We start from the raw sequence: 288,358 nt of genomic DNA, 5'->3' as shown, positions 1-288,358 counted from the left end.
TGACTGTATTTATTTACATAAAGCATAAGTACATAAAGTACATAAAGCATGGTGCGAAACGTTTGTAATTAATACAAAAGTATACATCCGGTGACGCGTGTGGATGTAAATTGAAAAGTCTTGTTGTCTCTATTGATATGGTTTCATAAGCAACCGATTAAATCCCATTCGAAAATACAAAAATGCTAAATTATACACACATATATACCAAGGAAAACAATGGAAACGACTTGCGAGGATTTTCCACGGTGCGAAAAGCAACATGCAAAATCCTCGTCAAGCTTTTAACAGTAATCAGTCATGGAACGTATTATAATTTTGATACACACCACTTGTTGATTATCAAAACACACAAATAAGATTAAACATATTTTATATTTAGCTATCCTTAAATCAATTCTCAGTGGAATTAAATACTCTACCTCTTAAATATTTTCGCCCCTTAAATTGGATTTACATAATATGGTTAAATAAATATCAGTCTTAATTTACTCATACAGCCAGTTGTGGAAACGATTTTAATACAATTAATTTTATTATTATATATGAAAGTTTGATATTGAATTTAATTATACAATGTAAATATTTTGAATGGAAAATACGAACTGTTATGTAACTCGCTTATCTTCTAAATTTCCATACTCGTATTTGGAATGTTAACACTGAAATTGCGATAGTAAATATGAGTAAAACATTATCATCATATCGACAATATAAACCGCACCGTAGTATGATATTCAGTTCATTATAAGAATTTAGTCAAAACCACAGTCAAGGTGATAAATCATCATTATCATCATCATCTACAGCCACTCGCCATCCACTGCAGGATGAAGGCCTCTCCGACACGCTTCCATTCGTCTCTGTTTTGGACAACTTTCATCCTCATCTTACACACCTTGGTAATTTTATCCAAAAATCTGCCCTGTGGTCTTCTTTGCATCCTTTTATATTTTCTTGGGTACCATTCGAGCACTTTTTTCGTCCATCTATCGTCATTTCTTCTAGCTACGTTATCCATCCCATTTCCATCTCTTTACTCTCTCCACCATGTCCACTACCCTTGTCATACTTCTCACCCACGTGTTCCGCTTCTTGTCTTTCCATACTTCTTTGTATAGAATCTTGGAGTTCAATGTCCAAGTTTCACATCCATACGACAGAGAGGCATTTTTGATTTAAAAACCGCATTCATTCAACTAAATTCACTCCATCCTAATTTCACACATCTCTCTATTTACTGCCGGACATGTTTATTATTTGACCTAAGTATAAATATTTTTTTATTTACTACTTCTACTAGGTGATAAATATAATGTAAGAAATAGGCAAAATAAGCATGTATCGTAGGCATCTTATCGTTTAAAAACAATAAAGTCAATAAAAATTGTCAGAATTAGAATTATCTGAATTACAAAAGCCCACATCGATAATTTAAATTAAAGTGTGATGATGATGAATATACGATGGTTTGAATTATTTTATCAAATTGATCTGTATATACATACATACATATATAGCAGATCGAAAGAGATTCGTTGCCTTTGAAAATTCCCCTGACAAATAAACGAACCATTCTATTTTTGGGGCTGCAAAATAGACAGCCTGAAGCTAGTTCAAAAGCTTTTTTGAACAGGGGGAAATGGGGGGGGGGGTAACATGAGGCAGTTCACATTGGGTAAGATAGCCGATTTGGAGGGAACAAGAGGAAGTGACATATTCTCTGAATCAATCAGAACGGAAAGAACCATGTGTAGATATTCGGCCATAATAAATACGGTTTAAATTTAAAGGAATCCATTTTTTTGAACGTTACCCTTCTATTTGATTAAAGAATATTTCACGAATGCAAAATGGTGAATGCGCCGTGTCGATTACACGTTTTTGGCAACTGAATATCGTCAAATTTTTCACATTCGTACGCTTTCACCGTATCGGCCAAATGTAACGCGACACATTTGGAAAGTTACCAAAAAAATTTCGCGACACCCTCATACAAACACACTGCGAAGAATGCACTCGTTTAAAAAACGTCAATACTGCAAAAACATCATTTGCAATGCCGACTGCGGTCCAGACGATTCTCTGCCGAATATGGGTATCATACTGTAATTTATTACCTCGATACATATGTATGTATATATCATACATATCAAATTAGCAGTGCATTAATCATTACAACATGTATTGAATTCATGCGGTTTACCTATAGAATTCATGCAGCTTATTAGATATTGAATTATTCATGTATAAACCTGCTTCATATGTACAAACATGTAAAGGAGCAATTATAATATTGATGCATTCCCATTATTACTTAAAATTCGATTGGTTTTACAGTATCGATGTTCAATGAATTTATAGGTATAATAGTAACCAGGCAGTGATGGTTTAATTACTGATCAACTACAGACCCCACTCGTCAGGGTTTCCATTAATCTGTTTGTTCAAAAGATTGCAATACACCAGAAGGTTAGAATATAAAAATTGTAACTCTTCAAAATATACTCCAGTAAGATGTCTTTCAACTGTACTGCACATGTTCCTTTTAGCTTTTACTATAGTGTTTTTCCCATTATCATTTCAATATTTGCTTTGATAGAATTTGAAAATATGAACAAAATTGCAACTATGTTTGTATAAAATATGTATATTATTAGCTTACTTATATGAATTACGCCATCGTTTTTACAAGTATTGATCTGAGTTTCAGAGCGAAAGCTGAAGATTTATTGAAAGTAGAATATAGATATCTATTGACTCAAGTAACCGGTATACGGAAAAGGGGGCCAGTACCCCGGTTGAGCTCCTTTGATCCCGCCATAATCTTTTAATGGAAAGGGAACTTCAGTTCCCTTCATAAATATTCATGTAGTTCCCTTTGAGTTGGTCAATTTTTATGACCCCCACACACAAATACCATGTCCATTTTGTTATTTCGTTAATCCGACGATTAGCGGATGAGTTTTATTAACTTTCAAAATTTTAGGTTTGAGCTCATATCAAACTAGGCTTTTTTTATCTCGAGTTTTATTTATATTTTTCGAAGTCTACCTTCTTTTTGGTCGGAGCGACTTTCTAAAGACTTGCCATGTGCATCAAAGCTCTGGAGCTGTTAACTTTTTTCCGCTTAAAGCTAATTCGAGCAGACAAAAGAAAGGTTTTCACATGGCGACGTAAAAAGAAACTTTGTCGTCCTTGTTTGCAGATTCAATGGGATGAAGCAAAATGCGTACCTGAACAAATAGGGGAGGTTTCTTTAAACGCTTTGCCCGGGGCAAGGACTCCTATCCTTACCACTTACAGCACACTCAAATTTATCTCAAAGCATAAACACACGCGAATAGGAACGTAATGTTTACACTTTGATTTACTATATTCCACGAAGTGGAATGTTAATTCTTCGATCTGTTTAATTTTCCAGAGCGCCCTTGAAAACTTTTCCCAATCATCTAATGCTGTTGGAACAGTTAAAATTTTTGCGAAGGTAAAAATCGTTTACCGCTCGAATATTCATATCTCAAGGGGCCACTTTTTCGCACAACACCATATTATAGACTTTCCAACGGTAGTTTATTTTTATATTTGTATACCTTTTGCCAACATCGTAAACGTTAAGTGTGGGTGGCATGTAAAAGGCTAAAGTATATTGTCGTTACGCAAACTCGTTTCATCAATGGTGCTTTAAAAGTAAAAAATTCAAACTAACTTCACGCGAAAAACCGTACGTTAAAAAATAATGCAATATTATATAACATCCACAAACACATACTGAATGTGATTCCTTAAGAATTTCATATAGAGAATCATAATAACTTACAACTATCACATTTTCAAAAAAAAAAAACAATAATAATGTACCTATAACATTAAAATTATCGATTTAAAAGTAGTGAAATTACATGGTCAATATTGATTTATTATTAAAAGAGTTTGAGGAGCTTTGCCCGTTACTCAAAATAAGGAAAGCTACGAGAGTAAATATTTGCGCGTTCCAAAGTAGAGTACCAATGTTTGCCGATATAAATAATTGACCCATGTCAAAGGGACCAATCAACTATATCCACAAACGTACGTGTTTGGATATTGAAATAGTTTATAAAACCAGGCGCAAGTTAGAGAAACTGTTATTTTATTAAAATTTATATTGCATGTACGTACATATATGAGGTATATGTGTATAATTACGTGTAAATAAATATTTTGAGTCGTTTTTCGGTCATAAAACGATGCGAAAGCATCTTCTTTTTTTTTGCTTTTTTACCCTCCCGCTATTTCTACTCATGTTGATATATTTGACCTAAATGTATGAAATCGTAGACGTTTGCCGATAAATCGTTAAAAGCTATTTTTCTTCTTTCGGAGAATTTATTTCTATATCCAAAGCTCTCTCACACATACGCTTATGACCGAAATCCTTTTCTGTGTGCGACTAATAAAAAATCTGACCTCTCATACCGAAAAAGTAATCGATGGGGAAATTTAAACATTATTCATACAATGTACAACACGGATAGACTTGTATAATCGAGTGAGCTTCCTCCGAAGAGGGAGGCTGTATACCATATAGAAAGTTTCCGAATAAGGGAGGTGCCGCTATCTAAGTTTAAAAACTTTTACCGGATAGACGTTCCGCTTTTAACCATAACAAAGTGTCCCCGTTACGGCCAGTAAAGAGTAAAAGCCCCGGTTAAACTTTAGATGTTCGGCTAAACGGTTATAACGGGAACTTTTTGCGCATTCTGCGACCGACGTGCGCCGAAGGCTTTCTTCTGACTTCTATGGTATAGCAGTCTCCTGGTGTCGACTTGAATGGGCAAGACTCGGACCGACCACACCTTGCCTTTATACAATATCCCTTTGTAATCAAAAATTCACACGGTCGATACTGTGTGGGTTTGTGAATGCGTGGTTTTTTTTTTTTTTGAGAACTTCCTCGAGAAAATGTACGTAAATTAGGGAGCTTTCTTAATGCATGTTTTGTCTCGAGAGCTGTACGATTTATAACTTGTGTGGGGGCGGAAGGAAATTCCTCAAATTAGTTTTTCGCGTTAAAGGAAGTGACCGCTACCGTTATGTCGGAATATTTCAAGGAAAAGTCTCAGCAAAGGTTTCTAAGGGGTTTTCTTTATAAATAAATTTATTATGTTTTCGAGTCAAGTGCCACATTTCAAGGTATTACTTTTTATGAGATTTTAAATTGTATAAAATTAGGCGAATATATTGTACATTGTTAATGTTTATGAGAGTCGAAGTGCTGGAAATGTTCTACAGCCGCATATTGCGTCCATAATATTTCGTAAATTGGATTATTTAGAAATGTATGTATTTGAATTATTGTTTGTTTAGACAATGGAAAATAAAACGATTAACTAAAGGTAAACAAAAGAAAATTTCATTTTATTTTTCATAGAAAGTAATTCAAATGAACACCTCAGGATGAATTTACATAACTCAAATATATGTATATATGTATGTACATACCATGTTTGTCATACTTCTCACCCACGTATTCTGTTTTCAAATTATGTACATATATATTTTTGAAATGAATTTTATATTATATTAATATGAAATGTTAAGCTTCTTTTTTAATATATGTACTAGTACATGTTTATATAATACTAGGGAATAGCCCGATGAAATATCATCGCATGGGTATATAATTATTATATACCCGTATAAAACTAAAAAAAAAATCCGGAACCGGAACCGTTATTTTCGTAGACTCTCATAGATAGTTTTCAATTCTTTATTTGTAATAATTTTCAATTCTTAAAGTTAACGTTAACAAAATGTAATATTTTCCAATTATACACAAACGGACATTGACCTCGTAACGTTGAATATTACTATTACATATAACAAATTACGTGCATATATTTCCCGGCGCCCGCGGTGAATGAAATCAATTTTTTTCTCGAATATCGTCAAAATATAAATAATTTAAATTAAATTATAATTATAATTTAATTTAAAATAAATACATAAAAAAATGGTTCAAAACCTCGCTAAATGAAATTATTAAAATTACGTATTTTTATATGGCGAGAAGGAATATTTCAATTAATGTTTAAAACAAAAAGGCGAAATGAAAAATTGGATTTGGCGTGATGTCTGAGACCATTAGCTCAATTAAGACCCATATTCAGGCTATTTGGGGTGATCGGTTCGAGTCGCGACAAAGTCGTCTCGTCGAAAAATGAATTAATCGATTTTTATCGATTCGTTCATTATGTTCGGCGAGAGTTAGGACACACACACATACACACAGATTACCGTCTTTATATATATGATATCAGGCTTAAATGTGTATATTTTTAAGTATGTGCTGAATTTATATCAAATATCAAGTACTCTGTTTTCAAATTATGTACATATATATTTTTGAAATGAATTTTATTTTATTAATATGAAATGTTAAGTATATTTTTTAATATATATGTACATATGTCCTAGTACATGTTTATACAATTTGTATATTAGGCTTAAATGTGTATATTTTTAAGTATGTGCTAAATTTATATCAAATATCAAGTATTCTGTTTTCAAATTATGTACATACATATTTTTTAAATCAATTTTATTTTATTAATATGAAATATTAAGTATCTTTTTTAATATATGTACTAGTACATGTTTATATTATATTTATATCAGGCTTAAATGTGTATATTTTTAAGAATGTGCAAAATTTATATCAAAAATTATGCTGGACGCAAAACCCAAAAACAATAAAATTATAGAAATTGATCAATAATTTAAATCAAAGGTATCCAACTGTATGTACTTCAGGAAGATCATCTAAATTTTCATGGCGATCGAATTGTAATAAAAAAAATTGTTGCTTTTTTAGTTCTTGAAATTTAATAAATCAATAAAATATCAAAATAATTTAAAAATTTTCTTAATTATTTTATAAATATATCATAAGCGTCCTTTGATTATGATTATTTTTCTGGATTCAAACATTCCATTTATAAGATTTATATTCCATCAACTGTAATTATAAATTTCCCACATCTATTACAAAAAATCATTGCTAGACTTGATAATAAATTGAAAATTTTATGAAGCTCATGAAAATCAGTTAACCTCTTATTAAATTAATGCAATACATATTTTGTTTTAAAAGCCATTCTTTTTTTGAAGATTGGTCGCATTATTATCCTTTCTTTAATGAAAAATGTTCTTATTTTACGCAATAATTCTCAAAACCTAACAAAATATATCTTTTCCTGAACCAACTTAGTTTATTGTGACTCAACTTCTTCGAAAAGAAATTAAAATTTTCTTTGAAACGCTTTACATGTAGTAAGATCTCCGAAAAGATTTACATTTTATTTTAAAATATGGAAATCATTATTATTTTCAAAAATCAAAATTGTACTTGAGATCGACTAAATGTTCCTTCGAGATCCCTTATTTGAACCATAGCGATATACTTGCTCCAATATAAGAATAAGTATGAGTATTATATACGAACGTTTACTTTTGAAAAGAAATTTAAAATAAGTTCAGCTTCATAAGTTGTACATAATAATATCGTTAAAATTAAATGTATTATTGTCTGTGGTGTTTTGGCCGTAAGAGCTCTGCATCCAAATGGAGCAAAGTCTGTTATTTGACGTTTACTTAGCGCTCATCCGGCTCCGGCTCGTTCTACGAGGGAGCTTTTAGAGCTTCTGTATAAAATAAAAACACGGTTCAAAAATTTCTCTATCTGTAACCTCCGCGCTCTCTGAATGGGTTCCTATTTCGTGAAATTGCACGCCCCTGTGTCAGGGAAGGGCTTCAAGCATTTGTGGGTAGCGAGGCGTGATCACGTTGCGTATTTCCGCACCCCCGCTACAAAGTGTTCAAAGTTAAAAAATGTCAAATTTTTGCTATTCTTTTTCGACAAAAGTATATACACGAATATAAGAAATATATATGTACCTATATATTTTATATTTGAACTGAAAAAGGTTTGTTGTGTGCCTATTGTATATAATATAAACATATATATGGGCATATGCTGGTGTTCGTTTTTGGTGGATTTCGTTACGAATTCACGATGCATGCTGGAACAAATCAAGCCTTCTGCACTAACAGACATTTACTGACATTTTTCCACCAATCCATAAGAGCGCTTTGAGCATACGATCACTGGCATGGCATGTCTTGTGCACGAATTCCGAAAGAAATGTTTCTTTGATGCCGGTACAAATGTACGTGATGTGACAACTGATGCAAAACCACCTGACCGAGTACTACAAACAAAAAAATTGTATGAAATATCGAATTATTAATATTTTGCGTAAAATTTGTTTTAAAACGTTGTTATAAAACTCCAAATTGGAATTTACTAGACCACTCAAAAGTATCGATAGTTCTTCGTGACTTTATAACGAGGGGGCGCACAAACTTCGTGTTCCGAAGGGTTTTTGGTTCGTATACTTAAAGTTTGCTCTGAATATTTGTAGAGGTCCAACGAGAAACCACTTTTTGTTTGAAGGCGTATTTACTACATAAGAAATTCTTTGCTTCGTGCGTGTGTTTGTTTGGACGTTATATAAATCACCATTTACTCCGTATTATAATATTTTCTTGCAGTGTTGAGAGCAGGAAGTTTAGTATTCAATAGGGATTGGAGAAAATGAGATGGAAATGGTTGTAATTGCAGGGCAAAAGTAAAACAAATCAACCACGAGGTTTAGTTTCGCTTTTGGATGTTTTTGTTTTGCGAGTCAGTCGTACCTGAAGTTCAGGTTCTTGGTTTGTTTCTGGTCTTGGCCACCGGGGACCTAATTGCCCCTAGGCTTATTCTAGGCTTACTGCAGACCGGACTCTGATTTATTTATTGACGGCAATTTATCTTCGTTCGCAGTACTCGAACTGAACCGTAGAGTCGACCGTAAACAACGTTCGGTAGCGAAAATTCGGTTATCGAATATTGATTAGACCCGTTTGAATGCGTGCAAATCTATTTTTCCCGTCGAAAACTTTTAATATATGCACTGAAGTCCAATTAGTAACACGCAACAATTATTCTTACAAGATGAGGTATTCGATTGGTTTTTACGCGAGGTTCAAATACCTAAGCGCTTATATAGCATGAAGTGAATACACTCATACATATGTTAGTCTAAATGTATTATAATTGAGAAGTTAAATGTCTTTATATAATTCGATAAATATTTGATATTAATGAACAAAATAATTTATTACTAGAAATTTCAATGAAAGTGTGTGAGTGTACCAAATATAATTATATTTTTGCCTTATAATATTATATATGTATATGTATACGATTCAGATGTTTTAGATTTAAGATCGATAAAAAATATATTTATTTGATACTAAATTATGTTCACAATTAAACATCTTATATATATTTTAATAGCTACTGATCATTTTCTATTTAACAATATTAATTTAATTTTGTTAGTAATCATAGTATTATATTATTCTAATGTTAATGTACAGCATATTAGGAAAAACAGCTCAAAAACCTATTTACAATTCTTACGAATGCTCATAATACATCTAATACATAATATTAATTAAATACTCTCTAAAGTCGACGATCTAAAGCAGATTGTATTTAGGTAATCTGTGTTATATTTATTTGAATACGTGAAATTGTTCTTAAAAGTTATTCAAGTTGAGTATAGTTTACGTTCACTTGAACATTGAACTTTACCAAACGGTAAAACTAATGGACGAGCATTTATTTGTCTAACATCGTTCATTGTTTATTGCTTTTCAAATGTTTTGGCTTCTAAAGCTTTTACTAAATCCAACCGCTTCTGTTTTACGTGTTTAAGTGAGTGAATTTACTAAATAAAGTTTAAAACCAAATATAAACATTGGCCAGCCACATTGCTCGGAGATTGCGTTAATGCTAACTACCGAGAGATTGTCTGGTTCAGTCCCATGAATTGACTTCGATTGAAAAAAAAATTCCGAGTATATTCTGTGGTGCCACTAGTCAGACTTGGATATTTGTGACTCCAATTCGATCGTTTTCTATCAAAGTTTGCCAATTTTTCTGATTTCCTTGTTGAAACGGTTCCTCCATAAAATTGGAAAAAACCATCCTACCCACTTACTTAGTCACTACTATTTGAATATGATTTCAAAATGTATTATCTATTAATTTATATATGACCAAGCTAAATACTATGGATATCGCTCAGAGGCAACCCGTATTTACTGAAAAAATTCGATCCATTTCAGGTTAAAATTGCACACTGCTGATATACATACATTTAAATACACATACATTTTTGTTTTTATTGTTTATGCATCAAAACATTATTTGTATATCCTTATTATGAAGTAGAGATATTTCAAGCCGTGTTCTTTGATTTTCCAATGAAATAAATTTCGACTCCAATTCACGTTACAGTACATATTTCCACGCATTTACGTTGTTATATCTACATGAAAAAATATATAAAGTACCCTTGGAGAAACGCTTGATTAAAGCGAAAAAATACACAAACATCCCCCATGCAAAAAATATTTTCATGCAATAAACACGAGGAAAGCTCTCGCGTGAAGTGAAAGAGAAAAACTCTTTCATACCTGAAATATATACAAGCCTACCTTTATATAATAATACACATGGATAATGTGTAGGACGATTTTTTTATCTCATATGAAACAAATTGACGGTATTCTATTAACTCATGTAATATAAATATGTAAATATATGTACATAATAATGGAAATTAGTCTATAAAATAAATATGCTACATAATGTGATCGTATTGCTTAAAATATTGAATCTAAAATGGAGCTATAACCTGAAAATCTCAAGACTGTTTTGCTACATACATACATACATTTAGATTAATGAAAATAATAAAAATTACATTTTTTATAGTCAATTATGAGATTGTATCCAAAGCTTCAAACGTTTTTGACGCAAGGACTGACATTTAGTCATCGGGCATATACTAAAGATCATTTGGAATACACAGTTTTGTGTGCAGCTGCAACCAATGTACATATTATACCTTCACGAGTAAACATGTTTCTACAACGAAAGAAAAAACAAATGAAACTAACAATAGACTAGAAGATGATAAAATATTTGGAACTACTGAATACAGAATCCCGTATATTTTGGAAGGGGAGTCGATGTCGATCCTGTCGATTATGAATGTGGTCCCGATGCCATCCCCTAATTTGACCGACGTCATCCTGTTAGGAGCGATCTGGCGTCTGTGGTATAATTTATCCGGGGTTCGAGACGATCATTCGATAGAGGAAAAGTGCATTAGCGCTAATGTTTCAATCAATTCGACGGTGAACTTTCCGGGGGTTTTCCCTCGATGACGTGATTTGTTGCACATTACGACGCGGCAAGGGGAATATCAATTTTTATCTAGGGGTGAATCAAAAGTCTTACTCTGGTGTTGGATTATAATGTCAAGTTATATGTATGTAAGTGCGAACATGGCGGGAGGTGTGAGCTTTCTCCACTTTAGTTATTTTATTTGCTTTGAAAAATTTTGTTCCGACCCGAAAAAAAATATAGTGAGAAACCCGAGTGAACTTCGCGTCCTAAAGAGTAAATTTAAAACAATTCCAAGGAACTTGTATAAAAATGACTTGAGATATTTTTACTTTTTCAGTGAGCTTTTGTCGTAGTTTTTGAAGATCTTTCAACACGAGATAAAAATTCGCGGTTCCTTTTCTTTCTCACTAAATCGTAATATATAACACGCCATCGTATTATATTAATTATGTACGTTTAAATTTATTAAATTTAGATTTTAAATTATTTTTCTTTTATATAGAGGTTGTCGTATTTTAGTGCACGATTGATTGATGCTTGAAAAACACATTAAGATATTATTTAGTAGAACTGGCATGTATTCTGGTTTTAATTTTAGTTTAGTTTCAAATTTATATGTATTTTATTTAAATGTTTTAGTGTTTTAATTAAACAAATAAATAATACGATTCAGTTATACATACATACATACATATATCAATACAATATTATGTATGCACATACATATATGTTTTATTAGAAATTTGCCTTTTCCCATATTCACACGTCTTTTTAATGAAGTTGGAGCTAATTTTTTAACGGAAAAAAATAAAAGCACCTTGTAGAAATTAAATATTTACAGTTTCATGAAGTGAAAAATCAAGGAAGGATTTAATTAAAATGAAAACCAACAAGTCAAACGTAAATGAACTACCTAGTACTAAGCAGTGGATAGTAATTTTTGTAATTAAAATTTGAGTATTATTATTATTATTATTTGAGTATTACTTAGTTTTTCTTTGAAGTATTACTAAATTAATATATGCAAAATCTTGATAGTTTTGTTTTAATTTTTTGAATTAAATTAAATTTAAATATATTTCATCGCGTTTTTATCTATATAATTGTTTCCTAATCAATTTTCAGTTCAAATTGGAATAATATTATAATTAGATCGGAGGGTACGCGAGACGAATCTAATGATCAATAACTTATTAAGCGAACGTTTACGGTGTAAGTTTACTTAAGGGTCGTCAAATAAATAAGCGAGGGCTATAAGAGGGAGCAATATAATGAGGCGAACGAGTGTGGAAGAAGCGAGCAAAGCATCGCAGTAAAGAGGCCCGAATTGACCGGTCGTGTTCCCCGAAAAAGGGCCAAACTTGTACGACCCCAGTTGTTTGCGGTGCCGTCGAGATGGGATGTGGGGATGAGGGGGTTAGGTAGTTTGCTGTGAAAACAAAACTATTCGCGAAGAGGCCTACAAGGAATGGGCAATTCTAGGTTTCGCAAGTTATGACAGCGGCGGTTGCGGGGGCCGGCCAGGAAATAAATGGGCCCGGCCCTCCCCCCTTCGCGACGAATTCGGCCTAATGGGCCAGACAATGCCTCTGTGGGCCCTCTAGGGTTATTGTTAATGAAAAGCGACCAGCACAAGCCAAGATCGTGGAGCAATTCCCATGACGGCCACCGGCGAACGTTCATATCCGATTATCGAAGTTCGGCAGACGTCAAAACCCCACCCCCTCACACCCTCAACTCCACATTTCCCATCCTGTCGAATTAAACCCCTCGCTTGTGTAAGTGTTGAATTCAAACTCGATCCAGTAAATTCCTAAGCTGAAATTTGACCGCATTTATAATTCGTATCGTGTTGTTTGAATTTGTATGCGGCGAGCGTGAGATAATACGAGTTGAGTGTTTGAAGGTCGCCTTAAGAGAAATGATCTTCAGTGTTACAATTACCTTTTAAATACAAAATTCGAATCGATTTGAATACTTTCTAAGTTCCAGTAGTATGGTGTAATAGTACATAGGTGTAAGCTATTAAACATCACTATCTATTTTACCAAATAGGATTCTATTTGATTTGATTCTTAAATGCTTTTTATTATTACGAAATAATATTAACAATACATCTTATATCTATTTTAATAGCTACTGATCTACTGATCATTTTCTATTTTACAATTTTAATTTAATTTTGTTAGTAATCATAGTATTATATTATTCTAATGTTAATGTACAGCATAATAGGAAAAAGAGCTCAAAAATCTATTTACAATTCTTATAAATGCTCATAATACATCTAATACATAATATTAATTTAAAAGCCTATGCCTAATATTAATTTAAAAGACCTAAAGCAGATTGTGTTTAGGTAATCTGTGTTTATACCTGAAGGGTATAGACATTTTGTTGTAATCACCGAGACTCTTCACAAGTGTGTTGGTATGGTTATTAGTGATTCTGTCATAGAATCTACTGGTTAGTTTGTTAGTAATGTCTGTAACAAACGGCATATTATATATGGCATGCAGTTTTTTCAAGTTAGTATATATGGGTGTATTATAAATTATTTTTAGGGACTTATTTTGTATTACTTGGAGCTTGGAAAGATTAGTATTCGAGGCGTTATTCCTTACAGGTGAAGCATTGTAGGTTAATAATGGTAATATGAGCGCGCGATATAATTTTATTTTATTTTGAGTTGATAAAAAACTAGGGTGGTTACATATTTGGTATATTGAGGATATACCCCGCATCGCATTGCATTTCGCTGTCTCAATGTGAGGTGCCCATTTCATTCTTTATCGAACGTTACTCCTAAATATTTTATTACTGACTGCCATTTCAGACTTTCTCCAGAGGGGATTTTCAGATCTGAACTTGGCTTATGCTTTCTAGATTCTATGGAATTTATGGATTCTATTAGAGAAACTTCTCATGTAACAAAATTTTTCCCTTATCTGTTCATCTAATATATAATTACGAAAGAGAATCCATGACGTCATCAAAAAAATCAAAGTTTCTATGCCAACGATATATGTACATAGATATTGTTGAACAAATAAATTTAATAAAAAAAACAAATGAATATTTACTATTAGATTAGCCATTTGTTTAAGCGGCTTATATTTTATTAAAACCATTAATATATTATAAATTAAATTATTATACAATTTGCAAGATACTTTTATATAATAAAATTATATGTTAGCAAGTAATAAGTAATAAAAATTATACAAATCCCTATTATAAAACTTTAGATGTAAGTATATGTAATATAAATATGAAAGACGAAAGATGAAAAATCACAAATCATCTGGAAAAGATGGAATCCAGTCCGAGTTTTTGAAGAGATTGGATGACAAAGGTATGAGAACTCTTATGGATTTTCTGAATCTGGTAATTTGGTTCGGAAATCGAGAAGATGGCCGTCAGAGTGGGTCGAATATATGTACATATCTATCTACGAAAAATGTGAAAATTACAAAACAGTATCACCCATCTCTCATCCAAGTAAAATATTGTTTTATATTATGAAGGTAAGACTGAAACACTACCTTGACTGGCGAATTCTGGAAGAGCAATCTGGATTTACCTAAGGCAGAGGCACACGAGTACAAATTTTAAATATCCGAAAAATAATCGAGAAAAATAGAAAATTTAAGGAAAAAACTATTTTTTTCATAGATTTCACAAAAACTTTCAACTGTGTCAATTGAAACTGTCTATAGAAGGTCTTAGAAGAGAAGGGTGTCCCAAAAAACTAATAATACTCATTCAAAATTTATATATTAATAATACGGCAACAGTAAGAATAGATGAGTTTCTTTCGGAAAAAATTCTAGTCCAAAAAGGCATCCGAATGGGATGTATAATGTCTCCTGATCTTTTAAATGTACATATATGGGTAATATATAACTAGAAGATAACTCGTCGGATGGAAAGGTGGAATAACAAAAGGTGGGAGAAAGATTTCTGGCAGAAGATTCGGGGACGAAATGGCTGAACTACTTAGAATAGAGATAGGAGGTAGGCACCTGGGTCTAGAGATAAACAAAAATCCTATTCATTGACAGATTTGAGACTCTCATAAAGTCCAATGCCTTAAAAGACTAAGGAAGTCGACTACTTTATCTACCTAGGTACCTTGATCTTAAGGGAAGGAAGATGCCAATCGGAAATCCGCATAAGAATTGCGAAAACGGCAATGGTTATGATTAAAATATGGAAAAACCGCTTTATAATGATATGAACGAAAATTTTACTGCATTTTATCAAGTTAAGACATGGATCCTGAAAAAGAAAGAAAGGGACATGCTAGATGCATTCGAAATGTGGTGTTGGTAACGAATGCTGAGCATCCCATGGACCACAAGACACACGAACGTCTCCATCCTCAAATAACTCGCAGTTTCAGAGAGACTCTCCACAACATGTTAATTCCTACTTTTGCCATATTGCCAGGAAGAATTTACATGGTCTGGAGAAGTTTTAAACCAGGTTTAAAGACGATTTTTCGCTTACAAACATCTAAAAGGATACTTATAAGCTTAGAACTACAAACATTAACTAGAAATACAAAAATTAACAAGAACTACAATAATGATTGGATAATGAAAAAACAAAACTTACTGTACCTATTTATAATTCAAATATAGGTACAGTAACAAGTAAATACATACATTGGTACGCCTCTGAATTAGAGTGTATCTGTTTCCCCTTGACGAAAAATTTTACTGTCATGTAGTGAAGTCTCTTGGGAAAGGTATTTCTATTATGGTCGTGCTGTTGCCTACGGAAGGGAATATATTCAGTACTAACATACATAAGTATATATATGTATGTAAGTATATGTAAGTAAATAAATAAAGAAGAGAAAATTATTAAGTGGAAAGAACGAATCTTTTGTATAATATGGTAGTTTCAAAATACTACATAGGTACATTATAAAATTATTAAATTCTAACCTCACTCCAATATTGTCAGGAACATTTGCAACTGTTGAGAATATTGAATTGAATTTAGGTTGACACGACATTAGTAGGATTTAAGTCCCGAGCTTTCAGTTAAAAGCGAATCACTCCATCGATTTAAGCAGGGCAATTATGAAATCAATTTATTGAATGAATCTGATACTGTATCATTAAATTTAAATATATCGCAACAGTATGAATATTTTGCATAAAATAAGAATATAATATTTTAACTTTATCTATGTAACAATAGATGAAGTTTTGTGATCATGTGAAAATTCTAACTCGAGATTTTGACTGATTCGAACTGAGAATCGATCACTGATGACGTTTTCATGATCTAGAAAAAATGTGTGTGTGTGTGCTGTGTGTCTGTGTGTCTGAGTGTGTGTGTGTCTGTGTGTGTGTGTGTCTGTGTGTTTTGGGGATTTTTTGAACACCGTTAGTCCTATCGAACCAAAACTTGGTATCGGGTACTAAAATTCTTATAGACATGACGAAAATTTTGTTAGTGTTAGTATGTGTTAGTATTTTATTTTATTTTATTTTATTAATTGAAAAATCAACAGACAGGATGTACAGAGATAGGTATAAAAAACACAAAAAGTAAATAAATAATATATGTAACACCCGAGTCCAATAATAGATTTTTACAAAAATGAAAAAGATAAATATAAGGAAAACAAATTAAAAAGTAAAGAATAAAGGCATGACAAAATATGTAGTACATTGCATAATTAAACTATAGTATTAAAATATTTGGAAAAGGTTATAAGATAGAATATAAGAAGAAATTGAAATTTACAAATATAAAAAACAAATGAAAAAGGTAAATACAAAATAAACAAATGAAATGGAAAGGAATGAAAGCTATAATATGATTAAATAGCACATTACATAACTAAACTAAAGTATAAAAATAATGGAAATATTGGAAAAATAGAATAGAAGAAAAAATGAATCAATCGGTCAAGATTCTCTTGATGTTAGACCTGAATTGATGTAGGGAAATACCAAACAGATCAACCTCATTCAGCTCTCCGTTAAACATACGATAAACGCGCTGCAGATAAAAATATTTTTGGGAATTAGTATTGAAAGGATCAAGTGAAAAGAGTGTAACGCGTCTAGGGTATCGAACTGGGATTCTGAAATTAACCTTATTCAGTAAATCAGAACAATCAAGGAAACCATTTATGAGCTTAAAGAAGAATATAGCATCAGAATGTCGTCGCCTGACAGAAAGATTGTTAAAAGAAAGGATTTTTAAAATGTCGGAAACAGTAGAATGGGTATAGGTAGGAAAAAGGTAGCGTAAGGATTTAATAAATTTAAGTTGAACTTTCTCAATACAATTAATATGGGATAAATAAAAAGGTGACCAGATAATTGAGGCAAATTCAAGGTGAGACCTTACAAAGGAAAAATTAAGTAATTTTAGTACATAAGGATCATTAAAGGGTTTTGTTGAGCGGAGTAGGAATCCAAGAGATTTAAATGCTTTGTTGGTAATAAAAGAAATATGTTCAGAGAAATCTAGTTTATTATTGAGTATTACACCAAGATCCTTAATAGAAGATGACGTGTTAAGGATTGAATGATTTAATTGATATTGATTAGTAATAATTGACTTATTTCTAGTGAAATTTAAAATAGAGCATTTTTCTAGATTAATAAAAAGATCATTATTTAAACAATATATAGAGAATCTATCTAGATCTTCTTGTATCTTATGACAATCGTCTATGGTGTATATAGGTTTGTAAATTTTTAAATCATCAGCGTAAAGAAGTATAAAGGAATGTTTGAAGATGTATGAGATATCATTAATATAGAGTAAAAAGAATAAGGGACCTAAATGCGACCCTTGTGGGACACCGGAAGGAATATGTCTAAGTGATGATCTAAAACCATTGAGAATTATGATTTGGTGACGATTTAGTATATACGAAGAGATCCAACGAAATAAATTTCCTCGGATTCCAAGGGACCAAAGTTTATTGAGTAAAAGGTTGTGATTGATTTTATCAAAAGCTTTAGAGAAATCCGTATAAACGACGTCTATTTGGATTCGTTTGTCCATATAAGATGTGAGAGTACTAGTGAAATTAAGCAGGTTAGTCTCTACCAGTATGTGTTAATATGTATGTGTTAGTATGTGTTAGTATGTGTTAGTATGTGTTAGTATGTGTTAGTATGTGTTAGTATGTGTTAGTATTTTTTGAACACCGTTAGTCATATCGAACCGAAACTTTAGTGTCGGTTACTGAAATGCTTATCGATATGACGTGCATTTTGTGACCGGAAATTGTACCTCTCCTTGTAGGTAACCTCTTTTCTTTTATTTCTTATTCTTTTTCTTAAAGGTATTCGCTTTTTTAAGTTTTTGGATTCAATTATCAACCAAACCACTCAAGATCAATCAGACTGAAATTATTTTTTTTTTATTTTTATTTTATTTAAATAGGCACACATACAGAATAAAATATAAAAAGAAAGTTGTATAATGAGACAAAAAATAATAATAAACATAAATAAAAATATAATATTCCATTTACAGTGAGCACCACATGGTGATATAAAAAAGTAAAATTACAAAAACATCAAGATTTTAAAAAAAAGAAAAGAAACAGATAAAGAAAAAGATACAGATAAAGTAAAAAAGAAAAAGAAAGACTATAATAAGGGTGAAGAAGCAAATCAACCACATATTATTTTCTTCACCTTTCTCCTAAAAATACTAAAAGAGTCTCTAAAGAGGTCAGGACAATCATCTAAGCTATCGTAAATACGGCATATACGAACGATTGCACTATTGAAAGAGGTGTTGCTTTGACAAATAGGTGGATAAAAAAGATTTGTGCATCTGGTGAATCGGGCATTAACGTTAAAATTAATCTCGCTTAAAACAGACGTGTCAAGAATACCATTAGCAATCTTATATAAAATTAACAAATCAGAAACCCTTCTACGCTGAGACAAACTTGCAATATGGAAAAAAGAAAGTCTGTCATTATAAGATGGTAACAGTTTTTTAAGACCAGTCTTATAGGATAAATGGCGCAGAAAACGCTTCTGGATTGTTTCTAAGTGCTCAATGTGAGTTTGGTAATAGGGAGACCATATGATTGAGGCATACTCCATATTACTACGAACTAAACTGTAATAGAGTAGAATCAGAGTATGGGGATTCTTAAAGGGCTTCGCAACTCATGTAATAACATTTAATTTAACATGTAATAGAAATTATAAGTTTCATACACTAATATTTTTAAATATTTATTACCTCAACCGGCAGTAGTACTTTAGGTATCGAGGTTTTTTATGTTTTTATCAGAAACCTCATTGTATTGAAATGATATTTCATATCTGGAATTTTTAACCAGGTCATACATAAAATTTAGTGCACACCCGTCAACCGGAAGAGGCAATTTTCTCTTGTATTTTTTTATATATAAAACTAACTTAGAGTAAAGGTTATGGCTAGAATTGGTAAACCAGAAGTAGTAATTTATTTGTTAAACAATATTTCATTATTTTATTGATATTTTATCTTTATAATATTTAAAGTCAACGGGAAGTAGAACTTTTGTCTTGTGTAAGATTCCCTACTATTGCGCTCATTTTGTATCGAAAATGCTTTCATAGCCGGTATATGTGAACGTGTATCTATGTTTCACTATGGAATTTGGTTTTTTATACATACATATAATATTCCTCAAATACATAGACAAAGTCGTGGGTTGGTCGCATTCGATTTTTACGTACCTCCTTTACGTTTCACTTACGATTACAATTCAGGAAAAAATTTGCCTCTTATCCGATCGTTTTCATACGTTGCCATATTGCTCATTTCGGTCATCAATATAAGTAAATGGATCCTCCGCCATTACGATGGTGCAAAAATATCGTGTAAGACGCTTTTGAAATTTGAATTTCTGAAAAGTGCCTGTCGTCTATCCAGTTTTTAGTTTTAAACATATGTAGATGGCGGTAGTGAAATAAAATTATTGGTATCTTTATTCAAAATAATAATTTTATATACAAATTATAAAACATGTATGTTTTTAAAAAACTTTTTTTTATAATGTGACGAATTTTTCACTTTTTTCTCTCTTTTCAATCTTCTTTATTTTGCATACAGTAAGAAACATTTTCATTTTGTTTTTGTTAAAATGATTATAATAATATTTTAAAGTACTTAAATAATTTTTCTCCCATATAGAAAATTTACATATGTTTAAAAATATTACGTGTATTATTTTGCGCAAGGAATCTGATCGGAGTATTTTTATTTTATTACATGGATCAACGTAGTACATATTGTATGATATTTATTCATTTGTATTTTTCAATGTAGTTCGCTTTTAATTTATTTGAATAGGTATTATTATAATGAAAATAAAAATAATACCACTGTTAACCGTACCTACGCGCAATTTAATGCAATTTATTTAATGAAAAATTCACGCGCGAAAATTAACCGAGCGCTTTATAACAAGATCTAATTAACGTTCGAGCGCGGCCGCGTACCACTCGCTGTTTTCATATTTATGCGTACATATTTTTTTTCATTTTTAATTTATTTTTTTCAGACGGTGTCACGCCGATCAGATTAAAACGTTACGTGTGAAATGTCGTCGTGTCGAGCTTTCGCCGGGTTAAAGTCATCTATCAAAAAAGCTGAGGAGGTAAACTGTTTGGCGCTCATTACGGCGACATTTTCGAGACTGGGCCGCTATCTGGGCCGTTTATCATAATTATATGGTGAATTTCTTAAAAGAGCAACAGTTCTTATCGACTCGATAATAAATCAACGCCTGCGCCACGTGCTACACAAAATGTTTTAAAATTTGTCCCAACGCCAGACACGCCAATATCGCGCCCCTCGTTGTTTGCTCCCCTGCGTTTGCACACGCCCTAAACGGTTCTTCGGTTTATGCACCATATATCATGATATCTGCCACATTTGATGTTTAATACATTTTGCACTTTTACATTCTTCACATCACGCTCAAAATAGCTTTTATTAAAATGCCGCGACGCGAGTGCCTTCCGAAGACGAACGCGCTCGCGAGTATTCCGGTTATTATTTAAAAATACAGATACATATACCTATATGTACATCCTTTCAAGTAATTCAATATTGGCTCGCAGACAAAATTATGGTAAATATGGCAAGGAATATCAATCTGAAAAAATAAACGGATGCGCTAAAATATTCTCTTTGATTTATGTCAAATATTTATTAAAAACGATATTGTACGTATGCAATCACATTTTGGTTTGTTGGTATTAGCATTCTACGGATGGATGTTTATTTTGATTCGTTTTGGGAATTGAAACGCTTATTAATTAAAAAATAGTTTATAATTCAACTTTATACATATGTATATGCACTGCACATCGAGCCTATTGGTTTATTAAATAAACGAAATGATTTTTAAATGGGCTGCAAAGTTGGCATACGAGACTATTTTTTAATTTATTTATTTATTTAATGTTTGGACCACTGTAGCATTACAGGAATTACAAAAATATAACAGATAAGAAACAAAATAATAACTAAAGAAATTAGACATAGCAAAAACAAAACATATAAGTAAACACAAACAAAACTATATAATAGCGGATAATAATAATTATGTAAACGTAATTGCGTTTACTATTTGATATTTTTAAATAAAATATAAAGATGGAAATAATAGTAGATAGTTTTATTACTATTTTATATTGCATAAATAAATGTTAAAAAATATTTACCTTTGTACATATATGTATATACATATGTAATGCTGAATTTAATAAGTGATGGTTATTATGTAAGTGGAATAAATATAGTGAATCGTTTTTTAATTGTTTGCTTATTAATTGATCTTTAATTTTGTAAATATTCACTTCCATAAAAAAATTATATACCCATAACTAATTTAAGGTTATTTAACATTAAATAAATTAACATTCAACAAATACGTAAGTATATCTTTTGCACATGAGAAAAATTATTATCACTGGAATTTTTCTATTTACACTTTAAAATCATTTCTTTTTTTAAAAGTCGCTAGTGATTTTTTTAAACTACATATGTTTGTATGTTTCTACTAAATATTTTTTTTGTGATATCTTCTTATACCGTGCTTGTTTTTATTTTGTTATAATAGTGTTTATAAGTTAAGGTGTACTAAGTGAATAGTATTTTATAATTAAAAGTATTCGATATAATGCTAAGGTGTGCTAAATGAATACTATATATTTTAAAGTTAAACGCATTTTAAATAAATTTAAGGTGTACCATGTGAATAGTATCTAATTCTAAGTGAAAAGTAGCCGAATTAAAATTCAGTGTACTTAGTGAATACTATCTAAAATAAAGTTCAATTCAACTTTCCCCTTTTTTATTTCTTAAAAAATATTATATAGCTTAAAAAAGTTGAATTCCATCACAGGATTTTATTGATTAAAATGGAATAAAAGGAAGATGGTCATGAATTCTGGTAGGTGTTGGTATTTAAAGACATAAATATCTCTTGAGTGTATTCTGCAGTTACAAACAGTCAAATCATATAATTTTGTTTGCATGGTTTGTAATTGATTTCTTTCAAGTATTCGGTTATTGATCATTTAGCCAGCAGTTCGCCTCAGTGGTTGCGTTTATGTTTAGCACCAAGAGATTATTAGGTTCGATCCCGAGATAATCTTTAATACTGCTGGTTGGACTTGGATATTTGTGACTCCAAGTTAATCGTTTCTTATAAGTGTTTGCTAATTTTATGTGAAACGGTTCCTCAAAATTGGCAAAAAAATCATCCTTACTGCTGTTACAAATCTTCTGTATTTAATCTATGTACACTTTGTAAAAATTTATGTACAAGTCTAAATCCATAGATGCCTCAATGGATTAATTCATTTATTTTTTAATTATTTGTTAATTTAGTGTTCTTTAACTTCTCGAAATACAGTAATTTACGCAATAAAAATGCTGCATTGTTTGTAATTCATTGTCTGGGAAGGCACATTGGGGTTTTTCTGTCAAGTTTTCCTGGTATATATGTATGTATCTTTGTATGTATCTATGTATGTAAAATAAAATAAAATGAAAATTTGATGAATATTAAAGAGTTATGAAAAAATAAAAAGTCTGAACCTTAAAGCCAACCTAAGTACACTTCAATCAATCACTTAATAAATACTGAATTTATTTATATACATATATATGTAGGTATATGAAAAAAAGATTCGATAAATATATATTAGTTTTATAAGTAGTTCATGGGAGAAAAATACTTGCGATGTACGTAATATCTTGATGATGCGACCTCAAGCCAGCTGGAGTAAAATAAGCCTTAGTGAAATGTGACTTTTATGAGAGTATATCATAATGCAGTTAGGTATGTTCAAAGATGTTGTTTGCAGCGATGTGAATAGTCTCTCCCTCTGGAAGAATGCTTATTTCAATGCATAAATAACGTCATATCAGCGTTGGTGCAATGCGCCGCGGTGCATACGTATGCGTTTTTGATTCCTCACTCGGTTAGGTATCTGGATTCTAACTTACCTTATCTCATGTCGCATATCGTCAAGGGCGTAAAACTGGTTGAAAAATGCGCCAATTTATCGCCGATGACTTATAACGATGTTGCATGAATGAAATAACGAACGTGATAAAAAGTTACGAGTGTCTCTAAAGTTAGAGAATAGTCGAGCTTGTAAAAAAACAAAGTGCTAAAAGGAAACTCGACTTCGTCGGCGGAATTTTTTTTAAAGAGCCAGGCTGTTAAACCTTTGAATCATCGTTATGAAAACCCTTTTAGCTGGATATATAGGTAAAATGTGGGGCAAAGTATTTAAGCCAATTAGGCTTCATCGGCGTCGGCTCTCGAAATTAGGCCGGAAAAATACCGTGCTATGTCGAAATCTAATTTTCATTTCACTTTTTCCTTTAGGAGATTACCTTTGTGTAACTTTTAAATATGGTGAATGAATTCAATTAGAAGGCTACAACAGAAAATGTTTAACGATCGCTGATTTCGCTAACTATTCTTTTGAATTCCTACTCCAATCTGCACGATCCACTTTTGACTCGCATTTAATTTAGATGCACTCAGGACTTACACATGAATGAATTCATATCTACCATATAAATAACGAAAATATTCATTTATGAAATCTAAGCTTTGACGTTTATGTATATATATTTTTTTGACACAAGTTCCCATGGGACTTTACTCGAAATAAGAATTCCCGAGAGGACTTCTCGGGATGTCGTCATTGAGCCAGTTATGTTAGGATAAGATTCAAACACATATATACATTCATACAAACGTACAATTTTGTTTGATCTCATTCCGCCTGTTTCAATAGATATCAATTTGTTGAAAACTCATACACGTGAGAGTACCATTTAGACGAGCACACTTACGAAATATTTGATGTGTTAGCATACAAACAAGCAGTCAAAATAAATATACATACATGAAATATCTTTATAAATATTATACGCATTTTATTGAGAGCATCGTCTGTTTTGCTGGCAATACGCATACATTATATTTTAATGGTACACTCAAAATGATCACATTTTAATATGGACGTAGTTATATTAAAAATGAGATTAAAGCGTTTGCGGTTTTATAGACATAATTTTGATTGCGCAAAAAGATTCGGAGGGAAGTTGAAGGGAACAGAGGAAGTTTTTCATGGAGCGACCCTCTTTTGACAAGTTCACCCTCTTGCGGCGCGTGACTCCGCGCCTATATCGTAATATAAAAAGTCCAGCGTCATCCGTTGAGAATTGATACTTTTTTCCCCTGTTAGGAGATACGAAAGCTACTTTCACACCAGTGATAGTATTTTAATGCCGTGGAAATTGTTTTCGGCTCTCTCGTTTCCCTCCAGGGATAGAGCTTTTGCCCGCCACCCCCAGCGAACGCGCATATATTGATGTTTTCCTATGGGAGTTCACGCGCTAAACTTATGGTCAAAAATTTTATATAAGAAACGAAAAATCGAATGATAATACCTGTATACTTCATATAATCCTGTCTATTATGCAGAAAAATTTTGTATTGCGGTCATTTAGGAGACACGAAACTTAATATGTTCATCATCTACTTAATATGTTAGATGAATTGGAATCGATGAGTATTAGAACTGGTTTAAATCTTAGTACATTGTCTTTTGTTTATAAGTTAGTTCATAATGATTATACAATAACGAATAGAGATATACATAGTTTTTATACTAGAAATAAGGACAAATTAGTTGTAAGTAGAGTAAGAAAAAATAAGACAGCTGGAGGTGTTTTTAGCAGGGGTGTGCTCATGTACATATAATGCCCTCCCTTAGTGCTTCAGGTCATCTATGTAAGACCATGGATGCATTCTTGCGAGGTGCTAGGAGACACCTCTGTGAGAGACAGTACATATAAGTTAAATATAAAATTTTAGAGTTAAGTTATTAAGATGTATTTTTTAAATTAGCTAATAGCTAAAATTATATATAAATAAATCTACAGCCGCTCACCATCCATTGCTAGATGAAGGCATTTCCAACACGCTTCCACTTCTCTCTGCTTTGCGCAAATCTCATCCATCTCACTCCACACATTTACCTAATTTCGTCTACCCATCTTCAATGCGGCCTTTCTTTTACCCCTTTGCGGGTAAAAGAAAGTTCTTCTTTTACCCGCAAATTCTCTCGGGTACCATTCTAGTACTTCTAGTGTCCACCTTTCGTCCATTCTTCTAGCCACATAGCCCGCCCATTGCCATTTCAATCTCTTCACTCTATCCACTATATCCACTACTCTTGTCATACTTTTCTCTCACGTATTCCGTTCCCTGTCTTTCCTCGTTATCTCAAGCATACAGCGTTCATATGCATTGTTAAGTATCCCGTGCTGCTATAGCGCACCTTGATTTAATTTTGAATAAACACAAAAATAGTATATACATATGTACATATGAATGTAGAAGTAACACAACCATAAAACGATAAAATAAAATTATTTATGTAATATCTACATTGATATCATCATATTCACTATATAAACCGTACCAAAGTATGAGAGTCAGTCAGTACACCAGACCAAATCAAGTCATAACATTCAATTTATCGAGTACAATATACATAGTAAGAACACCGGATCGAGTCAATCGGTGCAGTAAATGATTGACAGTTCTATACGTCTCTTAAGTTCTTCGTTCTAACCTCAAATCAAAATGAAGTATTTAAAATAAAATAAAAGAATCTCTTTCATTTTGACTTGTATCAGACCTTAAAAATATAAATTAAATAAAAATACTGATTGGGATATTGACTAAATCGTCAACATCCTAATCAACTTTTTAAAAGTGAACTTGCAGCATGTATGACATATATTAGCTTCAAATTTATTTTAGGATATGTAATTTACATACATATAATAATTTATAAAAATTAGTTTATTTCATCAATGTTTTGAAAATTTGCTTTATAAACATCATTGTAATAATGTGTAGGTTCATTAAATCCGACAGGTATTTAATAAAATTCAATTTTTTTTTCATATCTTTGGCGCAATACACTCGACTGACTTCAAGTCATTCTTGCTCGATTAAACAAAATATGTACATATGTACTATTGCAAATCTCGTATCTGTTGTGATTTTAAAATTGACGTGTTTTCTTGTCGTGGCTATGACTAACATATTTTATTATTAATAATAAAATATTTGAGTATTACGTCAACATATTAAATTTTACATATTCATAATGTACGCTTACGTTTTCCTCAACGATGCTTATTAAATACGCAAGTAAATTGTGATAAAATTCAAGGTTATAAAATAATGAAGAGAGTGCTTGTAATATTTAAATTTTCATTAAGTTTAAATCATGAAGATGGGTGAGAGTATATTTAATTTTTATTTTATACTGAAATGATTTATATTTAAATCTTTCTAGTTATCGAAAACCCTTTTCATTCTATTCTAGGCCCACGTGACTTTCAGGAATCCTTTTCGACATCCCTTTTTGTTCTATTCTTTTCTTTCGTCCCAACTTACATATACATATACCGGTTGAAAATTGATACGTTGGACTTTTCGTAGCTGTTTTTCAGAGTTTGTGTGTGTGTGCCTTACGGTAAATAAAAATCGTCGATATTAAAATTGTGATATTATATTTTTACGGAATATTAAAGTGAAATTTATAAGCGAGCACGTTTCTCATTAAGATATTCCACGAAATCGCTGCCAAGTTTTATTGCTCCTAATTTATTTTGTTTATTTATTTCACATAACACAATTTCAGACGTAATCTCATAATTACAAAATTAAGTTAAAATCATCCAAACATCAGTCTAAAGCCATGTACTCACCGTCAAGCTATTTTGAACGATTCAATACGTAATACAAATTCACTAAATTTATCCGATTCACACTGATAAGTATTTTGATATCAAGGGTTTAGATATAATACGCGTTCTGTTCGATTAAATTTCGAATATTTTTGCGTGGGCGCTCTATTCTCTTTATATTTATTGCGTCATAAATAGCTCGAGTGATAGCATACTTACATATTTCTTCATATATAATCGATAGGAATTTATTTATTGGCTATGTGAAAAAAATATTCAGCACCTCTTGCCGCCTATCCATAATGTAGTTTTAGATTGAGTTCTTAGTAAGAACGAATAATGTATGTATAGAAAAAGGCTAAAGCCCGCTGTCGTTATATTTTTGTCGTCGAAAAGACAAATGGTTTGTTGAATTTCGGAACGAAATCTATTCTTCGAGAAAATTTAGTTTTTCTCTTTCAATACGGATTCGACGATGCCATTTTTTTGATTTTTTTTTAATTATGCTTTTATATCCTATGTATTTACAAACTAAGTCTATATACCTATGTACACATATGTATTTAAACGTATGATTAATTTAAAAAGCATTAATTTATTTTATAAAAAAAATTAGCATTCTGTCCTTGGCAATATAAGCTTACATATGTAGGCACAGTCTCCATAAAAACTAATTATGTTTTAATGCGATTACAGATTTTTATTTATATTTGTGCTATGGATATAGGAAGAAGGTATACATAAACAGATACAGATGGAAACATTGATAACATCGACGAACTTGCTATGAAGTCTCTATAGGGGGTCGACCGGGTCAAGTAGGCCAGAGTCACGTGTACATGTTAATACGAAACTAATTTCTCGCTGTTATACACATATCACTGTCATCTCCCTGTTAGCTTGGTCTTAAAATATCCATCGAATATATGCAGGACTATAAAGTGTCGACCACTATTTTTTTGTTCGAGTTCTTTTAAATGAAATCTCCAAATGAGTTCGTCTAAAGCCGAAACCTATTTAAATATTATGGACCAATTATGGGAATTATGGGCCTGAAAGTATTACAGAAAAAAAATGACATATGAATGTCATAAAAATTGACATATTTTATTTTATTCTACATAGATATATACCAGGAAGGCTTGACAAGAAGACTCCAATGCGCCAATTCCCGGACAATTAATTACAAATAATGCAGAATTTTCTTATTACATAAATTAATGTATTTCCAGAAGTTGAAGAACACGAAATAAAAATGAATTAAACAATTACATAATTAATCCATTGAGACATCTATGCATATAAATTTTGTACATAATTTTAACAAATTGTACATAAAATAAATAGAAGATTTGTGACAATAGGAAATATGATATTTTTGCCAATTTTAAGAAACCGTTTCAACAATGATCAGATAAAATTGGCAAACTCTAATAATAAACGATAGATTTGGAGTCACAAATCCCAAATCTAACCAGCAATATAGCGGATCGAACCCACTGATCACTTGGTGCTAAATATATACGCTAACGTTAAGCCATACTGCTGGCTAATATGAATGTATGAATAAATACAAGAGTTGCTCGTTTAATAGTAAATATTGGGTATGTGAAGACTAAGTAGACTATTTCATTGGTAATATTATTTTAGTAAAAAAAGTAATTATAGTCCAAAGTCAACCAAACAACAAACACTCTTCTTAGAGACAACAATTCATCCAAAGTCACTCTTTCCATTTCCTTTGTCTTGGCGACAGTCTCAGATGGGTAATTTCTGGGCTAGCGTACACGTCGATTTGTCCGCTCATTACGCGCGATCGTAGCGGCCCCAGGAATTGAATTAATAGTCAGAATTAATTGGGAAGACGGCTTAAAAAGCGTTTTAAGCCGGATTCGGGGCTTACGCCGTGAATAAAAATGCGGTGGCCAAATTTGATGTCGACCCAGAGCCAAGCTCAAAAGATCGTTTCGTCGAGTCAATTGACCGAGGAAATCGCTAATTCGCCGTGCGTGGCTGTTTCGCCCCTCCCCATGCCATGGCCTTTTTGTCCCCCTCCCATCCCCATCCACTCGCATTTTATGATCGATTATTAATTTTGTTTTATGCTACACACACAGACGTATCAACAGGATACGAAATAATTCAAGTTTGATCGATATCGGTAGACACACAGCGATAGAGCTGAAAGGCGAGAATACTTCCTAGTATTCGTATTATGAAAATCAGTGCTACAAAACCGCACGTTTTATGAGTTCGATTCTAATAACATTTATATTTTGTAAACATTAATCAATTTCATACGATATTAAATTGCAAATTTCTTATTGGAAGCGAAAAGAATTAGAGGCGATCTAATTGAAGTTTACAAAAGTATAAATTATAATTATTGTTTTATGTTTAACAAAAACACCCATCTCCACCAGACTCCAAAAATATATTTCTTACAAGAAAATTAAAGATTGCTTCTTTTAAAATAAAGTGGCTAAAATTAAAAATACCTTATAAAAATAAATTCTATAATTAAAAATTGTTATTCTTTTCTGTATGTTATTAAACGTGTATTTAATTGCCTCAATACCAAGCTTTCGGCTAAAATGTATAAAATCTAAATTAAACTAAAACTTAAATTTGTTTCTTCCATTTGGAACTCTTATTTTTAAAAATACGTCGTATGTTTGGAAAGGGTCCAACTAAGAATAAAAAAAAAATGCTTTACAAACTTGAATCACTTTCATATGATATGAGATTGAAAAGAATGAATCTTTACACTCTGGACACGAGAAGAATTAGCGGTAATCTAATTGAAGTCTATAAAATTATAAATAACCATTATAATTATCTTACGATAAAGCTCCTTACGTTTAACAATAACACTTATCCGAGAGGTAAAACTCTCAGACTCCAAAACCATACAAAAAAAAACAAAATAAATAGATAATCCTTCTTTTCAAATAGATTGGCTAAAATTGAACTTGGGATTATCGGCTATGCTGCCTTTCATTGTGCATCTTTCCTTCGTATTTTTGTGTTGTATAAGAAGTCAAAGTTATAGAATTTTGGCTATTTAAATTCAGGTATTATCGAGTGAAATACAGATATTCTGGAGTTAGAAATGTATTCAATTATGGGCTCAATCTGTGAAAGTCTGGAGAACTCTAGAAAGTGGGAGAAGATTTCAGTTACAGCTGAAGACGGTCTCTCTTTGAATAACCTGATTAATGTATTGGAATCTCGAACAAATCTTAGACGAGGTGAATTATACATATATTCAATATATTGATCATTATTTATTATAAGAAATATGCTTCCGAATAAGAATTTAAACGAAAAATGAACTGTTTCATTATGAATGTTAATAAATGATTAACGAATTTATAATTAGTAATATTTCAGACTTTAACATTGAAGTATATATGTACATATGTACATACGTACAAAGGTACGTACGTATGTACGAAGGTACGTACGTATTTACGAAGGTACGTACCTATGTACATGTAATTGTAGTTGTAGTTGTTGCTATTTTGTTTTGCGCAGAATTTAACATTTAGAAATTATTATACATACATATATTTCAGTACAATTTTTTTAAATTGTTGGTTCGCTCAAAGAATTCGGTGTAAAGTGAAATATTAAACTGGAATAAAATATTTGAAGCTTCTGATGTTTTACAAAGTATTTAAACTTTCTTTCCTCCCGATAAAACTTGAGCTGAGATCGTTTCAGTGATCGGTCGAATTTTTAAGCATTTTGACGCGATCACGACATAGCTATTAAAAACGATAAATTTATATGTTTGGTGTAAGTTGGCGATCGCTGACGCAATGTCCCGACCTTTCTTGTGTTTTATTATTCGTTTGCTATTTTTCCATGTCACGTCCTTACCCCGAGGGGTAGTAAATGACGCGCGAAAGCCAACACATATGGTGAATATACCAAAAACCAATTTGCCGACTGATTAATTCAATGCCCCTGCATTTCGAGATTTATTATTTTGAGACCCTGTGCCGTAAAATAATTGATTTAGATGTGTTATAAACATACCTATGTACTGTCGAAACAAATTTTCAATTTTAACAAGGAATTAAAAGAATAAATGGCCTCATCACTGACGGTAGATTTCACGCTTCTTCATCGTGCTAAAATATTCGATGGCAAAATACACCGAAAAAGTTGGGAAAACTAGTCTTGAGATATTGCAAGTTGGTGGAACGAGGTAGATTCCTAAATATTATATTTATATGTATATATATATATATATATATATATATATATATATATATATATATATATATATATATATATATTTTTTTTTATAAATGCGGATGTAAAAATTTTCAAAATATAATTGACATCTACATATAATTGACAGATAATATGACATCTACATACATATAAATATAATTGACATCAGATATCTACATATTTTAGGCATCTAAACAATTTAAATGCACGTTTAATTTTTATAAAATAATCACAATAAGCCAGAATGAGGTGCGATGCGGTAAAATATTGCAATACACTTTTTTTATACAAAAAAATTTCCCAAGAGAATTTATTAATCAAAAGCAACTATTCATAAAAAACGTGAGTACAGAAATATTATTCTAAAAATTTTGAAAGGTACATTTAAGTTATATAACTTATATACCTATTTATTATAAATTAAATTTTTATAAAATTCAATATAGAATACAATGAAAAGCAGTACAGACGAAGATAAATCTTCATTATTACATCGTTTTATGTAGCATATTTTAGCTAGTACTGGTTATCAAAATTGTATTCGCTCTCACTGAGTACTTTTTCTTGGAATTTTGTTCACATGTGATTTTTTGACGACGGTTAAATATTCCAAAAATTCGAGTTGATTTCTTTCCCAGAATATAATATTAAGAGTCCTTGAATATTGTGAGTTAATAAATACATGTTGGGTAAAAAGTATCTCTTTATTTGGATACCGGGTGATCTAATCGACGTTTATATTAGTGTGTGAATACGTTGTACTTTTATTCTTTTACATACATATGTATGTAGTCGATAAGACCAAAAGTATATACATAATTTAAAAAGTGTTGTATTCAATTTTTTTAAAAGTTAGTTATTGGATTGAAGCTAATGGGGCATTGGAAACTACTACACGCTGATAAAGTTTTCAAAATGCAAAACTTACTAAACAAGTTAACGCTATTAAGCGATTTCGTGTTTGTATACGAGTATACATACATACAATATTATTACTTTGGTATACCGATGCTAAATGCAATAATAAAAAAGCCGACGTTGTATTGAATTCTTTATACGACTTTTTTGACGCCCGCCAAAGAATATTTAAAAAGTTCCTTAATTGACTTTTCAATTTAACGACTTCGAAAGTGAAACTTTTGATGAGCTTTAAAATTGTTCCATCGGCGAAAACAGCGCACTTTCTTGATAAACGCGAAAATCAAGAGCTGCAAAGAATGCAAACCGAGAACAGAAAGTTTTCAACGACCCGCTGTGCACAAGAACAAAGGACACACTTGACAAATTATATTTCATTTGTTACATCGACAGTTGTACAACTTTCGAAGAAGTTTCGTACAAAAGCGATCGACTTGACCGAGTTTACTCACTGATACAAAAGATAAATTCGTTAATTTTTCCCTTTCGTTTATTCTACATGCATAAATACTTAAATAAATACATATTTATTTATGTTCATAAAATTATTTATTTATTTATTTACAAACAATACAGCATTTTTAATAATATATATACATACATATATATATATATATATATATATATATATATATATATATATATATATATATATATATATATATATATATATATGTATGTATATATATTATTAAAAATGCTGTATTGTTTGTAAATAAATAAATAAATAATTTTATGAACATAAATAAATATGTATTTATTTAAGTATTTATGCATGTAGAATAAACGAAAGGGAAAAATTAACGAATTTATCTTTTGTATCAGTGAGTAAACTCGGTCACAAAACCAGTGGGATTTGAACCCGTGACCACTCTGTTCAAAGTATTATATGCTAACCACTAGTCTTGTCTGCTGGTTTAGCTGAAGTGGAAGTTGACTGGAAGTGGTACCTCCCCTTATAAGAGTTCTCTTTTGATTAAGTTTTGATATTCAACTATCTACTAAGCTGCTCAACGGATCAGACTGAAGCTTTTTTACATGTAAATAGTAATAATATATTTGATATACTAATATTTTCAAACATCAAAAGGAAAAGAAGAGCACTATATGTTTTTACCTTGAGATGGTTTTACCGCTCTAGTATAGAGGTGAGGAGACAATTAATTCTGTTATTTTATACCAATCTATAGAGACTATAGGACCTTGATCGTATCGGAAAATCTAGACTATTGATTTACTCGTAACCGGAAGAAAAGACTAGTTGTTAGCATATAATACTTAGAACTGGAGAAATATGAACGAAATACATGTAGGAGACAACGAAGAGGATAAAGTACGACAAAATTATTTATTTAAATTATTTATTATTATATGTATGTATATATTTACTTTATCATTTGTATTATCTATATACTGTATATATGGACGATAGAGATTGTACTCTTCTTCCTGTCCTTCAGAATAAAAATTATAATTACTATATTTACTAAGTTAAGCAAACAATATTTGAATCTTATTTGTAATTTTTTGAAATGATTTTTCATTGATTTTTATAAAATATATCAATAAAAAAATGGTGTAAAATAAAAACGGAATGAAATCATATTGTAAATGTGATATACATTCATACATATGTGTGTAATGTTTTTTTTTACCACATATCGTTAAAGATAAAACTCCATCAGAAATGCTGAACTGAGTGTTTTTATTATTTTGTAGGCATCGCAAATATTTTCGCTGCGAAAAATAAACAATGTAGAACTGTGGATATCTCGAGCAGAAAAATAACGAAAAGTAAAGATTACCTACAACGTATATTTAATAAAAAAAAGAAACATGGTGGAGAAAGTGAAGTTAGTAGTATGAATCTGCTGTTTTCCTCTACGGCTAGTCGTAAAATATGACAAATCTACCAATAGCGAACATGTTGAGATGAAAGTCATGCACTGGAAAATGCAAACATTTCCTCCCCCATGCAATATTATTACGCTACGTTGAAATGGTTGCCAGGAATTTTCCTAATCCGCTTACTTATTGGATGCCGGTACGCCGAGCTTTGATTTTCATTATAAAATTTGGGTTCCCCTAATAAATTCCATCGTTAAATTATAACCATGGCAAACAATGCTTTTTTTGCATAAGTGCGCACTCAAAACCAGAATTAAAACGATTTATGATCTAAATAGTCGAGTGCCTTGTTAATGTTGAGATGGATTTATCTATATATTTTTGAGAATAATTAGTATTAGTATAGAAATATGATTAAATAGTAAACTCTAAATAATATTAATTTCTCCTGGGAATAATCAGCAGTGGTTCCGTATTATATTGTGCAATTGGTACTGTTTATGATTGAATGGTTACTGATTGTACATTTCCATTCACATATGTACATATATGTATGTATATATGTACATCCATATACTTTAAATGACAGAGAAGGTGAACTAGTGGCCAACGAATAAAATTTAAATTGATCCGGGTGTTAATATGTATTACATAAATATATCATAGGTATATTTCAATATTCTCAATAGCTTCGAATATATATTTGTCATTATTGTCTGGTTTTAATTTCAAACAAGTACGTACATATGGACTTATGTACGTATGAGTTTGGCTTTAGGTGTACATATGTATTTAAATTTGGGACAACCCGTCATGGCACAGTGATAAAAATAAAATGTATTATTAGAAAACATAAGATTTTAGCCAGAATCCTGTTGATATAATAAAAATTTCCCAGCATTAAAATCAAGATTTAAATTCAACCGACATAATAACACTGAGCAAAAAAAAATATACCAGAGCGGAGACTAACCAATCTTTACTAAGTTTGACCCACTATATTTGAAAATTCGAATATGATATTGATTGTTGTTGGTTAGTGATCGTTTACCAGATATGAGCGTTTAAAAAAATGTGCGATTTTTACAGTTTTTTGGCTTTTGCGGTCTTTAACTCAAAATCTAGTATTGCTGTGCTCAAAGTGAGTATTGGAATCAATAGTCATATGTTTTTGCTATTGATTGTGATATTTCATTGCTTTAAAATACTTATAATTAATTGTCTAGCTAATTTTAAAAGTTAAAAATATATTTTTTTTACGGATTTTGTCTCCAGACAGAGAGACAAACAGACATTAGATTTTATATTAACATAAATTTAGACATTTGTGTTGTACAGATACGTCAATACTGGTATGTCAAAAAGCTCGAATTTTAATACCCAGCTAGTCGCACATTTCCCGGGAATTCTGAGAATGGAAATAAAAAAAAAATGTCTATTGTATGTTATAATGTAAGAAATGTCTATTGTAATTTTTCGACAAAAATTTTGAAAAAAAGCGAGTTTCTCATATAAGTTTTGAGAATAATTTCGATTTTACTACTTATTCAAAAAAAAAAAAAAATAGCCGATCGAAAGTCACCTATTACAGTATAATCAATTCGATTTTGATTAGTTTAGACTAATTAACGAAAAGTCAAAATCGTCATTTTGCTAGAAACTTCGTGGTTAGAATGGCTATATATAAATCGGTCTCCGTGACGGGCCCGAATGTGAAACGCCCGAAAACGCAAATATCGGAAGGCAAAGATCGAAAATTGAAAGATCTTAAGTCGAAAGATAAAAAAAGGGTGCATGGTAAACGGTACATACTCACTTAATTTGCGCGAACAGGATACAACAGGAACAAGATGAACAGGCTTTCCTCCCGTATTAATGTGCGCGCGCAGAATACAGAAGGAAAATCCTGTTCCTCTTGTTCCTGTTGTATCCTGCTCGCGCAAATTTAGTGAGTAATGTACGTGAGTATGTACCGTTTACCATGCACCCTTTTTTATCTTTCGACTTAAGATCTTTCGATTTTCGATCTTTGCCTTCCAATATTTGCGTTTCCGGGCGTTTCACATTCGGGCCTGTGAGGTAGACCCATAATATATGTATGGTAGATGCTATTTTTTTTAAATTAATGTCATTTTTTTTCAGTTGCGTCATTAGTTTGACTACAAAAGTTGTTGAAAAGTTCCTTGGTAATTGTCTTTATTTTAAATATAAAAAAATATACGAATTTTATAAAATACTAGTGGTTTTACCCGGCTTCGCTCGGTATTTGTATTTTAAGCCGCTTAAATACATATGACTAATCTAATAGTGAACATTTGATTAATTTTTTTAAATAGTTTTATTTTATTTAAATTCATTTGAATAATAATTCGTTTTTATTATTAAATAGAACGTTACGGTTTCTACGAACCAAACAAACATACATAGAAAGTCTAATTCGAAATTATGCATTAGACTAGCCGAACCCGGCATGCGTTGCAATAACACAATAACACATGCAATTCCCGTTCCCGTTCCAGTTGAGTAATCGGTTGAGTGGTTATACGAGACAGACAAACAGGCATTACATTTTTTTTATATATATATATATATATATATATATATATATATATATATATATATATATATGTACGTAGATATTATTATAGATATTTGTGTTGTACAGATACGTCAATACAGGTATGTCAAATTACTCGAATTTTAATACCCAGCTAGTCGCACATTTCACGGGAATTCTGGGAATGGAAAGAAAAAACTTCATCTATTGTTACTACGTACATAGATAAAGTAAGAAGTCTATTGTACATATGATATAATGTAAAAAAATTCAATGTGAGAATTCAGTAAAACCGGTAGTGATAAACATCGGTATTTTTGGAATCCCTAGTCGTGTGCGAAGGGTTCGAAATCATTTCAGACGCCCCAATCGGGGATGCAGGTAGCGAGGGGAAGTTCCTGGTGACAAATGGTGTTCAGGTTTAGTGTCAGGTGTGTCAGGTTTTGGCGAGAGAGTGAGTGTGTGTGTGCGGGGGCGCCGGGGACCCGAGTGAGGTCTCGGCATGGAGTCCCGGGGGCGGCGCACGCGCCTGGCCGCCCACCCGCCGCCCTCCCGCCAGTGGACGTCTCGACGCCGCCGCCCTCGCACGGACCTCGACAACACTCCATTATATATCCTGGTTAAACGCCGCGACAACACTGTCACAACAAACTCCAACTCGCCCCTAGGACAGGCCCGCGCGCGGGGCGACAGTGCGCCGGATGTGCTCGCCAGTGTCGTGCCGTTGTTTGTGATTTTAAATTCTCTCTCTCTCTATCTCGTCATCTCGACAAATCCGCGTGTGATTTCGGCGAGTGAACGCCGCCGCACTCAGTGCAAATCATTCTCACACGAGAGTGTTTCAGTTTTCGAAAGTTCAAACTTTCAACGGAACGGTAAATACCCTTGCATACATATTAAACTAATTTCTAACACTCACTAAGGTGATATGTCCACAATTCGATCATATATTCAAATTCAAATTCAATATATTAAAATTCTAACAGAGTACATACATATATTGTCAATTTTTCAAAATTTTAATGTTCAAAAGTTTTAACGATAATTTCAAATCATATAACAATTATTTTACTAAAACTACCCGTTGAAATTGCTTCAACGGGTCATCGCTTAAAATATCAGACAAAATTAAAAATCAACTGAATTTATAATTGAAAAACAATTAATTGGAATACAATTAAAATAAATAACCACCTTTTGATTCAATATCTTTGATTTATGGCAATTTTTCAAACATTGCCTTGATTTTTGGCAATTTTTCAAACATTGCATTGATTGTAACGGCTAGTTCAATAACTATTACGGATAATTAGCAATAAAAGTATACATTTTATTTTATTTTATATCGATTAATTACAAAGCGACGAGTATGCTAAACAGAATAAGAACAGAAGAAAAAATACGTGAATTACAAAAAAAAAATCTTACAATAAATATAAAAATATAACAGCAATGAGACCTGTGCTATTTTTTTCTTCTGATTATTTTTCATAAAAACTAGGCCTATAATATAACATCCACCTGATAGTAAAATCAAGCAGTTACGGATTGATCTTTGGAATTACAGTTTCCGATCAAATGGATCTTTTGGACATATCACCGTTTCGTTTTAAGGTTGCAATATGTATTTTTGATGTGATTGTTTTCGTTTTCGAAAGTTACTATATGTATATGTTGATTATACGGACGCGTTTTGCGAATTCTGTGTATGAAGAGAAAGTTTTTATCTTTTATAGCATCGGCGAAAAGTGAATAATACAAGATTTAAGATTCGGATGGATCATCAATCACTTTTATCCGGGGGGATAGAGCTTTGAAGGAGGCCTTTTCTAAGATTGAATAAAAAATGCTGAATAAGCTTAAAATTATATAGAGGTGTGTATGTAAGAAAAATATTTTCATACATTTAATTCGACGTGCGCTAAAAATCGATTCACAATTGGGTATGCCCAAATTTGGATTTTAAGCACTATGTTGAGAAAATAAGATTTTTTACTTATATTATAAGATATTATTTGTCGGAATAGATGAAAAAACTTTTCGATTTCTAGACATACTTTTCACTTAATTTAAATTATCTCAAATTTAATACACTTCTTCAATACTTTCGCTCTCATAGTACGCCCGATGACTTTTCCCGCTTTAAAAGCAAATTATAAAGTCTAATTATGAATAATTCAATACCGCTGCTTTCTGAACATTTATATAAATGCGTTTATATAAATATATTAGAGACAATTTTATATAATCTGCATCGGAAAATTGACATACTTTGCAATTAGCTCTATTATACCATCGTGAATGATGAAGAACCTACAATGTAGTTTAAATAATTTGGCGACTTTAATTCGATGCGAAGGGGATTATATGGCCGTATTCAAAACAGGGATAAGGGTCAAAAGGTCGCATGCAAGATAAAAGCAATGACATGTTGGCTACTCTCCAACTCAAGTTTGTTTTAGTTTGACATGAATTTGAAGACCTTCGCAAAACTTGTATTTTCAATTCATGTTTTTTTTCCTCACATGTCGTTCGTGTCACGCCTTCAAATGCCGAAATTCATTTTATAGTTACTCCCTCGTAATACTATATTACATATATTAAATTTTAAATGGGGACTTTTATTAAAGGCTTAGACGTATTCGCTTTTCATTCGAAATATCAAAGGTTTTTCGCCGTAAGTGTACTTAATTGAAAATGGCACGAAATATTTCAAAACAATTCGCACACATACGCTCTGCGGTTTCATTATCGTGTTACTTTCGTGCAGCAATTGCTTCTCAAATGTATGTTTTTAGAACACGTGTTCTCCGACGCCAATAAATCGTGGCAAATAGAATTAGAAACAATCTGTTTAAGTTAGTACTTACAAATTTGCGGAGTTACGCTTCCAGCAAGGAAACAGGTCTCGCATTTCTGCTAAAGCAATTATCCTAGAGCGGAGAGTCTATCATTCGTGCGAATATTTTTTAATCAGATTTAAAATTATAAATAGATTATTATATTGTAATAATATAATATTAAATTCAATTTGAATTCACTTGAAGTAAATTTCACACCTTTATTATGCTGCTATAATTAGGGTGAGAGCATTTATGCTAGAGTGTGTTATCACGTTTGAGAATTCAAGAATTCACGCAATTTACAGGGAATAATTATACGGGTGGAATTGATTTATGGAACGACAGACACTTCCTAATAGGAAGTGGTTATCGACCCAAGCTGTTACAGTTGTCAAACTAAATTAGTCCGTTAAGTAATATATTATAGGTATTTATGGACAATATCCGTACATTGACTTAATTGCCGAGATTTCGCGGGTAATTTATTCCTATGAGTATCAAATTTAAATCGTATTGCGTAATTTATACTCCATAAACACTGTAAAGTTTAAAATTTAACTTTACCTATTGAAAGCAAAAGCCGTCATAAAATTTTCCTGTGGATGACATTTTGTGGACACGTTTCGAAATTTCTATTTATAGACTGACATCCCAAAGATCAAGGGAGCTTCAGAAGGAAAAACTTTCCGAATTAATATTTTATTTAAGATAATATTATGAAAAATCTCATTGGAAATAATTATCTGATTGAAAATTTGGATATATAATATTGCATAAAAAAACAATTAGATAATCAGCAGTTGGTATTTGTATAAATAAGATATTTTTTTAATTTCAAATACTGTCTATAGAAAAGCGTGAACCTTTTTTCAGTATTGTATTAAGAAGCGGGTGGAAAAGTATTCAAATTTTTTCGTCATTAAAAAAATATATTGAACGTTTGTTTATAAGAGTAAAAGTAAAAGGAAGAAAAGACCCTCCGGCAGGGATAGCGAAAAAGATTCAATATTTATATATTTATACGATTTGTATATATACGATTTGTTGAATAAAAGCTCTTTAGCTTTAGAATTCAGTTTGCCCGTAATCAAGAAAGTAAATTCGGTCCCATTTACACTAGCTAATTTGAAATATTTTTAATACAATTTTTTCGCTTTCCGGCGTTTGGCACGCGCTGTCCATTATTTAAATTAATTTACGTCATTGAACATATTCAAATACGGAAGGTTGTAGAATATTGAATTTAAAAGCATGCTGTAAATTTCCGTTTACGCTCTGCTTTGCCGATTCAAAGTCGAAAATTTTGTTTTTGCTTTAAATATTCAAGCAAAACTTTCCCAAAGGATGGACTCTCCATTGAAAGATACTTCAAACTAAAAGATATTTCCACATTTTGCAAGAGGTTTTTTTTAATGAACATAACGTAATTGGTTTTTATCCGAATATTGGACAAGTTGCCTTGATGTGAGCAAGTTTTGATTTGTTATCCGACGAGTCCTTCAGCCACTTTGGTTTTCCTCGGGAAAACTCTCTCTAAATCAATGTCGTAGCGATTGCCAAATGTTCCGTGACGATCGCTCGCTCACAGAACTTTATCGACGAAAAACTTTATGTCAATCAGAAAACTTTATGTGAGAGGGGGGGGGGGGGGGGGCAAAATTTGAAACAAATTAGGTTTTTGAGTTAGCCGAACTAATTAGGCATCAAATGAGTAAGCTTTATTTAACAGTTACCAAAGCTTAACCCTTCACAGGGTGCGATTCGAAAAGCACGCCAGCATACATAAATTATACATTAGATTATTGAAACCGAAATCAAAAGAAAAAAATATTATAAAATTAATTGAATGTTCAAACTTGTCCTTGGAATTTTTATACGTCGGCATATCGACTTGAAAAAGACAGCTTATTTATTTTTAAATTCCACTTTGCGAGCTTCCGGCCTTACGAATTGAGACAAATTTTCCTTCGCAGAAAGCTTTTGTACTCAGAATAAATTGGACCGTATGATTCAGCTGCCGAGCTTTGAATACTTCATTTGTATACATTAAATAATTTTTCTTGTGATTTTGGCACCGACACGAACGTCTCGCTATATACTTCGGAGAGTTTAGTAAATGCAAATTAATATCGACTTTATGTATGTATACACAAATAACTAGGTACACATTTATAAATAATTGAGAATTTGAGTGAAATAACCATGACTGCATCCGGTTCAGATTCGTGTTCTAGATTTCAATAATCGATGTACATGCTAGAGCTTCGTAATTCATATGCTGTAGGATAAATTATGAAAGGTAGGTTGGTTGGTTAAGTGCATTAAGATTGAACAGGCGTTGACCCATCAGGTGAACGTGCCTATGTCAGCGGCCAGAGGTCTGAAATACGATACAAAGCCTCTTTGCCGCAAGCGACCCACTCACAACGAGGCCTACTTAGCAACTTAGCAGAAGGCTGTGGTCTCGAATAGGGTATTGCTGATGTATGGGGTTTCTTAAAATATCTATACGAAGTCGAGCAACAACCCTACCTAGACCGCAGCCTAAGTTTCTGACTCACGAGACGACGAATGATCCGAGATGGGATCTTTATCCATGCAATAAACACATTAAGCAAAAAGCAGTTGGATTGACAGTGAATCCTCTTGTTTCAATAAATAATTGGAATCAACAATAGGTTCATATATTATTACAAAACTTCACACATTTGGCAAAACACTGAACTGTCGTAATAATCTATTGTAGCGATATCCGTAACGTAAACATACAGTAATGTATGTTTTGCGTTACGTACATATATCGTCAATACATACATATGTATCCTCACAAATAGATGTAGCTCTAAGGCAAAAACAATAAAAACTTTTATACTTCTTCTGTATTCTACAACCACAAAAAAATAAATTCGGTACCAGATGTTTCATATATCACAAATTATTTTCTCGTTCGTGGAATTATTATTTGTTCCGATCGGCTCAAGTGTAAATATTTATCCTACATATATAATATGGTGATTTATACTTTGCATAAAATAATAATAAATATTCGCTCGAACGAATAGAATCTTGGGGCGAGTGAGATTTGTTCGAATAAGTTTCTGAATATAAATTTTAATCTGTCTGCAAAGTAGTTTCATATTAAAACTTCGGCGTAATTAACGTTATATTTATTGGTACAAATACACATTTAAACGGTCACGAATAATTTATTTTTAATTTCTGTATTTTAACAACCGAATTTCAATTATATATTTATTTAACTTGTGTACATACATACATGTATGTAGATAAATTATACATATGTTTAATTTATCTACATATATAACCCTGTTTTTGTTTTGTTAATTTAACAACACAAGTCAAATTGCTTGACCAAGCTCGGGTGGGTGGAAGTAAAATAAAATTAAAAGGAACTGTTTTAGAAAAGTTTATAGTCCATAGTCTAAATCAGAGTACCATGATATATGTAGTATACATAAATTTGGAAGTTCTTATTTGAAAACCGTATAATTTCATAGCGGACACACAAATACATTAGTAGAAATGCATGATGTTGCTATTAAGAATGAAATTTTACATAAAATATTGAAACACGATACTTTTTAACAAAATTTCACGTTCGAAATTGTACCATATACATATGTATGTACTTAGTATACAAAATTGAAAACTATATATTTGCGTTGCGGATAAACAAACATTCCACTATATACATTTAAGCATATCTTGCGAAATTACCCATTGGTTTACCCGAACACATTTTATACATTAATACAACGCAATAAAACCGTTTTATCAACAAACAAAAAATATATACAATATTGTATACATATACATATGTATGTGTATATATTGTATAAATATTACATTTACTAGGCGTAGTACTGTCAGTTCTTTGACAATGACGGCATTAAGCTTACCATTGAATAAATTATAAATTGATGAACTTTTGTAACGGTTTATAATTCAAGACGATGGCTTTCGCAGTTGGGTTTCCTTTAAGCGAAAGAGAATCGTAAATTGCCTAAAAAACGACGCGGCAACGGTAAAAACAGGTGAGCGAAACGCTCGAGCCCCTTCTAATTAGTGTGTCCAAATAACGAAGGGGTTGGGCGAGTGTCGTTGGCAGGATGGGGGATGTTTTGAGGTGGCTCCACGGTGGAATGGGACAGACTGTTTCTATTCTCTGTAAAGGTCTATGTGGCCCTTGTAGATAAGGAGTTTGCCTGTAAACAACGTTGCTACTTCGCATTATTTAAATTTATAGATACGTAATGCCATTTCGCCACTCGGGTTGGGTTATAAGGGGTGGGTGTGTGAGTGGAGGGGTGGGGGGTGGGGGGTGGGGTGGCCATACCGAAATGATAAAATTTCATTATTTCCTCACTCCGGTGTCTAATTGCGCTCTGGAAACACTGACAAGCAATTATACGGCGCTTATGAGACACTCTCGTTCCTTGCTATCAACAATTAACACCGGAGAGGCCCAAAAACGACCTTCTATATAAGTTTTACAGACGGCTTTGAAGGTGGGTGGATGATGATATGTACGGCTGTATTATGACTGCTAATGCTTTGTGATGCAAAGAAAGGTTAGCCAATTTTCAACGAATCCATTAATAGTTTTTTTAATTAAAATTAGTCAAGCTTTTCTTATCTTATTTTTTTTATTTCACATACATATTTTATCTATCTATGACACCAACTCAAATATACCAATATCCATATGTACATAAATACATATATGGTACGGTGTTTGGTAGAAAAATAGCATTAATAAAACTTATTTTTGCAGGAGTCATTTAATTAAAATAAACATTTTGACATTCATTATATAACATACTAGTCGTTTTACCTGGTTTCGCGCGGTATTTGTAATATTAACCGCTTAAACATGGCTAATCTAATAGTAAACATTTTATTAAATTTATTTGAATAGTTTTATTTTATTTAAATTCTACCCCCCAAACCTTACATACAAAGTCTTTTTCGAAATTATATATTATTTATATTTAATTTCGCAGATAAAATTGAAAGTATGATTAGGAAATAAAAATTTGGAAACTACATATGTATCGAAAATGATCAAACTAAAGTATTTGAAACTTTACATAATTTCTTATCTGAAAACAAGATTAGTATGTCTCGGGATATACGTGAAAAAATAATCGAACATTAAATAGGGCTGAAATCATCTTTTACGCAGTGCTATCCCAAATCTTAAGAAGGAAACAATTGGATTTCAAACCCCTTTGATAATGAACATTTTCGGATAGCTCCGTAATTATCAATCAAGGAAAAGGAGAACTTGATTGAACTTTCAAATTATAGCATTTATAAACTGATTACAAAATAAATAAGATTATTAATTTTTGGCAAGGTATTAATGAAGAATATGAACGGCTTTCTGACATAGCGCTTAAATTTCTGTAGCCGTTTACTAGCACTGAATTGATTGAGATAACTTTCTCTTAATATATTTTAATAAAACACAAATATAGAAATATATTGAATGCAGCTTCAGACTTGAGGGTACATCTCGCATCATTTGAACGAAATTTTAAAAAACTATGTTCCTCGAAACAAGCTCAAGGATCTCATTACAGTTATTTGGTAAGGAGATTTAATTAATGAAAAGAAAATATATTATATTTGTAATTTGGCGTTTTTACTAAAACCATTTATCAATAATAGAAGTATGACAAAATATTAGATAAATATATTAAACTTTGAGCATATTATAATTGACTCCGCAAATAACTTTTTTTCTACAAAATTTCTTAACAAAACAGATCTATTGCGTCTATCCTGTCTTCACATTCCTTACCATGCAAATACTATATAATTATACTTGCAAAAAAAATTTTCAAGAAATAAAATCATTTCTATATGGTGGTACAATTTAGCGTTATGTACTACCATGTGATACGCGAGTCAAAAAAGGTTTGGAACCGCTGGTGTATGCAAACGAAAGATTGCCTAAAATACTTTCATTTAGTAATTTTGGAATAAGCGATAATAATAAACTAACTAATGATAGTCTTTAAAAGAGAGACAATAAATAATCAACAATGACCCGGCTATCGGCTGAATAATCTCTTTGTGACTGGAATATGAAAGCTTTCATAGCGATTTCTGAAAATGGGAAGTTCATTCAATAGGAACCGTTAATGCTCCTATCAAGCTTAGGTCAAATATGAAAGACAATGGTGTCGAGTTTGAAAAGGTGATATAAAGTAAATGTGAGAGCTAGTATTGTAATTGTGCTTTTTCAGTCTCGTACTGGGACACGGCCAGGGGCGTAGGTTGATTTCGCGCGACAGGGGGTACGTCACAGTGGGGTGCAGTGGGGAAACTGCCGCCCCTGCAAAAAACAAATCTTGCTCCGCTTGAAACAAAGTGACCTGCCACCATCCGAATATTACAACTTTTGTTGCCGGCAAATGGCATTCCATTGTTCGCGGTTCGCGCCTCGCGATTTGTATTATTTTGACATTTATTTATTCTGCTCCGCTCACCGAATAATACATTTCATTTTCACCTTTCGTCCGACCTCCTTCGCCCCCTTGCTGCGGATGTATTAATGTTTGCGGATAATAATAATAAAAAAGAAAAAAAAGCCGCCACACGGTATACATATAAATACGAGTGTGGAACGAAAACACAAACACCCGAAATCGATTTCGAAGGCCACATTGTTTTGATACGCACTTTGATTTCAACGTTATTCGTACTCACCACGAGATAATCCCTACAAATTTCGCAAAATTATATTTCATTCACGTATTATACGCATTGCTTTTTTTAATTTTCAAATGATTTTTTTTATTACTTTATGTTCACAATACATCTTATATCTATTTTAATAGCTACTGATTTACTGATCATTTTCTATTTTATAATTTTTATTTTATTTTGTTAGTAATCATAGTATAAAATTATTCTAATGTTAATGTACATCATTATAGAAAAAAGAGCTCAAAAACTTATTTACTCATTATACATCTAATACATAATATTAATTAAAGACTCTCTAAGTCGACGATCTAAAGCAGATTGTGTTTAGGTAATCTGTGTAATATTTATTTGAATGCATGAAATTGTTCTTAAAAGTTATTCAAGTTGAGTATAATTTACGTTTACTTGAACATTGAACTTTACCAAACGGTAAAACTAATGGACGAGCATTTACACATTTGTCTAACATCGTTCATTGTTTATTGCTTTTCAAATGTTTTGGCTTCTAATGCTTTTACTAAATCCAACCGCTTCTGTTTTACGTGTTTAAGTGAGTGAATTTACTAAATAACGTTTAAAACCAAATATAAACATTGGCCAGCCTCATTGCTCGGAGATTGCGTCAATGCTAACTACCGAGAGATTGTCTGGTTCAGTCCCATGGGTTGACCTCGATTGAAAAAAAAAATTCCGAGTATATTCTGTAGTGCTGCTGGTTATATTATTCTCATGTAAATGTACAGTATAATAGGAAAAAGAGCTCAAAAACCTATTTACATTTATATGCATTGTGAAATTTTTCACTTCTAGTACAAAATGCGATCTCAATATGAGCAATCGCAATGTGGATATACTCTTGAATGCTGAGAATCTTATATATTGAAAAGAATACAAAATGAAGATGTACTGTGACATTTTATAAAAGGCAGAGAGACGTCGTGATTTTAAAGTGCAGAAAATAGAATAGTGCACGCGTTCATTCGAGGGAAAATCGAAGGAACAGAAATGCTAAAAGAAACTTATAAGAAAGACTGTATTTGTTTCGTTGAACGTAAATTGTTTACATACCGTTCTAAAAACCATTAAAATATAAATTGAATATTGTGACATCCAAATTAATCGTTTCCTATCAGAGATTGCCAATTTATCTGATTTGGTTGTCGAAACGGTTCCTCACAAATTGTCTAACCCATCCATTGTTACCATAATGATTTGAATGTACATATTTAGCCTTAATGAAGCTCAAGATAATTTATTACTATTGATGATAATATATTCATTTGTCACAATCAAGCAAAACGTGTGCGGGTTTATAGGAATCGATATTCTATTTCCGGATAACTGAAATAATATAACATAATTTTTTTTAATGATTTCTAAATATGAAACGTGATTTTTATTTCTATTGAAATGAAAAAATAAAATGAAAACTCTCAACGCTTTATAATATTGTAACGAAATTATGCAATTTTGAAGCTTCTGTTGGTGTTTTAATAAATTACCATTTTGATTGTAAGTTTTCAAATTCAGATGGGCTTAGTCCGAAAGGAAGTATCAAATTTTCACGTTCATGAAGGTCACATCCAATGTAAGAAGAATTCATAAATAATTCATAAATGTAATACAATTTTTAATAGCGCGATGCGCACGTTAACAATTTTAAGCAAACACGGAAAATATGTGCGATTTGAATTACTGATTCGGTTTTAAATAATTTTAACAATTATGCAAATTACCGTCACACACAAAGCTGTAAATAAATTTACGATTAGGATGGAAGGGACATTTCTGTTCATGGATTTATGTAAACCTTCTGCGCACACATTTCACTAATGCGGGTCGACTATAATGAGTTCGTTAATGATTAAACTCTTCTAGCTTAATTTCGGAGACACTAGCTTACTTCAATGTTACATAGTTAACCCACGTTTGTCGATGAAATATCAAAGCGATCTAAAGAGAAGAAATGGTTCAAAATTAGATCACTAATTTTCGACAGGCAGGAATGTCACTGAACTAACAAAATAAAGCTAATAAAAAGCTTGTGAATAGCTCCCAAGTTTCTTTCATAAGGACATTTATATATTTTTTTATTTTTAAATGCTTTTTATTATTACGAAATTATGTTCACAATACATCTTATATCTATTTTAATAGCTACTGATCTACTGATCATTTTCTATTTTACAATTTAATTTAATTTGGTTAGTAATCATAGTATTATATTATTCTAATGTTAATCTACGGCATAATAGGAAAAAGAGCTCAAAAACCTATTTACAATCTTTATAAAACAAGGACATTTATATAATTATTTGTCACTAATACTTTTCTAATGAACACTCTTTTGTTTGTTTTCAACACTCATTTAAAATATATATGATTTTAATTGTTCATATTATAATGAAAACATATTTTTGTGAATATCATAGGAATTAATAATAGTTTAGTTTATTTATAGACTAATACAAAATTATACATAAACCTTTAATGCATAACTATGTATGACGCCAAACTGTGGAACGATTGTAATTCATTTATATTAAATAAAAGTAGCAGTGGTTGCGTTAAAGCTAACCACCCAGAAGCTCCCAGGTTCAAGCCCTAAGTTGACCTTGATTGAATATAATTATTCCGAGTAAATTAGTGCAGTGCTGGTAGTCAGACTTGAATATTTGTGACTAAGTCCATCGTTTCTCACCAGAGTTTGCCAATTGATCAGATTTCATTGTTGAAACGATTCCTCATCAAATTGGTAAAAACCATTCTACTTAAATTTGTCACCATTATATGAATATTAATTCAAAGTTATAATCTATAAATTGATATACATATGTACAAGTTTAATACCATTGGGTGAAAGGTAAATTTTTAAATAAAATAGAAGATCTCAACCACACCGAGCAAAAAAAATCACGTGTTTTATTTACCGGAGCGGAGATATCAGTTTCAATAAGTTTAAAGCACTGAATTTGAATATGGCAATATTTTTTGTTTTCTTAATCTAGTTTAAGATATATTGAGCGTTTAAAAATATTTTCATTTTATTTCATTTATTCAATTACTCAATCACACTCGTCTAAAAGATCGCTCCAAAACGACAAGTGTACTATACAGATCAATAAACACACCAAATTACATAACTATTATATACTTTTACATTATAGACATTAGATCATACATAGGTCATACGATCAATAAGCATTTTAAGCAGTGCAAATATTTTTGTACGATATTCAACCACAGAGACATACATACATACATATATGGAGACAAATTTTCAGTATTTTTTATACAATTGACGAACCCTAAGACGCAGAACAACTCAAGATTTGCGTGAGGAATTGGGGAGGGAATGCCAATTTTAACAGGAACCGTTTCAATGAAAATCAGAAAAATTGGCAAACTCTGATAAGAAACGATCGAACTCGAGTCACAAACCAAGGTCTAGCCAACAACGGAACTCTATTGTAAATCGAACCCCTGACACTCTGCTCAAAAGCATAAGGTGCTAATTACTAATCAACGCCATTTTTGTAAATTTTTTACAGATTTTTGGCTTTTACAATCAGTAATTCAAAATCTAGTATTGCTGTGCCAAAAGTGAGTATTGAAATCAATATTCAAATATTTTTTCTCCGGATTCTGATTTTTTATTTCTTTAAAATACGTATAATTAATTATCTAGAGAATTTTAAAAGTAACTTATTTCGCCAATTTTTACTAGCCTTTTCTTACTTCGCTTTCGATTTTTACGTCAAATTTCATCTGAAAAAATTTGAGTTCTTATCCGATCCCTTTCAAACTTTGCCATTTTTCTCGGTTTGGTCATCAATATATATATTTGAGGCTGCTGTACAATGCTCTACATACTTATCTTGGAATACGCCTATATGATCTGGAGTACGCCTCTATGATCTGGAATCCTTCCACTAAATCTCTATCTATGAAACTTGAACTTATCCAAAGACGCTTTCTTCGACTGCTTTATAAGGAGCAATATGGGATTTACCCATATTTATTTCCTTCGCAATTCGTCATGGGTATGGTCGGCTACACTTCTCTTGAACATAGGAGGAGTGTTGCCCTCATCAAGTTCTTGTTTTCCATATTTAGATGCTATATCTCCTGTCCGTCTATCCTGGCTGAGTTGGGCCATCATGCTCTGAAGAGTGTGATATGGAACCGCCATCGTCCCCTTTTTCACACTCCTCTGGCTAGAACTGTGGCTTTTAGTTATTCTCCCATTCCTCGTGGCCTCCATTTCTTAAATTCACTGGATGGTGCCATTGACATTTGTCACATCTTTCGTCATTTTCTGCACCACTTCCTAAGTTACGGAAGTCGCGACCAATTAGAAAGGTTTTTTTTGATTTTTAAATGCTTTTTATTATTACGAAATTATGTTCACAATACATCTTATATCTATTTTAATAGCTACTGATCTACTGATCATTTTCTATTTTACAATTTAATTTAATTTGGTTAGTAATCACAGTATTATATTATTCTAATGTATTATATTAGCATAATAGGAAAAAGAGCTCAAAAACCTATTTACAATCCTTATAAATGTTCATAATACATCTAATACATAATATTAATTAAAGACTCTCTTAAGTCGATGATCTAAAGCAGATTGTGTTTAGGTAATCTGTGTTTATACCTGAAGGGTATAGACATTTTGTTGTAATCACCGAGACTCTTCACAAGTGTGTTATTAGAAAGGTTGAGTAAGTTTGATTAGTTATGAATTTTTAAGAATTTTTAAGTCATAGTTATTTTTCTTTTCTTTATTTATGTATTTTTACTTGTATTCCATGTACTTTTTTCCTTTTGTCCTTTTTTAATATTTTTAGCACACTCGTCGCTTTGGAGAAATCTGTTAGACGAGTGTGCTTGATTAATTGATGTATAATAAAATAAAAAATATGTGGAAATCAAATCCGCCATTACGATGTTGAAAAATAATCGTAATAGACACGTTTGAAAATACTCCATTATCGTTCTCGGTGACGTCTATTTGCCGTATTTATCCACGTTGCCGGATTTATCAACACTGTTCCGATCGTTTTTTCCCTTTTCGCCACCCTCTCGCTATGTCAGATATTAATTGTTTAAACGCCTATATTTTTTTCTTTTTTCACTCTATATTTTTCACTTTGCCAAGTACTATTGATAAATTAGATGCATGTATATGATTTGTAGCGACTTTAAAGGCATACATATATTCGCATCACCGTCACCGTTAATATGTACTCCTACTAATGTTCTATTTTAAAACCTTTTAAAATTGAAAAAAAAGGGAATGTTCGCGAACGATCCGCCATGTACCAAAAGCTCCGGTAAGCTCGCGTCTCCCCCTGTTAAAAATGTCCCGTATTAATCAATGCTCGCGTTAACACGTAAACTTCGGCGGAGGCTTTACCTGCCTTTTCTGCCTTTTAAGGCGGCGTGTAAAGCTCAGGGCAACATTCCTATGAAATATATTCGCCCAGACCGCAAACATTTGCTTAGAAAGGCAACTTGAACGGCTTGCTCTGACAGGAGAAACTTTTCCGCGGGGGCCTCCTCTCTCTCTCTCTCCCCCCTCGTCGCCCCGCGGGCAAAATAAATAAGTAACGAATAAAGCGGAGATTTCCGCGTTGCGTTCTCTGGCTCCTCCCTGGCTCACTTTGCGGAACAGAAGTGGGTCATTTTTATTTTATTCTCCTCTTGTGCGCCGTTGTTTTTCGCTCGCCTCCTGGTCGAGGTTTTGCGGTGCAAGTTTAAGCGCTTTGGGAAAAGCTCGCGTTTTCCACGTCCCGTTAGACGTTCGCGGAGGCTGCATTCGCGCGGCACGATCGCCACAGCTTTCGACCAAATTGAATTCGCCAGACCTGTCGCATAATCAACATTTAGCAAGCTATTAAGGATACGTGCTATTCACAACATGTTTGCAGATACCTACGTACATAAACATATACACCGTGCTCTCAAGTTAACAGCTGAATTCTATAACCGTGTGTTCAAAATGTGAAATATATGGTTCCCGGAGAGATGCACTAAATTGCACTGAATAGTAGCGCAGTTTCAAGTAGTCATAATGTCCAAATGCGCTCAAAAAGAACTTACGCAATAGAATTCCACAAGAAAAGTTTAGCACCCTCGGATAGCATACAAATACCCCTTGACGATTTTTTGTGGAATTCTATTGTGTTAGTTCTCTTTGAGCATCTTTAAAAGTTTGGATGTCTCGAGAGTGCAACTATCTCGAGTGCATTTTTCCGGTGACCGAAATATGGTTCCCGGAAAGATGCACTAAATTGCACTGAATAGTAGCGCAGTTTCAAGAAGTCCTAATTTTCAAAGGCACTAAAAAAGAACTTACGCAATAGAATTCACATTTTACTAAGGATAAAAATACACATGTTGTATGTTTCATTTATTTTTTAATAATCATAGAAAGAAGAATATTTAATCACGTTATCATTTAAATCATTTTTAATTAGTAGATTTTATGCCATTTAAGGATTTAAAATACGTACGTATGTATTATAATTTGTATAGTTGTATAACATGCAAATTAAGTATTAGCAAAAAGTTTGATTAAATCATATTGTTTGCTCAGTTGAAACGTTTCATTATGTATTTAACAACTCTTAAATTTGCCTAGTTGTTAAAGGATTTTGAAATTTAAGCATAACATTTGATGATGTAAATTTAAAATTTGAAATAAAATAAGGGAAAATATAATACTTTCCAGTGGCAATAATAATTAAAAATAAATATAAAAATCTTTCTATCATACTCCTTTTTAAACAAATGATCTGTATTATTTTACTTGATACAATTTATTTTACTGGATAAAATTTATTCTACTGTATAAAAACTTTATCCAAGAATTTGCTAAATTTATGATTTTTCGAATTGAAATAGAAAAGATTTTAATGTTTTGAAAGGGTAAAAAACTAATTTCAAAAATGTCTTTTGAACTTACATCACTTTCGTGCGATATGAGATTGAAAAAAATGAATCCCTCCACATTGGATACGAGAAGTACTAAAATCTGAAAAATAAATATCAAAAGAACTACAATATAAAAATTATTTTCTTTATATTAATCAAAAATAGTATGTATACTAGATGATTGACGTAAAGGATTGATGCAATTAAATATATTACTTCATATAAAGATAATGTATACTCGAGGATTGATGTAATGAAACATATTTCCTAACACCTTACGTCGTTTTTATATTTTATCTTCCTTCGAGAATCATTTATTTATTTTTAAAATAAATATATAAATAATATTTTTTACATAAAAAAATGTATGTATGTAATTTGTAACAAAACAATTAGGCGAATCACTTCCATACATTGTGAGAATAATAACATTAAGCTTGATTACCGTAAACGACAATACATTGACGACATTCTTTCTTTTTATTACAAATTTCACAATTTTACAACAATACAAAAAAGATACGAATTTCCGGCAGACCAAATTTCAAACTAGAAAAATCGTTTCCAATTAATTTATTAATAAGTATATATTTGAGAAAATCTTCAGCGTTTCCTGATGTTTTTTAAATGCAGCTATCAGTTTTATATGTAACATCATCATTGAATTTATTATATATTGCCCTATGTATGTATGTATGTATGTATATGCGTACAATCACAACTCTTCAAATTCCCTTTTCTTGTCTCAAGAGTTCAAGCAATCGATTTCCTTTTCGAAAGCGATTGCTCATAAATAACCGATGTGTATTTGATTTAGAGCTTTATATTGTGTATACGGATATAGGCAGCGATGTAACGGATAGAATGCTTTTGACTGCTTAGCGCGAGACTGTGTGAAAGCTTCTGGGAAATTTCCTCTTTATATTTAATCAACACGTTTGACAGTTTCTCATTGTGCGGAAATACACCGTGTCGTTTGATGTTGTGTGTAGACACATACCAATCAATCATTAATTAACACAAAATATTCACGTATAAATGTTCCCCTTCACCGATGGGATGGGGTTTCCCCTTTGAAGTGTGCGGTACATACGAGCATTTCGGCGAAGTGAGGGCATTTTGAATTTCCACGATAACCCGATGCACCACGGGGAAGTTTAATAGTATAAACAGAGTTGACGATTTGTTTAATTTGTTGATTTACATCTCTGAGTGGATTCAATGCCATACTTAGCGACGGGGCTGAATTCAAACCGCATGGTACTGGTGACCAACCCTCCAACAAAACCATTGCGGTAAGAATGCAGGCTAGTCGTCCGTGGTCGGTGGTTTTGTATCCCGTTTTCTCTCTATTCGTATACAGTTTTCAATCCTTTGAGTCGGAAACCCTCTTTAGCTAGGTGACAGAAGCGGTAAGGGATACCGTTTTTCAACCAATGCACACAAATAAACATGTTGACAAACCCATTCAATCCCCCATACATTCATATATAGATTGTATTATATAGGTATAATGTCACATATAAAATAAATAAATACACAAATATAAGCAATCTAGGGATGGTTTCATATACAATTTGTGTCAATATACATACATGACATATAAAATAAATAAATACAATTTATATCAAAATACATATGTACATACATTGTACATGACATATAAAAATGATATAAAAAATTTGGCCGTAACACATATGTACGTATGTACATATGTACATACATACATACCTATATCAGAATGATAATATAAATATTTTAACATTCATTATATAACCTATTAGTGAAGTAAAAATACATATGTATATATGAGTGTTAATGAGAGCCTATAATGCAAATTGTATAAGATATAGTGTGAAAACGATAAAGTTATAGACGTTTAAACAATTTAAAATCTGACAAGACGAGTGGATGGCGGAAAGTAAAACATATAAGGTTACTACCTATTAAAATTTCGCAAATTTAGACGTGTTTATTTCGATTATTTTTCACTATCGAATTATAAAAATCGATTGAAATTCCATCGTTGACCAAATCACGCAAAATGGTAAGGTTTCAAAACGATCGGAAGACTGTAGGAATATTAGCTGGACAGAATTATGGTCCCAACATTTTCGACCTTTTCAACATTTTCGAGGAAAAAATCCCACTTCCGGTTTATAAAATTTATTTTAATCACATTGATACAAGAATATTATTTGAATTATTTGTGAAGAGCATACACGTTTAAGGGTTTTGAAAAAAATAGTGGAAGAAAAATCGAACAAGAGTAAACTGTCACTTCTGGTTGACAGACGCATACCAAATTTTATTCATAACTTGGTATTAAGTTGAAACTTCTAGATATGAAATTTCAGTTCAATAAAAGATTTCGGAGAAAAACATAAAAAACCTCGATTCTCTAGAGTAAAAGTATTGCTTCCGGTTTAGGAAAATATATTTAAAAAATATTAGTTTATTATAATTGTTATTAGATGTACAAAATTTTTAGTCCGATTTAATTAGCGGTTTGGGAGATAATTGAATTCAAAAACTTACAAAAAACAGAGAACACTATAAGGGGAGGTATCATTTCCGGTCAACTTAAAAATTTGAAACGTCAATAAGAATTTCAGTGACCGATACTAAGTTGTTGGAACTGTACATAATTATGTTTAATATCAAGTTTACTCGTACTAACAAACGAAGAAGAATAGAGGAATTATCAAAAATAACACATATCTCCACGTCCATTGCTTTAATGCTACTGCGTAGACTTGGATATTTGTGACTCCAAGTCGATCGTTTCCTATCAGAGTTTGCCAATTTATCTGATTCATTCATTGTTGAAACGGTTCCTCCATCAAATTGACAAAAAACCTTCCTACCCACTATGTCCACAGATGTCTTTATGAGTAAATTAATTATTTGTTAATTTCGTGTTCTTAAGATTTTCGAAATACAGCGATTTATGTAATAAAAAATGCTGCAATGTTTGTAATTAATTGTCTATGAAGGCGCATTGGGGTTTACCTGTCAGGATTTCCTGGTATATCTATGCAAAAACAAAATGAAATATTATTCATATATATATGTATGTACAGTGTATCGTACACAGTGTGTAATCGTATCGTACAGAACCTGTACTAATCATTTCATAATTCCACACGTCGATACTGCTTTTACCATATAAATTTCTCAGCACTCTCTTATGTGCAATATACTGTACACAGTGAGCCGATTAATTCAATTAGTAATATAATACACACATGCAGTATACAGAGCTCTTATATTCCACTCAGCGCTTGGGTATCACCTTTAAGATTAAAAAAAATGAGTATAATTTTAAACCCTCGTGATCACGGCTAATTCAATATGAATGAAATGTCAATGCAATTACGAACGATGGTTTCGTGCATTAGCGTCATAATGTACGCGTGTATAAAGCATGGCAAACCAACCATAACCACTTATTAAAGGGAAATTGGTTCACGCTATTCATTTAATTGAGCTTTTTATTTTATCCCATATATGTGTGTATAGCAAGCTTTTAAAAACCATAAATAAAATGACTTTCGATTTGCATATTGACTCCCATTTACTTTTTAATCCATCACATATCGTTTATCATATGATTTTGTTTATATTTTGTACAAGTATGTATATGGTTCTAGGACACTTACCCCCTGTACACATACCCCCCAGACACATACTCCCGGTCAAAAATCCCCTGGGTATTAACCCCCGTTCAAAAACCCTCGCCATGGATAAAAATTGTTTAAAAATAGTAATAAATAACACTGTTCGACAAATGACGACTTTTTTTGGTTCTGAGACGAGATATGACTTTTCTTATAGATCTTTGCCCAGTAAACACGAATATGGTAATAAAAAATGTTGATTAGTTCGAGATTCGGAGATATATGTTTTTTTTTAAATCGCGCGATTTTTCTACATATTCGTGTTGTTCGGTCAATGTCTCAAAATCTGTCAATTTCCTGTTCAAAATGAATATTGGAATCTATGGTCTTTCATTTTTTAGTACTTTTTAGCTTTAAAATCTCTCCAAGTAGTCGTCCAATTCAAATCAAAAGTCAGAAGTACGTATTTTCACTTGGGATTTTTTCCCACTGTTAATACTAATTTAAAATTTTTTTTTTTTATTGAAACATGTTTATTGGGATATTGCCAATCAACATTTCGAATATCGAGCCAATCAACATTTTTTATTACCAGATTCGTGTTAACTGGGCATATCTATATCTATAAGAAAAGTCATATCTCGTCTTTGAACCATTTTTCGTGTCGAACAGTGTAATTAATTAATGTCCGTATACCCAAATATATAATGTTTTTGACGGATTTTGAATTTGTATTAGTAAATGGTATAGTTGGTAGCTCACACATTGTTTTAATTTTCCCATTGTATTTCGACGTGCTGTTGGCCTTAGCTCAATTTAAAGTTTATATTTATAAATTGCACTGATACGTTCAGTTCTTGGGTTTACATGGCGTGATGTTATGGGGAATGGGGGGATACCTTTGTGATTTTGTAAGCACGAGATTAGTGTTATTCTATTAATGCCATTACTGCTAGCACTCACGCAAAACATCCCCTATCTCGGCGAGCAAATGACGAGCTCACATGCTTCGCATAAGATTGGACTATTCGCATACTAATCGTTACGGATTAATGAGAATAATACCCACACCTCAAACCGGCGCCTAAAGCTCTCAAAGTTACGTCTAAAATTAAAATTAAATCCGAGTGTGTAACGCGATACGTAATTTTTAAACGAATTATTTCGACTAAAGCTCCGCAGACGTGTATGGTGATTTCGCGTGCGCGGGTTGTTAGCGAACAAAAAAAAAAGCATAAAGCTTTCGCCGAAAAAAAGGTCAAAGTTAACAAGCAAAAGTTTCGACACGACGTCGGACCAGTATTTTTTCAACAAACACAACGTACTCGAAATTACCTCGAGAATTGCGAAACGTACCCATTAACGGTATTTATTGACCCTCCAAGTCATTCAATGAAATTATTCGCCAGCTCGAAACGGAAACTTTGCCGAATCATTTGTAACTTTTAATTAGTTTTATTAGACGGCAACATCATGATAATCGGAATAGAATTTTCTAAAAGGAGTCGAGTTACTTTCCGAAAGGCGGATAATTTCGTAAATCAGATCTTATCGCCTTTTGAAACTGTGTCACCTATGAAAAATGCTACTTAGATATTAAAATATATTAACTTATGGCAACACTTTAAATTTTAAAGCAAGATAGGGCAGTTACAAAACGAACGCTTTTCTGCCTTATATTATATTAAAATCCTAATAAAATTTATGAAAAAAAAAAACATTAAATCACAATAACCGTCTGAACAGAAAACGAACACAAATAAAATTGGTCGCAGTTCCCACCTTGAAACTTTTCAAACTACTTTCGAGAGTGTTCATAAGTAACAAATCATTTCTAAATGCCATATATATGTAATAATAATATTTTTAGCGTTTCGATAATGTTTGATAAATTCCAGGTTGACCCGGAACAGAAATTCCCTGGAACTCACGGAATTTTTAATGTCCCGTCTCCCCGGAATTCTTACCCCGGGAGTCCTGGGAAAAATATTTTAATCAAAACGTTATTTTAATTGCTTAATTAAAGCGAATGTGTATCCTACGTTGAAACTATTACGAAGCGAGTGTATTCTTCTTGTATCGACGATTCCACAATGGAAGAAAATCTTTTAGATTCTGTGATTTAGATTGTGTTTGACGATGAATGAAAAATTAAACATTGAGTTAAAAAAAAACAAAACTACAAAATAAATTTAGTTAAATTTATATTAATGAAAAATAAATTAAATGGAAAAAATAATAATTTACATGTCCCGGAATAACGGGAATCCCGGGTCTGAGTAGTCCTGAGCTCCACCCCGTCCCATAGGAATTGAAAAAATCCTTGAAATCAGAAACCCTAATACGTACTCATATATTGTACGGAAAATAAGTTCAAGAAATGAATTCCGTTGTGAAATTATGCTAGGGTTATTTCTTTTGTGGCTTGTAAAGCTTTTTTAGAGTACATTGACATAACTGCTAGGAAAATAATTTAAAATGATTAATACCTTTTGAAGTTCTTTGTGTTATCTGGATCTTTTTCACCCGAAATAAGAAGTATTTTCACAGCAATCTTCATCTTCTTCTATTCACAAATGGCACAAAATTTCATAGCTATCAACGAAATATTGCAGCTAATGCAATTTTAGTTTAATTTTATTATTATAAAATTTAAATACGAAAACAAAATATTCGAATTAAAACAAAAGGTTTTTTCACTTCACAACGAAACACTTTGTATCACATGAGAAAATTATTATGTAAGTATTTACCATGATTTGAAAAACGCTTTTATGATAACAGTTATAAAACGCTTTTGTAATGTACTTGATATGTGCATAATTTAACATTTGCAAAACTAATCTATTTGTGATACTCGGAGACATGCACGCGACTAGGAAAATAGTCACCTAGCAACTGCCGTTACTATAAATACAACGTTTTATATTTGTTTTTTATTTGAAATGCCTATGTAGTTTAGTTTATTTCATGCTAAGATTTGCTTTTATGCTAGCTTTATTATTATTAATATTGGAACGTGATCGCTTTGTTTCAGGGGGGACTTTCGATAATGTGTCGAGCTCGCGAGTGACAAGATGACGGAAAACTCATTGAAGTATCAACGACTGTTATCGACACAAAGTCGAGCGCGTGAACCTCTATTCAAATCGCTGTGTTTATCGAGATGAAAACCGGGGAGAGCAACTGCGTGCACTCGGCCGACATAATGGGATCGGCCGAGGAAAATCAACTGAAACGACGAAAAATCGGTCACACGTTCGGGAAAATGCAGAGGAACATTGGAGCTGCTGCAGTGCTGGCTTTCATCATCTGCCTGAGGTCACAGGCGCTAGGTAAGACCCAGTTTATTTTCATTTGCAACTTGTTATCTAATAACACATGGCTATTTAAAATATTTCGACTATCCTTCTCTTCATTTAGAAACTCGACTGTCAGCCTATTTATGTGTTTGCTTAAACTTTCATTGTATTGTGTGCTTGTTCTTTTGATTTCCAATTAAACAGTTTCAAATTTTAAATTCTTTCTTCTTTTTAAGTAGATCATTAGAACAAATCATAATTAATTGTAGTCTTTTCAAGATGTTCATATTATATTTGAGGTTAATATAGTACTGAAAATCGTATTACATATGTATATCTGTATAGGCTTCTGTATTGCCTAATATAATACGTCACAAGTTTGTTGTTTTCAGTTTTGAACAGTAACATATTACACATAACTGTTCTCTTAGCTATATCTTTAGTTATTTTCTCTAGTTCTATATGTGTTGTCTCCACGTCAGTATTCCGTCTAATGGTATCCCTTTGATGCCCTTTGTGAAATTTTCTAAGCAGTGAATGTAAGTACATATGTATGTACATATATATGTAGTTGCAGTAGCTATGAATAGCCACATTCTAAAATTTATCAACTGACCAAGTTTTATACTTCATTTCTATATCAAGTATCAATTAATGAAATGCTTATCGTTACGTTGAAAGTTTTTTTTCTTCAAATTTTCAAATTGACCGGAAGTAATACGTCACCTTATAGATCTACTATTTCTAGTTTGTTAATATTTGAAGTTTTTTGTGTGATTGTAAAAATATTAGATTTTTCTTGATCTACATATCTAAGTACCTAATAACAATAGAAGAAGCTATGTGGTCATGAAAAATTCTAACTCGAGATTTTGACTGATTCAAACTCGGAATCGATTACTGGTCAGGTTTTCATGATCTAGAAAAAATATGTGTGTGTTAGTATATGTGTCTTTTTATTTTGGGAATTTTTTGAACATCATTAGTCCTATCAAACTGAAACATAATATTGGTAACTAAAATGCTTATCGATACGACATAAGTTTAATTTTTTAATTTTTAATCTATACCAGGAAGGCCTAACAAGTATCCCCAATGAGCCTTCCTGGCCAGAAACATTGTACATTTGATACAAGTATTAAGCAAAGTAAATACATATCAATTAACACACACAGAGACATCAATGATCAAATTTGTAAATTTGCAGCATTTAAAAAAAAATCAGCGAAAGTCGAGATTTATGAAAATGGTAAATTTGCCAATTTGTTGGAATCGTTTCAATGAAAATCAGATACATTAGCAAACTCTGATAGGAAACGATCGACTTGGAGTCACAAATCCAAGGTCCAGCCAGCAGAAACCAGTGGGATTTGAACCCGTGAGCACTTTGTTCAAAGCATCATATGCTAACCATTGGTCTATTCTGCTGGTTTAGCTGAGGTGGAAGTTGACCGGAAGTAGTACCTCCCCTTTTAAGGGTTCTCTTTTGTTTAAGCTTTGATATTCAATTATCTCCTAAGCTGCTCAAAGGATCAGACTGAAGCTTTTTTACATGTAAATAGTAATAATATATTTGATATACTAATATTTTCAAACATCAAAAGGAAAAGAAGAGCACTATATGTTAGATCAAATATGCTAGCAAAACGGTTTTACCGATAATTAATTCTGTCCTTTTATACCAGTCTATAGAATAGAGACTATAAGAACTTGATCGTATCGGAAAATCTAGGCCATTGATTTACTCGTAACCGACAGAAAATACTAGTGGTTAGCATGTACATAATACTTGGAACTGCATAAATGTGGACGAAATACATGTAGGAGTCAATGAAGAGGATAAAGTACGACACAATTAATTATTGAAATTATTTATTTATTTATTATTATTTATTTATTTTATTTATTTATTTATTTATTTTAAACAGACCATTGTGGCATAACAGGAATTCCTAAAGCGCCACAATGGTCAAAAAATATAGCACAAAAAAGAAAAAAAAACAAAATAACAATTAAACAAATACATTCATACATAAACATAAAAAATAGCATTTATAATAACAGATAATGTAAAAATATCAAATAAAATATAGCATAAGGAATGCCTTGCACCTACAGCCAGTTTCAATAAACATGTAAGAAACAACTACAAATACAAAACATCCCTGTAAGGCCCAAATGGAAGAGAGTTAATCAAAATTTCACTCATAAATCACAATCAATCATGAAAACAATGATGAGCGCAGACTACCAGATAAATGGGTTAGAGTAATTTCCGACAATTTACGCTCACTAAGGTGGAAAATATCACATTCAGTCTCGGCAGCAACGATTTCATTAAGAAGTCGGATAGCTCTTGGAATAGGAGCCATTCGAAAAAGGACTGTGCGGGCAGGAGGTACAGCCAGCAAATGATGATGTCTACCACGCACATAGTGATTAGGGACATAAAGTCCCAACTGCTCCAGCAACAACGGGCATGACGTATTACCACGTAAGAGCAGGAGAACGAAACGAATTAATGAGAAGTTTCTCCGAAGTTCAAGGGAATTATACCCAAGCATGCCCAAAAGGAAAGGAGTGGGGTAGAGATATGGGTAATACCCATATTCTTTCCTATATAGGAAGCGAAGAAATGCTTTTTGCACTTTCTCAATCATCAGAGAGTAATTTGCTTCATGCGGATTCCACACAATCGCATTATACTCTAGCTTACTTCTCATAAGCGAATTGAAAAGCAAGCGAGAAGACAAAGGATTGGAGAATAATCTTGCATATCTCAAAACAAATCCAAGTCGACGAAAGGAAACGTCAGCGACTTTCTTGATATGGTTGTGAAAGGTGAGCTGAGGATCAAAAGTGATACCCAAATCGACAATAGATTCCACACGCTTCAACAAGACGGATCTAATGGAATATCCGTGACAATAGAGCGAATGTGCACGTCCATAGCTCATAATTGCACATTTGTTTAAATTAAGTTCAAGGCCTAAACTAGAACTGAACTCCAAGACAGCGTTAATATCAGCTTGAAGGAGAGAGGCTTGCCTCTCATCCTTGACAGCCAAAAATAATTTAACGTCGTCAGCAAACAAGAGACATGATGCATTACATAAAACTCTAGGGAGGTTATTAATAAGAATTGTAAATAGTAATGGGCCTAAAGTGGACCCCTGAGTAACACCAGATCGAGTAAAAAATGAAGGAGATTCATAAAGACCATATCTAACAAATTGCTTCCTATCACTAAGATAAGAAGCAAAGAGTTTAAGAAGACGCGTTGAAAAACCCACTTCAGCTAACCTGATCAAAAGAGCGTCATTATTGACTTGATCAAAGGCTTTACGAAAGTCAAAGTAGGCTACATCAACTTGCTGACCAACGTCAACTTTAGACATGATCAAATGTGTGAAGCAGGCGAGATTAGTGGTAGTGGAACGACAGGGTGTAAAACCATGTTGCTCATCACACAATAATCTTTTAAACTGCGCAAGAATCAAACGGTGAAGGATGATGTCAAAAATTTTGGGAATAGCCGAGATAATAGCAATAGGTCTATAATTTTCAACCTCATTTTTAGAGCCACTCTTATGAATAGGAATGACTCTAGATAATTTCCATTTTTCAGGATAATTACCAGAAGCAAGAATAAGGTTAAAAATAAACTGAAGAGGCTCTAAAAGCGAATTACAGCATACCTTTAATACGTCAGGGGGCACACCGTCAGGCCCAACAGACCCCTTCAGCTTCATAATAGCCATCCTAACATCTCCCAGCGATACCCGCGGAATGTCTATACCGACACCCTCAGTACCAATTTGTGAAGCCAAACTAGCATTAAGGGATGGTTTTCTCTGGTCAAAGACAGAGCTAAAAAATGAAGCAAAAGCATTGGCGATCTCAGGACCGTCAAAACTTTTATTACCAAATGAGAATGAATGCTCAAGACCGTGTGAAATATGCTTACTCTTAATAAATCTGAAAAAGTGGTTAGGATTAACCGCAATAGCACTCTCCATCTCATTAAGATAGACAGTATATCGCTCACTCACACCACGTTTCACGATCTTCCTAAGAGTCCGGAATTTCTCATAGTCACAAAATGATTGGCTACGTTTCCATCTTCTATGAGACAACCATTTTGAACGAACATCAGCTATAAGTTTGCACCCAAACCACGGCGGAAATACCCGCCGATGTTGTTCCGAATTAGGATAACTGATGAACCGAGGAACATGACTGTCAAAAATATTATAAAGTGTATAATACAAATATTCAACAGCATCACCAGTATTCATGAGGTACATTTGGCGCCAGTCAATTGAACGAACCTCATTATAAACCAATTCAGAATCAACACGAGCAAAATTCCATCGCAGTGAGGAAACCCCAACCGATGAACAAGCTGAAGCAGCTCTCACAGAAGAAATAAACAAAAGCTCAATATGTAATGCATCATGATATAGGTCCTCAGGGATGATCGCAGTTCCAATTTACTTAACTATTTACTTTATCATTTGTATTGTCTATATACTGTATCTATGTACGTAGTAACAATAGATGAAGTTTTGTGATCATGCGAAAATTCAAACTCGAGTGTTTGACTGATTCGAACTTACAATCGATCGCGATCACGTTTTCATGGTCTAGAAAATATGTGTGTGTGTGTGTGTGTCTGTGTATTTTGGGGATTTTTAACACCGTTAGTCCTATCGAACTGAAACTTAGTATCGGTTACTGAAATTCTTATCGATACGACGTAAATTTTTTTCAAATTTTGAAGTTGACCGGAAATGGTACCTGCCCTTATACATACATATGTAGGTGTCCTCTTTTTTTACATATCTCCTTTACGTTTCACATGGCTTTCGTGTTAGTGGTCATTTTATCTCTTATCCGATCGTTTTTAAGTTTTCGAATTCAATTATCTCCCAAACAGCTTACTGAATTGGACTGAAATTTTTTTATATACAAAAGAAATTATACATTTTATAACTCGATATTTTTTTAATATTTTTTTAGTTGTTGAATGTGTGGATTTTTTTTCACTTTCACTGATATATATATTGAGTGAATGCGATAGTTGCGCTTCGACCAGATAAAACGTATTTTAAATTGACAAAATCGAGGTTTCGTATTCTCCTATTTTCTCCTCCGCAACTAGACCAATTTTTAAAAAAATTTCATCATCGGTATGAGAAAGATATTTTCTGTGCAACTATGTGCGTATTTTTTTTTAAATCGACCGTTAAATAAGCACGCTGGACTCTTTTCGTGGGTGTAAAAAAGATGCGATTTTATTTATGTTTGGCGGCTCCTAGCTCCTATAAAAAATAACTAATCAAAAAAATAAAAAGATGGTGGATATCCATAGCATATTAAAAAATAATTTCTCTAGTGCCATAATTGAGGAAGGGAGAAGTCTAATATGTACGTTTGTATGGACAAGGCGCAGGTGTCCAGCCCTCTTAATGCGCTTTTTTCTTCTGTATTATATCGAAGTTGCTTTGGAGGAGTTCCAAGACTGAGTCTTATTTAAAAATGGTTTATTTGGCGGAAAATTGTCGCAAAAATTTCGTCAAATCAATACGGGGGTGTCTTTCGCCCGGTCGCCAGTTTCACTTAATGTGTAGTCTCGTTAACACGCCAGCTGGGACAATTACAGCGGTGGGCGAAATTCTGAATTTCTGCAGCCACCCTTGCCTGGTGAGATTTGGGGGCGGCCTTGTCCCCCGGGCGGCCATTACACAGGGTGTCCCGTTAATGGAGCATCATTATCGGCGGAGGCTTCGGCGCTCACTACTTCCGAGCGCACCTCAAAGTGCTTCCCGTTCGCTGAAAACGTTTTTCCTCTCCGATTCTCCTAGTTCGTTTTCAACTTTTCCCCCAGTTTCCTTCCTCATCCCACTGCAATTTCTCTACATCTCTCTCTCTTTCCCCGCTGTTTTTTCTCCGCAACGCTCTTCGTCCGTCCGCCTGCGACATTTTTTTTAATTGCTACATTCAACCGGAGAACTAACAGTTTTTATCTGCAGTACCAGCGCGGTTAAATAGTGTTCAGCGTATTTCATATCCGCACTAGAATGCAGAGCGAAAATTAAAATAAAGCCGAGAGAGGCTGAACATAGAAAACGAACGCGTTGGGGTTAGCGTATGAAATATTTTCCGGAACTGGCGTTTGAAATTCTTCACAGTGGGATTTTATATCAACCCTTTTCCGCTCAGCATGTGTATGGCTTTGTGCGCCTCGACTAATCTCGTTTCGAAAAAAGAGAGATAATTGGAATTCTCATCAAAAAATCCTTTGTGTGACAGCGCCTTTCTATTTTGCATAATAATTGAATCAACATTTTTTTTAAAGTAAAATCAATAAAAAAATGGTTTATGTTTGTATAATAATTAATTTATGTAAAATAATTAACTTAATTATTGAATGTATGTATAATAATTAACAATAATTAATTTTGAAAATGTTTTTGATAACAACATAATTAAATCAAGCTAATTAGCATTTATTAATTGAGTTAACATAATATTTAATGTAACTTATGTACATTTAGCAAAAATCGGTACTCGTGTACATAGAATAAATTTTATGAATATTTTTTTTCATTTTCATTCATTTATGCTTAGAAATAATGGTTGGCCCAATAAAAAACACATCAAATTATTTCATAAAAAATTATACACACTCATGATTGAAACGATTGCAATTTATGTATGTGTATGATTTTTTTATAACATCCATATGAAAATACGTAAGTTTAATCAATTCGTGAAAACGGCAAAATTTATTTTAGTGTTAGCATGTGGTGGTAGAATCGAATAGCATTGTTATTATGTATTACACACCTTCCTTTAATATTACATATATTTAAAAATACATGAATATCATCATCATTATATGTACATACCTCAGACATTCTTCTGGTAGTATATATACCATTTACTACCAGAAGAATGTCTGAGCTTTTCTTACGTTTTTACCCGAGACACTTGCAACCTTCCTTGTTTTATTCAATACGGACGTACATACATATATATTTCAGGTATTGTTTTTTCTCCATCCATCGAATCGCTTAACAAAATAATTTATCCATTGCCATTTATATATTTTTACTTTCTATTTTATCTGATAATTGAGTTTAAATTTTGACGTAATTTCTGTCTTTTAACTTTTTATTATCATATAAACAAAGTATCAATAGATGAAGCTTAGTGATTGTGAATCGAATTCAAGATTTTTAGAGGAAAATTTAATGATCCTACAATTTTTATAAACGCTCAAATTTTGAATTAATGAAATAAAGTAAATCCAATTAGTTGTACACAGATGATTAAATTAAAAAAAAATACATTTCGATTGATCATAATCTGTATACAAAGGCAAGCATTATCGTTTATCATTGTCAAAATTTGGTTTTAAATCTTTTTAAAATTACATTCTCATTTATTTTTAAATTAAAATAAATATTTTAAAAGTCACGCGACGCAATTTTCAGTAAATTGTAATGAATGCACAATATCTACGTATGTATGTACCATGTTGTGACTGTTAAATACTTAGACTTTGGTTTAAACTTCAGTGTCACAGTTCTGAAAATCAAAATCATAATGCTTTTAATCGGATGAAAACTAAGTAATATAGTGAGATGGGCACGAAAACATTAAATAAGGAATATAATAATGTAATTAAGTCAAATATGATAAGCGTCATACCGATACTGCGGAATCGTTTCACGCTCGCGATACACGCAGCATTGTGGCGGACTCAAAAGTTATAATTTATTTCAACAAGACATTTTCCGGCTAGCGTTTTCTTACTTAACAAGGGGCTTGCGGGAAAACTTAACGACCGCAACAGCCTTTTTATAAGAGCTGCGCATGAATCACGATCCCATAATGTGAGGGGGTTCGGGTGGGCCGCGTCGAGACTTGGTTTTTGAAACCACTGCTAAGCTCAAGTTTCATAATTCATCGCACAGTAAATTATTATCATACTAAAGCTTTCAAATGAAACGGTTCTCCAGCGAGGTAGCACACCCGACATTAAAGTTTCGTCAGCCGCACACCGATCCATTATGCTATTTTCATTTGAATATTGTACACTCTCAGACGAAACGAAAGAAAAATCTCCATAAATTGCGCGCACGTAGAGTTCTGCGTCGGAAAAATGTTATAAATTTATATATGTACGTAAGTGAAAGCTTGAGGTTTGCTCGGGCGCTAATAACTATCATAATTCAGATTTTAGTTTTCTATGACGAAAACGTTTTGTAAATTCGGGGCGCATCGTCAGTTTAATGGTTGATATTTTATATTAAAAACGTGACGAAGGTAGCAATAAGGTTTATTTTCGTTCGGCCGAATTTCTTATTCGCATTTGGTGTTTGAAATTTATTTTTATTTTTATTTTTATGTTTATTAATCTACCCATATAATTTGGGTAAAAAGCCTTTGGTTTCGTGTAATTTATGGGGCACATTTATTATTTTGCGCAGTAAACGATCAATTGTGCCTGATTACAATAAGGAGCTTTAATTTTTTAGATTTTTCTCAATGTGCGATCAAAATCTAACTAAATTCGACCTTTAAAATGCGGTAAATAAAAATCTAATAATTTCGGGCTCTAAATAAGCACCCACGTAATGTATTCAATGAAAATTTATGTACATACTTATATGCGAACAAAGTTCTGTTGTAATTGAAAATTTATATTTTAATAAAGTTAACAACGTTGCTTATTATTATACCAAACTAGTTCTTAACATTCGTTTTAAGCATAAGTTTCTTCACTCCTAATATTTTTCGCCAGGTAAATTTTAAGCTATGTAAATATGGATACTTGTTCTTTTGGACTATTATTTTTGGAGCCTACGATTAAAACTTACTATAATAATACCTTACCCAGAGAAACGTTATAATAACATTTCTCTGATCTTACCACTAAAAATTGTTTTTCATTTGATTTATTCTGAACATACTTACTTATTCTGAACATTTTAAATACAGGACATTTTGACTTTGAGTCAGTGGTGTAACTGCATACTAGGACGCGGGGCTATGCGTTGCATGCAGGCTCTTGGTCTTCAAATATTAATATAGCGATGTCCATTAAACAGTTTTCAGACTTGTTTATATCAAAATACAGTTGTGTATACGGAGAATTCTCTAAAGTGTATGAATACGGCCTTTTGGTTATTTTTCACTTCGCCAGTTATTGTCGCTAGTATCGGTAGTGGAAAAATGGATACCAAATAAAAATCCTTCCTTTCTTTCTGGGTATAATTACGTTCCTTTATTTGAAGAAGCCGGTTCGACTGGCACAGGTGCAGCTGGCGCAGGTCGAGTTGAATGGTTGTCACAATGAACTTAATAGCAAGCTAATGTTAATTGCCGGTAGCCCTATATATATATATATATATATATATATATATATATATATATATATATATATATATATATATATATATATATATATATATATATATATATATATATATATATACCTATACATACATACATGAAATATTATAAGTTTAGTTAGGGAGTGGCCATAGCACTATGAAGATTTTCCGGGTAGAATGCACATTAAGAAAATTAAATTTAATATAAGACTACAGAAAAAGTTCAATCGGTCAAACCAGACTTAGTGAATTTCAGAAAATATCATCTGCGCTATAAAGACACTTTACAAGATGCGATTTCACAATTTGAAAATTTTAAGGCAACAAAAAACATTAAAAATTAATAAGCGAGCTCTTTTTCCTGGTTCTAGGATACTTACCCTCCCGGACACATACCCTCCCGGACACATACCCTCCCGGACACATACCCCCGGTTAAAAACCCCCTGGACATTAACCCCCCGTGCAAATAACCCCCCCCCCCCGTCAAGGATAAAAATTGAAAGTATCTTTAGAAAACAGTCAGTATCAATGCTAATTTATTTCAGCCAGAGAAATACAGATATTAATAATACATACATGTATCAAATTCTTTATAAATAATCAATAATTAATAATTATAATTTAAATATACAAAACTCCAAAATCATTTGTATTTTAATCATTTTTTCTTTTCCTTTTCTCGGTTTTATAAATTCCATCATGGATAGTCTAAAAATATTTAAAATATAGTAATAATAATATAGCAATAATATATACTTCTATTAAAATTTACTTTCAATACCACAGAACGCAAACGCTTACTGGTGACTAAAAGTCTTTTAAATTGATATTAAATCTATTTACAACAATAAATTGAAATTGAATATTGCATATAAATTGAAATTCAATATGCTCTATCACGCTTGATTTATTCTTATTTATTACTTTACTTTATTCTTAATAATTAATTATTTATTATTATTTTTAAATAAATTTTATATATGACGGGGACTATTTGCAATGTGGCATTTTGCACTGGGGGGTTAATGTCCAGGGGGTTTTTGGCTGGGGGTATGTGCCGGGGGGTTACATGTCCGGATACCATTTTTCCTATTATGCTGTACATTAAAACTAGAAAAATATAATACTATGATTACTAAAAAAATTAAATTAAATTGTAAATTAGAAAATGATCAGTAGATCAGTAGCTATTAAAATAGATGCATATATGTAAGATGTATCGTGAAAATAATTTAGTAAAAAAATAAATAAATAAGCTTATTTGTTTTATTTAAAAAAATAAGTTGATAGCTTTTGCATGTGGACTGAATTTTTTTTTAAAGTTACGGCACTGCTTAGAGTTCCACTCGTCGAAAGTAGTCAATTATTTTTTTAATGCATAATCATTAGGCGAACACTTCATTTTGAGATTTTATGACGGTTTATGAGTTCAGCACGCCATTCATCTTTATCGCCGTTTCCGACGTATATTTTACTTAACAAAGAGAATAGAAATTCTTTGTGGGGAGAGTTCAGGCTGGAAAGTTGAAAGGATGAGGTGGGGTCCGGGTGGTTCGCGTGCGTTAATTGGCTGTTTTTTGCCGACGCCACGAATTAGGCAAATTGGAGCAAAATGGAGATTTCCATTTTGGGGTGGCGACGCCCGCAAGGAACACTTGTTGTTGTCCTGGGGTAATTTACAGCTCCACTCGGATTCGTCGTTATTGTCAAATTTCTCCTTTGTGCGAAATTTACACGGCATTATACTGCGAGACCGTTTCGATAATGTCGCCTCGCGTTAAACGGCGATTGTTCGGCGACAAACTCAAATTAGATACGGGAGGCTGTCTTGTCTTTTGTGCTTAGACGGTCGACGACTACTCCACGATATTTACCAACCCCCCTCCACCACCCCTTAAATACTCGTTTTAAATTGGCCATTAGCGATACGCCCTTCAACTATATAATTCAACATAATATAAAACACTCGACACAAACGTAGGATGTACAAATTAAATACGACACTTTCAAAAAGATCCACATAACAGATTAAATTGCATCTTTGAGAAATTTATACAATTATATATGTATGTATATTATTATTTTATATACATACAAATTATATTATACATAAAGACTTCTACTCCGTCTGCCTATAAGCGATTGAAATTTGAATAAAAATATATCCGGGCGATAAAACGAAAGTCGCTAGCTGTAAAATTGAATTTTTTGGGAGAAAATTTCATATTTCAATCTACATATATATGTATATAATTGAATGTGTATTTGTCTATTTGTCTGTCTTGTACGTATAGCCTCCTAAACTACTCAACTGATTACGATGAAACTTTCAGAATTTCTTGTATGCATGTCCGGGAAGCTTACCGTGAAAAAAAATCGGGAAAAAACCTAATAACAATATTCGTAATAACGATTTTGCCGACGCGAAAGCTTGAAGCGCCATTGTGTAGTCAAGGAATTGTGTTCGTTGGTAGCCACGTTACCAGTTGGTTTATGACGACACAGCGTTGAAGAGACTTTAGTTAGGGAACGGGAACGGGAACGGGAACGGGAACGGGAACGGGAACGGGAACGGGAACGGGAATTTTATATTTTTATTTTTATTTTTTACATATATACCAGGAAGGCCTAACAGGTAAATCCCAATGCGCCTTCCTGGCCAATTACAAATACAAATACAGCATTTTTATTATAAGTCGTTGAATTGCGAGACACTGAAAAAACTCGCAAATTAACGAGACATCTATGAATTGTACATACATTTTTATTGTACATCAATCAAATTTTTCAAATAGTGGTGACATAGTAGGTAGGAAGGATTTTTAGCCAATTTTTTTTTCCGGGAACCGTTTCAACAATGAAATCAGAGAAAATTGGCAAACTCTGATAGGAAACGATCAACCTGGAGTCACAAATCCAGGTCTGACCAACAGCATACTCTGAAAAATTCATTTTCATTCAGGGATAGAACCCGGCACCTTCTTGACGGTAAGCAGAAGCTTAACGTCCGAGCTATGCTGCTGGCTTATTGCTAATTGCATGCGTCATTGTAATATTACATCAGTTAGTGTACATATACATATGTATATAAAATAAAATTTAAGAAAATAAATAAAATCAGGTTTTTAGATAAATAATAAACAATTTTATAATCAGTTTCAAGAATTAAATCGCATAAATATATTTCGTATTAAGATAGTATCCCTTTTAATTTAAGGATTTATTTTATGGAATTCTCGACATTTGCACAATCTCTACTACGATTTGGCGCGCGAAGAGAGAGGTGAAAATGCGATAGCAATAAATTTAAATGCTCGTGCGCACACACACACACAAACGAGCCTAATAAAATAAGGCAATTTATTAACCGAGTTAGTTATCAGCGATCGAATTAGGCTAACTGATTTTACAAATTCAACCGAAATGGAGGAGTATACACGAATTTTCGCGAGATTTTTCCAATGGTGCCGTTTGGTCTTTCGAAATCGGCAGTGAGCAGGTAATCTTTAGACGGGATCACACAAATTACTAGTTTACTTTTGTGTGTGTGTGTGTGTATGGGAGGAATACAAAGCGATTTCGAAACTCTATTTAATGCTAATGAGCGCACGCAATGCCAACAATTTCAGAGGCCCCGTCTAATTTTCAGGTTTTATTATTTCGTACGGTTATATTTGTACCGGCGTGTTGACAGCAAAAACGCCTTTGGGGGTGAACATAAATGTCCTAGTGTACGTAATTATAGCACGTCGGAGCGTATTAATTTTACAATGCATTATATGGGGCAAGTAAGTAATTGTTTTCACCATGCGAAGGCTTTGGCGACGATGTCGTAAAAACGAGATTATTGCGCGTGTTTTATGACGTTTCCATTTTTATTACTATCTGTTGGAATATATGTACATATGTATGGACATTAATCGCACCTGTAAATCAACATTGATGAAAATTTTCAATTAGATCCTAAGTATGCATGTTCTTTGAGCACATGGTGGATTACCTATATGACCAAGTTAATCGTATAAATGCTTTAAGGATTGCAATAATTCAGGGAGACTCAATGTGATACTGTTAATGTAATTATATTGTCCTTAACACGTACCTTACTGTTAAAAAAAAACCATAAGCTAAAAATTTATGTTTTTAGTTAAAATAAATGCAAAATATAGGAGGTTAATAAGATTATTAAGCGATAAAAATCATTTCATCATGTACCAAACATCGAATAATATAAAACAAGTGCAAAAAAAATAAATATATAACTACTGAAGTAGAGCCATCGTACCAAGGCTTCTTCTCACATTGACCTCTGAGCAAAGCATATTGAATTCCACTCTCTTTCGCATCTGTGAGGCACGTATACAACGGGCTTCCCGCGAAAATATTTTTTTCTGTTGATATTTCTATAAAGATGATATTTCTCTAGAATTGTACTCCAGTTTACTGTCTTTCATTAATTGTAAGTTAATATTTTGCCAATGACAATTCAATGTGTAGTTTTGTATAGGTGATTGACTCAAGATCTGAAATTGAATTTATAACTTATAACTTGCATACATTTTATTTTAAAATGTGAAACTATCAGTTTGCTTTTTATATAATATAACGCATGCAATTCCCATTCTCGTTCCCGTTCTCGTTTCCGGTCCCATAGCCGTTCCCGTTCTCTTTCCCGTTCCCATTTGTCGGGAAAACGCAGGCAGCGATCACATTTGAAATTATTCAATTGTTTGTTTATTTTACCGTAACAACACAGATGGAGACGCGAAAGCATTTGAAATTATTGCGTTGCAATTCCACTCATTCCCGTTTTTCCCGTTTCCGTTACCGTTTTTGGGCGATTTCTTTTTACAGAAAACATCGAGGACATACATATGTACACACAATGACTCCTGTAAGTTTCATCGCAATCGGTTGAATGTTATAGGAACGCATACGTGACAGACAAACATTGATTTTCATATATATGTATATAAATGAAATTGGAAACAAAACTGTATTGATAACTCAATTTTTTCAAATCATGGATTCCTCGTGCTATTTTTTTTTTGCAACGATTTCTAATTGTCACTTTTTCCACACACTGATCAGATTGTATCGTCCGGTTGTTAAGAAAATATAATTGCAAAGCGGAAAAGGATGCCGGAAGTCATTGGAACGAGACAGGAAGGTATACATATAGAATATGTAGAATTGTAGAGGAAACAATAATGGACTGAGCTGCCAACGTAATGGCAACCCTTTGTCATCGATAATTATTGTGGTCCAAACCTGTACTAAGCTTTCGAGTATTTCAGACGATTTTCTGAATATTGTTATCATTTTCTATGCATTTGAATGTCGACTGTAATATTTGTATCGTTATAATTATTCGACTTAATCGGAATTGTTATAAAATATATACGCATATGTTTACAACTACATAGATTTAGCATTTACATCGCAATACAAAACGCTTTTCTGTTTATTGGAATACAAATTTGAATTATTTGTATATATATATGTATTAAGCAACATGATATGCGTGTATACTTCTGGTGCATAAAAGTCTGTTTCCAGCAATACCGACCAACAGCTCGCGAAAGCACTATTCGGAAAAGACTACTTCTATTCACACTATACAGCAACACACATTTTTGGCACGTCCATACTTGTTCTAAACGAATGCAATGCAAAATTGGCTTACGTGTACGTTACAGAGTGCAACGACACTGCGCAATATCTTCGAGTTAATATGACGATTTAAAAAATATTCAAAGTTGTTAGTATGGGTGCACTCGCTACTATGACGTTACTTAATGTGTGAATATTTTAACTGTGGCTTAAGAATCCCGGTTCTGATTGAAACGTTTCGGTGACAGGTACTGCTGTATATAATGAATAGATCGTGTCGGTTACTGCTGTTTTGGATACGGAAGATATGAATGTGTTCATATAGAATGTACTAAATAGTATTTTTCGTAATGCAGCTTCCGGCTTGAGCTGTACTGATATAAACGAACCTTAATTGGCAGTAAAAACCATTCCCGCTTTCAGTACATGTTTCAGTGCACATAAAACTACATATGAACCATTTCAGTAACATGTCATAATATGTGTTGCATGATGCAAACAAATCGTTTTTTTGAGCCTTGTTTAGTAGTTTTAGATTGTGTATTACTTTTCTATGTACGTATTTATATGAAGATCCGTCTGAACAAGGCATCTTTCCAATCTTTTCAGATATACATACATACATATGTTACAGTCCACAGTTTTCAATAGAAATATTATCATTATAAATATTACTTATTTAAGTAATTTACAAGAGTATTTATTATGTACTTCATTGAATACTCTTATAGAATATAGAAAAATATTCCAATGAATCTTTGATCAACAATCTATATATACATAATTTATTACTTTTTTTTTACAAACTTTTACTTACATTTAATTTTTGTAGTATATATGTATGTACATATATACATAGCCAGCAGTTTGGCTTAGTGATAGCGTATATATTTAGCATCACTGAGATCATAGGTTCGTGTCCTCGCCACTGCTGGTTAGATTTGGGGGTTTTGTGACTCCAAATCGATCGTTTCTCTATCAGAGTTTGCCAATTTTATCTGATCATTGCTGAAACGGTTCCTGAAAATTGGTATTAAAAAATCTAATCCTGTTGTCACAAAAATCTGCCTGTGTATAATTTGTATTAATTATACACAATAATCTGAAATCCATAGATGTCACTATGATTATTATTTCTGATTAATTGTTATATTCTATATATTCTGATTGTATATGTATGTATTACTGTATTGCTGATTTCTGATTGTTTATGTATTTCATTAACGTACACCCGTCGCATTGGAGCAAATCTGTAATGGCGAGTGTGTATTGATTTGTGACAGTAAAATAAAATAAAATAAAATTTGTGCATATGTTACAGTCTAAGTGTATTTTCAGTTATAATATGTATATTCCAACTGGCGTTTTAGATCATTCATATTCGAATACAATTCAACTAGTAAATTAAAGCTTTGATTTTTTTACGAACTTAGAATTAAATACTGCGTTAATATTTGCTAGGTATTTCGAACAAAGGTAATGAGTACCGTGTTACGATTAGGTACTCTAAGAATGTGTTCAAAAAAATGTGACTTTCCAATTCAATTTACTAGTCGAGTGAGGTTCGGTTTTGACGAAAACCTAGCCTCCATCTAACCTGGTACCAACTTATAGTTGGACTATATTTTCAGTTGTTATATATTTTGATCAGTTGGAATGTAATTCGCCATATGAATCAACTTGCGTGGGTTAGACGGAATATGTATATATTCCAACTTGTCAAAATTATATTATAATTGAAAATACAATTCAACTATAACAGAAGTTGGTACCAGGTTTGATGAAATATATTCCAACAAGTTGAAATATATTACAACTGGAAGATACACTTTAACTGTAACAAACATATGTTATATATACAGTATCGTGCACATCGTTTGGTGGTGTGTAGACTTTCATGTAGTACTATGTCTCTAGCTACGTCTACCGAATATGAGGTGTAATTTTGGTAGTATTAAGGCCTATTAGTGGTTCCACCGAATATAATAAAAATAATCATCTTAGTCATCATCATTTGTAGCCATTTTCCGAACCGAAGTCGGACAAAGGTCTTTTCGTCGATGTTGCTCGGTACCCAGTTACATACATACATATGTATATGCATCGCGTCTTTATTTTGTGTTAAAAACGGATAGTACATAGTGTGTGTATTTACAATTGATTTGTTCTGATTAAATTATATTACATCCGCTCTGTCGTTGTGTAACATATTATATACATATACGAGGGGCGTAGAGCTCATACTTTGAATGTTTACCGTGTAAACATAATTAATACCAAAACGCACCACACGCTCCACTATCGCAAGTTAAACAATTATTTCATGTTCAAGAAGCGTTTCAGTATGTGTCTTATTTACAAAGGCCGACTAAATTTCCCGTATAAAACTCATTCACTGGAATATACGAGCAAATAATATTAGAATCGTTTTTTACCGAAGCGGTATAGAGAATCTGTTGACATTCTCGAGAGCGATTCGATGAGCATTTGTTTGTAATTACAATATTGTCCTGTAGTAGGTATTGGGGAATTTGTTTCCGGAATTACTTCAGATGATAACGCTTCAAATGTTCCCATATATTGATCCGCCGTACACTTCAACCAAGTGGGTCAATCTTATGTCAATCCCTTTTTTATTATTATTCTTTCATTTCTTCAGACACGCATAGAAGGTTTCTTCGTGCAACCAAAATGTTTTTTCAGCATAATAACAGCAACGGTATACATCTAGAAAAATTCAGAATATATTCTTATATGGAAATCAGAAAAAAAAAACATTCTCATATTGAAATCAAGGGAAAATATACAAACAATATGGGTTCATTTTATAAATTACGAAGAAAAATATAATAAAAACTCGTGTATTACCCGGGAAATTTCTACTGAAATATTTTTATGAAATGTTATTAAATTTAAGCGTTGACGTACGTATTTCGAATTTCTAAGTGGAAAATTCTTAAATCCATTAAATTAAAACAAAATTGTAATAAGCGAATGTCATTTCTAATATTAAAAATAGTAACAAGTATTAACCTGCAACATATGTATGTATGTATGTAGATCAGTAGTTATGTAATATCAAATGCTTTCGATTGTGTGGTCACGGGTTCTATTCCGGGCTTTGTTATTGGCTAGACCTTGGATGTGCGACTCCGTTCGGATCGTTTCCTTTCAGAGAATCAAAGGTGATCGTTTCCTTTCAGAGTTTGCCAGTTTATACCTGATTTCATTGGAAACGGTCTCAACAAATTGGAAATCCTGTCATATTTCTCAGAAAATTTGAGTTCACAGCATCTCATAATCTGTTGAAAACAAACAAATCGATAATTTTTAGTTTTTATTTTTTATAGTAGTCTTCAACTTGAATGATAAAACGTTTTTCGTAATTAGTTCAAATTATGAAAATGGGTTTTAATATTAAGGTCACATTTTAAACTTCATAAAATCGTAAAAAATGAAAATTTAAAGAATGCGTTTTTCATTGTAAAATTTTATTTGTAAAGCGTTAAATTTAATTTATATTATATTGAATTCGATTTGTAAAATGATGAATTTAATTTGAAAAGTGTAGAATTTGATTTGTAAAATTTTGAATTTGGAGTGTTACAATACTACAATAATTATCGCCCAGATTTTTATTTTTAATTAACATATATGTATTTTTAAACAATTTCCACGTCAATCCCAATTTTATTTAATCAGTCAATTAAATTATATTATTGCTGTTTTATAATTTGTTTATGCTTGGGGACTATTATTTTTTTTTTTGATAATCACAGTGTACTAGTAAAACCAAAATTTTTCAAGAACTTGTAATTAGATTTGGATGTATTGATTAAATAAATTTGATTATTTATTTAATACACCTCGATTGGAAATCCCCTGGATCTTGAGGTCCTAGCCTGAAGCCTATTTAGTAAATCTGGCACTGATGAACATACTAGTTTGTTCGTAAATGAACTATTCGTAATAATAACAGTCCAAAGCTATCTTCAAATAGACTCACCAGGTATCACATAAAATGTATTACTATACATGATAAGCAAATATATGTAGAAGATGGGACAATCGGTTGGGAATACTTATATTATGCTAAATAGTGTTTCTAACTAGTTCGATTGTCAATTTTTCTATTTTGAGTATACTAAAACTGGATAGATTCATTTATGAATAAACAGACTAGGTTGTTAATGAATGACTGAAGTGTATAATTGGACCGGTACATACATATATTCGTAGGTACTCGTACATATTGTATGCATGAATTCAAGTTTCATGAATAGCTCTAGATGAACTCTTGGAGAATTACATTAATTCCCTCGATTCTTGGCATTATCCCTTACATATGTTGCACAAGTTAAGTGCAGTGTATCGTCGTAGTGAGTAAGCATTATCTAAAAAAAGAAAAAAACCAAAATAAATAACATCCCTGTTTTTCCAACGAATATTTCCTGCAGAAAACGGCATTTTTCCATTGTACGCGGTGAAAACGCGCCTCTAGAACGCCAATTCACGTCGGAAAAGCCTTAAATGGCAATGCTTGCTTTATGCGAATCAAGGGAAAACATTTCCCTGAGAGCCTTCAGCCACGTCGCGCTGAACAACCACTCACAGCCTCCCGTGAAAACTCAGGCTGGCTGTGCTGAAAACAAACATTAAAAGTGAAGGCAAAAAACGCGAAAGCACGGTGCTACATTTAAGTGCATTAAGCTATGTCAACCGCATAAAAGGTAACCCATTTACAAGACGATATTTTGCAATTATTGGCAATTTTCCATAGAACTCTTCAAAAGGCCATGAAAAATTGTTTTTTTTTGCTTTTCAATTACTATAATTTTTTAACGAATACAACGTTGAAATTTTCTTTGATTGCAGTACTTTATGTTGCAAAACGAAACTAATTAATACACTCATTTCTGCAAAGTAATCAACCTATCGTCAATATATATGTATATGTACATATGTATGCATGTGGAATTTAGGATAGTATATGACATTAGAACTGCCCCATCATCACCAACAATTTATGCACTAATGGACAGTTTGAACAATAAGAACCAATTAGAGATATAATCGGTACAGGAAGACAACTAATTATGTATATTGTGAATGAATGGTATCATAGGAAACACTAAGAAAAGCTAAGGAAAATTCACTAACGACAACATAACTTTCGACATATATTATGTTTGTATTATACTTATATTGTGCAAAAAAATATTATATTAAAAATAACAAGCTAATTTTTTTTTATTTATTACATTTCGTTCGTAAGTTGAACAGTTCTTTATTGTACAGTTCCTTGTTGTAAATTTATAATTCTTACATATATATATATTAATAACATTAATTTTTATAATACAAATACTAATGTTTTTACTCGGCTTCGCTCGGTATTTGTAATATAAACCGATTAAACATGGCCAATCTATTAATAAACATTTTATTAAATTTAATGGAATAGTTTTATCGCCGAATCTACGACAAAACAAACATACAAAGTCTCTTTCGAAATTATATATTAGATGTAGAATCAAAGAAAGAAATATATTCATATAGAAGATGGACACTAAAATGTTTGTAACTCTTATACTGAAAAAAATATAATTCTACGAGAAAATTCTTACAAAATACGCAACTCAAATAATACTAGATAATTTTCATCTCAACATTTGAAAGTTTCTTCCATCATTAGTCTCTTTGTTTGTGCAAAAGAAGTACAATTCTTCGTTACGGATTTATTCGGCGAATGAAACACCGCCATCTCTTTTAATTGCCGGATAAACACGGGCTTTGCGTACTGAGCAAAAAAAAAAAAAAAAAACACCACCATTTCCCCAACAAGTTAAAATTAAAATATAGCCACCCGTTTCAACCCCTCACTAGTAAGGTAGGGGTGGGAGAGAGTTTAAAACATTGTTTGTTTTCCATTAGACTGTTAATTAAATGTATTTCGTTTCCTTACCACGCTGTTGGACTAAAAAATAAATAAAACGACATTGAAGAAACATCACAAAAAATACTCGGAACTCATAGCGTATGCAAACGTAATATTTCATGCAAAATATGTATACCCTGTGTATAATGTACATACGTATAATACAGCGGTGAATTAAATGTAGGCATCGTCGTTGGGATTTGTACCACCTGGCGAAGCTAAAAACACATGTCGCCGTATCTGTAATTGGCAAATGTAATTAGACCAAATAGGCTAGGGAACTTTCCCCTTCTTATCCCCATATTTTATTAATTTGTGCACGTGAAGCTTTCAGCTCTTTTGCGCGAATTTCCGCAAAGTTGCACGGTTGTCCCTTTGTAGGGTCGGGGGCCCCGGGTGTGACACTTGATTGCTTTACCTACGCCCGGGGAATTACGCAGATAAGGAGCTTGTAATAAAGAGACTTCCACTTATATCCCAGTTTAACGGTAACGCTTCGCATTTCCATTTTTGATTACATCTCTCCACGCACGAAAGCTCTCCGCCGTTCGTTCCCTCGCTCACTCTACATCTCTATCTCCGTTCGCATAATTTTATGCGAAAAAATCGATGTGGAGATATAAAACGACGTTGTATATATTCCGTTGATAGGTTTTATGGATTCTACCTGATATAAAACGACATTTAAATGAGTATATAAGTATGCGTGTTCTAGTAATAATAGTAATGGCGTACCATCCTCGATATCTCCGTCGCAGGTTCACAAGCCTGCGACGGAGACAAAGATTTTACTAGGGTTCTTCCAATTTTGGCAAAAATGATTATAACATAGGGCAAGTGTGGATATTTAGAAAGTGTTACATACATTACATATAGTAATACCAAAAATATTTTATTTATTTTTTTACAATCTCGCCATAGTTACATTACAGATTAGCTTCAGGTCGTCACTATGGTGTATAATTTATTACAAGATATTGAAAACTCATAATTAACGAGACATCTAAATACATAATTATTACATACATACAAATGTAAATCGAAACAATACCTGATATCTATGGTCAGATATTACAAACATCGTATAAATACGATTAATAGCATTTTTCATGAAACAATACGTATTTTTAAATTCGATAATCGACCACAGAGACATCTATGGTGAGAAATCTGGCGAAACCTGAGATATAACAATAACTCAAGGTTTGCAACAGAAAATTGGGAAGGAAAAGCTAATTTTACAGGAACCGTTTCAATGAAAATCAAAAAAATTGGCAAATTCTGATAAGAAACGATCGACAAACCAAGGTCTGGCCAACAACGAGACTCTTAGTGAGAATCTAACCCGTGACATTAAGTACGAAAGAATTCAGTACTCGCTACTGGTTAATATATATAAAGACAAAATATTATAACTTAATACGGCAGAACTGAATATCCAGTGTGTTACATGAGCCCAGGGCCGTGCCCTGAAGTAAGGCCGCCTGTCTGCAAATTTAAAACGGCCGTTCTTTAATTTTATCAGCATTTGGATAAATCATATTATTATTTATATTTTTTTTAAAATGTAGTGCATGCAAGTAGTGTACATATCTTACCTTGTGATAAATATTGTTTGAGAAATATAGTGTTGAAAATTTGAATCACAATAAAAATTAGCCAGAAAACCACAACAAAAGACCAGACGACAAGAGCGACTGAACATTTTTAAGTCCATTCATGAAAATATAGTGTTTTTACCCCCCCCCCCCCCTATCTAGAACATTGAGGAAACACATACATATATCTGGCAGTCACAAAGATAATAGAATATAAAATACCTAGCACTGTGCGGACCGTAGCTATACCTGCTATCCCGCTATTTCCCCGAATTATAGTTCGGGTGTGTTACAAGTTGTTACTTGCAAAAGCAACCCTCAAGTATACAACAAGAAAACCTAAATGCATTTTAAAAAGTACGATGTCTTGTTTTGTATTTTTTAAGGAATATAATTTTTTCTCTCATTTCTTTCAGCCCTGCATAATCCTTTCTTCTTCCATGTATATTTTAAAGATAATTTAGTTACTAGTTTTGTGCGCGTTCATGTTTTGAACCCCCTGTCAAGTTGCGCTCTCATGCTTTGCATGACTTTGCTATGAGGTAAATTGCTATGCTACTGTAGACAATTGTTTTTATGCATATTCGATTCAACGTTTTAATACTTGCACCGGATCTTTGGGTGATTATTTTTTGAAGTGGTTTCCTACTGTCTAGATGAGGGAGAATAGAAAGTGAAAAGGAGATAATTTGAAGGGTGGGTATAGATAGATCCGTCCCAATTAAGTCGGATATAATCGTCAAATTCCAGCAAGAGAGGATGATCTGGATTAATTGGCATTCACATCTTGTAGTTTCATTCTTGTTATGGGACTACCGATGCTAACAACGATATAGCTCTTACTAGAACATTAAATACAGATCCAATATTATACGAGCATGTATGTATATACATATGTAAGCTCGTATTTAGGAAAAAATAGCAGACGTTAGTATTATATAACATAGTTCATATTTATAACATATTTCCTACTTCCGACACATGAGTAATATTGAATGCGTAGTTGAGGTTCATAAACATTCGCCACAAATGAGTGGGTTGACTTTAATGATCTTGAAATATACACGCTTACGGTGTTGAGTAAACTTTTAAGTCACGCGGAAATATTGAACGCGCAAATTCTCGACTAAAGAATGCGAGAAATTCGGAGGTCCAAGAGATCTCTCAGTTCTCGTTCTCGTCTTACACCCCGTCCGGATTCCAAGCATTTTCGCACTTCTAACTATTCAAGTTTGTCGCACAAACACACAGATGAGGAAAAACACATACACACATACACGAATTCTTATTATTAAAATGCACGACCAAATTTCGCGATTGTAAAGTGTCTTTCAGTAGATTTTTGAGCAAATAGTGGGGTATTGGTTCGCCGGCTCGTCAAAGGCTCGTATCGATCTTTTGAAATCCCAAATCCCATCTCGGCGAAACATCTCCAATCTGCGGGTCTGATCGAGACTCGGCACTCCATCACGTCTTTGTATAATCACTGGTGCCCCATTCAACGAATTCAATCTTCAATCTGGCCTGGGATACCTACTGGTGACCACTAGAAGGTCCTCCACCACGCGTATTTGATATACCATCTTAATCGAAGACGTGTTCACAGTCGATAACAAAAGGTTTTATGCTATGAGGGTTTCTACTGAAATGCGCATTGAAAATATAAACCAAAATTAGAAGTTCATACGTAGGTATATACATATGTATGTGTCTGTCGGATAATATGTTGTATTATTTTAAATAAAATTTTTGTTTGATATAAATGATATGTAAATGAAGAATTTTTTATTCATTGGATATATATTCAGTATAATGTCTGAATATTTTCAATGAAAAATTAATTTGATGATTGAACAATGTTCACTGTATTCTTTTTAATTCAATGTAATAAATAGCGTCGGTCTGGAATTTTATATTTGGAAAGATATTATCGATGCAATTCAATGGTTTCTAATTAATGTACATATATAGCCATTTTGACATTGATCAAGTACAATGAAATTTATTGTTCGTGTATTGTCGTTCAAATTTGACCGATAAAATCTCAAATGAACAACTTTATATATCATGGGTAAATTATGATGTCAGGTAAACCACAAGGGCCATTTATCGTGCCGACTGTGTTACAATGCCGAAAATTTTAAAGGTCGTTCATTAAAAGTTAAATAAGTACGAAGCCCCCAGAAGAATTCAGTTGCAGAATTTAAGAAAGTAGTATTCGTACACTCGTCTTTGTGGTGAAAAAAAAAACTTTATACAACGCTTCTTTTAATACGTTCCTTGAAAGTTTTCCTTTTATACTTTTTATCATAAAATTCCATTAAGCCGGCAATTTTTCCGTTCGTATTATACGCGAAAAGAATGTGTTTTGTAGAAAAAGAAAACACTGTTTCGGCGAACAGCATCGGGTTTAGCGCGCCTCAATACGAATGTATTATACAATAATACGTACATCGAACATCAACATCGCTTAAAACCCAAATACAATTATCGATGATATTATTTTACTCGCATGATATTTCAAATCATGTAAAATAATATTAATTTATATCCTCCGGAATAAATAAATAAATAATACGCCACGAATATGTGAACAGGCGTGCCAAGTATTATCTTTAATGGGAACTTATAGAGTGATTTCATTTGGTCGAGTGGTCGTTTTCCAATTACCCGTTCCGGTGCGAAGACAAACCATGTCCAATCTGGGTCCTGATCACTCAGCCGATATTAGCCCAGACATTATTAATATAACTGACCCCATAGTATTCCATTACCCGTAAAGTAAACAAACATCTTTGATAGATTATTGTCGGGGTCGGTACGCTTTTGTCGGGAAAACACACACACATTCATACTGACATTCACACAAACTCGTACGCATGTTCAGGGGTGGGAAATTTCATGGTGGAACAGAGCTGGACCCCCCATCTACCCATATTCTCCTTTGTTTTGTCCCACATGAAATACGAAAGTGCCCTTCGCTATAAGACAATACACTCTTTGTTGGGCGTATGGGGAATGGCCGGCCTAAATGAAGACCTTCGTTTTGTTCTACTCTGTCATCTATTTTAATTTCTATCTTTGCCTGGATCCTTAATTTGACCTCTAAGCATAGTCAACAGACTGAAACGTTTTAGCTGCGACTCAGACGTAACGATGGGAGTCCTAGAAAAATTAAAACGACAATGAAATTCGAAACGGCTTATGGTGCTTTTAATTAACAGTTAATGTACGACATTTTTAACAAAATAATCTTTAAAATGATTATAAAGTTATGAGTTGAAAATTATTTGATTATTCTAACCTAATCCAGCTATCAGAATGAATCGTTTGGTATACAATTTGAGTATTACAATGAATCATAAAAGTTTTAAGGCTAATAAAATAAGAAATAACAAGCTATGCTTTTAATTGTAGTCAATGGAAAACCAAATTGGATAAAAGATCTTTATTACAATTCATGAAACAATCGAAAGAAAAGTATGTTTATGCAAGTTTCATAATTTGAACAGTCTTTAACTGTTATCTAGAATTAGATGTACATATAAATAAGTCATCGCTTAAATCTAATTCATTTTATATTTGATTTGATTTAATTATATAATAGCATAGTAATGACATTATTTCTCTCCACAATAGCATTATTTTATCTCACCTATTCGTATTTACTGAGTAAACTGTCTACTGAATTTCATAGAAAAATGTTTGTCAAAAAGAAAGATTTTTTTTATATGTAATACTTATTAACTATATGAGTAATTCTTGTATTTTTTTATATTTGCTATTATACATATATTACAAAAAAGTGATTTAAATATTGATCTCATGTTAATAAAAACTCATTTATGAATGTATGTATGTATGTATGTACAAATATTGTATATTATCAGACGTATTTATGTATATTAGCAGATATATTTATGTATATTATCAGATTTGATCCCAGTGAGTCTGCAGAATAATAATTTAAAGATCGAAGATAGATTATTTCATCATTAATATATGTAACTCAATTTACAAAGCCTTAAAAGGAAAAGGTTTTTAGCAGTTGAAACTGAAAATAAATTATTTTAGTTTCCTCAGTTTCCATTACCAAGCGTTCTAAACATTGGTAATTTAAGTACTCCACATTAATTTAAATATTAGTTGATCTTGTATATCACAATATTTACAGTAATTATTTTATTTATAAATAAAATAGTTTGAATTTTATTATCATACATGCTTCTATGTTACAGTGAACATTTTTTCATATAATCTATAATACAAAAGATCCTAATATAAAATAATGGAAAAGTTATCTATTGTAAATCAATCCACACCTCCAAGGTGAAATATCCGATGTGATCATAACACTTTTCGTGTATATGTATCTTTACATCTGGAGTACAATGGATAAAGCGGAAATAAGAGAGATGTAGACGATCAATTTCGGAAGGACATTTCCTTCAATATTTTGTGCGTCACGGCAATATTGAGGGGGGTGCTTTCGTGTATTATATGTTTGCACGTGCGCAACTCTAGATAGTGAATATTTTTCACTGTCATCCGGTAATGGTGCGGCACTGGTATTTACAACCGGTGGTTAGTTTTCCAGTAGGACCCCAGGAGTTTGCTGGAAGCCATTGTCGTACAGGTGAATTGTCGCGTACATAGTACAGGTAAATGGCTCGCAAAGCCTCGTAAACCGGCGGATTCCACAGGATTGTAATTTTCATTCGATCCAAGACGTGCCACGAACGCGTGAACCATGTTTAAAATAGATTTAGTGAAAATAATGGAAAACTTCCACATACGATTAAGCATACCGCGCACGGAGCGGAGCATCTCGTCCGTGAAGGTTCTGCTCAATTTACGAGCGTGTAGAAATGTTAAAATAGTTGTGGCGTTCAGTTGATAATAACGTACGTCAAATATATATATTTTCTACATAAACATATGAGCCGTTATATTTGAAAGTCCAATTTTCAGTTCCGAAAACACTATTTCTATTTGACTTAATTCATAAATTCGATTCGATGTCCAGAATCTTGGTCAAGCAGAATAAGCGTATTTCAGGCCGCCAGTATTTTTAAATACTGCAATATCTGATATTTAAATACTGAAAATTGAACTTATGCCACTTAAAGAGGGCTGGACACCAGCGCCTTGTCCATACAAACGTATTACACTTCTCCCTTCCTCAATTATGGCACTAGAGAAATTATTTTTTAATATGCTATGGGTATTCACCATAGAAATGTTACGGTCTTTATTTTTATAGGAGTTAGGAGCCACCAAACATCTATAAAATCGCCTCGTTTTTACACCCACGAAAAGAGTCCAGCGTACTAATTTAACGGTTGATTTAAAAAAAAATACGAAGACACAAACATACAAAATATCTTTTTAATATCGATGATGAAATTTTTTTTAAAATTGGTCCAGTTTCGGAGGAGAAAACAGGAGAATACGAAACCTCGATTTTGTCGATTTAAAATAGGTATTATCTGGTCGAAGCTCAACTGTCGCATTCACTCAATATATATATTGCCGCATTCACTCAATATACATATACATATATATCGAAGAAAGGAACGGCAACAAAATTAAGGTTTCGGCTATCCAGGGTATTCCTAGAAAGCGCTTAACTTGATTCAAAACATCTAGTGCGAAAGTTGTGGTGTATTATGTGCATACATATATGATGTCTAATAATAATACATATGTAAATATTTGATTCTGAGAAAATTTCACATTAAATGTTATCTCAAATTTAACTTTATGACTTTACATCTGTATCTTATGACATTCGTTTCTTATGCCAAAGTGTAGTCCGGAGTTTTTACAAGAGATTATTAAATTTTAGTTGAGGGATTTTTTTGTTTACAATCTCAAAGCTCGAATGTAAATGATATTCATACAGCGCACATACGCTTTTAATGGTTTGAATGTTTCCTTATAAAAAATGTAAACAAGTCTTTGGTTTAATGTAAGATAAATTAACAAACATATGTATGTATATGTAAGTATAATAATAAGCACATTTTCACTAAAACTTTTCACTAGAGATTTTAACTTAAAACTTGAGACAAGTCTAAATCCATAAATGTCTTTATGGATTAATTCATTAATTAATTAATTGTTAATTTAGTGTTCTTCAGCCTCGAAATACAGCGATTTATGTAATCAAAAATGCTGCAATGTTTGTAATTAATTGTCTAGGAAGGCGCATTGGGGTTTCCCTGTTAGGCCTTCATGTATGTACATATATACATATATGTATATATATATATGCAAAACTGTAGTTTTTAATTTAAGACTAAATTGGTATACTATCTAATGATTTAGAAGTATGTATTCTATGGGTCACTTTAGTAAGTATTGTATGTATAAAAACTGATACGATTACCTCATATCTCAAAATAGCATGTTTGACCTTGGCATCGCGTAATATTATATAAAAATGTACATTTTCTTTGTGGAATTCAACCTCTCTTGCGTGGGAATTTAATGTTCGATAAAATTGAGCGATACAGTATATGTATATAATATGTATGCACAGTCAATTTGAAATTCCAACAAAGGATGAGGATGTTTGGTAGTACTTATTTTCTTTTATTTTATTTTTTGTCTCATATCGACCCACCCGTCTTATGAACGACGTTGTACCAAACGTCCACTCATTGTTGACTTCATGAATTTTTCTCCGGCTTTTAGTGCGTGAGTGGGGGTCACCTTTAAGGTGGGGAACGAGTGGGAGGAGAGGATGGAGAAGGGAAATGGGTGATATTCGTCAGGGTTGGAGTTGGGTTATAGCAGAGGTACGACCGATATGTGTGGTAGTCTCAAGAATATGGGGAGAGGGTGAACGTGTAGCTCCTCACTGGGTACATCCATCATGAGAGAGGAGTGGGTACGAGCACCATCTGTTGCTGACGTCACGAGGCGCTCAACCAGACAGGACCGGATTTCGGAAATGTGCTATTCCTAGTAATGATATCGTCACGCTTCGTCGAATGTTTTTACACCTCTTAAAGTGTATATACATATGTACTTTTTTAATTGAATTTATCGTTTGTTTTTTGCGAAAAAAGTTTTTGTTCTTATAAAATGTATAAACTTTTCCGTTGATGCAAAATTAGAGACGGGGGCGCGTTAACTCAAGACGTTCGTCGCTGAGTTTCGAAAATATTCAAATTTTACGGTTCGAATTAGTATTTTCGGTAAATTTTGTCAAAACTGTCTTCCGCAACTGATTGAGAATGACGGCGAAATTATATTAATTAAAATTTCTGCCAGATTAACTGAAAGACAAATGTCGAGCCGTAATTAAACCGACACTGTTAAGTCTTTCAAAGTGGGTAACCGATTAATTTTTCCGAGCTGCTCTCGACTTCGACTTGCGCGTTGATATTGCGATAATTTACCGGCCAAGATTCGTGTTATTAATTCGATGTTCTTAAATGATATTACGTCTCAAATCATCACATAATATCTTATATTGTGAATTAATAAATGATTGTTTGAAACGAAGAAGGAAATTATGTCTGAATACGTGGAAAATATATTTTGTATCCACAAAGGACAACTCATACTGATCTAAAGATCGACAAAGTGAACGGAAATTGATTGGAAACGTCGCAAAAAGTCGAGTGCTTTTCCTGTTGCACTACTGCGTATTCTTTGAGAATCTTCTGTCAACCGTATTCTTTGTTTCCCCCCCACGTACACTTTTATTTTTATTTAACGGTGTGAGGGTGTGTTTTGTTTGAGATTTTTGTTTCGCTCTTGTGGGCGTCGCTAGGATTTTCTACGCGTGATTTGGGTAAAGATTTATCTCGCAAACCTCGTTCTCGTGCTTTTTTTCACCCCTCTAAAATTTCTCCTGAGTTCGCAGAAAAAAGCGAATTGCTTCGCGGTAGAGGATAATGTACAAAAGTGCCCGAGAGAAAAAAATGGTTTCAACGGATTTTTTCTCCCACTTTCCTTTTTATTCCGAGACAAATGTAATAAAGTAGATGCTACCTGTAATTTGTGTTTAAATACACCAAGTGGCCCGCCGAAACGATATTTTCCGCTCAAAAGAATCTTCTAGATCAAAACGAAACCATATTTTAAGTGATGAACAAACAAGTCGTCTAATATGTATATTTGTACCCACTGGGAATGGGGCTGGGATTTATTGATATAACCACGTGCTTGCTGTATTTATTTAATACAGTTACAAACATACGTGCTATGGTAAAGTACAACAATGGAAGTCAATGTGAAATTTCCGTATTGTGGAGTAGTTATTGCTTCGCAGAAATGCTATGGCGTTTTGAATTAAGTGCCATGTGTTACCGGTACGTTCACACGCGGTTTTACAGTCTAATTTAGTTTAAACTTGAAACCTTGTAATGGAGTTAAGAACTAATTTGAACGTGAGAAACTGCATTTAACAGAAATTTTGGCTTATCTTAGATAAATTACCGGCATGCCTAACTTCAACACCTCAAACGAAAACTTGAACGCAACGCTTAAGTTAATTCCCATTACACAATATTACAATAATCTCAAGGAATATATTATACTTATATAATTTATTTTTAGAATAAAATGTAAGCTGACTTTAAGCTACACTTATTTGCAATTAATAACGTCGCAGTTTAGAAAGTAGTTACAAGACAAACTATAGTTAAAAAGTGTACCAATATAAAGAAGCAAAGGTACACACATAAATTATGTTAAATGGGTCAATTGTAGCCTTGAAAAATTCCTTAGAGATTTAAGTAAAAAATTTGTTTCTTACGCGAAGCACACCGAAAAGAAAAAAAGCTATATAAATTCGTTAAAATTTAATATAATAAAAAAATAAATTAATATTTTTAACCTTTTTGTAGCGTACTTTCACGTCGGCCAACACATTAACGAAACGGTTATATATGTTAGCACACGCATATGAATTCCGTTGACAACTTTTGTTATGAGATAAAATAGGCTTTTGGATAGGTTCATTCATTGAAATTTTCCAGAATGATGAAAATGTGACGGAAATCAGATTATACGAGTATTGTACAAGCTGAAAAAGAATGTACGAATGAAACGCGTCGCCATTTTTCATGGCAAAGGGACGATAAGTACGAACTACTTGGGGACCATTTTGTGCCAACCAACAATGAATACAAAAGCTCCAAATACATATATCTCATACATTGTATATATATTTTGATCACAATATTTGAACAGCACAGCGCATAAATAAAACATTTTTTTACTATAAAAATGTATACTACACAGCTATGAAAAAAAAAGAACTGCAGAAGAGTATCGTTGAATATTGACGACGCACCTATATATAGCCTATAGGTACATAAAATATGTACATTATATATTCTTTCATTTTATTTTATGCGCGATACTGTTTCCGTGCGCAATGAAGAAAAATCGGCATGACAGTGCGTTTTATTACCCGAGTTACATTCAAATGAGAATATTTGCATCAAAGTTTTTGATTTATTTGCTTGAATTAAACATGTTGCTCCAGTTTCTTTGAACAAGCGAAAAGCAGGTCGGGCCAACTGCTGACTAAACATTTGCGGGGGCGAGCAATAGATTGGGTTGGAGCCAGTGCAGAAATCAATACCTTATCGTTGATTGGTTTAGACCTATCTCTGACAAACCTTCTCTAGCCGATAGTCTCTGATTTATATTTGTGTGATGCATGTTTACTTTAGTCCATTGGTAACATTATTTATTTACATTTAGATATCCCTTACAAAGCAAATACATAATTTCTATACCGTTTACATTATAGGGCAACGAATACAATAATAACAATCAAGGATTAATATATTTTTAGATGTTTGGACACTTATATATGTATACATAATTATAAGTTATTGCAAATAATAATACGAATGAATAATTTTTATTTTAACATTATGAAAAATATCTATATATATGTACCTATATAAAATTGAATGTCTGTTTGTCTGTCTCGTATAGGCTCCTAAACCACTCAACCGATTACGATGGAACTACCAGGATTTGTTGTATGCATATCCGGGAAGTTTAATGTAAAAAAATCTCCCAAAAACGGTAACGGAAACGGGAAAAATGGGAATGAGTGGCATTGCAACGCAATAATTTCAATTTTTTTTGCGTCGCGACCTGCGTTGTTACGGTAAAATAAACAAACAATTGAATAATGGGAACGAGAACGAGAACGAAAACGGGAACGGGAACGGGAACGATAACGGGAACGGGAACGGGAATTGCATACGTTATTGTGGCATTGCAACGCATGCCGGGTTCAGCTAGTTCAAAATAAAAATGAATGATAAAGATGGATGGTTTTTTTCCAATTTTAAGGAAGAACAGTTTCAATAAGATAAGAAACGATCGACTAGGAGTCACAAATATCCAAGTCTGACTAACAGCACTACAGATTATACTCAGAATAAATTATTTTCAGCTCAACCCACGGATTCGAACCTCTCAGTGGCAAGCATTTACGGAACCACCGAGCTATGCTACTGGCTTAGTAACGTTTATAGTATACCAGTGATTTCACCCGGCTTCGCTCGGTATTTGTAATAAAAACCGGTTAAACATGACTTATTTAATAGTAAACATTTTATTAAATTTATTTGAATAGTTTTATTTTATATAAATTTATTAGAATAGTTTTATTTTATATAAATTTATTTGAATACACATTTGTTTCTTTTATTAAATTGACTCTGCGCCGTCGCCCCCGGCGCCCCCCCGGAGCGTTCGCCCCCAGGGCCTGTGCTCCGAGCACCTGCGCCCTCGGCACCTTCGCCCCCGGGGACTTCAAATCCTTTGAATTGAAAAAAATCGAATCGGCGCCTATGAATCGAAAAAAAAAATCGAATGTGTCGTCTACGAACCAACGAACGAAGGTTACATATGTATGTATATATAAAGTCTCTTTCCAAATTATATATTAGACTAGTGGTGCTACCCGGCTTCGCTCAGTTTCACTTTTAACGATCTCGGATTTAATAAAAATAGCTTGAAATGGAAATTCAGTCTAGTAGTAAGAATACCACCGAACCATGAAAAATATCTTCATTTGTTTTTTTATTCAATTTATTTGAATCGAAAAAAATCGATTCTATTTAACGACCGACCAATCAAAAACGTATTTTCCAATCACAAACGTCGTTTCGGTTTTATTTATAAGATTTGTAGCAAAATTATATTTAGCAATATTTTTTTTGGTGGGTTAACATAAAATAAATTCGTATTATTAAAAATGAATTGAAACTTTGTATGCAAATAAAATTTAAATAAACAGGAATAAATATTACTTTAACATAGTTCAAGGGAGCAAAACAAAACATAAAAAAAACTTTCGCTAAGGCAACAGAATTTAAAAAGTTTTGAGTAGCCGAGCCCCCGAGAAGCGAGCTTGGCTCCGACACAATTTAAATTTAAAATCAGGAATTGAATTAATTTACAGGTTAATTTTCAATAAAAATGCTAAGGGGATCCCTATCGGCTGTGCAGATTAAAATACTCCGTCGCCACTTTTTACTGTTATACCGCAGAGAGAAAAAACTTTGACTTTAGTTTAATTAAAACCGAAGTGTTGAGCCGTTCGCTTGACGCAAATTTGCGAGAAATCCTCGAATTTCCCCCTCGGTGAGGTTTTTGATTTTGTGACTTTTTCCGTGATATAATTTTTGGACAAAGATAAAGGACGATTGAATATTTGATTTTTCTATTTGATCTGTTTAATATTCAACGAAAAATTTCGTTACGTCGAATTTCAGTGTTTGTAATGTAATATTGACGAACGGGGTTATATGAATCGCATTTAAAGTCTTCCATTCGAAAGGATATGAACCGAATTTACTTTGCGAAGTTCACCTGCGCGTACATAAGCGCGAATGCTTAACGACATTTTATAATGTATAAGTTAGTTATATTTGTCGTTATATTACGTACATATATAATATAGTGGGTCGACGGACTTAATGACTTAAGTTGAGACAAGAAGTTTAGCTGTGTCGGGTCATTTACTACGGCAAAGTCGTATGGAGTTTGACGTATGTACATACATATGTGCATACATTGTATGTAGTATGTGAGGTTCGCTTACTTATAATTTTTTTGCAATGTGAAATGTACATGTTTGCAGCATAAAATTTTCAGCCATTTCACAAGAACATTATTGCGATAACTGTACGGAGCACGTTCTGACGGAAAATGTAGGAAAATTCCTGTTAACCCGGATGAAATGCACTTGACGTATTCATCGACGCGGAAACTTTCACGTAAAGTTAGAATGAACGAAGAATTTTAATTTTTCTTCAGAGAAATGAGAGCTTTAGTTTGTCAGTTAGTTTTTCAGCTTTACTACAGATGAAATATACTTCTTGAAAAAGATTAATCTCCAGCATACATATGTCTATAGGTACTATCTTATAATAGTACGTCGTTACGATACCGTAGTATTACGCGTTTAATATCAACATTTTATCGCGATAAAACCATAAGAACCATTGTTGTGCCTTACCAGACACATTTTTTTATGAGTGCGTAAATTTTTATTACAATAATATTTCATAATAATATTGTCTGTTATTTTTCCTTTAGCATTTTGCTTGGTTTATATTTCACGTAACGCAATTGTAATAAATAAACGTTGAATACTATTCTTTCAGTATTATTCTAAATACAAAAAATTAAGCGTACCTGTTAGACTAATTTTAATTTAATTTTTACCGTCGAAATACTATAAAAAAATTAGTCTTAATTTGGAAAAATGGCTTCATATTTTGTAATATGCTTTAATATTCTCTTAATTTAAAAAAAAGTGAAATTTTTCTTCAAGGACACATGTAGATATTCTACACATTTCACACATATGTAGATATTCTATAATATAATACTACATAGATGTAATCACAATTTTTGATTTAAGAGCTTTTATAACAAATATCGTCAGAAAAGGCGATTTGTCTTCCGATCTGGATAAAGTGGTTTCCATCAAAATGGCGCCAACATTTCTTCAACAAAAACAAAGATGAACGGACAACATTTGTAATTCGACCGGATAACTATGATAAAAACGTGTGCTTAATTTGTCATGTCATGTTAAAAAAATTAATATAGAAGCACTTTACGAAAGCGTAGGTTGGTTTCCAGTTCTTGTGTTTGTAGAATGTTCATTGAATGATGTATGTAAGTAAGAACTTTGGTTTCAATATGTTATTAGGAAATTGAATCGAAATGTTTTTAATAAATATTAATAAAAGCAATGATTATATAAATTGCATAAATCCAATTAATGCAAGTACTTCAACTTTCTTCAACAATATTCAACTTTCATATTAAATGAAATTATTTTTTTTCATAAGTTAGTAGTATTTTTAAATGCCCATTATATGTACGTATTCCAACGCAAGCTAAATCTTACATTTGTATTGTAGTTTATAGTTGCTCTCAAACTGTTACTGACTCGTTCTTGTTTTAATGTTCGACGCCCAATGTTTATTCCGATGCATATAAAAAAGTAATCAAAAAGAGAAAAAACGTTACCCCACGTTTCGAACAATAAAAATGTTTTTATTTTTAGGGGGGAGGTTGTATCGTATAACTCGTCGTTATATCGGAAACTTTCACACGTAATGTTGTATTATATATGGCGAAAGGGGATCTTATGTTTCGTACATTTCGTTCCTTTTAAAGCTATTGCTATCTGACACTCATCTTCTTCAACATCTCACTTCCTCGGGGCTACTGTCTCCTTTTCTTTTCTCTCTCCCCAAATTTTGTGTGTCTGTATATATTCGGCTACATTCGAAAGTACAGAAAATATTTTATTTAGGTTCACGTATGTAAAATGTGTCTAATTTACGTATACATACAATACTTTGTGATATAGTTCCGTGGGATTGCTTGAGCTAAGGGATATTTTATTAGTGATCATTCAAAATTCAATGGCTTGCCCTTCAATTGGTAAGATTTACCAATTAAGATTTATGTATGTAGTAATTTCAAGTCAGGTCCATCTTAGCTAACATCTTGCTAAATGATTAAGCAATTGCTTAACAGTTGTGGAATCTAAAGTGTAAATTCCAATCGATATCGAAATATTTAATGATTATGAGATGCGGTAATTGAGAGTTTATTTATCGTTTCCAAAAATCTATATATGAAGAAAAGTATATACCTACATACGTATATATGAAGAAAAGCTTATAAATGTTTGGAACAGTAAAGTTTGTTATGCTCGGAAATGAGGACAGATTAAAAAAAATATATACAGTACATATATTTCAGTATAATATTCAAAGCGCATTTGATTTGAGTGACACTAATGAATATTGGATTTCAATTAAATTTATCGCGTGTACCGTTTCGTTAAATAAACGAAACAAATTTAGCACTGCACAAAAATACAAAAGAATTAACGGAAATAATTGGGCGGCGGCACAAAAGAGGGACAAGGGCGCCGTTAATTTTGACCAAAAAAATTTTTTAAGGGAAAATACCTCATTTCTCTGAGCAAAAGGCCCCACTTCATCCCCGTCTCGGAAAGGTGGCGAGTTTACAGGTACAAAGAGAGAATATATTATCCGTAGTTACGAAGGAGAAGAAGTTGAAAAAAAAAACACGACCTCCAATTAATCATTCGGTAAAGTCCTCGTTAAGCACACCCCATGGCATATTGGGCATCTCATTAGTGATTATTAGACCGCCTCCGATTCCCGCACTCATTTTTACACACAGAAAAAGCCATTTTTAACAAAGCTCTTTGTGAATCATCATTACGTACACGCGAATTTAAAATGTATGTACATACTTTTTGTGTGTCTTATAATTGATGTAAAATAATAACGATCGATCAATCTCTACGGGCGTAGAACATTGTATGTACATACATATGTAGTATATACAGAATTTGAAAGCGCTTTACAAATTAGAACACACCAAAAACAAAATAAAATAATTTCGTAACTTTAACACAAACATATGTAGTTTATGTGTATTACTTTCGTTTATTTTATAAAACTGCAAAAAGTTTAAAAATATTATAAAATATTTTTGGTGGTATTAAAATAAAAATGTTGGTGGGAAAGTTTATTTTACAGAGAACGTGTTGTTTCTATCGATGATTTTTTACTATTTCTTCGTAGAAAATTTTCTGGATATTCAAGCAAGTGTTTTTGTAGAAACATTTAGTACCTTTTTTACTGTAAAAACGCAAACAATATTTCGTCATACATAGATATTTTTTATTAAGACTCATTTTACAGTTAAATTTCTCAATAGCATAAAAATAGTTTTTATGTCTAAACAGGATTCAGGCGATTGAAGAATTATTTAATTTATTTTAGCTACATATGTATATATGTATATTATAATAAAAGAATTTATGTATGATTTTCATAAATTATAGTTCATTTATATATAATACATACACACAACAGATAAGTGAATCTAATATTCATTTATCTTATTTCGTAGTTGCTGTAAGATCATTTAGCAGCTAATTGTATTTTCTTATACATTCTATAGTTCTTTGAGTTATGAACATTTTGACCTATACATTTTTTGATTTTCTTTATAACATTTTACTTTAAGTTTTTCTAATGAAATGTTTAATAAGCGTTATATATTTGTAAATTTTATATAAAACGTCATTATTTTTCCATGTTTATTGGTGGATGGTGATGATTTTTTTTAAAGAAAGAATTTATTTATTTTTTCTATCAATTATGCACACTTATCTAACAGACGTGCTTGCTATATATATTAAAAATCATTTAAACATTTTATTAAACAAGACACCTATGATCATTCGATTAACAGCCACATAGACATTTGTGGTTATTAATCGTATGACCATAGCAAAAATCGAGATGCTGAAAGGCATGGTACAGGGTTGCCAATTTGTTGAAACCGTTTTAATGAAATCAGATAAATTGGCAAACACTGATAGGAAACGACCGACCTTGGAGTCACATATCTAAGGTCTGACCAGCAGCATCCGGGATAGAACGCGTGATCACACAATTTAAATCATTACATGCTAGCCATTGATCTATGCTGCTAGTTAGATCGAAAAGTTTATATGATATTTTTAGAATATTCATAGATAAGCAGTTGCATTAAGAAGATATAAGTTTTTCTTGCCTTAGATATGTCAAAATTTACAGTCATTATAAGCGATTCATTAAGTTTACCGATTTGAACTTGTATTATTATATTTATAATGATATCGCTATTGTGTGTGTCTGTCTGAGATAACGCTCGCCGTACTATAAAAGTCGTTTCAATTCGACATACATATGTATGTACGTCACAGCTAAACCACTGCCAAAGCGTATATACAATTACAAAAGAAAAAACGTCTATATATAGAGCTTATATAAAGCTTGGCAGAGAATTTACCACCATTTATTGAACATTTATTTAATTAGTTAATTAGTTAATTTTTCTATTAGTATTTTATATTGTTTACATGTAGGTAGGTAGTTTTTACTTTCTTTTCGTATTAAACAGTTAAATATAAATATTAAATTAAATATATTTAAAAAGTATTTGAAAAAAATTCAACCGCGAGGAGATCGAACACATGACTTTATTTATTACTTTATCTATGTACGTAGTAACAATAGATGAAGTTTTGTGATCATGCGAAAATTCAAACTCGAGATTTTGACTGATTCGAACTCAGAATCGATTACTGATCACGTTTTCATGATCTAGAAAAAAATGTGTGTGTGTGTGTGTGTCTGTGTATTTTGGGGATTTTTTGAACACCGTTAGTCCTATAGAACCGAAACTTAGTATCGGTTACTGAAATTCTTATCGACACGACGCAAATTTTTTTCAAATTTTTAAGTTGACCGGAAATGGTACCTCTTCTTATATGTGTCCTCTTTTTTTTTAAGTTTTTGAATTCAATTATCTCCCAAGCCGCTAACTTAATCGGATTAAATCTTTTTTACATGTAATAGAAATAATAATTTTTATAACTTTATATTTTTTAAATATTTTTATCTGAACCGGAAGTAGTACTTTTACTCTAGAGAATCGAGGTTTTTTATGTTTTTCTCAGAAACCTTTTGGTTTATTGAACTGAAATTTCATATCTAGAAGTTTATTTTTTATTTAAGAACTCAATATGCCAACACCCATGCGATGATATGTCATCGGGTTCAAAATGTAATGTATAATATAATGTTCACAATTAAAATATAATCTCTTCTTAGTTTTTGTATAAAAAATTATTTAAATCAAATTTCACATTGAACAAAGGCATGGTTTTTGTTCGAGTTGAATTTAAAAACATTTTTCGTCACTGCATAAAGTTTGGAAAACGTTTGACGGGCGTGACGAGCATTTACATTTCAAACGGCTTCTGCACGACTTTTTTTCAACGGTCTGAACCGAAGTGAACCGTGGCGAAATAAATGTAAAATCGTGATATTTAGCAGTCGGGGTGGGTCTGGAAGGGTTAAGGTGCGGTTGTCGCGAGATAAGCACTATGTGTATTATCCCTTGTCTTGTAGTGGATAAGTGCTCTGGCAACGACACGCCACACACGGCTAACTCCATGACGTTAATCAAATGTCCAGAACCGTTCCTAGTGCGATACCGTCTACGTTTAATACGTGTCAATCGTAGATAAGGCGCTTACCGTACAGCTGAATGTCTTTCTCCAGCTCAGAAATGTTGTAACAATGACAAATGTCAGGCGTAAGGGCGCAAAGGTGTTAATGCGACGGTAACCCGAAGGACCGAACCCCACAATCATTAACCGTCACTTTATATATCGGCTTATTATAACACAAAATGTTATAAAAAATATATATTTGGCGACACTGGTATTTTTTTGCGGATTTTATAAGTCAGATAACGGTCAAAGCATCCGGTTTTATGGTTTTAGTCAGCCGTGAAACTATACACATGTACTTAGATGCTTATCTAATATATATGTATAATTTCGAAAGAGACTTTGCATATATGGATAAATGTATATTTTATTTTATTTTTATTCAATCAATCAAAGTACACTCGTCATTACAGATCGCTCCAATACGACGAGTGTACTATACACATCAAGAAATTATATATATTTTCAATACGCAATCATTACATAATTCGAGATCATACATGAAATATACGGCGAGACATTTTTATTTTACATACATACATATATACGGCTGCAAGTACCATTGAATTAATTTTAACAATTAATTAAGAACATAATTAATTCATTGAGATATCTATAGATTTTAGATTTTGTGCACAATTATTACAAATTAAACGCATAATAAATATAGAAGATTATAGAGACATCTATAGATTTAGATTTTTGTGCATAATTTTTACAAATTATATACAATAATACGGGTTTGGTGCATCCGCTCTAAAATCGCCAGATTAACAGAACGGCAGCTTTAGACGTAATTCTCGTTTTCTCGAATGATAGATTGCACATCAGATGACGAGTAACCTTTCGATATGCACAGATGCAATTATTAAAATTTAGTTGGATCTTTCTGGCGAGTTTAATAAGGCAAGATTCGGAACTTTGCCTTTTTAAACTCGCCTGAAAGATCCAACTCAATTTTAATAATTACCATTTTAATAATTGCATCTGTGCACATCGAAAGGTTACCCGTCATCTGATGTGCAATCTATCATTCGAGAAGATGAGAATTGCATTTAAAGCAGCCGTCCGTTAATCTGTCTTTCAATTTGTCTGGGGATTTTAGAGCGGATGCACCGCATCCAATAATACATAAGATATTTTGACAACAGGAAAGGATTTATTTGCCAATTTGAGGATGATCAGATAAAATTGGAACTCTGATAGAGAAAAGATCGATTTGGAGTCACAAAACCCCCAAATCTAACCAGCAGTTTTGGCGAATCGAACCAGTGATCGCATGGTGCTAAACATAATCGCTACCATTAAGCCAAACTGCTGGCCTGATGATTTATGTACATATGTAACATTGGTTTGTTGGTTCATAAATAACACATTCGATTTATTGATTTTTTAGATTCATAGGCGTCGATTGAATTTTTTTTCGATTCAAAGGATTTGAAAGCCCCGGGGGCGAAGGTCCCGGGTGTGAAGTCCTCGGGGGCGAAGTACCCTGGTGTGAAGTCCCCGGAGGCGAAGTCCCCGGGGGTGAAGTCCCGAGGGGCGCCGGGGGGGCCACCGGATTCTGGTATACATATAATTTAGAAATAAACTTAATATATATGTATGTTTGCTTGTTGGTGACAGCCATTTTAATAAAAAAAAACAAATGAGTATTCAAATAAATTTATATGAAATAAAACTATTCAAATAAATTTAATAAAATGTTTACTATTAGATTAATCTTAATTATAATAATAATGTTTAAGGGGTTTATATTACAAATACCGAGCGAAGCCGGGTAAAACCACTTGTAGATTATACTTAACTATTTATTTACTATGTATTATGAATCAATGATGCTCTGTGAACGTGAGAAATATCGATCTTGAGATTTTGACTGAATTTATATCTAGTATTGATACCAGACCATGTTTTCATGGATTTTAAAAATTGTGTTTCTGTATTTTGGAGATAATTTGAACGTCATCAATCCTATGACACTTAGTAGAAGCTTATTTTTATTTGTCGCATTGAATTAAAATGATTTATATGTACTGAAATAAATATCCAAAGGCATTCGTTGAAATATTTCGTATATATTTCGACTAATGGAAAGCTGAAGTGCTATCTCTATCATAATGCATTTTATTATTGTGACTGAAGTATGTATTTTTCAGTACATTTTATCAGCTATTATTATAGTTAATTGCAGTTTCAAAAGACGAACAAAATTTCACAGAAATGTATTTATTTATTCTAAAATAAATTTACCCAGAGAACCGCATGCCAAAAACAAAGATATGCAACTATAAATGCTTTCAATTCCAGACAACAAATAAAAACGATAGAATGAAACTGAAAACGAACAAAATTGCTTTAATATTGTAAATTTTAAATGTCATTGCGTTTAAGCCTAGTGTTTAAAACAAAATATTTATTCTTCGAGAAGTTTTGTAGTTTTAATTAAATATTGCGTATACATATGTATGTATGTATATGTGTAGTAATATTTCGATTAATTGATTTTTTTCTAAAGATACTGTATATGTATATGTATAATATGTATATAAAAACGGACGCATATCTATGTTTGTGTGTATGTGGCGGACGCGTCGACCAACAATAAAATCCTGATATTGAGTGCCGAGCGACGAGTGACGTCAGCGTCAGATGCGCTGCGCGGGGGCGTACACATACACACATCCACCAAGCCACGCAGGTTCATTCATCATTTCAAACGGGTGAACGGGTTGGATCGACGAGCGTGTAATGCGCACACTCAACTTTTTCTATTAATACGTGCGCGTGCACCTATTGATTACCTTACATTATATTTATGCATATGTATGTACATACATACATGTATAACATATAACTTTGTTTTAATTCGTGTATCAATTCCTTTTCAAAACCACTCGTTGAAATCAACGGCCTCAACACTAGTGTATTATATTTCCACGAATGACATCTCCAATTTCTTTTGTTTGATTTTTTCTTATGTTCTGATGTCATTTCAATAGCACAGGTTTCTCTCAGTTGACAGTATGTTATCTATAGAGGTAGGATAGTCACAGTGCTCTCCATTGTTCCATTGTTGTAAATCCTTTGTAAAAAAGGTTCGGCAAACCTTTAACAATGCATTTACAACCTTTGAACAATACGCGGCACCTTCTGGGTCCGGTGACTAGTTATCTATCTAGTGTCTAAATAATACTATACAGCAGAATTCTTGTTAATATTCTACAAGTTTTCAGATCTTATGGGTATTACCAAATCTATTGATACGTACTTTATTGGAAAAGGGGTAATTCGAATAGTCTCGAATTTCATCTGACAAAATAAGCAAACTATAATACATTTTCAATGCATTAAAATGATAATAAATGTTTTTGCTTGCCGTGGTAATACGATCCATCTCAATGTTTATATTGAATGTTTTATCGAGCGCCACCGAACTGAATGAGAATGGCGTGTCGATGATTCGGCCAAAATGCGAAAAGCCCACCATTTTTCCGTTCCCAATGACCCCACGAAAAGAAATAACACCTCGACGAAAGAAAATAAGCGGTAAAATATACAGCGGACACGTGGAAGGTGCTCTAGCCAGGGAAAGACCCATAAAGATGTGCTTGTGGGAACATTGAACAGCCGCCGAATAATAGAAAGCGGTGAGTAATTTGTTTCCTTCGATACCACTTGGAGATTTAGGGAGTAATGAACTTGAGTAATGTTGCCGCAGTGTCTATATGTACACTATTGGACCAAAGCAATATTTTTCAGTTGTGTTTCAGTATTTTACGCAAACCTTAACTTATATATAGTGCTAATGCTTCAAGAATTATGTATATGTATGTATGTACATACATACATACATACATACATATGTATTGGATGTAGTTTTTCTCCGAATGTGCCATTCGTTTTCTTGCAATGCAACGGTTTTAAATAAAATTTAATTGCTCGTTGGAAATAAAGCGGTTGAATTTGTTATTTGGTTTAAGTTGGATAAGCTTCGCCGATACAGTGTTCTCGCTTAAGTGGCTTGATAAATAACTTTGACGGCTGATAATAATTAAAGCGGACACGTTTCTAATTGTATAATAAACTAAATTAAATTCAAAAGGTTTCAAAGTTATTAATGTACTTATAATATAATTAGAATGTATACATGTATATATGAATGTATACGTGTACATATTTAGCCAGCAGCTTAGCTCAGTCGTTAAGCTTCTGCCTAACACCGAGAGGCGCCGAGTTCGATCCCATGATCTGACCTCGATTGAAAAAGAATTTTTCTGAGTATATCTGTAGTGCTGCTGGTCAGACCTGGACATTTGTGACTCCAGTTCGATGGTTTCCTATCAGAATTTGCCAATTTGCTCTGATTTCATTGTTGAAACGGTTCCCGATTAAAAATTGGCTAAAACCTTCCTACCTACTGTTTCACCACTATTTGAGTATGATCAATGTACAATAAAATTTATGAATAATTCATACATGTCTCGTTAATTTGCGAGTTTTCAGTGTCTCATAATTCAGCGACTTATATAATAAAAATGCTGTATTGTTTGTAATTGGCCAGGAAGGCACATTGGGGTCTACCTGTAAGGCCTACCTGGTATAAAAAAATTATAATAAATAAAAATATGTATCATAAAATAGCTTAACCCTTTGAGTGTTGACGTCTTTTCTGTTGAAAGTCCACCACGCTGAAAATGTCGCCAACATTTCCAACTATAATTACTTAGAAATCCAATAGAAAGCACTTGTAGCTAATCCAAGCAAACCCTAGAAAACTACAGCCAAGGATTTCGTGTTTTGTAAAAAGGTGTCTTAAGTCTAATATATTTTGAAACGATATAAAATAAACAAAATAAGATCTATAAATGAATGTATTTTTCCAAAACTAGTTTCATCTTCTTCATTGTTGTTTAAATATGATGCTCACAATCTAAATTCCAAGCCACAATGTAAAATATGTACTAAGCAGTTTGGGATTTCCATCGGGTAATTCTACTACGGGTATAAATTCAGAAATTCCTGTGTAAACGAGTCTTTATAAACCTTGACAAATTAATAACACGGATTACACGACCCATGTTCAATGCATTTTTTCAATTCTACCTTTAAAGGCTTAGTATGTAGTATTCTTATTTAATTTGTACATATGTACATGCTCAATATATGTATAACGTCTATCAACGGCAGGGACATATGTATAATATATTATAATAGCATTAAATTTATTCAGATCCTCGTGGAACTGATTTTCGATTCGTAGGCTAATTTCCAACCTATTTTTTGTACATATGTTATTGTTATACCGAATTGATTTAAATGCAGAAATATTAATGGATTTATTAAAATAATAAAAATAAAATATGAATCTCAGCATGGTGGTAAATGATAATATTTAAATTTTTGTAAAATAAGATGGGAAAATTTTATTTACATTTGAATTTATGTACAACGTGGCAGAGATATTTGATTATTTTCAAATTGAAATTATGCTCAACTTAACTTTGACGCGTATTTTTAGTAAAAAGTATTAATGTTGGCGAAAAATTGTTTTTTCACCTGTCTCATTTCATACAAATAAATTGATAAATGTAGCAAATAACAGAGAAGTTTTCATTTCTCCCATTCAAATAAATTAAAGATACATAAAATATTATTCAAATTAAATTTATTGTATAAATAAACAATTGATAAGCAGCCTAGTAACTAAACAGTTTATAATATATCTCGCTAAACGGAATTTCGGTTGTCCGTTATTTGGATTAATTTTTCGATAATCTATCTGTCTAAAAGTGTTTGTGTTTCTAAATTTAAATCAGCAATAGTGTAATTATATATCGGGAAAAAAACCACCTATTTTAAATTGGTTCTATTGAATTAAATTGATGTCTGAAAATTTTAACAATATTTTCACACGGACAAATAATTAGAATATTCATTTGTTTTTCCGATATATTCAAATATTCGTTTTAAAAGTAACAAAACTCGTGCTTAAAAAAATGTGATCGTGAAAAGTGTGCACAGTGAATCAAATAAAATGAAGAGCAATCTTCAACAGCTTTGTGTTCTTGACCTGAAAGGATTGAAGAGGAGATGGAAGAGTACAAGATTCGTCGTATTCAAAGGTTTCGATTTATTTTATTGCATTAAAACTTTTCAATTTAAAAATGATTCTGTTTTGTATAATGGATTTTCAAGCAGAATATAGCACGAATTTATATTAAAATGGCAAGGACTATCGGTTATTTACATACATACATATGTAGTTGTGTAGTTCTAACTAATTAGGAAAACAATTGATCCCTTTCAAAATGTAATTAAGATAATCTATATTAAAAACTGTGGATTTTTATATCTAAAGAACACACTCGTTCGGTTTTTAAGGCTTAAAGCCACAAAAAACCACAAATTAACCCCAAAATCCGTGATCATCAGTTTGGCTAAAATGCGCAAATTATGTAAACGATCAAACTTAGGGATATAAAATAACAAAAAAAGTATATTCTTTATTTAACTAGTCTTTACAAAGCTTTACTGTGAACTAAATGTTAGTACAAGTGCGAGTGCTTTTATATTAAACTTTACCTCTAGTTGAAAGTTCTTAGGTGCGGTAAATAGTTAAAAAGTTAGCAATATCTTAATGAATATATTTTATTACATACATTTCTAACATTGGTTCCATGGCAGGAAGTACCCAAAGTGACACACATATTATTAGATTATTTTGTAAATAAGTACTAACAGTTTCAAACATAACAATACAAATATAAATATGTAGAATTCAATGGAGACATCTATGGTAAAATCAACAAATTTTTACAAAGAATGTATGTAGGTAGTATATTTTTATAAGAATACAACAAACTGCAGATGCTTGAAACTCGAGTTTGCAAGAAACTGGGGAGAGAAACTCAACAATTAAGTTATAAAAATTGGAAAATTCTAGCAGGAGACAGGTGATCAGGGTTTTTAATAACCACCAGATAAGATCTCATCAGCACCGTATTTTGGCCGAAATTTGAAACCATGGTAAACAATGGCTCTTCTAATAAGCTAAGTTGTGGCTCAGTATTGATAAGTATGTATGTATGTTTAATTTCAATCAGTGTATTTTCGATATGTGATTTATGTACATATGTCCGTGAATATTTAATATATAAGAGTTAATCATATTGGTTAGTCCTATACAAATATTCTTAATGTACATATGTATATGTACAAATTGATTAATTTTTTCGCTAAAAATTAATCTGTCTGTTGCCGTTAAAGGTCTTGGCTAGACCTTAACTCACATATATATACATTAAATTCTACATTTAATCTAGCGGAGATCTATATAAAGACCAATACACCGAAGAAAAGATTTTTTGATAGATTAGTCGTTTTAATGAGACTCCAAAGACTATCAATGGTCGATCATTGGTGGTCATCATCAATTTCAGCGTTTGAAGAAAATGATAATGAATAGAGGACAAATGATAATTGAAACTTTAGGTCACACAGATTACTTAAACACAATTTGCTTTAGGTCATCGACTTTAGAGAGTCTTTAATTAATATTACGTATTAGATGTATTATGAGCATTTATAAGAATTGTAAACAGGTTTTTGAGCTCTTTTTCCTATTATGCTGTACATTAACATTAGAATAATATAATACTCTGATTACTAACCAAATAAAATAAAATTGTAAAATAGAAGATGATCAGTAGATCAGTAGCTATTAACATAGATATAAGATGTATTGTGAACATAATTTCGTAATAATAAAAAGCATTTAAAAATCAAAAAAGAAAAAAAAAACTTTAGGCATATAAGCAAAAGTTCCACAAATCAAAACCAGCTGCCATCGCAATGGTGTATTTTTATTTACATTTTCAGAGGAATTTTGAATTTTTTTGTGCGCCCTTTCATTTATTTATGTATGTATGTATTCTGTTTGCTATGCATGCACGTTAGTGGTCAAAATTTTCGTTCCGAGCACGCGTATTATTAAAAGAACGACATCGAGATTAGATTAGATTTTTCCACGTGTATCCTGACACATGTACGTGTCAATCTGTGTCGAGTTATTATTTCGAGTGCGACGCCGATGACAATAAATCATGGGGGGGGGTAGGAAGGTGATTTGTTCGCGACAACACAACAACATAACGGGGGGAAAAAACCTTCGAGTCACGACACAGACATAGGGTTGGAGGAGTAAGGGAAGGGGGGGTGGGGGTGGCTGGTGAGCAGAGAAGAGGGTGGCCGGGTGCTTGTAAATATTTTTCGGGATTTAATAAAACGTAAACATTGACATTGGCCTGCAGGAGCGGTGATCAATCATGCGGTGACGGCTCGTCCGGGCTCTCCTTCGTCTGAAAAAGGTCTGAAGGCCTGGCCCTATTCACATGTCATTCATTATGGACGCTGAATTGTGAGGCATCGGCGTCTTTCAAATGACGCCAAACGGATCGAATATCGAGACGGTCCAGCTCTTAGTCGAGATCGTCGTTTACGGCTTGGAATAATGTTCCCAATCGAACTTACATATATCTCGAGGGATGTTATCAGTAGTGAGTAATCAACTATATATAGTTTCCGGTGTAAAATTGTCGGGTTTGTCGTATATGCGTGTGTACTTTATGTGTGGGTAGTGTGGGGGGTGTTCAAAGGTGTAAGCAATTAGTCGCTCTGTCGGGCAAACAATTTAAATAAATCATAATTATCGCCAGGTCTAATTGAAGGTGTGTATTTGAGCTTGAGTATGGAAATTTGGCGAAATCGATGATCTGTATTTAATCTGTAGAGAAGTAATGAAAAATATTATTTATATTATACTAGCTGAACCCGGAATGCGTTGCAATGCCACAATAATGGATGCAATTCTCGCTCTCGTTCCCGTTCCCGTTTCCGTTCCCGTTCTTGTTCCCGTTCAAATTTGTCAGAAAAACGCAGGCAGCGAACACATTTGAAATTATTCATTTATTTGTTTATTTTACCTTAACAACGCATGTCGCGACGCGAAAACATTTGAAATTATTGCGTTGCAATGCGACTCATTCCCGTTTTTCCCGTTCCCGTTTTCGGCCGATTTTTTTACACTAAGCTTCCCGGACATGCATAAAATAAATCTTGAAAGTTCCATTGTTCCATCGTACAATTACGCATGCAATTCCCGTTCCCGTTCCCGTTTCTCGATGCGTTTCGAAAAGTGATCATTTCAGTTTCAAATTAATACTCAATAATCAAATTAAATTATAGTTAAGTATAGGAACGCATACGTGACAGACAGACAAACATTGATTTTTATATATAAGTAGGATTGCTATGAGTGGTACGTAATGTAAGGGTTGGCATGCGTGCGCGCAAGTTGGTTACCAACGTACACATTTCCTTAACTACATACTGGCGCTTCATACTTTCGCGTCGATAAAATGAATAAAAATAACGCGTTGTAATTATGAATATTATTATTAAGAGGTTTTTTCCATTTTTTTTTCCACAGTAATCTTCCCGGACATGCATATAACAAATCCTGAAAGTTCCATCGTAATCAGTTCAGTGGTTTAGGAGCCTATTTGACAGACAGACAGACAGAATTTTATATATATATAGATATAACTAGCTGAACCTGGGATTCCCGTTCTCGTTCCCGTTCCATTTTACATTTTTCGGGAAAATTCAGGCAGCGAACACCTTTGAAATTATTCAATTGATTGTTTATTTGACCCTAACAACGCAGTTCACGACGCGAAAACATTTGAAATTATTGCGTTGCAATGCCACTCATTCCCGTTTTTGGGCGATTTTTTTTACAGTAAGCTTCCCAAATATGCATACAATAAATCTTGAAAGTTTCAGCGTGATCGGTTGAGTGGTTTAGGAGCCTATACGAGACATACAGAAAAACAGACATTAATTTTAAATACATACTATATGTATATGTAGATTGATAAATGATGTTTTTCACTAGAAATTTTTTACTTATATAATAATGTCAGGTATAAATTATTGCCTTCACTCAATGCATATGTTTTTAGTCGATCCGATGTAGCGTTATACGACTTGCGAGAACCGAGCATGCTGTCGTACTCGTGCAATGTGTTGCAACATGAAAAGGACGCAAAATAATTTATTTTTAATTATTTATTATTTAATTATATAGTATTGTTACAATACATATAATTCAATGTAAGGTCTTTAATAATATTATTCTAAACTTTGCTGTCCATAACATCACGATGACAATTACTTTTATCGTCTAAAAAATGTAAACTTCCTTATACTTGATCCATAAATAATTAAATAATATCAACAATTTACGTATATTTTATAAAAATTTTGTTAATTTAAATATTTCAAAATAATTTTCATGATTTTTTCAATCCAGGGCAGGTGTGGAGGGTAGAGTAAGTGATTGAGAATACTTAAATTATGCTATAGGTATAATAGTTGTTGTATAAACAATTTATTTACATACTTACATAGTTCGTTTGCCAATTTGTTCTTAAAAGATTTTTTTGCGTATAAATACAATGGGCCAGATTGTTTCCTGTATGAAAAAACTAGTGTGTTTATGAACTAACGAAATGTAAGCTTGGACTGTAACATTTATATGTATGTATGTATGTATATGTATATAAATAGTTGAGATTATATTTACGTCAAAACATAATAAAATTGAAATGTGCAAAAATTGCTACGCAGACGATATACATAATTAAGAAAAATTTTTGATCATTTTTTTTCCAAAATTATAAAATACGTATGTACATATGTACTAAAATATACAACACCGCTGGCAAAATTTTTATGACGGTATTAAATTTCCAATAAAAAATTGGTAACAAAAAATATATGAAGGGGGCGGGGGTGAGCTTATAACCCTAATCCCCCTCTACTTAGTGCACAGAATAGTATATAAAATTTTGTGTATATTATTTTTATTTTATTATTTTTATTTTACATATATACCAGGAAGGCCTTACAGGTAAATCCCAATGCGCCTTCCTGGCCAATTACAAATACAAATGCAGCATTTTTATTATAAGTCGTTGAATTGCGAGACACTGAAAAAACTCGCAAATTAACGAGACATCTATGAATTGTACATAAATTTTTATTGTACATCAATCAAATTTCAAATAATGGTGACATAGTAGGTAGGAAGGATTTTTAGCCAATTTTTTTTTTCCGGGAACCGTTTCAACAATGAAATCAGAGAAAATTGGCAAACTCTGATAGGAAACGATCAACCTGGAGTCACAAATCCAGGTCTGACCAACAGCATACTCTGAAAAATTCATTTTCATTCAGGGATTGAACCCGGCACCTTCTTGACGGTAAGCAGAAGCTTAACGTCCGAGCTATGCTGCTGGTTATATTTTTCTTGCATAGAAGTTTTTAATTAAGTATATAATAGGTACTATAGAATTATGCTCGTAAAATTTTACTATAGACCATTTTGAGCTTTTGACCTAACGTGTTTATACTATTCAATTAATAATTATTATGATTTTAATGTATAGTGAAAATGTTAATAGATAGATAGATAGAAAAATATAGAGAGGATATGCACATACAAATATACATACATATGTATTTATATTGCGTATGTAGTTGACAGTTGTTCTATATATTGCAAATATAATACAAATGAATAATGTACCTTATATATAAATAATGGGTCTCAGATGTAAAATTTGCAAAAACTTTCCGTACAAGCAACGCGTTCTAACCATGCGTAAAACGTACGAAAAAAAAGTAAGTCATGTGAATTTGCTTTTTTTTTAAGTCTCTGGAGATACATTTAGTGTTCATTTTTACAGTTTGCCTAACAGAGTTGAACATGGAAATCGAATTATAAAACAATAAAGGAGAAATTTATTCCACGTATCTTAAATGTGTTGGTGTTTATTTTAGAAAGAAAATATGTACATTTTTTCGCTATGAAAAGTTCAAACAACGGCGGTAGTTTAACAAAATAAAATTTATTTTCATGTTTGCGTCGAGGATAATATTAAATACACGGTTTGAATATTTCAACATTTTAATATAAAGGAATATCGAAATAAAATACATATACGTAAAAATCACACGGCTTTATATAATATATTTTATATATTATATTAAACATACATATTTGTTTTCACAATAAAACACGTGTGCATTTTCCCGACGGCGAAGGCAATCGTAACGTTTGCATTAAGAGAGAGCCGTATCTCTTTTCACACACGGTTGGCCTTTTCGATACACGGATGAAAAATGGCGGAAAAGCGTCCCAGTTTTTTCATGCTTGTTTATTTATTACAAAATAAACCAACGGGCTACTCATCTGCATGTTTATTCATTAATTTAATTTACGAAAAGTGATTACAAAAGCACTTTTTTTATACTCATCACTGATTTTTGTAAAGGTATATATATTTTATATGTACATGTATGTATATAAACAAAACATCAATTCGATTAGTAAAATGCCTTTTATTTTTGTTCACAGGTATGGCACTTTGTTTTACTAGTATGATGTATGCTACGGAAAATGGTACGTAAATTTTTATTGTGTTTATATAAAAAAAATTCGTTAGAGGAAGATATTATATTATATAATATTTTTTCATTATGCAAAGTATATTATTGTACTTCGTATTTTTTTATTATACTTCGTATGTTATTATGATTTATTTAAATGATTTTTTTTTTGTATACACAGCTATCAATATGTGCACATATGTAATTAATACACATGGCATTTTTATAGCATAATCGAGATATAACCACAATCAGACTAGATTTTTACCTATTTTTATTAGACTCTTCTTACTTTGCTTTCGATTTTTACGTCTGATTTCGTTTGACGAAGTTTGGGTTCTTATACGATCGTTTTCAAACTTTGCCATTTTGCTAGGTTTGGTCATCAATATATGTGGAAATCAAGTCCACCATTACGATGGTGAAAAATAATCGAAATAGACAGGTTTGAAAATACACCATTATCTTTCTCGGGTACGTCTATTGTCCACATTGCCGGATTTATCCACACTATTCCGATCGTGTTTTTTTGCCTTTTCACCAGCCTCTCGCTATGTCAGATTTTAATTGTTTAAACGCCTATAACTTTTTTTTTTCACTCTATATTTTTTTTCTTATTATATTTCATAGCCAGTCGTATGGCTCGGTGGTTGCGTTTTTGTTTTGCATCCAGACACTACTGGGTTCGTACCCGGTAGCGTTTCGGCGTCTCGTATTTATCTATATCCACCATAGGCATGTTTTTATTTTTTTGATTAATTTAAAAATCAAATAAATCAAAAATCAATTTATCAAAAAAATAGAAACATGCCTATGGTGGATATCCATAGCATATTAAAAAATAATTGCTCTAGTGCCGTAATTGACGAAGGGAGAACTCTAATACGTTTGTATGGACAAGGCGCTGGGGTCCAGCCCTCTTATTGTTATATATTATAAAACTTTTCCAAATCTATTTCCATATAATAATACTTTTAAACCGTAATTGTAAAAATGAGTCAAAAAAAAAGACGGGAAAAAATTAAAATTTTTTTACCATCAAACGAATGCATGAAAATAAGATTAACCTTTTCGAATATAAAAAATATTCATATTAATTTTAAACGTGAAATAATTCCGCAAAGCGAGCGTCGAAAATGCAAATTGGACATCTTCGGGGATTTTTCACCGGCAATTTGTATTCATCGGTCGTACATTGAAGATTCGTAATCAGGTTTGGCGCGGGTCCCTAAAATATGTTTTTAATACGATCACCCGGGCATGTATATTATCCAATAACACAATTAAGCTAAAGTCATTTGCATAAATATTTGTTCGATTTGCATAATCCTTTTAACCTTGACGAGTCCCTCTGCGCGGACGAATCAAAATAAAACCCGAAACAATTGTACGAATAATGAACGAAGGCTTCGACACATGCAAACGTATGTATGTATGTACATACATATGTATATTCGTATCTAAGTGATGTTGAAAAATTGAATTCTGCACAACGTAAAGGGCGTATTGATTGAAATATATTACAATATGAGTAAATAGGATGAAGTGCGTCTGATGAGATTTTCCACATTATTTATTGACGTTCATCAGCGATGAATTAATTAACTGATATAATTGCCTCCGTTTTTAATGAAACTTCCCCCTTTTGTTACGCAACCCCTTAATAAGCTCATATTTTCTAATTAGAAGCCTGGGAAACCATTAAGTATCCGTTATCGAGGTCGAAAGGGGAAAATTACGTCACGGCTTTCACAATCGAAATTGCCGTGTAATTTTTAGTGGAAAATGCGACGACTGCGCGCACAATAGTTTCCCGATCGTTTCGATCATTGTATTTTCCGTCGGCGAGACACGAGCTTTTCCGCCTTTTTTTTCCACTGCCTTTATTCAAATATTTCATTTCGGTGTTGACAAACGTTATCTATATGCTGAAGGGTTCGAATAAATTGAACGTACGCACGAGAGTAAATCCCATTACGGTATAGGTATTCCATTAAGCTCCGGAGGCCAGAGTTTACCGTCGCAAATCCAGAAATCCGGTGTTGTTTCACACATTACACATTTTGCATATATGTATGTATGTTTGTATGAATTTCGCATGCGTAACTTTATGGCGATGCATATACATATTTTTCGTATTAAATTTTCTTGTGTTTTGTAGAGGACGAAAGGTATACGATTCAAATTTGCATATTCGACCGAATTTTCGTATCCGTTTTGAAAGGTATCTGTAACGATTGTTGGCGGATGATTTCTGTGTGCGAATACAAACAATGTATGTCAGTATAGCTTGTTTGTTTGTTTGTGATATGCTTTTGTGCAACAACACTGAGTATCCTGAACAATGATCTGGTTCCATTATGCGTCAACATCTTGTTTGTCTGTTGACCTGCTATGAAAATGAAGCTTTGAAACGCTATTGAAATTGTGATATTTATATCACAATTTATGTATATATTTTCCACCTTAAAAGTGGATTTAATCCATGTTATAATGATCATGCATATTAATTAAAAAAAAATCTGTTTATCTATGTATGTATATGGATAATTCGTATTTAGCATTTTAGTGGAAGTGTCGTATATATTTTTTGGAGTTGAACTAACTGCTTTAACCATTCTAAGCCGAACTTCGGTTCAATGGTCAAGAAAATTTTGAAATGAGATATAAATTGGCGGAAAACAGGTTCTTTGCGTTGAGCAAAAGTTTTGATAAAATTATTATCTTAACGAATTTAGCATGTTGACTTGTCGTTGTTGGATTAAACGAAATATATTTTTCCCTTCCTTGGCAAATTTAAGGTATAATGTGAAAGTGAAATAAGCAGAAAATTTAACGAGTACATTAAAAATTGAATCACGACATTACACTTACATACATACATAACTAAGTATGAGATAGCATAAGTGGGAGATTTTATAAAATACGCGTTATTAAATTTTTTACATATTTCATTTCAAGAAATATAAATAATAACATGATTACGGAGAATTTTCCACATTAAATGTAAATGTTTTAATATTGAAAAAAATATTTGGTATATCAAATATTCAAACTTTATAAAACAGAACTTTAATATAAAACATATTATTATAATAATTTTTTTTTTGCAAAATTTTATTCGTCGCATTGATTGAAATAATTTTGAAGCTGTTATTTTTTTAGTTGGTTGTAATATATGTACATAATTCATTTGAGTTTGCAAAAATATGTTTTTTTAATCAGTTCCTATATATGTATGTATGTACATATAATATATTATATTGTAACTAAAATAATCAAAAGCGAGAGCGTGTTTTCTATCGTGAATTTTTCATCAAATATGTACCGAAAAGTTGAAATATCAAAAGTTTTGCGACGCTTTTCATAAAATATCGCTGAAAATTTTATACAAACATCGAAAGACTTGACGCTGCTCAGTTTGAAAAGTCTGTGCAAAATAAATCTCCTCGCTTTATTTTTATAAAAGTTGAATGTAGGGGACACTGTCCTTTTTCATAATCTCTCATAAATTAATGTAACATTTGCTCATTTTTCAAACCCTTTTCGGACTCACGAAATATCTCATTATGCGTACAAAGCAAAAATAAAATAAAAAATATATATGTTTATGAAAAAGCGCAAGTAAATTTTGACCAATTAAAAGTTTTAAATATATGAAAATTCATTTTATATTGTTTTATGACATGTTCATTTTTTAAATAATGGGGTTATCGTGAGATCAAATATTGAAATATCATCCTAATATATCGAATTCAATATTCTTTCAGAAAACTTTTCGCATCTAAGTTGTCTACTTTAAAATTTTCCTCTCATGATTGATCACTCGATTGTCAAGGGTCGATCGATCGTTCATTTTGTCAATAATATGCTAGAGAAATGTATAAAACACGTCGGAACATATTTTGTACAATTTTATATCACATTTATCACACATGGTTACAACCCAATATTTTTTAGCACTTACATATAAGCCCCACTTTACAAAACTTTTCAATTTTCATTATGAAATATTATATTATATAATTTCTGTCCTTTAAATCAACTAAAAGCTACGGCGTAGAAAATATGAGAAAATACGAATTTGTAATAAAAAGATTATGAATTTCTTTTACACTTTTGCACCCTTAAAGCACAGCGATTAATCAGGGTAGCGGTTTACGTAAATATTGCATTTTAGAAATATTTTTAACTGTATTAGAAGGATTTAATTTAACTTAATAATTATTCATAAAAGTACTCAGATTGTCTTTAAATTTTAAGTTCTTCACTTTTATTTTGTATTATTGTTTTACTCATTGACTTTTTAACATTTGGTGTTTATAATTAAATGATATATAATTTGATATTAAACACAAAATTTATATTTTTTTTTATATTAAAATATTAAATATTAAAAATGACGTAATTTATAGTGCTCCGATAGAATATATTTTTATTTTATTATATTTTACATAGATATATGTATACCAGGAAGGCCTAATCGGTAGACCCCAATGCACCTTCCTAGACAATTAATTACAAACATTGCAGCATTTTAATTACATAAATCGCTGTATTTCAATTAAAATAACAATTAATTAATTAATGAAATAATCCAAAGAGACATCTATGGGTTTAGACTTGAACATACATTTTTACATATTGTACATAAATTGAATTCAGATATCTGTGGCAGTGGGTAGGATGATTTTTGCCAATTTGACGGCGGTTTCAACAATGAAATCAGATAAATTGGCAAACTATGATAAGAAACGATCGACTTGGAGTCACAAATATTCATGTCTTACCAACAGTATTGAAGATTAACACGGGCTCAAACCCGGTAGCTTCTCGGTGCTAAACATAAACGCAACCACCGAACCATACTGCTGGCTATGAAATATAATAAGAAGAAAATAGGCAAAAATCTAGTCTGTGGTTATATCTCGATTATGCTATAAGAATTCCATATGCAAACATAATGTAAGTGATCGTTGAGAATTAATCTTTCAGCTCCATTGTTCTTAAAATTCGGGTTATGCAAAAAATTTTTGAGCTTCTATTATGTACAAAAAAATATACAATTGCGTGTGTAAATTCTGTGAATTTTTCTTTTCTTCATAATAAACCCAACGCAAGGCATCTGTTGGTTGAGTGACTTTACATATTGGGTTGGCAGAGTAAGTACATAGTATGGCGAGTACCTTCGTACGATTTTCCGGCATCATGGACTTATCGAATTTTACCCACAATGAACTGATAGCGTTGAAAACGAGCAAAAATTTGATTTCATCCCAAAGGGGAGGCACAAAAAATAAAAATTGAGGCACCATACTACTCGAGTCTCGAATCCCAGCATCCTTAGAATATCGACTGTCGAGGAGCGAAGCCGTCCTATAGAATTCCCCGTTCGACAAAAGCCACGTCATTGAATTTGATAAATGTTCCCCTGAACGGGGCGAGGGTCTTATATAGCCGATGCGTGCATGTTTTATTAAATACCGGAGAGTAAATAGATTAAACGGTAATAAAATGTGGAGCGTGCTCTACTATATAAACGTGTACGAGTATGCACTATGTATGTGTGCCGCCACACACCTAATCGTGTATGTTAATTAAACCGACGGAGTTTATTAAGATTGAAATGCAAATTTGGCGCGATAAATCTTAATTTTGAATATATATATATATGTATATAATAAAATAGCACTATTTTAGTATTCAATTCGATTATGTATTCTGAATTGTTTCAATTTCAGCATAATGAAACGTGTCTGGTTATTTCGGGTCGTTATTGAATTAATACATATTCATTTATTTATTTGCGATATAAAATATCAAATTTGAATAATTGCTTCATATTATTTAAGTAAATGGAATAAATATTCCATAAATTTTGCGGACGAAATGTGATTTCTATAGTTTATATTACAGTTAGTGCTATACAAGTCTTGCGCTGAATATCTAGTAGTTTTCATTTAAAAAATAAACCGTTTTTTAATATTAAAATGTTTTTTTTTCTTTGCATAATCTAGTCTAATATCTACTGATTACTTAATCACTGAATTTTTCGTATAAATACGTTCTGATAAAAAAATATTGACATTATAACCAATCCTTGTTAACATTTAGAAATATAAAACTGGCCCAATGGATATGTAATAAATAGCTCGAGAAAAAAATGTAAGACTAGGATATCTTTGACTTTTAAAATTCGATGGATAATTAATTAAAAGTATTTTCAAGCAATAAAAATAACAATTAATATAAATTAGCGTAAAGTAGGCCTAATATAAATTAGCGTAACCACTTCTGTAACAAATATTGTGTTTTATTTTAATCAAACATTAAATTAAAGCATTAAAATCAAACACAATTTTTTTGATTAAAATATTTTTAAAGTTCGTGAATCCTAATCGGTTAGTTTCTTTCAAATTCATGCTATGAGCATCTCAAATTTGTCGAATCTTATAAAATGCTACCTCCATACAAACATGTATAACGCATTTCTCGCAAATTTGCTGTGTATCGAAAAAAAATGTTGGTTATCCAAAGATGTCTCTATTTTATTTTATGTACACAAGTCCTGTAATGTTTGAAAAATTGTTAGGACGAACGTATACACAAAAATAGTCTAACCACGTGTCCTGGTTAGACTATTGGGGTAATTTCTTTAATATTAGGTACATATAAGGAAGTACGTAATGATGTTTTAAAATAAAATAAAATATAATGAAAAATCACGGGGCTGTATTATATTCAACCGCTGTATTTAAATTAGGGATTGCAGCACCGGTATACCGGTATACCGGTTCTGCCATCCCTGAATTGTCAAAAATTTGCCATCGTAAATAACGGTAAATTTTAAAATTACCAGAAACTACATATTTAATCGTCAATTTACACATACAGGCATAATATTACATTAGAAATTGGTGAGATTTGCGTAATCTGGATCAGGTTGTCGGGAATTTGTTTATTTTCTGTATTAAATGTGGGAAATTCAATGACAACACAGGCTAACCAAATCGCAATTAATGCGATCAGACGATTGTTTCAATTATATGATCTAAGCTTTCAAATTATCCGAACTCTAAATAAATAAATATAATAAATTTATTTATTAACACGAACTTACTTCAATGTATAATAATGTATATATGACATTATTCACCTGATATTTATTTTCAATTATTTACAATTTGATCGAGCTTATCGTTTTTAGGAAATTAACTACTATGTATGTAAATACATACAGTTATATAATCAACGAATTTTTTTTCATTTACTGGTAAGTAACGGTATACCGCTTGTAGGAAAAGCCATTAATCGTTTACCGATTTATTAAATTTTACGGTAAATTGCAATCCCCAATTTAAATGCAAAAGAACGTACGCTTTTGCTTATGATTTTTATACAGACCGATTACAAGTACTAATAAGATGGTTTGATTTTAATTAAAAGGCATTTCAATTAAATATAGTTAAATTTCAATACATTACACATCTGCGATCGATTAACGAAAGGCGTGCACTAATTAAAAACAAACTTTGCACTTCTATCGTTCCGTCCGATCGATCATGCCACGTCACATTTCCATTATAAAGCTCAAAATAATTATAAATAGTGGCGTTTTATTTATTTTTTCATTTTTTTTCCACCGTCCGATAGGAATCCGTCGACACACACACGTGACGGTAATGGAGGCGAAAAATTTAATGGCGATAATATAAGAATTAATAGTATTCGCGGTAATTAGTAGGGGTATGTGAGCGAGAGCGCGGAGAGTGCTCATTAGCGCGCCCGACGAACCCGACTAATTATATTATATTTAGGCGATGCTATACGCCAATTACTTACACGGCCACGGCTTTCATTCGTCACACGACGAATTTCCCTAAAACACATCCACCCCCTCACCCCCCTAAATAATATTTGCTCATTATCGTGGCCAAACAATCTGACATCTGTCCGTCGTGGCAGCAGCGGTGCGACCCCAATCTTCCGATTGCCATTTGCTGGACACGACCCTGCCCATCCGGCGAGCCGCCATTACCGCTTCCTAGACAACCCATTCGTTGACAACTTGATAGATTGTTTTGTACATTTTTTTAATTTCCCCCAACAATGCAATATCTAAAATTAATCCCTTTGTTTGCGGTTCTGCCCGATCGCGGTCGAAATTCCGCGGTCCAGTGTGCTCGTGACGCGGTCAGATTTGCGCCCTAGACAAAATGGTTGACTTGTGCAATTTAAATGTACTTCTATACTGTTGATATGTTTGTAAGGTAGGATTTTCGGTTCTGGTCGTGTTATTTAGTGTTGCAACATCAGAAATGTAGTTTTTTACAGTCGACGTGTGTTATTATATTAACTGTAGCGCAATGAATGAGCAACATACCTTAGCGCAGGGTTTCCCAAACTTTTTCACTTGGCAAACCCGGGAAATTTTAGCGGAACACTTAGCTTATTTTTTAGGTTGGGTAATTCATTCGCAGGGCCGCTGAGAGGAATATCGGGTCCTGGAAAAATAATTTTGGGCCCTTTGACAAACTAAAAATAGATATAGGTATTTTTAATATGTGAAAAATATATCAAAACTATTAAAAACATACCCATTTAAAAATACTTATAAATAACTGTTATATAATATTAACTTAAAATATGAAAAAATAAAGCAATTAATAGCTTTTGATGATTTACGAGTAAGTCCTTGAATTGCATATCTTCTTGATATCAGGCACGATATTGGTAAGTTGCATTCTATAAAATATCTGGAGTGGCCTCGAACCTGTTTCCAAACTTTGACTTCGTTGCAGCTAGGGTTTCTGACCCGGGTCGACCCGGGACAGACATTCCCGGGAATTCATGGAATTTCTGTTGTCCCGTGTCCCGGGAATTCTTATCTCGAATCCCGGGAATTAGATTTAAAAAAATCTTGAAAATATACAACATTTTCACGTATGAAATAATAAATCAAATACACAAAGAATTGTAAAATATTCTCAAAAGGTTTGTTGTTTAGCACTAAATATAGCGCATTCCCCGAACGTGGAAGTTTTATGAGCATAATGGCCAAAATCGTTTCTTATATGTAATTCTATTTTTGGAAAATCTCAATATCGAAGGACTTAACTTTACCGATGAATTATTCCGAGAATTCAAAATTAAAATCGAAGAAAGAGGAAGCCTGAAACTTGATTTTTTTAACACAAATTTTAAATAATTCTAATTTTATACCGAACAAAACATTCTTGAGTATTGTAATAAAAGCGAATGTGTATCCTAGAGTGAAACTATTATGAAGCGAGTATATCCTTCTTGTATTGACAATTCCACAATGTTAGAAACTCTTTTAGATTCGGATGATTATGAAACAGTTGTATGTTTGACGATAAATGAAGAATTAAATAAGGAGTTATCAAAAATAAATATACAAAATAACGTCAATAAAAATTACCTCGACTATAAAAATGAAATTAAAATATACATACTGACCGACAATTAAAAAAAAAATTCGTCCCTTTTAACAAAAAAACCATGTTAATAGTTTTTTTCCAGTTAATAGATGTATCATGTATTATTTACTTTTTTTATATTTTGTAAATACATAATTATTTTTTTTAGTAATAAAATATACATTAAATTGAAAAAAAAATGTTTTTTTACACGTGTCCCGGGATCTCGGGAATCCCGGGAACGATCCCAGGTTCCGTCCTGTTTCCCGGGAATTGAAAAAGTCCGGGAAATCAGAAACCCTAGTTGCAGCATAATAAAAAAATGTATTATATAGTTATGTACAATAGAAAACATCCATGTTACGATTTAGTAAATTATGTATAAAATTGATAGTTACGTCTCTTTTATGGATGCTTTATAATAATAGATCAAAATATTCCAAAATAATTATGCATGTTTATTGAGAATCATCTTACAAACCCAAAATCGCATTACTAAGTATTTTTATATTTTTAGTGTAATGTAAAATTGTGTAGTGTAAGAATACATGGTAGATTTTCAAATTATGAATGTATTAGTTTTATGTGATACATACATATGTACTTTGGTCGTTGAGGCGTTTTAAAGATCAAGGATGGTCGGATTTCTGGAGTATGTGTATGTATGTATAAATGTATGTACATACTTGTAAATTTGCATTATGCTTTCTCACACAGTGGAGCCAATAATTGATAATTTTTTTTACTATAACTGTTCAGAATTAAATTTTGTGTTTTACAGTATTATGAATACACTATAATATTTGATTTAACATTAGCGTTCAGATAAATAAAAAATATATATTTTCGACTCCTAAATAGTAGATCTAGTGAATAGAAAAGTTTGACAGTTTTGACAGTCTTAGGCTAAACTGTAAAAAAATTGTCATTTTGTTAATTACTAATTTTATTAATCTATCATCTTTGTATTTGTACATACATACATATATAAAATAATATTTTGTGAGATTGTTAAAATTTTCTATCAATTTGCGTAAATTAGAATGCAAAGTATGCGTGAAAATTTTGTAATATTGTACATATAGAGGCGTTTCATCGATAACGTGTATCTTGTTTTGAATTTTAGAAATTCCCTTTTATCGTTGACGAAATTTTACTCATTCAAATAATTCAAATTGAAATTCTGTGCGCGGTCCACAGCGGTCGAACTTTGATGGGAGTTTCCACGCGAGCATTAGATATTAATCACAATTAAAAAGCAATGTGCAACACATTCGCTGAATGAAATATTGCGAGTCATATTTGACACCGAACTAGGAACGTCAAAGTGACTCTCTGGTGTGTACAAATGATGCAACCAGCTGGTCCACCGGAGAGGGTATGCAAATTTATAGTCCAATAGAGATTAAGATCGCTGAGATTTTCCTTAGGCACACGTGCAACCGATCTCGGAAAAACCTTTTGCGCGTATTTCAACAACTAGACAATAAACTTCCACGAGAGATTCAATCGCGCCGAGAATGACCGTTTTAACGGCTCGAAGCAGACTGCAATTCAATTTACTTTGATTCAGTCACTTATTCAATTTCGTAAGACGCAGAGCGGTATTGGATTCAAATGGAAATTTAGTACGATTCGATGGAAAAACTATTAGTTAGGCGCTGCTGGCATACCGGGCGAAAGTCACACGTTTAAATTAACGACGATTTAGAATTGATAATCTAGGCTTTTTCGACGTCGTTAACCGGAATCGATTAAATCTGTTGGGGGTAACTTTAATCCCACCATTCGCATAGAAGTGGACTTTGTGCGCTTGTTTTGGTGGCGGTCCGGTCATAAATAACAAAATTAATATAGAGGGGTACATTATCTCGCCTAGGATGGCGAGCGAGGAGCGTCGATTCGTATATTATTTAGTGGACAATATTGGAAACCAGTGGCCATCTGGAAGGTCGTTAAAGCAGCGAATATATAATCACCGACTGGGCATCGTTAAAATTTGCCCCCCAGTGTCGTTAGTAACGATTACGCCTTAGATGGAGTCTCGTTTAATTTTCTCAAGCGGAAACGGCTCGTTAATAATTGCCGAGAGCTCAGAAATAGCTCGTCTATGATTATTTTATTTATTGACATGGGCTACGTTTTAATCCGCTGACGGAAATTTTCCTGTATTCTTGTGAAACATCTTAAGTATATGTATGTACATATTTATAATCGCTATGGATTAATGCAGGCCCGGTTTAAGGGTATACATATATGTATGTATATAGCGCCCGCAGATCATGTTATTGTGGAACAAATGGAACAAAACATATGGACAAAAGGAACATGTTATTGTGGAAGCTATGTATTTTAAGAAATATATAAAATTAAAATTAGAAACCATTTTTTTTTTAAATGATTTCAAATAAGTTGTTCTGACTTTTTCTGATGAAAAATTTTTAATCAATTCTCCCATATCAATTTCAAAAAATTTTTAATCAATTCTAATCGCTCTTGATTCAAAAAGATCTTAAACTTTTTTTATATTAACTTCAATTTAGAAAATCTCCTTTTCACCTCGTTACAGAAACAAGTTACTTGAAAAATATGTATACGGATAGCTATGAATAAATTCGGCAATGAAGACATTCATATAATTTTCTATAAAGTAATTATAAATATTTTTTTTTTGCCTTTTTGATTTATCATACATATTTTACTTAAGAATACTTGGGAAAGGTGACGTAGCCGATGAACCCAAGGGATTTCTTAATATATAAAGTTATAACAAAAAAAATATCACAGAAGATAAAAATAAATAAAAAAAAAACCGGAAAGAAATATAAATTTCTCAAGAAGAAAATTAAATAATAAACTGGAAAAAGAAAAAGAACTACAAAACTCATTTATATGTATTTTAAGAAAATCTTTAAGTTTTTTTTTAAATCGGTTTAATATATTTAAACTTATTCATTGGAAAGACTTTTCCAAATTTTAATCTTTCTCAAGAAAGATTCTCTAATTATTATATTTTGAAGTAAATATATTTTTGGAGACTGAGAGTTTGACCTCAGATGAGTGTTCTTGCTAAATGTAATACTTATTATAGGCTAATAAATTGTAATTTATTATTAGTTATTTATAATTTTAAAGACTTCAATTATATCACCTTTCATTCTTCTCGTCTCCAAAGTGGAAAGATTCATCCTTTAAAATCATATGAAAGTGATTTTTAGTTTGGAGGGCTTTTTTGTGATTCTTCTAAACATACAATGTATTTTTTCAAACGACATTTCCAAATGGAGTAAGCAAATTCTAGTTTTAGTCTAATAAAGGTTTTATAAATTTTGGCCAAAAGCTTGATATTGAGAAAATTAAAAACACTTTTATTAATATGTATACTGAAAGAATTACAACTTTCAATTGTAGAATTTAGAGTTGACCATTTTCAATCGCAAGTGGTAATATTTCCAAGATCGGATAAATAATAATGTAAAGCTAGAGTTATCTAATATAAAAAATAAATATAAAATAAAAAAAATGTATTGGCTTCTTAATTACAAATACTGTAATTAATAAGCCAATAAAATCTTCAATTTTTCTAATACAAATATGTTCATAGTTTATGAACAAATATGTTAATGAATCATAAATATTGTTTAATACTAAAATAAGTGTATTATATTTATTTTGGTATTGATATGTAGATATTAATATTAAAGTATTCATCATTGATAAAATATATATTAATTGATCATTATTTAGACATGATTTGATTGCCATTTTGGGTAATCTTATTAAATGATCGACTTTTTATATTAAATTTAGAATTTGAGTACTTTTCGATGGGATATAATTATATCATTAATATTGAATCGAGTGGGTCCTTATTTTCTCTAAATAGCCATTATAGGTTCATTATTTCGCAATGATCCTACAAATCTGATTCTATTTTCTTCTAATATTATATAAGTGGGTTTTAACAAAAAATTCTCGCTGGTAATTCACGAGTCCTCCGAGGCTAAAAACGAAAGGCACAATCGTGGAATATTTACACGAACAGAAATCATTTATTTATCGAGCGGCTGTGAAAAACTTGTTTCCTCCAAGTGCACCGATAGATATGTAAGTGTCTCGCAAATAATTTATTCATAAGCGCCTCTCCCCGGGGAAAGCGAACCAATCCCGGAAAAACGTTTCCGTTGTTCGCTCGTTTTTCGCAAACTGAGAAAGAATCACGATGGGAAATTATTTAAATCATCGTTATCATCATCAAAACGAGCCTCCACGGTTATGGAAAATTTAATCTATAAATATATGTACGAGTACTATGGGCCATTTCTGAGAACCATTGCGTTCCCGAAGTAATTGTATTATTTCGGGAAAGTAGAATCAGAGACACCGACCTGCCTTTAATTTAATGATACCGTTAATGTACAATAACTGAGTTCTAACGATATCATAAATGTATACGAACGCAATTAAGAAGAAAAATAATATCCTCGGTGAGAATTGCTCAAGTTAACAAAATTTATGACCTTTAACTGCTAATTAGAAAAACAAATTAATGCAGCTAGCAGCAGAAAAATTTAAGAATTTTTCGCAAAAAAACCTTTAGAAAATATTTTCACGAGATTTGTTTAATTTTAAGAAATTGCTTTTAACCAAATTTATCATTCATTGGTGTCAATAATAAAACACTCTCTTGATAATGCTTTTAAAAAACAATAATACTCATGTAAAATTATTTATGAATACTAAAATAAGTTTATAGTCACTATAAACTATAGTTTACTGTCAATATTTTATAGTATTGTATAAACGTTTATATAATACTTATGTATTACAGTAAAATAATCCGTGTATTTGTGTCGGTAATAAATGTTAGCTCTTTTAGAGTGAATAGTGGATAATATTGTGTTTGTCGTGTTCAATTGCTTAGTATTAATATAAAGCTAGCAATTCAATTGGCTTTCCTAGTTTAAAATTGTTAAGATTTCACAAGTACAATATTAAAATGAAAACGTTTTAGTATCACGCAATCGATGCATAGTATTTATTTAATATGTATAATATTTTCGCCCGGGGAAGGAAAATTGATCGTCGGCATTGAGCATCAAAGAACATCGCATTATTGCTGCTTAGTGCTATTTAGTGGATTTTCCGCAGTGCTATGTCAAATTTGTGTTACTAAAACAAAGGATGGCTCACTTGGTAAGCGGAAAATGTCAAGGGTGGCGAGTTTCCACAACTAGCTGGGAAATTCGAGCCTTTTTCGAGGGCGAACCTCCCCCTCTCGTGTCCCTCCACCCCGTCGCCCTTTTGCGAGGATTGATATCTGATTCTCACGCAAAACCGTCTCGGCAATGCTAATAGCAAATTGCGAGGAAGCAGCTCGGAAGTTTGCGAGTCTCTATCTGGCGGCTGGTATCTCTTTTCTCCCATCCGTCACCGTGAATGGGTGTTGGAAAATCGCGCCGCACAACCGGCCTCTACACTCTGCCTAATGTCATGAACATTTGTGCTAATTTATTGTCTGTTTGCCGACGAACAGTGGCACCGTTGTCTCTTTGAGACGCAAACGAAAACGCTCATTGAATCGTGAAACGAAGTGGCTGCCATTCATTAAATCATATCCTTGCGAATTTATCACTTCTTTAATCAAAATGCCGCCATCGTGAAATACGCACAATGAGAGCGACACGTAGTTGTGATATAAATTTATGTATGCATGATACATATGTCTAGTGTGAGCACATAAAACTATACTCACACATGTCATATAAAGATGAATTTTTATTTGTCTACTATGTATGTATGTATTTTATTTTTATTTTTATTTTATTTTATTTTATAATACATCAATTAATCAAGCAGACTCGTCTAACAGATTGCTCCAAAGTGACGAGGAGTGTGCTAAACAGATTAAGAATGGAAAAAAAGTACATGAAAATACAAGTAAATAAAAAAATGACATAACTAATCAAACTAACTCAACCTTTCTAATTGGTCGCGACTTCCGTGACAAATCTCAATGGCACCATCCAGTGAATTTAAGAAATGGAGGCCACGAGGAATGGGAGAATTACTAAAAGCCACAGTTCTAGCCAGAGGAGTGTGAAAAAGGGGACGATGGCGGGTCCATATCACAATCTCCGAAGCATGAAGGCCCAACTCAGCCAGGATAGACGGATAGGAGATATAACCTCTAAATATGGAAAGCATGAACTTGATGAGGGCAACACTCCTCCTGTGTTCGAGAGAAGTGTAGCCGACCATACCCATGACGAATTGTGAAGGAAATGAATATGGGTAAATCAGATATTGCTCCTTATAAAGCAGTCGAAGAAAGCGTCTTTGGATAAGTTCAAGTTTGATAGATAGAGATTTAGTAGAAGGATTCCAGATCATAGAGGCATATTCCGAGATACTCCTAGACTAGAGCATTGTGTAACAGTCTAAAAACAGTGGGATTATGGAAGTGTCGAGAATGTACATATATCAACAGATTTCAATTAACAATCACTAAACTTGGTATACATATGTATCTAATGTTATCTAACTAAGACCTTTGATGGTTTTTGAAACGACACAGAGTTTGTAGTCAAGTCAATACAAAATTATCCAAAGAGGTTCTAATTTTTTCATATTTTCTAACTTTCGCAACGTCAGGTGATTCTGATAGTAAATTTAATACATATGTATATTGTGCTGTGTAAATTAGTTACATACATATATTGATTTGATAAATTTCCTATTTTTCTATAAAAGCTTTACAAGTAATGTTTTATTACATTTTAAAAATGCTAATTTTGACTCGATATGCGTATCTCTATATAAAAATATAACGTGTATGCGACACTAATTATGCGTTACATGCAGGGCTGTGAAGCTGGAGTCTGAGTCGTGGAGTAAAAATCAATCGACTCCTACTGTTTTTACTATGTTTTTTAGTTAATTAAACTAGACATATTAAATAGTATTAATTAGACATAATCAACAAGAATCTCTTATTTTATTGAAATTAAATAATTTATTTATAGAAATCATGAATTTGTGGTCAAAGCTGATTGTGTCCTCCGTTTCATACTTTTTTATATTCTTATTTTATTAAATTGATTTGTTTTTGTATTTAATTCATACACATACACTATGAATGTGCTTCCTTTTTATTTAAACCCATGTCATTACAAATAATTTAATAAATTGGGTAACATATCAACTTTTAGTGATTATTATAAATCATTTTATTTTTTTATTCATATATTGAAAATCGAGTCAGAGTCAGAGTTGGTGTCAGTAAATTATTTTGTACCAAATACACAGCCCTGGTTTAATGGATAATTTGGCAAATGTTTATTTATTGGATAATTATCTCGTTGCAAAATGGGCCATATTTATAATCAAAACCTTTAAACTTTCAATGTCATATTTTAATTTAAGTCTCACCAGTCAATCAGTCGATAAAAGATTAAATTAGATTAAAAATTGTAAAACAGGTCCCGGAAAATCATATTTAATTTAAAATGAGATTTAAATTAATATTATGCGTAAAATATATTTTGCAAGAAAATAATAATTGCGATAAAATTTGACATGTTCAGCTTTGCTTGTCGTTTACATCACGGACAATATAATAAACAAATACATAACTGTACATTTGACTGTGACATATATTGTATTATATGTAATGTAAAGTAGTGTTTTTAATGTCTACATCCACCAATATGGATTATATTATGATTAGTAGTGTGATTATATTACATTTACATATTGTAACAGGGCTCTTGAAGGCAATATTGTTGTGACGTGGTGAAATTGTTCCTTTGTATTTCAATCGCATACGTGGGTATTGCTTTGTTATACTGATTAGTATTGTACCATGTCGGGAAATGGCACAATCGAGTTTCGTCAGCAATCGCAAACTTTCCGGCATTGCAGTGTGTCTGTTGCATTTTCCGGCAACACAGTGGTTAAAATGTCACATGGAGTTCAAAATAGTATGGCTATGTATACACACACCGCAAAATAAAATGCATTTAATATGCATACCCGCAGTTGACAAATTGAGGTTGTGACGGGTGTGTTTAAAAATTGCACTTGCAAAATTCAGTCGAACGTGACGCAACGAAAAGCTCGTTATAAAGCCAATACGATCACACAAATAACGCATACAAATGGAAACGCATACGAATAAAGCCGTCAGTAATTCGATGTACATATAACTATGTACGTCTATTCGTGAGGAATGATTGCGACATGAAAAATGACATATATTTAAAATAACTCTTAATCCAACTTTAATATTTCTAGCTCAACTATGTATAATACTTATAATATTGTTGCGTAAGGGTGGGTGGAGGATCCAAGTAAAAAGGCCAACAGTCGTTTCACACCATTTATTGATGATTCAGGAGATACACGCAGTGTCACTGCTAAGTCCAGAATGCCATGATATCGCCTACGTACCGCCTTATAAAGGGTAGATCTCTCAGGACGCCTAATCTGTTTACCTGTTGTATAGTCACGTATTCGGATATGTATTTTCCACGATATTGGGTCTCCCCGTACCGATTCTGAGAAATAACTAATAACGGTCATTGTTTAGCCTAAATGCACTTAGAGTCCAGATATAATCTTTGGAAGTAAGTGCATGCATTTAGTTAACCGATAACAGATATCCGTTGATCTAAGTACAATTCGCTCAATCCACGGCGTACGTAACAATATGTACTTGAACATATGTAGATAAAATGACGCCTTGTAAAAGTAATATGATATATAGTATATTGATTCTGGTATTATCATGTCTTACTTGTTGCATATTTATGTGCTTTTACATATTAGCCCAATAGATGAATTCACTTTGTACCCGGTTCAATCTAAAATAATATATGGAAGCTAATTTGCTAGTGGGAAAGGAAAGCCTTCAGCGTTTAGGCGGAAAGCTTCTTCATATTCTTGAGAAGAATGCTCTAATCACCTTTTAATTCGTATAATCGGCCCGTTGGGTGTGCAGTAAAAGCCTATTTCGTCGAATGGGTCAAGGCTAGCTCCTAGAAGGAGTCTCGTAGAACACACCTCGACCCATTTGTGTAATGACTCGACCCGACTATTATTGGACCTCAGCCGTGCCGATAATTGACTTAACTACACATCAAATATTTTATATTCAGTATACGTGCCGACAGAATGTCAAAAAAAGAAAGAGAATCGTAGGAAGTAGAGAAAATTCCGTGCGACCGCTTCAAAAGGAAATGAAAATGCAATGTGCTTTAGCGAATTAATGAAATGTTGACGGGAAACTATTCAACTGGGTCCATTTTATAAAGATATTGCTTTGACTCGTTTGATATACTTTATATTTTCCATTTATGAACGGACTTGCGGACGTTTATTGCTCAGAATAGTTCCCTTTGACTCATCTTGGAATTGCAACACAACAACTCCAGCTGTTATGTGAACTTAAAAACTTCTTCTTCACATTAACATAGAAAATTATTCAAATTTTACTTTTATTATTTATTGAATTACTGGATATTTAATTTAAACTTGACTTTGTAAATAAAATGGAAACTTTTAAAAAAGACACATTATCACTTTTAAAGTATGTAATATAAATTTTATGTTTAAGGATATTTTATATTCAAAAGCTTTTTATTGTCAAATTCACAATACATATTAGGTATTTTCTAAAAGTTACTTTAAATGTAATATTTTTGTTTTTGTTAATATTTATAATGTTACTATGCGCATCATTATCATCATCATCATCATATACATTTACTGACGGATGAAGGTGTCTCTGTTTTGCAAAACTATCATCCATCGCACCCCACACATTTTTATAATTTCGTCTACCCATCTTCCCTGCGGTCTTCCTTTTACCCTTTTTGCATTCTCTCGGGTACCATTCTAGTACTTCTTTTGTCTACCTTTCGTCCATTATTTTAGTCACGTTGTCCGCCCACTCTATCCATTATATCTACATACTACCCTTGTCATATTTCTCACCCACGTATTCCACTTCCTGTCGTTCCTCGTTATGCCAAGCATACATATTTCCATACTTCTTTGTGCATTGGACTTTGTGTAGCATATTGACGTTCAATGTCCAAGTTTCATATCCTTACGTCATCACTAGCAAAACACATTGGTCGAAGGTTTTTTCTTCAGGCAAAGTGGCATTTTTGATTTAAAATCGGTATTATTACACTCCGCCTTAATTTCATATGTATCTTTATTTCTTTTTATTTACTACCGGACATGTCTATTATTTGTCCTAAATATAAATAATTATTGACCGCTTCTACTATTTTATCCTCTATGCCCTCAAGTACTGCAGTAATTAACTTGGAAGAGTCGGTGACTCCTTACGTTACTCCTTTTCCTATGCTAAATCTATCTGTATCTGAAGAGGAGTAAAAGTTTAAAACCCATTTACAATCAATATAACATATTCATAGTACATTTAAAATGACTATGATTTGAAACTTTTGATTTATGAAAAAATTAGGTAAACATAGTAATCAATTAATATTATTATCAATCGAAAATCAAATATACATTTCAGGTAAATGATGAAAAATCAGTGGTATTGTATGTATTATATATACATATGCATAAGTACTATACAGTTATTTTTATTAATTTTGAAAGTGATAAATTTTTTGAAAATTCGTATAAAATAATTCTGTTGTATTCCTTGTTTTGAAGATGGCATAAATTTTTGATTTTAAAGTCACAAAGCGATGTTGTAACTTTATACACAATCCCTAACAAAAGAAAGCAAAGTGTGAATAGTCAAGGGTAGAGTTTCTTCATTGCTTCGTGTTCCAAGGAGAAACGAGATTTAACTCACTTTGTCGGGTGTAAATGAAGGCTTTACTAGGATGTAATAATAACAATGGAGAATTTAATATTTTAATTTCTCCGACAAGGGCGCAGAGTGTCATCTCAAATTTTACAACGCAACGGCACAAAACGCGCTAATATGACACCCGATTGGAAAATAAATATCAAGTCGAAAACAAACACAGGTTTATTTATTTTGAAAATTCCTCTCCGCGTTCGAGACCGTATTCGAAGCTTTGCGGCTTATTCTTCGGTCTTTTTTATGCTTTTGTGCTATTACGGCGACCTCCCTTTTGCCCATTGTCATGTTTACATTTTTTCAGTTGCTGAGCTGTTGCCGTGTAAGTTTCTCGAGAAGCTGTTTGCTAATACTAAGGGTGGTCGGGGGGGGGGGGGGCGAAAAATGGAAACAACCCTCGGATACTGGAGGGCAGATGTTATTCTGAACGCGCGTGACTCCCGCAGACACATACGTGGTCTGAAACCTTAACAAATATTATTTTTTTATTGCCCATCGCGTATTTACTATCTCGCCGTTGCTATTTCCGAATGGTCAGGGCTATAATGTAAGTAAAGAATTGCCTAGTGGGATTGTCATACATATATACATGTGCGCTATTATCGAATACGTGTATGGTTTTATGGGATCGGTGGTCTTCTTGTCCAAAAAAAAGGACAGGGAAAAAACAGTGTTTTGACATTTTTTCGCTCGAACGTATCGGGTAATAATGTATCGATATGTAATATAAATATTATATTCCGAATTAAGATACGTATGTACGTGGCGAAAGCAATATAATTTTCATTAATTTTCATACTAAATTCGAAGAAAATATAATATGTGTATTATATTATTTCGTGCTCAAGTTCAAAATAGTTTATTTTGGTTTATTCCTTTTTCGAAAATATAAACTTTGACGAAATGTTTCTTATAATTCAAAGGTACTGAGCTTAATTATATTTTATTTTAAAAATTGATAGAGTTCTTCATACATTTCTCATAGACTAATTACTTTTTCCAAGAAAGAAAATACGTTAAAATATATACTTTTATATTACAAATATCAATAGGAGCTTAAGCTTGTATTAAAGATGGATTCATTGGAATTTATAATTGTTTAATAATTTTATTACAACTTGTAATCATTATTTGACTGACAATAAAGTAAACATACATGTATTTGTATTTTATTTTATTATTGTCTAGTACTTGATTGTATCATACAAAAATATTTTACAAATTGAATAGCATTGTAATAATTTATTAGAAAAAACTCCTGTATTATGTTGTTTTTGTTGAGACCCTAAGTATAGCATTAATAATTCTACAATGGGCAGAAAAGCATATTCAGATCTTTTTCGATATGAGCTTAGGAGACTTTTATACTTAATATTTTTATATTATATTTGTATGTGAACGTACACATGTACATATGTTTGATTTGTATTGATGGATTTTACGATAGATTATGTCTTCGCTATATCTTTAGTTTTGAAACCGTCATCGTAAAGTTCTGTAAGCAAAGTGTATTTTTTGAAAGCTATTAGCTTGAGAAGTACGGTCAGAGGCAAAATTGATAATAAATCAAAGCTCAACCTCACGAAAAAAAAATAATGAAAATAGAACGGGGCAATATGTGCTAAGATAAAATATATATCTTTGGGTATATGGTGTGCGTGTGCCGCCTACGGGTTTTAGCCATGGGAATTAATCAATGGCAACGGCACCTCCAAGTACCGTCTGGCCAATAATCAATTATTGTGGCCTCAGGCAACCCTAATGGTTATGACATTGAATCCGTGACCCCAGATACAAACGACAGCAATTACAGTTTGCGACAAATTCCAACCGCAGGTCGATATAATCATTACGAACAACAAAGGTTTATCTGCACACGCGTAAACACATCAATACCACTATATGTATAGCACAAAGGACATGCCCGAAGATAAGACCAATCAACATTCACGATGTAATTAATACCTAAAATATAAGATTACGTCTCAATTAAATCGAAGCCATTTAATATTGTATTTCGAAGATAATCTGATTTATGAATGTATTCAATTATGTTATGCGTATATGTATGTATGTATGTATGTACGTGCGACGTACCCTCTGAGAATTATTATATGTGATCAATTTATACTTCATATGTATGTATGTAGATCTAATCACGTCTGGGAACGGTAGCCTTTGTTCGTAATAATTGGATTCTTTCCATAAATTTATGCGTAATTCTATCTGAAATCCCAAGTACATATATAATAATTTTAATGTTAAAATATTTTATATTGATGATGTAATTAAATTGTGATGGTTTTGTTGCGGTAATTTTGAGTCCTTTATTATCAAGGCCATGACAAACTCGTTTAAGAACAATATTACATGTTCAAAGGGTGGTTTCCACAACGAGGGTATATTCAAAATTGAATTAATGGACGTTTACTTTGTCTGTCGATCTATACTTTATTATATTATAGTTGTTGAAGTGCGTGTGTGTGTGTGTGTGCTATTTTGGGTATGTGCATATTTAATACAAAAAAAAATAGATAAAACCTTTTAAGCGATTCGAATCACGATTGTATTCTTCGAAGGGGCGAGATTACTTTTTCCAGTTATAAATTTCACTAGAATGTAAGTCTCTGCAGTGCGATTTTCTTTAACTTTAGATTTTTCCGACCCGACCGTAATGGAAAAACTCGAATTGCATTATCCAGGTTTAAAGTACAATGTTTCGAAATACACTTACAAATTTTCGCGCGACGAAAAGAATAAAAGGCAGGCTTTGAATTTCGATCGCTTAAATCACACATACGCCGATGTTGTTTATGGTGAAAGGTGAAAGGAACGCATCTTTTGTAGAGTATAGATTTTATACACGTCATCTTGTGAAAAGGGTCAAATAAAAATTCTTTTGTGATGATAAAAAAAGAAGTTCGACAAAAAGTAGTGTAGAAAATAATCTCCCCTCAGTCAAATAGCACAAATGGAATAGAATTCGATATATGTATGTACATATGCTAGTCTTATATTATATTTCAATCGAACATGCACACTCGCCTTTACAGATCGCTCTCAAAGCGACGAGTGTACTAATACAGATACAATACAATAAACAAGAATTTTTATACAAACATCGTCCAAATTCATAAAAACAAATTGATGAACCTCAATACGTTGAATAACTTGAGATTATCAAGAGAGTTTGGAAAGGAAATACCATTACAATGAAAATCAGAAAGTTTGGTAAACTCTAAAAGGAAACGACCGACCTGGAGACACGAACCATGGTCTGGCCAGTAGCGGGACTCGAACTTGTGACCACTCTGCACTAAAGTATTATATAATATGCTAACCACTTAAATGTATATAGTTTTTTATGTTATAAATCATCATTGGATTTTATGTAAATATTATGGTATTCATGTGTATAATTTGTAGAGAAACTTGAGATAGAAGGACTTTTTGGTACATACATACATACATTAAAAAGCGGATTATGTAAAAGACTCAACGTTATACGCTTTTCCTTGAACCGGTCATTTGATTTATGCTTTCTTTCCGTTTTCTTGTAAGAAAAAATAAACATAAAAAACCGTTTACAGCATACGTTCTAAGTTCATAAATTTACATACATACGTATATGTATATAATGTTTTACATTTTATATACCTATACAATATATATTTATGTGCAACTTGGTACTTTGGTTTCACACTTTTGTTCAGCATTTTTTTTACATCTTTCAAAGAATGTGTTGAGACAAATAAAGACATCGTTGCCTCGTGAAAGTCTCTTCTGCTCGTTGCAGGGTGGATATGAAGTTGGTAGTCGGTACGTGTCATCTTTTTGCTTTTGGCATAGGTCGTGTGCACAGTGTGGCTTTTTGCCTTTGCAGTCTTGACTAGAAAGACTTTTTACTTCACCGGCAAATAATAAAAGCACACGACTTGCTTGGAAACGCTTTGCTACATTTATGAATTCTCCCTTCATTGTTTCGATTCTCGGCATTGGTGCACGTTCCTCCGGTTTAACAAAAAACTTAACGTGTCTATAATTTGAAATTTTTATACCCACATGAATGTACACCGTCATGCAGTTTCTTCAAAACGTGATACAAAGTGTAAACGAATATCATACACAGCTTTAAAGATGTTTATTAAAAATGTACATGACTGTTTATATTATCATTTGGTATTTAAAGTTGATTTTTAATAATTGATACAAATTGTGTCGCCATTTGTTAGATATCTCAACGTAGGGTTGTTAAAATATTTGTAAAATAAAGGTGCGATAATTACATATATCGGTTTATATTTTTTATATTTAATTTCGGCGAAAAATTTTTTGCCACGTAAAGACGACATTAATATTTCACTTTCGCGCTATATTTTCGGTTCTTTCTCTTTATTATGAACGAAGAAAATCATCTGAATGACAATGGCGTGTGGCGGAGAAAATGAAACATTACTCCTTAGCTGACTTTGACAGCTGTCGGAAAATTAATGTTTTCCCCGTTTACACGGAAAAATTACGAAAAAGTAAATGAACTATGACATTTCTGTTACGTCGTTTTTAAACATAAAAGCTGTATTAAATTTTAAACGACAACTTCAATTATTATACCTGTCAATTCGTAACGAAAATCTCTTCAATCTTCGCCCGGCAACACGCGCTCCAATAAGTTTAATATTAAACTATATTAATGATAAATTTGAAAGAAAATCGTAGAATTTTGAGTAAATTTTTGTCTTTTTTAGGCGTTCAAGTGTAGGTTTTGTATTATAAAGAGCACTGTCCTTATTTGCTACGCGAAATTGCGTAACAATAGTGGGTGAACGCAACCTAGTCGACTATATCCTGGGGGCGGGTGAGCGAGATTGCTGAATAAAAAAAAGTATTTTTGCCAGTAAACTCATGGGTATTTTGCACAAAAGTGTTTTTCGCCAAAGAGTTGTGGGTTCAATATTTTCCCTGCCTTGAGGGACTGCGTGCCTCAGTCAAACTCCGCATTTTCCATCCAATCTTTATATCGGAAAATACTATCTTCATGCCGAAGAAAAGGCTGTAAGTGATTTTGAAAATGATTTTCGCGGCGCACTTCTCTTTTTTCATCTCATTTCTATGGGGTTATAAACCCGACTCTCCCGAGATCGACACCCAACATCTCCATTTGAATACGCCAGAAATTTTTCGATCTCCGATATCCGACACATTGTTGCCATTTGCGTTACGTAAATTGAACGATTTTTTGCGATGTCCAAATGGCCTTTCACCGAATGCAAATTAATATCGAATTTACAAAAAAAAAAAAAAAAACGTTGTACGTGCGTATACATATGTACCAGTTTTTATATAAAAATTTCCGATTCTTCATACAATTTATTATACTTTGAAACTAACACTTTGTTTGAAAGAAAATTACCACTTTGATCGTATATAACGAGGTATTACACGTAGCACATAGGTTGATATATTCGCGCATATATTATTTATTTCACAAAAAAAAAAATGTAGAGATATGATTTTCCTTTTTCGTTTCTTTCAGAAACTTTTTTCATTAGGGCGTTACTCGTTTTTCATCATACATTTGCGCATTTTTATTTCCCTCCAATCGCCATCAACGTTCGTTCCGATGATTCGCGTTAAGTCCTCTTCCCACCGTTCCCTCTCCTTTTTTGACATTTCCTTCGCATCCTATTTCGTCATTATTATATTGAAAGCCTTCGATTATTTAAAAGCTTTAAGCTTTCTTTTTCAAATAAACGTCAACGGACGTTAATGAATGGTTGACGTCGAGCCACGAGGCGTGCCGGTGCAAAAAAAATTCCAAAGACGAGCTTTGAGTACACCGTTGTTGCTATTTATTATTTACAAAGGATTTTAAATGTCGCAATTTCGGACAAATGCGATTCGCCATGACACCTTCGATCTTAATGAGCTCCGTTTCTCTGAAATCGAGAGTGAAATCACGACACGCTTTGACGAAGAGTAATGTACAGGATCACTTTCTCGTTCGTTTTACGCGACGGGAATTTTTGATTCGCTTCATTGCGACTTTCGAATGCCAAATATATACATCTATTCTTCACAAACGTATAAATCTCGTTCAAAAATAAGACGATATACCGATCGAGCATGTACCCATTACAATCGAGTCGAATGTGCTATAAATGTGTTCTCGATGGCGGAACGTAATTGGGGTTGAGCGTCGGTGCCCCTCGTCTCCCCAAATTGAACCGACGAATGTTATTGTTTTCATGGTGCTTGATGAATTTCCAATTAGTATTGAGTAAAACATTTAATTAAAGCCTTACAAAACCATATTAATCAAAGGGGACGTACGATTTTTCAATGGAGCGCGCTCAGCGTTGATTGTGTTTATTCAAAACACGCTAGATTGAATCAATTCGCATTGAAAGCCGTCTAAAATTATATATGCCTTTATAAACGACGTTAACTTAATATCAAAATTTAGCACTGTGATACCAATTTAATTCAAACGCTTTTGAAAATATTACGTTTATTATGTACATACATATATACGTACATACATGCGTATACGGTTTATAACATATTTTATAAGACTAATTGAGAATTTTCAAAAAAATAATCGTATTAATTTCAGGAATATTTTGAATTATAAACATTTTTGCTAATTGAAATTAATAAATCAATATACAATTGTGAACTGTAAATGGTTCTATTTAAGTGGTATTTCCTATTCCTTAAATGAATGAAACAATAATCAGATTATATTAAAACTTTATTGCACTACTTTGTAAATGAACCATTCGACAAATCAAATCATTAATTACATTAAACTATTCAGAAAATACGCATATGTATGTATGTATGTAATTTATATTATATCATACATATGTATTTTATATTTTTTTCAGGGTTTTACTACAGCTTAAAGATTTATAAATATAGAGAATAAAATACCGATAAAAAGTTGAGTTGAAGTCTCCCATTCACACAGAAATTCCGAAACGTATTTGAATGATTCTTAGATGTAAAAAGAATCCTTTCAATGGATGTTTAAATATATGGCGAATGAGGAAACAAAGAATAATGTACGTCAGTCAAGTTTGAAAAGTTTTCTTGACATTTGTCTCTTCAAACATGAAAACAAAGAACGTGTGAATTTAAAAGTAAAAATAAAAGAGTGTTCCATCCCTCTTTTATTCCCTTGGGAAGAAACACATTTCTCACCGCATAAATTCCCTTTAAAGATGATATCAGAAAGATCAAAAAGAGCCTCTGGCATCCATTAAAACTTTCTATCGTTAAATTATAAACAATCAACCTCAACGCAATGCTTCGAAATTCCTTTTTATAATAGAACATGTAAATCTTTTGAAATAAACAAAAAGTAAAGATTGCGATAAAGCGTATTGCTTTTATTCATAATCATGTACATATACATATTATATTTAAATACTATGGTATAAGTACATTTATCCAAAAAAAAAAAATGGAATTAGATTATTATACAGATACAATAAACTTCGCGGTCGAGCAGTAGTACAGATATTTCAGCTCTTCTGATTTATGGTCGATTTCATTTTAAAGGGAACGAAGCAAGTCTTACCAAAGTGACCCAGTTCAAGTTTGAGAACCGATTCGAATGGCGTCGTGAAAACCAAAACCACGAATCGAAACTAAAAGCAATTGAAAATTGTTATCGATGAAATTACACAATTTTCTTTGGAAAATTTATTCAGCATACTCGGTATCGATGGTTCTCTTTTCTTTTATGACAAATATTAGGGTCTGACATAACTAGAATGATCTCGTAACTAGAAAGTTTTCTCGTTTCAGTTCGGAAGGAAAAGAAAGAAATAAATGAAAGGACACTGAATTAATGAACGAACTCTGCAACGAAATGTATTTGGTGGTGTCAATTTTATACGGAATTGCCTGAACAAAAATGATAATGTCTGAGGCACGTTGAGATTTATTTTATTATATAACAGTTTCGCTTTTTACATCCACCTATAGGACTATAGAACTTTATAAATTTTTCGCATAATTTTGACGCAATATAGTGCAATAACTGTAAGTTAGTTCGATTTATTATTGTATTAATAAATCATCAGTCTTGTTTGATTCATTGATAGAAGTATTATTGACATGCGAGAGATAATCTCAGGTTTTTATCGATTTTAAAAACATTTTTCAAACACTCCTGACAAAAATGGATAAAAAAGGTATGTCAATTAAATTACCGAAATCCATTTATAACTTTACTTTTGTAATATTGACGGTGCTTTTTGTGGTCATCTATTCACTGATTTAAAAGGCATTCTGAAAAATGAGTTAACAAATCATTACCAATGAAATAAAAACGCTTTATGACAGTGAGTAAATGTACAAGGATAGTATTTTAAAAAGACATTAGCCATTGGTATATATTTCCACACGTAAGATTTTAATTTCAGGAATAAAATTATCACATCTTGCATTTAGCCACAGCGTAGTGCATTGTTAGAGCTATTGAATACCAGTAGAGACTTCGTGGGTTCAAGCCCCGGCCACGTATATGCTGCTGGCCAGATCTTGTGATTATTAAAACTCGGATCAACCGTGTCCTGTTTTCTTAAGCTTAACTATTGTGACGTATCCTATAAATCGGTATCCTCGCCTCGATTTCTTGCGAATTCCAGCTATTACCATCCTAAATTTGTTAAATCTTATAAATTTTTTGTGTATCAGAAAATTTGCTGACTGTCCAAAGATGTTTTTATTGTATGGTCTGTTATCTTTAAAAAAATATTATTACCTATGTGTAAATGTTATCAAACCATATATATCACCGTGGGGGTAATTCTTGTCATGGCACATATGATGTATGTACATATGTATGTAATGAAATATGAATATTTTAGTTCAATTAGCCAGCAGTATGGCTCGGTGGTTGTGTTAATGTTAAGCACCAAGAGATAGCCGGGTTCGATTCTGTGCTAATCTTTAATACTGCGGGTCAGATTTTGATATTTGTGACTTCAAGTTAATCGTTTCTTATCAGAGTCTGCCAATTTATCTGATTTTATTGTTGAAACGGTTCCTTCATCAAATTTCAAAAATCATCCTACCCGCTATGTCACAAATATCTGAATTTGATTTATGTACAATATGGAAAGAAATTATGAGGAAGTCAAAATCCATAGATGTGTCTATAGATTAATTAATTGTTAATTTCTTGTTCTTTGGCCTCTCGAAATACAGCGATTTATGTAATAAAAAAGCTGCAATGTTTGTAATTAATTATCTAGGAAGGCGCATTGGGGCCTACCTGTTAGGCTTTCCTGGTATATGTTAAATAAAATAAAATTACATACTAAACGAGGAACTTTCTATGAAAAAAAGTCTTGTATGAATCATATAGAAGGTACTTTTAATAAGATTATTATCACGTCTATACTGTTTATACTATATAATATTTTTAAACAAAGCATAGTATAATGTTCTTATTGCTTTTGAATATTTATTTATTTATTTATTTATTTAATAGTTTTGGACCATTGTGGCATTACAGGAAGAACCTAATGCGCCACAATGGCCTACATTTGAAAAATATATAAAAACATGATATAAAAACAAGTAAACTGTAAATAAAGGAAAAAAGCAAAAGCAGAAAACATGGTAAAATAAAATTACAAAAAAAGTAACAAAAGGAAAATAATACATCATTCAGAGAGAAAAAAAAAAATAACAAAAGTGTAAAAATTAAAAATAAAATCCATAAATCCCATTCTTTGTTTATACTGATCAAAATTAAAATAGTATATAAAAATGTACAAAAGAGAAAGAAAAAATAAAATAAAATAAAACAAAATATGAATAAAAAATAAAATCACAGCGAGGCCCAAATGGAAGAGAGTAGATTAAGATTCCACTCATTCATCACATTCAAATTAAGAAAGTAATGATGAGCGCAGGTTACCAGATAAATATGTTAAGATAATATCCGACAATCTACGCTCCCCAAGGTGGAAAATATCACATTCAGGGACAGCAGCAACGATTTCATTGAGAAGTCGAATAGCTCTTGGAATAGGAGCCATTCGAAAAAGAACTGTGCGAGCAGCAGGTACAACCATTAAATGATGATGTCTACCACGCACATAATTATTAGGGACATAAAGTCCCAACTGTTCCAGCAACAACGGGCATGACGTATTACCACGCAATAGCTGGAGAACGAAACGAATTAACGAGAAGTTTCTCCGAAGTTCAAGGGAATTATACCCAAGCATGCCCAAAAGGAAAGGAGTAGGATAGAGATATGGGTAGTACCCATACTCTTTCTTATAAAGAAAACGAAGAAATGCTTTTTGCACTTTTTCTATAATAAGAGAGTAGTTTGCTTCGTGCGGATTCCACACAATTGCATTATACTCTAGCTTACTTCTAACAAGCGAGTTGAAAAGCAAGCGAGAAGACAAGGGGTTGGAGAATAATCTAGCATATCTCAAGACAAATCCAAGTCGACGAAAGGAAACGTCAGCGATTGTCTTGATGTGGTTGTGAAAGGTGAATTGAGGATCAAAAGTGATACCCAAGTCGACCATTGATTCCACGCGCTTCAACAATACGGATCCAATGGAATATCCGTGACAATAGAGCGAATTCGCACGTCCATAACTCATAATAGCACATTTACTAGTATTCAGTTCAAGCCCTAAACTGGAACTGAACTCTAAAACAGCGTTAATATCAGCTTGAAGGAGAGAGGCTTGCCTCTCATCCTTAACAGCAAAGAATAGTTTAACGTCGTCAGCAAACAAGAGACATGAAGCATTTCGTAGTACTTTTGGGAGGTTATTAATGACTATTGTAAATAGTAAAGGGCCTAAGGTGGACCCCTGAGTTACACCAGATCGCGTAAAAAATGAAGGAGATTCATAAATACCATATCTAACAAATTGCTTCCTATCACTAAGATAAGAAGCAAAGAGTTTAAGAAGACGTGGAGAAAAGCCCACTTCAGCTAATCTGATCATAAGAGCGTCATTGTTGACAAGATCAAATGCTTTTCGAAAGTCAAAGTAGGCTACATCAACTTGTTGTCCACGGTCAACTTTAGACATGGTATAATATGAAAAGCAGGCAAGATTAGTGGTAGTGGAACGACATGGTGAAAAACCATGCTGCTCATCACACAACAATCTTTTGAACTGCAAAAGAATCAAACGGTGAAGGATATTATCGAAAATTTTGGGAATAGCCGAGATGATAGCAATAGGTCTGTAATTTTCAACCTCATTTTTAGAGCCACTTTTATGAATGGGAATGACTCTAGATAATTTCCATTTATCAGGATAATTACCAGAATCCAGAATAAGGTTAAAAATAAACTGAAGAGGCTCTAAGAGCGAATTACAGCATGCCTTTAATACGTCAGGGGGCACACCGTCAGGCCCAACAGACCCTTTCAGCTTCAAAATTGCTATCCTTACATCTCCAAGCGAGACCCGCGGAATGTCTATAATAACACCTTCAGTACCAATTTGGGAAGCCAAATTAGCATCAAGGGATGGTGATCTCTGATCAAATACAGAGCTAAAAAAACTAGCAAAAGCTTTAGCGATCTCAGGACCGACACAACTTTTATTATTAAATGAGAACGAATGCTCAAGGCCATGTGAAATATGCTTACTCTTAATAAATCTGAAAAAGTGGTGAGGATTACTAGCGATAGCACTCTCCATCTCTTTGAGATAGAGGGTATAACGCTCACTCACACCACGTTTCACGATCTTCCTAAGAATCCGAAATTTCTCATAGTCACGAAATGATTGGCTACGTTTCCATCTTCTATGAGACAACCATTTTGCACGAACATCAGTTATAAGTTTGGACCCAAACCACGGTGGAAAAACCCGACGATGTAGTTCTAAATTAGGATAACTGATGAACCGAGGAACATAACTGTCAAAAATATTATATAGTGTGTTATACAAAAATTCAACAGCATCACCAGTATTCATGAGGTACATTTGGCGCCAGTCCATAGAACGAACCTCATTATAAACCAATTCAGAATCAACGCGAGCAAAATTCCACCGTGATGAAGGAATCCCAACAGATGAACAAGCTGAAACAGGTCTCACAGAAGACAAAAACAGAAGCTCAATTTGTAATGCATCATGATATAGGTCCTCAGGGATGATCGCAGTTCCTTTTGGGCATAGGATCATCGTTGCTGACACATTGGATTCATTCACCAACATAATATCAAGCTTACTTGGACTAATGGGTGAACCAACCTGTACTAGGTCGCAATAGGAAATAACAAAATTAAATTTATTGCGGACATGAATATTGGCACTAGGCATATTAAAATCACCCATTATTAATAATATGTCACGTTCATTTATGAAATCACGTACATTCATCATATTTGCAAACAATAACTCATATACATCGTCTTTCGCAGCGGGCGGAATGTAAACAACACAAATAAAAACTCTCGCAAATACAAAATCAACTCTCACCCATAAGTCCTCGCCAGAAGGAGTTTCAAAGTTCTTCAACCTGACAGACCGCAACCAGACACGAGAAGCAAATAAAACACCCCCACCACGTCGTTGCTCTCTGTCCCGACGATGCACTGTCCACGAAGAATCAAAGAACTCCGAATTAAAAAATGATGGCGTTAACCATGTTTCAGTTAACGCCACCATATCATCGACAATAGAATAAATCGCCGTATTAAACGCGGCCACCTTGGTCCTGAGACCGCGTACGTTTTGGTAGTAGATTGATATTTTTCGATCTCTCAGTCTGGCGCGTGAGTCTTTTTGGAACAAGAAATGACTGATTTGAAGTCGCAAGACTTGCCAGCGGAGATAAAACGGAAGAAGAAGAAGAAGGCAATACGGTCACTGTAGAATCACGACACTGAGGAACAGATGAAATAGTCGATGATGCGACAGTAGACATAGTTGTATCACCACTCTTAGCATTTGTAGTCGAAAGAGTATTAACAGTTGGTGTCATGCTCCCAGCAGCTCCGGAACAAACATCAGCAAACGTAACGTTTGGAGATACAGCAACCGATGGATTAAGTTGAGAAACAGACGGAGAGGAGGTAGTGTTACTAGTAGTGGAAGTAGAGTTAATATTACTCTTAGTATTATTTCTCCAGTCCCTAAATCTGCCGAAGTGGACCCCAGCAGGCCAAGAATCAGCAGAAAAAAGCAGGCCAGCCACAGAAGCAGGGGCAGAGATCTTAAAAGATCCATAGTCTCCACGTGCTTTTAGTGATAACACCTCTATGTCATCCACGCCTCCACAGATGGCTCGAACATGAGTTCGTACAGCATCGCAGGAAGTATCCAAGGAGAGCTTCCATACATGAATGTGGATGAGTCTTCTAGCTGCAGTGATACTACTGGAAACAGCCGTCCCAACTTCAAAATTCCGCCGACGTAGTGGTAGTTGCTTATTCGATGGTGTGGCAGCCAAAAGTCCGTATACAGACTTTCCACCGTCCCGAGACAGGGATAAGCGGCGCATATTGACTCTAGGTGCAGAGGGGACAAAAGGAGGATTGGTAGCACCATCAGATTTGCGTCCCTTCCTCTTCCTCTTCTTCTGACTGGAGCCACCGTTCACCGTAGCTGCATTAGCAACAGGGGAAACAGAAAGATGAGGGACATCGCCTCTTGAGGCTGAACTTTGAAGTAACAACTCCAAAGCAGCAAATCTCTTTTCGATACGGTTTATCGCATCGAAAAAAAGATCGCGCCACATGCGACAACAATCGCCCATCACGTAAATGCAACAATACGTATATCGTTCGCAGTACAACGGCGTACACCTTTAGATACGAAATACAATGTTGATACGGACGCTGCGATGTACCAAGAGCTCCTCCTAGCTCCTTGTTGTTATTCCTGGCTTCTATTAGTGGTTCTAAAGTGTAGAGACAGCTGGCGTTAGTAATAACCGAGAGCGCGCACAAACACGTCCACTCACTATAGCCCGGCCGCGTATTAAAAAAAAAAAAAATAAATAAATAAAAAAAAAAAAAAAAAAAAAAAAAAAAAAAAAAAAAGAATATAAAAGTATGTGAAGCATATGTACATATGTATGTATGTATGTACATATGTGACACTTGTAAGTCAATGGAACTTTAGTAGAAAGCGCACAATCATGTTTTATTTTGTTTATAGGTAGTTTTTACCATTTTTTTTTCATATTTAACAATTAAATATAAATATAAAATTAAATATATTGAAGAGTATTCAAAGGTAAGTGGAGTCAGGTCGAGGTACAAGAAAACACGCAGGCAGGTTCCAGTTCTTTATTGCTGCTCGTCCGGTGGAGGTCAGGATCCGAATGCCACCGATCGAGAGCGTACCGTTCTTATATCATAGAGCGCTCAGCGCATACACGTTTATGACACGTCAACAAGTACAGTCATTGGTCAAGGAGTCGGGTGTAGCCATTGGCCACAACGCCCGACTCCACCATTGGTCGGCGTCACCATGACGTCACCGGTCCACGGGGCGTCTCCCTATGCAACGCTACACAACCCCCCTCTTAAGAGAGATCGTCCCGATCGACCCACCAATTTACACCTTAATTTACACATTAATTTACACATTAATTTACACATTAATTTACACATTAATTTACAATTACAAAACAGCTACATACAATTACAGTCAATATTCGACGGCCTTATACCTTGCGAGTCTATCCAGGTGCACCACCATTAATCGGTTTGAGCCGTCGAATTCCCTGCGTATCCTATATACTACGTCACTAAGTTTAGTCACTATGGTGTACGGTCCTTCCCACAACGATTGCAGCTTTGGTGAAAGCCCTGGAGTCTTGGCAGGGTTGTACAGCCATACTCGGTCACCTGTTTCGTACGCCGGTTCGGTTCTGCGGACGTCGTATCGCGTCTTCATACGGCTATTCTGCATCCGGAGGTGGGCTCTGGCGAACCGATGTACCTTGGCCATGCCTTCGGTCAACTTCGTGGTATATCGGTGTGGATCTTGAGGTTCGCTGTCTGGTGGAGGGCCCCCATATAGTAGGTCCGCCGGCATGCGCAGTTCTCGTCCGTACATCATGGCTGCTGGTGATGCTCCTGTCGCATCGTGTTGGGCCGCTCTATATGCCATGAGGAAGTGCGGAACCAGCGTGTCCCAGTCGTCCTGCTCGTCGTTGACGAACTTCGTCAAGTGCGCCCGCATGGTTCGATTGAGTCGCTCGACCATTCCATCGGACTGAGGTCGGTATGGTGTTGTTCTCGTTTTGTGTACGCCCAGCCGGTCCAGTGCCTGACGGAACAACTTCGACTCGAAGTTTCGTCCCTGGTCAGAGTGCAGCTCGTTCGGGACGCCTAGCCGCGTGAACACTTGTTCTACCAGGGCGTCTGCTACGGTCTCTGCCTCCTGGTTCGGTAGTGGAATCGCTTCCGGCCACTTCGTGAAGTAGTCCATGGCCACCAGTATGTATCGGTTTCCTCGTTCGGTGGCCGGGAGTGGACCCAGAATGTCGACTGCCATTCGTTGTAGTGGCGTCCCCGAAAGGTACGGTTGAAGTGCCCCGCGATTCCTTCGGTGTGGTCCGTTGTGGGCCCCGCACTGTGCGCATCGTTCGCACCACTGGGTGACGTCGATTCGACACGTCGGCCAGTAATATTTTTGGCGCACGTTTCGGTACGTTTTATTGATACCGAAGTGGCCCCCCGTGGGCGCGTTGTGCATCTCCCACATGATTTCGGGTATCTTCTCAGTCGGCACCACCAGCTGCTTTGTGTGACGTGTTCCCGCGGTGTTCTCCCATCTCCGGTACAGCTTACCGCCTTCCACCTCCAATGCGTCCCATTGGGTCCACAGTATTTTCAGTTCCTGCTCCTCAGCAGATACTGTTTCCCACGGTGGTCTCGTTCCGGCGTTCTTCCACTCGACGATTTTGTCGATCGTCGAGTTTGTCATCTCGTTGGGCAAGATCCCTACGAGGGCTACTCGTGCTTCCGGTTCTGCGGGTTCTACTGGTTCCGTTCGGGCCGAGTCGTTTTCTTGATCGGTTGTCTCTGCGCGTGAGCATTTGGGACACTCTTCCGTACACGGCCTTCGCGATAGTGCGTCCGCGTTCCCGTGCTTTATCCCCGGTCGATGAATGATGGTCACGTTGTACTGGCCCAGAATTTCCAGCCACCTCGCCAACTGGCCCTCCGGTCTTTTGAAGTTCTTCAGCCACGTTAACGCTGAGTGGTCGGTTCGTAACGTGAACTTCGAGCCCGATAGGTAGTGGTGGAAGTGTTGAATGGCTTTAATTGCCGCCAATAGTTCTTTTCGGGTCACGCAATAGTTTTGTTCGGGTTTGTTCATTGTCCGGCTGAAATACCCGATCACTTTCTTCACCCCCCCTTGAACTTGAGACAAAACTGCACCGATGCTATGTTGACTGGCGTCGGTGTCCAACACGTATCGCTCTCCCGGCTGGGGATACGACATAATTGGCGTGGTAGTCAGCGCTTCTTTCAACTTTTCGAACGCTTGTTCGCACGTCGGTGTCCACTTGAACTCGCGCCCTTTTTCCGTTAGCTGATGGAGTGGTTTCGCGATCTCGGCGAAATTGCGCACAAATTTTCGGTAGTACGTGGCCAGTCCCAGGAAGCTGCGCATTTGGGTTTGTGTTTTCGGAGTCGTCCAGTCCCGCACGGTTTGGACTTTCTTCGGATCTGTCGAAATTCCTTCGGCTGACACTCGGTGTCCCAGAAATTCGACCTCGCGGCAGCACAATCGACACTTGTCTGCATTCAATTTAAGGCCGGCTGCCTGTATCCGTTCGAACACATTGTTTAAATGCACCAAGTGTTCGTCGTAAGTTTTGCTGTGCACGATAATGTCGTCTAGATACACGAGGACACGCAGGCAGGTTCCAGTTCTTTATTGCTGCTCGTCCGGTGGAGGTCAGGATCCGAATGCCACCGATCGAGAGCGTACCGTTCTTATATCATAGAGCGCTCAGCGCATACACGTTTATGACACGTCAACAAGTACAGTCATTGGTCAAGGAGTCGGGTGTAGCCATTGGCCACAACGCCCGACTCCACCATTGGTCGGCGTCACCATGACGTCACCGGTCCACGGGGCGTCTCCCTATGCAACGCTACAATATTTTAAAGATATGTATTTGAAAAAAATTCGACCATGCGGATCGAAACAAAACATTTCGTTTATTATTTTTACTTAATCTATGTATGTACGTAGTAACAATAGATGAAGTTTTGTGATCATGCGAAAATGCGAACTCGATATTTTGACTGATTCAAACACGTTTTCATGGTCTAAAAAAAATGTGTGTGTGTGTCTGTGTATTTTGGGGATTTTTTGAACACCGTTAGTCCTATCGAACCGAAACATAATAAGTTTTTGAATTCAATAATTGAATAATTATAATTATTATCTCCCAAACCGCTAACTGAATCGGACTAAATTTTTTTTACATGTAATAGAAATAATAATATCTGTAATCTTATATTTTTTAAATATTTTTATCTGAACCGGAAGTAGTAGTTTTACTCTAGAGAATCGAGGTTTTTTATGTTTTTCTCAGAAATATTTTGGTTTATTTAACTGAAATTTCATATCTAGTTTTTATTTAATAACTTAATATTCCAACACCCATGCGATGATTTGTCATCGGTTACAACACCAGTACTTTATATTTTTGCACTTCTCTTCGAAAATAATATGAGCAAGCAGTGAGGCGTCGAACCATTACTGAATTAAGTATTCCCGGTGTCAAAAAGGTTCCAGACTGCTGTTCCCGACTCGTCGACAAGAATTCCGTCGCTCTGATGCGAGCCGCGTATTCCCAGAACAATTTTGACCATTACGCCTTCGCAAAGCCGTAATAGCTTTTAGTGTTAGCATAACCTTTCGCCGGGGAATATGCACACATACATTCATACGTACACACTATGAGGAAATGCTACGACGGAGTAGAAATATGAGATGGGTATGGGGTATGGAAAAAAAGTGGAACGGATACGGTGCATACTGTGCAATATATGGGGATTTCCCGCATGCGGGGAGTGCGAGCGCGTTTTCCAGCGCACTCAACTGAGAGTTTTCGCTGTTCAGTGGTAAATTTCACGTTAAATTTACGTACGATCAGAAACCATTCGTTGCGACGTTTTATGAGTTGGTTGAACTTTCTTGCTGGTGCAAAATTTCGATAGGTAGCTTGCAGTACTCGTTTGAGATCTGTGTTGATGCGTTTTGCAAATTTCATTGATAGTAAATTTTTCAAATAGCTCAATGGCTACTAGTATATATTGGAAGAAATTTGTGTTTGGATTTCTTTATGAAATTTGATTCTTATTGAATACAAGTCTTAATGATCTATGATTGTCTCAATAGCATGTCTCAATAGAGTATCAGGTGGTATCGTCTGTGTCACTATACTGAAACGTCGATATATCATAGTGTATTAGGCCGGAGTTAAAAATTTTGGATTTTCATCGAAGGACCTAGTGAAGAACTTGCGTTGTATGAAAGGAACGTTAAATAAAATAAATCATTGATTTATCTCGACAAAAAATTTATAAAAGTGGATTTTTCGCATATATCTCTTTTTATTAGAGAATAGTTACAATTTTTAAGTATTTAAAAAAATATTTCGCTGAATTCTCATAATTAATAGTTAATTTGAGTCGATTATAATAAGTATTGACTAATTAACGAGTGTTTAAGGTCGTCGTTAAGGTCCCATACAAAGTGCGCCTGGCTCGCAATGGATGCTTGTATCGGGGAAGCGTTATTTTCGTAATTATTTTGAAAAAAATATTAATTGAAAGCTTCCTTGGGTATATAACTTTAATTTGAATACAAAAAATTGCGATAAAAATTACGGATTTTAAGATATGTATGGAGGCTAAAATGACCTGTTTTGACGTAAAACATGACATATTGGCCTCCATATATTCATAAAAATTGCAATTTTTTTTTGAGTATTTTTCGTGTTCAAATTAAAGTTACCTAAGGACGTTTTCAACGAATTTTATTTTTAAAATAATCATGGGAACCTGAAAAAACTAATGATTTTTGAAAAAACGTTTCCCTCATACAAACACTAGTATGGGTACTTTTTAGTGAAATGCGACTTTGAATTCTAGTTGATGAGTTAAAATTAATTATACCTATATATTCTAATCGACTCTCATCTACTTCTAATTGTGAATTGTGAGCGTCAATTTTTTTTAAATACTTTCGAAAAAGCCACTTTCTCGAAATTTTCGTCGAGGTAAACCGATTGGCTGGATGCGCAAGACATTATTTAATGTCTTGTGCAATGAAATTTTTTATTTTACACTTGTGTAATTTTTTATTTTACAAGTTTTTGTTGCGTCCATCGATTTTGAAGTAGGGAGTTGAGAAGCTACGCGCGTTACTGCAGGCTAATGTCAGTTTAGTGCACATACGTTTTTTGCTCGTTGGCAAAATACGCTGCATCATTCAACAACAAATTAAAGTTTAAATTACTTTCGGTTACTAACGTGATGGTCTCGCTTAAAACCTCTTAGAGGTGGTCCAACCGAAAAGCTTTCTAGTTAACAAAACTAAATATTTTCCCATCTCAAGTTTCAACTCGATTTCAAGTTGCACTGATTATACACAGTACATTATTGCGACGACCTTTTAATTGGATTGTGAATTTTCAATAAAAAAATTAAATTTTGAAGGGAAAAAGAAATTACTCGTGAACGAAAAAACTGCCGGGATCATTTTAAAACATTTTTTTACAAGACAAGATTAAACGAGGTCTTTATCCACTCCATCTTACTTGAAAGAGCGATGCTATTAGCTTGTGTTTTTAATGTGGGTATAAAATTAAGTAATTGCCCACTCGCGTTATTAGTTTTGCGGCATTTTGGATACTAATTACTCTAAAGAACAAGTAATCTTTTGTGAATACGGAATATATTATTAATAAAAACAAATTTTGCATACCAAAAACGCTAACTTTAGGTAATCACATTTTAATATAAATTTTCATATTATTATGGCTGCAAATTATGATTTTTCAGCGTGTTTAAATAACAAAGCCATATACATATACGAAAAATATGTATATGGCTTTATGTGAAAAATATGAAAAATTCGGGAGGATGTATAAGAAATGCTGGAAAAAAAAGAAGATGAAAGTAACCCGGGTTTGAATATTTATTTATTTAAAGTTTGGACCATTGTAGAGTTACAGGAATTCCTAATGTGCCACAATGGTAAAAAATATAACAGAAAAGAAAAGAAACAAAATAATAACTAAAGAAATTAGACATAACAAAAACAAAACATATATTATATATACACAAACAACTAATAATAATAATAATTACAAATTATAAAAAACAACAAAATAGGGAATGTCTTATAAAAGAGAAAGAAAAATAAATATTAACATATGTATACATATACACAGACAAAAATACATTTATACATAATCATAAAAAAACAATAGCAATTATAATAGCAGATACGTAAAAATATCAAATATAAAATATAACATAAGGAATGCCTTGCACCTACAGCCAGTTCCAATAAATAAGAACCAACTGCAAATACAAAACATCCCTGTGAGGCCCAAAGTTGAGGCCCAAGTCCACTCATAAATCACAATCAATAGTGAAAACAATGATGAGCGCAGACTATCAGATAAATGGGTAAGAGTAATATCCGACAATTTACGCTCACCTAGGTGGAAAATATCACCTTCAGTCTCAGCAGCAACGATTTCATTAAGAAGTCGAATAGCTCTTGAAATAGGAGCCATTCGAGCCATTCGAGCCATTCGAAATAGGAGCCATACGGTGTTCAAATACTGTTTGAGATGATGTTGGAAAATAAAGAAAATACGTGGATAAATGTCACCATACATGATGAGACCAATATCATGAGCATTATAAAAATCTCAACGTGCATGTGTCTTGAATCATGTATCAGCTGGTATTTTCAGATACATGTGTCGCCACTAGTATTGATACATGTACATTTTACATTGGATACAAATCTCTCAGGATAGATAAAAGTGGATGAAATACTCTCATCTTGCAGTGGATGGTGAATATTTGACAGAAAATTTAACGGAACGGTCCATCGAAACACTTTATCCACATTGAATAAAGTTAAAACAAAAATGGCGACACAGTCCCACTTACACATAGTTGGGTCGTGTGTTTGTTTTATGCATTTATATGCGTCTTTATTACCTTCAAAGCTAATAAAATGCTTTATGATGAGTTTTCCCAGTTGGGCTCCCATTGAATATTTCATCACGCGCAGCATCCATCACATTCGCAACAACACAAAACTCATAAACTGCTCGCGGTCATAAAACAACACTTTGTAATAAGACTGAGAGCCACTTCTTGGGTCGCCGCTCATTCCCACAAATAACAACCCCACCCGTTACCCGAAGATTTAAATGTGCGGTACGTTGTTGTATTATTTAGAATTTATGTTAATGTCTGTATACGCCCGTGTCGGAGAATGGGACAAAATTAATTTAAAATCAATTCGAGGCGTGCGTACTCGCGCACTGGAAGACCACGGTTATTGAATTGCAAATGACCGTTATTATACACGGCAATAAATAGGTTTAATAGTCGAAATTAAACACGCGCCCTACGAATGTGCGCTCACTGCTTAAGGGCTTGTAAAATATTGTATATTATGACGTTATGGGTTTGAGCTTTGAACTTTTCATTAGAGCCGGAGCGGGATAATTAAAACGGACGTAATAATGTAATTTAGTGTGTATTTTACGTGTGTGCGTTTTAAGTTAACTTCAATATTGGTTAATTAATCTCGGATTTAGTCACGGCTACCCGTCCGTTATAATCTACCAAAGCTTAAAATACTGAATACCTAGGATTCACTCAGTTCACTGATCGAATTTTGAAGCCAGGTTCCTTCGTCTACATTTGATTTATTAATAGAATATAAAATTTATCTATGTACGTAGTAACAATAGATGAAGTTTTGTGATCATGCGAAAATTCTAACTCGATATTTTGACTGATTCGAACTCAAAATCGATCACTGATCACGTTTTTATGATCTAGAAAAAATATGTGTGTGTGTGTCTGTGTATATTTTAAGTATTTTTACCTTAACCGGAAGTACAACTTTTACTCTAGATAATCGAGGTATTTATATTATTTTTGGTTTTATTGAAAACTTAATTTATAGTAATTAATTATAGTTACAAAGTAACTGATTTTGAAATTGGTCAGTTAATTTAACATTTTAGTAATTGAATAAATTAAAATGTACATATTATGGAGTGTGAAAATCAGTTACGTTTTACGTTTACAGTTACAGTCGGCTTTAAAAAATCATTCATTCTGCCAATATCGCAATATGTGGAAATTGATTTATCATTTTCATATTTATTTATTAAAACATTAATACTGAAAAAGTTTCTAAAAATAAATTATAAGAATGAAATAAAATTAAAACAAAGAAGGAAAAAACTTCATCTATTGTTACTATGTACGTACATAGATAAAGTAAAAATTGAATAGTGGTAGATATGGTGTATGTAGTATCATATATTTATGCATGTACATACATATGTACATAAATATACGATACTAAGAATAGTATCCAAATAATTAAAAATAAAAGGAACATCAAAATGTAGAGGAATATTGATAAGATAAGAGATAGATCTATATTAAATAGAATAACTGGAATCTAAATATAAAATACTGACCAAATGATAATTTTCAACTGTTCATTGATTAATCTATTTTTAGTATATTATTATATTTATTTTATTTTATTTTTTATATAAATTAATTAAAAATATTGAAAGCCTCTAGCTAATTAAAATAATTAATTAATTAAATTCGATAGGTCCTGATAGTGGATCTATTTGAAAAATAGCTATACCTTACCTGAAAATGAAATATTTTGTTTACAAAATGTGTTTAATCCTTTCAAGATTAAAGTTTATGTGATTTTTTTTATTTTATGAAGATTAAACTCGCTTTAATATTGAGAAGCATTTTCGCGTATGAGGGAGATGTGTGAAATTTTAATACGAGAAGCAATCCGGGTGAGATAATGCAAATGTCAGGCGACATAGGCTGCTGAAACTTTTAACTGCAAAGTTGGATGACAAGCAATTTGTAAGCGCGACGACGAGATTTCCACGAAGATTTTCCGGAGCATGGCTGCGAAATTAAGCTTCAGCGCCAAAGGCGTCTACCAATTAATTAATCTCTCCGATATATCAAACGTACCGAGCCCCTTCATTCATTATTCTTACGATGACACTGTTTAATTTTACACGCATACAAAATAATTAAAACGTTGCCATTTTTGGACGTGCGATCTAATCTACAATTTGTATGTACATCATCGTTTCGAGCGGTAAACGCGTTACTGAAATGCGATAAATTTGAGCGCATACGTGGTAAAGGATTCCCCTAACAATATATTAAGTAGAAAGCAATCAAAGATATCCCAGCTAAATCCCCCAAGACTGCGGCAACACGGTGCGGTAAGAAGTAAAGGTCTTTCCGGGGGATAAAGTGATCCGAATTATCGCAGGTATCTCGTTTATGTGCGCCGGCATGATGATTGTACGGCACTGAAGCAGATAGAGGAGGGTGGTTCTAGATTTAGATGCGATACCCGAAGAAATCCGGCGAGGGGTTGCTTGAAACGCTCTGGCTCACAAATAATGCACTCTTCGTAACTTTTTTTAAAATAAATTCTATCGTTTGAATCAATGTTAAAATACATATATACATACATATATAAAAAGCACTCAATATTAAAATAAATTTTCATATGGCTGTTCATTTTTTATTTATCAATATAATTATTATATCGCACGCTCATATTACCAATAACCTATATTTTACCCGTATGGAATAACGCCTCGAATACTAACCTTTCCAAGCTCCAAATAATACAAAATAAATCCCTAAAAATAATTTATAATACACCCATATATACTAACTTGAAAAAACTGCATGCCATAAATAATATTCCGTTAGTTACAGACAGTAGGTTCTATGACAGAATCACTAATAACCATACTAACACACTTGTGAAGAGTCTCGGTGATTACAACAAAATGTCTATACCCTTTATGTATAAACACAGATTACCTAAACACAATCTGCTTTAGGTCATCAACTTTAGAGAGTCTTTAATTAATATTATGTATTAGATGTATTATATTATGAGCATTTATAAGAATTGTAAATAGGTTTTTGAGCTCTTTTTCCTATTATGCTGTACATTAACATTAGAATAATATAATACTATGATTACTAACAAAATTAAATTAAAATTGTAAAATAAAAAATGACCAGTAGATCAATAGCTATTAAAATGGATACAAGATGTATTGTGAACATAATAAAAATCATTTCAAAATCAAAATCAATTTATCATAGTTACAATAAGGAGTACGCTATATTTAATTTAAATGAATTTGATTTTCTTTTAATGAAAGTGTATTTAAAACACTTTTTGGTAATCGAAGTGTGATATTTTTATTTTATGTTTTATTATACACAAAAATGAATTCTTTGAATCATTTTTGGAATGTAAAATTGCCGGTTGACGAAAATAAAAAGCGAGTACATAAATAAAGTGTGCTTTCAATGTATTGACTCTCAAAGGCGTACTGAAATAAAATAAAAACGAGGTAATGTTCACCGTGCTTTGAAGATATTCTTTTGAAGATACCTAAAGACATGTAAATATTGCATTTTAAATTGTAATATAATTCAAATTAGACCTATTTTATGTTTTTCATTTAAAAACAAGCTCTATTTTTTATAAAATTTATTTCTGTTTCTATAAAAACTTTTTTACTGAGTTAAAAATAGAATTTAAAATGTATTTTCATAAATTTTCATAAAAAATAGTATTTATTATTTTTTGAAAATAATAAGATCAATGAGGTATGTACATAGTTCATACTTACAAACATACATATATACCATTATTATCATCTAATCGATGAGAATGATTATAGGAATTTCGGAATAAATTGTAATGAATGCTTTTTTTCTATCCCTGAAATGATATCCAATTTTCTCAATAATGAAAACAAATTATGTTTTTTCCGGTCTAATCATTCACAATGAAAAAATAGTCGCATTCACTTAGGCAAAGACTGTTTGTCTTCATGCCAAGTCTTTAATATTTTTATTTATAAGGCGTTTTTTTTTACTTTTGGGTATTGAGTATAACAGTAACTGGTGAAATACATAAATATATAAATAGATTAAGAAGCAGCGGTCAAAAGGCGATTAAACAACATTAAACAATTATTTTATGAGAAAGTTTTTCGGTGGATTCTTTGTATTAAATGGGCGGTCGTAAAGTAAATGGCGCGCACTGGAGCGATAAAAAATAGATGGAATGCAAGGGGATACCCACCGGCGGAAAATCGGCGAGTTTTCCAAGTGACAGTTGATGGGTAAGCTTTCACCCGTCACTTGATCTCGTGTTTGCGTTCGTTTGTATATATGTGTGAAGCTAAGATAAAGCTGGGTCACGGTGTACTGAACTTCATGGAAGAGCTTCGAATAGAACTCGGAAGCTTTTACCTTGTACGGACGGCGCCGCCGGCACGGGAAAATTGTACGGGAAAAGCGCAACTCCATTGTAGAGGAAACGTCGGCCTGACGAGTCGAGAACACACATACCAATCTAGATGGCACCGGTTTTCCATTGAAAAAATATTTTCTCCGCGTGGAAATGCGAAGAAAACCAAATTCGAGCTGCGTGCTACACAATTCACACGTGCCAACGATAGGAAAACGAAATTACGAATTCTATGAGAAACCGGTTTGTTTTTGGTTACGAATTAAATTGTATTATTATTTCAACTCGTTATAAAACGGAGCGTTTTACATGGTTTAAATTATCTTCGTCAAGCGATCGGATGTTGAATAGCTTTTTGTTATATGTACATATATAACCGACTTGCTAATTGGCTGTATCTCCAATAGCAACAGTAAATCCTCAATGATGATTGTGGCAATGGGTTTTTTACGTCAATTTGTTTTTAGAAGCGATGCCAATTTGGCCAGAATTTGTAGAAGTTGCTTGTAATTTTAAAGACTTTTTCTTAAAAATATTTCTGAGTTACATTTAATGTTTATTTTTCATTCAGCTACACACTCATCGATTTTTAAAATAAATTTTAATTAAAAAATGTCTTATTTCATATATTGGGTTATAAATATCTACATATTTATTGTATATTTTTCAATAAAATTAAAATATTAATATCATAAAAATAAAACTGAAATTTTAGAAGATGAAATTAAAATTTTAGCTTACATTATATAATAAATGGACGTAATGACTATTGTACTGAAATCTTTTCCTATTGCTTTTTATCTAATATATAATTTCGATAGAGATTTTGTATGTAAGGTTTCTAAGAAATCGAAAACAAATCAAAGTTTCTATAACGACGACATATATATTTGAAGATTTCTATCGATATCTTCAAATATATATTTTTTTCGATTCAAATAAATTTAATAAAAAAACAAATTAATGTTTACTATTAGATTGTTTTGCCATTTTTAAGCTGTTTATATCACAAATACCGAGCAAAGCCGGGTAAAAACACTAGTAACCTATAATTGTAGTATTTCAGTTGAAATTTAACAACACTATCGTTACGGATATTTTATTGTTGATAAGTTTGTGATGTTATTATACGCATCTTAAAATGTTTTTCTGCACAAAATTGAAATGAAAATGTTTGAAATCTATTCGATTTACGAACGAGATACTCGCACACATTTATATATACAAACATACATACATATGTATGTATGCATATCCTATTAATAAATAAAAATAAATTTAATTGAAAAGCAAAAGTTTGTTTTCATTGTATGGGATACTTAACCTAAGCCCCCCCCCCCCCCCCCCACTTCAATCGTATAATATTTATAAATATTTTTTGTCATGCATGTAATATTTCTTTCCTGACATTATTTCAAAAGAAATCTGTCGATAATCCTGAAATAGAACTTTCTTTCTTACATTTTTTTTTATAAAGAATTTTGCAACCGCGTATTTTTTACCCGCACGTTATTTTTCGTGTCAAAGTACTAATAATAATATCCACTTCCATTTAAAAAAAATCAAGACAAAATAACAAAACTCATTGCTTCTCAATTATTGCACAAATCAACTCAATGAACTGGTAAAAGCTTTTGTATTTTATTTTATCGTGATTAACAGTCCAATTCACACGCATTTTCAGTAGACGCGTGTTATAACGTAATATTATTTTAATGTAAACGTAATGAATATAAATATATATATTTTTTACAGGACCCAATATTCCATTATAGAGTATTACAATTAGGGATAAGAAACAAATTTGAAACTAACCGGTGTATTTCAATGAATTTCAACTTACCACAATAGTTATCAATATTAATTTTGACGTACATATTTACATATGTATATGATATAATATTCATATCTTAAATAAATGTACGAGCGTACTCATGTAAAACATTTCATTGAAGGTTTCGCGAATCTAGTCTTATATTTAAACAAAGCGTATTCCAGTATTCCATGAACGTTTTCCAACTTTCAAGCTATCACAAAATACTAAACACTCGTCGTTGCTGCGAAACTCACTAATAAATATGCGGAATTCTGCAGGTAAAAGGCGTCCAACTTTTCATCTCTACAATTTCTTCTGACGTTGATATGAATAAATAATACATTTCACAAAGAAGCGATGACGAATGCGGAAGTGTTTCGTATAATATTCAACATGATAGATATACCAATAATTTCAAGAGAAGTTACTGAACAACTTCGTTCTCTTGGATGATTCGATAAATTTTAATGTAATTAATATTCAACGAAGTTTCGAGGCAAAGATGGGAATGACAACTGAAACTTTTTACGCGTATATAGTTCGCGAATTTATACGGCGAATTACTATGTTATAGCATTAACTGCCCAATCGTAAAGCAATTAACTCATCTCGGTGAAATTCAAACAGAGAAATAATCTAGTTTAAATAATCGCAAATGAATCAATTATATTTGTAAAAAAATGTGTGTGTGTGTGTTTGTATTTTGGGGATTTTTTGAACACCGTTAGTCCTATCGAACTGCAACTTATCGGTTACTGAAATTCTTATCGATACGACGTAATTTTTTTTCAAATTTTTAAATTGACCGGAAATGGTACCTCCTCTTATAGGTGTCCTCTTTTTTAATATAATAAAACTTTTTTTAATATATATTAAATAATAATATGAAGGGAGAAAGAAAAATATATATGTAGATAGCAATGGACATTGTTCGACTAAAACGTGAAAGCTTAAAAAATTCTTTCTTAAGCCGAGATTCTTTACTCTACTACTCAGGGTTGAGCTTTTGATAGATAAGAAAGAAAGTTTCTATTTCTCCTCATCTCTTAATCTGCGAGTAAGCCGGTGTCGGGCCAGTAGCGCTTTGGAAACAATAAGGCAGAACTTCGCGTTTTTCCGCGTCGAAGACTCAAATTACGAGGTTAATGGAAAAGTTGAAATTTCGAATTCGCTTTGTTTCTTATTTGTTTTGCGGCTGCTGGGCATTTGTTTGCACGATATAAATTTTTGAGTCTGTCCGTCCATTATACGCATTTGCTCGGCCGCGGATTAATTGGACTCGTGAAACGTTGAGCCAATAAAAGTTAGCTAAGTGACCGGCGGTTAACGTTGCGGAAAGCGCAGTTCAAATTGCTTTTAACCGAAAGACATAAATTGCTTTTTAACCGGACGATCGCTATCTCGACCAACCCCTACCCCCCCCCCCAAACTCCCTGTCTCACGCAATACGAACTTGCGTAAATTTTTTTATTTTTATTTTTTTTCTCACCCGACAGATACAGTTGCACTGTTTGCAGAGGAGAATTGTACCATCAACACTCAACTATTGTGGCCGATATCGCACGGAAAACCCCCGGGATGAAACAAAAACTAGAACACTGACGTTAACTGCATGCGGCCAACTGTAAAATACCCTTCAGGCTTGCACTGCAATCGTAAACATAAAAATAGAAAAAGAAACTGTGTATTATATATACCAATATACATACATAGTAGCATATGATGAAACCATACAAAAAATTGCGAGCATGAAAGAATATATCATACATAGAAATTTTCACATCTGCGTTTTTCAGATTTAAAGTCAAATTTGAATTTCTGGTAGGTGTAAGCAACAATAATCAAATATCAGTTTATTTTACAGTGATCAATCTATTTTGTGGATTGTATATTGATAAACTGCAGAAAGTGCAGAATAAGGCAATGCGTGCAATTTTGAATGTGGGAAACGTAAGAATGTTAAAAGTACGTTAGATGAATTGAAATAGTTGGATATTAGAAATAGGCTTAAATTAAGCACTTTAAAATTTTTATATAACCTAGAGAAGAATCTATTACCCAAATATTTTAATAATTACATAGTTAGGAATATAGATATACATAATTATAAAACTAGAAATAGGAATAAATTAACCATAGGTAGAGATAAGAAAGCAAGAGCTGAAGGAGGTGTTTTTCACAGAGGTGTTCAAATCTATAATGCCCTTCCTGGGAGAATTAAAAGTGCTAATAACATTGGTACTTTCTTGAAGGGTTGTTAATGGATACCTCTGTGAAAGATGATGTAATTATATTAGTTAATAAATGCAATGTTTGGCATTATGATATTATGTTATGGTTACTAATTATAGTGTTGTTAATTATGTTATATTATAGTTGTTACTTTTGTTATGTATATGTATAGTCATTAGCAATTTTCTATAAATAAATAAATAACAATTAGTAAAGACTTTAGGTGACACCAACAAAAAATTACAGACGTTTTACGAATAATACTAGCATATCAGATCGAACTGCGGATTTAAAGTATTATATACTTATACGATTATTTTATTTGTGCTTTCATCTTCGAATTTTTCTGTGTTCGGATTTATTGTGTTTGACATTGCATCTTATTTTATTCTACACTCTATTTATAATATGATATAATCTGATTTATATTTTTAGAAATGGCATTTATTTTACGCTGAGCTTTGCATGAGTGCGTGTCAAATGTAATCAATATTAAAATTCCTAATACGAAATGATGCGCGTAGTTGATTTGAGTTGCGTGCTGTTTAGCGTTTGAAGTTTTCACGTTGATACTTTATAAAGTAATAAAATTATGAGTTCATTTTCCATTTAAACGTGCCCTGAAGATATTCTAATGTATATTTTTTAAAACATACTAGAAATATCAAACACAAAATAATTCCATTTATGGCTGAACATGATTGAAATACACAAATCTTTAGACATTACATAGAGAGAAAAAGACATTAAGAGTGACTCTTAGTGTTCGGTGTTGGGAAGAGAATAAAAGAAAGATGTACATATATATCTGACACTTTAAATCTAAACTAAAAGTGACAGTTCTTCGTGTTGTTCACTTCACAGACAATTGTAAAATAATCAACAGAGGTCTTCATAATCACGTTAGATATAAAAGATCGCTATCCATTTTATTGTGAAGTATCATCGTACAAATACACATACATGTATTTAATAGTTCTTAATCATATTCTTCAGTATAAAGATGAACCTTAAAATAGTCAGTCCTCAAATGGGGAAAGTTTGGGAAAAGCTAGAAAAATACTTACGCATTTTTGGTAGTTCTAATGAAGTATAATTAGAAAGTGTTTATTATATCAGACATTTTATAGGATTATTAGTATTTTTATGACTTTTATATTGGAGTTTAAGGCAAAATAGGTTAAAAAGCTCAAAAATCTGTAAATGATTGATGGCGATTAAATTGATAGCGAAGTTTGTAAAAAATCTGTGAACAACCCTGACATACATACATAAAATTGATAAGATGTAGGAAAATTCCAGAAGTTTCAGTGAAAATTTACTAGATAGCTTTTTTTTCATTCTATATGGACCATCTTGCAAACTATAAATATATTCGTTAGGACGCTTTTATATGTCTGTTTGCGAGCGCGTCTGCAAAAATAAAATCAGCGCAGACATGTTTGTTCACGAGATAATATTTACGAAAAGCGCGACATGAAATCTGGGTCAATTTTCACATTCGACTTTTGTTCGGGCGACTTTTACCCTCGTTACCTATGCATATCGCTTCGCATACGTCGAAACTTGTATTTTTTCCACCCCTTCATCTTTTGAACTTTTACATCCACACGCATATTTATTTACGATAGGCATTGTATAGAGTAAAAATCGAACCCACCGCGAGACGAGTCGGTAAATATACTCGTTTTTTTATTGCGTAAAAACGGTGAGAGCCTCTTTGATGTCGAGATTGCTGCGGCTGTTTGCGACAGAAGCTCGAGACGTTCTGGGAATTAATTGTTCGAAGACACACTTTTACGCAATACGAAAAAAGCCCGATCTGTACGAAAAAGAGCGAAGGTGAAACAAACGGTCGCGACCGCTGCTGATAAATTGAAGTATTCCCCGTCTGACAAGCGGCATCCATATCTCGCGGTGGATGATAAGTGGGGAGCGAGGGGGCGAAGGAGCTCCGGGGGATGCGGGGGCCTTGGGGCTGAGCCCGGGGGCGGGGGCTGATCGATAGCAGAGGGGCGCGCCGCCCCCTCACCGACACAGTGGCGACTGCCTTACGACTGTTGTCGTCTGCACCGCCCTGGTGACGCGTACTACTCTAAGAAATTGTCCCTAATCTGGTTAACCGACATCCACTTTGACGATTATCGCGCAAATTGGGCACCTCTCACCATATATGTATAAAAAAGTTTTTTTTCTAACGACGGCGTATTTATCTAAGATGCGCATTGGTAAGAGGGGGCAATTTCCTCCTCAAAGTCTCCAACTCATATAATACAAACATTAGTTATTTATGAGTAAAACGTTAATTTTGTTTGTCCCACGATGGACCTAGTGGAAAACTTGCGTCGAATCAAAGAAATGTTAAATAAAAAAAATCATCAATTTTTCAAAAATATCATGAGCCTCTAAAACAATTATTTCTTAAGGTGTTTTTTTTTAATACATCCTTTCTTTAATAATTTTGAAGTTTTGACTGATAAACGTGAATTCAAAGTTGTCATTTTGCAAGAAAATCCCATACAAAACGCTCCACAATCACAACGGGTGTTTGTATGGCGTAAGCAGTATTTTTAGAAAATTGTAATTTTTTCCCCGTTCCCGTCATTATTTTTTAATATCAAAGTCATTGACAGCTTCATTAGAGATCTATCTTTATTATATATACAATCATTAGTGAAAAAATACGCGGATTTCATTAAATATAAGCATCCCGAAATGAACCTATTTTGAAGCAAAATGCGAAATATTACGTCAAAAGTTTTCCACTAAGTCCATGTGGGAAATTCAAAAATCGCATTTTTCACATTGGTTTTTTACTTTATTTTGTTTATTGGAATGTATTGTTCATTAATACATTTGCAATGTACATGTACATTTTATACATAGTTGTTGCTATAGATATGTCTATTATATTTTAAATATTGTTGAGATGAAAACGCCGAATTTTGTAAACACTATGTATAATATAATTTTTAATATAATTTTAAAAAGCAAGAACGAAGAACACGAACGGTAAAATTCAAATCGTCGTATTCTTTTACATCATTTTTGCCAGTCTGCATGCGACATTAGATGAAAGTGGATATTTTCAAGTGCATTGGAAAATGAAAACGATTCTTTTCGATGCAATGCGATATTATATCCATTGTGATATCTATACATTACATTGAATTCATACATATGTATGTATATGAAAGAAAGATAATAATTCAATTGTAATGAAATAAAAAAAAAACTTTCATAATAAAGCATAATATGCCAAATTACAAAAAGATAATTGTTATAATCTAATACATACATACATATATTGCTCGATAAATTTCAGCTACATACAATTGTATGTATTTAATTTTTTAATTATTTAATTGTATGTATTTAATTATACTTCAGTCGTATAACACTACCTTTTTCATTTTTTTAATTATACTTCAGTCGTATAACAATACCTTTTTCATTTTTTTATACTTCAGTCGTATAACACTACCTTTTTTTTACATACCTCCTTTGCATTTCACATGGTTTTCGTGTTAGTGGTAATTTTTATATCTCTTATTTTATTTCAATTAAATAACACTATACCCATATCCCATAATTTGAGGGGTTGATAGTAATAATAATACATATCTATTAACTTGTGATTAGACCAAGTACGTTCTAAATATAAAATACTATTTACTTAGATAATGAGAAGGGCGTATTTTTAGATTGGTTTTACATATGTAGCCTTGGAATTGATTGCGTGTTCGTTTTGAAAAATTGTTAACAGGGTTGTTATTTCGACTTTTTTTTGTCACTTAATGTATTTCTTCTAATTGCGAGTGCGGCATTAGAATTGTCATAACACGTAACGGCAGTAGTGTACAATTTTGTTTTCACTCATTTGGAATTAATTTGCGAAATGGCCGAATGGATTGAATTAGTCGGAAAATGAAAACACGACACAATGCGGGCAAGTAAGGTTACAATCTACGCGCTGCGAGACTTTTCCGACGCGGGGTGGGAAAACTGACGAGCGTCAGTTATTTCTTTTTTTTTATTTTTCATATTACGCCAAAGTCCAAATTGAGCTTATTTTTGACGTCGGCTCCGGCGCCGTTTTATGATTGACGGAAAATTTAAACTTTTCCAGCAGGCAATAAGGCTCCGCCGCTCCGACGGGCCTCTCTTTTGATATTAAATGTCAAGCGGTTTTAATTTACGCGCCAGTATACACAGTTAAATGTGTGAATTAAAATTTTGCGTGCCCAAGGTAAGGTAAACAGGCGTCGTCAAGTGTTTCATACATTTGGACCGCGCGCACTGCTTCAAAAATGAAATAAAATAAAAAAGAGGAAATAAAAAAATTGCCTTGTATTTACCGTTCTGGCCGCAAAATTACTATCGTATTTTTTAACACGACACGGAATATTTCAATGTTATTAAATTTTTTTTTACCTGCTAGCGGTCGCGTTACGTAATGATCGAAAGTTCTAACGAAAACGGTTACATGATTTACGAAACACTGACAGATTTTATGTAATTGATTTGAATTTAAAGCTTTTTATTATTCGTAAGGTACATTCGTCTATATTAAGTATTTGGCATATATTATATTATATAATACATACATACAATATTCATACTTAATTATATTTTTATATATTCTTATACTAACTGAATCAGAACGCATTGCTTATTTCATAATATATATGTTAATTTTTTACTTTATCTATATACGTAGTAAAAATAGATGAAGTTTTGTGATCATGCTTAAATCTAAACTCGAGATTTTGACTGATTCGAACTGAGAATCGATTACTGATCACGTTTTCATGATCTAGAAAAAATGTGTATTTGTGTGTGTATCAGTGTATTTTGTAGATTTTTTGAACACTGAAACTTCCTATCAAACTGAAACTTAGTATCGGTTTATTTAAATTCTAATCGACACGACGTAAATTTTTTTCAAATTTTTAAGTTGACCGCAAATGGAACCACCCCTTATGGGTGTCCTCTTTTTTTTAAGTTTTTGAATTCAATTATCTCCCAAACCGCTAACTGAATCGGATTATTTTTTTACATGTAATAGAAATAATAATCTTATATTTTTTAAATATTTTTATCTGAACCGGAAGTAATACTATTACTCTAGTTTCTACTCTTTCGAGTTGGCGACATTATTCATATCGAGTAAGTAGTTTGGATTTTTACCCATATATGTATATGTAAATATTAAAATGGACGGGATGTTTGTATGTGGCGAGTATGGAGATTTCAAAAAACCGATTTTTAGTATTAATTAATTTCAAATTTTCATTTCGAATCTGATTCCTATTTCAGTTCCGTTTCCGATTCCAATTTCAGTTCTGAATCAGTGTTTAGTTCCGACTTTGTTTCCAACTTTATTTATGATAACGATTTTGACGACAATTAAGCCGTTATATTTGAAATTGGTGGAAGTCCAATTTTCAGTTCCAAAACACTTTTTGATATTAATTTTAATTCGATATGTCCAGAATTCCGGAAAATCACAATAAACGTATAACAGGCCACCGTTATTTTTAAATATTGTTAAACGCAAATCATTATATTTAATGTTTGGCGAGATATTTCTCGAAATGAAGAACAGTGGACCTATGCCACTTTCAAATATAATGGATTGGTTGTTGTTGTTGGTTATTATAATTATTAAACATACAACTTTATTCTTATTTATGTATCAATTCTTTCGATTTTTTAAAAATTTCACCCGTTGACATATCAACAGGCACATTATCATTGAGAGAGTACACATAATTTTAATTTAATTTTCATAATCGGACCTCGAAAGCTTTTATTTTATGATAACACCTATTATTGTGCATATGTATGTATATATGTATGTAGGTACCTATACATACATATATTAGGATTTTTATATTAACGATCTATTATGTATGTATATATGTTTGATTATAATTGAAGCGTACAGCCAAATATCCACCACCACTTTGAGTTGATTATAAAACATTAAAGCAACACATACATACATACACATATCTCTACTCCACTGAGAAAACCATTCCCAATCTCGGATCATTTTGAATCTCTTCCACTTATATGTGAAACAATCTGTGAATTTATATCAAACGCATGCTTCAATTGTTGAAATTCAATTTTTAAATTTCACTTTTTTTTGACAATCAATATAATTTAATAAATAATTTTTAAATATCTATTTTTAAAATCATAATTTAAATTAAAACGTACATACATACATATATTCCGTTCCCGATCGAAGACTTGCACAAATTACGGTTCATTTATTTAACAGTCTATTAAATATCAAGATAATAAATTTTGATTAATTATCATTCAAAACCTGTCAGCTTATGATGCCGCACGATACACAGCAAAATCAACATAAAATCGTTATTCGCAGCCACCTATTTCGATCAATCGCTGTGTGTGGTTGGAGCTTGAAGATGTGGCGATCTAGATGTGTCTGAATTTATTAGCGAGCTAACTATTAATTAAAGTTGAGCCCACGAACCAGAAACTACCATCATCAATCACGAACGATGGTGTGCGTGGATAAGTGTAAACCGGATGCTGGGAGTTTCCTCAAAAAGTTAGATAGCAGGTTTAGAGGGTAGTTTACTCGTGTCGTTCGTTAGCCAAGCAAGTCAAATACTTCGATATATCTTCCGTCCAGTGGATGGAACAAACTTCGGTTTGTTTCTCAGCCCAAGCCAAATATTTTACTGGAACACGATTCAGTCATGTTGGTCTCTATCTGGTGCCATTTGTCTGGATGCGAACCTGCAAGTACGGGGGCAACTGTCGGGACAGTGATCGAGCCGTATCCCGTACACAATGTAGCTGCTGAGAACTTGGAATTTTCTCCGGTTTTTCACGTAAGAAATCCACCCGCAATGGCAAACACAACCTAGTTTCACAACATACGAGTACACACACGGAAGAATTTTCTCGAGTCGATGCAAGTGAAAAACCCCCCTTCGTGGGTCGGTTGTTTGTCGCGCACGATCATCTGTTGGAATTTAATCTTGTTTGGTGGCACTTTCCCGATTCTTGTTCTTTCACCGTTGTTGTCCGCAAAGCTAGCATATAAAACTTGCACGACACGTACAATCCACTAAGAAAATCACACAATGAGAAATCGCTTCCCATGGTAATAAACTTTAGCAATATACAACGTTAATGATTACTCAATAGATGAAATAAATCTAAACTTGTCGAATAACGGAGTAAGATTATTAATATAAACGTTATTGTGTACTTACCAAAACATTATTAAATATTGTGTAAACATGATAAATTTTCTAGAATTAATTAAAAGCAATATTGATATCAGTTGTATACTTTGCTAAGCGTTGAAACAATGTTCAAACTAAATTTATTTGAACAAATTCTTTATATGATATGTTTGATTCATGTTGATAATAGGAAACTATTTTTTTTTTTTGGTTTTTGTGAACTAAATAAAATCCACTGATGGGTATAAAATGAAATGAGAGGGATGGAATTGAATTTCATGGAATACGTATGATATTTGATTATGCATGCTACAAATGAAGATTTTTTGCCATAAAACGTAAGCATTAGAGTATTCTTTATGACATATGATGATAGATAAAGCAAAGAGCGCAGACAAGGGTATTTTATTCCTTACAAAAGACGAGAAATTCGTTAAGAACCGACTGAATCGCCTGTCACTTTGAAATAAACAAAGACAAATCGCCTCCTCACACCAAACCATTCGCCAGCGTGGAAAACTGTGGAAAATTTTCCACCCTCTCCCTCTCACCTCCGCCGGCTGAAAACGCGCACAGCGGTTCTGCCGAAGAAAAGCTCTAAGTTTATTGCAAGTTGCCTAATGTCAGAAGTCAAAGTGATTTATCTCCGAGACTAATATGACCATCGACAGTGCCTGGCTTCGTGTGGTAAGTCAAACTCTACGGAAAGATATCTAGGGCCCTGCTTTGTCGTATTCGGTGACATTTTTATGCTACCCTCGAAACCCACACTTCCAATCTCCGCAAAAGGATGGACGTTTCCGAAAAAAAATCACACAGTTCAAGGTTTCGGGAGGGGAAAATATGTATTTTCAGAACAATAAAACGTGCTTTGTTTGGAGCAGAATGTGATATCTTTTTTCGTTTATCAGCTCAGTTGTATGTGCGTTTGACGGCGAATGATTAAATGAAATATGTGTATTTTATGAGTTTATCTCTATGGTCGTCTAGCACGAACGCGGCCGCAGACATACATATACCATTTTCCGCACGTTAAACGTGTTTACGAATTTTCGCCAACCGCAAGACGGATTCCGGAAAATATAAGGATTATTTAAGTGCGGGAAAAAAATAAATTAATTTAAAGGTCTTAAGTGTTGAAAGGCCCGAGCGTGTTTGGGTGCGGTGGCACAATGGATCGTCAGTCATCGGCTCCCGTTCATTACGACGTAGCACTGCCGTGGGAAATCTATAAAGCTTATCCGATCCAAGCACAAAGGATTCGCTGACTGTTGTAAAAAGAGCAGCGCAAACAACCAGATGGATACAAAGTGAAAAATTATACAATCCAAATCCATACAAATGCGCCGACAGCTCCGGGAAAATATACTGTGAGGGCGGACCGAGCGGGAAAACCTTATTCGGTGGAAAACTGGTCGAAAAAGTTGCCCCCCCATCACTCCAACAGTTGCTAACGTCTGTCAAGAAATGTTAAAAACTACCCAAAAGGTATTGAAAAGGAGCATTATTACCTATATGCTTTATTAAAAGCTAATGATGATACATACCTTTAAGCTATCTGTCTGATAACATGTGTTGAATGAGTTTAACTGTTGAACCTTAATAATACATTAAAAATTTGCGTGTTGATATTTATAAGTAAGATGAGAACATATAAAAGTATTTTGATAATTATACATATACATATTTTGAGATGATATACAATATTATATATCATTAAGATGTATGTAATTACATATATACATACATATATAAAATAATGTTGTGCAAAACTTGAAATCCAATATATAATTTCGAAAGAGATTTTGTATGTATCTAAGTTTTAATTCGTAGAATCCTTGACGTTAAATTTATTAAAAAAAAAACAAATGAATTTAAATAAAATTAAACTATTCAAATAAATTTAATGAAATGTTTACTATAGATATTATATTAGACATTTTTAATTGGTTTATATTACAAATACCGAGCGAAGCCGGGTAAAACCACTAGTTTAATATAAAATAATATCTATTTACGCGTAATTTTTTATTTTTTTAAATTTGTACCAGGAAGGCCTAAGAGGTAGCCCCAATGCGCCTTCCTGGCCAGAAATATTGTACATTTGATAAAATTATTATTTGTAGTTTAAAAATTAATTACATATCAACTAACACCCACTGACACATCTATGGTAAAATTTGTACATACATTTGCAGCGTTTTTTTTAAACAATTTAGCAAAATTCAGTAAATAGATAACAATTAACATCCACAGACATATTTATGTTCAAATTTGTAAATTTACCAGCATATTTCACAATTCAGCAGAATTTGAGATTACTAAAAACTCGAGATTTGCGAGAAAATGGGAAAGGTTGCCATTTTTTTTGAACTCTTTCAATGAAAATCAGATACATTAGCAAACTCTAATAGGAAACGATCGACCTGGAGACTCAAATCCAAGGTATGGCCAGCAGAAACCAGTAGGATTTGAACCCGTGACCACTTTGTTCAAAGTATTATATGCTAACCACTAGTATATTCTGCTGGTTATTAAAATTATTATTAGACATCATATAATACACCGCCACTTTCGCACTAAACTGTTATTTAAAACTTTATTTAAAATATAATTTTACGTATTATTTTTTACTTATACATATACATTTTAAAATATAAAATTAAGTTATTCGGTTGAAATTAGAGTATTAAACGTCTCGTGTGCTATATATGAAATAAATGCAACATAGGTTATTTAACTAATACATTTAATTTAAAATTAATATTTTTTTAAATAAAAGCACTATGCAAAATTTATCGCGTGAAATTGACAAACGTGAAATGTTGACAGATATGTATGCAATATTAAAATATTTTCCATGGCTAAAATAAGCTCGTGCTGGGCAAGAAGTTATTTATATGAAATTTTCTGTATTTAATTAATAGCGTGTGTTTTAATTAAACAATTCTTTTCGACTTATTTTTTCCACGTTAATTATTTACGAAAAAAAACAAAGCTGTACAAAATACTTTGCTGAAAAATTCAAGGTAATTTTTTAAATTACCGACGAAACATTAAATGCGCAAAAAAGAAAATAATCCCGTAGTTTTGTTATTAAAGTCGACGTCTTTCCACATTTTTACTTTTAATTTGATCTTCGAATGTTTTTCCACGTTTTACTCTTAGGGTTGGTCTGATATTTTTTTTTTCATTTTTTCTGGTGCTCTCCGAGTACCTACTCGAGACTTAAAACTTGGATGAAAGATTAAATAGCAGTCGTAGAAAATGGGTTAAAACAACTACACCTCCAGCACTCAGCGTACCGGATAAGTGAGGGCAAATTCTGAAATCGAATTTATTTTTATTTCTATTTTATCTGACGGTGAGCGGTTTATATTTCGGACAGTTATTACTAGAGTATCGACAATGCGCATCTTTCGCTCGTTATTTGTTTGTTTTGTTCCATTTCTTGTTCGTTCGTTGCTTTCCCGTTTAATTGAGTGATTGTATCTATTCCCTAGCGATTGAGATTGGAAGTAAAAATGTATTCTTATAAACGCTTATCTTTCTCCATCTACTTATATGTATTTCATAAAAATAAGAGTCAAAAGGAGATATACATATATTTTTTTTTATTAATTGAAGTTGTTGTTACTAGTCGTATCAAATTATATTATACATATAAGCCTGTCAATGTAGGACTAATTTACTTTTATTTTCCTAATACATTATATTGGAAAGTATACTACTCAAAATCATTACTTATCAAGTAGGAAGTAGAGGTAAACTATAATACTTCCTAAAATAATAATTAAATTGTAATTATTTCGTATAGAAATGTGTATCTAATTAATTAAACTCTGACTTAAAACTTATTTCTCAAAAAGATTCTTTCTAGCGATTTAAAACCTAATATGTTTCATTTAAAAACAATTAAAATGTATATTTATATATTGTTTCATTTATGAAAATCTAAACTTTTCAATTTAAAGTCAAATTCGGTACACCACTTTATGGTACTCTAACTCAGATTATGGCCTATTTTAATTGAAAATTTTATCCACTTGAGAAATGCCAGACAATCCAGCTTATAAGTTATATAAATTAAAATGAATGAATCCTAAGCAGCTAATTATAATTTTACGTCAAATGCACGAAACACAATAGAACGTGCTATGGTAAACAAAACTAATGTATGTACATACATATATAATGATCTACGCTCGTACATATAGACGAATTTACACATGTACACAAATATTAAGAACCTTCTTTTGTCTACATGCCAGGTAATGGTTGCATTATGCAGTTCAAACATGTATAAATATGCGTATTTACACGAAAGCTCTTTTTGGAGCTTTTCTTAGACGCGAGGAGGAAAATGCTCAGCGCATTCGTTTGAAATTGAAAAGAGTTCGAGCGGTAAAATGCTAATATTAGCATAAAAAACAAAATGCTGAAAACGATAAATTGTGCGACGGCAGCCTCTATCGGAGGGACAGTAATGTTCCTCGGGTATTTATGGTCAGAGGGTCGTAACTGGAGCAGTTGCAGACAGTAAGAAGCACCACGCGAAACTGTTCTCCGAAATGTTCCTCCGACTTCTTGTCTTGATTTATGCACTCGTTGCTGTAAATACAACCTCCACTCTCATCGTATGACTTGCAGATCTTTCCCACAGTCTTGCAATTTCATCCAATTCAAAATTTACCCAAGAATGAGACTGCTCGAATTCATTGTGCTAGGGAACGTAAGCAAAGCAAATAACATCGAATGATCTATTTCTAAGCGCTGAAATCATATAAATAAACAAATTTTCAGCCAGATATTGTTATCCAAATAATATGAAGATAACTCATATAAATATATTTATACAGATACACATCCATTTTTTACTAGCCTCTTCTTATTTCACTTTTTACTTTATCTATGTATGTATGTATGTAGTAACAATAGAGTTTGATTTTTAAATGCTTTTTATTATTACGAAATTATGTTCACAATACATCTTATATCTATTTTAATAGCTACTGGTCTACTGATCATTTTCTATTTTACAATTTAATTTAATTTGGTTAGTAATCATAGTATTATATTATTTTAATGTTAATGTACGGCATATTAGGAAAAAGAGCTCAAAAACCTATTAAAAATTTTTATAAATGCTCATAATACATCTAATACATAATATTAATTAAAGACTCTCTAAAGTCGATGACCTAAAGCAGATTGTGTTTAGATAATCTGTGTTTATACCTGATCACTGATCACGTTTTCATGATCTAGAAAAAAATTGTGTGTGTCTGTGTGTGTTTATGTGTGTGTGTCTGTGTATTTTGGCGATTTTTTTCTTTCACGACATCTATGTTCAAACATTATACATAAGCATTGTAAGCATTATTCATGACCAATACAAACATCGATTAACAATCATTGATCACCGTTTAACAATCATTAAATCATAGCATAATACATCTATGGAAAATTTTGCAGCATTTCATAAATTGACAAATTCGAAATGCTGTTAACTCGAGGTTGTCAATTTTTTTGGGTTCGTTTCAATAAAATCAGATACATAAATTGGCAAACGCTGATAGGCAACGATCGACCTTGAAGTAATATTTCTAAGATCTGGCCAGCAGCACAAAGTCAAGGATTGAACTCGTGACCACACAATTGAAAGACTTACACGCTAACCACGTAGCTATGCTTTTGAAAGTGGCGGAAGTCCAATTTTCAGTTCCAAAAACGATATTTCTGTTTGACTTAATTCACAAATTGTTATCACTTCTTTTAATTTGATATTTCCAGAATCTCGTAATAGCAATAAATTTATTACAGATCACCAGTGCTTTTAAATATTGTTAGAAATATTTCTCGAAATCAAGAAAAATTGAATTGTGTCACTTTCAAATGTAACGGCTTGTATATTAACATGTAGTTCGGATATTTAACTTTTTTCAACATTAAATGCAATGAATGAATTGTTATTAGTTATGACCTTTAAATCACAAAAAACGTCGTCTTTGAAAAGAAAATTCTGATTTGAATATGCGAACTCGGACGATAATAAAAAGCTTACAAAAAATTGGAATTTGGGAAAGGATGATCTTCAATAGCCTAATATACCTTTTTTGTCGTCAAAATCGTCTTCGGCGAAGAGCATCCCTTGAATGAGCATATTTTTTCCAACATATACACTTACGTTGTATTTTAAGAAAAGGTATAGAAATATTTTAAAATGAGATTTTAGTTTTGAGAAAAGTTCTTTAATTTCCTACATGATGTATACGAATATGGTGCCTGTCGAATACGTTCATTATTCAGACTGCAGTTCAAAAAGTGACGCATAACGAGAGTAGCGTTGAACTGCAACCAGTTGGCAAAGAGCAGAGCTGTTTAAACTTCTAAAATGCAATTGCACGTTTGCGGTGTCCGGGTTGAACATGTCGAGTCAAAAGGATGCATAGTCTGGCCACCGTGTGTGTAGATTATTATCGAACGATGCAAATGAAATTTTCGCCAAACAATTGGGAATATACAAAACAATGAGCGAAATACGAGCTTGGCGATTTGATCAAGCGTGTTTGTACTGTTATATCTACATAAGTCTTTATTTGTTTTATGTTAGCTGTATTCTATTCCCACGACCTTTAAATCAATCTGCGAGACGAATTATGTTTCCCCCAAAAATATCAAAGCCCTTCTTAAGCCTGCACAACAAATTGCGTGCATCTACTCAGCCATTTCTCGATACATTCAAGACACATATGTTAACACTAAAAATATCGTTTTTCAACTAACTTTATCGCTTTTCTGCATTATTCTCACGACTCTTAATCCGCACAACGAATTGCGTGAAATCTACCCTCAAGGGATACATATGCAAACACTAAAAATATTGTCTTTAATTAGTTTACCAGCATTTTTCACACGACTCGACTCGAATCGTATTCCCTCAAAAACCCTTTTAAAGCTGCGTTACTAATTGTGTGAAAACCATTTCTCGATACACTCAAGGGTCAAAGTATTAAAGTCTTAAGATATTGTTTTACTTAACTCGAGTTCCCCCCTATTTTATCACGAACTATGATTGGTCCAAATTGTTACGTCTATTAAATATATACTGATGTTAAACATATGGAAGGTCACTTGCGATCGAACCGTCTGACTTACAACCGAACCGTCTCTTACTAATCACTGACTTACAATTGAACCGTCTAACTAGTGACTCGCGATTAGACGACTTAACTAGTAAACCACTAACTAGTAACGTGTAATACTAACTAATCTCGTGTATACTTACTACTATTAAAGAAGATAATCATCTTATAAAATAAAGTGAGTTTTATTTACGGAGTAGCGTTCCGCAAAAACGCTTGGTGGCAGCGGAAATATTAATAACAACAAAAAACCCATCACCCACAAATGTAACAGTACACACAAATCTCCCAATTTCGAACACGATGCACAAAACTGTTCCACATGGAACTTCTTTATTGAAATTTGAAAATGTTGACTTTTCCGTTATAGTCCTAGTGAAAAATTCGTTTCTTTATATACATACATATGTATGTATACAGGCCTGAGCGAAAAACGGTAATTTTGAATTATCATCGATGGACCTAGTGAAAAACTTTCGTCGTATCAAGGGAACGTTAAATAGAAAAATCGGATGTGACCAACCAATGAATTTACCTGTATTTGTATTTGAAGAGTATAAGAAGGTCACAAAACAAAAATTCGATAATTAAACATACATACACGTTCACACATGCCGGTTATGGTAGCGTTTTCGATACAAATTGAGCGCAAACGTAGAGAAAATTACACAAGACAAAAGATCTACTTCCGGTAGTCGGATTTTGTTTGAAATTTTTTTATTACTTAAAATCAATATAATTATTATATACATTAAATATCAAGAAAATAAAAGTAGTATGAAGGTCAAAATAAAATAATGAAATATTGTTTTAAAAAAAAATACTATTTCCGATTTACGAATTCTGACCAAAACATTATCAGCTCTAAGTTAGTACATAAAGAATACAAATATAAACTTAAAGCTTGATACGTTCAGGAGTGTGGAAAGAATAGTGGCCACAACAGTTTTGACCTTTCTAAGAGGGAAAAATCCCACTTCCGGTTAATTAAATTTAGTGATTTTTTTTTCATTACATTGATACAAATATTATAATTATATCTTTTTCACACCATCTTATAAACTTTATCTTTTTCACACTATCATATGAAATTTGAATTATATTCTCTCATTATCCCTCATATTTGCCTTTACCTCACTAATATACATATCATATAATGAATGTTAAGAAGTTTATATTATAGGTATAACGTCAATATGCATGTTATGGCCAAACAGCATTCCACTTCTTTTGACTTCTCTTTACTCGAACTGGTACATCTTTGTTTTCAACTCGACTTTCTGGCTTGATTTCAATTTCAACTTTCTGGCTTGATTTCAGACAGGATCCGAACTAGAATATTTTACCAAATTTATTTTATACTAGTTTTTTTCTTCATACATAAAGATGATTTTCGAATATGTCGAAGTTGACAGCTCAGTGTTATCACTATTGATACGCTTATAGTTGATATTATTATTGATACGCTTATAGTTGGAGCTCTATTGATAGATTAAATTGGATCACGATAAAACTACAAATTTTAATGATTTAATCAATCTACATATGTTCGTATGTAATACAAATTTTATGAACACGACTCTCTAAATAAAAAAAATTAAAAGCATTAATAGGGTTAGCCTGAACATGGATAGTCCTGACAGTCATTTTTCTCGTTTTAGTGTGCACGTTGAATAAATGAAATATTTTGTAAGCGTAACGATGGAGGGAAAATCAAATTTTCTTCTCAACGAAAGCTCCCCTCCGTGAAAGATTCAGTATGCACGAGGTAGCTTTCCAGTGAGTGGGTTCCTGGGGATCTTTTCGAGACCCATAAGCCTGTTGCAATATATGTGCATATATATGCATACATCCACACACACATACATACATACATACATACATGTAGTCAATTCCGCATCAGTAGAAATGACTTGCGAGCCATTCAATGCACACTGCATCCATATCCGAGTGCAAGCGAAGTGCGCATACAGTAGCCGGATAGCTGAATGAGAATCACTTTCGAGATAACAATGGAAGCAACCGACGTAAAGGGTGAGAATAGAGGGTAGTATTTAACCGAAAAAGGGGGTGGAAAAGTTCAAAACGTACTTCAGGCGTACATCTTGGAACACTGAATTTTAATTAGAAACGCAGTGCTTATTCAATACAAATATTTTCAGTAAATTACACTTGAAAGTTTATATTTAAAATCATCATCATCATACTTATGATATTTTGTAAAACACTAGTAGAAACGCATAGCAATGCCCAGGCTATTTTTTTTAATTAAAATTTTATATATAATACATATACTATGGTGACATTACGAACATTGCCCCAAGGCAACACATATGGCCGATTTTGTATATATGTAGATACTTTATATACATAAATGTATAACATTATTATTATAAATTTGAAATTGTATTAAAATAATAGTAAAAAAATGAAGATAGGTTGCCAAATTTTTTTTAACCGTTTCAACAATTATATCAGATAAAAAGGCAATCTCTGATAGGAAACGTTTGACCTGGAGTCACATATGCAACACTAGACCATGGTCAACCCATGATTCCCTCCCAGCTCAATATATGCTTAATGTGTTGTTTTCAATATATGCTTAAAGTCTGAAATTTATTAGGTGCCTTATTGATTTGATAACATTATTTTAGCAGTTATTAAAAACATGAGTACCGACATTGAAAAATCACTTGTCGGAAAATATTGACTCTAAAACATCACCCCTACACATTGTATGTATGTATATATGTAAGTATGTATGTATGCATGTACTATGTTGAATGAAAATGTAGGGCAAAATAAACAGTAATTAAATCTGCATCATTGGTATGAAACCGTGCAAGGGAATAAAATAAAAATCATAATGTTTATACGTATCACCAGTTTTTTACATACGGTCGTATAACATTGTTTCGTCTATATGGAACTTTTTTTTTAGATCAATTTACCGAAATACATTAGTACCGGAAAACATTAATTAATTTAGAACATGGCATATACTTGTATTTTGGCAAACGCTGCATTTCAAATATATGTATATACCTATAGTAAACACATGAATATGTGTTGGTTTGCAAGCGCTTATTGCTCTTCAAAGGCAAAACAAACCATTTTACCTTCAGAACGTGTGTTACATCAAATTTACATGACGTGGGGAAAATTTAATCAAATGCACTCTCATAGTCATCACTAAAGCACTTGATTTGTAAGGCTGGTTTAATTAATGTTACATACAGGCGAATGCTTTTTGCTTTGAATCGTATTTAAAATATACATTGTCAATTTGAGAAAAAAAATTGAATCCATATGAAGTAAAATCCCTCAGAAAAAAAATCATTTAAAAAAAATTTTCCCCCTAAAATTTTCTGGTATTTTATTTTGTTAAGGCTAATCTTAAATGGAAACTCCTCACTTTTTGACATTTATACTAAGACTAACTGAATTGCTCATGCGGGTGAAAATCGGGGAAAAAATGGGAAAAAGTGCAACTTTTTCATACACTTTTGTTGGACTCCTAAAAATAAGTTTAATCTGTTCTTAGTCGAATAAAATTTGTAGAATACTGTACATGGAATATAATATTTTCATTTATATGTTTACATTTTTTGTCTCACTGTACTGCTTTCTTTTTTTATATTTTATTCTGTATGTGTGCTGATTTAAATAAAATAATACCACGAAATGGTAATGTATTCAATTTAATGATTCTAAATTAAAAACTCCACATTTGTTCGCATACATGTATTGTGTACATGGTAGATTAATTATTTCTGAATATTACAGTATCAAATTTTCATTCGTCAATATTGTTATAATTGTCCAACAACATTGTTCTTTATTTATATTCAAAACATAATCTGCTTTTTTCAATACATAAATTACGGTACACAAACACAATTTTTGGTTTATCCGTACACTGTCCTTTTCCCAACATATCACACATATACATACATATATCTAAAAAGTATCATACAACACAATATATGAACACATAAAATTCTACGGCACCCGGACATTTCGGCGCGGACAAAATCGCTTCGACATTTCGGCGCGGTGCAACTGAGTCGAAATTTCGCGCACCGACATTTCAGCGCGACGATATTTGGGAGCATCAAAAAATTACAACCAAACAAGAAAAACAAAATAAATATGCAACATAAGTAAATAGAGTATATTACCACTATCCAAGCTAATAATAGATAGGTGTCGAACGAATAATCTGAACTACATACTTTAAAACGAACATAAACAAATATGTAGTTCTTATTATTCACTCGATACCTCTCTATCAATTTTTAATATTTTTTTTTATTTATACCAAGAAAGCCTCAATGCGCTTTCTTGGCTAAAAACATTTTACATTTGATACAAGTATTATTGGTACTATACAAAGTAAATACATATCAATTAACACTCACAGAGACATGACAGTCAAATTTGCAGCATTTTTTACAATTCAGCGAAATTCGAGATTGCTGAAAACCCGAGATTTGCGAGAAACTGGGAAAGGTTGCAAATTTGTTGGAACCGTTCCAACGAAAATTAGATAAATTGGCAAACTATGATAGGAAACGATCAACCTGTAGTCACAAATCCGAGGGCTGGCCAGAAGACACCAGTGGGATTTAAACCCGTGACCACTTTGTTCAAGGCATTATATACTAACCACTAGTCTATTCTGCTGGTTAATTAGCCCGGATAGAGGTAGTATAATTCCAATTTTGCTCTTCTTGTTTGGTTTTAATTTTTGATGCCTCCAAAATGACGCCGCGCTCAGTTATACCGCGCCGAAATGTCCGCGCGGAAATGACGGGACACCAATTCTCCACAATGAAACACGATATATAATATACTAAATACAAACTAAAAACTTGGAAGGTGTTAATAATTAAGACCTCTGAAGAATTCAGTTTAAATAATATGTTTTTCATGTCTAACCTAATCTGGTATATTATTTATTCGGTTTGGTTTGAACAATTGTACAATTGTTTTTCATACTTGTTAATTCCACTGATGTGAATCAAATATGCTCATTGATTAAGAGGCACAAATACAATAAAGTATTATAACAAGTGTGCCTAGTAACCCTAAAAATGAACTATCTTTGTATTTGGTTTTCAAATGGAAGTGTTAAGCTGTCTCCAGCAGAAGTAGTATTTTAGCACTTCATTGCCAAGGCATGAAATTAATTGTTTGAAGGCATACAGGGCGGTTTCGATTTTAGGCGTCTGCTACGCCCTTAAGCAGCTCACGTCTGTAGGGGTCGCGGCGCACCAAAGGTTATGCGTAACTGGCGGGAATTAGGGGTGAACACGGGTTTGATTCCCCTGAGGGGTGAGCCGACTGCTTAATTACCAGATAACCGTTTTAAGAAGCGCCTGCTGTCGTTTATCCGCGACAAACGAAAACGAACCCCAAGTACACGCTCTAATTGCTATGTTATACCACATTAGCCCCTCGCGGGCCACGTTACCTCTATGTACGTCGCACATGTCTGCCTCCTATCGCTGAGATTTCATTGAAAATTAAATCATTAACATTTTTTTGATGAATATGGAATGTGGATTTAGAATAAAAATGGAAAGCAAACCATTGAATTCACTGATTCTGGTAATATAATCTATCATTTTTTTTTTTGCTATTAGTCTATGTAATGGCACAGAATAGAAGTTTTGATTTGAATTCGGATCAACATTATATGTACTTAAATTTAAAAGGATTTGAACATTATAGTAAAATTTCCCAGCGTTGTTATGGTGAGTTGCAGTTGGAAAAGAATATTTTTTTTCTAAAATAGTATGAATACCATGAGATTCTAAATTGATGATAAATTGATAATTTTTATTCGGTTAATAGGCGTTTAAAAAAAGAAAAATTTTTGTGAATTAGTTCATATCATCTATGTACAGCCATTCACCATTCACTGCTGAATGAAAGGCTCTTCAACACGAATTCACTCGTCTTTGTTTTGCGCAACTCTCATCCATCTCACCCCACAGATTTCCCTTATTCCGTCTACCCATATTCCCTGCGGTCTTCCATTTACCCTTTTGTATTCTCTCGGGTATCATTCTAGCACTTATTTTGTCCACCTTTCGTCCATTCTTCTAGCCACGTGGCCCACCTGCCACATTGCCATTTCAATCTCTTCACTTTCTCCACTGAACCAACTATTTTTTTCTCACATCTCATCCACGTATTCCATTTCTTGTATCTCCTCGCTATGCCGAGCATACAGATACATTTTTTCAGACTTTTTTACAATGTCCAGGTTTCACATCTATCCACTATATCCACCAACCTTATCATACTTCTTACCCACGTATGTATGTATTCTGCTTCCTGTATTTTTTTGGTATGCCAAAAATACAGTGTTTCATATGCATTTAAGTGCATTGGACTTCGTTGAGCATCTTGGTGTTCTATGTCCAAGTTTCACATATATCTAAAACTCTATTAATTCTATTCTTGGAATGATTAAATAATTTTTAAAATTTCTTAGCATATAAATAAAATGCCCAAAATGTATTTTAATTATTTCATTTAAAACAATTTTAAATATAAAATACATTAAACTACTCATTTTTACTTATTATACAGTTCACATGGTTTTCGTGTTAGTGGTCATTTTTTATATCTGTTATCTAAAGGTAGAATCGTCAATAGAGGGTTGGTAAAAAATTTTCAATGTAAGATTGCTTATCTTTTCTGGAACTACATAAAAACGTAAATACTTACATACATATTTACATACAAACATATGTATTAAAATTTGCTTTGAGTTTTTTAGTCTTGAAAGAACACAACTCTGAAAACTCATTTCCGAAACAAACTTCTGAAATAACTTTTAGGGAGTGTATGTACTACATATGTACATATAAACATATTTACTAAATGGTAAATATTGCGGATAGAATTCTGATAATTTTATGTAGATTTTCGATCAAACTAAAATAGTCAAATTTGCTACAGATTATGTATAAATTATTTTATATTAGATTTTGAACCACACACCCATTCTTAGTCGACTATTGTATCTTTATAGAAAAAAATATGACTATATTTTTACTTGTACATTTCTGATGTTCTTTTCCTTTTGTACTCTCGGAAAGAAATGTTGTGGAAGAATAATGAGAACTACATATTCTTCTTTTGAAACGTAAATTGTGAAGTGCCCGAGAGACTGACAATGGTGAGACTCGAGTGCCACATAAGGGTCAACGTACAAGATCATGATAGTTGAACTCTCGAAAACAGTACTTTTCGTAAGAAATTGTGCATTTTCTCCACGTACATAAATCATAACAAAACAAATCATACAGCAGACTTAAAATAATTGTCTTTTTCCACTGCCACACTTTCATCCTTGAAAGCTTTCGAGACCGACGTGTGAGATTGAGTTTTCATTTTTCTTCTGCGATATACGCATATATATATATATATATATATATATATATATATATATATATATATATATATATATATATATATATATATATATATATATATATACCTATATATATACATACATATATATTGATAAAATGATTTGTCGAAATAATGTGTGCCTCCGTTGTTTTCAGCGTGTGTATGTAATATATGAAATATGTAGGTAATATCAATTTATGAAAGGGATGGAATTATGTATCGCAAACTAACCCTTTTAGCGGAATCCTTTGACTTATTAATCCTTTTATTAAATGTTAACACAATTAATGATCGCAAAGTAACTTTGACTGGATTTCGTTTTAGACATCAATCAATTTTCATTTATGCGTCGTAACGTAACAGCGTGAACTTGGCACTTATAATTTTATTACGTTTTAGTCTGGATCGTTTGGAAATGGAATAGGCGCAATACATATATTATTAAAGTAACAAAAACATAACATGTTCAACAAATATAAATTAAGTTAAAAACGTATTTCACCAGGTCAAAAGTGTCACCAATGATCGGTATTACGTTTTAATTTCGATACCGAGAGTTGTTGACCGTAATGGTGCAAACAAACGATGTGCAATTGCTATCACTGTGGTCACTTATTAAAACCTCCATTCTCTTCGGTCAGTTTTTCAATCAACGATCGTCTACTTCACAGAATTTCAACCGAGTGCGTTCGGTTCATTTGTCATGGAAAATCAGAATGACCTAGTTCCAGTTCTCAAATTAAGAAAAAAAGTATTTTTGAAATTTAAAACTTATTCTACTACTACTGACATTTTTTTATATGAATCGTACAAATTTAGAAACATGAATAAAGTTTACGTGATCTTTTATATTATATATTATTTAACGTTAAATGTTGGCTTGCTATGCAAATCTGTAATGTCCAATTTAGAAACGTTTAATTTAAGCTAATTGTATTTGAAATTAGATTCTTAATGGTTTTCAGAATTTAGTTTACATATACACATTTATGTTCAAAGATTTAATAATTTTTAAATTTATTTTGCTCTACCCAGATTCTAAACATTTCGAATTAAAAGTAGTGATAGCAATTTATGAATTAAGTCAAATTGAAATAGTGTTTTTGGAACAGAAAATTGGACTTCTGGTCACTTTCAAATATAACAGCTCATATGTACATATGTATACTAAATTATAGAATCGTGTAAAATTTCAAAAGTATAAATCAACTAGAGAATTCTTCATTTGAAATGTATATTTGATCCTCTTTATTACATATGTTACAGTGCTTTTATACTGGTACTGAAAGTATACTTTATATTCCGAATACTTTACATTTACTTCTGATACATACATATATAGGTTGTCTTCTTCTTCTACCTGCAAGAAAATTTATTCGATATCTTCTTCGGTGTATAAATGTTTAATTACCACAGAAAGAAAATTTGATAATTTTAGACCAACTTTTGCATTGTCTAAATACAGTTTCATATGTGGACCGTTAGATTTCTGAATGAAATGCCTTATATGCCATAATGCCCGAACACGAAATTAACAATTAATTAATCTATAGATTTATACTTGAACATACATTTTTACATATTGTACATAAATCAAATTCAGATATTTGTGACAAAGCGGGTATAATGGTTTTTGCCAATTTGATGGAGGAACTTTTCAACAATGAAATTAGATAAATTGCCAAACTCTGATAGACTTGGAGTCACAAATATTTAAGTCTGACCATTCCTATAAATATGTAATGATTATAACTAAAAACTACGGAAATAACTCTGTTTAGGTAATGCTCACGATTAATACGAGCCTTATCCTTTGTTGCTTTGTCGCGAGATCTTCATTAGCAAATGTTTGCAGTCGATTCACTTTCGCCAAACTTTAGCAAAACGCCATATTTAAATACCTGAATGGCGTCGGATAATCTGCAAATGGCTAAACAATAGTACAATATGACGGGCTGAAAACCAGACTGGTACAAGTGACTTTAAAAAAAAGCTGATGTAACGTATATCATTATATAGCGTACATATATCATTATATAACGTATATCATTATACATTATATAACGTATGTATATCATTATATAGCGTATGAGTGATATTAATATTATACATTATATAACGTATATCATTATATAACGTATGAGTATAGTATACATTATATAACGTATGAGAGAAATAAAAAAATATATATGAGAGATGATGAGAGCCTATAGGGCAAATTTTATAAGATATATTGTGAAAATGAAAAAGTTATAGCCGTTTAAACAATCAAAATCTGACAAAGCGCGAGGGTGGCAGAGAGGCAGATAAATACGGCAAATTACCATTAGACGTCAAGAAGATCGAAATTGTAGCATTTTTCAAACGTGTCTATTACGATTATTTTTCACCATCGTACTGGCGGATTTGATTTACACATGTGAACAAACCGAGCAAAATGGCAAAGTTCAAAAACGATCGGAAAAGTGTGGGGATATCAAACCCAAATTTTGCCGGACGAAAAAGCGAAAGCAAGCTGATATAAGGCTTCTAATAAAAAAAAAAACATGTTATTGGAAAATTTAAAATCTGTACAGTAAATAAAAAAAAATGTAATTCAATTTAAATTAAAATTCCTTTTACATAAATATTTACCTTTAAAATAACCTTTTTTTTGTTCATTGGAAACATTAAATCATAATTATATTTACTTAAAAAAATTCTATTCTTAATTCTTTTCGTTTAATCAACAACTGACTCTTAGCTTACAGGCTGCGCATTTTCTAGCAGATTGAATACTAAGCGCTCCCCCAAACTTTTCATTAGTGTACAAACTTCAAGAATTTGCACAAACAAACTTCAATATTAAAACCTTGGCAAGAATTCAAAAAGAAAAAACAATTAAAGCAATAGATTTTTTTTTTCGTTTAGTAGTCGAATGACAATAGCAGAACCAGGGTCTTGTTGACGAACAATATCTCACCCATCATTTTATTATCGATGCCACATATTACATCTGATGAATAAAGTGTGGTATGGACGGATAAGACGTGCGGATTATTGATCGCATGTCCTTCGACAATAGTTTCACCAAGGACCCACAAATACGACGATGAAGTTTCTGACTAATGAAGACCGATTGTATGACAGCTCGACATATGGTCTTAGCGCATGTAACGGCCAATTTAACTCTGTCACGTGAACAATGAACCGTCTGCGAAATTACAAAAAACTGACACACGTATTTATTTATATACAAACAGTTGAACGGGGAGTAGCTGAAACAATACAGACACACATACGCGGAATAAATTCCTTTATTTACGATCATCCGGACGTGCCGTGCGGAACACTATTTAAATGTAGCCGTCTCTTAATGGTTATTGTGCGCGTAATATTCGTGTCCTTATGAAATAATATGAGCGAAATTAAACCAGTTTGAGCAAAAACCGGGCGAGTTAATCAGGGGGTGTCAAATGAAGAGGCTTTTATTGTCCATTTTCACAAAGGGGGACCGATAAAATTGTCCCCTCGTATGAGTGACCCCGGCCACCGTAAATACGGACGGAAATATTACACTTGTCGGTTCGGGGGAGAGCCTTTGTATACCGGACTATTTATCCGATGTGCTAAATCTACAAAAAGGTTTTACGCGCCCAGATAAAGATATGCCAGAACTTATCTGGATTATGTACACGTCCGGACGCCGTCCACATTTTTCAGACCAAAGCGCCAAATAATGGAATCGTACGAATGAAAAAAAGCGTTTGGTTACTATTCATTTTCGTAATGTTCTTTTTGGGAAATTTAATTACTTTTCATGTCGCGACGTGTAAAATCAATGTGAGTGAAATTGAAGGCTCATCTATACATATATGTTATTTATTTATTTATAGAAAAATCAACAGACTTAAGATGTAGATATTCATAAAAACAAAGAATATATATAAGAAAAGAACATCTGAGCCCAAATATAGATTTTTACAAAATACATAATATATCTAGTACATATAGACAAACAAATGAAAAAGAAAAGAATAAAAACTAAAATATGACTAAACAGGACAATGCATAATTAAACATGAAGTGATAGAATATAATTGGATAAAGAATATATAGTATAAATATAAATAGAAATGGATCAATCAATCAAGACTCTTCTGATGGCAGTCCTGAATTGATGTAAGGAAATACCGAATATATCGGTAATAGTTAAGCATACGATAAACTCGCTGTAGATAGGAATATTTTGGGGAATTGGTTTTGAAAGGATTAAGTGAAAGGAGTGCAACTTGTCTAGAATACCTAACTGGGATCCTGAAACCAACCTTACTCTGTAAATCTGAACAATCAAGGAAACTATTTAGGAGCTTAAAAAATAATATAGCATCAGTGAGTCGTCGCCTGACAGAAAGATTGTTAAAGGATAGGATTTTTAAATTACAATTTTTTAATAAAATAGGATTTTTAAAATATATATGTCATACATATGCTATGTACATATTGTACGTAGAGTTTTTGTCTTACGACTTGCGCTAATAAAAGGAGTGTTTTTCCATATTCAAAAAGAGTAACCAATGATGTTCTCACCTCAACAGTTCCGTCATTATTGGTCACTAATACTAATACGTTTCAGACAAGCCTAATGAATTGGTAAAAATACGCTTTTATGATATAAAAACACAGAACGTAGTCAAAAATCGTTAAATATATTATTTTCATTACACAAACATAGATGATATGTTTGCATTTAACATTCTTATATATACATTATATGTATGTATATTTTTAGTCATTATAAAAGATACATTAAATTGTTTATTATTTAAAATTAAATCATTCAATCCTTAACACGTCATCTTCTATTAAGAATCTTGGTGTAATACTCAATAATAAACTAGATTTCTCTGAACATATTTCTTTTATTACCAACAAAGCATTTAAATCTCTTGGATTCCTACTCCGCTCAACAAAACCCTTTAATGATCCTTATGTACTAAAATTACTTTATTTTTCCTTTGTAAGGTCTCACCTTGAATTTGCCTCAATTATCTGGTCACCTTTTTATTTATCCCATATTAATTGTATTGAGAAAGTTCAACTTAAATTTATTAAATCCTTACGCTACCTTTTTCCTACCTATACCCATTCTACTGTTTCCGACATTTTAAAAATCCTTTCCTTTAACAATCTTTCTGTCAGGCGACGACATACTGATGCTATATTCTTCTTTAAGCTCATAAATGGTTTCCTTGATTGTTCTGATTTACTGAATAAGGTTAATTTCAGAATCCCAGTTCGGTACTCTAGACGCGTTGCACTCTTTTCACTTGATCCTTTCAATACTAATTCCCAAAAATATTTTTATCTGCAGCGCGTTTATCGTATGTTTAACGGAGAGCTGAATGAGGTTGATCTATTTGGTATTTCCCTACATCAATTCAGGTCTAACATCAAGAGAATCTTGACCGATTGATTCATTTCTTCTCCTATTCTATTTTTCCAATATTTCCAATATTTTTATACTTTAGTTTAGTTATGTAATGTGCTATTTAATTATATTATAGCTTTCATTATTTTCCTTTTCATTTGTTTATTTTGTATTTACCTTTTTCATTTGTTTTATATTTGTAAATTTCAATTTCTTCTTATATTCTATTTTATAACCTTTTCCAAATATTTTAATACTATAGTTTAATTATGCAATGTTCTACATATTTTGTCATGCCTTTATTATTTACTTTTTAATTTGTTTTCCTTATATTTATCTTTTTCATTTTTGTAAAAATCTATTATTGGACTCGGATGTTACATATATTATTTATTTACTATTTGTTTTTTTAAACATATCTATGTACATCCTGTCTGTTGATTTTTCAATTAATAAAATAAATAAATAAATAAAACACATGGAAAAAATGCGCTATGAACTTAAAAATACGTACGTATGTATGTATGTAATATTTGACAAAAGCAAAAAGCGTTCACGAAACTCAAATAATTTTATACATGGTTTTTATTAGTTTCACTTCCACATCCAATGGTATGAATAAGATTCCTTTACGCTTCCGATCACTTTAAAACTTTGCCATTTTACGAGGTTTGGCCCATGATAGAGATTTAAATTATTTCCGATAGTTAAAAATGTGTGGGATGAGAAAGAAAAGTTGCAGTAGATGGCGTATTATTATTATGATTATGACATGCATATGTATATGTAAAAACCAGAAAATGGCTGTAATATTTACATTTTAAAGATATGTACATATATTAAAGCCTCTTTTTTTATTTTTTCAAGGAATAACAAGTTTCGTTGAAAATCGTTAAGGTTAAATTTCAACATACTAATTTGCAAAATTCTGTCGAATTGTTGAAAAGGCGGTATCGTGCGCTTCTCGCATAAAAATTCAAAAAAAAAAAAGTTTTTGTGTGAAACTTTCGAAAGTCGAAAGTACATAATTGAAGTTAGTAAAATAAGAAATTTAATCATAAAGCCATTAAATTAAGCGGGGCACACAGTTCCGAACGAAATGGCCAGCGAGCGGGTAATCAAACAGGCCGAAAAATGAGTTCGTGTCTCGAAAAACGTATCAATAAAGACGAAGGGTTGCGTGCTCGACAGCGATTTAGTGTGAAGGAAAAGGCAAACCTGGAAAATCTTTAATGTTAGACTACGATAGGAGGTAGGGGTGTGAGAGTGAGGAGGGGGGCGTGGAAATCAATAAAAGGCTTAGACGGGAAATCCGTAATGGATACACGTGAAACGTTATCGTCGTATGTTTGGATTGTATAACGAAAATATGATTCCGGCGAATATCCGACAAGCGTGCACTTTGAATATTTAACATTTTTCCATTTCATTTTTTTCATCAAAGACGACTTCATATTATAAATAAACATTATATCGAAAAAACGAATATTGGTGGGTTTCTTTTTTCTTGAAAGCGAATTTCCATCATTTTTATTGCCCGATACACGTGTAACATCAAGCTATTTAAGAATCACGCTATTATTCCCCACAAAAGTATATTCAATTTCGCCGCAAGATAAGAAACGGTTGTTAAGTTTCTCTTTTTTACGTATTTACGTGGCAATAAAAACGTGAATTGCCCTCTTTTTAGATTTCCCAGCACGGTAATAATTGTACCGTGACAAGCATTGAAGATATAGTGTTCATCCTTTCGTAAAACTAACCATAATGAGAAATATTATGACATATATGAATATTTTTCTACTTGTACAAACGAAATAAAGCCTGTAAATTAATATAGATAGTTCTAAAAATTCACCTTTCAAAGAATTATCTACATATTATGGTAAATTAAGGCTTGTGTGTACACATATGTATTCTTGAAACATATTATGCGACATACAAAAAAAATAAATGAAAGGAAATTTATCTAGAGCGTGTTTGTGCATGTCTGTGTTTGTTTCTCTTTATGTGTTTTTGTCCACTGGAGGATGTGATTTCTCATAAATAATGCATAAGAATATTGGTCTTGTGAACGACATTTCACTTGGCATGAATTCATCCAGCGTATTTATTCACATTTTCATTTTTCGCAGAGTCTCAACGCACACATAAAATCTTTCCTCTTTTATTAAATCGCATATTTATTTTAATAATTTATATCTGCCTTATGTCTGTAGCGGAGATACAACCGGATGTGGAAAATTCTCATCACGCTTTCGTTTGTTACTCTAAAAATATTTTCTTATTGATTTTTTGGAGCATTTCTGGTATTTCTTCACACGTGCTACATTCGAACACGTGTAGAGAGACACGGTACCAAATGATCATTTTCCAACCTCAGGTAATTGGTGAAGAACGTGAGTGGAGTAACGTAACACAGTATTATTCGAAACTTTCCGCTCGGAATTGAAAGTGGGCAATATTTTCCGCAGACGTGAAAAACTTGATTTTAAGCGTTATTGAATCGAGTTAAAAATTTTTGAAATTAAATAACGGCTCTTGGAAACGGATTCGGCCTCGAAAAAATCGCTGAAAAATTTCACACTTTCGCCATTTAGCCCAACCCGACGCGATTTGCTAATGACCTTTGCTGTCGTTTTGCCCAGTTTTCCGAATGTTTTTCAGTGCCAGGTGGCGCACATTAAAAACTCACCACTTAACCGCAACGCACTCGGCAAAGTACGCTTTTTATCGCTCTTTTTTCCCAGAAAGTTATAATTTTTCTGCGTATAGGTATAGTATAGGGGCGATCGGCAAAAATGCGAAAAAATTCCTCCTTGCGAATTATTCCGCATTCGGATTCAAATTTAACTTCCCATACATGGGTGTGTGTGTGTGCGATGTTTACCCGTACACGTGTATCAGGATCGTGTAGATTGACCTAGAAAAACGTTTCGGGTATATGCTGGGAAAAAAGGTCGCCATTTGAATTCGACATTCACCTGTGAACCCTGACAAAGATCCAAAATATGACGTTGAGCGTGACATCCCCGAAACTCTCTCAATAAATGTAAAATGTTAAAACATTTTATTTTTCCTTAATATTTCAAGTTATTTTTCAACGAGTGTCATCTGATTGTGACAGTAAATATTCTGCACCCAAACCTTTTTCCATATGAAATGTTTTCTATGATACCTTAACAAATTCAACAAACCAAACATAACAATAGTATAATATAATATTCCAATGGCCTATTTTTTAACATTCATTATAGCCAGTAATTAAAATAAATGGTCAGTAATTATAAGGTAAATAAAATACCAGTATTTTGAGATGAAAGACTAATGATTAGAAATTTTAATAAATTATTTTTAACGCTCAACACTTTACATAGTTAAATAGTCAGTTTTTTAAGCCAATAATATGAAAGCGATTATATAATTATAATATACTAGTGGTTTTACCCGGTATCACTCGGTATTTGTAATATAATCCGCTTAAACGTAACTAATCTAATAGTAAACATTCTATGAAATTTATTTGAATAGTTCTATTTTATATAAATTTATTTGAATATTCATTTGTTTCTTTTATTAAATTGACTGTCACGAACAAACAAACATATGTATATACTAAGTCTCTTTCGAAATTATATGTATACCAGAATCCGCCCCCCCCCCTCCCCGACGCCCTCCGGGGCCTTCACCCCCGGAGCCTTCGAATCCTTTGAATCGAAAAGAAATCGAATCGGCGACTATAAATCGAAAAAAATAAATCGAATGTGTTGTTTCCAACCAACCAACCAATGTAACATACATATGTACATATATGCAAATGTATATACAAAGTCTCTTTTGAAATTATATATTAGATAATATACTAGTGGTGCTATGGAAATTAAATGAAAACCATGAAAAAAATCGTCATTTGTATTTTTATTAAATTTATATTTATTTATTTTATTAAATTTAATACCAGAAAGGCCTTACAGGTATATCCCAATGCGCCTTCCTGGCCAATTACAAATAATGCAGCATTTTTATGTGATGAATTACGAGACACTGAAAACTCAAAAAATAGCGAGACATCTATGAATTGTACTTACATTTTATTGTACATTAATTATACTCAAATAGTGGTGACATAGTAGGTACGAAGGTTTTTAGCCAATTTTAATCGGGAACCGTTTCAACAATGAAATCAGAAAAATTGTCAATCCCTGATAGGAAACAATCGACCTGGAGTCACAAATATCCTAGTCTGACAAGCAGCACTAGAGATATACTCTTTTCAATCGAGGTCAGCTCATGGGATCGAACCCGGCGCCTCTCGGTGTTAGGCAGAAGCTTAACGACCAGGCTATGCTACTAAAAAGAAAACTTATAATAATGTTCGTTGAAACCTATCCTTAAATACACTTTATATATAAAAAAAATAGATATACATATATATAAAAAAATATTTAACGACTGACCAATCACAGATGTCTTTGACCAATCCAGCAAATCAGAAACGAATTACAGACACCGTTTCAGTTTATACATACATATATGTATATACATAGGTATGATATAATATAATGTAAATTTTAATGAATCAAATGAAGAACTAATAAATCACCAGAGTAAAATCGTATGTAGTTACTGACCATTTAATGTAAAAGGTCAATTTTTATTAATAACCGATCAAAATTTAGTTTTATGCCTCAATTTCTCTTTTAAAATAGAAAAGTTTAAAGTTGAAAAATGAAACACCCCAAATATCAAGTATTATATAATAAAAAAAGTAATTTTTCCAAACACCGTCACATAAACGAGAGTTTTATCCAATTTTGCGCAATAATTGAATACGAAATGACGACATAAATTAAATATAAAAGTTTTAAAGTGCACGTTTCCTTTGGGATCGGTTAACGTGGCCGGTTGTCGTGGAGCCAGAAATACTTAAGCGTTCCCAAAATTACAACCGCGAACAAAGAAAGTTAAAGGTTAAATTTGAAAAAATTAGTCTTCGTAAATCTAATTAGACCTCACCCTATCCCCGGTAACTTTCTGATATTACAAAATCCCATTTATATTCACTTAAAAAGCGTTGTTTTATAGTTTTGCCTGAAAAAATACGAATCGCCGAATTTAATGATCGTTCCCACCAACGGAATGAATTTTTCCTTGTTTTCATTATTTTATTCTTTCCTCCACGTAATTAGATAAAGATTTGTAAAATTGTATTCTATTTTCGGAATGCTCTTTCACGGAATTTTCAAGTAAGAATAAAACATGTACTTTAATCAATTACAACCACTCGGAAGCAATTAGAACGAGTACGTTGTTTAATTATATTTATAAATGAGTTTGAAAAACAAAATATTTATACATGTATATTTTTTTAATTTATATTTTACCAGGATGCCATTACGGGTTTTACCCCTGAGCTACACCTACCTTTGATATTTAACTTAAACCTATACATATAAATTTATAGATTATAAATTTGAAATCATATTCAAATTTATATTCTATAAAGCGACAAATAGTGACATCAATAAGATGGTTATCCCAATCTGATAAGGAACTGTAATAATTATTAGCGTAGCGGACATCATAATTTGATGGTTGTACCTCCTGCCCGCTCTTCTTTATTGGATGTCTCCTATTACAAGAGCTATCCGCTATAGCCTGAATGTGATATTTTCCACCTCAGTGAGCGTAGGTTATCGGAGATTATTTTAACCTATTTGTCTGGTAGCATGCGCTCATCATTATTTTCTTAATTGAATGTGATTTATGAGTGGAATTTGGATATTTGCTCTTCTATTTGGGCCTCGTAGGGATGTTTTGTATTTGCGGCTGGTTCTTATAGGTATCTGGACATGTACCCCCTGGACATATACCCCCCGGACAAATACCCCCGGTCAAAAACCCCCTGGTCATTAAAACCCCGTGAAAAAAACCCCCCCGTGCAAACAACCTCCCATGCAAATAAAATATTTAAAAATAGTAATAATTATTTAAAAGTAATAAATAAGAATAAATTAAGTCTGGTAGAGCATATTTAATTTCAATTTATACACAATATTTAATTCGCAGATATCGTAATAGTAACATAATAGATTACCTACGTGGAATAGATCACAATTTTTCTTTCTGACATTTATAAAGAATCCGATATATGTATTAATTATTATTATCTGTACTTCTGAGTTTATATTTTTTTCTGACTGATTTTTTATTATTGATTATTGATTATTTATAAATAATCCGATATATGTACATATGAATGAATTATGACTGAAATGATTTAGTAGTGATATTGATACTGACTTTTTATTAAAGATACTGTCAATTTTTATAAAATATTTTTATCCTTGGCGGGAGTTATTTGAACGGGGGGTTATTTGCACGGGGGGTTAATGACCAGGGAGTTTTTGGCCGTGAGTATATGTCCGGGGGGTATGTGTCCAAGGGGTAATTGTCCTAGAACCGTTCTTATATACATATGTACGAGTATATTGGTAGTGGCTGTAGATGCAAAAAATTCCCTACTTTATATTTTATTATTTAATATTTTTATTTTATCTTCTATTATTATAATGCTATTGTTTTTTTATGATTGTGAATAAATGTATTTTTGTATGTGTATAAGTGTATATATTTTTATTTTTCTCATATATTTATCTGTATTTTTTCGACCATTGTAGTGCATTAGAGATTTCTGTAATGCCACAATGGTCAATACATAAATAATACATAAATAAATTCAATACATAAATAAATTGTGTAACTCTGATAGAAAACAATTGAGTTCAAGTAAACAAATATGAATAAATATGACGAACAGCACTGCAGAAATACTCCAAATAAATTCTCATCAATGGAGGTCAACCCAGGGCTTGAACCAAGGAACCTCTCGGTGGTAAGCATTAGGAAAACTACTGAGCTATGCTCCTGGCTTTTAAATTTTCTGTTAAATGTAGTTGAGACAGTAATAATAAGAGGCTTGTAAAAACATGTGCCTTTATTATTCATCGGTTTTAGCTATGTACATTTATTATTTTTATTTGAATAAATACAATAAAAAATTCATTTTCTTCATTGTTTTCAACATTACTTTGTACATTTGCTTTGTCAACATCGTTAGAACAAACAATAGGTTCCTTTATTGCAGTCATTTACGGAACTTCATACAAAACTTCATAAATTTTTCACATAATTTTAGCAAAACACTGCGGACTGACTAAATCGCCAGACTATGTAACTATTTATAATTATTATAATTAAACAACTACATATGTGTATATAGCCAGCAGTATGGCTTGGTGGTTGGGATTTTGCTTAGCGCCGAGAGGACGCCGGGTTCGATCCCGATCGACCTTGATTGAAAATAATTAATTCTGAATATTTTCTGTAAGGCTGCTGGTCAGACTTACTAACTTATCAGATATATATTTGTGACTCCAGGTCGATCGTTTCCTATCAGAGTTTGCTAATTCTAATTTCATTGTTGAAACGGATACCGATTAAAATTGGCTAAAAACCTATTATGTAACCATTATATGATTATGTACACTATGATTAATGTACAATAAAAATTTATGTACAAATTCATAGATGTCTCATTAGTTTCGAGTTTTCGGTGTTTCGTAATTCAGCGACTTATGTAATAAAAATGCTGCATTGTTTGTAATTGACCAGGAAGGCGCATTGGGGTTAACCTGTTACGCCTTCCTGGTATATATACTTTATCTATGTACGTAGTAACAATAGATGAAGTTTTGTGATCATGCGAAAATTCGAACTCGAGATTTTGACTGATTCGAACTCAGAATCGATCACTGATCACGTTTTCATTTTATATGTGAACGTAAAAATAAAAAATAAAATATATAAGTATTATAAGTGATTTTTAGGCAATTTTTTGTGTCAAGGTTTTATCGGCTTATCAATCATACATAAGTAATAAATATTGATTTTAATTTTTGCATTTTTGTTTTTTCAGGTTTGCCAAACTATGACGACGACAATCTGGGCCCCAACGTAAGCTCGTACCCCTATTTCGAGTTTAATGTACCTCGAAATGTAACCACAGCAGTTGGCCAGACGGCCTTCTTGCACTGCAGAGTTGAGCAGCTTGGGGACAAAGCGGTAAGTCGTGTTCACTTACCACTTCACATCATTATACCACTCGAATCAAACGTGCAACGAATCGACTATAGACCTCAAGGGGAAAACTCTCCCAATTTAAGTTAAACGCAGGCGTAGTGCTCTCCTTGGCTACATATTTACTATACAGTATCAACACTATACATTATACGTATATCAAGTTACCGTAGGCGTTGGCTAACGATAGCGTCTGAGAAGACGCGAAAGCTTTGAGTTTCACAACCGGTAATGTTTTCTCGTTCTCCTTCTGGGTTTTTTTTCCGGGTGTTATTAATTAGTCGCTGCAACGCGAGAGAAAATGTACGAGATTTTTTACGATGACACTTTTCCGCTTTTTCCCTCTAAAGGGTGCTGAAAGTTTACATACAGTGTTTAATGACGGTAAACGCCACGAACGACATCTTCAGGATGCGTTAGCACTGAAAGCTACCACGTTCAGTAAATGTTGCAGGCAAAAATATTCACTGAAAAGGCGAGAGCAATAGAAACTTTTGTTTCCGAATATTTCGCGTTTCAGCAATTCCAGTTGTTTTAATTCGCTTTCGAGTCTTTCACGATTACGTCAGCTTTAATTTACATCCGAGCTGAAAACAAAAACGTACGGTGTATTCATATCTTTGTCGCGAATTTAAAATGCATATAACTTACTCCAGAGAAGTCTACGTCGCTTACCAAATTGAAATGGTATGAGTGTTTCGTTTAGATTTGTTTGAGTCGGATGAAAAGCATTTCGTTTGGTACGGAGAAAAGATCTTTCAAAATAACGCTCTCTAAAAGACATTTGTGCTACGTTAATTAAAAATATTTACCGCATCTTTTTATAGTTTATATAGGCTTGTATTTTACTAGTAATTATTTTAGTCTATTTTGTTAGTATTTTAATATAAAAGGTTAGTATTTTAATATAAAAGGTTAGTATTTACATATATTGTGGCTATTTGCAGGTACTATATCTGCGACAGGCGCAAAGTCTTCTGCGCATGCGCGTGAACTTATAATCCGATTATAATTTCTTACATTTAATGTATCCTAGACTTGTTTAATCAATCGTTAATTATATGTACATACATGAAGCAAATAAATTTCGCACGATATTATAATAGATTTATATCATTTAGCTAGTTCGAGGCTTGTACTTGTATGTAGGTATTATACGTTGTATATGATAATAATTTTCTAACAATTAATAATATTAACTAATTTGGGTTATATTTTTTACTCTACGTCACTTTACGAGTTTGAACTAAATTTTAAGAGGTTTAAGACAAAAAAAATTAACAGTAAACACGCTGACAGTGACAGTTCACGCGCATGCGCAGAAGGCTTTGCACCTGTCACAGATATAGTACCTGCAAATAGCCAATAATTCGCAGATATAGTACCTGCAAATAGCCACAACCTTTATTAAATGGCCAGTTTTTATATAAAAGGCAGTTTTTATATAAATTTTATATTTTTATATAAAAATTTATATTAAATGGCCAGTATCCATCGTTTAGTATACAAGTGATCAGTATTTATATTAAACGGCCAGTATCCATCGCTAAGTATAAAAGTCAGTATTAATGATATTTTGATGAATGACCAGTACTAGTTTTTGGTTGGTATCAACACAAGGTTGGTACGATCTTGATAGACAATTGGCATTGCTATTTTTTCTGGCCATCAATCATGCATTGGCATTTGTTCTGGAAAATATACTGTTACGTACGCAGCGGATTGAGCAAATTGCACTTAGACCAGCGGATATCTGTTATCGGGTTAACTAAGTGCTCGCACTTACTTCCAAGGATTATATCTGGACTCTAAGTGCATTTAGGCTAAACAATGACCGTTATTAGTTATTTCTCAGAATCGGTACGGGGAGACCCAATGTCGTGGAAACACATATCCGAATACGTGACTATACAACAGGTAAACAGATTAGGCGTCCTGAGAGGTACGTAGGCGATATCATGCCATTCTGGACGGAGCACTGGCAATGCGTGTATCTCCTTAATCATCAATAAATGCTGTGATACGACTGTTGGCCTTTTACTTGTATCCTCCACCCACCCCTACGCAACAATACGTTAGATTTTTAAACTGTCAATTTCTTATTTTTACTGACATTTCATAATATAGTACTGACCATTTCGTTAATAAAATACCAATTATTGAGCCTGAACTTTTACAGTTTGAAGGTTTCTTAAAATAATTTTATTGAGAATATTAAAAAACACTGAAAATATTGTAAATTAGAAAATATTGTAATTGAGATAATATTGTAAATTACACACATAAAAAAATACCAGAGCGGATAATAATCAATCTTTTTTAAGTTTAACCCATTAAATTCGAATATGATAACAATTTTTCTCGAGTCAATCTAGTTTATGATATATAAACGTTTTAAATAGTTATTTCATATTCTAAAAAAAAAAGATTTTTTCTTACGATTTTTTGATATTATATAGTAAATATGTATAGTATTTTTTTTGCCTAAAGTGAGTATTAAAATCAATAACCAGATAATTTTCGATTGATTTTGATTAGTTTTGCTTTACAATACTTATAATTAATTATCTAGTGAATTTTAAAACTTAAAAATATTTTTTTTCTGTGATAGCGTTAGTGGGTCAAATTTAGTCAAATCAAAAAGATTGATTGATCTCCGCTTTAGTAACTCAAAAACGTTATTTTTGTTCCTCAGTGATATAAAAAAAAATTAGTTAATAGCGTTATCATTGTCTTGTAGTGAATTTTATTTTATTCTGATTTAAATCATTTGTATTTATTTTTAATTTTCAATCAGTCTCCTTATGACTGAAGATTGTTGCCCCTCTGGAAGGTGTATAAACCGTGGAAATATTGCACCACTTTTCCCAATACTGGGAGATCACAGCAAAAAATACGATAGTACCTTCCTTTTCTGGTTGATTAATCAAATACGATAAAATCTTCCGTTTCCGCTTCTTATGTTCGAGACTCCACCTATCCATCTACCATCAATATATTCTAGTACGTAATTTTAAATACGAAATTCAACAATGCTGAAGAATCTTCAATATATAGCACTGATATTTATCTCCAATTTTTTCAAGCTGAGTTCACATAAACATATATGTAAGTAATACATTGTGTACAAAGTCGTATTTTAGCATTATTAATTGTTTTTTACAAGCCTCTTCTATGTTTCACTTCGAAAAAATTGTTTATGTTCCTTATATGTACTAGGTTGTAAGTCTTTTAACATATAAGCTGCTATATTTCAACGTAGTATAAGTCCATTTTTCTTCATTTCGTGAAATATCTCGAAAAATAATAAGTTTATTTTGCTTTTTTGAGATTCTGTACATATATAATTAAAAGTAGTAATAGCAAAATTGTGAAAGTCAATGTGAATGTTAAGTCAATCGGAAATAGTGTTTTTGGAACTGAGAATGGGATTTCCGCCACTTTCAAATATTGCGGTTCGTTTAGTCTAAATGCGGGAAATTTAAATTTGTTGCAGTTTCATAGCCGATTTAGCGCTTTTGGCAATTGTGCTACAATGTGGCCTTTCTCTAATTCAATACACATTGTTCGGCTAACAAAATTCTATTAATGTTTAACGCTTGACTCGAGACGTAACAGAAGTACCACTTGCGACATTATCCTTGCTTTATGCAGATTCCGAAATAAATTCTTTCGCTCTCCTTTATGTTTAAGACTTTATGGGCCAGTTTTAAGCAGTAAAAAGGAAAAGTGATTACGCTCTCGGCCAATGGGCCTTTGTTGGCAAACAATGTTTTCGACATCCGCCAGATTTAAATATTCTATTCCGAAGATTTATGACGGCGACAGAAAAAGTTACCAGTAAGCTTTACGGTGAAACTTTGAACGGTAACACCTATAAATCAATTTTGTTTGTATTGTTTTCCCACTGCGGGGGAGTCACGTTGCGATCGATAGATTTTATGATCCTTTGAAAATAGTTTTCAAGTTGGATTTTCCGATGGAAAACCTCCCAAACTGTCTACTTTATAATTGTATATATCACTATAACTGACATGATATAGCAAATTATATATATTCTTCAAATTATTATAAATGAATTAAGATGTGTTTCATACATTGTATAAAAGCCAAATTACATTATTAAATTTCAATAAAATAAAAACAAATCAATTCATTGAAGGTAAACTTAGCATATTATTATACATTTATCCATTTTATCGAGGCAAAATAAGAAGATATATGTAGATTTACTTTATATAATACGTATTCGGCAATAAAATGGGAAAGCTTTTCGCGAAATCTACTTATCCGATTAAATCTCTGGAGATGGAATTGATAATTCCTCAAACTTTGCTTCGAATTTATATGAAAATACATATATAATATGTACATATGTATTACTCAAGGTACGCTAATATAATAATCTATCCACAAACGTTATATTTAATTAAGTATCCGAGTTTATCAATATGAACGTTTAAACGTTGTAAATAGCGCGATTTGGGAAACGAGCCGTGAAACGTAGATAAGTCTTGAAAGGATGTGAAAACTTTCAGTATTTCAAGTCTTGTTGATAAATAATTAATTACAGAGCGGTAAGATAAATACAACAAAGGTGGTGGAGACCCCAAAACGAGATTAGGAAAGTCTGAGAGAATTTCCCATTGTTTGGTTAGCTCGTAAGTACACTCGGCCCCTTGTGAGGTGTATTCGAGTATTTAATATTAAGATGAAAGCTTATAAGCACACATATAATATACGTATATGTATATATAAACACATATCAACTTTCGCACACGCGATTTGCAAACTTAGTCGGTAATCAAAGAAGCGTATATATGGCGAACGATACGGAACCAAAGACTGAGATTTCGACGAAAAGGATAGAAATTCTACATATGTATGTAGTTTACGTTTTAATAATTTTAAATGTATGAAAATTTAAACATGTGTCCATGTACATATAGCGTTGCTTAAAAATTTATATTTAAAACGTTATAATTCAACTCGTTTGCATGTTATTTTTAACGAAGCAAATTTTTCAGTTAATATCGTTCACATCGAAATGACCGACAAGATTGAATGGTGTAATTAGTGCGACACATGTCTGCATAACAAAAGGATGAGGGTTCAATTTCTGCGTTGACAAGCCATTTTTCATCTTCCTTTTGTAAATACGAAAATATCACGCCCATGTTAATTATGCAGGTAGTTACAAAAATCAACGAATTAGAAATATAACTTTATTGTAAAAAAATATAATCGAGATATAAATAGCGTTTCAATTTTCCACCAATTGTTATCGTTTGCGTCTCATTTTTCAATCATTTTCTTGTGACTGTAGGAAATTTCGGGCCTGATTTTTCCGAACTGTTACGACTTTATAGATATTTTATTTAATGTCTCTCAGGGCTTAAATTTGAAGGTCAAACTAACTCTTTAGTTGTTACTGTTTGACCAAATGTCGTAAGTAGCACTGTAGCAGCTAGAATATAGATGGGTTGGTAAGTCAGTGTGTCAGGTGTGTTTTGAAATATAAACGAGGGAAGATTTTAAGTGTCACACGACAGGATTTAAGGACAAAAAAGGGTTGCAAGATAATAAAAAATACATATTACAGCTAAGTATACAAAGTTCAATTTTAAATAAAAAATGCTACAATACATTTTTTCAATGAAAATAACCATATATACATATAATAGCGCTATTTTGTGTGCGATAGCGCTCGCCGTACTATATAGTCGTTTCGATTCAACATATGTATGTCACAGCTAAAACACTGCCAACAAAACTTACGAATATAATACGAACATAATAATAGATCAAGAAAAAACTTATATATATATATATATATATATATATATATATATATATATATATATATATATATATATATATATATATATATATATATATATATATATATATATATATATATATATATATATATATATATATATATATCGAGTTCGGTCTTTCGTGTCATGTGAGGAGGACGTGCTTCTGCGTTCCTCCCGCTATTACTCGCTTAAACCCGGCTATTGCACGAAATTTAACTTAACCATCTAATCACTTATTTTACTAATTGCATCCTAGTATAATTTAAGTGTAAAAATAAACAGCAAATCGGTCGTAAAAAGCGGTTTTATATCAGTTATTTCGAAAAATTTTGTGCTAATTTTTGTGTCAAATCGGTGTCAAACGAGATACATCTCCCTACCTGAATACAAAAAAAGGGTCCTTCGCCAGCCAAGTCGGTCCCACAGAAGCAATAAATCTTCCACATAATTGCTTCCAGCCAAAAATCTTTAACGAACTTTACTTAATAGAATAATAGCAAACAGAAACGGTGTTTCCCAACTGTCTATCAGTTCTTTTTCATATTTAAATTATATTAAAGTAATTCGTGTAATTTTATATACTTTACTAAAGTTATTATTAAAATATTAAATTGCAAACCGCACTCACATATATAAATCCGTTGTCTCCAAAGAGGCGTCTCACGATAAAGATCTGTAAAAAAGTAGTATAACAATTGCTAATCTATTATTATCATAACTAACTACTTTCACTTACAAAGTAACCCTGTTAAATGGCATGTAATAACTCATAAGTGATCCAAGTGATACCTAGGATGACTATATGTCAAAGCTGACCACAGAGAAGAGTTTATGGCGGTAAGAACTCACTCCTTGAATGGAAATCTCTCTCAAGTACCGCCTTTTTCTCAACACATCTTGGATAAATGCGAGAAAAATAATATCCAAACCTCCAACAAGGTAAGAGTGACGATGGATGATAGCTTAGCTAATAGAAACCTGTATTTAGCCACGTACAATGTAAGAACGTTATCGAGTGAAGGAAGTGTGCTTGCATTAGAGAATGAACTAGAAAGTATCAAATGTGATTTAGTAGGACTTAGCGAAGTAAGACGAAAACAGGAAAACCAAATAATCCTAAAAAGTGGTAACTGTCTCTACTGGAGAGGGCTACCAAATGGTAGAATAGGAGGAGTAGGGTTTCTTATCAATAAGAGAATAGAAAGAAATATTATAGAAATAAACGACATATCGGAACGTATATGCTATGTAGTATTAAGAATCTCGAGCAGGTACACTTGTCAAATCTTCCAAGTGTACGCCCCCACATCTAGCCACCCAGACGAGGAAATAGAAGACTTCTACGAAAAACTACAGGGCGCATACGATAATAGCCGCCACCACTTTAAAATAATCATGGGCGACTTTAACGCAAAAATAGGACAAAAGGCAAACACAGAAAGAGCAGTAGGCAATTTTGGTACCGGCCAAAGAAACGACAGAGGCGATCGCCTCATAGAATTCGCAGAACACAACAGGCTCTTCATCACTAATTCATTTTTCAGGAAAAACACCAACAATAAGTGGACTTGGGAGAGTCCTAAAGGAGACAGAAACGAGATCGATTTCATCCTAACAAATGCCCTGCACTCCGTTAAAGACGTTAGTGTTTTAAGTAAAGTAGATATAGGCAGCGATCACAGATTAGTCCGTGCCAAGATGGCCATTAATATAAATTGCGAACGTAGGAAATTAATAAAAGGATGCAGTAACTCTCCAGATTTCGCTCAACTAAGGTCTAGGAAAAAGGAATTCGAACTCGAACTTGGAAATCGATACGGGAAATTAAACCCAGAAGCAGACATCGAGGAATTGAACACTGTAATTAGTTCGGTTCTAACCTCAACAGGTAAGAAATTAGGTGGTTTCAGGAAACAGATTAAATTAAGCAAAATTTCAGCGGAAACAAAAAACCTAATTAAGCATAAAAGGAATTTAGATAGGGATAATAATAAGCAAGAATACAATCTAGTAAATAAGGAAATTAAGAAGAGAATAGTCAGGGATGTCAGGGATTTTAACAGCAAGCTAATAGAAAATACCATTAAGAATAACCGTAGCCTGAAAAAGTGCAAACAGGATCTTTTCTTAGGCAAAAACCAAATGATCGCAATCAGATCAGAGAGCGGAGTAATAATTAGGAATAGAGAAGAAATCATAGACAGAGTTTACACGTTCTATGCAAAACTATACGAGAACGACAACGGCCAATTCCCCACTCTGGAATCGACACACGGCCAAAGGGTTCCTGCAGTATTGCCTAGCGAAGTAGAGGCCGCGCTAAAAACTGCAAAGAATGGTAAAACCCCAGGGGAAGATAATATTCCCATCGACTTACTAAAATGTGGCGGCCCCCCCCTAATTAATATCTTAGCTAGGCTTTTCAGCAAATGCATCCAGAACCAAGCTATACCAGAAGGATGGAATAACGCAACTACAATCTCGCCCAAGTTATTCAATGCGGTGCTTGAGGGAGTTTTCAGGAAATTGGATTGGGATACAGCCGGAGTAAGCATCAATGGTCGCTTTTTGAGTCACCTTCGGTTCGCAGACGATATAGTTTTAGTAGCTCGTGATTCAGCTGACCTACTTATCAGACTAACACAGCTGGACAGGGAAAGTAGAAAAGTAGGATTAAAAATTAACGTAGATAAGACTAAACTAATGTTCAATAGTTATTGCATGCCTGATAGCATCCCCTTAGATGATAAACCAGTAGAAGTAGTAAATAATTATTTATATTTAGGTCAAATAATTGACATGTCTGGTAGTAAAAATGAAGAGATAAAGAGACGTATGAAATTGGGGTGGAGTGCATTTGGACGGATGAATGCTGTTTTTAAATCAAAAATGCCACTCTGCCTGAAGAAAAGGATCTTTGATCAATGCGTTTTGCCAGTGATGACGTATGGATGTGAAACTTGGACACTGAACGCCAAGATGCAAAATAAAATCCAATGCACTCAAAGAAGTATGGAACGCTGTATGCTTGGCATAACGAGGAAAGACAGGAAGCGGAACACGTGGGTGAGAAATATGACAAGGGTAGTGGACATAGTGGATAGAGTGAAGAGATTGAAATGGCAATGGGCGGGTCACGTAGCTAGGAGGATGGACGAAAGGTGGACAAAAGAAGTGCTTGAATAATACCCGAGAGAAGGCAAAAGAGTAAAAGGAAGACCGCAAGGAAGATGGGTGAACGAAATTAGGAAAATGTGCGGAATGAGATGGATGAGTGTTGCGCAAAACAGAGACGAGTGGAAGCGTGTTGGAGAGGCCTTCATCCAGCAGTGGATGGCGAATGGCTGTAAATGATGATGATGATGATGATGATATATATATATATATATATATATATATATATATATATATATATATATATATATATATATATATATATATATATATATATATATATATACTGTTTGCTACCAATGTTTCCTCTAGGGCAATAAGTCTCTGAGCATTTAGCGCTATCTATTGAAAATTTATTTAATTAATTAATTAATTTTTCTATTGTTTATATGTGGGTATTTTTTCCATATTTAACAATAAAATATAAATATTAAATTAAATATATTTATAATTTATTTGAAAAAAATACGACCGCGTGCGTATCAAATGCAGGACCAACCCATTTCTTTTATTATTTTTTTTTATTAATAGCTTAACATGACATAACTCATGCGATGATATTGTATCGGGCAAAACACTAGTTATTATATACATATATAACATCAAAGGCAATTGAAGACGTTTAATTTCAGATGTTCATTTGCGTTTGAAAATTTGAATTGAAATTTAATTAATAAAATGAATAATTTCCCACGTATTGAAATTCACATTTTGGGTTTCAAGCTTGGCCTAGATTCTAATAGAAAGATAGTGGGACTATTTTAATCACTCCCACAAAGTTTTCCCACAAATAATGGGTTCGTCGATTTTCAGTATGGTGACAGACTTTATTACTCTCTGGCTTTCTCTGCTTTTTCTATTTTTTTCGTCGTCTTTTTGTTCGCCCCACTTCTATATTTTCCGCCTCCGTAATGAGAAGCGAATATATTCCCTCGGTAAGATTTAATTTTCTCTTTTGTAAATTCTGCGAATTAATTTCTCCCGTGGCCATACTTTCGAATTATTATTTGTCATATTCGAAACGAGGGGGGAAAGGGAATAAATCCCACTGCGGGTTGCGGCGAGCCATTTTTCCCCCTATTAAATTGATTATAATCGCGAAAAAATTGCCAACACGTAAAATTCGCTCCGAGAGATTTATTTTAATGGTACTAATATTATATAAGTATCCATACATATGGAAATATATGCACACACATACGATATGTATTAAAAAAAATCGAAATGATAAAACTCATTGTCTTTATAAACTGCGGCTTATATACTATTACTATCAATACATATGTAGTTATTAATCAGAATTTAAATCATTTATTAGTTTTGCTATCAACAATCATTAATTTAAAACTAGATATAAATCTAATAATTTGAGCATTTTGCAATCAAATATGTATAAAAGATATGTATATGTACATACAGAAGATCGTGTAAAGACATTTTTTTAGTTACAATGTTTGTTCTAAGTGAACTGAAGTGGGTCAAAAATTGATTGCAAGAATCCATGTCCACATACAACATCGTCAAGTTATATAAAACCATGTAATAAAAATAGTATTTAATTCGGAGCACGCTACAAACATTTCAAATGCCAATTAACAGTATACAAACATACATATACGAGTATTTAAAGCTTTCGGAGGCATTCAAACTTTTTTTAAAGAAAAACCCGCTTACTAATCGCATTATACGATCGAACATTTCGAACGACATTTATTTCACGTTGCGTAGTCGAAAAACGTTTGTTGTATTTTATTTGAGTTGTGTGTGTGTGATTCGGTATTTCAATAAAGATTTCCAAGCGATTGATCTGCTGTATTTTTCAACGAAAAATTCGATAATAAAACGAATACGCGCATAAAGTCACATACATACATATACGCGATCAGCTTCTACCAACCATTTCTGATCCTTTTCTTTAGAAATAAAATTAATATATCCACAATCAGGCATGACAGACTCTTTCAAACTTCCATATATATATATATATATATATATATATATATATATATATATATATATATATATATATATATATATATATATATATATATATATATATATATATATATATATATATATATATATATATATATATATATATATATATATATATATATATATATATATATATATATATATATATATATATATATATATATATATATATATATATATATATATATATATATATATATATATATATATATATATATATATATATATATATATATATATATATATATATATATATATATATATATATATATATATATATATATATATATATATATATATATATATATATATATATATATATATATATATATATATATATATATATATATATATATATATATATATATATATATATATATATATATATATATATATATATATATATATATATATATATATATATATATATATATATATATATATATATATATATATATATATATATATATATATATATATATATATATATATGGGAGAGTCACTTTTTTCTGTCGGCATACCAAAACAAGAATGAGTTTTTATGAAATGAAACTCCAAAAAAAATATACGATATTTTTTTTTAATTCGCTTGTTTTTTGGAACTTTTATAATCGAAATAATAACAGGATCATGAAAAAAATTACGCCATACAAATACCAGTTGCGAGCGTGGTGGTGCATATTGTGTAGAATTTTGAATGTAATTTTTTTTGAATGAATTTGGAAATGGCCTAAATTAGAAAGACGTCAGGCATTTTATTTATTTATTAAAAGAAAAACAGAAACAAATACATAGCATTAAAAGATGTATACAATTTAAACCAATTTTTTTTCTAAATATTAATAGCAATGAAAAACTGAAATAAAAGCATTGAACAACGGTAGATATTAGATATATTTATGTATTACTAAAAAAAAAGGAAAGAACAAAAAAAATCATCAATATTAGGGGAAAAGTAAGATCAATATTGTTAAACGAAAAGTAAGATCTACTTATATGTATATATAGGTATAAAACGAATTTTAGGAATAGTTCGGAGAACAGGGATTAATGTGAAATAATGAAGAATTACGGAATTACTATTCCAATAATTCCCATATTTAAAAAAGAAAGACTATCAATTATATAATTCAAAAACTTAAATAAAAAAAACATAAATCATAAATTTTCATCCTAAATTGTATGGAAACAAAACGATTATTGTGAAGAAATCTGGAAAATATATGTATGTAGGTATACATATGTATATCTATGATTGCAAACAGTACTAGTACTACATTAATTGTTATAAATTAATTGAAAATTTTTAAATATTAAATTTGAATGCGGTAAAAAGTGATTAATCTCACTCTCACATGTAAAAACCTTAAAAAAAACCTCATATAATTGAAATATATCTGTTTGTCTGTCACGTATGCGTTCCTATACCATTCAACCGATTACGATGAAACTTATATAAGTTATTGTGTGCATTCCCGTGATGGTTTCTGTAAAAAAAATCACCCAAAAACGGAAACGGGAGCAGAAATGAGAAATGAGTGGCATTGCAACGCAATAATTTCAAATGTGTTCGCGTCGCCACCTGCGTTGTAAGAGTAAAATAAATAAGCAATTGAATAATTTCAAATGTGTTCGCCGCCTACGTTTTTCCTACAAATTATCATTACTGTTATTCAATTTGATTATCAAGTATTAATTTGAAACTGAAACATTCACTTACCGAAACACACCGAGAAACGGGAACGGAAACAGGAACGGGAACGGAAACAGGAACAGGAACGGGAACGGGAATTGGATGCGTTATTGTGGCATTGCAACGCATGCCGGGTTCAGCTAGTATATTAAAAGCTCATTGATGTTTGTGAAAACCGTACTAATTATACAAATGGAACAATTTGACATGTAAAAACTTCCCATGGGATGTTTTTTCACACTGAAAGGTATGAAAATATATCTCGCGCGTACCTCCAACACCATAATCAGAGAGTCTCTGCTCCATTATGAATGTGCCTTCAACATCGTTTCTTACGTCTAATTTTTACAAAATATAATATTATTTTCAAATAATTTCATATTTCAATTGATGTTGAAAAATAAACCTAAATTGAATGAGTTCTATTCACTTTAAGGTTTCAATTTTTCCTTTGAAAATTGTCAATATACATATGTATATTTTTCTTTTTGAGCGTAGACATTCTTGGAAATTCATGCGAAGATGGAAATACACAATATATTTTATATTTACAATGTGAATATCCTAATATTATTATTCCAGTGAAAGTTTGCCCGTTCTGATAGCTACCCACGCCATAATCCGAGGCAGCTTCCGTGAAGGACTTGTTTTTTTCCGGCTGCCCGTACGGGGCATAATGCCTAATGGAGCAAAGCATAGTAACTCAAGCGTCCTTCTACCAAATGAGTTTCAACGTAATGAAGATAGATCAGGGCTTACGTGAAAAATATAATGTTTCAATTTACCCAACACCATCCCATATGGTATCTGTGTAGTAAACGTAGGTACACACTTACATATGTATGTGCTTAACCGACATAAATAACAGTCGCTATAAATTACCATCGGACGTTCTGCTTCACGTAGTACGTGTACGTGTACGTACGTCGTTTTGTGTATGAACGAATGACAGATCGCGAGGGTACTTTCGTACATATCCTGTATATATGTATGTATGTAATACGTGCACGTGTATATTTGGCCGCAGTTCGAGAGTAAATTAACGTGTTAAAAACGACACAGATCAATGATAGTGTAACATTTTGTTTCAATTGCATCGTTTCCAATCAATACACGTGTTAGGTTCGCGCCAATGTTCGGAACGATGTGAAAATTTGCGGATTTGACAATTCGCTTAAATTTTCATCATTCGTAATGCATTGATTTTGCAGTTAATTACTGAGTTGATAAAAGCGGCAAAAATATACATAATTTAGTGTTTTATTATTTATGAATTATGTTAAGAGGGATGGACCCCAGCGCCTTGAAAAAAATGAAGAAGTAGAGTTTATGTTTCATTGTACTTCACTGTACAGTTATTTTTAAATGTATACAGCTGTAGAGAAACCAAGAAATAAAAAAAAATGTATGGACAAGGTGCTGGGGTCCAGCCCTCTTAATTGTGAATTAAATATTTGTTTTGGTATATGTTGATAATGGATTTGCATTTTTATATATATTATACAGACATGTATAAATGAATTGATTTTAGCAATGTCATGTAATTGACTTTTTTTTTTTTTTCTTGGTTTTTCTACAGCTATATACATTTTAAAATAACTGTACAGTGTTAAAATGAAACATAAACTCTACTAGCTTTCAAGTTTTTTCATATTTTTCAACAAAACAGGTCGTAATAAAAACAATTAGGGTATGAAAAAGATTTTTTGCCATCTAGCGTGTTGGCTTGATAAAAAATATAAGAATATACGCTTGTTGTTTGCAAATTAGTGCTAATGAATATTTGTTGCATCGTGCTGTTTTTTATTGTTTAAGATAAGATAAAAACTTAAGTATGCAGCCGGAGTACTATACAAAATTTTGCTTTCTTTTATTTTATTCGCGCTTGTAAAAAATATCACGAGCTAGCTTAGCATAATTATTTGTATTAAAAAGGAAATAGAAGGGAAGTGAGGGGGAGGGTGTTGTCCGAAAGTAATGCAGAGAAAAAATAATCTGATACATCCGTCCACGTCGAGACCGTATCTGAAGCACAATGTGCCTTTTATCAGAGTAACATATTTTTATCTGTATTTTTTTTTCTAACTTTCTCTCACTCTCTTCTTTCTACTGCCCGTTTTCCGCAATTTCTCTTCCATTCTAGCAAAGAACCGGAACCGGAGCAAATTTATCCAATGTAAAAACGTTTTTATTTTCCTTATCTGTTCATATTATCCCATTTATTCATGCGCGTCTCGTTTGTACGGCCATTTTTTTCCCTTGCTGTGGATCTTGACCTACCCGCTCGTAGAAAATTCATCTGTTACATTCCTCCCACTTCCCCGATTTTTTTTTTCATTTTATTTTTCATTTTTGCCCTCCAAGCGGATTTTTCCTTTGAGAAAAACCTTATTATGCACGCGTTCGGGCTCGCAATGTCAGTGCGTACACGCAAGAATCAACCAAAATGAAAATCATACGCTTATAAAAAGAGTAATCTCAAGAAAATCTTGTGTTCGCATATGGTTTTATTTACGGAATATGATTATATGATTATAATATCTCTACCGTAAAAATTTAATAAAAACTCTACCCCAAATTCATATGGAATTATATGAAAAGAAAAATTTTGATACAATATAAAAAATAATAACTCTTATTATCATTTATTGCAATTCATATCTACAAGATACCACTGGATAAAGACTCCTCTAATATAAATATTTCCATTTATCTCTGTTCTGAGCAATATTCACCTACATATATATATATATATATATATATATATATATATATATATATATATATATATATATATATATATATATATATATATATATATATATATATATATATATATATATATATATATATATATATATATATATATATATATATATATATATATATATATATATATATATATATATATAGCACTACACATTTTTACCTTTTCACCCATCTTTTTACTTTATTTTTTTAAATACACATATTTTTTTATATACCACTTATATAGCGCTTTTCCTGGCCAATAACAAACATCGATAAACAATTATATTTAAACAGTATCATGGAGACTCTCTATTAGAGACATCTATGGACAAATTTAATAATACTTATATTTTGAGAAAAAAAAACAATAAAGTTACAAAAAAAATAGCAAACATAAATTAATTACCTTTATATGACCTATTTATGTATGTATATATGAATTCTAACTACTTATCTTAATTTAATTAACAAATTCAAGAAGCTGTAAACTTAAGAGACAGGATAGGTTGCCAATTTTTGGTGGAACCGCCTCAACAATGAAATCACATAAATATGTTCCTATGATTGGAAACGATCGACCTGGAGCTACATACATACATATATCCAAGGTCTGGTCACCAACACCGGGCCATGAAAGTACCCATGACCCCTCAGTTGAAAGCATTACACGTTAACCACTGAGGTACATATATTGCTGGTATGCTTTACACATTTTATATACACATGAGTACCGTCATAGCACTTCCTTTGTTCATTCTTCTAACTAAATACGTTATATTTCCATTTCAATCTCTACGTTCACCCACATTTTTTTTTTTTTTATTTCATCAAAAGTGTATATAAATAATGAATTATCCTTTAACAACTGATAGGTTTTAGAACGATTCATATTTGTATGTGGGAAAATTCAAATATAAAATTATTGAGGTCATGCAATTAAAATAAATCTCCGAAATCGATGAAAAGTTTTCCCGAAAAATCCACCAACATAAAATTTAAATTTAAATGGAAGCTCACAGATATTCACACATTCATAGCATTGCGTTTGAAAAATTTCACGCCATAATTCATAAGCGAAATGGGTCAACACATGTGATTATATTTTCTTAGTCCTACGCACACAAAACACGAAAAACAACCGCACGAACACAATTAAAAGAGGAAATTACTTTATGTGACACCGAATTGTATCGTATGCGAGATGATAATTTTCAAGCGAGGTAATACCCATACACATACACAAAAGCTCCGGAAAACGATCCAGTTTTTATCAGATCTCTCTCGCTGGCTAAACTATTCCAAGAGGAGTGGGAAACGTGTGCAAGCATCGAGAGCACCTAACAAGGGGTAAACTATCCGGAGGAGCTCGTTTCAATAAATCTTGACTCTTTTTTAAAAACAGGCCAACACCTGCGGTCCGCAAGGTACCCTACAAAATGATATATCACCTGAGCCGAGCTTGTTAGAGCCGCGAGCCACAGTTTCATTCAATATATCCGAAGGCTGTATCCGATAAATACGTGTATATATGTACATACATACTGGTAGATAGATACATATGTATGTACATAGGTGTGCGTAGGTATTCGTGTTTTCTATCAATTTATACCCATCCGGTAATCCTTTCAACAGGTAAGCGAAAAAATATGATACCAATTTAGCCTTGCGCACTTCCTACGAGCTCTCTATATAAAATCATACGCTTTACCGTATCGAATATACACATTTAGGTCAACGTCAAATATGTACTCGTACGTTCGTAATAGCCGTGAAAACGACACATACACACACTCTCTGCTTTAATGGCTTCGTATATTTCATTTCGCTATTTTAATTAAATGAGCTCTATACGGTCAAATACATCGACTGTTCGTAAGAGCTATCAATTTGAATATGTACGTACCGACGAGTATTTGCCGTGGCGTAATGGAAGAGCTGCTTTGAAACGTGTATACATGATATGTACTATCTGGAATACTATTTCGTATATAATTTAAATGTAGTATACTGTTTTATTTATGAAAAAAAAACCGGTCGGTTAAATGTACGCCGAAGAAAATGTTTATAAATCTATTTAAATGTACGAATAAAACGCGAAGAAAGAAAGGTTATCGTGAAATCATACTCTGGAGGTGTTAAAAGCCCCCCGAGGCACCCCAAAACACAGAAGATAAATAAAATACGCAGGAGCTACGGAAAAATGTAATATGAATAAATTATCCAAGGGTGAATTGAATGGATCGAAATATGAATATTTTATTATTGAAGAATTCTAGTTAAATCTAACACCATTATATCATTGCAAGGACATATTTTCAAATGTAGAAGCTGTATTTTTTTAAATTTTATTTCCAACAATGACACAAATTTTAAATAAATAATCTTCGACATCTGGGATTACAAAAACTAAATGGGCTGATTTTAAAATGGCTTATAAAAGCTAATATGATAAAAGGTTTGTAAAATATCGCGATATAAATATATAAAATCAAGCCAGAACGACCAAATCATTCCGAGGTGTCAGAATGAGCGTTTTATTTTGATTTGATATGCTTTTTATTATTACCAAATTATGTTCACAATACATCTTATATACATTTTAATAGCTACTCATCTACTGATCATTTTCTATTTCAAAATTTTAATATAATTTTGTTATTAATCATAGTATTATATTATTCTAATGTTAATGTACGGTAGAAAAGAAAAAAGAGCCCAAAAACCTATTTACGATTCTTATAAATGCTCATAATTAAAGCCCGGACCCAGAGCGTGCCGTTCATTGTTCAAATGTGGTAAATGCATTGTTAAAGGTTTGCCGACCCTTTTTTACAAAGCATTTACAACAATTGATCAATGAGCGGCGCGCTTTGGGTCCGTACTCTACTCATAATACATCTAATACATAATATTAATTAAAGACTCTCTAAATTCGATGACCTAAAGCCGATTGTGTTTAGGTAATCTGTGTTAGAATGAGCGTTTAAAATTTGGCGTACGTATGTATGTATGTATGTACATACGAGTATATCAGAATTATAAAATAAACATTTTAACATTACTTATATAACCTATGAGTGAAGTAAAATATATATGAGAGATAATGAGAGCCTATAATGCAAAAGTTATAGGCGTTTAAACAATTAAAATCTGACAATACGAACATATTTATTTATTTATAGTTAGTTTTGGACCATTGTGGCATTACAGGAAGAACCTAATGCGCCACAATGGCCTACATATAAGGTAACTGACCACTAAACGTCAATATGTCCAAAAATTTTTGCATTTTTAAACGTGTCCATTACAATTATTTTTCACCATCAACTATCAGAATCGATTTAAAATTCCATCGTTGACAAAAACCGCGCAAAATGGCTAAGTTTCAAAACGATCGGAGGATTGTAGGAATACATACTGAATCGTTGGCGAAGTGAAATATAGAAGAGGCTTAGGCTAGAAGAGTCAAGTATATTAATTATTATTTGAGTCCAATATTAAGCACACTTTAACTTAGTACATATCAGTGGCATGTCGTGAATTTTAAAACAGGTGACTAATTTTGGGTATAATATAGATTTAAGGGACTAGCCTAGTCCTTCTAGTCCAATTACGGTACGCCATTGGTACATACGTATACATAAAATTGCTGTAGCAAAACGATTATTTGTTTTTTTTTTCTAAATACATATTAAGCGTGTGCTTTAGTTTTTTTTTTCCAGTATAATGGTATCCTTTAACCATCTGAAAAATAAATAAAACGGAATTAGGTAAAATTATTGTCATATGTAGAATGAATGAGATTTAAAAACATTCAATCATACACAATTTTGGCATAAGGTGGTTTATGTTATTAAACAACAATATAAAGAAAATTGATTAACGATGAACAATAAGACTCTCAATCAATTGTGAGAACAGAAATACGACATATCTATTATGTGGTTCTTAATAAATACATAATAAAACCCTGGTTTTTGTCTAATACATAAACATTACTTACTTCATGTAAATCTACATATTATATATACATATATACATTCATGTGTATGTATTATGTTTGTTTATTAATATTTTTTCTCATTCAGTAGATATTTTATCATCATCTTCATCATTTTTCAGCCCATAATCCACTGCTGAATGAATGCCTCTCCAACACTTCTATTTGTCTCTATTTTGAGCAATTCTCATACATATTATCCCACACATTTTCCTAATTCAATAAAACCATTTACCTCATGACCATTCTTGTACTTTTTTACTTTATCTATGTATGCATTAACAATAGATGAAGTTTTGTGATCATGCGACAATTCAAACTCGAGATTTTGACTGATTCGAACTCAGAATTGATCACTGATAACGTTTTCATGATTTATAAAAAAAATGTTATGTGTGTTAGTATGTGTGACTATGTGTTTTTTTTTTTAATTCTCTTGGGTGCCATTTTAGTATTTTTCTTTTATCCACCTTCCCTCCAATGTTTTTAGCTACGCGGCCATTGTCATTTCAACCTCTTCATTATCTCAACTATATCAACTTTCCTTGTCATACTTCTCACCCACGTATTCCGTTTTCGATCTCTCGACATTATGCCGAGAATATATACATGTATATTTACTTTTATTTGATACAGTTTGTACATGTAGCTTTGCAAAATTTACTCCGGCTTTAACCGTATTTATTTATGAATGTATTCTACGCATTTATTTTTTATGACGTGCTAAATTATTTGTATGTACAATTAATCCAATTCGCTTATTGGAACGGTAGTGATATTAGACAACAAACAAAGAAGATTGCGTTAAGCAATTTGGTATAGCATTTGAGGTCCGTTGGACCGGTAAAGCCTCGATTATAGAGATTTAGGTAGCGGCGGTTCTTTTTGCGCCGAAACGGAAGCGGAACAAAGAAAGAGGCGTTTATTTGCCAAATAAACATATTTATTATACACAATACGGTCTACGGCCGACGTTTCGGGAGCCAACTTCAAATTAGTATTCACGGCAATATCTGGAAACAAATCCGGCTTTGGATTCATAATTCTCCCCGCACCGGCCCTCCCGCCTCCCAAAAAACTTCTTTATAAATATATTTATTTAATTATGAATTCCATGCAAATTCGCATTTTATGCAAATGACAGCCGAAACGGAAATCTCTCGCAAAATATATCTTACGGCAAATCAATATCATTACCAGCTACTAATTTAATTGTTTTCCTGAATATAAATTTTATTGAGAAATGAAAATAAATTTAATTAAATTTTTCGGTTGGAAAGACGTTTCAATTTTAAGCACTTAGAGCTGGCAAAGTTTTCAAAATAAATAAGTTCAAATTGAAAGCAGAATCAATACAGTATAGTTACACGGAGTTGCAAACTGGGACCAGGGAAGATTACTGTTTAAAAGTTTTGTTTTGTACTAATAAAGGAATTTATCCAGTTTATCTCTCACTATTTTGCAGTCGCACTTACTAAATTTTTGAGTTTTGCAAACTTTACCTCGATGCAAGTTTTCAACACTTGTTATTTAGTCAAATATCTCGGAAAAATGCATATTCATTCGGTAACTATACGTTTGCTTTCTAGAGGACATTGAGAATGGACAATGATTAATAATAAATTTGATTTAAAATATTTCAACAGTTCATTATTTATCATTCATGGAAGTAAATTCATTACTGAAAATGTAACATGATGTATTTCTAACATATGTATGTATATTTCATATTATAATTTATCATCTTAGAATATTTTGTAAGAAGACTGTCAAATTCGATTTCTTTCTATTCTAGTATTTTGTAAGGCTGCTATTGCAGCCTTACAAATACTACAAACTCTTAGAAAGTTATACTTGAACAAATGTACGGCCAAAAGCTTTAAAAAAAATTAAATGAGAATCTTATTTCATTGGGTTGAAAAAACTAAAAACAATCCACACGAATCAATCTGTACGTCATTACAAACAACAAATGACTTGTTTTTCATTTAGTATCAACACTTTCACAGAAGTAATAAATTACCGTGGCAGACCTGAGGTTTTACAAATAATCCATCACGTCTTTCGGTGAGAGGGTGGTGGGAGGGATGTGGGGAAGTAGTTTTGTTTGGTTGCTAGTAAAAGATTTTGTTTTGTGGCAAACTAAACCGACGTGTAACGGGAGACGGTCCGGTGAGACTACGAGAGCCGACCTGGAGATCTCCTATCCCAATTCTTCGAAAAAGAAAGGCTATTATTTATTACGAAGTAGGTATCCACGAGAGGAGGTAGTGTAATCAGGCAGCCGATAGCAACGATGGTGAAAGTAATAAATCGTCTGGTGTGGGGCTAGTTAGCGATATTACGTTCCCATGGGCACAAACCGTTGTTCCCGAACGGAATTATTATCCCGACGTTTTTAAACGATCGATAACGTGTGCCCCATTTTATGATTACGAAAATTTTCTCACGCATCTGCATATGTGTATAATAATACAAAATAAATCCCTAAAAATAATTTATAATATACCCGCATATACTAACTTGAAAATACTGAGAGTCTTTAATTGATATTATGTATTAGATGTATTATGAGCATTTATAAGAATTGTAAATAGGTTTTTGAGTTTTTTTTTCTAAAACGCTGTACATATTAACATTATAATAATATAATACTATGATTACTAACAAAATTAATTTAAAATTGTAAAATAGAAAATGATCAGTAGATCAGTAGCTATTAAAATAGATTTAAGATGTATTGTGAACATAATTTAGTAATAATAAAAAGCATTTAAAAATCAAAAATATACATATATGTATGTAGCTTGAATTTACCTTATATAATACTTTGTGTTTTCACATGTACATATTATATGTATGTGGGTACTATGCATATTTATTTGACATAAAGTAAATATTTGATGGTGTCAATCACTTGTTAGCTTCGTAAATCTACATATTTTTTATCTAAAGCAATATTTGAATTTTATCCTTCGTACCAAATCCACTTTTATGTAAATCTTTTGTGTAAAAGGGAAACAAACTTTTTTCCCTGTTTTGTTAGTTTTCGATTGTGGAAATTTCGCATTTTTTATATACATACACACATATGAACTCAAATTAAATAAACGTGGTATATTGAAAAATGATCGAAATTATCTAATAATATTGCGGAAAAAAAATATGTTTGACTTTTAAAATTTGTTAGATAATTAAATATATGTACTTATTTTTAAGCAATAAAAAAACATCTGACTATTGTTTTCAATACTCATTTTTGGCACAATAGTACTAGATTTTGTTTAAAGACTCAAAAAGCCAAAAATCTATAATAAACGCTCATATCTCTGTAACGACATCAAAGCAACAAAAAGTATTGACATATTCAAATTCAGTGGGTAAAAATTGATTAGTTCCCGCTCCGGTAAGTAACAAACGTATTTTTTTATTGCCGAGTGTATTGGACGATTGTACATATGTACATATGTACATACATATATCAATAGAACATTTTTTTGTTTATAAATCACAATGTATTTACTCTAGTATACGGATTGAAATAATGGAACATTGTGATAACGAAATGTCTTAGTTTAGTCCATTGTCATACTTGAACAACAATATATAGATAAAACCGTAGTTGAAATAAAAAATTCAAAACAAAGGAAGTTTTTCTATACGTCGACCAAAATCGATCAAAAAATAATGTTAGTATTTTTTTAAATTCAATGTGAAACCATTTCAATCCAAATTTTCAGTCTGTATCAAAATATGAATATAAACAATGTGTGAGGAACATTTTTTGAAACTGTATGTATTTATATTTTCAAGGGAATGATTCAATTTTGTATAAAATATATGGATATCTCATAAAAAACAATGAAGCGACGCAGGAAATCGCACGTGAAGTTAATAAAGTCTAAAAATTCAAAGACTCACCAGCGTATCAGCGGTGTCCTTAAGTGAGATTTTCCGTGGAAAATCCTCCAGCTTAAAACGTTACTTGCGGACTCGCGAGTGCGGCAGTATAAGGGCGCGCGACTTTTCGCCCGACCTCTAAAAAAAAGACATTATTCCCTCGAAATTTCATTTCTTTTATATTTTATTGTGCTCGGGGCTACGTTCTTTCATCGGGCAATTTAAATAAATAAATTCAAACTCATTACTCGACGCGGCGCGGGGAAATATAAAATTTACGAGTCGAAAAGCCCCGGCAATCAAGGAATAACGGCGTCGCCTCATATCTGACGGGGAAAGAAACTTTGTTTATTGGTATTTTTTATGTCTTCCGGGCCCTTTTGCGTGAAGAGCGAGAGCCCAACTCAAATTAACATACACACATACACCCACATGAACATTTCCCAAGCCGAAAAGCGAGCCAAATTGACTTGTTATCACGTTTTAAAGCGATTCCTTAATTTTCCTCATTGAATAGAAAGTTCGTGTTTCTCATTTTAGGCTCAATCAATACTTAAAATAATATACAGGTGTTTTCATAAATACATATACATACATAACCAGCAGCATAGATCAATGTTAATCATGTAATGCTTTCGATTGAGTGATCACAAGTTCTATACCTGGTGTGTGCTACTGACAAGACCTTGGATATGTGACTCCAAGATCGATCGTTTCCTATCACAGTTTGCCAATTTATCTGATTTCATTGAAACAGTTTCAACAAATTGGCATCCCTGTCCTATCTCTCTAGCGAAAATTCGAGTTATTCAACATCTCCACTCTCGCTGATTTGTATAAATGCAGCAAATTTGTCTATGGGTGTCTCTGTGGATGTTAATCGTTTTTGTATTTGCCTTGTATTATGTCATACTTATAATATGTACTTCTGTACAATGTTTGACCATAGATGTCGTGTTTAATGTAAATAAATAATTAATATATCTGTAAAGCACACTCGTCTCATTGCTTTACATTTGTTTAGAATTTAGAAAAGTGTACGTGATTGATTGGGTAAAACAAAAAATGAAAAATAAAAATATATACATATACATACATAGATATGACAGGCTATGGAGCAGTTTATAGTCTCAATGTAGTGTAAACACCTATACATACATACATAGATACGGATTATATAATTAAATAAATTGCATATTCAAAAAAAAGTTTAAATATTTAAATATATGTACATACAAATACTTTCATAACAGTGAAATATTCAGGCATCATTCGTTTTATATCGAAATAACCACCTAGTCATAAATATTTACCTTGTTTAAAATTAATCCTACTTCATATCGAGTGTAGCTACTTCACAATGACAAGCATATTTACAGTTTACTTTGAATTGAAGCGGGTATTTTCCCTTTTATTTCATGTTAAATACACAGAACGGAATTAAACAATGAAGTAAATTAAAATTCATATATAATTTTGTATGGAAGCATCTCAAGTCTTATAAAGCCATAAAATTCAAACAGCAAATGACAGATCTTTATTTGGGTAGTATCAAAAGAATTCATCATTATAAATACATACCTACTCAATTTCATGAGTATAAATTTATAATTAAATCAAGAAAATTTTACGGATTCCATCAAAATGTAAATCATATATATGTAATATATGTATATTCGTATATCTGTTAAGTATGTGCTTGAACGAAATATATAATTTAAAATGTATTAATTCAATTTAAAAATATAAGAGTGCACTTTTGACAAATACAAATTTTAACCAGAGAAAAATCGTGATGTGCAAATAATGCAGTGGAAAATTGATACCATTCATGCAGTGCAGTAAAATGCAAATATGTATCTAGAATAAATTGTACGTTCATATCCTCACAGAGGACTGAACAAAAAATAAATACAAAAGCTTAAAAAATAAAAGCTTGTAAATACACTCTAGGCATGATGATATATTACACGTTCGTAGATGTAGATATAAAATATTGATCTAATAAGGAGACAATATATCACCAGATCTTCCTATTTTTTGTCGTCATTGATTTAACACACTCGTCGGAAGCTGTGTCTGCGTACATGATTTATACGTTTGCGACTCAAAATAGCGTAACGAAAATAGCAGGGTTGCCGTTTCATTTTCTCTGTTTTATTTTTAATAAACTCTTTACATTTATCAAACCATTGCCTCTATCTCTGAAATATTTTATATGCTAGCATTAAAATAGAGTTATAGTCCAATAAAGGTCTTTTCTCAAATATTAATACAATTATATAATATCTAGTTATGTTCAGTCACCTCGCATAAAATATAATGCGTTAAATTATTATTTATATTTGATCATTGGTACAAAAATCGCACACACTTTATAAACTTTTGATTTAAAAATGCACTGCTTAATGCGCTTAATAAGACCCTGAATTGCTCATAAATATCAAACAAGACAGTGTCACAACCATTGAAGGAAAGATATCTAAGAAAAATGTAATTTTTTTTAGTTTTTCGTTACTTTTTCGGTCTGCAAGTTTTCCGTATAATTAATGGGACTCTTTCATGGTTTTATTCACCGAGCGCGATTTTCTTACCCATACTTTCTACCCGCTTTTTCCTTATTTTCATCCACAGCGTATATAGTCGCATATTTTCAATGTAAATAAATTCCGCAAACAGACAGTAATTTATCATTTTGAACTTCACTTAATAATTTTCCTACGTTACATTTACTTTAAGCAATGAAAATCTTTTATTAATTAATCCTTTTTTTTCAGGTATCTTGGATTAGAAAGAGAGACCTACACATTTTGACAGCTGGTATTTTGACGTACACTTCTGACCAAAGGTTTCAAGTAAGTAAAAAATATAAATGAATATTCAGAACATATATTTATTTCACTTATAACAAAGCGGCAAATTGTTGCATTCTAGTGAAATTTATATGTATACATATATTTATATACATATATTTATGTTGCAGTATAAATGTTTGCACATATTATCAATTCATCTGAAAATGTTTTTCTGTAATTAATCGTGACATGAATAATGCGTTTGCGAACAATTTGCCCTATTTGTTAGCAAGGTAGTTTTCCACACCCCATTCAATCGGTTCCGTATGTTTGATTATACGTGTCAACACACACATTTTCTGTAATTGAAACCAAATTGACATTGACGATTTAAATGCGGCAATTTCTTACATGTAACACAAAGCAAATACAATCATTTCAAGTCAATCAATCGCCTTAGTGTATTACTGAACATGAAAGTACAGTGTGTTGAAAGCTCAATACCCGCAATAGAGCAATGAGCACGTTGCTCTGCGTGACCGACAACCGGTTGTTATGAAGGAAACTTTTTATCCGCTAATCTTTCATTTCCGTGTGTTTTCCACTTTTATTGTTTCGTTTAATAACAGCTCATAATTCATGTCGAATTTCGTCGATGCGATCTAAGAACCGGAGAAATGGTCTTCTCGAGAAACGCCTCTAAATAGAAGAAAAACGCCCACGCCCGTACGTAAATTTTCGTACTATGGAAAATTCCATTTTTTTCGACGCAAAAATATCCCAAAGGTGTCATCTGAGAGGATCGAGTAAAGGAGTATTTTTAAGTATGACGGAGTAAACAAAGCCTTTAAAAGCATATAGGGGATGTTTGCGCGATGTCCCTTGTACCGTGTGTTATGTATTCACATATTTTCTTTTAATGTAGCAATGAAACATATATCCTTTGTGCCCTTTTTTCCAACGCTTCGGGTGCTTGACATAAAATTTTACACCCGTTTCTATTATAAACATACATACATGTATTGTAAATACCAACATTTAAAAATGAATTAATTTATTCTCTCAAATAAATAAACATTTCATATTGAATTCTATTCTTAATTGCTTTTCGTTGTTCATAAATTGAAAAAAAATAGTAATAATGGGAAAAAATAAAAAATGGTAATTAACGATTTGTGCTAGAAAATCGCAAGTATACTTTAGATTCGGTGATTTAAAAATAATAACTAGATTTGACGTCACACGAGCGGGTGAAAGTTGAAAATAATGGTATTTTTAAACAAACCATTCCAAAACTATTCAAATGTGTTAGTCAAAATACCATGAGATATGTAGTATTACAAGTTGGATTGTTCGAAATTTAAAACTGTGCGAAAAAGAAGGAATCTCATAGGATATAACTTAATAAATAATAACTATAAATTTAGTATACAATTAAAAAGCTTGAACAAAAAATCATATATCAGCATAGATCAATGGTAATGCTTACAACTGTGTGGTCCCGGGCTTAATCTCTGGCTGTGCTGCTGGCCAGACCTTTGATATGTAACTCGAAGATCGATAGTTTGCCAATTTTTCTGATTTCATTGAAACGGTTCCAACAAATTGACTACCCGGCTATCGGCTAAATTCGAAGTCGCAGCATCCCAAATTCACTGATTTATAATATGTGTCTAAATTTCTCTATTGAAGTCTTGAAAAATTCAAGCTTTTCAACACCTCGATTACTGAAAAAATGCAATTTAACCTAAATTTGTCAATAACACTGTTCGACAAATGACCACTTTTTTTTGGTTCAGAGACGAGATATGACTTTTATTATAGCATTATGGCCAGTGAACTCGAATCTGGTAATAAAAAATGTTGATTGGCTCGAGATTCGGAGATATGTATGTGTGTTTTATAAATCGCGCGATTCTTCTATATCTTGGTGTTGTTCCGTCGATGTCTCAAAATCTGTCAATTTCCTGTTCAAAATGAATATTGAAATCTATAGTCGGGTATTTTATCTTCCATTTGTAGTACTTTTCAGCTTTCAAATCTCTCTAAGTAGTCATCCAGTTCAAATCAAAAGTCAAAAGTACGTATTTGCACTTGGGATTTTTTCCCGCTGTTAATACTATTTTATATTGAGTTTTTTCTATTGAAACATGTTTATTGAGATAGTGTTCTGACCACACTATTTTTTGTTTTCGTTTTAAAGGGTTAATTGTAAGTGTGCTGAACTTTAAATCGATAAATTGCGAGCAAAAGTGATTACCAGATTCGTGTTTACTGGGCATAGATCTATAAGAAAAGCGATATCCCGTCTCTGAACCATTTTTCGTGTCGAACAGCGTAATTTATCCATAGATACCTCTATGATTCTTTATAAAAATTACTCTATAAACTGTCCAGGAGAGCGTACTGGGGTTTAACTGTTAGGATTTCTTGGCATACATACATACATATGTATTTAAATAAGTAGATAAAGAAATTTTCCTCCTAGATTGTGAGGAAACAAAAAGATCATTGTGAAGAAATCTGGAATTTTGGTAGCAGTGGAATTTTCTATTTATGCATTATAAATATTTTTTTATATACTTATATACATATGTGATTAAAAGGAATCCAAACAGTACTATCATACTCCACGTGACTTCTTACAAATTTTATTTATTTTATTTTATTTGAAAAGAATTCTTTAAATTAATTGAAAAGTAAGGTAACAGTACTCTGGGATTTATATGTTTATTTATTTATATATGTACATATCTTTGTATAGCAGATATAATGATAGAGGTTTTGAAAAGGGATAATACATTGATAACTATCAATTAAGTTCGAAATTGTAATTGGAAATTATTATTATAGAAACCATTTACGCAAAACCGTCACGCTATTAATATGAATTTACAATAGAAGCTTTCGTTCAATTCATCAGAGCACAGCACGTTGCTAATTCAAATGTATGATAATTTCCGATGTGTGCGCTTTAGATAAATTCAGTTGAAAGGTCCAAGTTATACAACGTTGGTTTATGATGGGGGTTTTCACAGTGATTTTTCGACTATGTGTTGAAATTTTGTTTTGTGACAATAAAAGGGGTTTGACACGTACAGGGTAGACCACAAGTCTGCACAGCTCCACCACAATAACAGAACAAACGTCCACCGCGACCCCATTATTTATTTTTATTTGGCCCAAGCACCGGCCGTAGCCGTGCTGCACACTTGCCGCTCTCTCAACCCCGAAAGCCTCCCCAACCACCCCCCCCACCCACCCGTGGACAAACTAGCCTCGTCGTTTAGATCCGAGCCAATCGAAATAAAAGAAATCAGGAAGGCATTTTGCTAGAAACACTTCCAATCGACACGGTCACTATCAAATTTCAAGAAGCGTATTTCTCTGAAGTCGTACGAAAGGTGAGATGAGATTATCCCTCGTCGGTCTCCATCAACTTTAATACTACCGATGATAATGTTGCTATGAGAATCAGTGTCCGGTTCATTGAAGGTATCGCCGCTGAAATAAAATACATGTGCTTGAAGTAAACGCTATTTTTATTTGATTTTTGAAAACTATAACAGTCAAATATCAGAAAACTGAAATAGCCAACAATTTTTTGTTTCAAAAAATGCTTGAACATTAAGATATATCAAATTGAGGATAATTTTCTACGCTTTATTTTGTTTTGATTATTTAAAAGCTTCTTGATTAAAAATATGACCATGGGATGCTTTCACAATATGTACAAACATACATATTTATATACACACATACATATGTACAAAGGACTATTTTGGTACATTTATTGACTACAGGTCATTTTTGGTGATTACAATTTCATTAACCGGTAAACGGTAAATGATTTTTCCTACTTACAGTATACCGGTACTTACCGTTAAATGAAAAAAGATTTTTTCGTTTCCGTTTCGTTGACTAGATAACTGTATGTGTTTACTATTCCTAAAAACGTTAGCCTAGATTGGATCGTAACTAAATAAAAATAAATCTTGGGTGAATAATGCATTAAAGTAAGTTCAAAATAATAAATATATTTATTTTATTTTTATTTTTGACCAATCATATTTATTTATTTAAAGTTTGTACCATTTGAAAGTTTTAATCATAATTGAAACAACCGTCTGATCACATTTTTTACGATTTGGTTGGTATCTGTTGCCAGCACATTTATTAATTTTAAATAACCACATGTAATACTAAAAATAAACAAATTTCAGACAACCTGATGCAAAATATGCCATTTGCATTGACTTTTAATTTAATATTATGCAATTATATGCCTGTATGTATATGTACTTCATTCGAGATAAAATTGTTTCATTAATTGCCGGTAAATTTAACCGTTATTTACAGATGGCGAAATTTTTACGATTTACCGGTAAACCGGTATACCGGTATTGCAATCCCTAGTCATTTTTTTTTTCATTAGTAATTTTAATATTTCTCTTATTTCAAAGGTATTTCTTAAAGCATAATAAATGAAAAAGCATAAAAACTATTTAGAATTCTTATCAAACGTAAATAATATATTTTATTTGCAATTTAAACACTCTGTAAGGAGTCAACTATCTAAAACAAATTATAACATGGTAATTTGTTCTAATACCTACTTATTTGTTAAATACATGTAATTGAAATTGCTTATCAAAGTTAATGCTTTTATATAAACTCACATATTTTTATTTTCATATTTGGTGTAGAAAAATAAAAAAAAAATTGTTTCCGATCTATGATGATGTAATTTTTAAAAGTCTCTTAGACTGTACGGTTTTTATGCCTGATTTTAGTTATACATATATAAATATATATTACCTATATATGTACATACATAAATAGGTACGTGTGTATATAGATGAAACTTTTAACTGGATTTTATTTTGGAGACATAAAACTCTGGGTAAACAGCGAAGCGTAAAACAAACGAAACAATGTTTTTCAAAGGTCGTTAAATACAAACTTTATATGAAAACTAATTAACAATATATCATCGTGGCATTTGATAAATGCTCATATACGTATGTATTATATATTTTAACGGTTATCGTATGAAGCGCTTACGCTTGAATTTGGCGAAAAGTTCGCATAGGTGTTCATCCCTCGTTAAAAACTGAATTGGTTTTCGGTAATTTATAGTTGATTGTTTCGGTTTTGTTGTTTCGAATCACATTTACACCAATCGATTGCCTGAATAACACCGTCTGTCAAACTTTGGGGCATTCATGGACGTGTCAATTATGCGAAACGCCCCGTCCCAGTGACGGGATTTGCTCACGCACTTTATTAGCGGATATTTTTTTATTCTTTTATTTTGTTTACCCATCAAACAGAATTATCCGCGGAATCCTTTCTTTTGTGGAGGGGTAAAAAAGCGCTGTCGGCACATTTTTGCGAGATATTTTCACAATAATCTGGAAACATTATTTTCACGTCTTGCGACGTGCTTTTCGTTCAGGAATGGCGAGCTGAAAAAAAACACCTCGTCGGCTCGGCTAACAAATTTCATTTTCATAGATATGTCCAACCCGCTTACACTGAAAACATTTGAGCACTTCATTCTTCCGACACATATATTTTCCTCATATTTCAAGATAAAACAAACATCGAGCCGTCTCGCTTGCCTGAAAAATCAATCATTTTTATGCTACGTGTACAGCTCTGAAACACAAAAATATAACGTGAAATACGAACTCACCTGTCTGAGTTCACCCAAACGGAATTCATTTATTTTGCATATTTTGCGTCACAATTTTCTACAACTGAAAACTACTACACATGAAATCAAAAAATGCTTTTTCAAAATAAACTGCAATCACACAGACATGTTATTTTAAAAATTTCTGTATCGAAGTATACATATTTAACATATTGTTACTAAATTTAAAATGCTGATTTTTATCACGCGAAAACGTTTTTTAAAAATTCTATATGGCAGCTTTTATTTTTATTTTATTTTACATACATACATATTGTGAGCAGTATGGCTCGGTGGTTGCGTTTATGTTTAGCACAGAGAGATTACTAGGTTCGATCCCGTACTAATCTTATATACTGATGATAAAACCTGGATATTTGTGACTCCAAGTCGATCGTTTCGTATCAGAGTTTATCAATTTATCTGATTTTCACTGTTGAAACGCTTCCTCAAATTGGCAAAATCATCCTACCCACTGTCACAAGCTTGAATTTGATTTATGCACAATATGCAAAAAATTATGTACAATTCTAAATTCTCATTGGATTATTTAATAAATTAATTAATTGTTAATTTCGTTTTTGTCAACCTCTGAAATACAGTGATTTATGTAATAAAAAAAAGTTTTTTTAAAAAAAACCTCTTTTTTAGTTTTGTATATAATATTCAGATATATTATATAAATTATTATTTTGAATAAAAATACCAATAATTTTATTTTACTACCGCTATCTATGTATAAAAGTAAAGACTACTTAGACGTCACCCAGTTTTCAAATTTGCAAACTCCAAAGGCGTCTTAAACCATATTTTATCTCTATCGTAATGGTGGAGGATCCATTTACTTATATTGATGACCAAAATGAGCAATATGGCAAAGTATGAAAACGATCAGATAAGAGGCAAATATTTTCCTGAATTGTAATCGTAAGTGAAACGTAAAGGAGGTTTGTAAAAATGCTTCAATGTTTGTAATTAATTGTCTAGGAAGGCGCATTGGGGTCTACCTGTCAGACCTTCCTATTATTGTATATCTGTGTAAAAAATATGTTTATGCCAGCAAGGCAGGAAACAGGTAAACCCCGATGCGCCTTCCTGGCCAATTACAAACATTACAGCATTTTTTATTACATAAACCGCTGAATTTCGAGATACTGAATAATCCGGAGTCAAAAAAACATCTATGGATTTAAACCTTCATAATTTTACTGTACATAAATCGTATTCAAATAGTGGTTTTGTCAAGTTGGTTCTTTTAAAATTGACAAAAACCATTTTGGTCAAAGATCGTTTTTGTCAATTTGATGGATGAACCGTTTCAACAATTAAATCAGATAAATTGGCAAACTCTGATAGGAAACGATCGACTTGGAGTCACAAATATCCAAGTCTGACCAGCAGCATTAAAGATTATACCCAGAACAAACTCTTTTCAATCAAGGTCAACCCACGAGATCGCAACCGGCGACCTCTCGGTGCTTAGCATAAACGCGGCCACTGAGCCATGCTGCTGGCTTTAAATATATAGAAACCTATATGATATTTACCTATGTATATGTGTTTATATCATCATCATCACCATTTTCAATATCACCCCTCACAGAAATTTGCCATATATTGCTAGCTGAAGGCCTCTTCAACATGCTTCAATTCACTTTACTCTCACCATTATATCAACCACCTAAGTTGTAATTCTAACCCATGTATTCTGTTTTATCTGTATATATGCATATATGTACATACATATGTATATATTTATATATATATATATATATATATATATATATATATATATATATATATATATATATATATATATATATATATATATATATATATTTTATATATATATATATATATATATATATATATATATATATATATATATATATATATATATATATATATATATATATATATATATATATATATATATATATATATATATATATATATATATATATATATATATATATATATATATATATATATATATATATATATATATATATTTATATATATATTACAGTAAGAATATAAAGCTTGCTGATGTATACAATGTCTGGTATGTGTATGCATCGTCAAAATCATTTAGTAATAGTGTACACACGAGATGTCATCTAACCTTTAACTACATGTAATGAGAATGTAGTTGTAAAACTTATACAGTAGATCAATCTACTATTGTTAATAATTTTCTATAATATTTCGTATCAATTAAACAATAAATTGGTAATTTGAATATAATCGGTTCTGTTCTTAAAACTCATTGAAAGAGTAACGTCAAAAACAGTTTTTTTGTCAAACTTTGATTAGAAAATTTACTGGTGCACAGCAGAATATGCATGAATTTACTAGCCAGTGTATACCTTGTCTGGTAAGAGTATTTTTAAAATCCAGCGTTGTAAGCTTTAGCTGAAAATGAAAGCTGGTGTATGCACTTAATTATATATGTATATATAATTATAAATATTTTATATGTTGATTATTTTCTTATGTATAATTAAGAATAACGCATAGTATTTTACGCTAATTTTATTTTCTCTTTTTTTTACAGGTTATAAGACCAGATAGATCTGAAAATTGGACGCTTCAAATCAAATTTCCACAAGATAGAGATTCTGGAATATACGAGTGTCAAGTCAACACAGAGCCTAAAATGTCACTAGCATTTAGGCTTAACGTTGTTGGTAAGTTATTTTTTGTACCGTAATATTCGATTAAAATTATTCTCATATTAAAAGAAATAAAGTGTTAAGCTGTGGGCTTTTTAATCGCAATTGGTGAAAAGTAATTATAAATAGCATAAATTAGAATAAATTAACAATTCAATATTGCATCCCCATTTTTCGCGTGCGTCAAATTCCCCACCGGTGGGTAAATGAAAAAAGCGCAAATGCCATTCATTTTCATGACAAAAAGAAAACACAAAAGGCTTCCCATTCTGAAAATTTCCCCATTAAAATGGATGACAATAATTAAAAAAGATCCCTTAATTTTTTGACGTTTCAACATTTATATTGCGAGATAACAATATTCTTAATTACTTTGTTGCGTCCATAATAAATTAATTAAAAAGCCGAGTGTCTGCCGAGTTTTCATATTGAAATTTTCGCGAATGGGAAAAACCCGTAAGAAGTGACACTCATCTTAATTTATGGAAATCTTTCATCACTCGAAGGGTTTCGAGGTATTTCAATAAAACTCCGTAACTGCTCGGCATTTTTCTCGTCGAATTTCCCATTGCCGTAACACAGAGGGAAAATTTTCAAGGCAGGTGTATCTGCGAAATGTATTTAATCTCAAATGAAATCCCTTTTTTATTAAAATACGTCACCTGTCGTAAAGGAGCCTTAATCCTGTAGGCAAGGCATGCCAGTTGAATTAGTCAAATACTGAAGCTTGACCCAAAAAAGCGTATATTAAAATATTAATATGTCACCTCTTTTATTGCCACGATTATTATTATAGAGTGAGTAGAAGGGATATTTATATGTATAACTAAAATTTCTTCCAAACAAAGTTGATTGCTGGATCGAAAAAAAGTAATAATTTTATTATTCTCGCTGCATTTTATATAAACGTTAAAGTTAAACCTCAAAATAAAGCGGATAGCTGAAGAAAATCACCATAACCGGGTAACTTTTTAACGAGATTTCTTGCCCAGAAACGGAAAAGATCTGTTTACCTTAAGCTTATTATATAGCGAGTTAAATTTACAAAACTTTTATAAAATTGGTGGACCGGTAAAATTTATAACTATAACATTGAAACACTTTGGAATACCGATGAAAATTTGGCCCCAGCTTAATATTATCCCATATTGATACTACATAAAATTTACATGAATATTAATTGGAAAATTTAGCTCATCATTTTATACGACAATATTTTTGTTGAATGTGAATTGATATACATTTTTTTAGTGTTATTTGTTTTGAACATTTAAATAATTACTCGTACACATCTATTGTGTTAGATTTTATATTTCAAAATTAGTTTTATAAGATGTTATAAAACGCTATTGAGTAAGTCTATATATATGTATACACTACAAGTATGTTGGAAATTCTATCTCATGTAACGCAATTTCGCGATCGAGAAATTTCCTTCAAAACGAAAGTCGAGAAGTTTTTTTCCTCCGCTGATGGAAAAAAGAAACCTGAAAGGTCTGAAATTGCGATTAGTCGCCGATCGGGTTGATCCTTGCAATCCGGAGGCTGATCGTCAAATTCAGTCGTTTCACCTGAAAGCTGAAATTTTACGAGGCAGAACTGCGAGTGGCGCGCGAGGGGCACGTGAGCCAACGTGACTCTGTAGATTTCTTTTATTTCATTTCAAGACATAAAAGTGAGAAATGGGAAAACAATACCGAGTCGAAATAAAAATTGTTACCGTGCAAACGAAAGCGAAGTTGAAGGGGAAAACGCGAGAAGGGGAGCCCGCGGAAAGCGTCAAATGCGGCAGCGGTGAAAAACCGACAAAGCCCTCGCGAAAATGAAAGCTTTACGTGAAAATACTTTTGACGAAAGAGTTTCCTTTTTTGTCTTTTTTCCCCTTGATGTGTATGTATGTGCGCGTTCGCTTTTCCACCGAAATTCACGCATGATATTCTTCGAAATCGTCGCAGCCTTTTTCGAAACTTACCACGGCTCGGTTTTTTTTTCTCTTTTTTTATTATTCGTTGAGGGAAGTCGTGACTGAGTCTAACATATTTTGGCAACGAATTTATTGACCTTTCACCTTCCACTTAAATATCCACAAAAGTTAACACGAATGAAAGAAAACGCATAATTTACACAACGCTTGTTTTGCCGCGTGTTCATACAGTCGATTGATGGAGTGTCGAAAATTGTATTGATTTATCTAGATCGTTAACGATTTCACTTGCAATTTGATTAAACACTAACTGTCTAAGGCCGCGGTCTAATGATGCTTTTTACCCAATGCTGATTTAGATTGATTGATTATTTGGGAGCGGGATCTTTGCGTTCATCTTTCATCTTAAGTGAAAGAAGGGGACGGCTGTGGCGGCGCACGCAATTAGGTGATTTGTCATATTCCGATTGTCGGTGAAATTTTCCAAATTAATGAATCTGTGTTGTCGAAAGTGCTAGAGGTATTTCTCACTTCGGAGAGGATGGGTAAGAGAGATAAGGAGGCAGAAAGATAGGGCAGGTGCGCGGCGACCACCACGGGGTAAGTTCGAAGCAGGGCGGCTCAACCGCGGTTCGCTGACGTTGAATAATACGAAATTAATTGAAAGGAAAGCCCGCGAGAAAAACACGAAGCAGATAACGGAATTTATTCGTTAATAATAATACAACGCAGCCCACACAGTCACTCGATAGGCCGATCGTCGGAAAACTTTTGTAATTTCGCCGGATATAAAATGGAGACGGGAAGGCAGTGGTGGGGCGAAACGTCAAAAAGGCGTCGGTCTACCACTCCCCGTTTGCGATTTCCGTTCTGTTTTATTCATTTGGCAACTTTTTCAGATGACTTTTCGATATTCGAAAATTGAACGCTTCTATGTATACTTTTGAAAATATTTCGATATAAAAATAACTTTATTTCTAACATAATATATTTATAAAAATCTTTCACCCATTCAATTGGGTACAAAATTTTGAAAATAACAAGTCCAAGAGAGTTTTTACGATTAAATCTATATATATATAAAATTGAATGTCTGTTTGTCTGTTTGCCTGTCTCTCTCTCTGTATCGTATAGGTTCCTAAACTTTCAGGATTTGTTGTATGCATGTCCGGGAATCTTACTGTGAAAAAAAATCAAGAAAAAACCTCTTAATGATAATATTCGTAATTACGATTTTACCAACTCGAAAGTTTGAAGCGCCATTGTGTAGTCAAGAAAATGTGTTTGTTGCTAACCACGTTACCAGTTGGTTTATGACGACACGACCTCAAAGAGACGTTAGTAGAGCTCCAACCATCACTTGAATCGGAAACAGGAAAGGGAACGTAACGGGAATGGGATTTGCTTGCCTTATTTTGGCATTGCAACGCATGCGGTGTTCAGCTAGTATTTATATAAATTTAAGAAAAAGTATAATTTTATTTTATTCTTACATAGATATATACTAGGAAGTCCTAACAGGTAAACCCCAATGTGCCTCCCTAATGTTAGGAGTTGACTGAATCGTCATCCTCCTAATCAAGTAGTTTTTAAAAATACAAACTGCCTTTATACGTGACAGCGTTTAAACAATTAAAGTCTGACAATGAATATTATATTTCACCATCGACTAAGCAGAAACAATTGAAATCTCTATAATTGACTCAGGGGGGGTGAAATCTCGCAAGATGGCAAAGTTTCAAAGCGATAGGAAGGCTTGAGAATTTTTTTCATAACATTGGGCAAAGTGAAACTAGCTACAAACCTTGTAAAAAATGGATCAATGTGGGCAGGAATTTCATGCACAGGAATATATGTTTGTGTATATATATATATATATATATATATATATATATATATATATATATATATATATATATATATATATAATATAATATATAGGCATAGATACACCAATAAGCACCTCTTGTACTAAACTTCTGATATATATATATATATATATATATATATATATATATATATATATATATATATATATATATATATATATATATATATATATATATATATATATATATATATGTAGGAATGATTTTTAAACGAGCCGAGATAAAGTGTGTGTGGTATGCATGGGAGAGACCGGATGCGTGCTGTTATGGTCACTTGTTGGAGAACAAGCCCGAAGATATGTGTTAATAAATACATAGTTCTGACTTAATCTGCGTTTCACTTGGAATCCTTCACATCCGGATCCTATATTTGGGGGCTTTGTCCGGGATGCCCGAAGACATTCCAGTGGCAGCCAGGGGCGGTCAGACGACGACGCGGAGTTTTGACAGTTGAGGTTAAGGACGCGCGCGCGATGACGAGAACGCGTGCGAGCATAAAGGCGAAGCCCGTGACGTGGGTGACGTCACGACAGCGAACACGCCACACAACAATGATGATATCCAAGACGATAACGCCATTGTCAGCGTCAGTTGTACGTCGGCTAACTGTCGTGGAGATGCAGAGGTTCGCGGACTTAGACGAAGATGATGACGACGAGGATGAAGAGGAAGAAGAAGACGAAGTGCCATATTTTGACAGAGACAAATTCGAGACTTACGCGCCACGGTTTAAGGGGATCGGCGGTGTGCCAATCAGCCAGTGGATTGAGCACATGTAAGAATTTGCGAAGTTCTTCCACTGGACGCCCCTGCAGCAACTGGTCTACGGGAGAGTATATTGCGTAGGAACAGCGAGAATGTTCCTGGATTCAGAAGGGATAATTAGATCATGGACTATCCTTAAGCAGAAACTGATAGAAGAGTTCCAGTGGGATGACGAAGAGCTCGTCTTTGAAGAACGAGAAATGCTTGCTCAAGCAGAGCCCATTGACTCCGATTCAAGTGGGGCCGGTGAAACACCAAAGATGTCAAATGGTACACAGCCTGCAGCATCGCCGTCTCAAACTACTTTAGACGCTTCTTCAGTGCGACTAGACACGGGTGAAACAGATATGACTAAATCACAAGAAGAAATAGGAGAACCAGTCAGTATTCCAACACAAGAGGACGGTGTGGACACGAGTGAAAAAGATATGACTAAATTACAAGAAGAAATAAGAGAACCAGTCAGTATTCCAACACAAGAGGACGATGCGAACATGGCTGATGGAGATGTAAACATGGCCGATGTAAGTTTGAACAGTGATGGTTTGCACAGAAAAAGACCTTTGCAGCAACGGGCTTCACGGGAGATGTCTGCTCAAAGAGAACTCATTGTTTCCAATAATGAACAGGACGATGCGAACATGGCTGATGGAGGTGTGAACCTGGCTGATGGAAGTATGGACGGTGATGGTTTGCAAAGAGGAAGACTTTGGGACTACGGAGACATATCATTTTCAAATACAGATGAACCACGCGATGATCAATTTGGAAAAGGATCTAAGGATTATAGTCATTTGAAGAATTCTGAAGATGAGAATAAAGAAAAGGAGAAACATAAAGACAAAGAGAAAGATATGGCTAAATCACAAGAAGGATTAAGGGACCCAGTCAAAATTTCAACATCAAAGGACACTGTATTCACTTTCAAGCTCGGTCGTAGTCGGATTGATGTTACTTCAATGGAAAAGAAAATAGGACCATGGATTGAGAAAAGACTTATTGGATGTATCTGTGAGCCAGAACCAATATGTGTTGACTTCATTTATAGTAAATTACTAGCAGAAAATCTGTGGGGCGACAGCTGGTTCGTCAGACGGTCACAGAGAATCGCCGCCGGCATTGGATAGTATTTAAGTTGTACCGATGGAAGTGAAGTGTGCGTTACTTGTAATTTGATGATCGAAAGGTGTAATGTTTTATTGCTTATTCTAGTAATGTTTTAAAATGTGATTGTTTCCGATGTAAAGATTTAACTTCTGTCATTGTAAAGGTATTGATTTTAATGTTTTATTGCTAATTCTAGTAATGTTTTAAAATGTGATTGTTTCTGATGTAAAGATTTAACTTCTGTCATTGTAAAGGTATTGATTTTAATGTTTTATTGCTAATTCTAGTAATGTTTTAAAATGTGATTGTTTCCGATGTAAAGATTTAACTTGTCATTGTGAAGGTATTGATTTTAATGTTTTATTGCTAATTCTAGTAATGTTTTAAAATGTGATTGTTTCCGATGTAAAGATTTAACTTGTCATTGTAATTGTGATACCTTTCTGTTTTGTATTGCTTGAAATAATTTTAAATTTTAATTGTGATGATTGTGATGTGTAACTTTATTGAAGATTGAATTGTGTTGAAATGTAAAAATTGATTTGTAGTGAAATGTGTAACGATTAATTTGTTATAATTGTAATTGTTATGTAAATTGTAAAATGATTGATGTATAAGTGTATTGAAATGTAGTTGTGATGATGATTGTAATTGTGATTTAAATTGTAATTGTGACAATTGAAAGCATGTTTAGAAGAATATAAGATGATTTTATGGAATGGAAGATGAAACATTGTTGAGGATGATAGAGGAAATGTTTTAAAAGAATGTGAGATGAAACATTGTTGAGGATGATAGAGGAAATGTTTTAAAAGAATGTAAGATGATACATTGTATAGAGTAGAAGATGAAATGTAAAAGAATGTGAGATGAAATGCTGTAAAAATATAAAAGACAAAGAATGTCGTCTGAGGGCGAATGACAGTCAGGAATGACCGAAATGTAGGAATGATTTTTAAACGAGCCGTAGGTATGGTTGGTCAAGCTGGGATAAAGTGTGTGTGGTATGCATGGGAGAGACCGGATGCGTGCTGTTATGGTCACTTGTTGGAGAACAAGCCCGAAGATATGTGTTATTTATATAAGGTTCAGATATAATTTTTAGTTTCTTTAAATTAAAATAGTGACTTATCAGAAGTTTAGTACAAGAGGTGCTAATTGGTGTATCTATGCCTGTATATTATATTATATATATATATATATATATATATATATATATATATATATATATATATATATATATATATATATATATATATATATATATATATATATATATATATATATATATATATAATATAATATACAGGCATGGATACACCAATTAGCACCTCTTGTACTAAACTTCTGATAAGTCACTATTTTAATTTAAAGAAACTAAAAATTATATCTGAACCTTATATAAATAGGTTCATTGTTTTCTTAGAAATATGTTCTATTTATATAATATAATATAATAGAGTATCTCTAACCCTTTTGAGATTGAGACACAATATTTTATATATTATTTTATAAGCTTTAATACTGAGTCTACCAAAATTTTAGTTGACCTTCCCACCACGAAAAAACTCATTTCAATGAATTTGAAACGTAAATTAAGTGATATTAACTATATCATAAAATGTAATGTCATATCATATAATTATTAGCCAGCAGTATGGCTTAATGGTAGCGTGTATGTTTAGCACCAAGTGATCAGTGGGTTCGATCCGCCATACTGCTGGTTAGATTTGAGGGTATTTGTGACTCCAAATCGATCGTTTCTTATCAGAATTTTCCAGTTTTATCGTTATTTTATCTAGTTGATCCTGCTCTCACAAATCTTCTGTATTTATTGTGTTTATAATTTGTAAAAATGATGTACAAAATCTAAATCCATAGATGTCTCAATGGATTAATTCTGTAATTAATTCATTAATTAGTTGTTATTTCGTGTTCTACAGCTTCTGGAAATTTCAGTAAATACATTATAGTGTGTGAATATACAACAAGACATGTCATATCTTGTTTTTACACTAGTTGTGATATGAAAATAAAAACATGTTCTTTTTCCCATACAGACCTGCTGTTTTAAAATGTGTATGTTGTAACAATATACACGTTAGGGATGTACTTAAAATCAGATGGAAATGTATCCCATAGTATAAAATTTCCGTAGCATTAAAAGCCTTAAGGTACTCCCAATGGGGTCAATGCGCCTCGGATTAATTATCTTATGAAATGAGTGAATTAATAATGACCTCTTTGCGGGGTGTTTCGGAAGTAATTGAATATATAGTGTGACCAGGGGTGTATTTCAGTAATATTACTAATCGTTTGCGGCACACAATGAGATTCTTGCGCACAAAGCGATAACGGTTTACGGCCGCTCAAACAAAGGTTTGCGTACATCAATTCTATAGATAAATGCACGCCACGTACAATGTCCCAATGAAAATTATCTCTGGAGCACTCTTAGGAGTGACCCACGTATAAAATATACTGCCTATCTCATATCGCGTCCCGGGTAATGCCCTCCCTCCTCACCCATCCGGCGAATAGTTTGCGCACGTTATGCGAACCTAATGAGTTGCAGGAATACAAATTGCTGTACCCTCGTTTAACCCGTATAACCGTACCCTTCGCCCCATTGTTACACTCGGAATATCCGAAGGCGCAAAAGCCTCCACTTCTAAATATTTACTCGGACTGACGCGCACGCGTTCGCGCAGCGCGAGTTTTCCGCACGAGGAAAATCACGAGTTTTCCAGCGACGGGCGCGCGCGCGCGTCACGTGGAAATTTAACGAATGCCGTAAACATTTCTCCAGATTTTAATCTCGCCCCATATATATAAATATAGCAAACAGCACACGCAAACTGGACGAAATCTGATTGTAACGTTGACCGAAATGCCGCGAATACCAGATGAACAATCGTACTCGACTCGATCAGTTAAGTGTTTACGGCGACCGCGAACTGTTGCTTAAATTAAACTGAACGATCCCTTAACTTATTCCAAAGGAACGTCATTAATGCTCGAGAACGACCTCACGTTATTTAAATTCCAGGCCAAAAGCAGAATGAGAGATTAAAGCTTGAAACATATTACTCTACTTTTTTTTCGGCGTCTAGACTCGAACAAAACAAACGAGATTTATTCGAGAAACTTTCCACACACACACACACACACACACACACACGCACATGAAAATCATTTATCGAAAATCCAATAAACATTTCGAAAATATTCGATTATTTCTCTGCAAATTTCGACTATTTATTTCGAACTGTAATCAAATTTTCCGAACAGTTCATTTGAATTCTGAAATTCGGCATTCGTTCTCTATAGCGCTTCGAATCGCGCTATTAAACTTTTCGAAAAAAACGATTTTATTACTGGTATGAAAAATCCAATTTGAATTCTGTTCGACTTGCTCAGCATTCGAGCATTGCATATATGTATAGTTTAAATGTGTGGAATAAGTTTGTATGGATTTTACAATAAATTGCGGATGCATTCGAAATTCAGAATAAATGCACACCGAAAGCTGTTTACTGATTTCTGCTAATTTGCATTTCAAATTCTGTAAAAAACCGTATGGTGCAAAATCGATTTACATATGTACGTATATCAAACAATGTGCAAAGAACTACCATGATAGCTTGCAATATTGGCAATTCCTATATGAAAAATTTAAAGCCTCAAGTTACATGCGTGACACGTTTATACATAAATAATTACTGGTTCAATAACCATTATTTAAGGTAAGACATTTTTATTATTAAAATTTATAGGTGCATATAAATAATATTACAAACTTAAAGATAATACATATAATAATTATGTCTTATTTAGAGTGAGCATATTTCCCAGGACAGAAAATGGAATGATCCACAAAATAATTGTCCCCCCCCCCCCCCGTATATACATATATTATTTATATGGACGATGGGGATTATACTATTCTGCCTATTCTCCCTATTATAGTATTCTCCCTATACCTAAGTTATTATCATTATTATTGAAAAAAATATGTGTTGCAGGTCCAAACATTTTATAATTTCTCCGTCAAATAACCATTAATATTTTCAAAGAATTCTATTATCTTTTTCATAATGTACAGTTATAGTAAACAAATAAAATAGAAAATAATCATATTAAATTCCACGTTTATACGACGTCCATGGCTGATTTTTTATCTTAAACGTGATAAATGAACAAATGAAAGTACAAAATGGTGTTTCAGTTTCTTTTATTTGCAAAAATTATGTGCAACTACAAATTTCGTTAGTTTCAATTTTCATTTCTTCTTTTGTTGCGTATTATAACTTTTACCGGAAGGCACATTTCTTTAAAAGAAGAAAATGAAACAAGATAAAAAAATAAATATAGTATACAATTGTATTTTACAATGGGACTTTACTGGCCAAAACAAGACGTATGGTCATCCTATTCATAAAGGCAAAAAAGCTCAAAATCCTATTCACAATTTGTGTCAAATATTCATGGAAAATTTTATGTTTTTTCAACTCAATTTACAGTCGGCAATGTAAAACAAATTGTATTTGAATTTATACACCAGATTTAGACATACTAAAATGTTACGATTGAGTTATTTCGCAAATTTGTTTGTTCTTATTGTTAGTTACATATGCATGTATGTTATAACTACGGAATCTCGTATTTTTGAAATTTTTGAAATTTCCAAGTAACCATAATTTCCGTTGTTTTACATTATACTCGTCCTTCAAGTTTAATCAACGTATAATTAATTATCATTGCTTTTTTGCATTTAATAAATCTGCTATAAAGCGTCGAAATCTGGCACAAAGGGTCCTCGGTGACGAGGCCGGCGCGTTAGTGCCGCGTTGATGTGTTTGCGGGTAACAACCTCAAACGTTAAGTGTTTCCCGGGGAAACAACCCTCAACCCTCATCAATTTTCTCGTCATATTTCTAACCACGTCCAGAAATGGACTTGGCAAACACTAGTAGTTTAGCGATTATTCGACGAAACTTTTAATAATCAAAGTTAAGCGGCGCGATGTCCGACTTTATTATTCACCGTTATGGTCTGAATGTTCTCCACTGTGTTTTGTAGGAAACGTAGTAGGGATAGAAAACGGCTTTTCAAAGGGCCCTTATGGCCGTAGGAAAGCGATAAATTGCAGTTTGTTTCTTTGCCACGTTCCAATGTGTAGGAGACCGAAACCCTCGATTGATTGCGATTGCGGCTCCAAGCCAATTTCGTGCGAAAAAAAGAGACTCGATGGCACCAAATAATGGATGGTTTGCTTCATCTTGTTCTAGTATTAATAAAAATATATATTTATTATACCGTAATTATTAAATCAAAGATTTATAAAACAAATAAATTTACTATTGTATTACCAAATCGATATAATATGTATAATATTACTAAAATGTATTTATGTATATGTATATACCTAAAAATAATTACGTTAATAATTTTATTTATTTAGGGAAAATTATAAGACACATTATGTATCAAAAAAGAGGAAATAAAGAGTCGTATAAAATAAAAATGGAGTGCATTTGGGAATGGACAGCGAATTTAAATAAAAAATGCCACTTGTCCACCAGTGATGATGATGTGTGGATGTGAAACTTGGGTATTGAACGTCAAATTATTACACAAAACCCAATGCAATCAAAAACATGTATGGAACGCTATATTCTCAGCATAACAAATACTTGGGTGAGAAATTTGATAGATATAGTAGTGAGAGTGAAGAAATTGAAATGGCAATAGGCGGGTCGGGTCACACAGCCAGAAAAGTGAACAAAAAGTGCTCGAACGGTACCAAAAAGAATGTGAAAGGGTGAAAGAAAGGTTACCATATGTGTGTGGTGAGATAAATGAGAGGTGCACAAAGCAGAGACGAATGGAAGCGTGTTGGAGAGGACTTCATTCAGCATTGAATGGTCAATGGCTGAAAATAATCATGATGATGATATAACCAATTCCTTAGTAGTCGTATCATATCAGTACATAAATACATATAATACTTATATGTACATGTATACATATTTTTTCCTTATTTAATGCTAATATATACGATTTCAATTTTTCCATATTAAATTTTTAAGTACGTATACATATACATATGTATATCAAACACAAACTTTGAATACTTTTGAAAATTTACATACATGCATATGCAAAAATAATTATTCAAATGCAAAAAGTACGTTAGTTTAATTAAATCGCAATTTTATATTCAATTATTAACTTAATATGATAATTTTCCCCATTTTTACAAGCCTCTCCTATGTTTGCTTTCGCTCGTTCCTCCGATAACATTTGGATTTGATATCCTATATTCCTCCGATCGTTTGGAAACTTTTCCATTTGGCGCGATTTGGTCAACAATATACGATATTCAAAGATGGTGAAAACTAATCGTAATAGGCAAGTTTAAAAAATCCTACAATTTTGACCATATTCACTTCTAATGGTTAGTTGCCGTATTTATTTACCTTTCCACCACTGTCTCGCTTTGTCAGATTTTTAATTGCTGAAACGCCTATATTCACACTATATCTATAAAATTTGCATTAAAGGTGCTCATTATTTTTATATATATATTTACTTCACTCATTACTATATATATGTATTAATGTACATATGTATGTATGTAATCAGTTGTATATTATATCTCGTTTCCATGCCATTTTTTTATAAATTTAATATAACATAATTTAATATAATTTATATTGAAAACGGCAAGTATTGTATCGCTCGTTTTACTTATCCCCGTATTTTTTTTAATAATTGTAAATTTCGGCGATATTAATCCAGCGTATTAATTTTCGAACGGCCTGTAGATTCAATTACGCAAGGTGTCTCAGTCAAGCAGACCTGTGTATAATATTACAATAAAGATAACACTCGATATCAATTATATTTTTAATTAACGTAAACCAGGATTATTTTTAACGTTCTCTGTTGTTTTTTCTTAGTGAATGGGAAGAATGGGGGGCGGGGGGGGGGGGCTAATATTACAAATTCCATCTCAAATTTTTCAAGTACGAGAAAGGCTTTCCTCGAGTATTCTTTTAATGGAATTAAACGTCGCAGAATTCGATTTAAATAAAATTAATCCACAGAGATGAAAACGAAGGGATTTGACGCCACCAAGCACAATAATTGAATATTTAAATTGAATGTAAGCAAAGGCTTTACGGGAAAGCGAGAGTCGGATGTATCGTTGCCGGTTAATTGAGTCACTAGTTTTAATTCGTCGCAATTAGCGAACACCCGTTTATCCGGACAAACAGCTCCGGACTCAGGTGTAATTAGTGACGACAGTGATTCGGGGTACTCTTCTCGCTATTTTGTCGAGTCAAACTCTAAAGGGTGAACTCCAAACAACGAGGAATGGAGAGGTAAAGTGAGAGAAAACAACCGGGACCCGGTCCCGCGGTTGACCATAACTGACTCAGACACTTCATTAACCCGTTGCACTCGGACGATTTTCGAGGCGAAAGCTCGAGTGCAAAAGGTTGAAAATTGCGGTCGCCCTCGGGTCAAAAACAACTCACTGCGGTCCAACGAGTAAAAGTTAATTAACCTTAGTAGTAATTTGATATATTTTAACCATTGCAAAATAAAATAAGCATCGCAATAATACATTAAAATACTTATTATTAAATATACGATTTTTTCCCGTTGAAGTGTGCGTATACTCGGCTGCCGATTTTGATATTTACTCACGATTATTAATTGGATGTTTGCTCTATCGATGAATTTAGGACGTTAATAAAGTGTTCGGTTGAATGGTTTTGAATTAGCGCTCAACCGAATAATGCGGACCAGAAAGTTTAGCTCGTTTATGTGTAGCAATTAAAAATCATTTAGATCAATATTGCTGTGTCGACATTTTTACAACGAAAATCGTCTGTTCTTCTGAAAATTTGATGCTTAGAGTGAAATATAATAACATGGTTGAACATTTTGGCACAAACATAATTATTTCTTTTGAAGAAATTCGAAGCATTTTGCGATATTTTAACGAGTGTTTTTGAAACGGAATTGATACACAAAATAAATTCGTAGCGTCAGCGGTATAAATTCATTTTAGAACTTACATACATATAATATACGCACATTAAAACTTTTCGATTTTTATCGAAAACATTTAACGCATCGAGGGGAACATCAAATAATAATAAAAATCATTGATTTTAAACAATGTCCTGTGACTCCAACCATTCAATTTATCTCGACAAAAATTTCGAAAAAGTAGGGTTTTTACTTTATCTACATATGTACGTAGTAACAAAAGATGAAGTATTGTGATCATGCGAAAATTCGAACTCGAGATTTTGACTGATTCGAATTCAGAAGCTATCACTGATCCCGTTTTCATGATCTAGAAAAATGTGTGTATACATGTTTGTGGTATGTACATACTTCGATTTATCGAATTATTTATTCGTGTGTGTACTTTGGGGATTTTTTGAACATCGTTAGTCTTATCTACTAAAACTTATTATCGGTTTCTGATATCCTATTTTTTTTTTCAAATTTTTAGTTGTCCGGAAATGTTACCTCCCTTATAGGCGTCGTCTCTTTTTAAGTCTATGGATTCAATTATCTCCCAAACCACTCAACAAATCGACTGAAATGTTTTTCACCCGGATGTAGTACTTTTAATGTTTTTTCTTCAAATTTTTGGACGCAATATGGTTGTGATTCAATATACATATATACATATTTTAGAATAGTATGAAATATAAAATACTTTCGAAACCTCTGGGTTGGCTAAAATTTACACTAAAATAAATTTATTTATTTTAAAAACAGCAACAGAGCAATACAACGCATGTTTTGTTTATTAAGTATGTATACATTATTTACCTATAAATAGATTTGCCGTTCAGCCTTTCTGTTTAGTAACACGAATACATATGTTGTATGATATATGTACGTATGTAAATATAACCACATACATATATTTATTTATTTAAAAAACAGGTTTAATGGTAGATATGGGTTATATGTATGTGTGTACATATGTGATACTAAGAAAAATGACCAAATAATAGAAATTTAAAGCGATAAAAGGAATAACAATAAGGATCAATATGACGGGGAATATTGTTAAAAGTAGAGGATGAGGATCTTTATATAATAAAAAGTAATTACAGAAATAGTTGCTAGAATAGGAATTAATGTCAATATAATAATACAACCTACATAACATATTACACATATGCATGTAAATAAACTAACTGTATACATTCAAGGTATTACATAATTGTTTAGTACCAAACTTCGAAGTACACAAAACCCTTATAAAGCAATATTGGAAGGCTATCCTTGTACATATACCATACATAGAGAAGCGTAAGAATACAAAGTCAATATTTAAATTGACTGCGAAATATTCAGGCCGTATCGTAGATTTATATATTCGTATATTTCGTCGGAATCATTGGCGATCAATTCATGTCGTGTATACAAACAACATTCGTGTTTTTTGTTTTTTTTTCATACACATATGTACATTTTAAGTTTAATATATTCTATATTTAGGTGCTTGTAAAATATACATTTGTGCGGCAAAACTTCACCAAACCACGCGAGTTTTGAGTAATAAACGGCTCACTTTGTGCCGACCAAAGTGCCACTACTGTCACGACAGTTATAAATCACATGAATGGCAAATTCAAGGCTCCTGCTCAATGAAGATGTCCCTCGAGGATTACAGAGGACGAAGAACGGGAGAGCCTCCATCCCGACGAAATCCTGGCATAACAACTTTAATATTTAGGACCGCCTAAGTGCGACTGCTAGTTTTGTCACTAATAAACATTACACCTCGCCTGCCTCACATTAAAGTCTGCGCATTTATATCGCATAATAAACTGAAAACTTGTGGTGTAGCATATTGTGCTTGTGCAAATTTTCCGACGTACATAATTTCGAAAACGCAACTTTTTTTCGGCTCGCTGTTTCGCATCCGCGCTGAGCATTCATAATTTTTCTTCGGAACATCTTAAAAATGTGATAAATTATACTTTCCGGGACAGAGATAAAAGCGAATGCTGTTGTATATTTCCTTTAGTAAGATAATGGTATTCTTAAATACTTCGCAACATCTCGTCCCCTTATTAATTTTGACTTAATACTTTAATGCGATTTGCTCGAATTAATGCTTTTTTTTTTTGAGGTCTCGGATGAAATAATAACAGTTCGCTTTGAATTATAGAATATGTAGATTATTTTGGGGTATTATTCATTATTAAATATTATAATATAATAAAACAAATACAAATACTCATTTGTAGTTTAACACAAAGAACAATTAGACGAAATTGAAGATTTCAGACGAAAATTATTTAACGAAAAAACTCTTGTTGCGTATAAATAATAATATTCCAATATAAAGTATATACATACGTATGTTTTTATATGTATGCACATATGTACATATATCTCAGAAAAGGCAAAAGTCTATTTGAATCACGGAAAAAGAATATTTTGAGAAAAAATCTCAAACACATACACAGGATTTCAATTTACGGCCAACTTTTCGGTGATGGATTTTTTTCTGTTTACAGATGGATCTCTTCCGCGAAGTATTGGTATACTTTATTTCACAGAAATTTAATAATAAATTTCCGAGGACTATATTATTCCGACTATATTTTGAATTTCGGAGCTACATACATACATACATATGTATACCTATTATTTTTGACGAAACTTCTGAATTCTAAGAATATTAATCAACAATTTTTTTATATTATAGAAATATTGTGTTCAGAAAAATTTGACAGAAGATAGCCGTGTTTATAATTGCATCGTTTCTATAGGCGTGCCTTTTATATAATTGTAATGTTTCAAATTTCTTCAATAAAATGTGATTTTATAAATCACTTTATTCGATCACGTGGAGCTGAAAATGTTCTCGAAAATTAAAAATAAAAAAGACGCCCTCAAGAAGAAAAAATCGGCATTAAATGTGAAATTCACGAAAATCACAACAGGGACAGAAAAGTAGAAAGAACGATTTAAACGCTATGTGAAAAAATAAAGCACGATTTCAAACGGTTTTTTCAGTATCTCGTTCTCGGTGTATTGACGTACCTATGTATACAAGTTTATGTATATATGTGTCGAGACTCGTTATCGAAAGAGCTTTACAATTTCGTTGATACGGGAGAAAAGTGGAAGTGGGCGGATGAGGTGGTATTAAAACGAGTAAAGAAAATAACATCTGAATAGATCGTGTAAAACGCAGGCCTTCCTTCAAACGAGGGATACGAGTGGAAATAAATTGGACGTGTCCTGTTTGGAGTAAGGTCACTCGGTATAAGGTAAATCAAGAAAGGACCGCAGAGGCCATTTACCTCAATGGCTTCCGTAACTTTTGCTCCTCTTCTTCAAATATAATATCGTCCCTAGCTTTGTCAGATATCATTTTCCCACATTTCATACAAAAATATATATATAAAGTATAATATATTTCGTATGAATAATTTACCAGGTATCATTAGATTAAGTGGTCGTACTAAGATTTAATGATTCCTAATCTTGAAAACCCACAAACGTAGATGTCGAAAATATATTCGATTTTATCAATGGTCCCGAGTAGTCTCTTAGATTTTGGTAAATTTTGGATGGTATTTAATTTAGTTCGGCCTAATCTTATCTAACTTATTAACTCCCTTCATGTCGGGCAAGTCTCTGAAGTCAAAGTACCTTCCTTTATAGTTTAGAATCATATATGGGATGCTTAGTTGCTGCTTTCTTTGAAACGGTATGTAATAAAAAATTTCATTATGAAATAGCCAAATGTTGACGTGCATATATGTATATGTACTTATACAAATTTTACTTTTAGTGAAAGCTCATTTTCGCATTTTCGTTTACAATGGGAATAAAAAAGCAGTAACTTTTAGACTTAACAATCTTGAATAAGAAAGCTACACACCAATGAAAATAAAATGAGATCAAGCGATAAAATCAACAGCTTGAGTTTATACAAGCTATTTGCCAATCTTGATTCAATAGCATAATAAAGTTATATTCGTTATACATTTGCTCAATAATTATACAATTTAGTAGACTTTATAGTTAGTATTTTAATTTTTAACTCCTTTTGGATGTACGCTTATTGATCAGTACAAAACTCTCTATATAAAAAGTTTCATTGACGTTTTACCTGGATAAAGTTTAACATGCGCGAAATTTCCATTCCATAAAATTTCACAAATGCTAAATATGCGTAATTTATGTTTGCGAAAACGCTCCGTGTGTAATATATCCCGTTAATAAATACGTATCGTATTTTTAGTTCCGAGTAATCAAATCGTTGGATATAAATTTCAATTGGGAGCATGAACGGTACGTACCCATTGTAATTATGTATATGCGGAAATTATTTTATAAATTAGCGATAAATTCGAAAGGTCTGTCATACGTGGGACTTTTTGGCCGTAAAGTAAGCAAATAAAGCGATTTCAATTCGAGGAAAAGCCAGCCCCTCAGCTTTTGTCTAATAAACATTTGCCAGAAGTTCGGCATAATTGCCCAAGTTATTTTTGCATAACTCGCGCTCGCACGTACCTCAGTTCGCATAACGCAGATATAATATATATGTATACATATATACACATCCAATACAGCTAGATACATATATATGTACGTGTACAATATTACATGGGAGGGAAAAGAGCGAAACGTACGCCAACATCGTGGCCAAAATTATAGCGGAACTAATTGCGAACAGAGTTAGATAGCATAACGCTGAATCGAACAAACTTGGGCGCGGGAAATATTATATTTCTGGCTTTGTATTCCGATTTTCGCGCTGTTTGCCAAATTAGAATATTTCTCGATTACTTCAAACAAAAATTTCTCAGGTGCGGCCTTTCGGATTGAGGCCTTCGTTCGAGTTGGGTCTCGATCTCATAACATATAGAGCTTTGACTTTATACTACATATTTATATCGGTGTCGAGCAATTTTCTATCCATTTATAGTAAGTATTTACTTGTAAAATGATTGGACGTTCAATCAATGTGCAAGCAATGTCACACAAATATTTTCATATGAACATTCTATTGAGAAGTTTTATGATATACATATGTATGTAAATATAATACATTCATATATTTATTTACTAATTTTAGAAACAGAAACAAACAGGGGTACAACGTATTTAAAAATTAATAACAATGAAAAAAATAAAAACCAAGTGTATAAATATAAAAGATATATAATATGTATACATGTGATATTAAGAAAAATGATCAAAAATTGAAATTTCAAGCAAGAAAGAGAACAAAATATAGAAAGGATATGAGAGAAATATTGTTAAAAAAATCTGTATAAAAAGGAATTATAGGAACAATTGTTAGAACAGGGATTAATTTGAAATATTTAAAGATTACGGAGGGATCTGATTGAACATTGGGATATGATCTTACTTATAAAGAACCATCAATTATATAATGCAAAAGATGAAATAAAAAAAAATCATAAATTCTCCTCCTAGATTGTAAGGAGACAAAACGATCATTGTGAAGAAATCTGGAATTGCAATAGAAATGGAGTTTTATTTTATTTATGCGTTCTAAATTATTAATATAAATTTTACAGAAAGGATTCCAAACAGTACTAGCAAATTCCAGATGACAAATGAATTAAAAAATAAATAGTGAGTCAAAACCTAGCATACCTTGAAAAAAGGCAGTGGGAAATAAATATTTCCTCATATAAAGGCATCTAAGAAACTTTTTTTGAACTCTTTCTATCAAGAGAGAGAATTTAATTTCTCCAAATTACAAACTCAAACTCTAATATGCTATATGTATGTATGATGTATGGAAAAAATCATAACGTTCATTGTTATAAAACCATAAGAGATGTGTCTATCAAAAGACAATTGATTTTGTGTAATTTTATTATTTATTTTATTTTATTTTAAAAGGTAAACCAACAGTCTTAAATCAAAACAGAACAAATAATAAAATACATTATAAAAGACCAATTATAGGTTTCCGCTGGTAGTAATTTTATTCTAAACAGACCATTGTGGCATAACAGGAATTCCTAAAGCGCCAAAAATCGTAAAATGTAAATCGTAAACATACACGTAGTCATACATAAAATTTGGAAATTAACATAATAAAAAACAGAGAAATTAAATAATTAAATGTGAGTAATAAATTTTACAGTTAGTAAGATTATTCAAAAAATGACTTAACTATTGCTCGTAATGTAATAATGTAATGTTGTAAATCTTTGCTGGCATACACGTTGTTGGTCTTTGAGCAACTCTCTGCACAGATTGCGCTATTGTTTGAATACTCAGACAGTCAAATGGTATGACGTCAAAGTCAAAGAGTACAATTTTTACTGCAATATACATACATATGTAAATATGAAGCAAAATCGAATCGATTGTAGTCAACGTTGTATGTACATATATAGCTATACATATACACAGAATAGAGCTAAAATACTAGATTTTGATCAAGTTTACTTTGACATTTCCATGAGGTCGTGTGGGCCGTGTTATGAGTGGTACATAGACGTGGCAAGAGAGGGAAAAGGCAGTATTGGAACCGCGGTTTGTGACCCGCTCACTCCTGGACCGGAAATTTATCGGTTCTCTGGTCCAGAGTAATGCGCCACCGTCCGCAGCCTTTGCCACTCGTGTGATTTCTTATCGCCGGCGATTTAACATTTTTACGACGGCAATAATTTCAACAATCGGACCGCGCAGCTTATGAGGGAGGAGACCATTGATTTCCTGTTCCGAGGGCATCCGCCAGAAATATTATATTAAGACGTTACGTTTCCCATACCGAGCCCGCCACCAGCCATCCGGATATAATGTGGCCAATTATTATTTATGTGCTACGAGCGAAATCTTTATAACGAAACGAAAACGACGTCTGTATGCCACATGTGTATACATTCATATGTATTGTATAAATACAAGTACATATTACGACCCATATTCGTCTTGACGTACATAATAACTAACAATAAGACAGAGAACTTAATTTCCCTGTAGGTTAAGCTTTGACCTCAAATGCGATTACCTCTTTAGAGATAGAGAGGAGGATGTCACAATAAGAGTTTTGGATTTGTTTTTCATTTAGAAATTCATACAAATACACATACGTACATACATATGGGATCGTAGCATGTTATATTTTTATATTTGTTTTACATTTATCCTTATTTGTTTTTCATTGTGGTTATTTTATTTTTTCATCTTATTGCATATTTTTTCTTTATGAAGACTTGGAGCTTATCTGTAATGTCACTATGGCGAAATTGTAAATAAACAAATATGTCACTGAACCGATTTTACTTATCGCTAAAAGCTTATTATCGAATACCTAAATAAATATAAAGCATCGCACTAAATTTATTTATATAACAATGAAGCTATTTCTACATATACCTATACATACATATGTATGTATGTACCTAAAAATTATTACGATATCGATATTGCTTAACCTTTCATATGATTTCATATTGAATTTCAGCGCACGAAACTCGATCTATGCGGAATTAAAAATGATTTTTTTTTGTTATATTATATAATACTAGTGGCCTGTGTACACATAATTGTTCACTCGGTAAAATATCGCAAATCGGATAAACGGAATTAATAATTTAAAATATAATTAATTTTTTTGAAAAAAAAAAATCTTTTGCTTTTGTCGGCCGAACACTTGAACGAAGTGATATACATACATATATGTATGCCTCGTCTCTTTCCACGATATACGATTCCGAGGGAAAAAAAAAGAGACGGAGTATGTAAACAAAAATTCACACGCATGTGGACACGCATTAAATAATTATTATATACGATACATATGTATGTTTGTACAAAAATTTATTTTTTTTTTTCCAAATATAATATTGAACCTAATATAAGAGGAATTTATTTTTGATTCATCTTTTTTGAATTAGTGAACGTACACAAAATTTGTTTTTCATTAATCGAAATATAGACGATTCGAACTCAATTTACCGATACGACGTAAATTTTTTTCAGATTTTTAAATTGACCGGAAATGGTACCTCCCTTTATTAATATGTGTCCTCTTATTTTGGATTAAATTATCTCCCAAGCAATTTGAATCAAACTGTAATTGAAATTATAAATTCTATACACTAATATTTTTACGTCCACCGAAAGTAATACTTTTACTCCAGACTCTAGAGAATAACGGTTTTTTTATATTTTTTCTCAGAAACCTTTTAGTGAAACAACTGAAAGTAGAACTTTGGTCCTGTGTGAAGTTTCCCTACGTTCTATTTGTATCGAAAATGCTCTCATAACAATAATTTACATATCCTTCATTATAATTTTTTTTTATTCTTCTTATATTCCTCAAATACATAGATATACCCTTCAGGTATAAACACAGATTACCGAAACAAAATCTGCTCTAGATCATCGACTTTAGAGAGTCTTTAATTAATAATATGTATTAGATGTATTATGAGCATTTACAAGAAATGTAAATACATAGGTTTTTAAGCTCTTCTTTCTATTATGCTGTACATTCACATTAGAATAATGTAATACTATGATTACTAACAAAATTAAATTCAAATTTTTAAACAGAAAATGATCAGTAGATCAGTAGCTATAAAAATAGATATAAGATGTATTGTGAACATAATTTAGTAATAATAAAAAGCATTTAAAAATCAAAAAAATACATAGATATAGTCGTGGCTTGGTCACATCCGAATTTTTTCTTTATATGTTGCCAGCAGCATAGCTCGGTCGTTAAGCTTCTGTTTAGCGTCAAGAGGCGCCGGGTTCAATCCCTGGGACCGGGCCTCAAATGAAAATTAATTTTTCAGAGTATGCTGTTGGTCAGACCTGGATTTGTGACTCCAGGTTGATCGTTTCCTATCAGAGTTTGCCAATTTTCCCTAAATTTTTGTTGAAACGGTTCCCGGAAAAAAAAATGGCTAAAAATCCTTCCTACCTACTATGTCACCACTATTTGAAGTATGATTGATGTACAATAAAAATTTATGTACACTTCATAGATGTCTCGTTAATTTGCGAGTTTTTCAGTGTCTCGTAATTCAACGACTTGTAATAAAAATGCTGCATTTGTAATTATTGTAATTGTAATTTGTAATTGGCCAGGAAGGCGCATTGGGATTTACTTGTAAGGCCTTCCTGGTATATATGTAAAAAAATAAATTATTATCATATGTTTTGTGACTACATATACGTATTATTGTTTGAGCTTTGGCCGTAAAAAATATGAATTTCATATAAAACTTATTATAAACACGTTGATTTAAAAACCCGCTTTTGAAAAAAATCTTTCAAATATATATTGTTCCATTACCGAGAAAACATATAATACATATGTACGTTTCCTCGATAAGGAATTCGATAACTTGTGTCGCACATGCGCTAAGTTTACTTTCAGTGTAAATAAACTCCGTATTAACAGTTACGTAATTTAGGTATAAAACGATAATTACATCATATCTCACAGCGTGAAATTTATAGTCATTTACTTCGTTTCCTGAAAGGCCGATAAAAAAGAGTATATGAAATTTATTTCGACAAAATTCGGGGCGTGTTGTAGGCGGTAGGTGGGTACGTATCGATTGGGTTCTAAATACGTGCGGTTCAATTCGCGATATTGTTAATCAATTTGCGAGCCTTAGTGCGGTAAAATTATGGTTTACACTTTTGCGATAATATTACCCCCCCGTTATTATTACCGTATTATTAATGGCCCTGTGTGCCTCCGGTCGGACGGCGCTGCATAAATCAAATGCAGACCCGGCACATTAAACCGGACAATTCGCTTTAACCTTCATATACACACGTTTATGACGAAAAAAATAATAAAAAAAGCCTTCCGAAAAAATTAACCGATCGATTCTGACGTACAGTTCCGTATGAAAGTACCGATCCTAAGCTATTACAGTTTACCCGCAACGGGAACCATCAATTTGATAAATGCATTGTATTTCGTAAATGTTACAGCGATAAAAAAACAGCAACTTGTGATGTATGAGTAAAATGTACGAAATGAAAAATACTCAATACGTGGAAAAAATCCGCGTTATATGTATACATACATATGTACGATCAAATCTGTACGAAAAATTGTGTGTGTCTATGTATGTACATACATAAATATGTGTACATAATTGCGTAATATTTTATTTTATGATAAATATATTTTATTTTACAAGGTTCTTTGGTGCTACTTTAGTATGCGGTCTACTTTCACATACATACATATCTACTTTAGTATGCGATCTACCTTCACGTTTTTACTTTAATATGCGGTGTCACTGTCTCAGTTCTCGCGTGTGACACTGAGACTGAATAATACCGATCCTAACAACCTAATCTTAAATGAATAGGGCCAACCTTAACTTAACCTAACCTATCCCGACCCTTAAATAAATAGGCTGCTAAGATATATATATTTTTTAAGTTTTATTTCATCAATATTTTCACAAAAAAACATATCTTAGCAGCCAAAACATATTTATTTAAGGGTCAGGTTAGGTTAAGTTGAGGTTGGCCCTATTCATTTAAGATTTGGCTAAGAGATATGTATCTGCTGACGATATTTTGATAGAAATGCTTCGACAACATTATGAGGTGGCAGGAAAAAACAAAAATTGTAATAAACATTTCGTTTATTACAATTTAGCACCACTGCGATCGATGGTTCGACTCGTCAAACTGCTGGTTAGATTTGGGGGTTTTGTGACTCCAAATCGATCGTTTCTCTATCAGAGTTTGCCAATTTTATCTGATCATTCCTGATCTGACGATTCCTGAAAATTGGTAATAGATCATTTCCTGTTGTCACAAAAATCTGTGTATATAATTTGAAGAAATTATGCACAGAAATCTGAAAATCTATAGATGTCTCTATAATTTCGTGTTTATTATGTGTATAAAAATTGTAATAATAATTGTGCAAAAAATCTAAAAATGATACATAGATATCTCTATGATTATTATTTCTGTACTTGATTAATTATTCTATTCGATGTTTATTGAACGTACTGTATACGTTGTCTGTATACGTACACTCGTCGCATTGGAGAGATCTGTAATGACGAGTGTACATTGATTGATTGTAATAAAATACATAAATAAATAAATATTTTTACTTCACTAATAGGTTATTAAATGTATTTTCAAGTCTTATTGCATTACTAAAAAAATAATTAGACTGCAAATTTGAACATTTCACTTAAATTGATTGAAACTACCTAAAATATCAACATTTTTTCCAAAAAGTTTAAGACTTCTTTAATATACATACGTATATAAAACAGTTATGTATCTTAAGCGTCCTTGTATGGGGCTTCAAACATTTCAACACAAACACTTCTAACAAAGTCAATTCGTCAAAAGGAGCTTTCATGTTCTAAGCCGTTTCATGTTTAGCGAAAGTACAAGTGTCTGTACAATTTTGTATACAAGAAAAATAAATTTTCGTACATGCTTATAATTTTTTAATGAAAAAAAATGTATACAATTTTACAATATTTTCTTTACATAAATATATTTATATGGAAATAAATTTTAAAGATCTTTTTGGTAGAATAAACCCATAAAAATATTATACCACATATATGAAAGCGCTACTTATTACAATTAATGTGACGTTTTAAAGGTAGAAAAATTACACATAGTAGATATTAACATTCATGACAGAAACTTTACTTCAAATTAATGTTAAATTGTACTTACTTATTTGTACTACTACCAATAAAATTTAATCAAAATTTTCAAATAATATAATCGAAGTCGAAATGAAACAAATATTTACGGTAAATAAAATTTAATTTTCGTAAATGTTTTCACGAATCGTATTGAAAGTCTTGTTGTTTTCGTATCTGAATTTACGTCACGAAAGAAAAAAAAAAAGGAAAATGGTATAAAATAATGTAATTTCAAAATTCGGCAAGTTGGGAAATCTAACGTAACAAATTTCTCAGAAGTGGATTAATACCGTCGAGTTTGGACAAAGTCCCACGTCCCAAGTAAATAACCCATTTGATTCCTTTATTGCTTCGCTCTTACATAAATATATGTATGTTTTCGTATAAATGACCCCCCCCCCCCCCCTAAAAATACCAACGAACTTTGCCAGCTAACAATCTTCCATAGTCGATACGAGTAAATTCACCCACGTTTTCAATATAATTTTTAATTCAGATAAAACATTAATTGTAAGCCCACGACTTATCAGGCGTTATTAAATACCTCGTTTTATTGTATAACATGTATCTTTTTGTTCTAACAGAGGCCAAAGCGAGAATATTGGGTCCTTCTGACATATACGTGAAGGCTGGCAGCGCTGTCACTCTCACGTGCACAATCAGTCAAGGACCACATGATTTGGGTACCATTTTTTGGTACAAAGGTAAGACAAATATACTTGTACATAGTTGTATGGCGTTGAAAATGAATAAAGCGAAGCAGAGGTCTTGATCCGGACTCAAATCCATTTCCGTCTTACAGGTACAGAATTAGTAGAGCCTCCAATACCGCATCCGAACGACCTTTCTGAAACTGCCAGAATCAGGGTCGACGCAGAATGGACTGATGCCCTTACATCCAGAATACGGATCAGCAGGGCTAGATTAACTGATTCTGGTAATTACAGTTGTGTACCGACATCGGCTGAAGGCGCCAGCGTCAACGTTCACGTTATAAACGGTATATTCATCAACAATTTATTAATTTACCAATGTTATATACAGCTTTAATAAATCCAAGTATAAGACACAAATTCACCGACTGAGCATTATTTTTCACTAGTTGAATGGTTGTGGGTTTAAATTCCAAAATGGAAAACTTATTCGACTTTCTCGATGATTATGAGTATGGACATATGTATATACATACATATGTCTAATTCTTCTGACAAGATTTCGTCTCCTACCAAAGCTCGCCTGTTTTAATCTCACAATAATTACACTGTTCGACAAATGACGACTTTTTTTTTGGTCCCGAGACAAGATATGACTGTTCTTAATAAAATTCCACTAAAAAAAATTATATTTTGACTATTTGTGGATTATTCTTGACTATTCTTGTGGATTAATAACAAAAATTCTATTGATAACTGGCATACCTCGATAAATTAAACGAATTTTTGTTATTAGTCCACAAGAATAGTCGAAATATGATTTTTCGAAGTGGAATTTTATTTAATTCTCATATAAAGACAATATAATATATTATCCCTATTAATTCAATTCAGATTCGTGTAAATACGAGTAAATAATAGTAGCAAATTTTTTGCACGCAATTTTACCGATTTAAAATTCAGCACACTTCCAATTAACCCTTTTAAACGAAAACAAAAAATAGTGTGGTCAGAACACTATCTCAATAAACATGATTCAATAGAAAATACTCAATATAAAATAGTATTAACAGTGACAAAAAATCCCAAGTGAAAATACGTACTTTTGACTTTTGATTTAAACTGGACTACTTAGAGAGATTTGAAATCTGAAAAGTACTACAAATGAAAGATAAAATACCCCACTATAGATTTCAATATTCATTTTGAACATGAAATTGACAATTTTTGAGACATCGACCGAACAACACTAAGATATAGAAAAATCGAGCCAATCAACATTTTTATTACCAGATTCGTGTTTACTGGGTATAAATCTATAAGAAAAGTCATATTTCGTCACTGAACCATTTTTTGTGTCGAACAGTGTTATTGAGATACAGAAATTTGCACATAGTACAATATATGTATCTAACAAAATGAAGTCCGTCACACGAAAATAAATAAATAAAATGCTTTATTTTAATATAACAGCAGCAAAATTTAATTCATAAATTCCAATGTTGAGTCTTTCAAACTCCAATCAAAGTTGCGGTCGACAAAAGTGTTGCTTAAGATTGATGGATCTTTTTATGATTTTAGGTGAACATCCAGCCGCAATGCAGCATGGAAATAAGAACACAGCTTCACTGACAACACTGTCAGTGAATCTCATAATATCACTGCATTGTACGATAGCCTGTCTCTTCACGTCTAATCTGAACACGCGCGTCAGCTGAAATCACGGATGATTTGTTCGCAGCCATACCAAGCAACTGCATTGAATGTTTATCTAAAGCGAACTTCAAATAGTAAAAAAAAAATTAAAAAGTGTATTATTTGTACGTTTAATATTTCATATTTCAATGAGAGGATCTCTCGCTAGTTTAAATTGAATTTAAATAATACAAAAAATAAATTAATTAAATAAAATGTGACTCAAAGACACGATAAACCGCAATTTTTACTGTGCGAAAATCAATTTTTATATTGAATATATACGAGGGTAATAAATATATGATGTCGAATGAATAAAAAAAAATCGTGATAGAATTAATGATTAAATAAAAAAATGTGTTTAATTTTTTTTTAAATACATTTTGAATCTGATTTATTGTTTATATCATAGTATTTAAATTTTAAGTGATACCATTATTAAATTGAAAATATATACATGCATATAATATGAACCTATGTGAAAATTTAGTCACCTTTTTTGCTGTTACAATGTTCGTTTATTATTATGACATCGGACCAACCCACTAATTATATTCCATAGATATATCTCTTTTAAATGTAAAAGCGTAATAATACTGTTGATTTTAAACTTCATTGTGATCTTTGATAGAAAATGTACATACAAAATACACCTACATACATAATCTATTAGTTTTGACCCAATTTTAACATTTTTTTTACGCTACTCACATTTGTATATAAAATGTGAGTAAAATATTTTATACACATACTTACTTTTAAGAATGGTAAGTTTTTTATTCAATTTTTAAAAATATTTTTAAGTTTTTAGCAGATATTAATATTCACGTAATTACAAAAAGTCTTACATCATATCAACGCACAATACAATTTCATAGTTGCAAAAGAGTTATTATTATGAATTTGGCTTACATACATAATTTCATAAGTCGCTCTTACTAGTTCAGTTTCCATATCGCATGAAACATTGAATTTGACTATTCTCATTAAAAGGACACAAACTACACAAGCGTCTTGCTGAAAATGGAATGGCCGATTATATTAGTTTGAATCAACTTCGTATGACATTGAAATTAATTTATAAAATAAATAAATATTTACTGTGCAGTTTACCAACCGAAAGTGAAAAGTCAACTATTTATATATAGGTATATAAATATATACAGATATATTAGATACGTTTATTATTTTTAATGTTCTGTTTAGTATTTTTAAATTTGTAAAATGTGTAAATATGTAAATAAATATACTTGAATTATATGTAGAAGATGATATAATGTACGAAAAATGAGAGAATAAATGATTTAGAAAAATAACGAACCGCCTTTCGATTTGACGTAATGGTCTCTCGTGTATTTTGCAGGAACAAAATGTTGGAGTTTTCGACAAGCGACTTGTTGCGAACACGACGGGGTCTTAGGAGGTATTAATGTCTACAATTTATACAATCTAGTTCCGCTTTGTAACGATACCATCCCTCACAATGAGGAGGAAAAGCGAGTATTTTTAAAGATTCCCGCAGGAGTCGTGAAAGTTTGTTAACTTAAAAATTTACGGGAAGCTCCCCTGATTCAATCACGCTTAGGCCACGCCGAGGGAACGAGCTTATAAGAAGAGCTCTTGATTTATAAAACGAAATTTAAATTCAATATACATAATGTATTCTGTACACTCGCAATATATCCTAGAAACAGTATTTCCATTTTTTTTTTAAATATAATTTGCACCGAAACAATTTCAGCGTGCGATTCCTGCAAAGGCTTATAATGCAAAGTCGTACGGCAGTATCGATTCCATTTAATCCAATATCCGGCCTTTTTATTTGCCGGTTAATTGATTGCGGGATATTCAAGTCAGATAAAGGGGGAGGCTGTTGTGTAAGCCGACCACGTAGCCAGCATGTCTTATACGTAAATACGTGCTTATTGACTCTCTTACAATCTGCATTCGGATCTGGACCATTACCCGTGTCCCAGGGACAAGAAAATAACCCACACTAATCGCACACGACCCGTCTAATACACGTGCACATTCAATTATGTCGACCCACGCCGAATCTCATTATATTTTATTTTATTAATCCACTCATAGCGACGATTATCATCTGCGTTCAATATTTTCAAAGCATAAGTGAATAAAAACACGAAAAGGTAAATTACTACATAAAGTAAGTAAGAAATAAAAAAAATAACAATCATTTTGATCACATTCAAATACTTTAAAATAAATGTGTTTCATTTTTATATTTAATTTAAAATTACATAGATATTTTTTTATTTTTTTTATTTACAAATTTGCCATAGTGACTTTACAGATTAGCTCCAAGTCGTCACACATAAAATGGCTACATAAAAAGAAAATTATACAATAAAATGCAAATATATTAATTAAAAAAATATATAAAATATAAAACAAATATAACAATTTAAATATAAAAATACAAAATTATAAAAATATGAAATATAAAAATATGAGATATAAAAATATAAAAATATGAAATATAACATGTTATAAGGTGCTACGATCTCAAACTAAACAATATCTCAACCAGATCAGTATATTTTAGATTAAACAAATCCAATCTAATATAAATCCGGTTGAGGAGCTTGATGCCCCTGGCGACAGGGGACGAAAGCATTAAATTGGTACGTGCCTCAGGTGAGAAGAACAATTCGCGGTATCTAGTAGATCTGAGTTTGCTGGGAACATTGAAGTTCAACTCAGCAAGAATACGAGGATTGCATATCAATCAAATATACATATACAACAGGTAACCCCAAATGCGCCTTCCTAGCCAATTACATGCTTTGCAGCATTTTTTATTACACGAATCGCTGAGTTTCAAAATGCTGAAGAACACGAAATTAATTATTAATAAATTAATGAATTAATCCATAAAGACATCTATGGATTTAGACTTGTACATAAATTAAAATTGTGACATAGTGTGTGTGATGGTTTTTGCCAATTTGATGAAGCGACCGTTTCAACAATGAAGTCAGATCAATTGGCAAACTCTGATAGGAAACGATCGACTTGGAGTCACAAATATGCAAGTCTGACCAGCAGCATTAAAGATAAGCACGGGATCGAGCCCAGTAACCTCTAGGTGAGCAATAAAACAGTCAACCTTTTGTACATTAAATAAAGGCAACATACATAACAGTACGTGTCCTTCATTTAATTAATTATAAAATGAATGTTTTTACATAAAGTTTGACTGACAAAAACAGTTAATACATACATTTAATACTAAAATGTTTTTTTAACAATTGATAAAACACTTTTTAGGTTTGGAAATATATAAACAATGTAATAAGAAGGAATACCAAGATGTGTTTTAACTTTGTTTGAATCGTCGATTCACTTCCTTCTTTTACGTTTTCCACAAAGAAAATTTTCTGGAAAATGAGAGAATTTTCGAGGCGTCGTTTTCCATTTTCATTATTTTTCATCCCTTCCTGTAGAGAATTTGACGCTAGAGTTGAATTTTACAATATGAACGCGGAGGACAATCGATAGAATCGCTTTATTGGGCGTTTAAAAATCTCATTTATAAACAAAATTTTCCGAACTAAATTTACAGGCGAAGAATTGCCAACAAAGCAAAATAAGTCAACGAATCTAATTATATTATTTTATAAACAACCTTCTTTTTTATTATGTTGAAATTTACCATACACAAACTTGGCAAATTACGCTTCAATTTTCACATTGCAAACGGGACTCGTACAATTTGGTACATTCGCTCACGACTGAAAATTCAGCGACTGCGTCTCGACGGATTCTGATTGCGAAACGAAAGAAAATCACAATTTTAAATCTACCGTCCGATACAGTCTTCGATTGTGTGTTGGGGGAAAAACGTTAGAGGGAGAGGAAAAAAACGGAACCGACCAAATTACCAATAAGTATTCCCGAAGAATAAAAGATGGGTTCTGGAGTCGTGACTGAAATGTTAACGCGGATCAAAGAGGAAACACCGAACCTTAATTCCCCGGCGGAAATTTAGCAAAACTCATTTTTAATATGAAAAATCTCGTTATCGCACCCCCACGATACACGAACCTGGGGAATGTTCGAAATCGACTCCAATTTTCACGACGCCCCCACGTCCGCTTACGAGTATCACCAGCAAGTTTTTATTAATTGAAAATATATATACAATCAGAAATTCTACATTATTAAAATATTAATATATTTTAATTGATTTCTACTATATACATACTATATGTATTATAGCGCATCAGTACTATCAAGTCAATTGAAATATTCGCATATAACTATCTATGTATGTATGTACAATATTTACGTACTGGCTGCATAACGAGAATCTTTATTATAGTATAAATATGCCTATTTTTTGGATATCAAATACTATTACTATGAGTAAAACCAATTCTAACAAATATGTACAGTACATGTTCCAGTAATAAGACAACTATACCAAATGCTGACAATTCGAGTGATGGAGTATTAAACTGATGAAAGATATTGATAAACTTATAAATATATAAAATGACAGTTTTTATGAATTGAGAATATTTCAACATTATTATTATATCAATTTATCTTATTATAAATATTCTATATGAAATATCATTAGGAATAAATTTAACTGAAATAATTTTTATTTTAAACTCACTTTTATACATTTTCTCATCTCCTGTAATTTTATTTTTATTTTTTATTACATACATATTATATGTGCCATGATAGGAATTACCCCATGGTGAGGATATGGTTAGATTATTTTTGTACATATGTACATATATAATTACAAACATTTTTTCAAACATAACAATACATACATAGAATACAAGAGACATCTACATATGGACAATCAACAAAACATAAAGGAGGTTTGTAAAAAATTTTGATATACAGCAAATTTGCGAGAAAAACATTGGGTAAGTAGCATTTTATAAGACTCATCAAATTGGAGATGCTAATAGCTGGAATTTGCGAGAAACTGAAAAACTGAAAAACTGAGAAACTACAGGAAAATCTTATGGTTTTAATAACCATAAGATCTCGTCAACGGCGTATTTGGCTGGAACTTGAACCTATGATCTATCTACTGATATACGTTAACTCTACAAGCGCACTACGATGTGTGAATATTATTTGTGCCCATCTGTTATGTCGCAATGAACCAATACTTAGTGTTGTTCAGTCAATATCTCAAAATCTGTTAATTTCCTGTTAAAAATAAATATTGGAATCTATAGTCGGGTATTTTATTTTTCATTTGTAGTACTTTTTATCTTTCAAATCTCTCATCGTCCAGTTCATATCAAAAGTCAAACGTACGTATTTTCACTTGGGATTTTTTGCCACTGTTAATACTATTTTATATTGAGTATTTTCTATCGAAACATGTTTATTGGGATAGTGTTCTGGCCACACTATTTATTTTGTTTTCGTTAAAAGGGTTAATTGGAAGTGTGAAGTAAAAACTCGTACTATTATTTACTCGTATTTACACGAATCTGAATTCAATTAATAGGGATAATATATTAAATTGTCTTTATATGAGAATTAAATAAAATTTCACTTAGAAAAATCATATTTTGACTAGACTAGTAGATTAATAGCAAAAATTCTATTGATAACTGGCTAATATCGATACAATAAACGATATATTTACATATTTTATAGAGGTATCTATTAACAGCCTTCAAGAAGGCACCAATGTTATTAGCACCTCTATTGTTTTCAGGAAGGGCATTATAGATTTGAACACCCCTGTGGAAAACACTTCCTGCAGGTCTTGCTTTCTTAACTCTACCTATAATTCATTTATTCCTAGTTCTAGTTTTATGATTATGAATATCTCTATTCCTAACTATATAATTATCAAAATATATAGTTAATAGATTATTATAAAGCTTCCAACCATTTCAATTAATTTAAGATACTCCTCACATTATTTCGTTTCCTCACATTCAAAATTGTTACATAATAAAAAAGGAATGCTAAGCTTTAATTTAAAATCGCTTAGTTCATTACTCAATTTTGAATATCGTTTATCATTTAATACCCACCAAAAAACATATTGATATTGACATTGATTCGGAATATCGGAATTATTTAATATTTTTTTGGTGGGCATTTAACGATAAACGATATTAAAAATGATAAATTCAATAAACGATATTAAAAATTGAGTAATGAACTAAACGATTTTAAATTAAAGCTTAGCATACCTTAAAGTGTCGCATACAAATGATTGAAATTTCGTAGCGAAAACAAAATGAGATAATTGAAAATTTTCAATCGTCGCCATTGAGCAATATCGATTAAATATAAATAATTCCCGCTGATCGGAGTTGGACAAATTCAAAGAGCGTTCCAGTTCGACGGTGGGAAATTTGACAGGCGACGGTTTTCCCCGACGCTGTCGAGAGTGTGAGTGCGAGGCTTTCCGCACTTGATTTCGCGCACATTTTCCGTCGTCGGGTTTTTCCCACTCGTCAGCGGCGTTTTCCGCGCGGGCGAGCTTTGCGCGCGGAGCCATGTGCCGCTGACGGTTCACTTGCTACTGATTGATTGTACAGCGACGAAATTCAGCAAAAACATGTGCCCATAATTGAAAGACGAGATGCCGGACCAATGGTTCCCGATTTTTCATAACTTCGACCGTGCAGACTCCTCCCGAACAATTTGGCACGATCGCGTGTGATTAATTCACTTCAAAACCGCACCGCTGCGGATTTATTACAGTCTGATCAACTATCAATTTTTTTTCCATAATGATCACCAACTTGTATATATAAAAAAAAAACACCTGTATATATAAATCTACGTATATGTTTTTTACTTATTTATTGATACAGAACTACTACATACATGTATACTACATAACTACTATGTACATATGTATTTGCGTGGATGCATATATACATAACCGCGACTTGAATATACATACATGCACATATATTTATTTATTTAATACCTGTATGGAATAACGCCTCGAATACTAACCTTTCCAAGCTCCAAGTAATACAAAATAAATCCCTAAAAATAATTTATAATACACCCATATATACTAACCTGAAAAAACTGCATGCCATATATAATATTCCGTTTGTTACAGACATTACTAACAAACTAACCAGTAGATTCTATGACAGAATCACTAATAACCATACTAACACACTTGAGAAGAGTCTCGGTGATTACAACAAAATGTCTATACCCTTCAGGTATAAACACAGATTACCTAAACACAATCTGCTTTAGGTCATCGACTTTAGAGAGTCTTTAATTAATATTATGTATTAGATGTATTATTAACATTTATAAGGATTGTAAATAGGTTTTTCAGCTCTTTTTCCTATTATGCTTTAGATTAACATTAGAATAATATAATACTGTGATTAATAACCAAATTAAATTAAATTGTAAAATAGAAAATGATCAGTAGATCAGTAGCTATTAAAATAGATATAAGATGTATTGTGAACATAATTTCGTAATAATAAAAAGCATTTAAAAATCAAAAAAATCAAAATTTATTTAATACTAGTAGTTTTACTCGGCTTCGCTCTGTATTTGTAATACAAACCGCTTAAACATGACTAATCTTATAGTAAACATTTTATTGAATTTATTTGAATAGCTTTATTTTATATAAATTTATTTGAATATTCTTATTGTTTTTTTTATTAAATTGACTGCCACGAGCAGACAAACATAGTACATATACACAAAGTCTCTTTCGAAATTATATATTACACAGATATGTACTTGGGGGAGGCGGCAAATCCGATATATCTAAGGAGTTTGATTTATACATATATGTATACATGTAAATTAAATGAGAAAAAAAGTAAAAACATTCAAAATATTAAATTAAAAATGAGAGAGAAAAAAAGTAAACAAGAAACAGAATATGAGTCGTCTTTAAAACCGCTGTAAATCTGAGATTTTATTCTATATAATAATAATACTTACATATATCATTAAATATAATAATCGCTTTGTAATGGTACAAATCAGTTGGTCTAATAACTTAAGTTGCAGAGATGCATCAAAGTTATGCATAAATGTATTAAATTTGTAAATCGTAAATGATAGTTATAAACTATTGCTAATGTCAATGATATTCACAAAGCACATATACTAGAAAACGATATCAACGTAAAAATAAATGTTTGTAAAGCCAAACTGTATATACATATATGTACATTACCAGCATAGTGGACTAGTGGTTATATTATGCTTTCGAGCGGAGTGGTCACGGCTCGATACCCATTAGTAGCTGTTGGCCAGACCTTAGTTTGTGACTCCAGGTCAATCATTTATTTTCAGAGTTTGCCAATTTTTCTGATTTTCATTTAAACGGTTCTTTTAAATTGGCATTTCCTTTCCAATCTCTCTTTTAAATGTCAAGTTATTCTTTGTATTGACGTTCACCAATTTCTGTAATAAATATGCTGCAAAAATTTTTCCACAGATATATATATCACTGTGGTAGATATTTTTATGAATTCGCGTTGTATGAAAATGCTTGTATTACTTTTATTGTTGTATTGTATCTATATAAGTACACTCGTCGCTTTGGTGCGAACTGTAAAATCAAGTGTACATACATGTTCATTGAAATAAAATAAAATATGTGATGAAATGTATTTACGGCTGAAGATTTCGATACGATTTCTGAAGATTACGGCTCATTCCATTTCCAAAATATTGTATTTTATTTATTTTAAATACATACCATATGGAATAAATAAAAAATATATTGCAAAATAATAATATATAAAAGCAAAACTGAACTCACATAACTATGTTTGACATCCTAGCAAAATATATTTAATTTTTTGAATTCTATACCATTTTGTGAATGATTGAGGCTAAGAGCTGTTTTTGCACTGGAAAAGATATCTAGCGGAGATCGTTTGAAACTGAGAGCTTTCCCTTTTCATGAGAAGTTTGGAATTGCAGAGAGAATGCGATGTAAACGTGATTAATTTTTTTGAAACAACTTGTATAAGTATTAATTTAATTTAAATCGTTTGTGTTAAAGATTACTTCGTAAAATATTTAAAATATTTTTTCAAGTTAAATTATTGCTCCATCTCACTTCCCTCTGTAAATTAAATACATTTAATTAAATCAATTGTTTGTTTTTCATCGGTCTATGTGATCAAATGAACGATTTTTCAGACTAATTAAACGCTCGGAGTTTACTATTAAAGCACTTGACGCACACGTATCGCTTACTGCAGAACTTTAGCCCTCCATAGTGAATGCGTAGAAAAAGTTCGAAAGCCTAAAAAAATACCCTGGGTCAAGATCTTACGTGACCTTCATACAAAGTAGGCTTTCAGCTCCTAGAGCAACTAGAAGTGTCTATCGTCGATTTTTTCCATCGTTGTTTAATAGTTCAGACATACCAATATTTAATTAAAGCGTTCGAGCACAAAAAATTGAATGGCTACTGAAAGTTTTCAATGAAAATAAATTCAAATGTTTACGAGCATACGGATGCAGTTTTGATACTTTAAAATGTGAAAAGTTGGTGAAATTATTTAAATGAAATTTAAAAGCAAAAAGTAGTTGAAAACACGGATGTTCCAAAAACTCAACCGGTTCAGTTTCCCTTTGGACCAACACCGAGCACCACCTGCTACTCCAAATCTGACCCAAATGCAATCACAAACTTTTTATCCCGAGATTGCTGTTGTAAAGGCTAGATTTTGACTACCAGAAACAAACAAAAAATGAAAACAATCCAGTAGTTTTTAATGGGTGTTGTTTTCGGCGGCATATTTTTCCTCTATTCGCAAAGGAAAATATTACAAAAATGTACATGATTTAAAACTTTTCAACTCATAATTTAAAATGTTAAACAATTCTCTATTACAATACAAATACCCATTATAATATTAAAATTTGAATAAACAAAAGATTGAATGTATGTATTTTGTATTTTGTATAATGCATGTTGATAATAAGCTACATTTTTTTTTATTTAATGTTCAAACCGAAAACGTATAAATATAGTAGTATTAAAATATAAAACATTTTTTCCATACAAATCTGGCGAATAAAGGAAAGGGCGTGTAATTGGATTTTTTATTCCCGCAGTTACGAATAGAATCAGGGATGAACCCAGATTATTTGATTTTTTCGTTTATATGATGAATATTCACTAAAATTCAATTGCTAACACTGAGGATATTGTATATACAAACGACGTCAAATAACTACCATGTTGTATTATATCGTCTTAAAACATTTCAAATTTACTCATTCCACCGCTGCCACCAAATTATCACTGCAGCGTTTCAATGAAAGATTGATAATATTTTAAAACTACTTGGTTAACTAACCAAGATTTCTTTATTATAATTATTACGTTACATTTATCTCATTGTTAGATATATTCGTAAAACGAAAGATTTAATTATGGAACGGAGAATTTAAATGAGATACGTAGAACTATTTCACTTTAACTTTGTTCTGCTGCTGATGTGTGGACCGTCATTTGCGGGGTCGATATTAATGACTAACGACTGTCACTCTCGAAGTCGATGGTAATGACTGACTAATTCTAACAGTAATGAGTTTATATACTCTTCTTTAAAACAATGAAGTGTTGAAGACACGTGTCGTACAATTTTGGTTAGTCAGTGTTTTAGGTGTGCCACAAATCAACGGTACTACTTATTAAATTAGGTGTGTCACAAATCAATGGTATGTCTTATTAAATTAGGTGTACCACAAATCAATGGTGTATCTTACCCCTACTGGTTAGTCAACTAAATTGATAAGCGAGGTATGTATGTACACACTGGGTTGGGCAAAGTCTGGCACTCCTGCCATTGATAAGCGAGGTACATAGAAATGCACATACTAAGGGTAAATTCAAAATATTTTTCCTTTGATAATGTATGATCATGAGGGTTGACGAAAAATTCAATTATATCTAGGTACTACATAGTTGGAAACATTATAATAATGCATTAAAAAATTTGCAAACAGACTACACGTTGCCAAAATCTCTACATGATTTATTAAAGCAATCCTATTAGGAGTGGCGTATATAATAATTCGAACGCGTCCCGCCAGAGAGTGATGTATTCGTAAACAAAATAATACTTGACACCATCATTTATTTTTCGGCTAGCACATTTTCGGCAAGATGGAAAAAATGTCATTTCATAATGTGCGCTCACTCATATAATGATTAATAGTGTGCTGACATTCCTTTCACGGGTCGCAGTGGAAATTTGAGGAAAGCTCAGACCACGCGACCGGCGAACCGCGTTTTTTTTTCAAAGTAAGTCATTCATCACCGCTTAAGCTGAGAATGTCCGTAAAAACGGGTATCATCTGGCGAACTTCTGTGCGCTCTGATTATTAAGCTTATCTGGAGCTCGCACGTTACGCAAATTTTTCGCCGGAAAAGCACTTCTCTTAACCCCCTCCCCCATCGATGATTTTTCATATTTTCGATAGGACTTTCGATATCAGTGCTGATTTAACGTCGACCTAAACTTTTCTCCTCGGTCATTCTTCGATTAAATGGTACCAACTTTGAGCCATAAAATTAAAACATTTTCTACCTACAAACATAATTCAATAAGTGTAGCAACGAAATGAAAAAAACATTTTTAAAAACAGTATTTTTTCAAACAACCATTAAAATTTTTACCATAAATTTACTGTTACCCAGAGGAGCCATTATGAAATATAAACAAATAATTTTTATTAATTTAAAATGTTACTATTAATTCATTTATAGTGTACATTCAGTCTGAATAAAATGACATGTGTATTTATTATTTTCGTTTATGTTATGTTGAACATTTTGATGCTGTAAAACAACTGCAAAAATCAGTCGTCAACAGCCTACAAATCCAATCTAATAGGACTAAAGAATAAAAAGAAAATACTTTGAAATTTGGTTGAATTTCTGAACAGCGGTTTGTTCATTGCTAATGATACCTAAAAATATTGTGAAGATTTATTTTAAGGTTTTAATACTATTATTATATAATATATACATAATTCGATGCTTTGATTTTTAATGAACTGCGTTGAATTACACTCATATTAAGTTATTATAATTATAATAATATTTCACTTACAAAACTAAATAACTTATTTTATATGCATACATATTTATGTACATATATATTCATGTCAAATAAGCTTTGTACAAATCAGATGTCACTCAAGCTTTTTCTTTCACATTATCCATATTTATATTACAGAAAATTCTAAACACCTTAAATAAAATAAAACACACCGGTATATGTATGTATGTATGTATTTGTTCGATGCTATTTCATTTTAAATGTTTTCGTATCTTTAATCCGATTTGTCCCACTGACCCAAATAGATAGAATACCATTTCAGAGATTTAGCTCAAAACTAGAACAGGCCCTGTAATGCGAAACGTTAAATTCCGATCATCGAAAAGATCAAAACAAAATTAAAAAATAGTATTTATCCACGTTGAACTGTATGTAGAAGTGTGCTTAAAGCACACTTAGAATTTAATGAAAAAATTAAAATACCAGAGTTACTATTTTATTATTTTTTATGTATGTATATATTTCATCATCGTCTTTGTTTATTTATTTTGTGGACATAATTGTAATTGGCAATAGCTTCGTTTATTGCGACCTTCTTTTGGATTTCATATATGTTTCGCATTGCTTTGATGCAGTACTGTGGATTGCCATTATTTATCTATTCAAAGATGCATTATTACGAGTATACTCTCATGATAAGGCAAAGAGGTATGTATAGGTTGAAATTTTATTAGACATTGTCACATAGTAAGTGTGGGTCGTGGAATTTTTTGATCAGCGTCCACTATTGTTCATTAGAGAAGGGTTGAATGCAAGGGCATTGATGGGGGTGCGTGTGACCTAGAAAATAGGCACTTAAAACTTTCGTCGTGCGGTTTCGTTACTCATTCATGAATATTTTTGTGTAACTTTGATTTGGTCCAGGGGTCTCGGGTAAATGGGTGCGCGTGTGCAAGCCGGGACCTCGGGTTCGCACCAAATTTAAATGAAGTCCATCTGGTGCCACAGCCTCCCCCGCTCAATTTTCCTCATCATCGCCCCCAGACTGGCGAGGTCGAGTCCTCTGCCCCTCATCCTTATCCTCTCACCCCCTTAGTCCGCGGAAGCTTCAGCCTGATAACAAATTCTGGTGGTCAGAAGGCCCCGCGCTAATAGCCTTCGCACCCAATGCTACAGTTCAACCTTCTACGCACTGTACCTGTCCGGTGGAAACATACATTTTATGGGTTTTGCGTTTGTAATTTTAAATATTTTATTTTACGGATCCAGTTTCAATTTCTCAATGTTGTATTTTTTTCATGTGACCTTAATTTTTAAGTACACAAACGTTATTATTTTTATTTTAAATATAATGGCACACATATGTACAGTACGAAAATATAATACAATAAAAGGAAAAATATATAAATGTGACAGTGAAATTATATTTCAAGTGAAAATATACGTTCAATGGCGTTTCAGTGAAATCATAACCAGTAACATTTTGAGGGTTGGTTTTATTCATTTAAGATTAGATTGTTAGGGTTAGTATTTTATTTTATTTTTATTTTATTTTATTTATTGAAAAATCAACAGACAACAAGGTAAAATTCATAAACACAACAAATGCATAAAAACAAAGAGTAAATACATATATAACGGGTCTACGTGACGAGCCAGAATGTTAAATTACAGAAAACGCAAATATCGGAAGGCAAAGATCGAAAATCGAAAGATCTTAAGTCGAAAGATCAAAAAAAAGGGTGCATGGTAAACGGTACATACTCACGTACATGCTCACTTAATTTTCGTGAGCAGGATACAACAGGAACAAGAGGAACAGGCTTTTCCTCCCGTATTAATGTGCGCGAGCAGATATTTGTGTTTTCTGTTATATAACATCCGAGTCCAATTACAGATTTTTACAAAGATACACAAATGAAACAGATAAATACAAGATAAACAAATAAAAAGGAAAAGAATAAAAGCTATAACATGACTAAATAGCACATTGCATAACTAAGCTAAAGTGTTAAAATATTGGTAAAAGGTTATAAAATAGAATAGAAGAAGAAATGGATCAATCGGTCAAGATTCTCTTGATGTTAGTCTTGAATTAATGTAGGGAAATACCGAACAGATATTATAGTATTATTATAGTATCACAGATATTATAATATTACAGATATTATAATATTACAGATATTATAGTATTATTTAAGGGTTACAGATATTATAATATTACAGATATTATAGTATTATTTAAGGGTTACATATATTATAATATTACAGATATTATAGTATTATTTAAGGGTTAGGATAGGTAAGGTTATGTAAGGGTTGGCCCTATTCATTTAAGATTGGGTTGTTAGGGTTAAATTTATAGAGTTAAACGTTAAATGTTTGATACATTTTCACTGCTTGAATTGGTGAAAATATATTTTCGCTAGTGAAAATATATTTCCACTTGAAATATGCTTTCACTGTAACATACTCGTAAACTAAAGTGTTTAAGTTCGTATTAAAGTGAGCACTGCATAGTTATATGATAAAAACAAACAATTATTAAATCAGAGTTAATGTAAAATAAAACAATGAATGACAATGAATCAACCACATATTTGCTTCTTCACCTTATCCCTAAAAGTAATTATCTAATTAGATAACAAATCATGTCTATCATCTGTACAATCGTAAAGAATATAAATGAAATTTTATTTTTTAAATTTAGCGGATAAAAAAGTTTTAAACATCTAGTGGATCGAGTATTAACATTTAAATTAATGTCTGCCAAAAAAGATTTATCAATAGCACCATTGACTATTTAATAAAACAGAAACTCTTCTGCGATGAGACAAACTTATAATTTTAAAGTGTGAATGTCTGTCTCTATTGGTTGGCAACAATCTTACAAAACGCTTTTTAGGGGATAAAATGCAGAAAACGCTTTTAAATACTCTCTAAGCGATCTACGTATATGGATTTGGTAAAAAGTAGGCTATATGACTGAACCATACTCCATATTGCTACAAATTAGACTGTTACAGAAAATTAGTAGAGTATGCGGGTTCTTAAATATTTTCGCAACTCAGATAAATCCTAGCAGTTTGTTTGATCACGTGTGACTAATTGAGTTTAAGTGATTTTTTTAAGATATTCGTTAAATCATAATTTAATACCAATAAGAACGCCCAAGTTTTTCTTGTAAATGAATTAATTTAATAACGATTTTAGGAAAGTGTCAGTGGGAAACGTTTTAAGATATTAAGATATATAAGTCTTACACTACATCATTCGAATATCATATAAATGTCAGATTGTAAATTAAATCAATCTGATTAACTATTAATGAGATGAAAAACCTTAAGATCATCAACAAACACTGTAATATCAAGTAAACGCTGACACTTCAAAAGATATATGACATCGTTAATAAATATAATAAATAGAAGTTGCCCAAAGTGTGAATCTTGAGGAATTCCCAATGGGATTAGTCTGGGGGTTGATGAAAAGTCCCTTATAATGACAAATTGACTTCTTAAATTTAAAATGTACATGTACACAGGTTACTATCTAAAATCAATTTACATGTGTTTGTATGTAAATATAAATTACATAAAATGTTGACCTTCAACATACAAATAGTATTAGGGGTTAATTTCATTCATCATCTTCATTTAAAAAAGTACATATATATTATACAATGAAAATCCACCACAACGCAAAATCGAAATTGACCCATTTTCGTTAAAATCAAGCAATAAAAATATGAAAATTCATTTATCTTAGTTTTAATATACACGACAATGCCATTCAGGGGTTAAAAGCCCGGCAGGGGTGTAGCCAGTGCCTCTGTAATCCAAACTAGCGATCATTATTAGAACCAGTGGCTATCGTTCAAGTATCGCACATTGTTTTCACTCGCGTTCCAATTCAAATTGAACCTCTGATAAAGAATTCGCAACGCTTAATTTATTCGAACCGGTCATGAATTCTCGCCGTCCATTTTGTTTCCCCTTCATCCCTCTACCTACCAGTCGTCACCCCTGCCTACCTCTCATCCCTCTCCCACCGCCATTATATTATACACGTTCGTTGCATATTAAATTAAGATTTCTTGCTTCTGTTTATTCACGGCGTTTCTTGCCTGTTCGCATTTCGCGCGAGACTTTCCGCTGACGGTTTTCAACGTTTCTCTTTATTAAACAAATTCGGCCGAAACCTCGACTCGCCCAATTTTCTCTTCGGAAGAATAAAAATTTTCAAGGCACCGATTCTTATTGGGTGTGAATTGTATTTTTTTTAAGCAATTCCCACCTATATACTTGCATAATATATGTATTCGACGATAAACAAGTGACAACTTTTTCATTTGACGACACATCCTACTCTGTGGGAAGCTGAATAGTTGAACGCCCTTCGATTTGCGACGTGGGGAAAATCCAACGGTGAAATACATTTGTCACTTGCCTAATCCACAGAACGAAAACGTCTTATATTTACTTAACTTTATTGATAAAGTGAAAATAGAACAAGAAAGTTTCCTCTTTGACTGTTTCCTCTCCCTGACGCACGTACTAACTTCTTCATAGAAATTTCTTAACCAAACTTTTGTCCAACAAGGAATAGAGGAAATCAACTACGCGAACCACTATTCATGTTTACATCAAAGTTTCACGTTGATATTTCCAAAGTGACGGCTGAAAGATATTTATCTGAACGTATTCGAAAACATCGCGAAATCCCTCTAATCTCCAAGTTTCTCATTCACTCATTTTATCATTCAATTATAAAGAGGCCTAAAAATTAAATATGCTAGCACTCAGTTTATACTAAGATCAATCTTTAATTAAATACACAAACCTAAAATAAAATTAATATTATAAATATTTCCTTTGAAGTCTGAAATATAGTTTATTGAAATATTATAGTCGAATTCGATAAAAAATTATCAATTTTAAGCAGAGGCAAATATATAAATTAATTAAAGTTCGGTGAAAATTATGTAAAGTATTTATCTTTAAATTTGTTTTGAATTATTTGACTAGTTTTAGTTAATTGCGTTATGATTAATTACAATTGAATCAAAGCGACAACGAGACAGTAGCAAAAACGTGACGACTTTGTGCATAATTTCGTTTACAAGTGTATTTACGTCCGTTCTTTGGGTCTAATTACGTCAGAAAAAATGATTAAGCAAACAAAAAAGGTAACCAACCTGAATGTTAACGTTGCCAAATAACATACATTTTTTTTGTCACTCGGATAACGAGATCTTGCTGTGGGGGGGTGGAGCGGCCCTGTCCGGAAAATTGCCTACAAAACCCGTCTGACCCGGTGTTTTGTTAAAAAGCAGGCATTTTCCTTTTAAAAACGACTCTACTTTTTTTCCTCTCAACAGCGAACAGATACGCCTTTCACTCTGGTAAATAAGGTGACCTGCCCCCCGACGGGTTAACTGGATTTTTAAATTAAAACTGAAACTTTGCTTCCGAAACTCATACAACCAGATCCCCTCCACGAGACGACGCGACGTGTGCACAAGAAAGGAGTTTTTTTTTAATATTTTTTGCGGTGTTGCCCTCAAAACATAAAACGAATGAATTCTTCAATTAAAATCGTTAAGGTTCGTCGGCAATTTTCTGGAAACGGCGAAAGGAAAAGGAGAAAATCAAAAAAGCACAAAAACGAATATTAAAAATGCGAACGAATTTTTTGCTTCTTTATTTCGACGACGATGCATAAACATCGACATTTTTCCTACGACAATTTTAAATAATATTTTGGCCCCATAAATATCCAATATTACCTTTTTTTCCATTTTCATCGCATACAAAATAATAAAAGACTTCTTTAACCTTTCACATCAGCCTGAAACATATAATATTAAAAATCTATGTTTATATACATGTACATATGTACATTCACAAAGCTATGAAAAAACTTACAATACGCAAATAAAATACATATATACATATAATATCATTCACCTAATTAACAAAAATTACTCTTTGGGAAACCTGTCATGTCACTCTGACTACATATACGGTATATGTATGTACATACATATGTACATACTGTATGTAAAATTTTGAAAAAAAGTTTTTATTTATAAATAAACATATATATTGAGAAACCTGTCAAAACGAATACTTAAAAAATCATTGTGGTATTATTATGAAAACATTCACGTATGAGTTCGTGAAAAAATTTACATCTAATGTATCTATAGTGTTATAAGAGCGTGCGATATAAGCATAAGGTGCGTTTTATGTCTTCTTTGAAATGGCTTTCAGTGTACATATTTCGAGTTTTTACCTTTGCCTTGCAGACCTGACTGTCATATATATGTTGTAATGTGTATAATGTATATGTATATATTTATATACGTACATATAGATTTTTCTCACCCCTAAATATTATTTATTCCTCCCCAAAGCCAGCGTACCTTGGCGAGTCGCGCAAAAATTCCAATAATGGGACGTTATGGTCAGTGTAATATCCTTTCGGGTGATATAGTGAGAGGTGTTTTGTGATATATAGCCTCACGTATTCTGTGATAAAAAGGGACTTATATATACATATATACGTGTTCAAGGGTCCCCTGGACGGGGTCGTGTCCTCCCACGGGATAAGGCGGTTGTTGTTAGGGGAGTAATATTAATATCGCAAACTGTTTTATTGGCAGGTAATTTATGAAACCATTATGAGACATATTAACCGGCGCTTTAGAGGATGGCTGTTTAAACGCCTGCTATATTTTATATTTTTAAATTCAAATTAATATAAAAAGAAACAAGATATAAGATTTAAAATAAAATTAATAAGCAAGATTAAAGCTTACTGTATTTTTAATTATAGTTTGTATAAAAAATATATGGATATAACATAATTTAAAAAATATTAACATTCCATAGATGCAAGCCTGAAAAATCAATTTAAAGAAGTCGATGAAATATAATCATTCTTAAGATCTAGATTGTTTTCTTTTTATTACAATTTTTTTAGAAATTTATTTCATTTTATACATATTATATCATTTATAATAGTTTTTTTTATTTTACATTTTAAACTTTGCCTATGTTTTAAATATTATATTAAACATACATACATAGGTATAATTCATATACCTTATACGTATTATGAAATTGTTCACCTGACGGTTATGGCAATATATATATATATATATATATATATATATATATATATATATATATATATATATATATATATATATATATATATATATATATATATATATATATATATATATATATATATATATATATATATATATATATATATATATATATATATATATATATATATATATATATATATATTTATATTATTAAAGATATGCTAATGAATATTTTATCAACGTTCTGTTTAGGTGTCCTTTTAATACGTATATTGGTGTGATTTTTTCACTGGTGATATGAAAATTTAATTGGGGACGCTAATTTCATTATCGCATGTTTATAATGTGGTACTTCCTTAACCGGGACTTTCATCAATCATTCGCTTCAACAGAAAGCATTGTTTGTTTTTTTTTTACTGAAATAATGGCATTAAAAAGCAATTCGTACCCATCAACAATACAACGATATCACGAAACATAATGGCGTACACCAAATATATACGTTTTGAATTCCATATGTTCTCTTTCATATAACAACGTGATATACATACATACATATGTATATTTATAAATATACCCATTCAACTTTTCTTGAAAAGAACTTATGTAAATACCTCATTTAAATATACACTACATAAATAAATGTATTTTTCACTATTTTTTATTTAATAATATTGCATAAATACATGGTTGTAATAATTTAATTGCTGAACTATTTTATTATTCCTTTCCGAAGGCGAAAAACGTGTAACGAAGCAACATATTATTGTTCTTCAAATTTGCTAGTGAACAAATAATATTCAATACGTTCCTCCATATTAAATATTAAACCATCCATATTTGTTCGCAAAAACATATTCCAGTGAGTGCTCAATATAAATTATTATTCGACAAGGGAGCTATTTAATTATTTATATATACATATATGTACATAAACTTCGACTTTAACAAAGTGTTATTATATCCTCGGATGGCGCTGGGTATATTTGCCCGTAAATATATTGTCATGAGATAGAATCATATGTCAAAACTTTTCCATGCGAATGTGCATTCGTTTGAATGGAAATTTGCACAAGCGTCATAAATTATGCACATAAACGTATAAAATATTTTTTCATATTTCTGTAAGGGTGACTTGAGTTACTCGCCGCGTCGAATTTCCCAATAAATTTCAAATTTATGATGAAATCGATTCACCCTGTCGAATAAATCAATACGAGGATTGACGTTCCTCGTGCACTCTCCTCTGTTGGTTTCAATCGTGCACAATCCCTCGGCCATAAAACACGCGATCTTCATCTCCTTTTTATTTCCAGCAGCCGACACGCGCAAATTACATTCGCATATATGATACTTTGACTGAAGTCGTAACGGTGATGAATACGAAGCCCACTCGGTTATGCGAAATTGTGCTATAATGCGATATGTGTAAGGAGGAGTGGGTGTACGATAAAACCATTAAAACTTAAGCATGATTTACACTTTGCACGCTTTTGTTCGTCCCTGAAAAGTAACTTTAAATGTACCTCTTATTTCCTACTAAGCGATCCAGTAATACGTGATATGTTAGCACTTAAGCTGGCGTGTACGTGAAATATTACTTCGCACGAAATTAACAACCGCTGATTTCCAGTTACGTATATCGTATAACTTTATCAACAATGACACTTCCAACAACTTTCCACTGTGGAAGAATTTCGATAAGTGGGGATACGCTTGCGAACTTCTTATTCTTATAGGTCTGAACAGGTGCTTTTTAAAATTCGAGATCGCAAGTTTAACAATGATAAGAGCGGATAAGGAAAGTATATATCGATTCGCATCATGGTTTCTCTTTCGTATTCTTTTCAATTGCCAACTTCAGCTTTATCTCCAGTTTCTTTTACGTTGTTTTCTTGAGCACTTTTAAATTTCTGACTTATTTTCTTCTTTTTTTCCGAAACGATGCGCTTAGCCATAGAGGTACGAACGAGTCCGCGCCGGATGCAGTTTTCCGAGAAGTTTCCAGACATTCATTCACTGATGCTTGAAATAGGATCTGTTTGTGCTTTTACTTTGGCTTGGTTAGCATCATGCTAAAATGTATTTGTCTGCCACGACCTCCACTTCAGTTTATATTGAAAGTCGCCGATTTTCACATTTTTAATATACATATATTATAGAATACATTTCCTCATTATTTCTTTGAGATACATCAATAAGTATACGATGGAAACTTTTTAAAGACCAGTGAAATATAAATCTACACGAGTGTTCTCTAACATCAACTTCTGATATCGACTCCTTGAGCGAAGCTTAACTCACCGGGAGTTATTGGCGAATATGCACGCAAGTGATATTTCTCTCGGATTATTCTGAAACTTTTGAGCTTTATTTTCATCAGAAACATTTTCACATAACTATTAATCAAAATCAAGGTGAAAAAATGTTTGCCGGAATATCTTTATAATTTATTTCATTTCATACTTTATTTTTATAGTCAAGATATATATTTCAGACAGACTGAAATGTCAAGATCACTACATTATTGCGCACTATAAATTCTACTTTTCCTTGCCTACCTAGTATTCAACGATCTGACTGTCGTGTTTTATGAGACACCTCGACCAAAAGCTAACTTTTTCTCTGTGAGGTCAAAGTTATCACTTTTTTTTTCTCCAAATGGAATGATAACTGTAGAACTGGATTTGTGGCAGTGAATATATCTATGAAAAATTTCATATTGAATTGATAGTATGTCACATATTACAGGTACAGTCAATTAATGGCAAAAGTACAAACGACACACAAAAGCTTTTATCGAATTCGCACACTAGGAGAAATTCAACATAAACATTCTACCCACGTCAATAAGTATTCCAGCGTTGATGTTTATTGACTTCACACTAAAAAGTAAGCAAGTCAAAGGTGTGACAAGTAGACACATTGAAAAATGACTTTCTTTTGACTTGGCATTCAACTGTATTTTCTATTGATAAAAATCTTACGAAATACATATACATATATGTATGTCTGAAATTAATTTTTGTTTTATTCTTTATAATACGTATAAATATTGGTCGTGTATAGTACAATATGAATTTGTGTTTGAATTATTTAATATGCGAAAATTCTATTTATGATTCAATCAATTACTTTTCGATAATGTATGGACTGCTTCGCTTGTTTGGAAAGAGGAAGGGAAAATTTGAATATTTTCCCATTATATGTAAAGCGTAAAGCGGAAGACGGAATAAAAAGAGAATTCAGATACGGAAGCACAGCCAGTGGGGTAGGTTCTATCATTCCCCCTTGCCAATCGTATATTAAGATGAGGAAGTTATGGATTCCGAATAATTTTCTCATTTCCATCCACACTTTTGCCGTCCCAAAGGAGAAAAGAGCACCTTTAAACCATTTCCAAAGAACTTTCCACCGTTTTTCCCGAACCTCGCAAATTGCTATATAATTTTGAAATAACGTTTGCACGCTCCCATCCAAATATGAGACGAGAATATACACGTGTGTTTAACCCGCGTCGATTTAGCGTGTAACAACATTTTGAAAATATCTCAAGTGAAACACAATATATTTTCTGAAAATTTCGTCGATATGCTATCTATCGCACACCTCTTGCCAGATCATTGAATTTCTGTATGTAACCGTAGAAATATGAAAATTCTCACTCAGACTACGCAAATATAGAACGGTGAATAGAGACCGCAATCCATGTCGACATGCATTCGTAAAAATTTACAATTCTTTCAAAATGTCCCGACTTGGAAAGCTGAACGGGAAGAAATCTCCGTGCAATCATACCGATCTGCATGCTATTTACCGAGACGAATGTTTTTCGTATTTATTGCATTGAATCCGAATTGAAACATTGTAAGCATTCGCTGCCAATCCGAACGGGTAGGAGATGTTGCTAATAAAAAAAACGTGATTTATAAATTTTTTTACTACCGTCGATACGAAAACATCTATCTATTGTTTGTAAATATTCGAATCAGACGAGCTTATCTTGATGCAATGCGGTGCGAGCTTTTGTTGCACAACAGTTATTAGTCATACAGGCAATAGGATTAAAACGCTTCATGCGGGCAAAAGCCATTATCGATACCGGAAAACCGATTTCAATTTCATATTCAACTTTTAGTGCAAAAATGGACAATCGCACTTGAATTCCGTGTCCAGTTTTAATCCCTCCTATATGATTGCACGTGGCGAAATTTATTCAAATTAATATCTATCATCACAATGGGAGTGTCACATTTCGATACTGTAAATTTTGATTCTCAAAAGGCCAGTTAATATAATTTGACGCATTCAGCATAAATCCGTATCAACTTGCAGTAAAAAATTCAAAATAAATTCATATAAAAAAGTATATTGTTTTATTTTACTGTTAAAACATTTGATTAATAGGCACTGCAACAATATATGAGATTTGTATTTAAACAATTTTAATAATACTATTATTTTTTTAAATTTCCATACATTTCAAAATAAAAAAAAATTGTCTAAATACATTAATGATCATTGTAAAAACAAAAAAAAATTGACTAACAAAAATTATGGTACAGATAATTAATCACTAATAAGGTTTGTTTATATTAGCAGAGCTCAAACTGGCAACTACTATATGCCTATATTCTATGTACATATATCTGGGTCTACCTCACGGGCCGAAATTACCGAAAAAGCAAATATCGGAAGGCAAAGATCAAAAATCGAAAGATCTTAAGTCGAAAGATCAAAAAAAAGGGTGCATGGTAAACGGTACATACTCACTTAATTTGCGCGAGCAGGATACAATAGGAACAAGAGGAACAGGCTTTTCCTCCCGTATTCTGCGCGCGCACATTAATATAATACACAAGAAAGTATTTCAGTATTCCATTTACTTATATTTATGATAAAAAAACTTTTAATGTTCATAAGATGGGTTCAAGTCATTCATTCTATTTATTTTACATTTATTTTGATGTTAATAGTGGAAAATTCATATATAATATACATATGTATGTATATAATATCGCTATTCTGTGTGTCTTTCTGTCTGTCTGTGTATCTGAGATAACGCTAACATAAAAAGATATGTACGTCACGGCTAAACCACTGCCAACATAACGTACGAATATAATATAATATACGAATATAATAACAAAAGAAAAAAAACTTATATATACGTATACTGTTTGCCACCAATGTTTCCTCTAGGCAAATATATGGTGCTTAGTCTCTGAGCATTTACTGCCATCTATTGAAAATTAATTTATATATATATATAGCCATATATATATATATATATATATATATATATATATATATATATATATATATATATATATATATATATATATATATATATATATATATATATATATATATATATATATATATATATATATATATATATATATATATATATATATATATATATATATATATCATCATCATCATCATCATCATTTACAGCCATTCGCCATCCACTGCTGGATGAAGGCCTCTCCAACACGCTTCCACTCGTCTCTGTTTTGCGCAACACTCATCCATCTCATTCCGCAAATTTTCCTAATTTCGTTCACCCATCTTCCTTGCGGTCTTCCTTTTACTCTTTTGCCTTCTCTCGGGTACCATTCAAGCACTTCTTTTGTCCACCTTTCGTCCATCCTCCTAGCTACGTGACCCGCCCATTGCCATTTCAATCTCTTCACTCTATCCACTATGTCCACTACCCTTGTCATATTTCTCACCCACGTGTTCCGCTTCCTGTCTTTCCTCGTTATGCCAAGCATACAGCGTTCCATACTTCTTTGAGTGCATTGGATTTTATTTTGCATCTTGGCGTTCAGTGTCCAAGTTTCACATCCATACGTCATCACTGGCAAAACGCATTGATCAAAGATCCTTTTCTTCAGGCAGAGTGGCATTTTTGATTTAAAAACAGCATTCATCCGTCCAAATGCACTCCACCCTAATTTCATACGTCTCTTTATCTCTTCATTTTTACTACCAGACATGTCAATTATTTGACCTAAATATAAATAATTATTTACTACTTCTACTGGTTTATCATCTAAGGGGATGCTATCAGGCATGCAATAACTATTGAACATTAGTTTAGTCTTATCTACGTTAATTTTTAATCCTACTTTTCTACTTTCCCTGTCCAGCTGTGTTAGTCTGATGAGTAGGTCAGCTGAATCACGAGCAACTAGAACTATATCGTCTGCGAACCGAAGGTGACTCAAAAAGCGACCATTGATGCTTACTCCGGCTGTATCCCAATCCAATTTCCTGAAAACTCCCTCAAGCACCGCATTGAATAACTTGGGCGAGATTGTATCTCCTTGTCTTACTCCTTTTCCTATGCTAAATCTATCTGTACCTGAAAAATTTTTAACCGAAGCTGTGGCATTCTTATATATTGCAGCTAACAGTCCCACATAGGGTTCCGGCACTCCCTGTGTTTTTAGAGCGTTAAGTACTGCATTATGACTAACTGTATCGAAGGCTTTCTCATAATCGACGAAACCTAGGCACAATGGCCGTTGATATTCGTTGGCGCGCTCGATTAGTTCGCCAACTACTTGGAGGTGGTCCATTGTGCTGAAATTTGCCCTAAACCCTGCCTGCTCTATAGGTTGGTTCTCGTCGAGGATATTCTTCAGCCTTTCTGTAATAACCTTCGTGAAGAGCTTGTAGACCGCTGAAAGTAGACTAATGGGTCGGTAGTTCTTGATATCGCTTTTGTCGCCTTTTTTGTGTATTAAAATGATAGTTGCGTTATTCCATCCTTCTGGTATAGCTTGGTTCTGGATGCATTTGCTGAAAAGCCTAGCTAAGATATTAATTAGGGGGGGGCCGCCACATTTTAGTAAGTCAATGGGAATATTATCTTCCCCTGGGGTTTTACCGTTCTTTGCAGTTTTTAGCGCGGCCTCTACTTCGCTAGGCAATACTGCAGGAACCCTTTGGCCGTGTGTCGATTCCAGAGCGGGGAATTGGCCGTTGTCGTTCTCGTATAGTTTTGCATAGAACGTGTAAACTCTGTCTATGATTTCTTCTCTATTCCTAATTATTACTCCGCTCTCTGATCTGATTGCGATCATTTGGTTTTTGCCTAAGAAAAGATCCTGTTTGCACTTTTTCAGGCTACGGTTATTCTTAATGGTATTTTCTATTAGCTTGCTGTTAAAATCCCTGACATCCCTGACTATTCTCTTTTTAATTTCCTTATTTACTAGATTGTATTCTTGCTTATTATTATCCCTATCTAAATTCCTTTTATGCTTAATTAGGTTTTTTGTTTCCGCTGAAATTTTGCTTAATTTAATCTGTTTCCTGAATCCACCTAATTTCTTACCTGTTGAGGTTAGAACCGAACTAATTACAGTGTTCAATTCCTCGGTGTCTGCTTCTGGGTTTAATTTCCCGTATCGATTTCCAAGTTCGAGTTCGAATTCCTTTTTCCTAGACCTTAGTTGAGCGAAATCTGGAGAGTTACTGCATCCTTTTATTAATTTCCTTCGTTCGCAATTTATATTAATGGCCATCTTGGCACGGACTAATCTGTGATCGCTACCTATATCTACTTTACTTAAAACACTAACGTCTTTAACGGAGTGCAGGGCATTTGTTAGGATGAAATCGATCTCGTTTCTGTCTCCTTTAGGACTCTCCCAAGTCCACTTATTGTTGGTGTTTTTCCTGAAAAATGAATTAGTGATAAAGAGCCTGTTGTGTTCTGCGAATTCTATGAGGCGATCGCCTCTGTCGTTTCTTTGGCCGGTACCAAAATTGCCTACTGCTCTTTCTGTATTTGCCTTTTGTCCTATTTTTGCGTTAAAGTCGCCCATGATTATTTTAAAGTGGTGACGGCTATTATCGTATGCGTCCTGTATTTTTTCGTAGAAGTCTTCTATTTCCTCGTCTGGGTGGCTAGATGTGGGGGCGTACACTTGGAAGATTTGACAAGTGTACCTGCTCGAGATTCTTAATACTATATAGCATATACGTTCCGATATGTCGCTTATTTCTATAATATTTCTTTCTATTCTCTTATTGATAAGAAACCCTACTCCTCCTATTCTACCATTTGGTAGCCCTCTCCAGTAGAGACAGTTACCACTTTTTAGGATTATTTGGTTTTGCTGTTTTCGTCTTACTTCACTAAGTCCTACTATATCCCATTTGATATTTTCTAATTCATTCTCTAATGCAAGCACACTTCCTTCACTCGATAACGTTCTTACATTGTACGTGGCTAAATACAGGTTTCTATTAGCTAAGCTATCATCCATCGTCACTCTTACCTTGTTGGAG

General features: G+C 32.5%; 1 protein-coding gene across 1 annotated transcript; it reads left to right on the top strand.

Annotated features, from left to right (window-relative positions):
• The first annotated feature begins 60,343 nt into the window (after nucleotides 1–60,343).
• dpr1 (defective proboscis extension response 1) lies at nucleotides 60,344–260,965 on the top strand. The gene is made up of 7 exons (XM_077431047.1): nucleotides 60,344–60,641; nucleotides 198,452–198,597; nucleotides 224,725–224,802; nucleotides 232,998–233,130; nucleotides 259,112–259,231; nucleotides 259,330–259,527; nucleotides 260,762–260,965. Exons 1-7 carry the CDS (start codon nucleotides 60,473–60,475, stop codon nucleotides 260,896–260,898), a joined length of 981 nt encoding a protein of 326 aa, XP_077287173.1. The 5' UTR covers nucleotides 60,344–60,472; the 3' UTR covers nucleotides 260,899–260,965.
• The last annotated feature ends 27,393 nt before the right edge of the window (nucleotides 260,966–288,358 follow it).

This window comes from Arctopsyche grandis, chromosome 5 (assembly GCF_051622035.1).
Source record: "Arctopsyche grandis isolate Sample6627 chromosome 5, ASM5162203v2, whole genome shotgun sequence".
NCBI lineage: Eukaryota > Metazoa > Arthropoda > Insecta > Trichoptera > Hydropsychidae > Arctopsyche > Arctopsyche grandis.
The sequence above is the reverse complement of the archived record's forward strand: the minus strand, read 5'-3'. Positions and strand labels throughout refer to the sequence as shown.

What these genes read in the sequence shown, in the direction of transcription:
- dpr1 (XM_077431047.1), top strand. Translation starts at nt 60,473, where the DNA reads ATGAAAACCGGGGAGAGCAACTGCGTGCACTCGGCCGACATAATGGGA. An exon ending in AGCAGCTTGGGGACAAAGCG is followed by an intron (nt 198,598 to 224,724) that starts GTAAGTCGTGTT and finishes CTTTTTTTTCAG; the next exon opens with GTATCTTGGATTAGAAAGAG. An exon ending in TACCATTTTTTGGTACAAAG is followed by an intron (nt 259,232 to 259,329) that starts GTAAGACAAATA and finishes TCCGTCTTACAG; the next exon opens with GTACAGAATTAGTAGAGCCT.